Source organism: Mangifera indica, chromosome 1, assembly GCF_011075055.1.
Source record: "Mangifera indica cultivar Alphonso chromosome 1, CATAS_Mindica_2.1, whole genome shotgun sequence".
NCBI classification, from domain to species: domain Eukaryota; kingdom Viridiplantae; phylum Streptophyta; class Magnoliopsida; order Sapindales; family Anacardiaceae; genus Mangifera; species Mangifera indica.
The window spans coordinates 27218608-27427507 of NC_058137.1; the positions used below are offsets into that span (position 1 = coordinate 27218608).

General features: G+C 33.6%; 40 protein-coding genes, 2 non-coding genes and 2 pseudogenes across 53 annotated transcripts; 17 read left to right on the forward strand and 27 right to left on the reverse strand.

Moving 5' to 3' along the window:
• Positions 1–8647: 8647 nt before the first annotated feature.
• On the reverse strand, positions 8648–10721 carry LOC123193745 (cytochrome P450 71D11-like). Its single transcript, XM_044606834.1, has 2 exons — positions 9807–10721; positions 8648–9483 (listed from the first exon to the last, which is right to left on the reverse strand). The coding sequence occupies exons 1-2, from the start codon at positions 10695–10697 to the stop codon at positions 8872–8874; spliced, it is 1503 nt and encodes a 500-aa protein (XP_044462769.1). The 5' UTR covers positions 10698–10721; the 3' UTR covers positions 8648–8871.
• A 5194-nt stretch (positions 10722–15915) lies between these two features.
• Positions 15916–18309, reverse strand: LOC123193199 (cytochrome P450 71D11-like). The gene is made up of 2 exons (XM_044606019.1): positions 17401–18309; positions 15916–16979 (listed from the first exon to the last, which is right to left on the reverse strand). The coding sequence occupies exons 1-2, from the start codon at positions 18292–18294 to the stop codon at positions 16368–16370; spliced, it is 1506 nt and encodes a 501-aa protein (XP_044461954.1). The 5' UTR covers positions 18295–18309; the 3' UTR covers positions 15916–16367.
• A 1198-nt stretch (positions 18310–19507) lies between these two features.
• LOC123196012 lies at positions 19508–19609 on the forward strand. The gene has a single exon (XR_006497568.1). It is a non-coding gene; the product is annotated as a U6 spliceosomal RNA (small nuclear RNA).
• Positions 19610–23674: 4065 nt separating this feature from the next.
• LOC123193115 (disease resistance protein At4g27190-like) lies at positions 23675–24862 on the forward strand. Its single transcript, XM_044605924.1, has one exon. The coding sequence runs from the start codon at positions 23675–23677 to the stop codon at positions 24860–24862; it is 1188 nt and encodes a 395-aa protein (XP_044461859.1).
• A 1752-nt stretch (positions 24863–26614) lies between these two features.
• LOC123193184 ((E)-beta-farnesene synthase-like) lies at positions 26615–29840 on the forward strand. Its single transcript, XM_044606024.1, has 7 exons — positions 26615–26734; positions 27276–27546; positions 27630–28002; positions 28104–28325; positions 28439–28577; positions 28721–28963; positions 29544–29840. Exons 1-7 carry the CDS (start codon positions 26615–26617, stop codon positions 29838–29840), a joined length of 1665 nt encoding a protein of 554 aa, XP_044461959.1.
• Positions 29841–31008: 1168 nt separating this feature from the next.
• On the reverse strand, positions 31009–33423 carry LOC123215540 (annotated as a pseudogene).
• Positions 33424–37526: 4103 nt separating this feature from the next.
• On the reverse strand, positions 37527–39592 carry LOC123193988 (cytochrome P450 71D11-like). The gene is made up of 2 exons (XM_044607091.1): positions 38702–39592; positions 37527–38379 (listed from the first exon to the last, which is right to left on the reverse strand). The coding sequence occupies exons 1-2, from the start codon at positions 39590–39592 to the stop codon at positions 37768–37770; spliced, it is 1503 nt and encodes a 500-aa protein (XP_044463026.1). The 3' UTR covers positions 37527–37767.
• A 4414-nt stretch (positions 39593–44006) lies between these two features.
• LOC123194403 (cytochrome P450 71D11-like) lies at positions 44007–46391 on the reverse strand. Its single transcript, XM_044607597.1, has 2 exons — positions 45498–46391; positions 44007–45076 (listed from the first exon to the last, which is right to left on the reverse strand). The coding sequence occupies exons 1-2, from the start codon at positions 46389–46391 to the stop codon at positions 44465–44467; spliced, it is 1506 nt and encodes a 501-aa protein (XP_044463532.1). The 3' UTR covers positions 44007–44464.
• A 1212-nt stretch (positions 46392–47603) lies between these two features.
• LOC123196019 lies at positions 47604–47700 on the forward strand (annotated as a pseudogene).
• Positions 47701–51520: 3820 nt separating this feature from the next.
• LOC123219339 (disease resistance protein At4g27190) lies at positions 51521–55133 on the forward strand. Its single transcript, XM_044641238.1, has one exon. The coding sequence runs from the start codon at positions 51768–51770 to the stop codon at positions 54768–54770; it is 3003 nt and encodes a 1000-aa protein (XP_044497173.1). The 5' UTR covers positions 51521–51767; the 3' UTR covers positions 54771–55133.
• Positions 55134–55357: 224 nt separating this feature from the next.
• LOC123219345 (autophagy-related protein 18f-like) lies at positions 55358–61442 on the reverse strand. Of its 2 annotated transcripts, none has more exons than XM_044641259.1 (8): positions 60559–61442; positions 59128–59586; positions 58612–59043; positions 58021–58257; positions 57060–57887; positions 56793–56953; positions 56045–56410; positions 55358–55671 (listed from the first exon to the last, which is right to left on the reverse strand). In XM_044641259.1, exons 1-7 carry the CDS (start codon positions 60832–60834, stop codon positions 56047–56049), a joined length of 2757 nt encoding a protein of 918 aa, XP_044497194.1. In that variant the 5' UTR covers positions 60835–61442; the 3' UTR covers positions 55358–55671; positions 56045–56046. The 2 variants fall into 2 exon arrangements, with proteins under 2 accessions (XP_044497194.1, XP_044497186.1); XM_044641251.1 differs by having other exon boundaries at positions 55358–55699; positions 60559–61441.
• A 4413-nt stretch (positions 61443–65855) lies between these two features.
• Positions 65856–74857, forward strand: LOC123195809. Of its 2 annotated transcripts, XM_044609656.1 has the most exons (20): positions 65856–66293; positions 66374–66462; positions 67036–67145; positions 67266–67320; positions 67667–67755; positions 68077–68143; positions 68227–68286; positions 68607–68777; positions 68903–68996; positions 69088–69167; positions 69280–69355; positions 69574–69617; positions 70223–70290; positions 70461–70546; positions 70647–70804; positions 70897–72235; positions 72337–72620; positions 73368–73574; positions 73667–73823; positions 74230–74857. In XM_044609656.1, the coding sequence occupies exons 1-20, from the start codon at positions 66182–66184 to the stop codon at positions 74511–74513; spliced, it is 3630 nt and encodes a 1209-aa protein (XP_044465591.1). In that variant the 5' UTR covers positions 65856–66181; the 3' UTR covers positions 74514–74857. The 2 variants fall into 2 exon arrangements, with proteins under 2 accessions (XP_044465591.1, XP_044465599.1); XM_044609664.1 differs by lacking the exon at positions 66374–66462 and having other exon boundaries at positions 66161–66293.
• Positions 74858–75457: 600 nt separating this feature from the next.
• LOC123195842 lies at positions 75458–76318 on the forward strand. Its single transcript, XM_044609702.1, has one exon. The coding sequence runs from the start codon at positions 75556–75558 to the stop codon at positions 76222–76224; it is 669 nt and encodes a 222-aa protein (XP_044465637.1). The 5' UTR covers positions 75458–75555; the 3' UTR covers positions 76225–76318.
• An 81-nt stretch (positions 76319–76399) lies between these two features.
• LOC123195823 (pentatricopeptide repeat-containing protein At4g21880, mitochondrial) lies at positions 76400–84763 on the reverse strand. Of its 3 annotated transcripts, XM_044609691.1 has the most exons (17): positions 84350–84488; positions 83684–83731; positions 83471–83481; positions 82855–83234; positions 82532–82711; positions 81379–81443; positions 80107–80214; positions 79760–79873; positions 78873–78968; positions 78637–78735; positions 78432–78551; positions 78132–78236; positions 77572–77736; positions 77373–77500; positions 77207–77285; positions 76714–76931; positions 76400–76618 (listed from the first exon to the last, which is right to left on the reverse strand). In XM_044609691.1, the coding sequence occupies exons 2-17, from the start codon at positions 83705–83707 to the stop codon at positions 76453–76455; spliced, it is 2058 nt and encodes a 685-aa protein (XP_044465626.1). In that variant the 5' UTR covers positions 83708–83731; positions 84350–84488; the 3' UTR covers positions 76400–76452. The 3 variants fall into 3 exon arrangements, with proteins under 3 accessions (XP_044465626.1, XP_044465612.1, XP_044465617.1); XM_044609677.1 differs by having other exon boundaries at positions 82855–83481; positions 84350–84763; XM_044609682.1 differs by lacking the exon at positions 84350–84488 and adding an exon at positions 83857–83920 and having other exon boundaries at positions 82855–83481.
• Positions 84764–85654: 891 nt separating this feature from the next.
• On the reverse strand, positions 85655–86879 carry LOC123208533 (protein NDR1-like). Its single transcript, XM_044626069.1, has one exon. It carries the CDS (start codon positions 86714–86716, stop codon positions 86081–86083), a length of 636 nt encoding a protein of 211 aa, XP_044482004.1. The 5' UTR covers positions 86717–86879; the 3' UTR covers positions 85655–86080.
• A 976-nt stretch (positions 86880–87855) lies between these two features.
• LOC123193249 (protein NDR1-like) lies at positions 87856–88233 on the reverse strand. Its single transcript, XM_044606146.1, has one exon. It carries the CDS (start codon positions 88231–88233, stop codon positions 87856–87858), a length of 378 nt encoding a protein of 125 aa, XP_044462081.1.
• A 513-nt stretch (positions 88234–88746) lies between these two features.
• LOC123208526 (protein NDR1-like) lies at positions 88747–89836 on the reverse strand. Its single transcript, XM_044626060.1, has one exon. The coding sequence runs from the start codon at positions 89490–89492 to the stop codon at positions 88833–88835; it is 660 nt and encodes a 219-aa protein (XP_044481995.1). The 5' UTR covers positions 89493–89836; the 3' UTR covers positions 88747–88832.
• Positions 89837–90314: 478 nt separating this feature from the next.
• Positions 90315–91505, reverse strand: LOC123193322 (protein NDR1-like). Its single transcript, XM_044606264.1, has 2 exons — positions 90998–91505; positions 90315–90451 (listed from the first exon to the last, which is right to left on the reverse strand). The coding sequence occupies exons 1-2, from the start codon at positions 91503–91505 to the stop codon at positions 90315–90317; spliced, it is 645 nt and encodes a 214-aa protein (XP_044462199.1).
• A 1910-nt stretch (positions 91506–93415) lies between these two features.
• LOC123193387 (gibberellin 2-beta-dioxygenase 8-like) lies at positions 93416–95134 on the reverse strand. The gene is made up of 2 exons (XM_044606388.1): positions 95100–95134; positions 93416–94077 (listed from the first exon to the last, which is right to left on the reverse strand). Exons 1-2 carry the CDS (start codon positions 95132–95134, stop codon positions 93525–93527), a joined length of 588 nt encoding a protein of 195 aa, XP_044462323.1. The 3' UTR covers positions 93416–93524.
• Positions 95135–95228: 94 nt separating this feature from the next.
• LOC123228338 (protein NDR1-like) lies at positions 95229–95779 on the reverse strand (the record flags this gene model as incomplete). The annotated part of the gene is made up of 1 exon (XM_044653697.1): positions 95229–95779. A coding segment is annotated over one exon (459 nt), but the record flags the coding sequence as incomplete, so codon positions are not given.
• A 1436-nt stretch (positions 95780–97215) lies between these two features.
• LOC123228329 (protein NDR1-like) lies at positions 97216–98154 on the reverse strand. The gene has a single exon (XM_044653687.1). The coding sequence runs from the start codon at positions 97943–97945 to the stop codon at positions 97316–97318; it is 630 nt and encodes a 209-aa protein (XP_044509622.1). The 5' UTR covers positions 97946–98154; the 3' UTR covers positions 97216–97315.
• Positions 98155–99445: 1291 nt separating this feature from the next.
• On the reverse strand, positions 99446–99670 carry LOC123193463 (the record flags this gene model as incomplete). The annotated part of the gene is made up of 1 exon (XM_044606508.1): positions 99446–99670. A coding segment is annotated over one exon (225 nt), but the record flags the coding sequence as incomplete, so codon positions are not given.
• A 174-nt stretch (positions 99671–99844) lies between these two features.
• On the forward strand, positions 99845–100991 carry LOC123193547 (polyubiquitin 11). The gene is made up of 3 exons (XM_044606617.1): positions 99845–100070; positions 100123–100632; positions 100786–100991. Exons 1-3 carry the CDS (start codon positions 99845–99847, stop codon positions 100989–100991), a joined length of 942 nt encoding a protein of 313 aa, XP_044462552.1.
• Positions 100992–101569: 578 nt separating this feature from the next.
• Positions 101570–102547, reverse strand: LOC123193631 (protein NDR1-like). The gene is made up of 2 exons (XM_044606728.1): positions 101972–102547; positions 101570–101815 (listed from the first exon to the last, which is right to left on the reverse strand). Exons 1-2 carry the CDS (start codon positions 102545–102547, stop codon positions 101570–101572), a joined length of 822 nt encoding a protein of 273 aa, XP_044462663.1.
• Positions 102548–103871: 1324 nt separating this feature from the next.
• On the reverse strand, positions 103872–105693 carry LOC123228317 (gibberellin 2-beta-dioxygenase 8-like). Its single transcript, XM_044653676.1, has 2 exons — positions 105068–105693; positions 103872–104546 (listed from the first exon to the last, which is right to left on the reverse strand). The coding sequence occupies exons 1-2, from the start codon at positions 105517–105519 to the stop codon at positions 103994–103996; spliced, it is 1005 nt and encodes a 334-aa protein (XP_044509611.1). The 5' UTR covers positions 105520–105693; the 3' UTR covers positions 103872–103993.
• Positions 105694–106670: 977 nt separating this feature from the next.
• On the forward strand, positions 106671–113769 carry LOC123228297 (polyubiquitin). 3 transcript variants are annotated; one of them, XM_044653665.1, is made up of 3 exons: positions 106671–106826; positions 107448–108814; positions 111715–113769. In XM_044653665.1, exons 2-3 carry the CDS (start codon positions 107448–107450, stop codon positions 113543–113545), a joined length of 3198 nt encoding a protein of 1065 aa, XP_044509600.1. In that variant the 5' UTR covers positions 106671–106826; the 3' UTR covers positions 113546–113769. The 3 variants fall into 3 exon arrangements, with proteins under 3 accessions (XP_044509600.1, XP_044509593.1, XP_044509583.1); XM_044653658.1 differs by lacking the exons at positions 106671–106826; positions 107448–108814 and adding an exon at positions 110759–110907 and having other exon boundaries at positions 111716–112834; positions 113063–113769; XM_044653648.1 differs by lacking the exons at positions 106671–106826; positions 107448–108814 and adding an exon at positions 110759–110907 and having other exon boundaries at positions 111716–113769.
• An 845-nt stretch (positions 113770–114614) lies between these two features.
• On the reverse strand, positions 114615–114695 carry TRNAL-AAG. The gene has a single exon. It is a non-coding gene; the product is annotated as a tRNA-Leu (tRNA).
• Positions 114696–115988: 1293 nt separating this feature from the next.
• On the reverse strand, positions 115989–116611 carry LOC123195415 (2S albumin seed storage protein-like). The gene has a single exon (XM_044609098.1). It carries the CDS (start codon positions 116588–116590, stop codon positions 116183–116185), a length of 408 nt encoding a protein of 135 aa, XP_044465033.1. The 5' UTR covers positions 116591–116611; the 3' UTR covers positions 115989–116182.
• Positions 116612–117924: 1313 nt separating this feature from the next.
• Positions 117925–118580, reverse strand: LOC123194684 (2S albumin seed storage protein-like). The gene has a single exon (XM_044608032.1). It carries the CDS (start codon positions 118537–118539, stop codon positions 118123–118125), a length of 417 nt encoding a protein of 138 aa, XP_044463967.1. The 5' UTR covers positions 118540–118580; the 3' UTR covers positions 117925–118122.
• Positions 118581–120949: 2369 nt separating this feature from the next.
• Positions 120950–121610, reverse strand: LOC123195009 (2S albumin seed storage protein-like). Its single transcript, XM_044608562.1, has one exon. It carries the CDS (start codon positions 121562–121564, stop codon positions 121148–121150), a length of 417 nt encoding a protein of 138 aa, XP_044464497.1. The 5' UTR covers positions 121565–121610; the 3' UTR covers positions 120950–121147.
• Positions 121611–123736: 2126 nt separating this feature from the next.
• On the forward strand, positions 123737–125776 carry LOC123228635 (protein translation factor SUI1 homolog 2-like). The gene is made up of 5 exons (XM_044654080.1): positions 123737–123895; positions 124160–124239; positions 125081–125286; positions 125369–125422; positions 125515–125776. Exons 2-5 carry the CDS (start codon positions 124203–124205, stop codon positions 125557–125559), a joined length of 342 nt encoding a protein of 113 aa, XP_044510015.1. The 5' UTR covers positions 123737–123895; positions 124160–124202; the 3' UTR covers positions 125560–125776.
• Positions 125777–128749: 2973 nt separating this feature from the next.
• Positions 128750–130494, forward strand: LOC123225908 (thiamine thiazole synthase, chloroplastic-like). Its single transcript, XM_044650271.1, has 4 exons — positions 128750–129065; positions 129170–129350; positions 129544–130032; positions 130105–130494. Exons 1-4 carry the CDS (start codon positions 128833–128835, stop codon positions 130264–130266), a joined length of 1065 nt encoding a protein of 354 aa, XP_044506206.1. The 5' UTR covers positions 128750–128832; the 3' UTR covers positions 130267–130494.
• A 1316-nt stretch (positions 130495–131810) lies between these two features.
• LOC123193862 (DDRGK domain-containing protein 1) lies at positions 131811–135909 on the forward strand. 3 transcript variants are annotated; one of them, XM_044606936.1, is made up of 9 exons: positions 131811–131956; positions 132106–132224; positions 132753–132858; positions 133567–133673; positions 134091–134192; positions 134290–134451; positions 134711–134767; positions 135044–135080; positions 135341–135909. In XM_044606936.1, the coding sequence occupies exons 2-9, from the start codon at positions 132114–132116 to the stop codon at positions 135544–135546; spliced, it is 888 nt and encodes a 295-aa protein (XP_044462871.1). In that variant the 5' UTR covers positions 131811–131956; positions 132106–132113; the 3' UTR covers positions 135547–135909. The 3 variants fall into 3 exon arrangements, with proteins under 3 accessions (XP_044462871.1, XP_044462876.1, XP_044462881.1); XM_044606941.1 differs by having other exon boundaries at positions 131818–131956; positions 132100–132224; XM_044606946.1 differs by lacking the exon at positions 132106–132224 and having other exon boundaries at positions 131837–131956.
• Positions 135910–137364: 1455 nt separating this feature from the next.
• On the forward strand, positions 137365–140196 carry LOC123193721 (COBRA-like protein 10). The gene is made up of 2 exons (XM_044606841.1): positions 137365–137977; positions 138636–140196. The coding sequence occupies exons 1-2, from the start codon at positions 137365–137367 to the stop codon at positions 140051–140053; spliced, it is 2031 nt and encodes a 676-aa protein (XP_044462776.1). The 3' UTR covers positions 140054–140196.
• A 582-nt stretch (positions 140197–140778) lies between these two features.
• On the forward strand, positions 140779–143991 carry LOC123195397 (receptor-like protein EIX1). Its single transcript, XM_044609078.1, has one exon. The coding sequence runs from the start codon at positions 141000–141002 to the stop codon at positions 143901–143903; it is 2904 nt and encodes a 967-aa protein (XP_044465013.1). The 5' UTR covers positions 140779–140999; the 3' UTR covers positions 143904–143991.
• Positions 143992–144315: 324 nt separating this feature from the next.
• LOC123214867 (GTPase-activating protein GYP7-like) lies at positions 144316–150282 on the reverse strand. Its single transcript, XM_044634876.1, has 12 exons — positions 149845–150282; positions 149198–149293; positions 148243–148346; positions 147950–148089; positions 147764–147865; positions 147135–147257; positions 146713–146801; positions 146518–146623; positions 145900–145997; positions 144966–145226; positions 144745–144828; positions 144316–144553 (listed from the first exon to the last, which is right to left on the reverse strand). The coding sequence occupies exons 1-12, from the start codon at positions 149932–149934 to the stop codon at positions 144524–144526; spliced, it is 1323 nt and encodes a 440-aa protein (XP_044490811.1). The 5' UTR covers positions 149935–150282; the 3' UTR covers positions 144316–144523.
• A 3434-nt stretch (positions 150283–153716) lies between these two features.
• Positions 153717–154811, forward strand: LOC123226842 (early nodulin-like protein 1). The gene is made up of 2 exons (XM_044651363.1): positions 153717–154050; positions 154162–154811. Exons 1-2 carry the CDS (start codon positions 153846–153848, stop codon positions 154611–154613), a joined length of 657 nt encoding a protein of 218 aa, XP_044507298.1. The 5' UTR covers positions 153717–153845; the 3' UTR covers positions 154614–154811.
• Positions 154812–154924: 113 nt separating this feature from the next.
• LOC123226829 (protein disulfide-isomerase 5-3-like) lies at positions 154925–160354 on the reverse strand. Of its 2 annotated transcripts, none has more exons than XM_044651343.1 (15): positions 160140–160354; positions 159388–159478; positions 159065–159159; positions 158743–158800; positions 158070–158254; positions 157909–157966; positions 157505–157545; positions 157326–157400; positions 157046–157102; positions 156664–156730; positions 156431–156580; positions 156089–156310; positions 155411–155572; positions 155233–155310; positions 154925–155141 (listed from the first exon to the last, which is right to left on the reverse strand). In XM_044651343.1, exons 1-15 carry the CDS (start codon positions 160178–160180, stop codon positions 155064–155066), a joined length of 1458 nt encoding a protein of 485 aa, XP_044507278.1. In that variant the 5' UTR covers positions 160181–160354; the 3' UTR covers positions 154925–155063. The 2 variants fall into 2 exon arrangements, with proteins under 2 accessions (XP_044507278.1, XP_044507286.1); XM_044651351.1 differs by lacking the exon at positions 160140–160354 and adding an exon at positions 159564–159715.
• A 641-nt stretch (positions 160355–160995) lies between these two features.
• On the forward strand, positions 160996–163651 carry LOC123212313 (electron transfer flavoprotein subunit alpha, mitochondrial-like). The gene is made up of 8 exons (XM_044631415.1): positions 160996–161221; positions 161297–161479; positions 161771–161982; positions 162205–162359; positions 162614–162772; positions 162974–163026; positions 163234–163374; positions 163467–163651. The coding sequence occupies exons 1-8, from the start codon at positions 161147–161149 to the stop codon at positions 163542–163544; spliced, it is 1056 nt and encodes a 351-aa protein (XP_044487350.1). The 5' UTR covers positions 160996–161146; the 3' UTR covers positions 163545–163651.
• Positions 163652–164637: 986 nt separating this feature from the next.
• Positions 164638–165915, reverse strand: LOC123193293 (vascular-related unknown protein 1). 2 transcript variants are annotated; one of them, XM_044606186.1, is made up of 4 exons: positions 165843–165915; positions 165190–165622; positions 165022–165090; positions 164638–164916 (listed from the first exon to the last, which is right to left on the reverse strand). In XM_044606186.1, exons 2-4 carry the CDS (start codon positions 165541–165543, stop codon positions 164776–164778), a joined length of 564 nt encoding a protein of 187 aa, XP_044462121.1. In that variant the 5' UTR covers positions 165544–165622; positions 165843–165915; the 3' UTR covers positions 164638–164775. The 2 variants fall into 2 exon arrangements, with proteins under 2 accessions (XP_044462121.1, XP_044462111.1); XM_044606176.1 differs by lacking the exon at positions 165843–165915 and having other exon boundaries at positions 165190–165713.
• Positions 165916–179829: 13914 nt separating this feature from the next.
• LOC123229959 (protein NTM1-like 9) lies at positions 179830–181238 on the forward strand. 2 transcript variants are annotated; one of them, XM_044656028.1, is made up of 5 exons: positions 179830–180096; positions 180184–180440; positions 180515–180653; positions 180819–180887; positions 180972–181238. In XM_044656028.1, the coding sequence occupies exons 1-4, from the start codon at positions 179931–179933 to the stop codon at positions 180872–180874; spliced, it is 618 nt and encodes a 205-aa protein (XP_044511963.1). In that variant the 5' UTR covers positions 179830–179930; the 3' UTR covers positions 180875–180887; positions 180972–181238. The 2 variants fall into 2 exon arrangements, with proteins under 2 accessions (XP_044511963.1, XP_044511956.1); XM_044656021.1 differs by having other exon boundaries at positions 179831–180096; positions 180515–180604.
• Positions 181239–193272: 12034 nt separating this feature from the next.
• LOC123193829 (aspartic proteinase nepenthesin-2-like) lies at positions 193273–194610 on the reverse strand. Its single transcript, XM_044606927.1, has one exon. The coding sequence runs from the start codon at positions 194608–194610 to the stop codon at positions 193273–193275; it is 1338 nt and encodes a 445-aa protein (XP_044462862.1).
• Positions 194611–199015: 4405 nt separating this feature from the next.
• Positions 199016–199771, reverse strand: LOC123193917 (aspartic proteinase nepenthesin-2-like). Its single transcript, XM_044607029.1, has one exon. It carries the CDS (start codon positions 199769–199771, stop codon positions 199016–199018), a length of 756 nt encoding a protein of 251 aa, XP_044462964.1.
• A 2200-nt stretch (positions 199772–201971) lies between these two features.
• LOC123194000 (aspartic proteinase nepenthesin-1-like) lies at positions 201972–203351 on the reverse strand. The gene has a single exon (XM_044607139.1). The coding sequence runs from the start codon at positions 203349–203351 to the stop codon at positions 201972–201974; it is 1380 nt and encodes a 459-aa protein (XP_044463074.1).
• Between the last annotated feature and the right edge of the window lie 5549 nt (positions 203352–208900).

The window sequence follows — 208900 nt, forward strand, 5'->3', positions numbered from 1 at the left end:
TTTACAGTGGCTGAATAATTTATCTTGGTTGAAGGGATCTGAAACCATGGAACTACAATGATTGTGAGATTTATTTTTGTTCTTTAATGCATCTTTTAATTATTTGAGTATTGGTTATCTTTCTGAATTATTTTTTATGATTGTGTTGGTTGATTTCTAAGATGCGCAATTAGTTTATCAATTAATATAATTTATTGCTAGTTTAGGTGCTGAATCCGTAATTGTTCAATCCATCTAATCGAAGTGGCAACTATGTTTATCGTTTGCTGCGTCAGAAACTTTAAATCCTAGGAAAATAATCAACTAGATTAAATGCAACGTCGTACGTTTGTGTTGTCTTGCTTCGTTGGTCTTTCTAATTCGTAATGCTATTGTTTAATTAAATTCGAGATCGTATCCGAATTATTAATCAATAAGGGTTAATTGGAATACATGTTTTTGGTTAACTAATCGTAAGGAAGGACAGGTAAATTTAATACCACAACGAATATTTGAATAATTGATTTGATATTTTGTTTCGATGATCAATCGTAGTTCCAATGGTGGATGTGACCGAAGACCAAGGTTTGTTAAATTGATTTATTCCTTTTAAATTATTTTACTGAATTTTTATTTATTGTTTTTCTTTATAATTTGCATTCACTTCAAAACCCCCTTTTTAATTTATTTGTTTTGATTTATTTGTGACGACATACTAATCAAAGCTCTTCGAGGGAACGATCCCTACTTTCCTTTACTACATTTTTGTTGCAGGAATTTAGGATTTAATTTGGGTGTCAACGACAGCACGTACCATTCATCTTTTCTTAATTTCAATGATTTGAACTTGAGATTTGTCAACAATGCCCATGATAAATAATCACTTAATTTAGAAGTTTTGATAAATTACGGAAATTTATATTCAATGTTTTTTCATTATTCTTAGCTAAAATGATGGTTTGAATTGTTTATATGGCCTTATATAATGCTTTCTTGTTAAAAGATAAGGTAAGTCCTTCATTGGGACCAAGAATTAATTTCTTATAATTATTTTCCCAAAATATTCCCTTTTAATGTAATACCAAGGTTTTCAAAACCGGACCGGAATAAAAACCATTTTAAGTACCGGTTTCGGTCGGACCGGTTGAACCGTTTGAACCAGTTTTATGTAAAAACCTAAAAAAATTATGTTTAATTAGTAATTACATATGTTTTATACAGTAAATTTTATATTGTGCGTACTTTTTAATGTTCACAATTAACAAAATATATGTATTATTGAACATAAATATAATAAGTAATAACAATTAATTTTGCATCAAAACAAAACATATACATAAAACAAATCCAATTCTACAAACACATACACTATTAATTATTGAACACTAAAACAAATCAGAAATCTAATATATGCATTAAATAAAATATAAAATCAACCAATCAACATAACCATTATGAAACAAATAATATTCAATTCAACATTTAACAAAACATATCAAAAATATAATTTGTTTAATATAAAGTTTAATAAATGAATAATTACTCATTCTTCATTATCACTAATGATAAAAGATCCTGTCATCGCTTCTGTTGCACCCTCTATCAATTGTTCATCTTCTACACCATCTTCTTCAATAGTATTATCTACAAAATTTATAATTAAATATTTTATTTTCTTTCAGCCTAAAAAATCAATCATTTATATAAGTATGTAAATATTTATATAAGTACTAAAAAAATATTTTTACCTGAGAAATTATGTGACAAATCATAATTTGTTGAATCATTATTGATAGAAATAGATCCCTCTCCATAAAGCATTTGATCCAATTCATCTGCATTAAGTTTACCGAACTCCTCTTCCTCATCTACTATCCAGAAGTCTGTTTTATCGATACTTTCATAATCAATTGGATCAAAATTTGATTTCTTGTAACATAACCTAAATAGCCAAAATGATAAAAAGTAAAGATTAAAGAGCATTAAATAGGGTACATGTAAAGTTGGAAATAATCATTAAACATGATAAAATAGTGTAAATAAAAATATTTATAAATGTAATGAAACATAATTGATAATTGTGTTACCTGTTTTGCAATCGTAAGTTATAATGAATAAAAACAAGATCATTTACACATTGATGCTCCAATCTATTTCTCTTCTTAGTATTTATGTGTTCAAAAACACTCCAATTACGCTCACAGCCTGAAGATGTTGAAGTTTGACTAAGAATTTTAATTGCAAACTTCTATAAATTGGGAGTACTATACCCATATGTTCTCCACTATTCATCTAATACAAAATAATATGTAAATAATTACGTAATAGAATTTTATAAATTGAAAAAAGAATCGAAACATAAGAAACATATAAATTAAATTCATACCAGGTCGTGTGGTTTTGCATGTTTCAATAGCAAGCTGGCGTGAGAAACTCCCCTCACAATCACGAAACATTCTACTCTCTTCTACTAACTTCGTCTTACTAACATTAAACATACATGTTTTACTCTCAACAACATCCAGAAAACCCTGTAATACCTCTGGTTTTGTGCAAAAAGATTCACGATCATACTGAAATGCAGGATTCAAGTAATACGCAGCTGCATGAATACCTCGACGCAATGTCTTATCCCACCTCAACTTGATTATTTGAGTATAAGGCTTGTAGAATTTCTTTTTATTCTTAAACAACTTCTTTATCCCTAATCTAGCTCTATACATTCCATCATAGATATATCCCAATGAAGGTCTTTCATCTGAGTCTATAATACGAAGCAAACGCATCAATGGTCCCACAACTTTTACAATTATACCCATTTCATTCCAAAAATTATTATTCAGAATTATGATCACAACCTCTTTGCCTTGATTACTCTTTGCATATCTAGAATCAATAAAAAACCTGTCAGTGGCCATCGCTTGTAAGTCATGCTTATGCTAAAAAAGACTTTGCAATGCGATGAAAGTCGTAGCAAATCGGGTTGCACCAGGCCGTATAATTTCTCTCCATCCTTCTCTTTTCCTCAACCAAGCTATCAATAATGTATGATTATAAATGAACTTTGTCACAAGAGATGCACATTTGGAAATTCTAATAATGTGATCCATTTCACCAATATCTTTCAAAATCAAATTGATACAATGTGCGGCACAAGGTGACCAAGTAATATTTTTATATTTTTCAGACAATAATCCTCCAGCTGCTTTATAATTAGCTCCATTATCAGTCACAAAATGGACAATGCTTTTAGGCCCAACCCATAATACTATTTCCTCAAACAACCTAAATAATATGTCCACCCCCTTTACATCATCAGATGCATCTACTGATTTGATAAAACAAATCCCTTTTGGACAATATACTAAAAAATTTATCAACGACCTACTAGAAATATCTGTCCAACCATCAGCCATAAGTGTACAACCAACTTCTTCCCAATTTTTTCTATAACTATCAATAAGTAATTGCACTTCCTTCTTTGAATCGTTTAACAAATTCACTCGTGCTTCATGATATGTCGGCTACTTATATCCAGGCCGAATTGCAGTAATAGCATCTAACATAGGTTGAAAATAAATAGAATTTAATGCATTAAGGGGGATGCAAGCATCATATAAGAACCTCACAACAGCCATATCGACTCTCCATTTGGCTTCTTTTCCAGTCAAAACACTCTTTATTGAAGGTTGAGCCTCACTAGTAGTCCTTGGAGCAAAAAAATCTCCAACGCCAATTGGTCTTTTTCTTTTTGAATCATTTGTCAGTCTAATTTGTTTTCCAGAAGACCCAATATCAGTATTACCTTCAGTCATGTTCACAGGAGGAGACAACCCTTCAAATTCTTCAACAGCAGTATCACCTTCAAATGGAGGTATAGTAGCACCAAAATGAGTTGCATGCCTACGAAATTCTTGTCTTTCTTTATTTTTCGCTACAATCTCATCTAATGCATTAACCATTTGATATCTAACATTATGAGGAACTTTAGTGCATGGACCAACATCCCATTTTTTTCCGGCCAAATGCTGCTTCATTCTATATATCCCACCTCCTCTAGTTGTCTTACCACAGTATAAACACTTCAATATCTTCTTTCCATTCTCATCTATACTCTCAGAAACATGCGCCCAAGTAATATCACATTTCACTCGACATGGTGTTGAAGAAACTCCAGATCTAGATGAAGACATACTTCCACTTTATTTATCTGTTGCATATAAAAATAACAATAAAATCAAAATACCAATTAATATATATATATATATATATATATATATATATATATATATATATATATATATATATATATATATATATATATATATATATATATATATATATATATATATATATATATATATATATATATATATATATATATATATTCATTTAATATAAAATATATACTGAGCATTTAAAATAAAAACTTTTATAAACCCTAAACTCTAAACTCTAAACCTTAAACCTTAAACCCTAAACCCTAAAGTATAATTTTTAATTTTAAAATTTAATATCATCAATATTTGTTATGTGAAAGGCAAATACTCAAAAACTCATAATCACTTTTATTATTTAATTCAACTATAGAATTTCAACATACATAACTCCATACATTCATTCTAAATAATAATATTCGTAATTTGATCATAATACATATCTCTATACATTCGTAATAATAAATTTTCAAATTCTTAGAAACTAACCACATTACGAATGAAATACATTCAATCCAGACATTCAATACAGATGCATAATAAAATTACAAATTTATAATATAAAATTATAAATTAATAATAAATCAATTGATATTTTCTAATTAAGAATTTATATTTGTCCTAAATTGAACTATTATTTTACATAAACCAAGGATCGCTCCCTGGTTGCAATTCAATTTTTATAACTTTATATTGCTTCAGTACCCTAAACCCTAAACCCTAAAGTTTTCACAACATGCAGTATTATTTGAAACGTTCATAACATGCAGTATTTTTTATATTATATCATGAAGTTGGTTGCTTATATCATGCCATTACTGCAATATCATGTTATGAACGTAACAAATTCACAACAACAACAAACATGCAATATCACAACAACAACAAACATGCAATATCACAACAACAAGAAACATGCAATATCATGGCATGTTGTGAATTTATATTATAAAGTTTTCACAAACCTTAAGCAATTGATCCACCAAAGAGTTTACAAGGCCTTACAAAACACCAACTTCCCGTCGTTGCCTGAGAAGTCGCCGGACGCCGGTCACAACAGCAATTGAAATCGCCCTCGTCAGCCAACGTTTGAGCCTGGAAAGTCGCCGTGAAACTGCTGCCTTGTAAGCCTGCAAACTGACACCCCTCGACGGCAGAGTCGTCGTCGGCAGCGTCGTCGTCGTCATCGTCGGCAAGGAACTGCAAATTGAGGACTGCGTCGCGTGCACTGCAAGGGAATAGAAAAAGAAGAAAAACAATGTTTTATTTTGCATCTACAGCAGCCTTGAACCGGTTTCTACAGTGGACCGGGTTGGACCGCGGTTCAGGCGATAACTGGCGGTTCAACCGCGGTCCAATCCGATTTCCTTTCAAAAACGGTTTTGCATTCAACCAAACCCGGCTACAGTGCCGGTTCACGGATCAACCGGTCCGACCGGCCGGTCCGGTCCGGTTTTTAAAACCATGTGTAATACTATAATTTTAAATTATGTATAGAAAATACATCATCAATCACGTAAATAATTTTTCTTTTTTAATTGAACTCTGCTACTTCACGCCATAAACAATGTGCAAATTGGCGAGAAATTTGAGAAATTAATGAAATAAATATAGTTGATGGTCCGTAACTCCCTACTTCTTTCGTTACATCCTTTATGGTAGGATGTATGCATTGAATTTCATATATAAGTTCCTTGGTTGAATTATTCATACACATGCACCATTTCTTCTCCGAATTTGGATCATTTGGAAGCTCTTACATTCAAGAACGATTTCTATTGTGAATTCAACATTTGCAATGGTGGACGGTTAGCTTTTACATTCCGCAAATTTTTATTTTAAATTATATTGTGTGTAATTTTGTTTTTGTACATGGTTATAAAGACTTAAGCTATGTTTAATAAGAAAACATTGGGAATCTATGAATTTAGAAATAAATAGAGGCAGGGCTTTTGAATGTATATATGCTAATTGCTATTGTATTACTTGAATGTTCTTGATACAAAGATTATTATTCTATGTTTACTTATTAAAACAATATGTTTTAATCATAGCGATTTAAATTAGTTTTATTCTCAAAAATAAAAATTTTATACTAACAAAAAATAAATAAATAAAAATATGTTTAAACGAACTTGGTTGGGTTTTTGGGTCCTTAGCTATATTAAAAAAAAAAAACTCAAATTTATTTTATATAAAAGGCCCAACCCATTATATTAATGAATTAGGGTAAAATAAGGTTCAACATAATAAAACAACACATAAATAATACACAAAAATTAAAATAAAAAAGAGAGAAGAGGAGACAAAAACATTTTCTTGATTTTTTTAGTGAGCATCCGTGAAATACTTTTATTTTCTCTCAATCTCATTGTTGCATCACTTTGATTTTTTGATTTCTAGTTGAAAACTCATTGTTCTCTATTTTGAATGGTGAAGATTATATTTTGTTTCTCAAGTAATTGTTATCTATGTTAAAACGTGACCGATTATATATTATAGTTCAGTTTAAATAACTTTTAAAAAACGTCTTTTTATCTTTCATCTATTGTTGGATTGCTCTCAGATTTTGATAGTATCTTGTCACATTTGGATGGTAGAAATTTGTTTTTAATACTCGTAACGTAAGATATAGGCTTACAAGTTTGTTGTAATATTATCTAATTTTCTGCAGTTATGTTATTTCTTTATTTTGTTGCTTTGAAGGGTTGTGTACTTATTCGTAAACTGAAACATTATATTATTATTTTAGATATAGTAGATTGATTTATTTGGGTGATGTCATGTGGTTTTACTCTCCATATCAAAGAGGTTTTTACATCATATTATAGTTTTCTTTTTTGTTATATTTGTTTTTTATTGTTTAATGTAATAAAATCATATTTTGATTAATTATTTGTTGACATATAATTTAATCAAGAAAGAGAAATTTTGATTTTGGTCTTGTTAGTTTGATTGTTTTGTTCCCAACAAACACTTCGTTTAACTTCCTCTAGAGAATACTATTCTGAAAATTGAGTTGATGATGAGAGTTAGGATCACTAAACCATTACTTAAGGTGAGATATTGTATAACATAATTCAACTTGAACAATGTTTAATCTCTTTTCTCATTATTTTTCAAAACGAAAATTATTTTCTATCAATAAGTTCAATTAAAGTAAACATGTTTGAAATAACATTATGCTATTTTTGTCCTTAATTGAAATTTGGGGATTAATTTATTAGAGGATAAGCTTATTTGTGGTAATTACAAAACAATAATTTTATTATCAATATTCAACAATTACAATTCTATTAACAAAGCTCACGTTATCATATACACTTTTTTTTTCTCACTCTTGGAGATGTAGTTCTCCAATTAACACTCACCAACACTCTACAGTCACTTTCATAAGAGCGACTTTGGTCATTATTTACAGTTGCTTATATTGGTTACTTAGCCAACTTTGAATATTCTTCCAGCTTCTTGGAATGGTAATACGAGACTGGACATCTTGTAGCAGAAATTCCTGGATACATGTAGAGCAAGTAGATTCTAGAGAATGTAGTTTATTTGTACATGTTTTAAAGATCGAATTGATGATATTAGACATCTCTTCTTCTCTTAAACATCGGCATCATTGGACTCATTTTGTGCTCAAAAGCTTCAATGTACAAATTTTCCTTAGTTTCCACCAGTAATCCCCATAGGGTGAAAACTACAAAATCACTAGAGAATATATATACTTGCTCCTAAATTATAAGGCCTTGATGCAAATGTAACATCATGGATTTTCATCGCTTGTTCAGCATACTCTGGAGAAGAAACAATATTGGAATTTTCTCCAAGATGAAGGTGCATAAATGGCCCATATCTTTGCCAAGTCTCTTAGAAACCGGTTGGATTTTATTTTGATTCCAGTCCCCAATATATTTATAGAATACCGGGACTCCTTCACCGTGCATCTCTTATCTTAGCTGCTCCCATTCCTATAGGCACCGTATTGAAAATTTTACATTATGTAGTTGTTTCGTCTTTCTGTGTTTGGTTTTTACTAGGATAAATAGAAATATATATTTTATATATATACACACTTTACGAAGAGAACAATTCTGTCGGTATGGCGCAAAGATTAAAGATCTATCCACACGTGGATAACAGTAAATCTGACAATTTTTGTGACAAAGAAATATGGACCCTATATATGTATGCATCTCCAGCTTGGAGAAATTTCTACTATTCAAGATAAATGGACTTTACTTCCAGCAAATTTTATTGCTTCAAATGCTGGATCAGTGATTAACTTCATAGACACAATTTCCTCATCTACATATGGTGTCATAGTGCAGCTTCCTGAGAGAAATGAAAAGATCAAGAACGATTCAAAACGGTTATCAGAGTAATTACACCGTCGGCAGAAGGTTTTAACACAGCAATTCGAGAACAATTTAAATCGGCTGCCAAGCAGATTATGCATTTGTAAGAGATGAAACTATAATCTTTAAGATTTTAAAGACAAAGAAGTTAAGACTTACATTGCCATTGAAGAAGTACAGAAACACATACTATATAACTTTTATAGAAATCTTTCTGAGAAGCTTCTCTTTGAAGAAACTTGTCAGAACGACGAGTGACCAGCTGCAAAACTAGCAATCAAAGTGCATTTCTTATTTGCATATACTTCCATCGGAGGCTATGAATGATAAGGAATGGGAATCAAACATAAATCATCTTTTCTCTTTGTGCTGACACCAAATGACTCAGTCATGTCCAAATCTTGATTCTTCATTCCACCAGGAAGTTTCCAGTCAAAATGGTATAGCAACATTGCTAGAGGAAGCTCAACATTGGCCATGCCGAATGAAATTCCTGGGCATATCCTCCGTCCAGCGCCAAATGGGATGAATTCGAAATGAGTCCCCCTAAAGTCAATAGCACTATCAATAAACCTCTCTGGATTAAAGTTCTCAGGTTCAGACCAATATTTTGGATCCCTTCCGATGGCCCATGCATTAACAATGACTCTGGATTTGACAGGCACGTTGAATCCATTGATCTCACAGCTTTCTCCACATTCCCTTGGAATTAACAGCGGGGCGGGAGGATGTAATCTCAGAGTCTCTTTTATTACTAGCTTCAAGAATTTCATTTCACTAATGCCTGTTTCATCAACCTTCCCTTTTGTATTAAACACATCCCTCACCTCAGTTTGTGCTTTTCTCATCAGTGTTGGATTTTTTATCATCTCACAAAATGCCCAATCAATTACGGTAGCCGATGTTTCACTTCCAGCACTAAAAATATCCTGTAAAGGAAGTTTAAATCATGCTCTATACATGGAATGATAGATTACCTATAGTTTGACCTATATTTCATTTTGAAAAGTCTACCTCTATCAAGATAATTTGCAATTATAATGAATATCAAATTAGGTAACAATAGTAATGTGTTTTATCTTTAATTTAAAATTATTCAATCAGATAATGACGTATATCATTAGTATCCAATTTATACAAATTTTAAATGTTTGATAGTGTAAATGTTTCATAGAATTTGTGTTGACCAAATGATAGAGAGATTAGTTCATGCATTGAACTATGAGGATGTTATCGTATAAGAAGTACTTACCAAAATTATTGCTTTAATGTTCTTGGGAGTTAAAGAAAATTGAGGATCACTATGCTCTTGAAGCTTTAGCAGAACATCAACCAAATCTTTATCTCCTTCACTCTTGTATGGCATTTTATGTTCATTGACAATATTTTCAAGTATTCTATCAGCTTCTTGATGTATCTTCTCAAGTTTTGACTTGACTCCACTGATCGATTGGAGCAGTTTGATGGAAGGAAAGACATCGGGGATATTAAAACCTGCTAGCAATTTCGTAGACTCTTTGATAACCGCTATAAATGACCCTTTATCCTTGCAATTTTTTCCAAAGGCTGCCCTTGAAGTGACACCATATGATGATGAGAAAATTGCTTCAGTGAGGTTAATCACTGATCCTGCTTTTGAAGCAATCGAATCTACGAGATTAAACACCTCTTCTTCTCTTAAAAATCGAAAAGATTGTACTTGTTTAGGGCTCAAAAGCTCCGACGTGCAAATTTTCCTTATCTTTCTCAAGTAATCACCATATGGTGAAAAGGCTATATCAGTACATTCATAAGTCATAATACTTGCGGCTTCATTATAAGGCCTTGAAGCAAATATGGCGTCATGAGTTTTCATCACTTGTTCAGCATACTCTGGGGAAGAAACAACAATAGTAGAAAGTTCTCCCAGCTGTAGGTGCATAAAGGGTCCATATTTCTGGGCCAAATCTCTTAGTGCACGATGAGGTAGAGACCCCATAGCGAGAAGCTGGTGAAGATTTCCAATAAAAGGTAATTTCGGTGGCCCTGGAGGGAGATTGAAAGATCCGTCATTAGTTTTAAATCTTTTGCTAAGCTTCATCACCATGAAGACGAAAAGAAGAAAGCTGAGAAGGATTGACAAGGAGGGGAATATGAACTCCATATGTGAAAGATGAAAGAGAATAGTGAGTAAGGATTATACTATGTAACTATCTCTGAAATACGTAGCGCAAATATATATATATGTGTGTGTGTGTGAACTTCGTAAAAAAATTTAGAGAGGGATTTCTCAGGCTAGGTTATTACAGTCCACACACTGTAACAGGTTTCAAAACGCCAAATATAATGATAGGAATCTTGTTACATCAAGTAGAAGTACTTTGATTCAAGAGATTGCCATCTTGTGCCGGCAAATTAATAAGAACAATGACATAGCAGCGACATAACCAAACTAACAAACATTGAATCCATTTGGGACCGCTTTCATACTCAATTATTTTAAAGGCTGATTACCTTACAATAAATATTTTTTAGACTTTTTTTTTTTCAGTAAAATATGAAAGCTGAGAAGGATTGACGGGGAAGGTGACATGATCCGATTCTTTTGTCATAGATAAAATAAGAACGGTGAGGATTTACAGTCTACTATTGTAAAAGGTCTCTTCTTGTGCTGGCTGTTATCGGTGGATCCATCCTGAGAACTTAATGATCAATTGTCTTCTTGTCTCTTGAGTTATTTGTGGCCAGTGACTATATCTTAATAAAATATTGTTTTGAAGTCTTTTATATGTGTTTTATTTGTTCCATTATTTTAAACCTAGTAGTTGTTGCTTAACCCAAAAACAATGTAGAATGAACAAGAAGGTCAATTTTATCAGCTTTTATTTAAACATATTTTTCAAAATAATGAATGAGACACCTTCATACAAATAAAAACCACTATAGAACAAGATTACTTCACAAATGATTCATTATCTTCCTTGGCTAAATATTCCTTCCGATTAAATAATTCAAAAAAAAAAAAATAGTTAGATAAGATCAATAGTTAGTGTAACAAGTCTCTCATATTAAATAGGGATTTTTTTTTAATTGCAATGTAATGATAAAAACTTTTACTTTTTTATCTGTTTTAATTTGAACGATTCAAACATGAGATTGATCTCTATGCCCACAATAAATAAGAAAATATTATGCATATATATTTTAAATATACAAATGAGTACATACTTATATATGTTATTATGTGATTAAATGCTACTTAATTCTTAATTTAAAATAATTTAATATCAAATATATACTTATTTGTGTATTTAAAATAGATATATAAAGTTTTATTGAATAAATAATTACTTGATTTAGAAGTTTTAATAAGTTCTGGGAATCTATATTCATTTTTTTTTTTTACCATTATTCTTGGCTCATTTCATGTTTTAAATTGTTTATATGGATTTATATAATGCTTTCTTGTAATTATTTTCCCCAAAATATTCCTGTTCTGTGTGCATCATCAATCAGATGGATAATTTTTTTGTAACATCCCTCCCTAGAAGTACTATCCATCGAAGGAGAAATGTTACGAATTAATATTCGTAGCATCTATTTTTTTTCTTTTTTTTTTTAAATACTACACTTTGGGCCCTTACCCCCTTGCAAGATATTGTCCGCTTTGGGCAACCTTCGGCCCGCACGGCTTTAAAATGCGTCTTGTAGGGAAACGAGTGGGCCCTCACTCAACTGCCAAGATATTGTCCCCTTACGGCCCAGCCTTTTCGGGGTTTTGTTCCTTGGACTCAAAGGCCTGGTCAGGGCTTGGCCCAAGAACGCGTCTTGCCTGGTAATGGGGGCCTTACTCATATATAGCACTTCACTCGCCACAAGCTTGCCGATGTGGGATTTGCCTAGGGGTGTCACATACACCCCCCTTGTACGGGACTCAGCGTCCTCGCTGAGGTTTGCCCTACCATCCTTCAGAGGCTTGGGCTGGGCTCTGATACCAACACTTTGGGCCCTTACCCCCCTGCAAGATATTGTCCGCTTTGGGCAACCTTCGGCCCGCACGGCTTTAAAACGCGTCTTGCCTGGTAATGGGGGTCTTACTCATATATAGCACTTCACTCGCCACAAGCTTGCCGATGTGGGATTTGCCTAGGGGTGTCACATACACCCCCCCTTACAGGACTCAGCGTCCTCGCTGAGGTTTGCCCCACCATCCTTCAGAGGCTTGGGCTGGGCTCTGATACCAACACTTTGGGCCCTTACCCCCCTGCAAGATATTGTCCGCTTTGGGCAACCTTCGGCCCGCACGGCTTTAAAACGCGTCTTGTCTGGTAATGGGGGCCTTACTTATATATAGCAATTCACTCGCCACAAGCTTGCTGATGTGGGATTTGCCTAAGGGTGTCACATACACCCCCCCTTTACGGGACTCAGCGTCCTCGCTGAGGTTTGCCCCACCATCCTTCAGAGGCTTGGGCTGGGCTTTGATACCAACACTTTGGGCCCTTAACCCCCTGCAAGATATTGTCCGCTTTGGGCAACCTTCGGCCCGCACGGCTTTAAAACGCGTCTTGCCTGGTAATGAGGGTCTTACTCATATATAACACTTCACTCGCCACAAGCTTGCCGATGTGGGATTTGCCTAGGGGTGTCACATTTTTTTTCTTGAACTCTGCTACTTCACACCATAAACAATGCTCAAATGGGCAATTTATCTGAGAAAGCATTGGGAATCAATGAATTTAGAAATAAATAGAGACAAGGCTTTTGAATGTATATATGCAAATTGATATTTTATTACATGAGTGTTCTTGATACAAAGATTATTATTTTATTATTACTTATTAATACATCATGTTCTAATCAGTGCAATTTGAATTACTTTTTTTTTTCTCAAAAATAAAAAAATTTTAATAACAAAAAAAACAAAAATATCTTCAAAACAAACACTTCCTTCATTGAAAAGCAGGGTTTAATGTATTAGAGGGTGGGTTTATTCGTGGAAATTATACAACAGTAATTTTATTATCAATATTCAACTATTACAAATCGATTTTCTAAGAGCAACATTGGTCTTTATTTATATGTTGGTTACTTAGCTGACTTTGAAGGCAGTACGAGTTTGCCTACAATGCCCATAATGAATAATGACCTGATTTAGAAGTTTTGATGAATTATAGAAATATATATTCAATGTTTTTACCATTATTCTTAGCTTATTTGACGTTTTGAATTGTTTATATGGGGCCTTACATAATGCTTCTTCTTGTTAAAGATGAGGTAAGTTCTTCATGAAGACTAATTTTCCTATAATTAATTTTCCGAAATTATTCCCTTTTTATGTAATATACTATAATTTTAAATTATAACAGAAAACTACATTATCAACCACGTAAATACTTTTTTTTTTCTTGGACTATGCTACTTCACACCATAAAGAATGCTCAAATGAGAGATCCGTTTAAGAAATGTCAGTTTCTCTTTATTTCACATATACATTTTAATGAGCTGTTAAATAAAGTTAGTGGTCCGTAACTTCCCATTACATCCTTAACGCTATGACATATATATTGAATTTTTGTGAGACACTTAAACAAATCTCACATTGACAAACCATGAGAGAGATGTTGAGTTTGTTTGTATACATTTCATCTCTAAATGATGAAAAAATTTAATTGGTTAAATAGTTTCTAAGCTCTTTAAACTGTTAAAACTTTTTTTAAGTTATAAAACTCAAAAGTAAAGTCATAATAGACTGTTTATTCAAAGTGAATAATATCTTGATAGTTAGTCGAACTATTGAACCAAAAATGTTATAAATGAAGACATTAAGTCTTGTAAGGAGGGGGGTGAATGTTACAATTTCATATATAGCTTCATGGGTTGAATGGATAATTGATACACATTTGCCATTTATTTTGTGAATTTGGATCACTTGAAAGCCCTTACATTCAAGAATGATTTCTATTGCAAATTCAACATTTGCATTGCAGGGGGGTTGACTTTTACAATTTTCAAATTTTTTTTTTAAAATTTACATTATGTGCAATTTCGTTTATATAGGCTTAAAAGCTTAATTTATATATTCCAACAAGAAAACGTTGGAAATCTATGAATTTAAAAATAAATAGAACAAGAGGCTTTTTAATGTGTATATATACTAGTTGTTATATAATATGTTACATGAGTTTTATTGATACAAAGATTATTATATTATTTTTACATATTTATAAAACATATTTTAATCAGTGCAAATTAAATTAGTTTTTTTTTTCTCCAAAATAACAATTTTATAAGGACAAAAAAATAAAAATAAAACACACCCCCTTCAATTTCCTATAGAGAATGCTATCATAATTAAACATTGGCCTGATGATACGAGTCAGGACAACCAAATCATTGCTTAAAGTGAGACATTATGTACCGCAATTGAACTAAATAATGTTGAATCTGTTTTCGCATTATTCGTCAAAAAGAAAAGTATTTTTTTTTTTTTTTTATAAATAATTTCAATTAGCGTAGACATGCTTGAAATAAAGTTATGTTGTCCTTAGCTTTCATCAAAATTAAGGATTTTATTAAAGCCAAAGAACTATTATCCATCCAAGTTTTAGTCTAATTTTAAAAGTACATTCATAGTAAATAAAAAATATAAACACCTATTCATAAGATAACAATTGTTAAAATTTTTAGTTAGAGGTAAGAGTCAAATTGTTATTTTACTACTAAATCTTAAAACCTTCAAAATTAATATTATTTTTCTTCTCAGGTTTTAAAAAAATAATACTTCATTGCATTCTTAAAGTTTTAAAAGTTTAGATTTCACCCCTAAGACTTATTACCCTTCTCCAACCACCATCTCTATCTCCGACAATCGTCAAATCTACTCTAAATAATTGTCATCGAAGTCTTTTCACCTCTCTGACAACAAATTGATGAATTTTGTCTAGAAATCCAGACAATTTTTGTTTGAATGCGTTGTCGTTTAGACGAAGAGATTTAGATTCTCAACAAAGAGCAATGACGCGGCAAGGAGCACAAATCTCAGCTTCTCAACAGAGATATGGATTTGATGAAGATGAATAAGAGAGTGAAGTTAAATCATCGATTGAGTGCGACTGCTCTTCAACCAAAGAAAGAACTTCTTTGCCAAAGAAGATGGGTGGGAAGAGGAAGTTGACTGAAAAAGAAGAAAAGAAAAACCTTGTGAGAAAATACAGTTTTTCAAAGTTTAATCATATAAGAAATTGTTTGTTTTTTAAACTAAAAAAGAAAAATAACATAATTTTTTAGGATTTGAGAATAAAATAATAGTTTTATCATTATCTCTAATTAAAAATTTTAATAATAATTAATTTATTAATAGATGTTTGATTAAGCAAGTCTTAATAGGAAACAGTCCTTTTGTCTTTTATTTTTTAGATATTTGTACAATATTGACCAACTATAAATCTATCATTAAAGCTCACGTCATCATATACATTATTTTCTCACCCTCTTGCAGATATAGTTCTCCACTTCACACTCTTGGAGATATAATTCTCCACTTATACTCACCAACCAACACTCCTCTACACTCACTTTCATAAGAGCGACAATAGTATTTATTTGTGGTTGCTGACGTTGGCTACTCAGCTGACTTTGAATATTCTTCTAGATTCTCGGATGGCTGTACGAGAGTTGATATCTTGTAGCAGAAATTCCTGAATACTTGTAGAGCAAGAAGATTCTATAGGATAAGAGGTAGAGAGAGGCGGTGTTTTATTTTTAACATTTTCAAACCCCTGTTTTTATTTCAAAAACTATATATATATTTTTTTACTTTCACTATAGGTACTTATGGATGGTAAGGAATGGGAATCAAGCATAAATCATCTTTTCTTCTTACGGTCAAACCAGAGGACTCTGTCATATCCAGGTCTTGATTTTTCATTCCCTCAGGAAGTTTCCAATCAAAATGGTACAACAAATTCGCCAAATGAAACTCAACACTGGCCAGACCAAATAAAATTCCAGGGCAAATCCTCCTCCCAGCGCCAAATGGAATTAACTCAAAATTAGTCCCCTTATAGTCAATAGCACTATCAACGAACCTCTCTGGAATAAAGCTCTCAGGTTCAATCCAATAGTTTGGATCCCTTCCGATGGCCCATGCGTTAACAATGACTTTGGTTTTGGCTGGTATGTTGAATCCATTAATCTCACACTGTTCTCTACATTCTCTTGGAATCAACAAAGGAGCAGCAGAATGTAATCTCAAAGTCTCTTTTATTATTAGCTTCAAGAACTTCGTTTCACTCATGCTCGTTTCATCAACCTTCCCTTTGGTATTGAACACTTCCCTCACCTCAGCTTGTGCCTTTCTCATTAACGTTGAATTTTTTATCAGTTCACAGAATGCCCAATCTGTTACAGTAGCAGATGTCTCACTACCGGCAGTAAAAACGTCCTGGAAATTAAGGAAGTTAAAATCCACGCGTTATAAGAAGAGTCAATTCAGCTGTCTATGTGACTTCAAACATTCTCTAAATAATTTTAAAGGCTCGCAGATACCAACTAATTTTAAGAAGAATTAAAGAAAAACAAGCATGGAACAAATACAAAAAATAGAGGAAGTGCAATATTGGACCTTAAGATGCAAAATTTGACTTTTTAAGCTAAATAAGGACACAGGGACAATATGATCTCTTGTACTGATCAGTATATAACACAAATTAGTGCACGTTTATAGTTTTTGGGTGATGACATCTCAGTTTGTTGAGACTTTTTAACAGAATTTATGTTCATGAGATATTAGAGAGAGCTTAGTTTATGCGTTGATGAAATCTAAGGAGGTAGATAAACATGGTAAAAGAAGGAAAAATACTTACAAAGATGATTGCTTTGATGTTCTCAGCTGTTAAAGAAAATTGAGGATCATCACCATACTCTTGAAACTTCAGGAGAACGTCAACCAAATCTGCCTCTCTTTCACTCTTGTCAGACATCTTATGTTCATTCACAATGTTTTCAACTATTTTATCAGCTTCTTGATGCAGTTTCTCGATTTTCGACTTGATTCCAGTAATATATTGGAGCAGTTTGATGGAAGGAAACAAATCCGTTACATCAAAACCTCCTAGCAATTTTATAGCATCATTTATGACGGATTTGAATGATTCTTTATCTTTGCATTTTTTGCCAAAAGCCGCCCTTGAAGTGCCTCCATATGTGGATGAGAAAATTACCTCGGTGAGGTTGATCACTGATCCTGCTTTTGAAGCAATCGAATTTATGAGATTAGAAGCCTCTTCTTCTCTCAAAGGTCGGAAAGATTCGACTTGTATTGGGCTTAAAAGCTCCGTCTTACTGATTTTCTTTACCTTTCTCCAGTAATCGCCATATGGTGAAAAGACTATATCGCTTTGATGATAAGTCATGACACTGATTGCTTCGTTATAAGGCCTTGAAGCAAATACGACGTCATGAGTTTTCATCACTTGTTCAGCGTACTCCCGCGAAGAAACAACAATAGTAGAAAGTTCTCCCAGCTGTAGGTGCATAAAGGGTCCATATTTCTTGGCCAAATCTCTTAGTGCACGATGAGGAAGAGACCCCATAGCAACAAGCTGGTGAAGATTTCCAATAAAAGGTAATTTCAACGGCCCTGGAGGGAGATTTAAAGTTCCATCGTTGGTTTTAAATCTTTTCCCTATTTTCATCACCATGAAGACGAAAAGAAGAAAGCTGAGAAGGATTGGCAAGGAGGGGCATGCAAACTCCATATGTGAAAGATGGAAAGGAAAGAGTATGTGGATTGTAACATCGTTGGCTCTGAATGAACGAATATATGCATTTCTCATATTGGCTTCTTACCATGTACCCCCTAGAATAAGCTTTACTGTTTAATTGTTCCCTCTGGTCTAAGAAAAGAACATAAAGGTGCCCTTATGTCAGGATGACCATCAAGGGAGGATTCTTCATAATGTTTAAATACAATAAAACTATGTGTATAAATAATATATATAACTTTATATATAAATAACGACGTATCATCATGTGATTGAGTGTTATTTTATTTTTAATTTTTAATTATCTAATTATATCATAATATATCATTATATATAAATAAAAATTGAATGTATAACATTACTTGTCTAGATAATATGATAGGAGATTTGTACTTGTTTCTAGAATCTAAAGTAAAAATTAATATGTTATTCAATAAAATCATGGTGAAAATAATGATTAAATTCCTCCAAATGTTGACTAGAATTGAGTTAATAGAGTTAAATAGTATTTGACTTGAGTTTGGCTTGATAAAATAATAGGGTTGAGCTCTAGGTAGGATTTATTGGTTCAAGCTTAATTTAAAAAATTATATTTAAACTCATTAATTTTTAAATAATTATATTTAAGCTTTATAATTTATATTTATCAATTATCTTTCATATTCAAAATCAATGAATAAGTTTTAATGGTGCAAATACAAATACAAAACTTTTAATAATTTATTGATATTTCATTCGAACCAAGCCATAAGCTTGCATCTCACTAAGCCAATGAGCAAACTTGAGAACCGAAATCCAACGACTGTGAGTCAGACTATTGAACCAAAGAATGTTCAGATTGAATGCAAACTATGAAAAATGTGATTGCTGAAGAGTCTCTTCCTTCAACTTCCATCAGTGAACCGTTTGACAAAATTATGGAAGCAAGAATGCTATTCATAATTTTGTTGTGCATAGATAATCTAGATAATGTTGAATTTTTCTCAAATTATATCCATGAGTAGATTTCCATATAAGTCAACTAGCACATAAACAGATCAATCAGTGTCTTGCATTGAAAAGAAAATTTAGAATCACTTCTTTTTAGGGTGGGATTATTTGTACCAAAAAAATGCAATTTTCAAAACCAAATCCTATTTGAATATTTAGATTTTTACATATTTTTCTTATGCAAAAGAGGCCCACAGTTGAGGTTGTACTACAGAAAGTCTCTTCGGAGACATCTGATAAAATTGAAATGATACAGAGAATATTAGTATGACCCCTCACAAGGATGACACATATAAATCGAAAAACAGCCCAAATTTTTTACTTAAAAAAATTATAGCAGAAAACCAATGGAAATATAGAATTCTGAGAAGAACCTTGAAATGATCTACCTAATTCTTATGTATATTTATGATCATATTTACATGTTACTTGCAGAATCAATAAATTGTTTAGTTTATCTGAATAACTTCAAAATAAACTAGCGTGTATGCTATGCCGTTTTAACAAATTTTGAACTTTATTTAGATAGGTCATCTATTTGTTTTCATTTTTATTTTCTTATTTGCTTTTATCTATGTGTATTGTTACATATACAAACTATATATAAAAACTATCATCTGTATAAACTAAACCTTTTCTTTTGATATGTAATCTCTTTCAATTATCTAATTTATTTTTAATTTAAAATTATCTAAATATATCAGTTTGTAAAGAATAATAATAATGTTACTTAAAGTTCCAGAGCATATGTATTTTATATGGAGCATATGCTTATCTAGAATTGCTAGTATATATTAAAGGTTATGTATACGTAATTCCTTTAACTAGAATAATAATGTTTCTTGTAACTATGTAATAATAAAGATATGTTTAAACCAGAATAAATTACACATGCATAAGAAAAAGATAGGAAAAAAAAAAGTTAAATGAACGAGAGAGACATGTCTTTGTATTTTGAAATAACGTTGAAAGAGATTTGAACTAATGTCTTGTTATAAAATCTCTTTTATTGTTACTCAAACAAGTGTTTGGAGACAAGACACTATTAGTCACGCCCTTTCTTCCCTTATGATCATTTCTTGATGTCTTGTCTAGTACTGAGTGGGAATTCGTATAATCTCCAATAAAAATGCTCAGCAAATTTTCATTCTAGGAGGAATTATAATTTCCTTTCATATTATATGCTGGTGACTCCAAGGTAAGTAAGCTTTTTATGAATGTACATATACAAGTATTGTGTATAAGTAATGCTTCTAGTTGCGGATTGTGTAATTGGCTGCTTTTCCAATACTGTTCTCGTACATTTGACTAAATAGTCTAACCGCAATCACTGGTATTTAGATTTTTGAAACCCCACGGATGTGAGTTTGTCTTTGCCCTAAACCTTAGGTGGGAGTAAGTCTTTTGGCCTTTTATTTTATATAAAACAGTTAATGTCTTTTATACTAAGAAAATTTAAATAACTTGCATATATGAAGCCAGATGGTGTCATAAAAAACATGAATGAATATGCATAAATTATGGAAAATGATAAAAAGAGAATACATGTTTCTTCAGCTTTTGAATGCTACTGAGAAGAGTCAACTAAAGTGCTGCTCGAATTGGTTGCAAATTTCAGTGGAAGATATGATTATGAGTGAAGAGTTTTTCCATGAAAGGGTTGATTCTGCACAAAGTAATAGAACTAATTCTCCACCAGCATATATAGCATGTGTATGTAGCTTACTTGTTGAAGCTTTTATTAATGCCTCCTGCAGATTTTTTGGTCGATGCCAATGAAAATAATTATCATACGAGAATTCATTTGAGAAGAAATCTTGTAAGGGACTGGAATTGGGGCTTGGAAGGTGTCAAGTAGTTAGAGAAGTGCAAATGCAGTTTCTTGGCATCATCAAAGAAGCTGATATTGACATTTGTGTTGCTTTTGACAATGCTTAACTTACATAATCTCTTTCTTCGATCGGAAGACGGATGAGAGCCAGTGATTGGCTTCTCTTGTTCCAGAAAGTCTGCATTCTTATCATCAAGACTTTCTTACATGCACAAGTCAAAGTTTAAAAAAGGACTGCCACCGAAAAATTTCTCTTTTTCTTTGTTTGGTTCTGAAGGTTGTCATTCTCATTGTGGCCCTCAGAGGAAAATCATGCATAAACAACCACCTTAAGAAATTAAATATGGAGTATATCAACACCAGCACAGATTCTTATAAAGAAGGATATTCATCAGTTTGTGAGTACCAGTTTGGGAAGCCATGGTTTAACACAGAGTCATTGTATTGAAATCCAACAAGAAATGTCCTCCTTAGATCTGTTTCCTGATAGGATATTAATACTTTCATTCACTTCTTCTGTTCTTACCTTCAAAACTTAAACTACTGGTCTATTGTTCACCAAATTTCTGCCATGGAAGCAGCGGTATATCTAGCTACAGAAGTTGTATGCTACTGTTGTTGCTCCCTTTATCCTTGTTGCTCCATCTGTTCTAATATCAGAGACACATTTCGTTTCAAATCAAATCTAAAAGCTTTAGAAAAGGAGACAAAGACTCCGGTTGATCTCAAAGACAACATCAATCAACAACTTGCAGCTGCAGAGAAAGCTGGGAAGCCTCCAAAAACTCAAGTGAAAGAGTGGCTTGAAGAGGTCAAAGAATTTCTGCTTCGGCTGGAGGCATAGCAAACAAGTATGGAGACCTACAAGGAAAGCCGCAGTGGATGTTTGTTTAATTGCAGTTACCGGTGTAAATTCAGTAAGGAAGTGGCAATAATGCTTGAGGCGGTAAAGAGACTTACAGCAGCTGGAAATTTCCCCACTGGCATAGTTGATCATGTCCCAGAGCCTTCAAATTTTAATCAAGCTGCAAACTAGCAAACTTCAGGGAAACTTCAATCTTCGTCTGACTGATGTGACCTGACTAGTTTTATGCCCAGTTAGCTTCAGCTTTGCTTGCTCTAGCTTCATAGCTTGTCCCTGCAAGCTGTTGGCTAGTATCTCTTTCTTGTGGGTGATATGTAGTTTCTGCTTCTTTTTACTTTCATGAGCAAGTAAAAATGATTGTCTGAATCTCGCCGATTATTCTGCCAAAAAATAAACATGATGAGGAAATGCCAAGTTATGCACTTAGATGTAAATTAGCCTTGTGATACAAGATCAGTATTGAAGGTTAATAGGTTTGGTTTGTTTGGTTTATGTTGAGCATAGGTTGAGTTGAAATTTAATTGGTCTTCAAAAACAAAACAATACATATAATGAACGCAAATTAAAACTGTAGAAACGTAGAAGGAACATAGTAATTTTTTACGGTTTGACTATTTTCGATGTATCTTACATTCATGGGACATAGTCCAACAAAAGTATCTATTAAGAAATACTATTATTGTCAATTACAAGTTGAAATTAATCACAAACAAACGCTCCCTGTTCACTCCATACGTAGAACAATGTGTATACAAAGAACTTCATAGTTACCATCACCTGTTACTTTTCCAAACAGCAGGAGTGTATTTAACTTAATCCCTCTCAAACATCATTTTGTTTTCAGAAATCACCAAATTAGATCATTTATGTTTTCTGTTTTTTCAGCTTTGTGGATGTTAACTTGGTTGCAGTGCAAGATACAAACTCAGCAGAGAAACCGCTAGAATGCTCAAGGAGACACAGAGGCTTTTGAAGGTTAGTGGTGTGACTGCTAGAAGCCTAGAACAGAACTTGTGAATTATTTGGCAAAAGACGTTGAGTATACCCCGGACCATCAGTTGGAAAACAAACAACAACATCAATAAATTTGGCCAAAGTCATGAGTCTGTTGAATGATTATGACGTTCATAGGACTAATGTTTGGGGCATGCGAGGAGGGGCTTAGACTACCCTGGTAAAACTTGAACAAAAATCTCAAAAATACTTCGCCAACTCAACAATTTGTCATGGTAATGAGGGATACTGTGTCCGAGGATCTAGTTTTAAAAAGGGTGTTCAAGTAAAATAACAGAGATTGAATCTGAAGTGAAAATTATACAAAGTGTGAAGAGGTTGCCTGTTCAACCGTATGGTAATTTTGCCTCTTAATTTATACTTTAAGCCTGATTTCTAATTAAGTGACATCCCTGCCCCTTTTAAGCCACGAAAGTCAACTTGTGGATTTTTCATTTCCATGCTTCCTTAGTTGACCATCAAATTTTGAAGAAGAAATTTTCGAAGTCTCTGACATCTTGTTCGGTTGGTTTATTTGCACGGATAGGAGAGCCAAGAAATCTGTAAATTATTATAAAGCTTGAGAGCTGAGATCCTGGATCCAGGTTTCTTTGGCTAGTCTTGGCTCGTGGCTTCTCTACTAAGTCCTTTGAATTTTATTAAGATTTGATATCTTTGATCATCTAACTTCCTCCATGGAAGTAGCAGCTTCAATCATAAGTTCCATTCTGGTACCAGCCTGCGGCTCTCTTTGTAGCTCAACCTACCCCACCATCCGCAACACCTCAAAAATCCAATCAAATATCGATGCTTTGGAAAAGGAGAGGAAGAATCTAGTCGATCTTAGAGAAGACATCAAGGGTCAACTCGCATTAGCTGAGAAAGAAGAAAAGTTGCCAACACTTCAAGTGCAAAATTGGTTAAAAGAAGTTGAAGATTTTACACTTGAAGTGGAAATGATGAAAGAAGTTATGGAAGCCAACAAGAAGAGACTCGGTGGATGTTTGTGTAGTTGCAGTCTGCGCATTAGACTTGGTGAGGAAGTGGCAAGGTCGCTCAAGAAGGTGAAAAGGCTTATTGTCGATGGAAGTTTCCCCAATGGTCTATTGACCGACAATTATGCTGCAAAGCGTGTAGAGCCTGTCCCTGGACCTTCAATCCAAGATCAAACAACAGCATCAAAAAATTTGGCCAAACTTATGAAACTTCTGGATGATGATGGTGTCCGGAGAATTGGCATCTGGGGTATGGGTGGAGTTGGAAAGACAACTCTTGTTAAGAACCTGAATAATTGTCTCCTGAAAGATGACTCAAGGCAGCCTTCTCGCATGGTGATGTGGACTACAGTCTCCAAGGTTTTGGATCTAAAACGAGTTCAAGCGCAAATAGCTGAGAGATTGAATTTGGTGGTGAAAATGGAAGAAAGTGAGCAGCAACTAAGCATTCGTCTATATAAAAGACTTCTGAAGGAGAACAACTTTCTTCTCATCTTGGATGACGTTTGGGAGACGATTGATTTGGACTGTTTGGGTATTCCGCGGCCTGAAGAGCATGCAGGTTCAAAGATCATACTGACAACTAGAAACTTAGATGTTTGTCGGGCCATGAAGACTGATGTTGAAGTTAGAGTGGATGTTCTTGGTGATGAAGAGTCCTGGAAATTGTTTAGTCAAAATGCCGCTGAAGTAGCCAGTTCAGATTACATCAAACCATTCGCTGAGGCAATTTCTAAAGAATGTAAGGGGTTGCCTTTGGCTATCATAACCATGGGAACAGCCATGAGAGGAAAGACAATGGTCAAGCCATGGAAGCATGCTCTGAATGAGTTGCGAAGATCAGTGCCATGTATCAAAGGCTTGAAGATAACGTCTACAAGCCTGTAAAATGGAGTTATGATTCCTTGGAAGATAAGAAAATCAAATCCTGTTTCCTATACTGCTCTTTGTTTCCCGAGGATTTTTCAATTGAAGTAGACGAACTAGTGTGGTGCTGGTTGGCTGAAGGGTTACTAGAAGAGCAAGAAAATTATGAAACTCATATAATATAAAACAAATTGGTTTGTGTTAAGATTCAATTCATATACTTATATACCACTTACTTTGTTTAATTTTATTAAATGTGAGACTCAAATGTGAGACTCTCTTTCTTTTTATTTGAGTCTCTGACACCTCGACTCAAGTGCAATCACCATACACTGTTAGACTTGTCGTTTGGCTCTGCCAGTTTTGGTTGGGATAAAATTAAGTAAAATGAGTGGTATATAAAAATGTAGATTAGACCTTAACACAAACTAATTAGTTTTGTGTAATATGAATTTTGATCTTCATACTTATAGGTCCAATATATATTCCAACATAGTATCAGAGCTCGAGTCAAACAGTGGGTCTAACAGCCTAAAATGTTTCTCGATACAAGTGACAATATGTCTAATAAATTTTCGATATGGTATCTAAACATGAGTCAAACGGTCGGTCTAACAACCTAAAATATTTTTGGATACAAGTGACAACACAATCAACCAAAAATCGGCTGAATCAAACAGTAGATCTAACAACCTATGATGGTTGCACTTGAGTGGGGATGTTAGAGACTCAAATAAAAAGAAAGAGAGTCTCATATCTAATAAACACAACATAAGAGTGTGATATACACGTGTTGGAGATTAAACTTTAATACAAGCTAATTAGTTTTATGTAATATGAATTTCAATCTCTACATTTATAGGATTAATATATTTGTGATATGATATGAGTAATTTCTATAGTTGTTTGAGTGAGAGGTCTGAATTAAACCCTAGTGGAAGAAGAAGCAACCTCTATATGTTGCATGGAGCTTCATTGAATAAGTTTAGGTCTAAGATAAAGACACAGCCTGTGGTAGATCTTCTATCATGTAAGTTGGTGGCCCAATCTGCATCAACATAACAATTTAACTCTAGAACAAATCCAGCTTGAAAGAATAAGCTGGTCTATCGTTGAAGAAAAGTTGTCCAATTTATACAGTTATAGTATAGCTCAAATATTAAGGAATATAATATACAAATAAAAATAATATATTTCCTTTAATAGCAGCTACCGAAACCTGAGTAATGGCATTTTTGTTTCAACCAATCACAAACGTTTTATCTGTAAGTGTCTGCTTTTCAAAATGAAAGCATACTCTTGTATGTAGGCTAGCAGCGCCAGGCCGCACATCGGAAAACCGTTTTAAATTTATTACGTATGAAAAATACAATACAAAATTCCTTCTTCATCTCCACCAAGATAACGTTTTTATAAATAGGAAGTGCCAAGCGGCAACGGTACAGAATAATTAATTAGTTTTTGTCTCTTAAATTCTACGTTCATTGTTAAAATCAATTTATGCCTGTATTGACATCTGCTTCATTGTTTTTATCTCAGATATGTCTCAATAAAAAATTCATATTAATATTAAACATAGTAGCCCACTTTGAATTTAAGCTCTTTCTATTTAGAAAGGTGTGATTAGTTTCTAATCTGTTTTTAACACTAACTAAACTTTAAAACGTTTTTCAGGTGCGGTGCTGGACATAGGTTCTATATAAGAGTATGATCGCTTGTGGAAAAACCTACACTTACAGATAAAAGTTTAGAGTGATTAGTTGAAAGAAAAATATGTCGTCTACCCAGATTTCAGCTGCTGCAACTTCACCACCCAAACCTGTTCGTCCCACTGCTAATTTCCTTCCCACGATATGGGGGAACCAGTTCCTCAAAGATGATTCTGAATTCAAGGTAAACAAACACATCACATATTAGACATTTACAGTATTAATATAGAAAATGCTCAGTCGTGGAAAAATAATAACAAAAACTAACCACTAATGTCATCAGTTAAGATTTTATATTTTGGAAACTGGTAAGTTTCAGATACTCTTTCCTAATAATACTTAGATATGTATATAAGAACATATATATACATTCTATAGAAAGATATTTTACCTCCACATGCCTTACCAGGAGGAAAATATGATGGTTACATATTCTACATTTAAACCAGAGCATGCATGCAATTACTAAATGGATTGGAATTTTATATAATATGCATACATACATACATACATACATACATACATACATACATGCATGCATATATATGTATGTATGTATTTGAAGGAAAAATTGAAATTTATCTTATAGGCTTAAGGTGGGTGGGAACATTACTCTTAATTTTTTTTTAATGCAACTTTAATTTTGATATGAGTGTTGCACTTTTTCATGTGTAAATATGATGGTTAACTTAAATATTCATGTATATTTTTTAATTTTTCTGAAGAAAATTGATCCCAAAACTCAAGAAGAATATGAAAAATTGAAAGAAGAGGTAAGAAGGATGATAATGGATAATACAGATCATACGTCACTTCAGAAATTGAACTTGATTGATACAACACAAAAAGTATGTGTGGCTTATAACTTTGAAGAAGAGATAGAAGATGCTTTGCAAAAAATTTATAAAGATTGTGACATTGACCATTACAATGATTTGCACACTGTTTCTGTGTATTTTCGACTTCTTCGACAACAAGGAATAATGGTTTCTTGCGGTAAGTTGTTCAATCTTAACGAGAACTCATTAAACTTAAAAAAAATATAAGCATGTCTAATGAAAGGTCGTTGTTGTAAGCAGATGTGTTTAAAAAGTTTAAAGATGAAAATGGGAAATTCAAGTCATCCTTAATTAATGATGTTCAAGGAATGCTAAATTTGTATGAGGCAGCACAGTTCACCATTCCTGGCGAAGATATTCTGGATGAAGCCCTCGCTTTCACAACCACCCAACTTAAGTCATTAGCATCTTGTGTAAGCCCTGAAGCTGCAGAAGAAATAAATCATGCTTTGAAATGTCCTATTCGTAAGAGCGTACCAAAGCTTGAGGCAAGATTTTTCATGTCTATCTATCCAAGAGATGAGCCTCACAATAAAACGCTACTTAAATTTGCGAAGCTGGATTATAACTTACTGCAAGTGAGGCACCAGAAGCAACTCAATGAAATCTTACGGTAAGTTCCCTTTTTTAAAAAAAAAATAATTGAGATTTTTTTAATATAATAATCATGTTATTAAGTTTTGGTTATAATAACATGAAGATTTATTATTTCAGGTGGTGGAAAACTACAGGGTTTACTAAAGAGCTTCCTTACATTAGGGACAGAATTGTGGAGGAATACTTTTGGGTCTTGGGAATGTATAACTATGAGCCAAAATATGCATATGGGATAAGAAAATTGACTGAAGTTTTCTCTATGCAAATCCTCTTAGATGATACATTCGATTCATATGGTACACTTGAAGAACTCACACTCTTTACAGAAGCAATTAGAAGGTAAATTATATATCAATTAAGAGTTTCATTATAAATTAAGAAATTGTATATTTATAATGATTTTCATGTTCAAAATCCTGGCTTCAATTTTCATAAAATATATTTATTTTCAGATGGGACATTGACGCCATAGATACACTTCCAGACTACATGAAATTCATTTACAAGACACTCTTTGATATTTTGGGCGCAATTGAGGAAGATATGACTCGGGAAGGAAGACCATATGGCATAAGTTATACAAAAAAGTTGGTAGGTGATTTCAAGCTTTGCCCTTCAAATGGTTTTATACATGACATGAATAAAAATTCAAGAATATCAAACAAAAACAGCATTAATTGTCTTACGGTATATAAAATTTCTTTCTTGAACATTTCTTGTGTAATGTTCTCTAGGTGCAACGAGTGATAGAAGCATATTATACTGAAGCCGTATGGTTCAATAAAGGTTATGTTCCAACATTTAAGGAATATATGGATGTTGCACTGGAAACGGCTAGCTGCCGATTGATAATATCAATTCCCTTCATTGCCTTGTGTGCAACGGAAGAGGATTTTGAGTGGTTGTGCTCTGATCAAAAGATTATAACAGCAGTAGATATTATCAGCAGACTCTTGGATGACAAAGCATCACACAGGGTATGAAATTATATGTAACATTCTTGGTCTAATAATCCAATTCATTGTAAAGATATTGTTTACATTAGATACATTATCTATCATGGTTCTGTTTTTGGATTTTGCAACTCAAAATACGTTTTGTCAGCTTAAGAAACTCATAGGCTATTTAACCAGCAATATAGTATGATACACATACAAACCCGTAATCTCTCCCGTACTTTTTCAATGTGAGATTTGCTTAAGATATCACAATAAAACCTTATCATCGCTGATCTTTGCCCCACCATTGTTCAAAAGGACATAGTGAAGTGACTTTGATATCATTTGTAACATCTCTAGTCTAATAGTCTAATTATTGTTAAGATATTATCCACTTTGGGTATATAATTCATCATAATTTTGTTTTTGAGTTTTGTAATCCAAAATACACATGTTTTATTATAATATCTCTCAGTGATATCAGATGCGCATACAAACCTAACATCTCTTTTTTATTTTATCAATATGAGATTTATCTATGAGTATGATGTTATGTGAGATTTAACTTTTTACTGTTGCACCTTTTCCATGCTAATAGTATGCGTTTGTTATGAATTAGTTTGAGCAAAAGAGAGGACATGTTCCTTCGGCTGTTGAATGCTACATGAAGCAACATGGTGTTTCAGAAGACGAGGCAATTAGGGTGATTCTTGAGCAAGTTGCAGACGCTTGGAAAGATTTGAATGAGGCCATGCTTAAACCAACTCCTATATCGATGCCTCTGCTTGAACGGATTCACCACTATGTTTGTACTATGGAATTTATGTACAAGGATGATCTTGATATTGATGCCTTCAGTGACTCTTCTAAAATTAAAGACCAAGTTGCCTCAGTGCTTAGGGACCCAATAATTTGAAGACCACTTCTCTTGAGCACTTTATATATGGAATAAGTCAAGTGCATATATGTTTGTATGGCAAGATATAAGATGGCATTGAATAATGTAATATAATATGTTAGTAAACAGCTTGATTGGTGTATGTATGTATGTATTGCAGAGTGCAACATTTTGGGTTTGAGTTCTATTTTATTCTATTTACCCCAGTCAATAAAAATTATTATAATGTTAGAGTCCCGCATTTGCAAATAATGATTAGTTCCATTTAATTATTTAGTTCCTATTAATACTGAAAATGATCTTAATTTTTTCTAATTTTAATACAAAATAAATGTGAAACAATTTAGAAATAATAAATCGAACTATAAATAGGCATTAAATTTTTTTTGAAAAAAAAGAATGTTTAGTTCAGAATGCTGTTAACCAATTATATCTTGATAGGAGAGTTTAACACTAATTACATACTGAAATAAAAATTTTAAAAATAAACATTATGTGCATGCGACTCCCTTCACCTTGCTTGCACCAATAAATGCTAAAAATATGTTATTCAGGAGTATAAATTAGTGATAATCACATTTTTACTTATATTTTCTTTTAAATTATTTGATTTATCTTTAATTTAAATTCAATGAAACATTTAAGTTCGTATGTATTGAGATAAGATAAAAAATACCTCCTCGCATAGTTGATCCATGAATATTATCTCCTTGCATGGTCTTTCCTTACATATTCTCTCATTGCATGTCTCTCTGCATATAGTAGCTAATACAGTTTGTTCCTTTCTTTACAACTTTCATTAGTAAATAATAGAAAATGTTAAGTCTCTCTACTATATATATAAAGAGACTAATATTCTAATGAGTGTAGCTTTTGACATAATGAATATATTGAAGTCAAATTTTGACATAGTTTTCCTCGATCCCTTATTTAAATTTTGATCTTTCTCATAATATCTGAGTTTTGAAATAATAACGTCTAAAGCATGGTTTATAATGCTCCGCTTACTTCAAATTAATTTCATTTAGTAGTAATGACAAAAGACTCAACTAGTGAGAGTTTCCTTTTACGAAATTTGAGCTCTAATTCGAATTTAATCTTCTCCTCAAATTAATCTTCAGATTATATCTGGAAAGTTGACTTCATCAAACTATTGATTCAAATCGACTGTTAAGGAGATTAGTCATTTGTAAGAGATGAAACTATAATCTTTTAAGATTTTAAAGACAAAAAAGTTATTACGTTGGCATACAGAAACATTCATACAATATAACTTTTATACATATCTTTCCGAGAAGTGTCTCTTTGAGCCTATGGATGATAAGGAACGGGAATCAAGCAGAAATCATCTTTTCTTTTCATGCTGACACCAAATGACTCAGTCATGTCCAAATCTTTATTCTTCATTCCATCGGGAAGTTTCCAGTCAAAATGGTATAGCAACTTTGCCAGAGTAAGTTCAACGTTGGCCATGCCGAATGAAATTCCTGGGCATATCCTCCTTCCAGCGCCAAATGGGATGAATTCGAAATGAGTCCCCCTATAGTCAATAGCACTATCAATAAACCTCTCTGGTTTATAGCTTTCAGGTTCAGTCCAAAATTTTGGATCCCTTCCGATAGCCCATGCATTAACAATCACTCTGGATTTGGCAGGTATGTTGAATCCATTGATCTCACAATTTTCTCCGCATTCCCTTGGAATTAACAGAGGGACGGGAGTATGTAATCTCATAGTCTCTTTTATTAATAGCTTCAAGAACTTCATGTCACTAATGCCTGTTTCATCAACCTTCCCTTCTTGGTTTAAAACTTCCCTTACCTCAACTTGTGCCTTTCTCATCAGTTTTGGATTTTTTATCATCTCACAAAATGCCCAATCAATTACAGTAGCAGATGTTTCACTTCCAGCACCAAAAATATCCTGTAAAGGAAGTTTAAATCATGCTTGTTAATTACATGAAATGATACATAAATCTCTAGTTTAAATCATGCTTTATACAGAGAATGCTTCATTTCATCTTGAAAAGTCTATGTATGTATAGACTATAGTTCATCTTTGGAAAAATAATGGCAGAAAATCATTTGAACTCTAGAATATATTACAATATTATTATATCAATAAAATTAGATACACATAATTTTATTAAATATTTAGTAACGATGGTTTACTATTATTAAACTGACATGGATATTTTTTATATTTTAAAAAAAGATGAGAGAGCTCTCAAATAAGGTGGAGTCTTTATGTTTGTCAAGTTATATAGGTAGATAGATAGAGAGAGAGAATCAATTTGATTAGTAACGATAATATACGAATATTTAATTAAGTATTATTTTATTCATAATTCAAAATTATCTAATTATTTAGTGATATATTAATACAATCCAATTTAATACACATTTTAAGTGTATCTAATTCAATTGATTTTTCAAACGTTTTATAGAATTTATGTTTAATACACATTTTAAGTATATCTAGTTTAATTGATTTTTTAAACGTTTTATAGAATTTATGTTGACCAAATGTTAGAGAGATTAATTTATGCATTGAGCTATGAGGATGTAATCGTAGAAGAAGTACTTACAAAAATTATAGCTTTAATGTTATTGGGACTTAAAGAAAATTGAGGATCACCGTTCTCATGAAGCTTTAGGAGAGCATCAACCAGACCTTTGTCTCCTTCACTCTTGTATGACATCTTATGTTCATTCACAATGTTTTCAAGTATTCTCTCACCTTCTTGATGCAGCTTCTTAAGTTTTGACTTGATTCCACTGATAGATTGTAGCAGTTTGATGGAAGGAAACAAATCGGGGATATTAAAACCTGCTACCAGTTTTGTAGATTCTTTGACAACCGCTATGAATGATTCTTTATCTTTGCAAGTTTTTCCAAAAGCTGCCCTTGAAGTGACACCAAATGATGACGAGAAAATTGCTTCAGTGAGGTTAATTACTGTTCCTGCTTTCGAAGCAATCGAATTTACGAGATCAGAAACCTCTTCTTCTCATAAAGATCGAAAAGATTGAACTTGTTTCGGGCTTAAAAGCTCCAAAGTACAAATTTTCTTTATCTTTCTCCAGTAATCACCATATGTGAAAAGACTATACCGTTATTGTCGTAAGATATGATACTCACTGCTTCATTATAAGGCCTTGAGGCAAATATGGCGTCATGAGTTTTCATCACTTGTTCAGCGTACTCTGGCGAAGAAACAACAATAGTAGAAATTTCTCCCAGCTGTAGGTGCATAAGGGGTCCATATTTCTGTGCCAAATCTCTTAGTGCACGATGAGGCTGAGACCCCATAGCAACAAGCTGTGGAGATTTCCAATGAAAGGTAATTTCGACGGCCCAGGAGGGAAATTTCGACGCCCATCATTGATTTTATACCTTCTACAAATTTTCATCACCATGAAGACGAAGAGAAGAAAGCTGAGAGAGATTGACAAAGAGGGGAATATGAACTCCATTTGTTAAAGATGAAAGAGAATAGTGAGTACTAGGATTTTACTATGTAATTGTTTCTGAAATAACGCATATATATAATACATGCACTTTATAAATAAACTTGCAAGACGGATTTCTCAGGTTATGTTATTACAGTCCACACCCTTTGTAGGCTTCAACACGCTAAACTAATGATAGGAATCTTGTAATTACATCTGATATCCCAAAGTAGAAGTGATTTGATTCATGTGACTGCCAGCTTGTGCCAGCAAATTTATAACAATGACATGACCGGACTAACAAACGTTGACTCCATTTGGGACCTTTCATACTCAATTATTTCAAGGGTTACACTCAATTATTTGAAAGGTGTATTATCTTATAATACATATTTTCTAGACTTTTTTTTCAGTAACATATGAAAGTTGAGGATTGAGGGGGAAAGTGACATGAGCTCCTATCCTTTTGACACAGATGAAATAAGAATAGTGATAATTTACTATTATAAAAAGTGTATCGTCGGATCTAATATTTTTATAATCAGACAATAATTTGATAGAAAAGATAGTTTAGTCTAATCAATAATCAAACAGTTTGATGGTAGTCAGAATAATTAATTATTTAGAAATAATATTTAAAATAATTTTATATAATTTATCAATAAATATAAAATTTAAATTATTTTTACATAAAAATAAATTTAATTTAATGTTATAAATACTCAAAATTTATGGACGAGGTCTTTCCTTCAAGTTTTAATAATGAATTTTTTTTAAAGCCACTATATGAAAAGATCAGTACACAAATGATTTATTATACTACTTGGCTAAATACTCATTCCGATTTAATAATTCAACAAAATTATAGCTAGATAAGACTGATAATTAAGTCTAATAAGTCACTTATATTAAATATGGATTTTTTTTCCATGCAAATGATATAAACTTTTATTTTTCATCTTTTCTTAATTTCAATGATTTGAACTTGAGATTTGTCAACAATGCCCATGATAAATAATCACTTAATTTAGAAGTTTTGATAAATTATGGAAATTTATATTCAATGTTTTTTCATTATTCTTAGCTAATATGATGGTTTGAATTGTTTATATGGCCTTATATAATGCTTTCTTGTTAAAAGATAAGGTAATTCCTTCATTGGGACCAAGAATTAATTTCTTATAATTATTTTCCCAAAATATTCCGTTTTAATGTAATACTATAATTTTAAATTATGTATAGAAAATACATCATCAATCACGTAAATAATTTTTCTTTTTTAATTGAACTCTGCTACTTCACGCCATAAACAATGCTCAAATTGGCGAGAAATTTGAGAAATTAATGAAATAAATATAGTTGATGGTCCGTAACTCCCTACTTCTTTCGTTACATCCTTAATGGTAGGATGTATGCATTGAATTTCATATATAAGTTCCTTGGTTGAATTATTCATACACATACACCATTTCTTCTGCAAATTTGGATCATTTGGAAGCTCTTACATTCAAGAACGATTTCTATTGTGAATTCAACATTTGCAATGGTGGAAGGTTAACTTTTACATTCTGCAAATTTTTATTTTAAATTATATTATGTGTAATTTCGTTTTTGTACATGAGTATAAAGACTTAAGCTATGTTTGACAAGAAAACATTGGGAATCTATGAATTTAGAAATAAATAGAGACATGGCTTTTGAATGTATATATGCTAATTGCTATTGTATTACTTGAATGTTCTTGATACAAAGATTATTATTCTATGTTTACTTATTAAAACAATATGTTTTAATCATAGGGATTTAAATTAGTTTTATTCTCAAAAATAAAAATTTTATACTAACAAAAACTAAATAAATAAAAATATGTTTAAACGAACCTGATTGGGTTTTTGGGTCCGTTTCTATATAAAAAAAAAAAAAAAAACTCAAATTTATTTTATATAAAAGGCCCAACCCATTATATTTATGAATTAAGGTAAAATAAGGTTCAACATGGTAAAACAACACATAAATAATACACAAAAATTAAAATAAAAAAGAGAGAAGAGGAGACAAAAACATTTTCTTGATTTTTTTAGTGAGCATCAGTGAAATACTTTTATTTTCTCTCAATCTCATTGTTGCATCACTTTGATTTTTGGATTTCTAGTTGAAAACTCATTGTTCTCTATTCTGAATGGTGAAGATTATATTTTGTTTCTCAAGTAATTGTTATCTATGTTAAAACGTGACCGATTATATATTATAGTTCAGTTTAAATAGCTTTTGAAAACGTCTTTTTATTTTTCGTCTATTGATGGATTGCTCTTAGATTTTGACAATATCTTGTCACATTTGGATGGTAGAAATTTGTTTTTAATACTCGTAACGTGAGATATAGACTTATAAGTTTGTTATAATATTATCTAATTTTCTGCAGTTATGTTATTTTCTTATTTTGTTGCTTTGAAGGGTTGTGTACTTATTCATAGACTGAAACATTGTATTATTATTTTGGATATAGTAGATTGATTTATTTGGGTAATGTCATGTGGTTTTACTCTTTATATCGAAGAGGTTTTTACATCATATTTTAGTTTTCTTTTTTGTTATATTTGTTTTTTATTGTTTAATGTAATAAAATCATATTTTGTTAATTATTTGTTGACATATAATTTAATCAAGAAAGAGAAATTTTGATTTTGGTCTTGTTAGTTTGATTGTTTTGTTCCCAACAAACACTTCGTTTAACTTCCGCTGGAGAATACTATTATGAAAATTGAGTTGATGATGAGAGTTAGGATCACTAAACCATTACTTAAGGTGAGATATTGTATAACATAATTCAACTTGAACAATGTTTAATCTCTTTTCTCATTATTTTTCAAAACGAAAATTATTTTCTATCAATAAGTTCAATTAAAGTAAACATGTTTTAAATAACATTATGCTATTTTTGTCCTTAATTGAAATTTGGGGATTAATTTATTAGAGGATAAGCTTATTTGTGGTAATTAAAAAACAATAATTTTATTATCAATATTCAACAATTACAATTCTATTAACAAAGCTCACGTTATCATATACACTTTTTTTTTTTTCTCACTCTTGGAGATATAGTTCTCCAATTAACACTCACCAACACTCTACAGTCACTTTCATAAGAGCGACATTGGTCATTATTTACAGTTGCTTCTATTGGTTACTTAGCCAACTTTGAATATTCTTCCAGCTTCTTGGAATGGTAATACGAGACTGGACATCTTGTAGCAGAAATTCCTGGATACATGTAGAGCAAGTAGATTCTAGAGAATGTAGTTTATTTGTACATGTTTTAAAGATCGAATTGATGATATTAGACATCTCTTCTTCTCTTAAACATCGGCATCATTGGACTCGTTTTGTGCTCAAAAGCTTCAATGTACAAATTTTCCTTAGTTTCCACCAGTAATCCCCATAGGGTGAAAACTACAAAATCACTAGAGAATATATATACTTGCTCCTAAATTATAAGGCCTTGATGCAAATGTAACATCATGAATTTTCATCACTTGTTCAGCATACTCTGGAGAAGAAACAATATTGGAATTTTCTCCAAGATGAAGGTGCATAAATGGCCCATATCTCTTATCTTTGCCAAGTCTCTTAGAAACCGGTTGGTTTTTATTTTGATTCCAGTCCCCAATATATTTATAGAATACCGGGAATCCTTCACCGTGCATCTCTTATCTTAGTTTCTCTCATTCCTATAGGCACGAATTGAAAATTTTACATTATGTAGTTGTTTCGTCTTTCTGTGTTTGGTTTTTACTAGGATAAATTGAAATATATATTTTATATACAGACACACACTTTACATAGAGAACAATTCTGTCGGTATGGCGCAAAAATTAAAGATCTATCCACACGTGGATAACAGTAAATCTGACCATTTTTGTGACAATATACATGTTGGAGAAATTTCTACTGTTATTATTTCTTCGCTGGACTTCACTGCAGTCAAAGAAATATGGACCCTTTATATTTATGCATCTCCAGCTTGGAGAAATTTCTACTATACAAGATATATGGACTTAACTTCCAGCAAATTTTATTGCTTCAAATGCTGGATCAGTGATTAAATTCATAGACACAAATTTCTCATCTACATATGGTGTCATAGTGCAGCTTCCTGAAAGAAATGAAAAGATCAAGAACGATTCAAAGCGGCTATCAGAGTAATTACACCGTCTGCAGAAGGTTTTAACATAGTAATTCGAGAACAATTTAAATCGGCTGCCAAGGAGATTATGCATTTGTAAGAGATGAAAGTATAATCTTTAAGATTTTAAAGACAAAGAAGTTAAGACTCACATTGCCATTGAAGTAATACAGAAACACATACTATATAACTTTTATGAAAATTGTTCTGAGAAGCTTCTCTTTGAGGAAACTTGTCAGAACGACGAGTGACCAGTTGCAAAACTAGCAATCAAAGAGCATTTCTTATTTGCATATTCTTCCATTGGAGGCTATGAATGATAAGGAATGGGAATCAAACATAAATCATCTTTTCTCTTTGTGCTGACACCAAATGACTCAGTCATGTCCAAATCTTGATTCTTCATTCCACCAGGAAGTTTCCAGTCAAAATGGTATAGCAACATTGCTAGAGGAAGCTCAACATTGGCCATGCCGAATGAAATTCCCGGGCATATCCTCCGTCCAGCGCCAAATGGGATGAATTCGAAATGAGTCCCCCTAAAGTCAATAGCACTATCAATAAACCTCTCTGGATTAAAGTTCTCAGGTTCAGACCAATATTTTGGATCCCTTCCGATGGCCCATGCATTAACAATGACTCTGGATTTGACAGGCACGTTGAATCCATTGATCTCACAGCTTTCTCCACATTCCCTTGGAATTAACAGCGGGGCGGGAGGATGTAATCTCATAGTCTCTTTTATTACTAGCTTCAAGAATTTCATTTCACTAATGCCTGTTTCATCAACCTTCCCTTTTGTATTAAACACATCCCTCACCTCAGTTTGTACTTTTCTCATCAGTGTTGGATTTTTTATCATCTCACAAAATGCCCAATCAATTACAGTAGCCGATGTTTCACTTCCAGCACTAAAAATATCCTGTAAAGGAAGTTTAAATCATGCTCTATACATGGAATGATAGATTACCTATAGTTAACCTATATTTCATTTTGAAAAATCTACCTTTATCAAGATAATCTGCAATTACAATGAATATCAAATTAGATAACAATGATATTGTGTTTTATCTTTAATTTAAAATTATTCAATCAGATAATGACATATATCATTGACATCCAATTTATACAAATTTTAAATGTTTGATAGTGTAAATGTTTCATAGAATTTATGTTGACCAAATGATAGAGAGATTAGTTCATGCATTGAACTATGAGGATGTTATCGTATAAGAAGTACTTACCAAAATTATTGCTTTAATGTTCTTGGGAGTTAAAGAAAATTGAGGATCACTATTCTCTTGAAGCTTTAGCAGAACATCAACCAAATCTTTATCTCCTTCACTCTTGTATGGCATTTTATGTTCATTGACAATATTTTCAAGTATTCTATCAGCTTCTTGATGTATCTTCTCAAGTTTTGACTTGATTCCACTGATCGATTGGAGCAGTTTGATGGAAGGAAAGACATCGGGGATATTAAAACCTCCTAGCAATTTCGTAGACTCTTTGATAACCGCTATAAATGACTCTTTATCCTTGCAATTTTTGCCAAAGGCTGCCCTTGAAGTGACACCATATGATGATGAGAAAATTGCTTCAGTGAGGTTAATCACTGATCCTCCTTTTGAAGCAATCGAATCTACGAGATTAAACACCTCTTCTTCTCTTAAAAATCGAAAAGATTGTACTTGTTTCGGGCTTAAAAGCTCCGACGTGCAAATTTTCCTTATCTTTCTCAAGTAATCACCATATGGTGAAAAGGCTATATCAGTACATTCATAAGTCATAATACTTGCTGCTTCATTGTAAGGCCTTGAAGCAAATATAGCGTCATGAGTTTTCATCACTTGTTCAGCATACTCTGGGGAAGAAACAACAATAGTAGAAAGTTCTCCCAGCTGTAGGTGCATAAAGGGTCCATATTTCTGGGCCAAATCTCTTAGTGCACGATGAGGTAGAGACCCCATAGCGAGAAGCTGGTGAAGATTTCCAATAAAAGGTAATTTCGGTGGCCCTGGAGGGAGATTGAAAGATCCGTCATTAGTTTTAAATCTTTTGCTAAGCTTCATCACCATGAAGACGAAAAGAAGAAAGCTGAGAAGGATTGACAAGGAGGGGAATATGAACTCCATATGTGAAAGATGAAAGAGAATAGTAAGTAAGGATACTATGTAACTATCTCTGAAATACGTAGCGCAAATATATATATATATATATATATATATATATATATATATATATATATATATATATATATGTGTGTGTGTGTGTGTATGAACTTCGTAAAAAAAATTTAGAGAGGGATTTCTCAGGCTAGGTTATTACAGTCCACACACTGTAACAGGTTTCAAAACGCCAAATATAATGATAGGAATCTTGTTACATCAAGTAGAAGTACTTTGATTCAAGAGATTGCCATCTTGTGCCGGCAAATTAATAAGAACAATGACATAGCAGCGACATAACCAAACTAACAAACATTGAATCCATTTGGGGACCCCTTTCATACTCAATTATTTTAAAGGCTGATTACCTTACAATACATATTTTTTAGACTTTTTTTTTTCAATAAAATATGAAAGCTGAGTAGGATTGACGGGGAAGGTGACATGAGCTCCGATTCTTTTGTCATAGATAAAATAAGAACAGTGAGGATTTACAGTCTACTATTGTAAAAGGTCTCTTCTTGTGCTGGCTGTTATAAAATTTCAAATTTTCACTAATACAGCCGTCGGTGGATCCATCCTGAGAACTTAATGATCAATTGTCTTCTTGTCTTTTGAGTTATTTGTGGCCGGTGACTATATCTTAATAAAATATTGTTTTGAAGTCTTTATATATGTTTTATTTGTTCCATTATTTTAAACCTAGTAGTTGTTGCTTAACCCAAAAACAATGTAGAATGAACAAGAAGGTCAATTTTATCAGCTTTTATTTAAACATATTTTTCAAAATAATGAATGAGACACCTTCATACAAATAAAAACCACTATAGAACAAGATTACTTCACAAATGATTCATTATCTTCCTTGGCTAAATATTCCTTCCGATTAAATAATTCAACAAAAAAATAGTTAGATAAGATCAATAGTTAGTGTAACAAGTCTCTCATATTAAATACCGAATTTTTTTTTTCATTGCGATGTAATAATAAAAACTTTTACTTTTTTATCTGTTTTAATTTGAACGATTCAAACATGAGATTGATCTCTATGCCCATAATAAATAAAAAAATATTATACATATATATTTTAAGAGCAATGCTATGTGTACCCAATTTTGATACATAATTCATGTACATAATTATGTGTCATCATACAATTAGGTGATTTTAAAACATGTGTCACTATATGATAAAAAAATATTCAATCACATGATGACACCTCATCTGTGTACATAAATTGTGTACCAAAATTAAGTACACATTGTTTTATTGATATTTTAAATATGTAAATGAGTATACACTTATATATATTATTATGTGATTAAATGCTATTTAATTCTTAATTTAAAATAATTCAATATCGAATATATACTTATTTGTATATTCAAAATAGATATATAAAGTTTTATTGAATAAATAATTACTTGATTTAGAAGTTTTAATAAGTTCTGGGAATCTATATTCAATTTTTTTTTGCCATTATTCTTGGCTCATTTCATGTTTTAAATTGTTTATATGGACTTATATAATGCTTTCTTGTTAAAAGATGAGGTACGCCCTTCCTGAGGACCAAGAATTAAATTCTTATAATTATTTTTCCCAAAATATTCCCCTTCTGTGTACATCATCAATCAGATAGATAATTTTTTTCTCTTGAACTCTGCTACTTCACACCATAAACAATGCTCAAATGGGCGATTTATCTGAGAAAGCATTGGGAATCAATGAATTTAGAAATAAATAGAGACAAGGCTTTTGAATGTATATATGCAAATTGATATTGTATTACATGAGTGTTCTTGATACAAAGATTATTATTTTATTATTACTTATTAACACATCATGTTCTAATCAGTGCAATTTGAATTACTTTTTTTCTCAAAAATAAAAAAATTTTAATAATAAAAATATCTTCAAAACAAACACTTCCTTCATTGAAAAGCAGGGTTTAATGTATTAGAGGGTGGGTTTATTCGTGGAAATTATACAACAGTAATTTTATTATCAATATTCAACTATTACAAATCGCTTTTCTAAGAGCAACATCGGTGTTGGTTACTTAGCTGACTTTGAAGGCAGTACGAGTTTGTCTACAATGCCCATAATGAATAATGACCTGATTTAGAAGTTTTGATGAATTATAGAAATATATATTCAATGTTTTTACCATTATTCTTAGCTTATTTGACGTTTTGAATTGTTTATATGGGGCCTTACATAATGCTTCTTCTTGTTAAAGATGAGGTAAGTTCTTCATGAAGACTAATTTTCCTATAATTAATTTTCCGAAATTATTCCCTTTTTATGTAATATACTATAATTTTAAATTATAACAGAAAACTACATTATCAACCACGTAAATACTTTTTTTTTTCTTGGACTATGCTACTTCACACCATAAAGAATGCTCAAATGAGAGATCCGTTTAAGAAATGTCAGTTTCTCTTTATTTCACATATACATTTTAATGAGCTGTTAAATAAAGTTAGTGGTCCGTAACTTCCCATTACATCCTTAACGCTATGACATATATATTGAATTTTTGTGAGACACTTAAACAAATCTCACATTGACAAACCATGAGAGAGATGTTGAGTTTGTTTGTATACATTTCATCTCTAAATGATGAAAAAATTTGATTGGTTAAATAGTTTCTAAGTTCTTTAAACTGTTAAAACTTTTTTTAAGTTGTAAAACTCAAAAGTAAAGTCATAATAGACTGTTTATTCAAAGTGAATAATATCTTGATAGTTAGTCGAACTATTGAACCAAAAATGTTACAAGTGAGGACATCAAGTCTTGTAAGGAGGGGGGTGAATGTTACAATTTCATATATAGCTTCATGGGTTGAATGGATAATTGATACACATTTGCCATTTATTTTGTGAATTTGGATCACTTGAAAGCCCTTACATTCAAGAATGATTTCTATTGCAAATTCAACATTTGCATTGCAGGGGGTTGACTTTTACAATTTTCAATTTTTTTTTTTTAAATTTACATTATGTGCAATTTCGTTTATATAGGCTTAAAAGCTTAATTTATATATTCCAACAAGAAAACGTTGGAAATCTATGAATTTAAAAATAAATAGAACAAGAGGCTTTTTAATGTGTATATATACTAGTTGTTATATAATATGTTACATGAGTGTTATTGATACAAAGATTATTATATTATTTTTACATATTTATAAAACATGTTTTAATCGGTGCAAATTAAATTAGTTTTTTTTTCTCCAAAATAACAATTTTGTAAGGACAAAAAAATAAAAATAAAACACACCCCCTTCAATTTCCTCTAGAGAATGCTATCATAATTAAACATTGGCCTGATGATGATACGAGTTAGGACAACCAAATCATTACTTAAAGTGAGACATTATGTACCGCAATTGAACTAAATAATGTTGAATCTGTTTTCGCATTATTTGTCAAAAAGAAAAACATTTTTTTTTTTAATAAATAATTTCAATTAGCGTAGACATGCTTGAAATAAAGTTATGTTGTCCTTAGCTTTCATCGAAATTAAGGATTTTATTAAAGCCAAAGAACTATTACCCATCTAAGTTTTAGTTTAATTTTAAAAGTACATTCATAGTAGATAAAAACATACAAACACCTATTCATAGGATAATTACTGTTAAAATTTTCAGTTAGAGGTAATAGTCAAATTGTTATTTTATTACTAAATCTTAAAACCTTCAAAATTAATATCTTTTTTCTCCTCAGGTTTTAAAAACTAATACTTCATCACATTCTCAAAATTTTAAAAGTTTAGATTTCACCCATAAGACTTATCTCCCTTCTCCAACCACTATCTCCATCTCCGACAATCGTCAAATCTACTCTAAATCATTGCCATCGAAGTCTTTTCACCTCTCTAACAACAAATTGATGAATTTTGTCTAGAAATCCAGACAATTTTTGTTTGAACGTGTTGTCATTTAGACAAAGAGATTTAGATTCTCAACAAAGACTAAAGACACAGCAGGGAGCATGAATCTCAACTTTGCGGCGGAGATATAGATTTGATGAAGACGAACAAGAGAGTGAAGTCAAATCATTGATTGAGTGTGGCTGCTTTTCAACCAGAGAAGGAACTTTGTTGCCAAAGAAGATGGGTGGGAAGAGCAAGTCAATCAAAAAAGAAGAAAAGAGAAACCTTAGGGAAGAATGCAGTTTTTCAAAATTTAATTATACGAAAAATTGTTTGTTTTCTAAACTAAGAAAGAAAAATGACATAAATTTTTAGAGTTTTAAGATTTAAGGATAAAATAATGATTTTACCTTTACCTCTAATTAAAAATTTTAATAGTAATTAGCTTATTAATAGATATTTGAATTTTTTATCTATCATAACTATATTTTTAAGATTATGGTAAGTCTTAATAGGAAATATTCCTTTTGTCTTTTATTTTTTAGATATTTGTACAATATTCACCAACCATAAATCTATCATTAAAGCTCACGTCATCATATACATTATTTTCTCACCCTCTTGCAGATACAGTTCTCCACTTCACACTCTTGGAGATATAATTCTCCACTTATACTCACCAACCAACACTCCTCTACACTCACTTTCATAAGAGCGACAATAGTATTTATTTGTGGTTGCTGACGTTGGCTACTCAGCTGACTTTGAATATTCTTCTAGATTCTCGGATGGCTGTACGAGAGTTGATATCTTGTAGCAGAAATTCCTGAATACTTGTAGAGCAAGAAGATTCTATAGGATAAGAAGTAGAGAGAGGCGGCGTTTTATTTTTAACATTTTCAAACCCCTGTTTTTATTTCAAAAACTATATATATATATTTTTACTTTCACTATAGGTACTTATGGATGGTAAGGAATGGGAATCAAGCATAAATCATCTTTTCTTCTTACGGTCAAACCAGAGGACTCTGTCATATCCAGGTCTTGATTTGTCATTCCCTCAGGAAGTTTCCAATCAAAATGGTACAACAAATTCGCCAAATGAAACTCAACACTGGCCAGACCAAATAAAATTCCAGGGCAAATCCTCCTCCCAGCGCCAAATGGAATTAACTCAAAATTAGTCCCCTTATAGTCAATAGCACTATCAACGAACCTCTCTGGAATAAAGCTCTCAGGTTCAATCCAATAGTTTGGATCCCTTCCGATGGCCCATGCGTTAACAATGACTTTGGTTTTGGCTGGTATGTTGAATCCATTAATCTCACACTGTTCTCTACATTCTCTTGGAATCAACAAAGGAGCAGCAGAATGTAATCTCAAAGTCTCTTTTATTATTAGCTTCAAGAACTTCGTTTCACTCATGCTCGTTTCATCAACCTTCCCTTTGGTATTGAACACTTCCCTCACCTCAGCATGTGCCTTTCTCATTAACGTTGAATTTTTTATCAGTTCACAGAATGCCCAATCTGTTACAGTAGCAGATGTCTCACTACCGGCAGTAAAAACGTCCTGGAAATTAAGGAAGTTAAAATCCACGCGTTATAAGAAGAGTCAATTCAGCTGTCTATGTGACTTCAAACATTCTCTAAATAATTTTAAAGGCTCGCAGATACCAACTAATTTTAAGAAGAATTAAAGAAAAACAAGCATGGAACAAATACAAAAAATAGAGGAAGTGCAATATTGGACCTTAAGATGCAAAATTTGACTTTTTAAGCTAAATAAGGACACAGGGACAATATGATCTCTTGTACTGATCAGTATATAACACAAATTAGTGCACGTTTATAGTTTTTGGGTGATGACATCTCAGTTTGTTGAGACTTTTTAACAGAATTTATGTTCATGAGATATTAGAGAGAGCTTAGTTTATGCGTTGATGAAATCTAAGGAGGTAGATAAACATGGTAAAAGAAGGAAAAATACTTACAAAGATGATTGCTTTGATGTTCTCGGCTGTTAAAGAAAATTGAGGATCATCACCATACTCTTGAAACTTCAGGAGAACGTCAACCAAATCTGCCTCTCTTTCACTCTTGTCAGACATCTTATGTTCATTCACAATGTTTTCAACTATTTTATCAGCTTCTTGATGCAGTTTCTCGATTTTCGACTTGATTCCAGTAATATATTGGAGCAGTTTGATGGAAGGAAACAAATCCGTTACATCAAAACCTCCTAGCAATTTTATAGCATCATTTATGACGGATTTGAATGATTCTTTATCTTTGCATTTTTTGCCAAAAGCCGCCCTTGAAGTGACTCCATATGTGGATGAGAAAATTACCTCGGTGAGGTTGATCACTGATCCTGCTTTTGAAGCAATCGAATTTATGAGATTAGAAGCCTCTTCTCCTCTCAAAGGTCGGAAAGATTCGACTTGTATTGTGCTTAAAAGCTCCGTCTTACTGATTTTCTTTACCTTTCTCCAGTAATCACCATATGGTGAAAAGACTATATCGCTTTGATGATAAGTCATGACACTGATTGCTTCGTTATAAGGCCTTGAAGCAAATACGACGTCATGAGTTTTCATCACTTGTTCAGCGTACTCCCGCGAAGACACAACAATAGTAGAAAGTTCTCCCAGCTGTAGGTGCATAAAGGGTCCATATTTCTTGGCCAAATCTCTTAGTGCACGATGAGGAAGAGACCCCATAGCAACAAGCTGGTGAAGATTTCCAATAAAAGGTAATTTCAACGGCCCTGGAGGGAGATTTAAAGTTCCATCGTTGGTTTTAAATCTTTTCCCTATTTTCATCACCATGAAGACGAAAAGAAGAAAGCTGAGAAGGATTGGCAAGGAGGGGCATGCAAACTCCATATGTGAAAGAGGGAAAGGAAAGAGTATGTGGATTGTAATATCGTTGGCTCTGAATGAACGAATATATGCATTTCTCATACTGGCTTATGACCATGTACCCCTAGAAAAAGCTTTACAAGTAAATTGTTCCCTCTGGTTTAAGAAAAGATCATAAAGGTGCCCTTATGTCAGTATGACCATCAAGGGAGGATTCTTCGTAATGTTTAAATACAATAAAACTATATGTATAAATAATGTATATAACTTTATATATAAATAACGACATATCATCATATAATTAAATGTTATTTTATTTTTAATTTTTAATTATCTAATTATATCATAATATATCATTATCTATAAATAAAAATTGAATGTATAGCATTACTTGTCTAGATAATATGATAGGAGATTTGTACTTGTTTCTAGAATCTAAAGTAAAAATTAATATGTTATTCAATAAAATCATGGTGAAAATAATGATTAAATTCCTCCAAATGTTGACTAGAATTGAGTTAATAGAGTTAAATAGTATTTGACTTGAGTTTGGCTTGATAAAATAATAGGATTGAGCTCTAGGTAGGATTTATTGGTTCAAGCTTAATTTAAAAAATTATATTTAAACTCATTAAGTTTTAAATAATTATATTTAAGCTTTTTAATTTATATTTATCAATTATCTTTTATATTCAAAATCAATGAATAAGTTTTAATGGTGCAAATACAAATACAAAACTTTTAATAATTTATTGATATTTCATCCTAACCGAGCAATAAGCTTGCATCTCACTAAGCCAATGAGCAAACTTGAGAACCGAAATCCAATGACTGTGAGTCAGACTATTGAACCAAAGAATGTTCAGATTGAATGCAAACTATGTAAAATGTGATTGCTGAAGAGTCTCTTCCTTCAACTTCCATCAGTGAACGGTTTGACAAAATTATGGAAGCAAGAATGCTATTCATAATTTTGTTGTGCATAGATAATCTAGATAATGTTGAATTTTTATCAAATTATATCCATGAGTAGTTTTCGATATGAGTCAACTAGCACATAAATACATCAATCAGTGTCTTGCATTGAAATGAAAATCTAGAATCACTTCTTTTTATGGTGGGATTATTTGTACCCAAAAAATGCAATTTTCAAAACCAAATCCTATTTGAATATTTAGATTTTTACATATTTTTCTTATGTAAAAGAGGCCCACAGTTGAGGTTGTACTACAGAAAGTCTCTTCGGAGACATCCGATAAAATTGAAATGATACAGAGAATATTAGTATGACCCCTCACAAGGATGACATATCTTTTTTACTTAGAAAAATTTTAGCAGAAAACCAATGGAAATATAGAATTCTGAGAAGAACCTTGAAATGATCTACCTAATTCTTATGTATATTTATGATCATATTTATATGTTACTTGCAGAATCAATAAATTGTTTAGTTTATCTGAATAACTTCAAAATAAACTAGCGTGTATGCTATGCTGTTTTAACAATTTTTGAACTTTATTTAGGTAGGTCATCTATTTGTTTTCATTTTTATTTTCTTATTTGCTTTGATCTATGCGTATTGTTACATATACAAACTATATATAAAAACTATCATCTGTATAAACTAAACCTTTTCTTTTGATATGTAATCTCTTTCAATTATCTAATTTATTTTTAATTTAAAATCATTTAAATATATCAGTTTGTAAAGAATAATAATAATGTTACTTAAAGTTCCAGAGCATATGTATTTTATATGGAGCATATGCTTATCTAGAATTGCTTGTATATATTAAAGGTTATGTATACGTAATTCCATTAACTAGAATAATAAAGAATAATAATGTTTCTTGTAACTATGTAATAATAAAGATATGTTTAAACCAGAATAAATTACACATGCATAAGAAAAAGATAGGAAAAAAAAAAAAGTTAAATGAACGAGAGAAACATGTCTTTGTATTTTGAAATAACGTTGAAAGAGATTTGAACTCATGTCTTGTTATAAAATCTCTTTTATTGTTACTCAAACAAGTGTTTGGAGACAAGACGCTATTAGTCACGCCCTTTCTTCTCTTATGATCCTTTCTTGATGTCTTGTCTAGTACTGAGTGGGAATTCGTATAATCTCCAATAAAAATGCTCAGCAAATTTTCATTCTAGGAGGAATTATAATTTCCTTTCATATTATATGCTGGTGACTCCAAGGTAAGTAAGCTTTTTATGAATGTACATATACAAGTATTGTGTATAAGTAATGCTTCTAGTTGCGGATTGTGTAATTGGCTGCTTTTCCAATACTGTTTTCGTACATTTGACTAAATAGTCTAACCGCAATCACTGGTATTTAGATTTTTGAAACCCCACGGATGTGAGTTTGTCTTTGCCCTAAACCTTAGGTGGGAGTAAGTCTTTTGGCCTTTTATTTTATATAAAACAGTTAATGTCTTTTATACTAAGAAAATTTAAATAACTTGCATATATGAAGCCAGATGGTGTCATAAAAAACATGAATGAATATGCATAAATTATGGAAAATGATAAAAAGAGAATACATGTTTCTTCAGCTTTTGAATGCTACTGAGAAGAGTCAACTAAAGTGCTGCTCGAATTGGTTGCAAATTTCAGTGGAAGATATGATTATGAGTGAAGAGTTTTTCCATGAAAGGGTTGATTCTGCACAAAGTAATAGAACTAATTCTCCACCAGCATATATAGCATGTGTATGTAGCTTACTAGTTGAAGCTTTTATTAATGCCTCCTGCAGATTTTTTGGTCGATGCCAATGAAAATAATTATCATACGAGAATTCATTTGAGAAGAAATCTTGTAAGGGACTGGAATTGGGGCTTGGAAGGTGTCAAGTAGTTAGAGAAGTGCAAATGCAGTTTCTTGGCATCATCAAAGAAGCTGATATTGACATTTGTGTTGCTTTTGACAATGCTTAACTTACATAATCTCTTTCTTCGATCGGAAGACGGATGAGAGCCAGTGATTGGCTTCTCTTGTTCCAGAAAGTCTGCATTCTTATCATCAAGACTTTCTTACATGCACAAGTCAAAGTTTAAAAAAGGACTGCCACCGAAAAATTTCTCTTTTTCTTTGTTTGGTTCTGAAAGTTGTCATTCTCATTGTGGCCCTCAGAGGAAAATCATGCATAAACAACCACCTTAAGAAATTAAATATGGAGTATATCAACACCAGCACAGATTCTTATAAAGAAGGATATTCATCAGTTTGTGAGTACCAGTTTGGGAAGCCATGGTTTAACACAGAGTCATTGTATTGAAATCCAACAAGAAATGTCCTCCTTAGATCTGTTTCCTGATAGGATATTAATACTTTCATTCACTTCTTCTGTTCTTACCTTCAAAACTTAAACTACTGGTCTATTGTTCACCAAATTTCTGCCATGGAAGCAGCGGTATATCTAGCTACAGAAGTTGTATGCTACTGTTGTTGCTCCCTTTATCCTTGTTGCTCCATCTGTTCTAATATCAGAGACACATTTCGTTTCAAATCAAATCTAAAAGCTTTAGAAAAGGAGACAAAGACTCCGGTTGATCTCAAAGACAACATCAATCAACAACTTGCAGCTGCAGAGAAAGCTGGGAAGCCTCCAAAAACTCAAGTGAAAGAGTGGCTTGAAGAGGTCAAAGAATTTCTGCTTCGGCTGGAGGCATAGCAAACAAGTATGGAGACCTACAAGGAAAGCCGCAGTGGATGTTTGTTTAATTGCAGTTACCGGTGTAAATTCAGTAAGGAAGTGGCAATAATGCTTGAGGAGGTAAAGAGACTTACAGCAGCTGGAAATTTCCCCACTGGCATAGTTGATCATGTCCCAGAGCCTTCAAATTTTAATCAAGCTGCAAACTAGCAAACTTCAGGGAAACTTCAATCTTCGTCTGACTGATGTGACCTGACTAGTTTTATGCCCAGTTAGCTTCAGCTTTGCTTGCTCTAGCTTCATAGCTTGTCCCTGCAAGCTGTTGGCTAGTATCTCTTTCTTGTGGGTGATATGTAGTTTCTGCTTCTTTTTACTTTCATGAGCAAGTAAAAATGATTGTCTGAATCTCGCCGATTATTCTGCCAAAAAATAAACATGATGAGGAAATGCCAAGTTATGCACTTAGATGTAAATTAGCCTTGTGATACAAGATCAGTATTGAAGGTTAATAGGTTTGGTTTGTTTGGTTTATGTTGAGCATAGGTTGAGTTGAAATTTAATTGGTCTTCAAAAACAAAACAATACATATAATGAACGCAAATTAAAACTGTAGAAACGTAGAAGGAACATAGTAATTTTTTACGGTTTGACTATTTTCGATGTATCTTACATTCATGGGACATAGTCCAACAAAAGTATCTATTAAGAAATACTATTATCGTCAATTACAAGTTGAAATTAATCACAAGCAAACGCTCCCTGTTCACTCCATATGTAGAACAATGTGTATACAAAGAACTTCATAGTTACCATCACCTGTTACTTTTCCAAACAGCAGGAGTGTATTTAACTTAATCCCTCTCAAACATCATTATGTTTTCAGAAATCACCAAATTAGATCATTTATGTTTTCTGTTTTTTTAGCTTTGTGGATGTTAACTTGGTTGCAGTGCAAGATACAAACTTAGCAGAGAAACCGCTAGAATGCTCAAGGAGACACAGAGGCTTTTGAAGGTTAGTGGTGTGACTGCTAGAAGCCTAGAACAGAACTTGTGAATTATTTGGCAAAAGACGTTGAGTATACCCCGGACCATCAGTTGGAAAACAAACAACAACATCAATAAATTTGGCCAAAGTTATGAGTCTGTTGAATGATTATGACGTTCATAGGACTAATGTTTGGGGCATCCGAGGAGGGGCTTAGACTACCCTGGTAAAACTTGAACAAAAATCTCAAAAATACTTCGCCAACTCAACAATTTGTCATGGTAATGAGGGATACTGTGTCCGAGGATCTAGTTTTAAAAAGGGTGTTCAAGTAAAATAAGAGAGATTGAATCTGAAGTGAAAATTATACAAAGTGTGAAGAGGTTGCCTGTTCAACTGCATGGTAATTTTGCCTCTTAATTTATACTTTAAGCCTGATTTCTAATTAAGTGACATCCCTGCCCCTTTTAAGCCACGAAAGTCAACTTGTGGATTTTTCATTTCCAGGCTTCCTTAGTTGACCACCAAATTTTGAAGAAGAAATTTTCGAAGTCTCTGACATCTTGTTCGGTTGGTTTCTTTGCACGGATAGGATAGGAGAGCCAAGAAATCTGTAAATTATTATAAAGCTTGAGAGCTGAGATCCTGGATCCAGGTTCCTTTGGCTAGTCTTGGCTCGTGGCTTCTCTACTAAGTCCTTTGAATTTTATTAAGATTTTGATATCTTTGATCATCTAACTTCCTCCATGGAAGTAGCAGCTTCAATCATAAGTTCCATTCTGGCACCGGCCTGCGGCTCTCTTTGTAGCTCAACCTACCCCACCATCTTCAACACCGCAAAAATCCAATCAAATATCGATGCTTTAGAAAAGGAGATGAAGAATCTAGTCGATCTTAGAGAAGACATCAAGGGTCAACTTGCATTAGCTGAGAAAGAAGAAAAGTTGCTAAAACTTCAAGTGCAAAATTGGTTAAAAGAAGTTGAAGATTTTACACTTGAAGTTGAAATGATGAAAGAAGTTATGGAAGCCAACAAGAAGAGACTCGGTGGATGTTTGTGCAGTTGCAGTCTGCGCATTAGATTTGGTGAGGAAGTGGCAAGGTCGCTCAAGAAGGTGAAAAGGCTTATTGTCGATGGAAGTTTCCCCAATGGTCTATTGACCGACAATTATGCTGCAAAGCGTGTAGAGCCTGTCCCTGGACCTTCAATCCGAGATCAAACAACAGCATCAAAAAATTTGGCCAAACTTATGAAACTTCTGGATGATGATGGTGTCCGGAGAATTGGCATCTGGGGTATGGGTGGAGTTGGAAAGACAACTCTTGTTAAGAACCTGAATAATTGTCTCCTGAAAGATGACTCAAGGCAGCCTTCTCGCATGGTGATGTGGACTACAGTCTCCAAGGTTTTGGATCTAAAACGAGTTCAAGCGCAAATAGCTGAGAGATTGAATTTGGTGGTGAAAATGGAAGAAAGCGAGCAGCAACTAAGCATTCGTCTATATAAAAGACTTCTGAAGGAGAACAACTTTCTTCTCATCTTGGATGATGTTTGGGAGACGATTGATTTGGACTGTTTGGGTATTCCGCGGCCTGAAGAGCATGCAGGTTCAAAGATCATACTGACATCTAGAAACTTAGATGTTTGTCGGGCCATGAAGACTGATGTTGAAGTTAGAGTGGATGTTCTTGGTGACGAAGAGTCCTGGAAATTGTTTAGTCAAAATGCCGGTGAAGTAGCCAGTTCAGATTACATCAAACCATTCGCTGAGGCAATTTCTAAAGAATGTAAGGGGTTGCCTTTGGCTATCATAACCATGGGAACAGCCATGAGAGGAAAGACAATGGTCAAGCTGTGGAAGCATGCTCTGAATGAGTTGCGAAGATCAGTGCCATGTATCAAAGGCATTGAAGATAACGTCTACAAGCCTGTAAAATGGAGTTATGATTCCTTGGAAGATAAGAAAATCAAATCCTGTTTCCTATACTGCTCTTTGTTTCCTGAGGATTTTTCAATTGAAGTAGACGAACTAGTGTGGTGCTGGTTGGCTGAAGGGTTACTAGAAGAGCAAGAAAATTATGAGGATTCAATCAACAGGGGAATAGCTTTGATAGAAAGCCTGAAGGACAATTGCTTGTTGGAAAATGGTCACCATAAAGGCACTGTGAAAATGCATGATGTTGTTCGAGATGTTGCTATATGGATTGCATACTCATTGGAGACTACATGTAAATCCCTTGTTCGTTCAGGGGCTGGCCTGAGCGAGATTTCAGAGATCGAGTTCCTGAATTCTCTTAGAAGAGTTTCTTTCATGAATAACAAAATAACAAGGTTGCCTGACTGTGAGATTCAATGTTCAGAGACCTTAAGTTTACTACTTCAAGGAAATCTTCCCCTTGATAGAGTGCCTCAAAGATTCCTTCAAGGATTTCCATCACTCAGAGTCTTAAATTTGAGTGGAACCCGTATCCAGTCACTGCCTCTTTCCCTTCTTCAACTACATGATCTTCGTTCTCTAATTTTAAGGGGCTGCTACTATCTTGAAAACTTACCCCCACTTGGAGGCCTGAGTAAACTTCAAGTACTTGATGTATGTGCCACTAGTATCAGAGAATTGCCCAGAGGGATAGAAGAATTGAGTAACATAAGGCAGTTAAATCTCTCCCGGACTCATTATCTCAAAACAATCCAAGAAGGAATCATATCCAGCTTGACTTCTTTGGAAATTCTAGACATGACACTCAGTAATTATCATTGGGGACTGAAAGGAGAGGTAGAAGAGGGAGAAACAAGTTTTGAGGAGCTGGGATGTCTAGAACGTTTACTCATCTTATCCATTCGATTGAAAGGCCTTCCACCGCCAGGCTCTGAAGGTCTTACCTGGATAAATAGATTAAAAAGATTCCAGTTTTTTATAGGTCCAACAGCAAACTCCTTGCCAACTAAACATGACAAAAGGAGGGTGACAATCGGTAGCCTTGATCTTTCAGGCGAATGGGTTGGTTGGTTTCTGACTAATGCAAGTTCGTTTATCCTGAATCATTGTTGGGGACTAAATGAAATGCTTGAAACCTTAGTCATATACAGCGTTGATCAGTTTACCGGTTTGAAGTCTCTAACCATTGCAAGTTCCAACAGCAGCTTAAGGCCAGAAGGAGGATGTGCCGCCCATTATGATCTGCTACCAAATTTAGAAGAACTTCATCTCCATGACCTCACTTATTTGGAGAGCATTTCAGGACTAGTTGGTCATCTCGGACTCAGATTTTTAAGACTTAAATCAATGGTTGTGACACACTGTCCTCGTTTGAAATATCTTCTTGCTTGTGGTGGCTTCATTCTAGACCTTCCAAATCTTGAACTGATAAGGGTAAACTTCTGCAACAATTTGGTTGAGCTATTTCATTATTATTCAGAGCAAAGGTTCCCTCCAGAACCTGTTGTTCCAAAGCTGCAGACATTGGAACTGAAGTATCTTCCCAAGCTAAGGAATCTTTGCAGACACAACGAACCGTGGCAGAGTCTAGAGCACATTGAAGTGATCAAGTGCAATCTGCTCAGGAAGTTGCCTCTCGTTGATCAAAATGCAAATGGTATCAGAGAAATAAAAGGAGAGTTGCAGTGGTGGAGCCAATTGGATTTTGACCAGGATACCAGATCAAGTCTACAGCCCATCTTCAGACAGGCAGATATGGAGCTAAAACCAATGGAGATGCAGAAAATAGATGGAACAGTTTTGTATCATTGATTACAAACATAAAAAAGAAAAAAAAAATTCCATGTCATGTTCAGTGTTCTCACTCAAGTTTGAGCAAGTAGATTGTCGCTCCACCGTCCTACATGTCTCCTAAATTCATCCATGCATAGAAGTAGCATTTGTGAGCGTGAACACCTCATCAGCGATGAATTTTCGGATGGTTTAGGCTTCAGATTCTTGCTGCCATGCTTTCCATCTCCTCAGCTGCTTTCTTTTGCCATTTCATAGTTTGAGTTACTGTTTTTTTCATCTTATAATTTATTTTTTGCTGCTGTAATGTCTCCATAATCCTTTTACACTGTTAAATTTTTAACATTAACCGGCATTCCTGGTGCTTAGAGGTTAACTTCGGCACCATTGACTTAAATCAAGTCACAAGATTCTCTTAAATTTATCCTGGGAAAGCAAGAGGTGCAGTCAAACGTGTTTATTGGCTAAAATCAATGTTTTAATGCATAATCACCATCATTCAATTAACTTGATCCGAATCAGAAGAAAAGGAATTAGAAAGAAAAGCAACCTGCTTCAATTTATATGATAAAGGGTTTGCATGACTTTGATCCCACGAAAGACATTGCTTCATAGCAATAATGTTTGAACATTAAAATAAGAATGAACCTGTCCTTACTCAACAAAGCTTGCACAAGAATGATATCTAAATAATTATATAATAAGGCGAGCAAGAGTTACAAGGGGCTACTATTATATACATACTACAGCTGATTATTGGTAATGTATTTCTTTATTCTGTTATTTACAGTGTCAACAGAAAGATGAAGATGAGACCAAACATTGTATCCACAATTCCGGATAACTTAGTAGTCAAGCCGCCCTATGCCTCAATACTTCTCTACATTCCACCCATAATAGTAACACCAGTCAATCAGCCTTCCTGTAGAAAAAAAGAATGTACTGCACACCTGCAGCACATAGAATTTATATATAAAAAATGCAGCATCAATTCCAACCCAGAAGATTAAATAAATGACAATAGAAAGCAAATATTTGCATTAGCATCTTTCTGTGGGTGCTTGACACTGAATACAAATTCTTTTGCTGGTTATATCCTGTGTCAAAGTTTAGGCTAAACACTTCGGTGCTAAAACTTTATTTCCCTTTCAAGCACCTTATGACAGTATAAGCATACATTTGCTAAATTTCATGACAGTTCCTGCCAGCTCCCTGAGCTAGTTGATAACACAAATTAATAAACCTCAGTGTTTATATCTAACTACACATTAGACTACTGAGATAAAAGAATTTACCTCTAATCAAACTCATCACCTTCATCTTCAAAATGATTCTCCATTTTCAGGCCTTCAATGCTATTATTTACAAACTTGAGTTTAGCCTCCATTCTTAAGCTCTCACTATTATTTACAGTCCCAAGCCGCGTATTGATTTTACACATGTCACTATTATTTACATAGCCCTTGGTTTCTACTGGCATCTGAGGGCCATCGCAACCATTTTCTCCAGTATCACTGCTATGGTCAGGTACTGAAGCCACACTATCAGTTACAGATTCAAGAGAAACAGAGCTACTTATGCATGAATGCCTGCCCTTTTCAGAAAGCCCAGACCTCTGATGCACCAGCTGTCCATTGGTATTGTTATCTACACCAGGAACCCTGCATCACAAGGCAATGAAAATGAACATACATAATGGAAAACACCATGAAATTTCATAGTTGTGCAACAAAGAAAGCCATAGACTAGTAAATTAGCATGAACATCCATAACAAGCACATGACATTTTGTGAACCTACTGATAAGTTATACAGCTGTGATCAGAAAATACAAATACGTTCTTAGTAAAAAAATTTCGCATAAATAATTTCTTATATCTAATTAGCTAATCAAGTGTTATCCAATTAAAAATAATGCATCACATAAGCATATTAATATTAAGGTCAGCAAACCAAAGTAGAAAACTATTGGACAAAAAGTACTTCGAATAAAAGCAACCATGCAACCAGCAACTGGAAAGAATATGATAGAACACGGAAGCACCTTGCTGCTTGTGGTTTGGGACTCTGAAGATAGTCAGAAACTGGGATCAAGTGTTTTGACCTAGCTTCAATCACACGAGTAGATATCTTTTCAATTTCAACTTCCCCTTTCAATTCATCCTCCACTTCAATGCCCTCCATCGTCATCAACTGGAAGTATATCTGATAATCAATGGCAAAACAACAAAAGGCACATCATACATCAAGCAAAACATTTGCATTATTCCATCAATAAACACCTCCAAAACCTTGTACAAGAAGGAAATACCTCTGGTTTTGCCCAGAATGGAATTCGAGGCGGATGCATCTGCAATTCAGCTTCAGAAATATACATGTGGTGTTTATCCTCAAGATTGACCTTTTTCTCAACTGCAACCCTAGCATCAGTAATAAGACAAGTTCTCTTGTTAATTTCTTCAGGGTATATCTTATTGCTGTCTAACGCTCCATTCTCACCATATATGTCTAGATTGTCTTCTCGCTCTCTTCGAATCTGCTTCTGACATATATTCCACTTCTGGATAGCCTCAACTACTAATCCAGCATCGCTATCCGGAACTGAATCAAAAGCAGTGCCCAATCCAGACACACCTCTCATCACATCTAGACCAGCTGATACCCGCAATGCATATTGTATCATACACCCAGAGGGAGAGAAAACCAGCAGATAGTACTTCATCTTTGAATATACATCAGCATAAACTTCCCCATTTCCTTTACAGTTGTGAAAAGATGATGCGATGGCCCCAGAAAGGGGACTCATCCTTCCCGTTGCAGCTGCTGCCGCACCACTTACATGACCTCTCCAACCATTATTTCCATTTCTTAGTCTACTAACAACAGAGAGTGTAACTGGAGATCCAGATGCACAAAGACTGTGTTGATTATGCAAATGTACACCAGAATTAGGTGGCCAATGAACACCAGGCTTAGTCATGAAACCAGATCCATTATATTTTGCAGTAAAACTAGTATCAGCAGACTGAAAATAAACAGATCCCCCTAAAGGATTTATAGCAAACAAATGGCTTGTACCCCTAGAGGAACTAATCATAATCCAGTTGCTGTCATTACTGAAACTAATGTCCTGAATAACCTGAAATCAAACAAAGCAAGGGACCCAAAAAAAGACATAACCAATGATTAACATTTATCATATGTGTGTCTTCTTGTGTGTGAGAGAGAGACTGTATGGAAACAAAATGATGAAAAAATTACAGTGCCCTTACAGCATTTGTGATACCACGTTGCAGCCGGTAAAGATGTACATAAGGTTTACCAACAACACACGCAGAGGAGCTTCCTTGGAGTCCAGGCATTATTTTGAAGACATTTATGTTATGACCTTGAACAGAAGCAGTCACTAAAAGAACCCCACTAGGATCAAAGCATAATGCCGCAATAGGACTCTTGTGTGCCCTAAACTGGGCAATAACACCTTTACTGACAATGTCTCTAACAATGACCTAATTGAAAATAAATTAGGTTATGCATAATGAAATCTTATACTCAGGCCTAGATAGCCAGATGAAGAGTAAAGCAGAACAGAATAATATAAAAAATAACAATAATCTTAGTTCATGATATAGCATATTAGTAACAGAACATTCCTTCCTGCATCAGAATAAAGGATATGATTCTTATGATAAGCTAAACACAATATGTACAAAATTTTCCATCTTAAAAAACTGCACATGCAATCAGAAAAAGCAAGTATAAGAACTAACTAGATATGTGCATTACCAAAAATTGATTAAAGGAAAAAAGAAGAAAGACACAGTATACATTATAGGTGTAAACAAACTAAGGGAAACATATACCATTCCAACATTATCAGCATCTGGCAGAAGACCATTAACAGTTCCATTGCCCTTCCCACCAGGAATCGCTGATTGTAGAGAATTCTGGGAATCAGATAGAAGCTCAGAATAGTATCTTGACAGCTTCTTATATCCCATATCTCCTAGTGTCGCTATCCCAGTAGCAAGTTGCTTGCTTGATACTTTTGCATAGTGAGCAACCCGGCTTCCATTTGATGCAAGGCCAGAAAAACTCAGAGAAGGACTTAAATGTTGTGGACTGACACGCCCAGAATTGGAGACTACAACTGGACTTCCACTATAAGCCAGCCACCTGGGACCAACTGCAAGAGGTCCAATGCCTATACCTCCAGTAGTAGGATATCCAGTACCTATAGGATTTATCAGAATCGAGTATTCTCTCTCCAATGTTGCAGCATCAAAGCAGTGTATCTGCAATACATAAAAACTTGGTTCTCAAACTTTGATTGGGCAGAAAGCAAAAGTGCCTCAGAGCATAAGTTTACACAAGCATACCTGGGCTGCTTGACATATAGCAACAACTCTAGAGCTGCTCCTTACAGAATAAATGATTGATCTGAACTTTAGCACATGTACATAAGATTGGGATTTCAAAGAATAAAAATGAACAACAGAAGGCTCAAAACTTCCATTTGACGAGTCACGATAGTTTGGGACAATTCCATGAGTTGATAACCCATCCTGAATGTTAGTACCACCAGATAAGGACCCATCAGAACAAGTTACCAGAAGTGGCCGGACTTCAGCATACTTGTCTCTCGATCTTTCTGATGTTACTGGTTTTGGTAGCATTTGCAAAAACGAAACAGGACCATCATATCTGGAAACTAGGTCACACACATTATCTGCTTCTTCAACATCCCAGACCTGGAAACCAGAACGATAACCCAGAAGGAGAACTTGCCGTGTGACATCTCCCTCACCCTCTAACTTGTCAAACCCAGCCCAAAGCACCTTTTATATGATAAAAGTAGATTTTGATATGAGCCCTCTCCATTCTCAGATCTTAATTTCAAGAACTCCAAAATAACAATAACCTTTTCACAAATACTTACCATAAACAGGAATAATAAACTAAAGCATCACAAATACACACTCACACAAATTATAAAACTAATCCAAAAATACACAATAAAGCTTCAAAATAAAGTTCAGAATATAAAACCAAAAATAATAAAATGCTAAAATGTCTATGTGGCCAATCCATTCATATCGAAATTTGACTATTTGCACAACCCTAGTCCTCTAATTATCAAAAGCAAATTTGAAAATCATAAATGCACATCATCATACACACTCAGACAAGATATAGGGGAAAATCATAGGCCAAATTGCACAAAAAATCACCAGCACCAGTCACATTGTCCAATCCTTCATACTAAATCATTACAACAAAGACCAATTACTATGTATCACAGATGAACTACCCTACACACTGATGGTGAAATGAATTTGAATAAACAACAGGAAATTTAACACACTAAATCTTTCCCTCACTCTTCAATCCCAACCTGCAGTTTGCAATGCCCACTTTGCAAACCAAAAGCAAGACAGCAATTCATTCTCTGAACCAAGGTCTTCCAAGACCTCTCTCAATTTCACCCAAAAACCATTAATCTGACTGCTTGAAATCTTAAAAACTTATGCTATTACTCAAATGAACTAAATTCCACATTTAGAATCCAATAATATCCCAAACTTAACAGGAACTGTTTAATTCCTAACTTCATATAAAAAATCTAGTAATTTACCAATTCACAAACTCTCAGCCTAAAATTCATATTCAGACAAGCAGAACAAAAGACATCGCAAAACATATAATTAGTTTATGGTCTTGATTAATCACAGTTATTAACTTACGTTTAAACCCCCTAAAAATAAATGAATTAAAGCAAAGAAAAAATTTTTAAATTTAGATATTTGTACCTGATTATGGCTTGAATCATCAATTCTCTCCACAATCGACGACGCCATTGACGCTGCCGACCGCGCTACCGTGGACGCCCCAGACGAGACGATCCTCAAATAGCTTGAGATTGCACGGAACGGGCTCTTCGCTGACCGCGAAACGACACGGTTTTGTGACTTTTGCCCATCACTATTACTACTATTCCTCATCCTAAACACAAGCCCAACAATCAAATGAACAAATACCCACAACACAAAATTTATTTCCCAGTCACCAATTTGCCGTTTGAGCATAACCCCAGGCTGTTTCTTTTTTTTTTTTTTTAAGATAAAACACACTTTTTCGAGGTGTAAAAAAGCCCTAATTTGTGCAAAGAAACAGCCCTAATTTGCTATTCTTCGATAGCAAGTGAACTCATGTTGATTTCGAGAAGAACCCAGATGAAAACGAGCTTTGAATTGAAACAAAACCAGTAGAACTATAGTTCACGACGTTTCGTTTTCAGGAAACATGATAACTGCTTTGAGAAAACAAAAAACAAAAACAATTATTGGAAGTGGAAGCTTTTTTGGTTTTAATCTTCAATACCCAAGCCGAAAAAAGAAACGATATCAAAGATACAAACACTTTGTTACAATTATTTGGAGTTCGATCAGTATCGTAATTCACAATAAAAATGAAACAAATAAAAAATTTACAAAACCAAAGAATTTTTTTTTTTAGGAAATTAATTTGGTGAAAGAAAAATTAAATTTATAGTACAAATCCCATGCAAGAGATTGAAACAATAAATTTTATGGGAGAAATCAAAGAAGGTGAAGAGGAAGGAGAGACGGAAGGTGCTTCGGGGAGAGAGAAAACTTATATAGCGATGAGTCTTTTTTTTTTTTTTTGGTGCTTTTGGATTTGGAGAAATCAGAAATGCGAACAAATTCGAGTTTGGCGTTTGGATTAGAAAATTTTTTATTATTAAAATTAAAAAATTATTTAAAATTAAATTATTTAAAAATTATTAAATATAAATAATTATTATATTTGATAAAATTTAGTAAATATAAATAATTATTATATTTGATTAGAGTTAATATAATAATACTAATAAATTATTTTATTTAAATATTTTTTAATATAATTATTCTAAAATGTTTTTATATTATTTGTTATATTAATTAAAAATACGGTTATTTTTATTTAAAATATTAATAAATAAAAAATAATTATAATAAAATCAATATTATTTTAATAATCTTTTAATATTTAAGGTAAAGATGATAATCAAATTATCACTTATATTACCTATCGTATCACTATTAATAATAGAAAATTATCGTAATATTTTATTATTGATAAAATAAATAAGATAATGTAAGTAATGAAAGTTAAATTAACAAGATAATCTTTGTTACATATAAAGCAAACAGGCCTAAGTGGTTTCAAGTTAGATCTGATGTATTATATAGTTTCAAAATTTCTTTAAACTAATTTAAGGATTTTTTAGTAATCACATCATATATTCGGTACATCTTAGTTGAGATGGATTCGGAGTTTGCTCTGCGTGTTATATTTTGGGTGTTGTTGAAGGCCAAAGAGCTTATCCCCACATAAAAATTGTTATTTTTTCAAGTTTTCACTATTTAATTTTCAAAAACTTTTTTATCCACTTATAAGATGTTAAAGTTAATTAAATCTAATAATTTTTAAATTTTAATCTCTTCCCCCTCTTCCAAAACCCTAAAAACTAACAATTTTTCCTTCTCAAAAAATTTAAAAAGTTACATTTGCCCTCTATTAGAGTTTGCAGTTTCTTTTCTTCCTTTCCAACAATTAGAGCCAACAGAGACGCTCAACAACCTATCTTTTTCGCTTGTTATTGATGACCCTAACCGAAGGAAGATGAAAATGCGACGAACCAACTTTGTCTACCTTCAATTAAGGTCATCGGTGGCAGGTGAAGAGGATGGGTTATAGAAGGTCTTTATTAGGGTTGGATATGAGTCAAATCGAATTTAAATAGGGTCAAACTCATTTTCGTTTAGCCAAAGCGTAGAGTTGTTAAGCTCATTAGAACACATATTCATGTTCAACTCGCTTCGTAATTTAAGTGTTTGTAATTGACTCGCATTTAGCTTAGATTTGTACGTGTTGGCTTGGGTTCACTTGGCTCGACTTTGAACTCCAATTTCAAGCTTGACTTTGGTCTCGCATTTCAAGCTCGTGTCAAATTATGAATTATTCTTGTCCTTTTACATGGCATAACAAAAAACATTTTCTAATATTGTTACTCAAACTTTGCAAATTCATAGCAAGATTAATTGAGCCTTCTCATTTTGTTCATGCAAGAAACACAAAAAATCATTATTACTACGTGCAAACTCATCAGGAACCCAAGCGCTATTTCAATCAGAACCCAAATAGGCACAACGTGCGCCACTCAAGAAGCAAGCCAGAATAAAGTTTGTAGATGTAAGATTTTGAAATTGTAACATCCCGAAGAAATTGTCCATCTTAACAGACAACATCACGCTACAATAATGCGTTTAGAGTTCAATCTACATTCTATAGTAATATATTCGACTTACAAAAGAGTTAGTTTACTTTGTTCATGTTGCCAAGTTAGCTTGCTGAAGAACCGCTGGAGAAAGGCCAAAAGCAATTATCTTGTTCTTCTGTTTTGACACAATTTGTATTGTATGAAGTCAAAATATATATTTAAGCAATTAAATGATAATTATATCAGTATTCCATTTAATTCTAAAAACATCAAATTATTATTTTAGATATATAAATAAAAAATAGAATAATGTAGAATAATTTATAAAATCATATAAATTAGTCTATATTCAGTTGAACTGAATTTATCTATTTAGAACTATAATAAAATTATGAGTATATACTTTTTATATATAATTTAGGTATTAAAATATGTGTTATTAAATAATTAAATAATTTTTAATTAAAAATATAATAATATTTAATCATATAATAACATATTAATATATATTATATTACACATTATAGGTATATTCAACTATATAATAGTGTTACATAAAAATTGTATTATAATGTGATTGTAGCGTTTATATCATTCACCTTAAACATTATATAATTATACATGTCAACAAAGATATATATTCTATCATAATATATATTTTATTTACATTCATATTCAACCTGACACTTTTGATGTTGAAAGTAAAAACTAGTGGTCTAATTATTTAAGGCCAAAGGACTATTTCCCACCCAAGGTATGTGTATTTCCCAAGTTTCTCCCTCATTAATTTTGAAAATCTCATTTATCCATCCATACACGGTTAAAACTAACGATTTCAAGAGTAAAATCGTTATTTTATCTGTATTATAAAAAATAAACTTAAACCTGATTAAATTTTCTCTCCTAAACCCTGAAACCTAATAATTTCACCTCAATCTAAGTTTTAAAAAATAACATTTTTTTCTCTAGGGTTTCTAGTTTTCAAATTCAATTTTCTGATGTCATTTCTTTCTCTCTGACGACCTTTAAGTGACGACTCTTCTTCTCTGATATAATCTTCTTTCGATGACTCTTTTAAGAGCACTCATCAATGAAAACGAGATCTTTATCGACAATGAAGACTCTTTGTCAACGATTCAGCATAATACTATATAATTTGGGCTCCTAGTTTTATGCTGAATACGCTACATAGTCAAACGAATATTTGTGCTGTTAGCGTCCTCCTCTTGTAACAAAAGTATATAATATTAGAACGATAAGGAATAATAGAGGGGAAGATGCTCGAATGATACGAGTCGGCGCCGTTACGCCTTCACTGCCCATATTTGATTTCTGACGTATCTTTGTCCGTAAATCTGCCTCGAATACAAAAACACTTTCCGTAACGTCGTTAGACTCACTGCAATTATATTCCCCTACTTTTCCTATAAACAGAATCTTTTTGCAATCGTAACGTGGACAGGACTTAACTACAATTAGGCTTACTGCCTTGAATTTTTATTCGTGAAAAGACTTGCTTTTCTTGGCCCATGATATTATTATAAGAGTGGTATATATATAAAATTAAATATTATTTTATCTTTAATTTAAAGTCAATCAACTATATAATAATATACATAATTTTATTATTATTATAAAAAGTGACCACATACTTTATTATTTTCTCTCCAACTAACGTTAACAAACCCCAAGTCAAATAAACTTTATCATTCATATTTTCAAATAAAATAATGTATAAATAAATTCTATCAACCTATTTACATAGATTGAATGATATAATTAGTTTTTTTTATTGTATTTTAAAATGATTTAATCAAATACCATTATATCATATTATATAAATAAATTGTTTTTGTCTTTAATAAAAAAATCTAAGGTTGGGAGAGAAAAAAACTAAAAGAGAGAAACAATATGACCAAAGATAGTGACAATTGCTGAAAGTGGTAATGAAAAAAAACACTTGAAGAAAATACTCATTTTTTAAATTTTAGGTGAAATAAATTGTTAGATTTTTAAACTTAAGAAAAAAATGTAATAAATTTTTATTTTTTTAATAATTTTAGTTAAATAATATTTTTACTCTTAATCATAATAATAAATTTTTAATAAAAGATCAGTATTTAAGTTTTAAAAAATTAACATATGTGATTTCGAGATTTTAATAAACCTAAGGTAAAAATAAATCTTTTGACATTTTAATTATCCATTAATTTTTTTGGTTGTACAAATGGCTTTTTTATTTTCCGTTTATTTTTAAATATAATTTCAAAATTAGATAATTTGATATCATCTCATAAAATATTCTTTTTTTGACGTAGTTTTTCATGAGAGTAGCATTTGTTAGAGTAAAACTTATAAATGTATAATTTTGATGGAAGAGTTATTAGTTATTTGGCATGAAAATCTAAAAGAGTGTTTGTTTATCTAAATAAGATACAATTTTTTCTTAAAATTTTATGTGATGGAGCACCGTAAGATGTCGTGCGGTGAAGTGTTGTGTAGAGATTCAGCTGGAGCCACCAACTCGTCCAAAGTCCGAACCTGGCTTCACTTGAACCTTCACTATGGAAGCTGCAGCTGCAGCCAGCCCAAACTGTAGGCTTCTCTTTCTCAATTAACTAATCCAAGGCAAGCATGCTTGCCTTCCAAACTTGATAACCAAATTATTATTTTCTGAATAAATCAGAAATAATTAATTAATTAATTAATAAAAAATTCCTCTATAAAAAGTAAATAGAGGAAAATGACAAACACACCGACAAATAATCTTCTTACACATTCCTCTCTTCTAAGAGATCCAAGGTGAGTGTGTTGCCTTTCCTTTACCCATTCCCTCGCACGTGCCACCTACACTGACACTACTACACCAGAACCTCCCCACACGAGCAAGGAATGTCGCACACGTGTCTTCCCGCCCCCTTCCTTTCTCTGTTCTTAGATTCCCACCTAAACTGAAATCAACTCTTGCACAAAAAGCCTCCCCACCATCCACCACACTCCAACACACAAAGTTATAACTCAATTCATTCCTTACATTTCTGATCCTAAACCGAAATTAGGTCTGGCAAGTTTAATGTGCTCGTAGATCCGTGGCGAGTTAGGACGAGAAGGTTTGTTCGGGAGGTTTCTAGAAGGTGAGAAGCTTTGCGATGGAGTCGATACTTGCACGCGCCTTGGAGTACACGCTCAAGTACTGGCTCAAATCCTTCTCCAGGGATCAATTCAAGTTGCAAGGCCGTACTGTACAGTTATCGAATTTAGGTATGGTTTTCATTAATTAGCGTTAATTGATGGTTTCAATTGTGTTATGTGAGCTCAAATGTTTGAATTTAATTGGATAGATATCAATGGAGACGCTTTGCATGCGAGTATGGGATTGCCGCCGGCGTTGAATGTGGCCGTTGCCAAAGTTGGAAAATTACAGATAATTGTTAGTAATTCTGATTGTTTTTTTATTTCTTGGTGTTGAATTATAACTATTAGTGTTTGATTAATTTCTGAGAAAGCTAAATAAAGGAAATGGCAAGTAATTTCCTTCACAAGGAGTTTCAATTGTTGTTGTTGTTGTTTTTTTTTTTTTTTAAATTTCTTCTACAAGTCTGAAATGAATTGTGTGTGACTAAATAGAGCTAATTATATATGCTGTGTGGGAACAGAAATGATATTTTCTTGTTGTATCTCGATTCTTTTTACTGTCAGTATGGTTAGTGGTATAATCAAATAAACTTGTGATTGAAGATTGAAGTTTTTGCTTGCTTGGTGTTAAGTTCTATGCTCAAATTATGTAACTTGTAGGAGATTATGTTAGTTAGTTGGTTTGGTTTGGTAATTTTTTGAAATGATCTTGGAAACTAAAACATTAGTACTGTATGATTGTCCTTGTACTTGTATATATCTGTTTTGAAAATTTTTCTTTTCAACTATGAAACTGGTTTTACCTTGGTTTATTGCTTTTTTGTAGTGATTCATATCTAACTTACCTTATTTATTTCTGTTTATATAGCTTCCGTCTGTAAGTAATGTCCAAATAGAGCCAATTGTTGTGCAAGTTGATAAACTTGATTTGGTTTTGGAGGAGAACCCAGACGCGGATGCGGGTAAGAGTTCCAGCAGGTAATATAACTTTATATTGCTCGAGGTTATCCTTTAAATATGATATTAATTTTGCGAATGGAATATAATGGTTCTTATATAGTCACTTAAGTTACTGGTTTCTGCTTGTTACATTTGCAGTACACTGCCATCTGCTAGCTCGAGCAAGGGTAGTGGTTATGGATTTGCTGATAAGGTTAGATGCCTACTTTTGTTTATTCATAGTGCCTTATTTTAAGCTGTCATTGAGTTTCTGTTTAAAAAATGCATAGTTGAGTTGTGCCCAACACTTTTATGTCTCTCTTTTTATTGTCTGTGTTGTGCTGCATCTTACGCTTTAATTGAAACTTTCTGGTAGTACTTTTTCAAACTTCATCAGAAACATGAGACCATGATCTATATTAATAACGATTAGTTAAGATAATTATGCAAGCTAAGTGGACTGCAGTTTTACATAACTCTCCTTATGTGGCTTGTTTAATCACTTCCACATGGTTGAACACATTGAATGTAGTTACATACTGACCTGATAAAGATATCAGATTGCAGATGGAATGACTTTACTGGTTGGTACTGTCAATCTTCTGCTTGAAACTCGGGGTGGTGCTGGACGTGATGAAGGGGCAGCTTGGTAAGTTCTTTTTGAAGTATTTTGCATGATAAGTTCAATATTTTGTACAAGTTAAATAGAAGCTAATATAAACACTATTGATAGATATTCCCTGTTTCTGCAGTGATACTTCACTGTTGGTTACTGCTGCTGCTGCTATTTATATATTCTTGAAAAAATACGTGAACTTGGTTTTTCTTTTTTCTACTATCTTTAAAAAGAAAAAGTAGTAGTTGAACAGATGTTTCTTCCATTTATAGCATCATCATAACATCAAATATAATCTTATTAGGGATTAACTATGTGGACATGTAAGATGATAGTGTTTCCCTCTTTTGTAAGGGCATCTCCTATGGCATCTATCACTATGCGCAATATTGTGTTGTATACAACAAACGAAAACTGGCAGGTAATTTAGTGGATGTGATTATAATAGACAAACTGATTTCTTTCTTATATATATCTGCTAATTTGAACAACCTCCTCTTACAGGTTGTAAATCTGAAGGAGGCTCGGGATTTCTCCTCTAATAAGTTCATATATGTGTTCAAGGTAATACAAAAACACAGTGACATCGATTATGTCAATGTATGCCCGTTCAAAAGTTCTTTTTTTTTTTTTTAATTTGGTGAGTGATGGGAGGAAGAGAGGGTTTTCTGATCTCTTGGTTTGGTCTACCCTGCTGTATCCTTTTTGTAATTATTGTTATTATAATTATCAGCATAAGTGTTATCTGTGTTTTTCTGTGTTTGCTTCTCCTTTACATGCGCGTGTTTTTCCACTATTCCGAAATATCAAATATACCATGTTGAACATGTTTTACATCTTTGACTGATGATGTTGGGTATTTTTCTGGTTGGTTTGTGTGACAGAAACTCGAATGGGAATCTTTGTCTGTCGATCTTCTGCCTCATCCTGATATGTTTGTTGATGCTAACATAGCTGGCTCTCAAGGGGGAGCAAATCAGAGAGATGAAGATGGTGCTAAGCGAGCTTTCTTTGGCGGGGAGCGCTTTCTTGAAGGAATTTCTGGCCAGGCTTATGTAATGAAATCATACATTATGTTATCTCATAAGGCACTTTGTTATATTCTAAACTGATTGGTATATAGGAGCATTGTCTGGCTTGTTATAGGCTATGTGATACTAACGTTGTAATTTTGTGACAGATTACAGTGCAGAGAACAGAATTGAATAGTCCATTAGGGCTTGAGGTTCAATTACATGTAACAGAAGCTGTTTGTCCTGCATTAAGTGAACCAGGTAATGAGGTGGCTTGTTTCCATTTTTCTTCTCTTTTTTTTCACTTTTGGAGTTGTATGTGTTAAACATAGCAAATTCATTTTCTGGTCAGGATTACGTGCTCTTCTCCGCTTCTTGACAGGGTGTTATGTATGTCTAAATAGAGAAGATGTGGATCTAAAGGGTCAGCAGGTGTTAAGTTGCATTCATTGTCACTCTTTTGATAAACCAGAACAAACATGTTGTAGAAATTCTTTATAAGTTCTCTCTAACTTTTTCTATACCTCATATTGACTTCTGACAGCGATCTACTGAAGCAGCTGGACAATCTCTAGTCTCAGTTTTGGTGGACCACATATTTCTCTGCATCAAAGATGCTGGTTTGTTTTCCTTTCTCCATATTTGCATATTTTGTTGGTAAATTATTTTATCCATTACTTGTTATTAGTGCTGATGATTGACCTATAGTTTAACTGTGAAAGCTATTATTCTGTATCTGTTTATAGTGGTATATGGTTTTATTTTCCTTAGACCACATTGTTGGGATTGAAAGCACTGAATAATGATTCTGATTGTAATAGTTCTGATTTTCCTGCAGAATTCCAGCTTGAACTTCTGATGCAGTCGCTCCTCTTTTCTCGGGTATTATTCCATAACACAACTGGTCAACCTGTTGATGACAGTGTATTAGATTCCTGATCCAAATTTTTTTGCTAAGATTTTATCACATTTCAATGAATATATGTATGATCAGTGGTAATTGACATTGAGTCTGCCTTCTAATGTTTCGTGTGGTTTTGTTGGTTAATTTTTATGAATTTAACTAGTCTGCCATATGAGTTTGAGGAAGGCTTATAATATATTATGAAACTTAAGCATATGTAATGCTAACTCAGCAGTAGATCATTTTTTAAGCATTAGGATTTACCTTTCGAACAGATAGATATATCTTTTGTTTGACATGTATGAAAATTTCTTTAATATGGCTTAGTTCTTTTTAGTTAGTTTGATTCTAAATAAACAAAGTTCTGTTACATGGACAAACCTCTGGCATTGTGAAGAATAGTTTGAGAAATAAGGGCAATTTGCTGAAGTATGGATTTATTTGCCTTCTTAGGTCTCAGGTTCTCTTGAAAATCTCAAGCATATTATGCTCTCTACTTATTTGGGTTGCCAGCATTATTGGTGTAGTGCTGTGTTTTCTCTTGGCTGTCCAAAATCTTATGCTAGGATATATTTCCTTTCAGGCAAGTGTTTCTAATGGAGAAACTGCCAGTAACTTGACTAAGGTTTCAATTGGTGGATTTTTTTTAAGGTAAACTTATTGTGTCTTACTTGTCTGCAGTGGTGATTATGGATAAATTTATAGATATTTTCTTGTAGTTTGCTCTTATTCTGAATATGTTCTGCCACATTTTTCTTTTCATTTCATTATTTTGTATTTTAGAGTTTTAAGGTAAACTCATATGGATGGCTGTTATGCAGGGATACCTTTTCACGTCCTCCATGCACTTTGGTCCAACCATCTATGGAGGCTGTCACTGAAGCTTTTCTGGACATTCCTGACTTTGGTAACAATTAAAATCTTGTATATAATGGACAAAAGTTATGGATTATGCTTGCAGTATGTGTATTCTAAAATTGAATCTTTTCATTTGATTGTTTGAACAGCTAAGAATTTTTCCCCTGCAATATATCCTCTTGGTGAGCAGGAGTGGCAGTTAACTAATGGTGTTCCCTTGATTAGCCTTCATTCGCTTCAGGTCAAACCCTCCCCATTTCCACCTTGTTATGCTTCTCAGACAGTGATCAGCTGCCAGCCACTTATGGTATGCTAGAATAAATTCATTAAAAGGATTGACATCTTTCCTTTTGTAGCAACAATGTTATTTCTGACTCTTATTTTCCATTATTTGCCCAGATTCATCTTCAGGAGGAATCCTGTTTGAGGATATCTTCCTTTTTAGCTGATGGAATTGTCGTCAATCCTGGTGCTGTTTTACTGGATTCTTCAGTTAATTCCTTTCTATTCCTTCTTAAGGAATTAGATGTTACTGTTCCTTTGGACATGAATAAATTGGATAATCCTGCTAGCAAAGGAAACCTTACTGCACAGAGCTCCTTTTCTGGAGCTAGGCTTCATATTGAAAAGTTGTTCTTTTCAGAGTCACCTAAATTAAAACTCAGGCTACTGAATCTGGAGAAGGATCCTGCTTGTTTCTGTCTGTGGGAAGGTCAGCCAATTGATGCTAGCCAGAAGAAATCAACTGTTGGAGCATCAAATCTTAGTTTGTCTCTGGAAACATGTAATAACATAATTGGATCTCATTATTCTTCTGATGAGAATTCAGGGTTGTGGAAATGTGTTGAGCTGAAAGATGCTTCTATTGAGGTAGCTATGGCATCTGCTGATGGTAAGCCATTAACTATCATTCCTCCTCCAGGTGGTATTGTCAGAATAGGTGTTGCTTGTCAGCAATATTTATCAAACACGTCAGTAGAGCAGTTGTTCTTTGTCCTGGATCTCTATGCATATTTTGGTAGAGTGAGTGAAAAAATTGCCCAAGTTGGAAAAAGTAAAAGGTCAATGAGAAATGCTAATGAATCTTTGGGGGTAAAGTTGATGGAGAATGCTCCAAGTGATACTGCAGTAAGTTTAGCCATGAAAAACCTTCAACTAAGATTTCTAGAGTCTCCTTCTATGAATATGCAGGGAATGCCTTTGGTTCAGTTTATTGTGGAAGATATGTTCACCAAAGTCACTCACAGAACTTTTGGTGGTGCAATTGCTGTTTCATCTGCTTTACGTTGGGAGATTGTTGAGGTGGATTGTGTAGACACTGATGGAAAATTGGCCCATGAAAATGGTATAGTATTACCTTATTTTGATGGCAGTCCTCTGGTCAATGGAAATGGACACCCACAGCTAAGAGCTGTATTCTGGGTAGATAACAAAAGAACGCATCAATTGAATGGCAATGCGTTTGCAGTTCCTTTTCTGGATTTGAGCATGGTGCATGTCATTCCTCTTAGTGAGACGGATAGAGAATGTCATAGTTTAAGCGTATCAGCTTGTATTTCAGGTGTTCGCCTTGGCGGAGGTATGAGTTATGCTGAAGCCCTCCTCCATCGATTCGGAATACTTGGGCCTGATGGTGGTCCTGGAGGGGGGCTGTCTAAAGGATTAAAGCATTTGTCAGCTGGGCCATTGTCAAAACTTTTCAAACCATCATCTCTCACTGTGGGAAATCTAGGAGAGCGTATGAAACCAAATATTTTGATACATTTAATTTGGTTGCTGCTTATGTAAATGCTGCAATTTTTAACTGCAGCAGTCTTAAATTTTATTTCTTTTTTTCAGGTGGAAGTTCTGGAGATGGGATAGATGGTCTTCTACAATTGGGGTTGCCAGATGATGTGGATGTATCTGTGGAATTTAGAGACTGGTTATTTGCCCTTGAAGGTGCTAAGGAGATGGCTGAACATTGGTGGTTTTACAGTCAGGAAGATATGAACAGAGAAGAGAGGTGTTGGCACACAACTTTCCAGAGTTTGAGTGTGAAAGCAAAAAGTAGTCCAAAGAAAATTCTGAATGGCAAAGGAGATTCACAGATAGCCCATAAATATCCTGTGGAATTGGTTACGGTAAGAATTTTCTTTTCTTCTTTTTTGGTCCTGTAGGCTTCAGTTACAGCTTTATTTTTTGAAGGTGGTAAAAACATAATTGATAAACATATATATGTGAGAACGTTAAATTTATTTCAGGTAAAGATTAGTCTATATAATTGAAAAGCATTATTCTATCTCTGTGCATTTTGTTGACCATCTTAGAACCTAGTTGATATTGCAATTTGTGGTACATACTAGGTTGATAACCTGTTTGTGAGGTTATTGTGGGTAGTCTTTGGGACTAATGCATTGGAAAGATTTAATATTTGAGGTGCAACTTAATTTTTGAACATGAGGTGCACTGTATGTGGTTCAAAGTTCTCTCCTGTCCTTTCTTTTCTTTAGTTTTGAACATGAGGTGCACGGAATTTTTGAACATGTTCTAGTCCTAGGTTGGAAAGATGTGGTGGTTGGGGGTTGAATAAAAAGGAGCAAACTGGATAAATTTTGGATGGTGTGCTGAAATTTTTTTTAAAATTTTGTATATGAAGTGTCTGGACATGATTTTCAGTCATGTATCTGTAATCAGAAATTTTGGTCAGATTTGGGTTGGCCATGGGCTTGGCAATCTTTCTTGTTTTACGAAACTTTAGAAACTTGATTTGGTTTAGTAATGTTAGGTGCTTCCATTTCCTACTTGCTTAATTTATTTAAACTTGATATTTACCTTCATGTGTTTCTTTGTTGCTTCTAATGGATTCTTTTACATGATAATACTTGTAGGTTAGTGTGGAAGGCTTGCAGACTTTGAAGCCTCAGGTCCACAAGGGTTTACCCCAAGCTGCCTTACCTGCAAACGGGATCAAAGAAAGTGCCAAGACATTCGGAGGTATAAATGTTGAAGTCTGTTTGGTGATATCGGAGGACAATGCTGAGAATGAGATGGTCAACTGGATGGTGGAAAACTTGAAATTTTCTGTTAAGGAACCGGTACTGTACTGTGATCCAAACTTTTTCTGATATTCATCACTGCAACTATCTTAGTAGGAACATTCTGTGTGATGTTGATTTTGATGCTGTAGATTGAAGCCATTGTGACCAAGAATGAGCTTCAACACCTTGCTTTTTTGTGCAAGTCTGAAGTTGATTCAATGGGTCGGATCACTGCTGGAGTCCTGCGGCTACTCAAGCTGGAAAAGTCAATTGGCCAGGCTGCCATAAATCAACTTAGCAATCTTGGTATGTTTAATTCCAAAAGAATTTTTCATCAATTATTTGTCAACCTTCATGTTCGTAATGAAAATATATGTTTTTCTGGGTTTGAAAGTACAAGGACTCAAAAGGTTCTGCTAAAACAGAGTGAAATTTTATTTGAGGTTGTGGTTGCTTGATTAGGGGTTTTGGATCTAAATTTGTTTAGCACTTCAATTGAATTAATTGGAGCATATAAATATGTGTAGCAAGTAAGAGAACTGTGACTCGACATGAATAAAATTTGCTAGAATATATAATTTTAAACCCTGGTTGAGCTGGGGTGTTTCAAATTGAATCCATAACTATCATTTTTCAACTGCTTGGATTTTACTCTTTACTCTAGCTGTTTGCACATGTTGAGGATAGTGCATTATGGATCTATTATTTGCAGGGAGTGAGGGATTAGAAAAAATTTTCTCCCCAAAGCACAGCAGGGTTAACAGTGGTAGTACTCCGTCAGCATTTTTTATCAATGAAAGCACTGATGCAGCCCTGGAATCAACTGTGACTTCACTTGAGAAGGCAGTTTTGGATTCCCAGGTCAAGTGTGCTGCTCTACTTACGGACTTAGAGAGTTCAGAGTCGTCTGTTGATCATCTTAGCAATATTAATCAACTCAGTGAGAAACTTGAAAGTATGCAGAGTTTGTTAACACAATTGCGGACTCAGATGTGATTGCTTTTATCCTGCCAGAGAGAAGAAAAGCCTTGTTCTGCCATTTCTTGAATGAAAGTATGTGGAATTTGTTTACACGGTTGCAGACTGAGATTTGATTGATCTTGTGCTGCGAAAGAAAAGTTTTTCCGGACATTCCTTGATTTACAATATTGGGATAAAAATGATCCCAATCAATCACATAGTTTACTCTATTCTTTGCTGTAAATAGTATACACTATACAGGGAAAAGTTGCTGAAAGATGTTTATAGGTCCCAAAATTTTGTATCCTGAATATGACAATTTTTGCTTGTGTATTAAATGCTTAAATTAAATATATGCGCTTTAGTGCTTTACCGTGCAAGGATCAAGAGATGGATTCATTGATAGCCTAGTCTGGGAATGAGAGATTAATTTACTCTATTCAAATTATGAGTGACCAAAATACCCACTGTCGTCTCTAAATATTGAATCCACTGCCATTAACATTATTTATAAAATATTATAAGTATTTATTACAATAATATGTAATTATATATATTATATTATTTATGTTATAAACTAATTTATATATTAATATTATCATGTAATTAGATATTATTTATTTCTAATTTAAAAATCAAAATAATTTAATCTTATTGTTCAATATTATCATGAAGTTATAATTTAACAATAAAACTTTGTATATATATTTCTCTAGTGTATCATTTCTTTTGAATTAAAAACAAAAAAAAAAAAATTATGTGTATCTATTTTTCAATACACTTATGAAATATAATCATACAATTATACATAATGACATTTATTATTTATTTAATTGTGTATTAAAAAATACTTTTATATATATATTACATTGCTGATAAATGATTAGATTTATTGCCTTGTTTTTTTTTTTTTGGGTTAACTTCTTTTGTAAGAAATTCCTTGATATCTAATAATATATTTAATCGTAAGATATCTATCCATTATCTTGTTTCTCTTCATCTAAAATTATAATTCTACAAGCTACAAATATCTTATCTTCTTCTCTCTTCTCATTATTCTTGTAGCTTCGAAGCTGCTATGGCTTCCACCTCCACACTCAACTTCCTCTCTCAACCAAACTCTTCTCACCTCAACCATCTCATCCCATCAAAACTTGTCCTCCATAACCCATTGCCCAAAACCTACTTGTCTATCAAATGCAGCACCACTTCAAACAACTTAACCCCCACCCCAGATGATGATAAACAACCCCAAGATTTTCCTTCTCCATCTCCAAACTCAGTGGCCACCAATAGCCCTGAGTCTTTCCCCATTGAAAAGAGAAGAAAATCTGAGATACTTCGAGAGAGAAAATCAAAATCAGGTCTTGTGAAGCAAGAACCACCAAACTTCCAAGTGGGCTGGAGGAGAACCAAAGAGATCAACTTGGAGAAGCCAATAGGGTATCAGATAATGGACTTCTTAGAGAAGTTGCAGGAGTTGATGGAGAGAGATTACGGCTCCACAACGCTTTTAGCGAAAGTAGGGGAGATAGTGGCTGAGAGAGCGAGAGAAGAGGCAGAAGTGTTGAGAGATGAAGGGAAAGTTGAAGACAGAATGGTGACAGAGTTGTCCAGAGTTTTGAGGTTGATGGAGATGGACTTGGCCATGGTGAAAGCTGCTGTAAAAGAGGAGACCCTGGGTGAAAGACTTGAGCAAGCGAAGGCTCGCTGCAGACAAGCCATACTTGTTGCCAATTCTTTTTGAACATGATTCTCAAACTGTGTATCAAAATTTCAACTCAATCTCTTCCCTGCAATTTCCATGAGCTTCAATTTTAAAACAATATGAATTTGATTAATTGATCTTGTGGAGGACATACAATGAATGGTTAGAGGCTTTACAAATAGCCAAGTTTATTCATTCTTTTCATTTTTTTTTCTTTCCTATAGAATGAATGGTTAGAGGTTTTGCCAAAAACCAAGTTCATATCAATCATGATTTCTCTTTCTTTTTCTTTCCTCGTGCATTCTGCTGAGCACTGAAAGTTGATTTACATGCTTTGAAAACCATTCGAACATGGGGATCATCTTTTGGAATTTTACTAAGTATTTTCCTTGCAGATTTTCTGTCACCTGAAGCCAAAAGGGCCTGATACATCCTGCAAGCAATTGGAGAAACATATGATCAGGAGTTACAGAGGAAGATGAAAGTCATACCCATAAAAACAAGAAAACAGAAACAAGCATATCTCACCTTAACAAACTAAATACATTGTAAGGTAGACCAGCTTTCTCATATTCTTTCCAAATCAAATGAGAAGTTTGCAGATCTTTTGCACTCACACAAGCACTTAGAAGAAAATCGAGACATTTACGTGATGGAGCAATCCCAAGGTCGTTCTTGATGACCTGAAACAAGTCTAGGCCAATTTGTAAATCGACTGGCTCTGTTTCTGCTATCAAGGAGAATACCTACACGGTCATATATTCGGAAGAAGAAGATACAAGGTTCATCACGTCAGTTCATAATCATAACAATGAATACATAAAGAAAATCAGGATATTACAATATTATGTAGACACATTATATTTGCATACTTATTGATAAACATGAAAATGCATAGGTAATAAAAGTTTGCATGTACTATTACTGTAATGTCTTTTAACCAACCTCAATTCCTATTGACCAGCAATGGCTACATTCAGAGCACATAGATTATATTACAAGAAAAAAAATAGGAACAAACCTCGGCCAAAAAGAATTCCAAAGCCGATTCATCATTGTCGATTTTATCCTTGAGTTGCTTAAGCAAAGGAATCACAAAGCTAGGATGAAAAAGGAAGATCAACATACGCAAATTGGCTAGGTAAATAGATTGCACTTGAAAAAAAATGAGCTTTTTATCAATGAACCTTAAGCGCTTAAACCGAACAGAGTGCAACATTAGTCTACAGCAACCATCTATCCAATAGTCTAGATCATCCAAATCCTCCAATAGCTGAATCATTCTAATCAACTCTTCTTCAGAATGGAGGTGCTCCTGTGATAAGAAAAATATTGTCATTGCATTGACAAAATATAAAATACAAAATATCTCTATAAAAAACTTACAATTAGAGCTATTGCAGCTTTAGGCTCCAATTTCCATCTAGCTTGTTTGATTTCTTCATATATGACGAGGGCGTCAAACATGTGTCCATTAGATGCAAGAGCTGCAACAAGTGATCCTTTGATTTCGTTTAGGCTTTTAACTGGAATACCTTTGTCTAAGACCACCTAAGGGAAATAGTTACATTAGATTATCATAAATTGACAGTTCAATCCAGATATACCTTCAGAGAAGAAAAAAAATTACCAGTAGCTAAAGTACATCAAGCAATGCAGTGCATTTAAGCACAATTTAAGATGCATTTCACACTATCTGAGTCTATTGATTAATTTTATAGAGTAAAATAAATAACAAATTGTAGAAGATGATATATTTTTATCCAAAAGCAATAGCATCAAATCAGTTCAAGCAGAGAAAAATCTATCATAAGCATAGATTTTTATCCAATGAGCTGCAGCCCAAAATCAAATCATGCAAACAAGCATATTTCCAATGACTCATTGGAAACAACTTTTTCACTCAATAGATTCAAGCAGAAGCAAGTTGTGACATAAGCCAATACCTGTTTTGCCTTCTCAAACTCTCCACAAGATGCATATGCATTTATAAGTGCCATGAAGACTTGCTTTGTAACTTGAACTCCAGAGTTCATCATTCCTTCATAATACTACAAGCAAACAGACAAATCATCACATCACTTATTGTGAAATACATCTTTGGCAATAAGATGAAAAAGAAAAAGAAAAAAAAATTCCCGGGAGAACAACATAAAACTGTCTCTCAATAACAATAAAATAGTACCTATTCTTCAAAGGGAAAAGGATAAAATGAATTTTTCTTGAAAACAGGAATCTTAAATTACCTTGATAATATCTTTTTCATTGCTACAATTTTGTATCAGGTAGCTGAAAGTTTGAGAATTTGGTTTCACATCTTCCTTTTCCATATGTTTAAGCACCTTTAATGCACCATCCATGTCTTTCTACCGTGCATTTAGCAGTATGGCAAGTCAAATACCAAATGAGACAAACATCATAAACACTAGCAAAAATTTGAGAATAAGTTACCTGCCGGAAATACCCAGCCATGATAGAATTGTACATGTTTGCAGTTAGCATCAAATTCATTTTCTTTACATCATTGAGCATAGCATACGCACCATCAAACTGCATTTGAACAGTAAAATTTCAGCATAAACTGGTATAATGTTCAAGTTTTAACCATATGATACTTAAGTTTATAGCATAAGCATAACAAAATATTAAAAATCATCTATGCAAGTTGGATATGAGTAGCAACTTACATCTTTCATTTTCGTACATAAACTTATCATGCTCCTGAAGGTCTCACTATTTGGCTTCAAGTTATGGTGGCAAATCATCGAGTAGACTCGTTGTACCTTAGATAAGAATAGATAATTAAATGCAACAAAAATAGATTCAAACAACACCAAGGATTAGCCCTGCATGAATATGTATGGCATTCCTATTTTCTCTCTTTTTTTTTTCATTTTTTTACTAAAACTGTATAGTCCTTAGAAAGCATATTTTTAGAGGCAAAAGAGTATAATTTAGCTAAATCTAGCCGTAGATCATTTACTCAACTCATCTCCTCTGGTTTTATCTCCTTATACCATAGCTCAGAACAATGAGGTGCACCAATAGAGATCAGTAATATGACAATAATTAGAAAATCAAGCTAAACACCAACCGTCACGGCCATTCCAGTGAACTACAGTTTAGGATTACTTGTTTTCAAACACCATGGATTCACTTTCATTACAACTTTCTTCATTTATTTCTTTATTTACTTTTTATAGGAGGCGACATAGGAAATGGTTGTTCATATGTTAACAATGGACATTTAAAATTTCACATATCAAAGAACAAAGACACACACACACACACACACATATACAAAGAAATATCACAAAAGCAATTGTTTGGTACGTCCATTGTTGTTAGCTCACACACACAACATATGACAAAAGATATTGTTTCGCATGTCATTTGTTGTTAGTTCATCATCATTATACATGATGGCTACAAACTCTTGAAATCACTCTCAGTAATTCAACAATTAAAATCGTGTTTCTTGTTACTAGTATGTCCTAACAACTGGAAGTCTAAGTCTTTATAACAACCACCCAAAAATACACACAAGAAAATGATCAGAGTCAAACCTACATACCAAATTAAACTCATAGTTTTCCTCACAAGCAATCAAAATGGAGTTTAGTGTGTCTGTGGATGATGTCAATCCAGCTTTAGACATTTCATCAACTATATCAATAGCCACATGCACCTTTGAAATGAACCAAACATATATTAGTTTCAGTGAAATTTTCTGCCAAATAAATAACGATAAAAATTCAAAAACTGTATGGTTACACATTAGATAAAAAAAATGTTTCCCTCTCTTCAATAATTCACATGACATAATAATCCTAAAAGACTATGTTCAATTTTTTCATCTTTTTTGTCTTCTTCCCTTCAACTGGTCAGATTTCTCCTTTTACAAAGAAACTGAATTCATACCTTGTTTAAATCACAAGTATAAGCAATGAGCTTCTCATATGAGGCAAAAGAAGGTTTGATCTCCAGCTTGGCATGCAAGTCTCTAAACTTTGATATAATATCCTCAACCTTCAATTAGAAACAATATATGTAAAGAAAACAAAAATGAAAAGCACATGTAAGTTGATCACTTTATAAGGCAATGTTGTTTATGCATAAAAGCAATAAAAAGGTTGCATAACTAGAAAAGGTTAATATATCACTAAAGCCTTTAGATGCCACAAAATTCATAATTCATGCAGCATAAAATAAGATGTTGATTGCAGACAAGATGGAAGGAATATCCTACAATAAAAATTTGTCATGCAACTACTAAGAACCCAGATTGTATGTGAAAATACAATTTCCCAATTGATAACTGCCTGAGAGATGAGGGCAGGCACTGATCTACATGGATGATTGATAGACAAACCCTAAATAATTGAATAATTGAATAGATACCAAACAAGAGAAAATGAATTTAAATGATAATCTCTCGACTTCAAAAATAAAAACTCTGGCTTTCTCAAAAAAGTCCCAGGTAAAGTGACCTTTTCAAACTTAAGATAAATAAGATTGACAGCCAAACAAAAGAATAATAAAATAAAAGAGGCTTCAAACAAAAGTAGTATTGCCTGAAGATGGTGAACCAGTACAAGCTCTTTGAAGTGGAAAAAAAAAAAAATTAGAGTCTTCCATCGTTTGCTCCTTAGGAGTTGTGCAAAATGAATTGATAAGGTAAAGTCTAAAAGCATTATCTTGCTCCAAAGCATCACCTTAAAAAGCCAGGCAATATCACTAGGAAAAAAGGTCCAAATGTAGCATCTAGAAACAGTAACCTCCATCAAACTACAAGAAAGAGTGACAAAGATTTCAATGAAAAAACTCCACCTTGGCTTGTCTATCATATCGAGATATATTCCTCAGAAGAATTCATCACAATTGAAAGAAACTTGAATTTATTAACAAGATAAGATACAGAAAACAAAACTCCAACCAGTTAAGCTATAAATAAAAATGGCTATATGATTTCTTATGATAACTTAGGGTCTACTTCATTTAAAACACCAAAGGTGTTTACCTTAACATCCCTCCAGAAAACCAATGAGATCATGAGTTTCCCAAGTTTTATATGTAGTAAAAGTATGATGAAGTTTTTGAAAATGAAAAAACAAATTGCATGTGAATTTAAGGGTGTCTTATAGGATCACGTTCTCCAAGAATTACCAAGAGCATTAACGAGAAGTTCCTCACCTCTAAATTTGGAATGCCATAGGTGTAGCTAAAGATGAAATTTGAGACATTCTCTGCTCCATAATCTGCAATTTTGCCAAGCATCTATAGCTTTATTAATAACAAGCCCTAATCTTCCATCAGACCCTACACATTCTCTATTAAAGATTTCATAGACAAGGAAAGTTAAATTAATTGTTCCGGGTACAAATGAAAGATGAAACATAGGTGCATCAGCACAAATAATTTAGAATGGACCACCCAAAGTCAATCATCCAGAATATCATTAAAATTTTACATAATTGCATAAATGTTAAAAGAATACGTCCATTTGTGTTTAGAACATCATGATATTAAATTTGAATATTTTTTTGTTTAAAAAAATCAAACAAATAAACAAATACCTTCTTTGGTTAAAAGATGAAGGTAGTCACTAATATTTCCATTTGAATAGATGATGCAGAAATTAAAAGGATTCAGAGGAGGATACTTAAAAACTTTCATTAATTAAATATTGCCCTGATGCCAATGCCTACACAACTTAGAATCTAACAAGACTATATCTTATAAAAAGATAGGTCCCCTTCATTTGAGATGATGATAAATGTTTCTTGGTTTATTCTTTGTCCTACAGTTTAATTTGTGCAGACCATCCTGGCCCAATAATGCGATGGACAATAAGATATTTTGGATATTGGAAATGTATGGCTTGTTCTCTACCGATCCTACTGTAAAACTTTAGTAGATAATCTTGTATCCCTATTTTACACTCCTCAAGTCTGATTTTAGGAAGCAAAGAGTTCCTAGCAAAGTAAAGATTTTGGAATGTACGATAGCCCCACAGAAAATTAACACCAATAACTTTCCCCAAATTGAATCAATACACCAAGTGTTAAAAAAGGCCCAGGATTTAATGCCAAGATTCATAATAACATAGCCACTTATATTAAGGCTCCTCGATTCTTATTCCACTTCTATTTTGCAACTGCAATTAGTTTTTATTCCTAAAAATTTGTCATTTACAATAGCAACAAAATTGTTCCTGCACTCAGACATTAATTCCCCAAACATGTCTAGAGGTCTTTAGCCTTCAATCTGGTATAAATAAGCCATTAGTAAATGCTTAATAAGAAGTTTCCAGATCACGGAAAATGAAAAAAAATCATGTACATACCAGATATTTTTAATGCCAAAAGATACTTCTCTGCAAAGGACTCCAACACTAGCCTCCCCAAGAATTTAAAAATACTTGTAATATGGTCCACTGAGGAAATCTTTGTTATGTCCACAGTCTCCAAAAGTTGCAAAAATTCTCTACTCCGTTTGCTTTCACAAAGTGCTAACAAGTAGTTCTCTGCAATGCAAGGGTTGAATCTTATAAGACCAGTAATGCAAAGTGTGCAATTTTATTTTAAAAAAAAAACAAAATAATAATGAAATAAAAAAATCTTATTGACAAAAACAGGTATAAAGTCAAAATGACATTGAACCACATGCCTAACAAATTGAAATCTTCTCCCTCATAATCAGTTGCAGTGAGGTTACAGAGTTCCTGAATCTTCTCTTCATCTTCAACTCTGATCCACAACAACATTTCATAGTAACCTAGTCTTGGATCTGAACAAGAATTTCCACTTTCAATAGCTTCACGGAAAAAATGAAACTCTTTTATCATACCCATGTCAATTAAATACATAAGAAGTGGACCATAAGTTTCCTCTTCTAGCTGAAAACCCTGCTCCTTCATAAAATTGAAAAGTTGAAAAGCCTTGCTAATTTGTTCTAGTGCAACATCTTCATCATCACAATCCTTAGCCGCCTCAATGCAAATCCTTATTAGTGAATTGTACTCTTTCACACCAGTTTCTCGCCCCAATCTACCAAATACATCAAGAGTGGCATCAGTCCCCAGTCTATCTGCACACATTTTCACTAATTTATCAAAACGATGAGTCTGCGTATTTCTGAAAATCCATTTTTGTTTCCTCTCACGCATGACTTCTTTTCGACGTTGTGAAATGTTGCTGTTAGACAAGGTAGAAAACCATGGTATGTTTAATACACTTTCTAAGGCGTTAGCTTTATTAGTCCCTCCTGACTTCTGCGAACTAACCTTAGCATCAACTGTAAGATAAGAGAATAAATTAAACCAATCAGAACATTTAAATAACGACTAACAAGCTCCACATTCAATTAAGAAAATAGAGTTAACACAATTAGTTTGAGTTCAGTTAATTTTTGTAACAACAAATTTTTCAATAATCAAATAAATGGAAAAGGGAAATACATCAACTTATTCATTATACCATAAATTACATGAACATACCACACAATAAGGAATGTATCTCATTTGTATACAGCTTCGGTGGATCCTCTGCATTAAACATTAAAATCAAATCAGATACCATCATTGTTCAATCCAATCACTTCAAAGTACACTCCAATGGCAAGCAAAAATAGTTAAAAAATAAGTTCCTCAAACAGGGAAAAAAAAAAAACCTTAGTTGAATCCTCAACCAACCCAAAAGCAAAACAACATAACCCATTAAACCCACAATTTTATTTGCCTTCCATTTCATCTCTCAAAATTCTGAGCAACGAAAAAGAGAATCTCATAAGTAAAAGTAAGAAAGAACGGCCTCATGAAGGTACACTAAAATAACATAAACATTGCAAAAATGCCTGACAATTACTGCTTCGATGTATGGTTTACTGGAAAACTCAGAGACAAAGATCATAATAATAAGTTGCGGAAATCTTTGCTGAGTTCCCAACCACTCAGAAAGCAAAACAACAAAAACATAAAAAGTTAAAATAAGATGTCTGTCATCCCATTTCTTCAGTTGTCTCAGCAACCAAACAATTAAACTTATACCGAGAAAAAAAAAAAACCTCAAACATGCTTTAATCACCTAAAAATTACATCTTTTTAGTTTGGTTTAGCAGAAAACACTTTAAAAACTGATTAATGTAAAATAATTAAAAAAAATACCAGAATTTGAGTCCTCTTCTAATTCCCCTTTAGCGATAAAAAAGTCACCAATGGGTTCCGTAGACCTGTGTTTTGGAGAATCGTATGAGAAATTAGCTACAGAAGCGGAGGGCAATGCAGGTTTAGAGTCAAGAGATGGGACTAAATCTAAAAACACTGAGGGGGGGTCCAGGGTGGTGGTGGCGGCGGGTGTTGGAGTTAGAGAAGAGGACTTAGGTGTGGATTTGGCGGTGGATTTGAGGGCTGAACGAAAGAGCGAGCTCAAACTTGTGACTTTGGACCTTGGCATCTGATTCTGATTCAGCCGAGTGTTGTTTTCGGAAAAAGGAAAGAGGGGTTTTTGGAGGGCTTTACCTGCTGCTCCACATTTCTCCAATTATGAATTCCTATTATACTTGAAACGGTGTCGAATTTGGCAACTTAAAAATAATTTTAACATGATTTTATTAAGACAAAGAAAGCATAAAAAGGTATTCGCCTGAGCAATTTGTGTCACATAATTTCAAATAACCCTTGAAGTTTTGTATTTTAAAACAAATTAGAAAAGCTTTACGTTGTAAAATGGGTGAGTAAGGCCCAACCCAATTGAAACCATAATAAATTTATCCACCCCACCTCAAGGTTGAATAATGGAATAGACTCGATCTAAGTTAAATTTGAATAAAATTCAGTTTAAAATAAATTTGAATCCAGTATAATTAACTTTGAGATTTGGGATGATAATGAGTCAAATAGAAGATAAATATCTTAATCTTTATCCTTATCCACAGATGGAAAATTTTTCTCTGCCCTCAATACAAAGATAAACGAGAAGCCTTCATCCCCTTCTCACGGAAAAAAATATTTCCCCTTCCTATTTATATTTTTGCTATAAAAATAATGTAATATTTATTTAGGGTGAAGATATATATATATATATATATATATAAAATAATTTAAATTTTATAAAAAATAATAATTATTTAAGAATTTAAAGAATATTTAAGAGAATGACGCATTAAAGAGATGATGAGTTAAAAAATAGATTTGTTAAAAATATATTTATCTTTATCTTTAATCGTAAAGATTTTAATCATTTCTATTTTTTGTTCCTTTCAATGAATCTTCTCTTTATTCAATGAAAGATGGGCCGAAAACCTAATTTAAAGAGCCGAATTATCATTTCTAATTAAGATTGGTTCAAAATCAAGAGTTATATCTCAAAATAAGTTTGAAAATAATTTAACTTTATAATTGACCGGAATCAAATGGAATAGATTTGTTAAAATTACATCCAATGAAGCTCTTAAACACTTTCTCCGAAAATGCATAATCAATAACATATATATAAATATCAGTCATTATCAAAGACCAACTTACATTCACACTTAAACCCAAAGAAAAAGGAACATACTGTGAGACTTCAAGGATATCAGTCTTTAAGAGAAGTTGCAGGTTACTTTTCCACAAAGAGAAAAAACAGAGGGAGGGAAACTATGTGCCCATTTCCCAGAAATTGAGCTCAACTCGAGAGGCCAAGAAATAGCCAATAATTGATAACTAAACAAAGTTGTCTCCTTGACATCAGAACAGCACTGCAGAATACTTTCTCTGAAGCATCTTGATAAAACATAATTTTCTCTTTTCTATATCTCTGATAGAAAAGGAAAATTTTTTACAGCAGCGATATCAAAATAAATTAAGAAAGAAAAACACAAAAGTCCAAATGATTTGTAAAAGCATCAAGATTTACTAGAAATTAAGCAAAATAAAAACCAAAAAATTCAACAAAATTCCCACAATTCCACAAAACCTCGAGCTCACTGGAGCTTGAGATAGCTTAACGTCCTTCCTTTTCTTCTGTCCGACGGGGTCTTTTGAGCCATTATCGTTGACCACCACATCGGCCCCAACCATGATCATATACCTCTTAGTCTTCCAAAAAATGATCTTGAACCTCACCTTCGTCGCTAAATTCAACCTGAAAACCGCCGTCCTGTTGGCAAAAACCGCCTGTTCAAGCACATCCTTTTCAGCCGTAACGTTGCCGTCTTTCCTTGCTGTCTTCTTGTGCCCTTGATAGAAATTGGGAACCACGTGGCTTCCAATGTAGGAGGTGGTGGTATTCGATTTGTTATAGATAGTAACGTTAACGGGATCGTAAAAAATACCCTTGTCTTTGTTGGGGTTTTGGAGCTTTAACTTGAAGTAAAGAGTGGTATTGTTTGGAGAGTTTAAAGATTTGTTGAGAGCTGGAAGATAGAAGTCTTGTATGGAGCATTTAGGCTTCTCAGAACGAAGACTTAGCCACATGAAGAGGGCTGTGAGGCCTAAAGTAAAGATGAAACTGCAGCAACATCTGCAAAAACCTTGTGGCTCATCAGACATGGCGAAAACGAAAACAAAACCAGAAATTGAAATAGAAACAGAAAGAAAGATTGCTTATTTTCTGTTGCAAAAGTGAAGCAAGATGAAGAAGAAGAAGGGGGTGATCGAAAAATTAAAGATTTATCAGTAATTGGGATATTTTTGTGTTTCCTTTGTTATAAAGGAACTTCTGGCTTCTGCTGAGTTGGAGATGGGAGGTTGACTGTATGGTCGCCGTGTTGACTATATAGTACAATGAGATTAAAGACTGGACGTTTGCGTGGGTGACAGACAGAAATGGTCGCCTCGTGAATTTTCTGGGCCACTCAAGTCAAGGCCACGCGGCCATTCAGGTTGCTTTTCTAATAACCATGTTTTCACGTTAGTCTTTTTATTAATTTGTTAGTCAATGCTTCGGCTCACCATGGGTAAGCAGAACATTATGTGACCCATTAGAGGACTCACAAGAAGCTGATTTTCTACATTCCTTCAATGGCAGTTAGCAGCTTAGTATTGAGAATCCAGGATGCATACTTACATGCAAAAACTCAACTCTACCCACATAATCTATACTCTTTTATGAAATGAACATACCAAAACAAAAGAATATTTTAACTGAATAATGTAGCTTGTTTTTGCTCCTCTTGCATCGACAGAACTTCAGTTCAGTGGTTAAAAGTTTCGGCAGATTGGAAACAATCAGCCAAAACATGTGTATGAATGCATGGGGCATAAGTTGGCTTGAAAAAATCTCTTGGCTTCGGATAATGCACAGACTGAATCAGGTCTCAGAAAGTGCAAAAAGTTTCTGAAGTTCTGCTAGCAAAGCCAATTCCATCTTATTGGCTCCTGAAACATGTAGTTTGGATTCTTCTCAACGATTTTCTGGGTTTCTTTCCAAATTCAGAAACCTGGAAAATGAGACTCATCATGATATGGATAGAGATTGAAGTTACCTCAATCGATTCTTGTCAGATGGCGTAGAAAAAGCTCAAACCCATTACAAAACAATATCAATCTGTTCTCCAATTAACAACAATAATCACAATTCTCACACAAAAATTTAAAAAAAGAAAAATACTGCTATAATTTCAGAAAATTTCAAGAGAAAAATAACTCAAAATTTCGCTAGAAATGAAGCAAAATAAAAGCCAAAAAATTCAACAGAACTCCCACCGCACCACAAGACCGCAAACTCGAGTTGCTTGAGAAAGCTTAACGTTCTTCTGGTCGACCCTTGTACCTCGATCGTTGACCTCCACATCGGCCCCAGCCATGATCCGATGCCTCTTTGTCGTCCCAAAAATACCCCTGAATCTCACGGCTGTCGCCAAATCCACCCTGAAAAGTGCCGTCCCGTTGTCCAAAACGGCGCGTTTAGCCACTTCCTTATCAACGTCAACACTGTCATCTTTCTTAGCTGTCTTCCTGAACCCCTGATAAAAATTGGGAATGACATAGTTTCCAATGTAGGTAGTGGTATTTGATTTGTTGACGAGGGTGACGTTTACAGGATCGTAGTAAATACCTTTGAGCATGTTAGAGTTTTTGAGTTTTAACTGGGAGTAAAGAGTGGAGTTGTCTGTGGAGTACAAAGAGTTGTTGAGAGCTGGAAGATAGAAGTCTTGTATGGAGCACTTCGGGTTTGGAATATGAAGATTTGTCCAAAGGAAAAAAGTGCTTAGACCTAAAGAGATTAGGGAACCGTAGCTCCGGCCTTCACAGCAGGTGTCAGGCTGACGTCTATTTTCTGACTTGGTGAAAACAGAAAAACAGAAACAATGTTATTTTCTTTGTTGCAGAAGAACAAAGAATAAATGACTGCGAAAGAGATGAAGAAGATGAAGGTGGCGGATTGAAAACCGAAGATAAATGAATGTTGTTTAGCAGATGAGATAAAGAGAGATCAATTATTGCACTTGAACTTATTTTCTGACCAATCGAACAAAGTCGTCACTTTGACATCAGAACAGCACCTGAGTACTTTCTCTGTAGCATCTCCATAAAACATAATTTTCTATTTTCTGTATTTCTGATAGAAAAGAAAATTTTTTTACAGCAGCAATGTCAAAATAAATTAAGAAAGAAAAACACAAAAATCCAAATGCTTTGTAAAGGCATTAAGATTTATTAGAAATTAGGCAAATAAAAACAAAAAATTCAACAAAATTCCCACAATTCCACAAAGCCTCAAGCTCATTGGAGCTTGAGATAGCTTAACGTCCTTCTTTTTCTTCCTTCCGACAGGGTCTTTTGAGCCATTATCGTTGACCAACACATCGGCCGCAACCATGATCCTATACCTCTTAGTCTTCCACAATATGATCTTGAACCGCACCGCCGTCGCCAAATTCACTCTGAAAACCGCCGTCCCGTTGACAAAAGCCGCCCGTTCAGGCACCTCCTTGTCAGCCTTAACGCTGCCGTCTTTCCTAGCTGTCTTCTTGTGCCCTTGATAGAATTGGGGAACCAAGTAGCTTCCAATGCAGGAGGTGGTGGTATTCGATTTGTTGGATATTGCAACTTTCACGGGATCGTAAAAATTACCATTGTCTTTGTTGGGGTTTTGGAGCTTTAACTTGAAGTAAAGAGTGGTATTGTCTGGAGTGTTTAAAAATTTGTTGAGAGCTGGAAGATAGAAGTCTTGTATGGAGCATTTAGGTTTGTCAGAGCGAAGACTTTGCCAGATGACGAAGGCGGTGAGAACTAAAGTAAAGACGAAACTGCAGCAACATCTGCAAAAACCTTGTGGCTCATCAAGCATGGAAAAAGCGAAAACAAAACCGGAAATAGACATAGAAACAGAAAGAAAGACTGCTTATTCTCTGTTGCAGAAGTGAAACAAGATGAAGAAGAAGAAGGGGGTGATTCAAAAATTAAATATTTATCAGTAATTGGGATATCTTTGTATTTCCTATTTATAATGGAACTTGTGGATTCTGCTGAAGCTATATGAGTCGGAAATGGGAGGTTGACCTTGTGGTCGCCGTATTGACTATATAATTCAATGAGATTAAAGATCGGACGTTTGTGCGGGTGACAGAAATGGTGGCCTTGTAAATTTTGTCAGTCAGTCAAGTAGGCCGCACGGCCGTTCAGGTTGCTTTCCTAATAAGCATGATTTTCCTGTTACTCTTTTTATTAATGTGTTATTCAATGCATTGGAATTAATTTGAGAATTAATTATGTCGTGGATAAATTCGGTGAGAACTTTGGAAGTTAAATTCGAATGAAGACTTTAGCTTGGCTTGCCAAGTTTGGTTCAGGATCAACATTTTACAAGTATCACTGTATCAAACATTGTCTTACCAAAGGTTTTGTTCATCTTTGATAATTCTTATTCTTGTTCGGTGTCACTAAATGACTAGTCAAATAAATCAAATTTGAACGTGCACTAATTATTTTATATTCGAGTTATTTAAATCTAAGCCCACGTTAGACACATCACCACAAGCAAAAGAATTGGAACCAATTGTTGGCCCAATCAGTGGCATAAATTAGCTGAGTTAGCTACCCACATAGACTTGAATGAGTAACCCAGACTGGGTACGCAGGGAGATTCATGATGAAACCCAGAACCCAGAAATTTACTGAGAATGAGAAGAATCACTACTTTGTTTCAAAAAGAACTTGAGGCAGATAATCCCAAAACAGAATAATTTCCTAAGTGATCGCATTCATATCCTCTAATTTGCTGTTGCTTCAGCTCACCATGGGTAAGCAGAACATAATGTGATCCGTTAGAGGACTCATAAGCTGAACATACAAAAACAAAAGAATATTTTATTTGAATAACGTAGCTTGTTTTAGCACCTCTTGCATCCACAGAACTTCTGATAATGCACAGACTGAATCAGGTCTTAGAAAGTGCAAAAAGTTTCTGAAGTTCTGCTAGCAAAGCCAACTCCATCTTATTGGCTCCTGAAACATGTAGTTTGAAATTAAATATTTGGATCCTTCTCAACGATTTTCTGGGTTTCTTCCCAAAGTCAGAAACGTGGAAAATAAGGCTCATCATGATATGTGTAAAGATTAAAGCTAGCTCAACCGATTCTTGTGAAATGGCGTAGAAAAACCTCAAACCCATGACAAAACAATATCGATCTGTTCTCCAATTAACAACAATAATCACAATGCAGCAACAATTTCAGAAAATTTTAAGAGAAAGAAAAAACCCAAAATTTCACTAGAAATGAAGCCAAATAAAAACCAAAAAATTGAACAAAACTCCCACCGCCCCACAAATCCTCAAACTCAAAGGTGCTTGAGAAAGCTTAATGTTCTTCCGGTTGACTTTTGTACCTTGATCGTTGACCTCCACATCGGCCCCAACCCTGATCCGATGCCTCTTAGTCGTCCAGAAAAAGCCCTTGAATCTCACGGCTGTCGCCAAATCAACCCCGAAAATCGCCGTCCCGTTGTCAAAAACGGCGCTTTTAACCACTTCCTTATCAACGTCAACACTGCCATCCTTCTCAGCTGTCTTCCTGAAGCCCTGATAAAATTTGGGAACAACATAGTTTCCAATGTAGGTAGTGGTATTTGATTTGTTGACTAGGGTGACGTTTACAGGATCGTAGTAAATACCTTTGAGTTTGTTGGAGTTTTTAAGCTTTAACTGGAAGTAAAGAATGGAGTTGTCTGCGGAGTTTAAAGAGTTGTTGAGAGCTGGAAGATAGAAGTCTTGTATGGAGCACTTTGGGTTTGAAAGATGAAAATTTGCCCAAAGGTAAAAAATGGCTAGACCAAAAGAGATTAGGGAACAGCAGCTGCAGCTTGCGCCGCTGGAGTCAGCTCTATTTGTTCGCATGGTGAAAACAGAAAAACAGAAACAATGTTATTTTCTTTGTTGCAGAAGACTGAATAGCCAATGACTGTAAGGGAGCAGAAGAAGATGAAGGTGGGAAATTGAAAACTTAAGATAGATGAATGTTTTTTAGCGGATGGAGATAAAGAGAGATCAATTATTGAGGGTTGCGTTTCTGTAATTTATTAAAAAGGTCGAATTTTGTCAGACTTGGTGAGAGAGATCAAGTATTGTACGTACAGGCCAAAGTAATTATTCTCACTCAAACTTTATTACATCCTACCTTCTAATTATTAAATGTTTGAATACACACTCATAAATATTTAAATTTAATTAAATAAATTAATATTATTTATTTTTTAAAATTTTAAAAATTAATAATTTAAATTTTAAAAAATTAATAATTTTTTTAAAATTAAAATTTAAAATATTATATTTTATCCTATAATAATATTGGCTACTGATCGATTTGACTTGTGAATCAGATCGAAACTAACCTATTTAAAATCAGAATCAGAATTATCAAAATTGAAATCGATATGAATCAAAATCAAAACTACGTTTTGATAATTTAGTTTTAATTTTAATATTTTTGAATTATAAAACTATCAATTCATAGCCGATTCATGAATTACCAGTTTAAAAATTTATAAACCAGTATTTTTTGACATGAATAGGCAAATGCAAATTTTTTAAAACATTTGCAGGGACCGCCATGTTTTAAACATTTACAGGGACTGGGTCCCCTGAAAAATTCTAAAATATGGCTGCTTTTAAAACATTTGCAGGCAGGGGCTGTTTGGCTTTTATTTTATAAATTTTTTAATATAAAATTTTATTTATAAATATTATTCAAATTTTCAAATCTCTCATTCCTTATTTTGTATTCTCTCAATTCTTAATAATACTCTTTCAATCTTTTAATTAAATTATCTCAAATTTAATTAAATTCTCCTTTATTTTTATCAATTCTAATTTTTGTTTCTATAATTTAATTATTATTATTTTTTATTATACAATTTTATAATTAATTATAAAATGTATCTTTATAATTAATTTTATTTATTATCTATTATTATTATTTTTTTCATTATCTTTCATAATTAATTATATAATTTAATTTATTCATTATCAAAAAATAGTAAATAGAACTATGTAGATTTTAATTCTTCTAAATCTCAAAAGAATGCGTAAAAAGTTTAATTGAAAAATTAAATCTAAGCTTTTTTTAAATTTTTTTATTCTTAATTATTATAATTATTAATTAAAAAAATAAATCAAGGTCATGAATCAAAATCGACAATTTAATGTTAGTTTTGAACTGGGGCCATGAATCGGAATTGTCGGCTCCAAACTGATTACAAACTATCCTGTAATGGTTTCGATTCAGGGTTTTTATTTTTTTGAACCATGAACTGACGGTTCTAAACCGAAACCGTCAGTTCATGAACCATGGCCAGGTTTACCCTATAGAATTTTTTTTCTTTTTCTTTCTCTCTTTTTCGACACCATTTGTCTCTCTTCCCTTCTTTTTAAATTTCCAACACCTTCTCCCCATCTTCATAATCAGACGAAGATAAGGAGAAAGTGCTAGAAATAGGGACAAAAAGGGAGAGAGAGACACACACAGAGGCTAGTGATGACCTCGAAAAAGAGAGAGAAAAAGAAAAAAACCCTAAGGAGATAATATAATATTTCAAAATTTAATCTTAAAAAAAATATTAGTTTTTTTAAATATTCGGGGGAAATAGTTAGTGTTTTATTATTTTTTATATATTACTATTTAAATTTACAATTTTACCTTTGAAACTTAATAGATATAGTTAATTTTAATTATTTACAAATGAAAGTTTAAATTTTTAATAGTTAAAGGATACTAATTTGAAAATACAATGAAATTTTGGGTGGGAATAAGTCCTTTGGCCTATACATATGCACACACTGATAGACAATTAAGCATATATAATACACTTGCTTAAGAATATTAAGTTGTGATAAGTAGGAAGAAAACTTCCTTTCTTCTTATAAGACGAATCTCGAGAGCCCTACTTTGTCGCCTGTAGCTCCTACATCCTTTTGAACTTGCTGTCTATACTCATTGAAACTAAACTTTCTATACACTGCTGGCTTGCTCAGGCTCTCTATCACTGCTTCATCAGATGGACAATAAAAATACCCCGCAGAATATCTCTCAACTTCTGATTGACCAACCACTCGGTGTTCAATGCTCTTGTACACTCCATTGCTCAATGCCTGAAATAAGTCGCCTATGTTGATAATTAGAACTTGAGGATTTGGTCTAACACTAAGCCATCTTCCATCTTTCCTCAGCTGCAACCCACCAACCTGGTCTTGATATAATACAGTGAGAAAATCACTATCAGTGCGGGGGATGAGGCCATAAACCTCAAAAGATAAAGGACACGGTGGGTATCTGTTCATGCGAAGATAACTGGAGCTTGGCAGGCAATTTTCTCTAAAATATGAGGATTTGACCCCCATATTATGCGCTAAATACTCGGCCAACCTTTCAGCCAAACTCCCAGCTTTTATTGCAAACAACCCAATATTTGATCTGAATTAGAGAAGTAAAATAAGAAACAAGCAATTAATATCAACAACATTTGATTATCTTACACACAAGCCTTTTGCACGTGAGCTTATTTTCTGACCAAGTTACATTCACACTTAAACCCAGAAAATAGAAGAGCATATTGTAGAACTTCCAGGATATCAGTCTTTAAGAGAAGTTACAGGTTACTTTTCCACTAAGAGAAAAAACAAAGGAAGGAAAAATATGCGCCCATTTTCCGGAATTTAAGCTCAAGATTACAATAAATAGTCTATCATAGGTGTCAAAGGCGTGGCTCAGGCAAGTTTAAGCAACGCTTTACTCAAGGCGATAATAACATTGCCTAAAGTATGGTTAAGATGACCAGTGGTTTTTCAACGCCTTGACAGAAATTTTAAGCAATAAAAAAAAACACTCATTTTATTATCACCAAGGGTTATTTACATCTAGAGTATAGAGTTATCAACAAATTGTAAACAGTTTTTGGCATAATCTTTGGCTTTTAGACATGTTTTGAGTAATTTTAGATTTAACATGAGAGTTATTAACAATTTCTAAGGTCTTTGTTGAGGTTCAAAATTGTTAAAAAGATCTTTAATAAGTTTTAAGATAGTCAACAGATCAATGATAAATTTTAAGGTCATAAAGAGATTGTCAACAAGTTTTATGACTATCAAAAAGGTTATTGAAGATATTTGAAGCCATTGAATAAATTCATTTATCTCTTACAGATGATTATCAAAAAAAAAATTGGATATAATAATTAATTATTATTAAAGCTAAAACTGTTGATTCTGTATGAATAATTTTTTTATTGTCGATATAACAACAAATAGTTTTAAATTTAATAAAAATAAAAAAGAATTAATGAAATTATTTTTGACCATCTTTGGTAAAAAGTTGACATCGTTTACATCTTCGCTTCGCCTTGTTCGCCAAAGCATTGGACCCGCTGCCTTTTGGACAGCTATGTAGCCTATAATTGGCAACTAAACAAAGTCGTCACTTTGACATCAGAACAGCACCTGAGTACTTTCTCTGAAGCATCTCCATAAGACATAATTTTCTCCTTTCTATATTTCTGTTAGAAAAGAAAATTTTTTTACAGCAGCAATGTCAAAATAAATTAAGAAAGAAAAACACAAAAGTCCAAATGATTTGTAAAGGCATTAAGATTTATTAGAAATTAAGCAAAATAAAAACAAAAAATTCAACAAAATTCCCACAATTCCACAAAGCCTCAAGCTCATTGGAGCTTGAGATATAGCTTAACGTCCTTCTTTTTCTTCTTTCCAACAGGGTCTTTTGAGCCATTATCGTTGACCAACACATCGGCCGCAACCATGATCCTATACCTCTTAGCCTTCCACAATATGATCTTGAACCTCACCGCCGTCGCCAAATTCACTCTGAAAACCGCCGTCCCGTTGACAAAAGCCGCCCGTTCAGGCACCTCCTTGTCAGCCTTAACGCTGCCGTCTTTCCTAGCTGTCTTCTTGTGCCCTTGATAGAATTGGGGAACCAAGTAGCTTCCAATGTAGGAGGTGGTGGTATTCGATTTGTTGGATATTGTAACGTTCACGGGATCGTAAAAAATACCCTTGTCTTTTTTGGGGTTTTGGAGCTTTAACTTGAAGTAAAGAGTGGTATTGTCTGGAGTGTTTAAAAATTTGTTGAGAGCTGGAAGATAGAAGTCTTGTATGGATCATTTAGGTTTGTCAGAGCGAAGACTTTGCCAGATGACGAAGGCGGTGAGAACTAAAGTAAAGACGAAACTGCAGCAACATCTGCAAAAACCTTGTGGCTCATCAAGCATGGAAAAAAGGAAAACAAAACCGGAAATAGAAATAGAAATAGAAACAGAAAGAAAGACTGCTTATTCTCTGTTGCAGAAGTGAAACAAGATGAAGAAGAAGAAGGGGGTGATTCAAAAATTAAATATTTATCAGTAATTGGGACATCTTTGTAGTTCCTTTTTATAATGGAACTTGTGGATTCTGCTGAAGCTATATGAGTCGGAAATGGGAGGTTGACCTCGTGGTCGCCGTATTGACTATATAATTCAATGAGCTTAAAGATCGGACGTTTGTGTGGGTGACAGAAATGGTGGCCTTGTAAATTTTGTCGGTCAGTCAAGTAGGCCGCACGGCCGTTCAGGTTGCTTTCCTAATAAGCATGATTTTCATGTTACTCTTTTTATTAATATGTTATTCAATGCATTAGAATTAATTTGAAAATTAATTATGTCGTGGATAAATTCAGTGAGAACTTTTGAAGTTAAATTCGAATTAAGACTTTAGCTTGGCTTGTCAAGTTTGGTTCAGGATCAACATTTTACTAGTATCACTGTATCAAACATTGTCTTACCAAAGGTTTTTTTCATCTTTGATAATTCTTATTCTGGATCGGTGTCACTAAATGACTAGTCAAATAAATCAAATTTGAACTAGCACTAATTATTTTATATTCGAGTTATTTAAATCTAAGGCCACGTTAGACACTTCACCACAAGCAAAAGAATTGGAACCAATTGTTGGGCCTATCAGTCGCATAAATTAGCAGTTAGCTACTCACATGGACTTGAATGAGTAACCCAGACTGGGTACGCAGGGGATTCATGATGAAACCCAGAACCCAGAAATTTACTGAGAATGAGAAGAATCACTACTCTGTTTCAAAAAGAACTTGAAGCAGATAATCCCAAAACAGAATAATTTCCTAAGTGATCGCATTCATATCCTCTAATTTGCTGTTGCTTCAGCTCACCATGGGTAAGCAGAACATAATGTGATCCATTAGAGGACTCATAAGCCGAACATACAAAAACAAAAGAATATTTTACCTGAATAACGTAGCTTGTTTTAGCACCTCTTGCATCCACAGAACTTCTGATAATGCACAGACTGAATCAGGTCTCAGAAAGTGCAAAAAGTTTCTGAAGTTCTGCTAGCAAAGCCAACTCCATCTTATTGGCTCCTGAAACATGTAGTTTGAAATTAAATATTTGGATCCTTCTCAACGATTTTCTGGGTTTCTTCCCAAATTCAGAAACCTGGAAAATAAGGCTCATCATGATATGTATAGAGATTAAAGCTAGCTCAATCGATTCTGGTGAAATGGCGTAGAAAAACCTCAAACCCATGACAAAACAATATCGATCTGTTCTCCAATTAACAACAACAATCACAATGCAGCAACAATTTCAGAAAATTTTAAGAGAAAGAAAAAACCCGAAATTTCACTAGAAATGAAGCAAAATAAAAACCAAAAAATTCAACAAAACTCCCACCGCCCCACAAATCCTCAAACTCAAAGGTGCTTGAGAAAGCTTAATGTTCTTCCGGTTGACTTTTGTACCTTGATCGTTGACCTCCACATCGGCCCCAACCCTGATCCGATGCCTCTTAGTCGTCCAGAAAAAGCCCTTGAATCTCACGGCTGTCGCCAAATCCACCCCGAAAATCGCCGTCCCGTTGTCAAAAAAGGCGCTTTTAATCACTTCCTTATCAACGTCAACACTGCCATCCTTCTCAGCTGTCTTCCTGAACCCCTGATAAAATTTGGGAACAACATAGTTTCCAATGTAGGTAGTGATATTTGATTTGTTGACTAGGGTGACGTTTACAGGATCGTAGTAAATACCTTTGAGTATGTTGGAGTTTTTAAGCTTTAATTGGAAGTAAAGAGTGGAGTTGTCTGCGGAGTTTAAAGAGTTGTTGAGAGCTGGAAGATAGAAGTCTTGTATGGAGCACTTTGGGTTTGAAAGATGAAAATTTGCCCAAAGGTAAAAAATGGCTAGACCAAAAGAGATTAGGGAACAGCAGCTGCAGCCTCCGCAGCAGGAGTCGGGCTGACGACTATTTGTTGACATGGTGAAAACAGAAAACCAGAAACAATGTTATTTTCTTTGTTGCAGAAGACTAAATAGCCAATGACTGTGAGGGAGAAGAAGAAGATGAAGGTGGGAAATTGAACACTGAAGATAGATGAATGTTGTCTAGGTCTAGCAGATGGAGATGAAGAGAGATCAATTATTGAGGGTTGCGTTTCTGTAATTTATTAAAAAGGTGGAATATTGTCAGACTTGGCGAGCGAGAGTTGGTTGTTTTTCAATGTTTTGAGATTCGGACCGAGTGGACGGGTCTTTAACCCGGTCAAAGGATAGCTTGAGATCTTTACCGTTCATGGCCAATGCAATAAAAACTTTAAATATGACAAATAACTATTTTTTATTATAAATATAATAAAATAAATAATAAAGTGATTAAATTGTAAAATGAGAATTATGATTTTATTAAACCAAAACTACGATAAAAGAAATAAAAAAGTAAGAGTGAAGAGACAAGAAACAAAATTCAAGAATTTTTGGATGAAAAAGTGTGCATTATACAAAGAGATGAGGGGGAGGGTATTTATAAGAAATTTTATAGCTCCTCTAATCAATAAAAAAGGCTTTCACACTCTTTTGGCCAAAATTTCTTCTCACATATAACATTTTTCATATTTTTAACTAATTCAGACATAAATAATTAATTTCTGAATTGAATTGAACTCATTGAACACAAAGGCAATTGCACGTGTACATACATACCAAAGTAATTATTCTCACTTAAAGTTTATTATATCCTTAAATTGCAATCTTTTAATTATTAAAAGTTTAAATCACACTCATAAATAATTAAATTTAATTAAATAAGTTAATATTAACTATTTTTTTAAGTTTAAAAAACTAATAATTTCTTTTAAGATTAAATTTTAAAATATTATATTTTACTTTATATGATTTCTTTCTTTTTTGACACTACTTATCTCTCTTCCTTTCTTTTTACATTTCTAACACCTTCTCCCCATCTTCATAACCAGATGGAGACAAAGAGAAAGCGTTGGAAATAGAAACAAAAAGGGAGAGAGATACACACAAAGGCTGGTGATAGCCTCGAAATAAGGTGAAAGAAAAAGAAAAAGACCTGAGAAGATAATATAATATTTCAAAATTTAATCTTAGAAAAACTTATTAGCTTTTTTAAACATTTGGGGGAAATAGTTAGTGTTTTATTATTTTTAATATATTGTTATTTAAATTTTCAATTTTACTTTTGAAACTTAATAGATTCAGTTAATTTTCATTATTCACGAATGAAAGTTTGAATTTTTAATGATTAAAGGATACCAATTTGAAAATAAAATGAAATTTTGGGTGGGAATAGGTCTTTTGGCCTATATATATGCACAGCTCGAGGATGGTCGCACCCTTGCAGACTACAACATCCAGAAAGAGTCCACTCTTCACTTGGTTCTGCGTCTCAGGGGTGGCATGCAGATCTTCGTGAAAACTCTCACTGGCAAAACAATCACCTTGGAAGTCGAGAGTTCAGGTACAATTGACAATGTTAAGGCAAAAATCCAGGATAAGGAAGGTATTCCACCTGAGCAGCAAAGGCTTATCTTTGCTGGTAAACAGCTTGAGAATGGTCGCACCCTTGCAGACTACAACATCCAGAAAGAGTCCACTCTTCACTTGGTTCTGCGTCTTAGGGGTGGCATGCAGATCTTCGTGAAAACTCTCACTGGCAAAACAATCACCTTGGAAGTCGAGAGTTCAGACACTATTGACAATGTTAAGGCAAAAATTCAGGATAAGGAAGGTATTCCTCCAGACCAACAGAGACTTATCTTTGCTGGTAAGCAACTTGAGGATGGCCACACCCTAGCGGACTATAACATCCTGAAAGAATCAACCCTCCATTCGGTGCTCCGTCTTAGGGGTGGCATGCAAATCTTTGTGAAGACCTTTACTGGAAAAACTATCACCTTGGAAGTTGAGAGTTCTGACACTATTGATAATGTGAAGGCAAAAATTCAGGATAAAGAAGGCATCCCAGGTGATCAACAGAGACTGATTTTTGCCGGGAAGCAGCTTGAAGATGGTCGTACCCTTGCGGAGTATAATATCCAAAAGGAATCAACGCTTCACTTGGTGCTTCGCCTTCGTGGTGGTATGCAAATCTTCGTGAAGACTTTTAACTGGAAAAACCATTACATTGGAAGTTGAGAGTTCAGAAACTATTGATAATGTTAAAGCAAAGATCCAAGACAAAGAAGGCATTCCACCAGATCAGCAGAGGCTTATATTTGCTGGCAAACAGCTTGAAGATGGGAGGACCCTTGCTGACTACAATATTCAGAAAGAGTCCACCCTTCACTTGGTGCTTCGTTTGAGGGGAGGGATGCAGATCTTTGTGAAGACCTTGACTGGAAAAACAATCACTTTGGAAGTTGAGAATTCAGACACCATAGAAAATGTGAAGGCCAAAATTCAAGATAAGGAAGGCATCCCACCAGATCAGCAGAGGCTTATATTTGCTGGTAAGCAGCTTGAAGATGGCAGGACCCTTGCTGACTACAATATCCAGAAGGAGTCAACTCTTCACCTGGTTTTGCGTCTTCGAGGTGGCATGCAAATATTTGTTAAAACTCTAACTGGAAAGACAATCACTCTGGAGGTTGAAAGTTCAGACACGATTGACAATGTGAAGGCAAAAATTCAAGACAAGGAAGGTATCCCACCGGACCAGCAGAGGTTGATCTTCGCCGGCAAGCAGCTTGAAGATGGAAGGACCCTTGCAGATTAAAATATTCAGAAGGAATCCACCCTGCACTTGGTGTTGAGGCTGCGTGGAGGAACGCAGATATTTGTGAAGACCCTGACAGGAAAAACCATCACCTTGGAGGTTGAGAGCTTAGACACCATTGATAATGTAAAAGCTAAAATTCAGGATAAGGAGGGTATTCCTCCTGATCAGCAGAGGTTGATCTTTGCCGGGAAGCAACTGGAGGATGGGCGCACCTTGGCTGATTACAATATCCAGAAAGAATCTACCCTGCATCTTGTCCTTCGCCTCCGAGGTGGTTTCTGAGTGTCATTTGGTCATGCAAGGGTCTCTTGATCTGGTAGGCTTGTGTGTGTGGAACTTAATGACCAGTTTTGCAGGTCGATTTTAAAGTAAGTGACAAAGCTATGTTATGTTTAAATGTTTTGTGTTTTTTCTTATTTTGCTACGTTTTCTTTGTGAAAATGGACTTGGAAGATGTGAAGCTCGTTTGCAGTTGGTTTAATAAGTATGTTATCTTCATGTGTGCAAGTTATAAGTTGGTTGGGTTACTAATCGAGCCAGGGACCATATTACTAATCTCTATTTTCTAGTTGTGGCATAGGAATTTGTTGAGAACAACATGAATTGGATGGATCTTGGGATTTTCAATCCGAAAATTTTATTTTATATCTTATAACAAAATTATTTAAAGGATGAAAAGTTTTCAATCTAAATAATGTATTTTTTATTAAGTATATTTTTAAATATAATTTATATAATTTTAATTAAAAACTATTTTAAAAATTAAATTGGATTGGATCAAAGTTAATTGTTTGATTGAACTGTTTCAGTCCGTGATTTGACTATGCATCCACAGAACTTCTGATAATGCACAGACTGAATCAGGTCTCAGAAAGTGCAAAAAGTTTCTGAAGTTCTGCTAGCAAAGCCAACTCCATCTTATTGGCTCCTGAAACATGTAGTTTGAAATTAAATATTTGGATCCTTCTCAACGATTTTCTGGGTTTCTTCCCAAATTCAGAAACCTGGAAAATAAGACTCATCATGACATGGATAGAGATTAAAGCTAGCTCAATCGATTCTTGTGAAATGGCGTAGAAAAACCTCAAACCCAAAACAATATCGATCTGTTCTCCAATTAACAACAATAATCATAATTCTCACTCAAAAATTAAATAAACAATACAGCAACAATTTCAGAAAATTTTAAGAGAAAGAAAAAACCCAAAATTTCACTAGAAATGAAGCAAAATAAAAACCAAAAAATTCAACAAAACTCCCACCGCCCCACAAATCCTCAAACTCAAAGGTGCTTGAGAAAGCTTAATGTTCTTCTGGTTGACTTTTGTACCTTCATCGTTGACCTCCACATCGGCCCCAACCCTGATCCGATGCCTTTTAGTCGTCCAGAAAAATCCCTTGAATCTCACGGCTGTCGCCAAATCAACCCCGAAAATCGCCGTCCCGTTGTCAAAAACGGCGCTTTTAACCACTTCCTTATCAACGTCAACACTGCCATCCTTCACAGCTGTCTTCCTGAACCCCTGATAAAATTTGGGAACAACATAGTTTCCAATGTAGGTAGTGGTATTTGATTTGTTGACTAGGGTGACGTTTACAGGATCGTAGTAAATACCTTTGAGTATGTTGGAGTTTTTAAGCTTTAACTGGAAGTAAAGAGTGGAGTTGTCTGCGGAGTTTAAAGAGTTGTTGAGAGCTGGAAGATAGAAGTCTTGTATGGAGCACTTTGGGTTTGAAAGATGAAAATTTGCCCAAAGGTAAAAAATGGCTAGACCAAAAGAGATTAGGGAACAGCAGCTGCAGCCCTGGCAGCAGGAGTCAGTTCTCTTTGTTGGCATGGTGAAAACAGAAAAACAGAAACAATGTTATTTTCTTTGTTGCAGAAGACTAAATAGCCAATGACTGTGAGGGAGAAGAAGAAGATGAAGGTGGGAAATTGAAAACTGAAGATAGATGAATGTTGTCTAGGCCTAGCAGATGGAGATAAAGAGAGATCAATTATTGAGGGCTGCGTTTATGTAATTTATCAAAAAGGTGGAATATTGTCAGACTTGGCGGGCGAGAGTTGGTTGTTCTGCAATGTTTTGAGATTCGGACCGGGTGGACGGGTCTTTGACCCGGTCAAAGGATAGATCAGATCTTTACCGTTCATGGCCAATGTAATTAAAATTTTAAATATGACAAATAACTATTTTTTGTTATAAATATAATAAAATAAATGGTAAAATGATTGAATTGTAAAATAAAAATTATGATTTTATTAAACCAAAGCTATGACAAAAAGAAGAAAGAGGCAAGAGTGAAGAGATAAGAAGTAAAACTTAAGAATTTTTGGATGAAAAAATGTGTATTACACGAAGAGATGAGGGTGTAGGTGTGTATTTATAAGAAATTTTGTCGTCCCTCCAGTCAATAAAAATGGTTTTCACACTTTTTTGGCCAAAATTTCTTCTCACATGTAACATTTTTCATATTTTAAACTAATTCAGACTTAAATAATTAATTTCTGGGTTGAATTGAACTCATTGAATGCGAAGGCAATTGTACATGTACATACAAGCCAAAGTAATTATTCTCACTCAAAGTTTATTATATCCTTAAATTGCTATCTTTTAATTATTAGAAGTTTAAATACACACTCATAAATAATTAAATTTAATTAAATAAGTTAACATTAAGTATTTTTTTAAGTTTAAAAAACTAATAATTTTTTTTGAGATTAAATTTTAAAATATTATATTTTACTTTATATGATTTCTTTCTTTTTCGACATCATTTGTCTCTCTTCCCTTCTTTTTATATTTCCGATGCCTTTTTCCCATCTTTATAACCAGACGGAGACAAAGAGAAAGCATTGGAAATTGGAACAAAAAGGGAGAGAGAGAAGGACACACATAAGCTGGTGCTGGCCTGAGAGAGAAAGAAAAAGGAAAAAACCCTAAGGAGATAATATAATATTTCAAAATTTAATCTAAAAAAAAATTATTAGTTTTTTTAAATATTCGGGGGAAATAGTTAGTGTTTTATTATTTTTCATATATTACTATTTAAATTTACAATTTTACCTTTGAAACCCAATAGATCTAGTTAATTTTAATTATTCATGAATAAAAGTTTGAATTTTTAATAGTTAAAGAATACAAATTTGAAAATACAATGAAATTTTGGGTGGGAATAAGTCCTTGGCCTATATATGTGCACACATTGATAGACAATAAGCATATATAATACACTTGCTTAAGAATATTAAGTTGTGATAAATAGGAAGAAAACTTCCTTTCTTCTTATAAGAGGAATCTTGAGAGCCCTACTTTGTCGCCTGTAGCTCTTACATCCTTTTGGACTTGCTGTCTATACTCATCGAAACTAAACTTTCTATACACTGCTGGCTTGCTCAGGCTCTCTATCACTGCTTCATCAGATGGACAATAAAAATACCCCGCGGAATATCTCTCAACTTCTGATTGAGCAACCACTCGGTGTTCAATGCTCTTGTACACTCCATTGCTCAATGCCTGAAATAAGTCGCCTATGTTGATAATTAGAACTTGAGGATTTGGTCTAACACTAAGCCATCTTCCATCTTTCCTCAGCTGCAACCCACCAACCTGGTCTTGATATAATACAGTGAGAAAATCACTATCAGTGTGGGGGATGAGGCCGTAAACCTCAAAAGATAAAGGACACGGTGGGTATCTGTTCATGCGAAGATAACTGGAGCTTGGCAGGCAATTTTCTCGAAAATATGAGGATTTGACCCCCAGATTATGCGCTAAATACTCGGCCAACCTTTCAGCCAAACTCCCAGCTTTTGTTGCAGACAACCCAACACTTGATCTGAATTAGAGAAGTAAAATAAGAAACAAGCAATTAATATGGACAACATTTGATTATCTTACACACAAGCCTTTTGCACGCGAGCTTATTTTCTGACCAATCGATTGATATAAATCTAAATAAATAAGTAAATGAATATGACATCTTATTCATATTGACCAATGAAATCGTGAATTTCTTTTAGGAGTCAAGATCACCACAAGAATCTCTCATCCAATAGACTGAGTAGGGACTGCAATTTTTTGCATGGGCATTTTACACGATATGAGTAGGATAAGGTTTGGAAATTATAAGCATATATAGATGACATTTAAAGCTTTGAAAATCAAATTAATTTCCTACTTTGTACATGTGTCCCTCTCTGCATTTAAGTTTGACGTGCCCTTTGGAATGTCGACATCTATGTGTGTGGCTTTTGGCCATTTGGTAAGTGGACTTCTGTGAAGAAGAATGGTTGCTTGCATTGCAAGAGGTTCAAGTTTAAAGAATCTCTACAGATAATGTTAAATGTAATCAAGTACCTGGTCCTGCTGCATTCATCCAACCTTGAAATATCTGTAAGAGGGATGTGAAAGGCTTCTGACCATGAAAATTGCCTCAAAGAAGTAGCGGAAGGGTTCCCCCAACGGTAGCTATTAGCTGAAAAATTCATGAAGCTTTCTTCAGCCTTCTTGCTAAAGGGTTGATGAAACAGCTTATTTTGCTCATATCGCATGTTCTTTAGAACTTTCTGAGGAATCCCATGATTTACAACTTGAAAGAAACCCCATTCACTGGCAGCTTCAGCCATCTCTTTTATGCACTTGTCTAAGTGCTCAGAATTCGAACTCAAAAGAGAAAGATCAACCAGTGGCAGTTCACAGTATTCTACATCATCCATTCTTAGCCAGCTCTCATCTCCTTCTTTTTCAGAGATGTTGTCGAAGAGGGTAGGGTAGGTTTCTTGAAATGGAGGTTCAATAGTATCATCCATGGTGTCAAAGAGGGAGAGAAATGGCTCGGACTATCTTCTCATCCCTCAAATGGTAGAACAAGAGCCACAATATATTCACCTAGGCAAAGTGGAAAATCATTTTCTTGATTCTCATATTTGTCATCTTCACAATGGTCACACAGTTGCTGGCAGTTGAAGTACTCATCCAATAATCTTTCAAGCTCTTCAATTTTGTACACACATCTTGTCGGTCAGTCACAATTATTCCAAAAAATCTTTTATTTGAAAGAGAAATTATATGGAAAAATCTTTTAGAATAACTTTTCTATAAATCATATATAAGACTCCTTTTGTATATTAAAAAATACTTATGAAGGTGATACCCTTTTATTAGTTTTATAAAAAAAATAATTTTTTCTTTTTATTAATTTTATAAAAAGAATTAATAAATTTTATAAATGAATTTTTCAACTTCAAAGTGGAAAATATCCTTTTATAAAATGAAATGATTTCACCTAAAAACAAACAATGGCATAAATAAAATAATGAGAAAATAAAATGAAATTTCTAAGTAAAGGGTTGACTCGTAGCTAACTCCGTTTGGCAAAAACCAGCGGCACACGTAACGGACACCAACCCATCCACTCCATTCTCCAATCACACCCACACGCTTTTCCTATGCGTCAGCCACATCACTTTAGATGATAGAATTATTTATAAATTCTTTTGTTATAATATTTTGTTTATTTAATTTTTAAAAAAATTAAAAATACAAAGCATAAATTTTTTAATAATAATTTTCAGAAAAAATAAAGACTTTAAGTGGGCTATATTAATTTATAAAAATATAAATAATATATTTTTGATGATAAATCTTATTTAAATTGAATTATCTTTGATAAATTATTAGAAAGATTTAAATCTAAATTTTTTATTTAAAATTACATATTTTTACACCCAAACCATACCCCAGAGTGGGAGGAAAATATATATTTATATCCACACAAAAGGGGGGATAAATAAATCATGATACATAATTGCGCGTGGTTGTACTCGTGCTAAACGAGCGTGACAATATCGCCGTTAAGAGTTCCTAACAATGTAAATCCGCCACCCGCTTTCAGCCAACAGGTTAGAGAAGCTAATCTTGGCGTGCGTGCTGACTACAGAAGGACAGAAAAATATATACGTGGCAGTAATTTGTTGGATGTGCAATTGGGTAGTTTTGTCATTTTGACCATCAATCATTACTATAAAAGAAGCAACCCGGAACTTCCTTTCTTCGCCAATTATCAGATAATCTTCCCAATTTGTTAGATCGAAGCCTTCTTCAAATTTCTGTGAAGGTAGTTTTCTCTCTGGCGTTCTTTTTTATGTTTCTTTATTGATCATAATAGGGATATTTGGCTTGTTATTGGTGAATGGATTATAGATTTCTTTTAATTCTATAATTAGGGTTCGGTTTTATCTATGATAATCTTGTTGCGGCAATTTGTGAACTATTTGCATTTAATCTTTACAAGTCTTTATATAAGCCTGTTAATTTTTTCGAATTTGTTATTAATCAATCGTTGATTTGTTGAAGTTATTGGTGATACCGTATTTGTGTGTCAGATTTTTGTAATTACGATTTAGGGTTTGGCTTTTGCGTCTTAATATCTCTGCTAGGATATAGTACCTTGTTGGCGTTTTAAAGGTTTTTATCTATTAACTCTGTAAGATTTGTATAATTGAGTATTTATCTATCGGGAATTTTATTTTCTTTTTCTGTGTACCCTAAAAATTTATTTTCTTTTTTTATTTTCATGTCACGGTCTATAAGCTTAACCCTGTATGGCCAATCTGTTTGAGATTATCCATATGCTGATGATGAGCTACATGTTTTTGAACATGTACCTGATTTATTGTTTTTGCTTCTGTTGTCTTGTGTTATTGTATTCTGATTAGGTGATTTTTAATTTCTGTAGATGCAAATCTTTGTTAAAACTCTCACCGGAAAGACAATCACCCTTGAGGTGGAAAGCTCTGACACCATTGACAATGTTAAGGCAAAAATTCAGGACAAGGAAGGGATCCCTCCAGATCAGCAAAGGCTGATCTTTGCTGGGAAACAACTCGAGGATGGGCGTACACTTGCAGATTATAACATCCAGAAAGAGTCTACCCTTCACTTGGTCCTCCGTCTAAGGGGTGGTATGCAAATCTTTGTGAAAACCCTCACTGGCAAGACAATCACCCTGGAGGTGGAAAGCTCTGACACCATTGACAATGTCAAAGCCAAAATTCAGGACAAGGAAGGGATACCCCCGGACCAGCAGAGGCTTATCTTTGCTGGAAAACAGCTTGAGGATGGACGCACACTTGCTGACTACAACATTCAGAAGGAGTCCACCCTTCACTTGGTCCTCCGACTCAGGGGTGGTATGCAGATCTTTGTAAAAACCCTCACTGGAAAGACAATCACCCTTGAAGTTGAAAGTTCTGACACCATTGACAATGTCAAAGCCAAAATTCAGGATAAGGAAGGAATCCCACCAGACCAGCAGAGGCTTATCTTTGCCGGTAAACAACTTGAGGACGGACGCACGCTTGCTGATTATAACATTCAGAAGGAGTCCACCCTTCACTTGGTCCTCCGTCTCAGGGGTGGTATGCAGATCTTTGTAAAAACCCTCACTGGAAAAACAATCACCCTCGAAGTGGAAAGCTCTGACACCATTGATAATGTCAAAGCCAAAATTCAGGATAAGGAAGGAATCCCACCAGACCAGCAAAGGCTTATATTTGCTGGTAAACAACTTGAGGATGGCCGTACTCTTGCTGACTACAACATTCAAAAGGAGTCAACCCTCCACTTGGTTCTTCGCCTCCGAGGTGGTATGCAGATTTTTGTGAAGACTCTCACTGGGAAAACCATTACCTTGGAGGTTGAGAGTTCTGACACAATTGACAATGTGAAAGCGAAAATCCAGGACAAGGAGGGTATCCCACCAGATCAGCAGAGGCTCATTTTTGCTGGTAAGCAGCTTGAAGATGGGAGGACACTTGCAGATTATAATATCCAGAAGGAATCCACACTCCACTTGGTACTGCGTCTACGGGGTGGTATGCAGATTTTTGTGAAGACCCTCACAGGAAAGACCATCACCTTAGAAGTTGAGAGTTCAGATACAATTGACAATGTTAAGGCTAAGATCCAGGATAAGGAGGGGATCCCACCAGACCAGCAGAGGTTGATTTTTGCTGGGAAGCAGCTGGAGGATGGAAGGACCCTTGCTGATTACAACATTCAGAAGGAGTCCACCCTACATCTTGTGCTCCGACTTCGTGGGGGTTTCTGAATTGGTCATGCGCTTGCATAGATCTGGTTTGTTTATGTTATGTTAGATCTGTGGTTTGTGTGGTGTGTTCTAGGCTGCTGCCAATGTTTAATGTCTTGAATAAGTTGTAAAAACAGTCTTTTACTTTTTAGTTTTATCCTTGTTTGTTGCAGTGTGTTTCTTAGATGCTGATACTGGCCTTCTTTTAGATCATGTAATCAGTTCTAAAACTTATATTAAATAAATACCTATTCAAGTGCTTAGTATATGTATCCCTCGTGTATGTTCTTGCCTGAGTTAATACTAGCAGCTATTTTTGTTCGTTAAATCACCGACTACTAGTTAGACCCCTTACAAATTGCTCTTCTGGGGATTTAAAAATTTTATGGAATTCCAAGGATCAGCATTCCCTAGTATGTACATCACTACTGAATATGAGAACAATACAAACTACTGTGAGCAGAAATTATCTGTAAGGGAGTTAAAGGGTTATTAAAATGGGTGGAGTATTAAAGTTTATGATGTGAAGGTTTGGTTCTAATCTTTGATATGTTTGTGAAATCTTGATTTATCTGGTATAGTGATTATAAATGTGAAATCTTGATTTTCTTGATATAAGGGGCATGAATTCAGTCACTGCATTTTGTATTTATTCATCCAACACATATCGGCATGTTTCTGGTTTGAAAAAAAAAAAAAAAAAAAAGAAACAAAGAAATTATCTGTGGTGATACCCATATGCACAAGTCTTACCATGGGTGAAAAATACAAGAGGAAGAGGCAAAGTCATGTCACATGGATTGCATCAAAGTTGAGCCGTTCATTAACTCTAGGGCTGGATTCGAGCCGAGCTGAGCTCGGCTCACAGCCAGTTCGGGCTCGGCTCGGTCTATTTATGACCGGTTCGAGTTCGGCTTGGTTCGTGTTCGACTCGTTTTTGGCTCGGCTCGTTTACAGTTCGGTTTGATTCTTTTTTCATATCAAAACGACATCGTTTTGTGTATATATATGAATCAAAACGATGTCATTTTGTATAAAAAATTAAAAAAAAAAATTTATCGAGCCAACCCGAGCCAGCTCGAGCTCGATCAAGTCGAGTAGAGCTCGGCTCATTTCGGGTTCGAACTGAGCCGAGCCGAGCCGAGCTCGAGCTCGAGCTGGCTCGGCTCGAATCCAGCCCTAATTAACTCACAATTAAGGTTAGACAACCAATACAAGCAAGCCATGTTCAAGATTATAGTAATGGCTTTTTCATTTCAAAATTGCCCAGATATGAACGTTGATCCTGGACAAAGAATCTGTTCTTATCTGCACAAGCACCCAGAACAACTCATTGCTTAAGGTAGAAGCTTAAACATTGAATTGGTCAATTATCACTTCAAATGAACAATATATATATATATATAAAGAAGATTTTCAAAGACATTTTAAAGGGCTTTTAAAAATTATGAAATATGGTTTAGAACAAGCTTCAAGTTAAATGATAATTGCATACACATTTAGCAATGTTGTACAATTTCAATAATCCCACTTCAAATAAACCTGCTGTTTCGAAGAATGATTTGATTAACATTTTCCCACCAAGGTTTGAGCCTAAAACCTTGGCGAAAAATGTCTTAAAGCGTAGGCCGTAAAGAAGAAGAGATGGAACAGGAAAAGAATATAGTAATTTTATAACAAGTGAAAATTAAAGATAATATATAATCATTTTCAATTTTTAATATTTTATAATATAATTTTTTATTAATTAAAATATATTTAAAATGAAAAGTGTGATTTATTATTTATTATTTTTATCGGAAACTTTTAATGACTCAATTCACAAAGTATGGTGTAATTTTCCGCGTGTCCAACTCGCTTTGAAATGGACTCTCTAGTAAGACCCGTCGTTCACGATAAGAATCTAGACTAATCTTGGCGTGCTGGCCAAATTAACACGTGCCACAATCTCATTGGTTTTGTTTTCTTTTGCTTTTCTTCGTTAGGTCGGCAATCTCCACCATAAATATGGGAGCCATGACTCTTCCAAAAAGACATCGAAATTCTTCAATTCTAGTTCTCTTCCTGTAATTTTCTCGCATTCAAGGGTCTAATCAAACTTTTCAAGGTAATTTTCTTTCATATGAGATTTTATTATTTCAATCGATTTTTTTGAATCATAATTCTTGATCTGGTGATTATCAAATTTCCTTATTGATTAATTTGTGTTTGATCTAGAGATTGGGAAGGATTTGTTGCTTGATTGAGTTTACATGTGTTTGTTTATTTTCTTGAACGATAGGACATACTAATTGTCTGCCTATCATGCATGAATTCTGATTGTTTTTGTGTTATGTCATGATCGTTAAAAATTTCCTTTTTTAATTTTGATTTGTGATTTATGAATGAAATTTAATTCGTTTGGATTATCGGCTGGATATAGGGTTTCCATCGCTTTAATTCATTGTGAATTATGTGGGATTAAACTCACCTTTTATATTAGTTAGTTTTATGTTCTTTTATGGAATCTCAGATTTTTTGTTTCATATGCCTTTATTTTTAGTTTTGTAATTTCCTTTCCTCTTTCTTTGTCTGTGTGGTCTATGTCGTATGATTAGTTCGTTTCTTGGCCTTGTTTTAATTGGAGATATGGTTGAATTTCTTGGATGGCGTGAAAATATTCGGGGAGGGTTTCTAAAAAAACTGAATTGTTTTGTTTGTTCTGTTTCGAGTTGGTGATTATTTTTTTAATTTTATATTGTTGATTATTTATTTGTAATGACTGTGAAAATTGGGCTTGAAGAAATCCTTATTGATGTTGAATTGTTTTGGATAATGGTCTGTATGTGGGTGTGATAATTGATTGGTGTTCCGGTGCTAGTTCAGAACTTTATGTGCCTGCAATTTCTCAAATGTTGTGTTCTCTTGATCCACAGATGCAAATCTTTGTGAAAACTCTTACTGGAAAGACCATTACACTTGAGGTTGAAAGCTCAGATACTATTGATAACGTGAAGGCAAAAATCCAAGATAAAGAAGGGATCCCACCTGACCAGCAAAGGCTTATCTTTGCTGGTAAACAGCTTGAGGATGGTCGCACCCTTGCAGACTACAACATCCAGAAAGAGTCCACTCTTCACTTGGTTCTGCGTCTCAGGGGTGGCATGCAGATCTTCGTGAAAACTCTCACTGGCAAAACAATCACCTTGGAAGTCGAGAGTTCGGATACAATTGACAATGTTAAGGCAAAAATTCAGGATAAGGAAGGTATTCCTCCAGACCAACAAAGACTTATCTTTGCTGGTAAGCAACTTGAGGATGGTCGCACCCTTGCAGACTACAACATCCAGAAAGAGTCAACTCTTCACTTGGTTCTGCGTCTGAGGGGTGGCATGCAAATCTTTGTGAAAACTCTCACCGGAAAAACTATTACCTTGGAAGTCGAGAGTTCAGACACTATTGACAATGTTAAGGCCAAAATTCAGGATAAGGAAGGTATTCCTCCAGACCAACAGAGACTTATCTTTGCTGGTAAGCAACTCGAGGATGGCCACACCCTAGCGGACTATAACATCCAGAAAGAATCAACCCTCCATTTGGTGCTCCGTCTTAGGGGTGGCATGCAAATCTTTGTGAAGACCCTTACTGGAAAAACTATCACCTTGGAAGTTGAGAGTTCTGACACTATTGATAATGTGAAGGCAAAAATTCAGGATAAAGAAGGCATCCCAGGTGATCAACAGAGACTGATTTTTGCCGGGAAGCAGCTTGAAGATGGTCGTACCCTTGCGGACTATAATATCCAAAAGGAATCAACTCTTCACTTGGTGCTTCGCCTTCGTGGTGGTATGCAAATCTTTGTGAAGACTTTAACTGGAAAAACCATTACATTGGAAGTTGAGAGTTCAGATACTATTGATAATGTTAAAGCAAAGATCCAAGACAAAGAAGGCATTCCACCAGATCAGCAGAGGCTTATATTTGCTGGCAAACAGCTTGAAGATGGGAGGACCCTTGCTGACTACAATATTCAGAAAGAGTCCACCCTTCACTTGGTGCTTCGTTTGAGGGGAGGGATGCAGATCTTTGTGAAGACCTTGACTGGAAAAACAATCACTTTGGAAGTTGAGAGTTCAGACACCATAGAAAATGTGAAGGCCAAAATTCAAGATAAGGAAGGCATCCCACCAGATCAGCAGAGGCTTATATTTGCTGGTAAGCAGCTTGAAGATGGCAGGACCCTTGCTGACTACAATATCCAGAAGGAGTCAACTCTTCACCTGGTTTTGCGTCTTCGAGGTGGCATGCAAATATTTGTTAAGACTCTAACTGGAAAGACAATCACTCTGGAGGTTGAAAGTTCAGACACAATTGACAATGTGAAGGCAAAACTTCAAGACAAGGAAGGTATCCCACCGGACCAGCAGAGGTTGATCTTTGCTGGCAAGCAGCTTGAAGATGGAAGGACCCTTGCAGATTACAATATTCAGAAGGAATCCACCCTGCACTTGGTGTTGAGGCTGCGTGGAGGAATGCAGATCTTTGTGAAGACCCTGACAGGAAAAACCATCACCTTGGAGGTTGAGAGCTCAGACACCATTGATAATGTAAAAGCTAAAATTCAGGATAAGGAGGGTATTCCTCCTGATCAGCAGAGGCTGATCTTTGCCGGGAAGCAACTGGAGGATGGGCGCACCTTGGCTGATTACAATATCCAGAAGGAATCTACCCTGCATCTTGTCCTTCGCCTCCGAGGTGGTTCCTGAGCATCATTTGGTCATGCAAGTGTCTCTTGATCCGGTAGGCTTGTGTGTGTGGAACTTTATGACCAGTTTTATTGCTCGATTTTAAAATAAGTAACAAAGCTATGTTCTATCCAAATGTTTGTGTTTTTCCTTTTTTTGTTACGTTTTCTTTGTGATAATGGACTTGGATGATGTGAAGCTCGTTTGCAGTTGGTTTAATAAGTATGTTATCTTCATGTGTGCAAGTTATAAGTTGGTTGGGTTACTAATCGAGCCATGGACCATATTACTAATTTCTAGTTGTGGCATTGGAATTTGTTGAACAACATGAATTGGATGGATCTTGGGATTTTCAATCTCAAAATTTTATTTTATATTTTATAATAAAATTATTTAAAGGATGAAAAGTTTTCAATCTAAATAATGTATTTTTTATTTAGTATATATTTAAATCTAATTTATATAATTTTAATTAAAAACTATTTTAAAAGTTGAATTGGATTGCATGGAAGTTAATTGTTTGAACTGTTTCAGTCCATGATTTGACTATGCAAAAACATGGGTTAAACATAGAAAAATATAAATAAATTTTAAATTTATTGTTTGGACTCAAACCTAAGAGCTCATCCATCAATCTAAAACATACATGTCATCAAATTAAAGCTATTTGTATGTAAAAACAATTCAAATGATTTATCTATTAATTATAATAAAATCTTTTGAATATTATTTGAGCAAATGATCTAATTATTGCCTAAATCAAATCACTTTCATCACGCGATTAATATTTGATTTAATTTTAAAAACGTTGGTTATGGCTTTAGTTAGATTGAGTTAAACTTTTTCGAATTTGACTCAAATATAATCAAAATGAACTCTATCAACTCAAGTAAACTCAAATTCAAGTATAGAATATCTCAATAAAAAGATTTTTTAATATTTTAAATAAAAATAATTAATAGAATAGAAAATACAGTGAAAAAAGTGAAGTGAAAAGGAATATTTTATAAAAAATAATGAAAAGAATAGGATAAAAAGTGTAGAGAAAAAAAATATTATATTAAAACAAATTTTTTGGAAAATAGTGCAATGTTGAGAGTGGGATTTGAACCCACGCCCTTTCGGACCAGAACCTTAATCTGGCGCCTTAGACCAACTCGGCCATCTCAACATGGCGAGGGTAATTGAAACACTATATTTTTATTTTATTAAGAGGAGAAGGGGAGCTATTTTGTCTTGATATTGTAAAGATGAACTACGACTCCCATCAAGCAAACTCCATTACAGTGCCTCAACTTCTTTATTCCCTTCTCCAACCCCCCTCTCCCTCCCCCACCCACTTAAATGCAAAGCCATAAGTAACACTCAAATTTATTTCTTCTAATACCACATTTCATGCACTTATTCATCTTCCACTCATCGCCCTGCATCTAAAACGACTCGTATAGTGAACGGAACTCACAGCCCTGCATAGGTTGACTGTTGATGTTCTTCTCTAGTCCGTGCCACAGGCGTCTTCTGTGTACTTACTGCAACTCCTGGCGGCATTTTTGTCTCTGGTTAACGTCAGAGCTGAGCCAGCCTCCTCCTTGACTCCCCTTGATCTCCTTCTGAGCGTACATTGACACTGCCTGAATCGTTGCTGCTGCTCAAACTGCTGTTGGCAATTCTTGCCACGGATCCAGTTTTCTTCTTCAACGTTCACAGTGGTACGGTAGATGGAGGCTGTGGTCGCCAGGTAGTGTTCTTGACATTTGTTGATTATATTAATATTTGTTATATGCATAATGCATAAAACTTAAATGTCTCTTTTCGATCGGTCACGTGAGATATTCCTTTGTAAGTAATTCCAAATTGATGAATGAGAAAGCAAACAAAATAGAGCTCTTGATATGAAAGAGGAGAATTCAATGAATGTGCAGCATAGACAGAAATAAAAGGCTGTTGAGTCTTGTCGGAAATATTGGGTTTATAAATGTAAAGATTAAAACTCATATTATATAAAACTAATTCGCTTATATTAAAGTCTAATCCATACACCAAACACCAAATGCAACCACCTAGGTTTAGACTGTTAGACCTGTCATTTGGTTATGTCGATTTTTAGTTGAGTGTATTGTTACTTTTATTCAAAAATAGTTTAGGCTGTTAAACTTGTCATTTGACTCAGTTGATTTTTGTTTGGGTGCGCTATCGCTTACATTTAAAAATACCTTAAGCTGTTAGACCTATCATTTGACACAGTCAATTTTTGACTAGGTGCGTTAATATTTGTTTTCAAGAATACTTTACGCTGTTAAACCTGTCATTTGACTTGTGCTTTGATATCATATCGAAAATATATATTTAGTTTGTAAATATAAAAATTGAAATTAATGTTACACAAAATCAATTGACTTGTGTTAAAGTCTAATCCATACATTTGTATACCACTCAGTTATATTGAATTTATTAGATATGAAACTTTAAGTCTCCAACAAGTATTAATATGATTTTAGATAAATCAACACTGTTATTAATGATTCAAACTCGATTACATTGCTTCAACTCATTAACACACACGATAATGTGCTGACTAGCTGCTCCAGTTTAAACGCCGGAGTAGTTTAACTTTATTTATTCTACTTCATCTGCCAGTAACACTCATCTCTAATAAGGTCAACGGAACTGACAGCCCTGGCTGGGCGAAATGTTGCACATGCAAGGCAATTCACTGGCTGTTTCATACAGCTCCTCAACCTCCTCACCTCTGAGTTGTTCTTGTTGCTGCTGGTGCCCCACCATCTGCTCTAATCCCTGACAACGGCACCTTCTGTCTACTTCCCGCAACTCCTGGCAGCATTGCCTCAAGCTTTGCCGTCTCTGGTTCCCGCGTCCACCTCCCAGGACCTCCTGTAGCACGTACCTTTGACAGTTCCTGAACCGGTCCTGCTCTTCGATCTGCCGTTGGCAACTCTGCTCACGGCTCGAGGATCCATCAACCTGCACTGTGGGGCGGTAAATGGAGGCGTTGGCCACCAGGAGGAGGACGGCGAAGGCAGATAGAAGGAGAACGAGCTTTGCCATTGCCGTTTATTATATTTGCATTTGAATGATGAGAGCCGGAGGGGGAAGATGAAGCATTTATAAGGGAATTTGGGGTCTGCATGGCTTATACGTGTTTAGTGCAAGTATTTGGTGGTTATGAATGAAGGTCACACGTTGAATTTACATGCAATCTGTTGGCACAAAGCCTTTTGTTCTTTTTATGAAGAAGCTTTATGCCTTTGGGATTTTTGCTATGGAAATTAACTGATTCTTTTCGCAAAGTGAAAATACAGTTAAATATATCTTATCATAAAATTTCAAATTTTCTGTTTCAGATTTGCATCTTAGAATAATATATGATTATGTGATTGAGTATAATTTTATATTTACACAGTTTTGAGTATAAATTAGATGTACAATTTATGTATGATAATGTGATTGAATATCAATTTATCTTTAATTCAAAATCATTTAATCACATAATGACATATCATCTGTATATCCATCGATAAATCAAAATATTTAAACATTTACATTATTAAAATATTTTATATAATATATGTTATAACACCTATCAAAACAAGACTCTTTATCTTTTAATAAAACAACAATAAAATTATATGTACTCACTTTAAGTATACAAATGTGTATACTCTTACATATATCATTACATGATTGTATGATTTTGAATTAAGAATAAAGTAACACCTAATTATGTGACAACACATATAAATATATATATATAATTGTATACTCAAAGAAGGTATATATATTATTACTTATTAAACAAATATTTCTTTTCATATCTGTATATATGAAACTGTTTATTAGATATATATAAACTTTTCAATTTTTTTGGAGATTAAAATTGTTTCTTAATAAGATTTTCTACTTTATGTGCACAAATAATCTACAAAACTTTGTACATAAATAATAACATATTCTTATCTAATTAAAAATAAAATAATAATTAATTGCACAATAACATGTCATGGTTAATATGATTTTAATATTAAATGAATAAAATTAAAAATAAACACATAGTTTAGATGTAATACTGATTACAAAGACCCTGTAATTCATATGACATGTCAAGTTATTTTTCCACTCTTCCACTAGAGTGTTTCAACCTTTGATCGTGGTCACAAATTCATCTTCTGATTGAAGTATGGAATATATAAAATTTGGAATAAGTGACTACTGCTTTTATCTTTAGCATGCGATAAGATTCTATCATATATAGGAACAAAAGGACTTGACATGAAGAGGGAATCGAATTCGGTGAAAGTGCAATGAGTTATTGTTTTAAATCAACGTTGATTGGCAACAGAAGATGATGCATTTGAAGTTCAAAATGTTGGGGAAAGAAACAATTAAAAATAAACTAAATCAGCACTTTTATTGAACAAACTCGATCGATTACATTGTCTCGACTCATCCAGACACACGATAATGTGCTGATTCTACTACTGTTTATTCACCCTTTAATCTCCAGCTAAAATGCCTGAGTTGTGAACTTTATTCTTCTACTACTACTACTTCACTTCATGAACATGTTCATGGAAGTGAATCTAGTAGGATGAGTGGAATTGGCAGCCCTGGCTGGGTGAAATGTTGCACAAGCGAGGCAATTCACTGGCCGTCTCATATAGTTCCTCAACTTCCTCACCTCTGAGTTGTTCTTGTTGCAGCTGCTGCCTCACCATTTGCTCTAGTCCCTGACACCGACACCTTCTGTCTACTTCCTGCAACTCCTTGCAGCATTGCTTGAAGTTTTCTTGTCTCTGGTTCCTGCGTCCATTCCCCAGGATCTCCTGTTGCACGAACCTTTGACAGTGCCTGAATCGGTCCTGCTCTTCGAACTGCCGTTGGCAACTCTGCCCACGGCTTGAGGATTCTTCAACCTCCACAGTGGCGCGGTAAATGGAGGCGTTGGCCACCAGGAAAAGGACTGCGAAGGCAGATAGGGTAAGTAAAAGCTTCGCCATTGCTACTACTCGGGGATTATTTTTATACTTGTATTTGAATGGTGAGAGTTAAGTGGGAAGATGAAGTATTTATAGGAGATTTTGGGATTTGCATGTCTGATACGTGTAAGATCAAGTGTTCAGTGCAAGCATTTGGTGGTTGAGAATGAAGGTCACACGTACAATTGGCCATGCAATTTGTTCTATTAATCACGAGAGTTTATCTACAAATAAATAATTCCAAACCATGCCTAACACTCGGTGGTGTGCATGCAGATGCAGCAATTCAACAACGCAACAAAGATGAACAAAAAGCGATTTCATAGCCAAACAAACACCTAGTTTTTGTTTGTAGCAGCCTTTGCACGACAGTGTTCTACCTGTAAGTACAAACTGGACCACCGAACCATGCAGATGCAGAACCACCTCATCGAATAATAATAACCTCGTCTTCTAGTTAATTACTCAGCGTATGTCAAAAAGTATAAAACCTGAACCAAACAGTGCGTTTAATTTTTGATATGTGTGAAGAAAAACGGTGTCGCCGTTTAAATAGTTATTGAATTTTTCATAACAAAAGTCGAACCTTGACTCCTTTCAGATGTAATTTTTTTTTCTCTCAAAGCCATTTTCCATAGTATCAAAGCCATCTTTTGGCTAACGTCACAAATATACAAGATTCCTCCAGGACTTTTAATACTGGTCCTGATGGGGCTTTGTTCACTCATTTTTCTACATATCGCGGAACGTTTCCTTTCTCAATTCTACAGGCAATAAACCCCAAACTGTGATAAGGAAACTCTAGATACTATTGTGCACAGGCAGTTGGTGCTCATGAATTGGAGAAGCATTCATGGTCATCGCCTTTCTTGACAGTACAAAATGAGAATATGACCAGAACTATTAAGAAAACTAATCCTCAATTTGCTGTGTGGAAGAAATATGATAGACTATTGATGAGCTGGTTACTGTCGTCTATAAATGAGCCCATGTTTAGTCACATATTTAAATGTAAATCATCTTTTGAAATTTGAAGGACTATTTGGTAGCAAAATGAAAAGTTATGGTTATGAACTTGAAAATGATGCTACGAACTATGAAAAAGGGGAACCTAATTATTCATAGAGTACATAAATAGAATGAAAGAAATATATGATGCCTTGTTAAATAGTGATCACTCTGATATTGAAAAAGAATTGATCAATTTTGTTATTGATGGATTAGGACCAGAGTTTAATCCTATGGTAGTTCATATATTGTCGAAACTGGATTTTGTTGGTGTGTCGGTTACCTTGGTAGACACTAAATTCCTACTATATTAATGTGACATAGTTGAAGGGATTACCGAATGTTGGAAATAGGAATGGGAACATGATGTCCTACTTTGCTCATGTTGATAGCAATGTTCCAGTAAATACTAATTTCAGTCAACAACTTCAAAGGTTCATAGGTTACAGTGGTAACAATTTTGGACAAGGTAGGAGTAGAGGAAAGAATTTAACTAAGCCCAAGGTGGTGTGTCAGCTGTGTGGGAAGAATAGACACAGTGCTTTACACTCCTATAATAGGTTTGACATCACCTTTAGGGAATATATGCCTCCTTAATTTTTAGAGTCTCATAACCAAGATGAGCAATCTTAAGATTTAGGGTTAGGGTTTAATCATGTAATCACAATCATCTAGGGCTTTTTACACTACAACATGTATTACTTTTTCTCAAAACCCACAAAATTCTCAGTACACTCCTCGTGCACCCTTATAACACCCATGTTTAACAAAACACTCATAAACTTATCAAAATTTAAGATTTAACAAAACACCCATAAACTCGTCAAAATTCCTATTATAGTTTTCTTGCACCTTCACAATATCCTTTACAACATCACACTTCGCCCCTATCTAAACTAACAACGAACAACATTGTTTTAATCAGACTTATTCATAATAATCATGTCAAACAGACCCAATTAATTCACCTTAGTCTAATTTACCCTTGTCAGTGGCCCTAGCTAGTACATGTACTATGAGGCCATCAATCATGTAAAGTTAAATCAAACATTACTTGATGCAAGTCAGAATATGTAAGAAAACAGCGGCTCTACGTTGGCAGTGGAGAATGTCTTGCTATTGTTCAAAATATGTAGAAGATTTGCATTAATATAATAACTCACCTATTATTAAGAATGGGATTAGATATCTCAAAGGCAATTGTTAAAGTATTATCTCAATTTTATTTTTAACGAATTTAAAATGATTTGAGTAAAGAGATCCCATTAAATATAGGAACAAAAGGTCTTGACACATGAAGAGGGGATCGAATTCGGTAAATGTGCAATTTGAGTTATTGTTTTAAATGTTGATTGGCAATAGAAGATGATGCCTTTGAAGTTCAACAAGTTTGAGAAACTGGGGTATAATCGACAAGAATCAATTTAAGATAAACTAAATCAGCACTTTTATTAAACAAATTCGATTGATTACATTGTCTCGACTCATCCATACACACGATAATGTGCTGATTCTACTACTGTTTATTCACCCTTTAATCTCCAGCTAAAATGCCTGAGTTGTGAACTTTATTCTTCTACAAGTATTTCTTCACTTCATGAACATGTTCATGGAAGTGAATCTAATAGGATGAGTGGAACTGGCAGCCCTGGCTGGGTGAAATGTTGCACATGCGAGGCAATTCACTGGCCGTCTCATATAGTTCCTTAACTTCCTCTTCTCTGAGTTGTTCTTGTTGCAGCTGCTGCCTCACCATTTGCTCTAGTCCCTGACACCGACACCTTCTGTCTACTTCCTGCAACTCCTTGCAGCATTGCTTGAAATTTTCTTGTTTCTGGTTCCTGCGTCCATTCCCCAGGATCTCCTGTTGCACGAACCTTTGACAGTACCTGAATCGGTCCTGCTCTTCGAACTGCCGTTGGCAACTCTGCCCACGGCTTGAGGATTCTTCAACCTCCACAGTGGTGCGGTAAATGGAAGCGTTGGCCAGCAGGAGGAGGACGGCGAAGGCAGATAGGAGGAGAGGGAGCTTTGTCATTGCTGCTAGTCGGGGATTATTGTTATATTTGTATTTGAATGGTGAGAGTTGGAGTAGGATGATGAAGTATTTATAGGAGATTTTGGGTTTTGCATGGTTGATACGTGTAAGATCAAGTGTTCATTGCAAGCATTTGGTGGTTGTGAATGAAGGTCACACGTAGAATTTTCCCATGCAATTTGTTCTATTATTCATAAGAGTTTATCTACAAATAATTCCAAAAGGATTCATGAAAGAGCAAACGGAATAGTTTATGGCGATATGTGCATGCAGATTTGTTTGGGACCAATCTTAAGAGGCCATGTTCTTCCTCGTCATCAACTTCAGTCAATTCATGTAAATGACCCATGTCTTGCTGCATAACACGTACAGTAATTTAAGTTCGGGGATTATTTGGTTTGCACAGAGTGATTAAGTTACTACAATCATCTAATCAGTTAAATTACAATGAATTCCCAATGCATATTGTAGTTAATTTGGCAACATCTATTATAATCCCTATCTGATAATCTCCTGATATCATTGGTACTGTGATAAAGGGAGAAGCCATTGTGTTACTGAGAAGAAGTTCTGTTAAAATTAACTGCTCAAGGTACAAGTCAGAAAAGTTTTGTAAATTGATGGTGTTATGTCTTTGTTAGAACTCATCCTATTGCTATAACAAAAGAGAGTCTCCACTTTTCTTCTCTTCTCCAATTCGTTTTTTCTCAGGGTTTGAAGGAAATCAACTCCCAATGCTCTTGATAATCTCATCCAACGGTCTTTGTAAAGTGAGTTTGTGTTTCATGTAATTATTTTTGAAGGTCTGGATGGTTTTTCACCTGGATTTTGGTGAGGTATTTTGTAAAAATTCTGGTTTTTTTTTTTCCTTGTAGGTATTTTGTAGAAATTCTGGTATTTTGTAATGTTACTCGAGTAATATTATGCGTACATATTTTTAATATACAGATAATGTATTATTACGTGATTAAGTGTTAAGACAAAAATATTTTTATTTTCAATTAAAATAAAGAGCCACGTAACCTTCATGTATTTAATTTGTGATTGTAAGTCATTGCCTGTTTTTTGTAAGTGTTTAGTTTTTTTGTCATGCAAGATCAAGATGAGAAGAATTATAGTAACATCATTATCCATTACATTGAAAAGACCACATTTGGGTTCGATCTTCTTTATTTTATCCTCTCCAACTGTCCAGTCTCACTATCATATGAGATCGATATGAAAAAATGGTTATAAAAAGTTTTATTTGTCAATTTTACCTGCAATTACTACCTCTATAATCATACTCATACCTCATCACCACTTGCGTGAGAGCTCAAGAGTAAAGTTGTTGTCTTGCCTAACTACATGCACCCACAATTTGCACACTTTGAATTTGCAAACAGTTGCCTCTAAATCGGATAACCCTCTACAGTGTTGCTTCCAAAACATCGATCAAGAGTAGGGGAGCAAGCCTTAGCCACCATCACACATGTGGTGATTGTCTGAGGCACAAACAATAGTTATTGCAAATTTTCCACACAACTAGTTGCGATTGAAGAGTATTTCAATAAAATAATATTTCAATATTCTTATTATTTTTATAAAACAAAATATATTAATTATTTATATATCAATTTAATCAAACATATATATAATTTATTATTGGTAATGTTTGAGATAACATATGTTACTTGTAATAATTTATTCTTATAAATTGAACATCTTAATTATTTACACAAACCTTTAACCAAATACATTAATAATTTATAGAAATAATAAAACATCTTTTTTACAATAAAAATCTTTATTTATGTATTATTTTATACCCAATCAAAAATTACATATTTATCATAATTAAAATGATTTTAAATTTAAAATAATAAATAAATAATTATATTATTTAACCACAAACACCACCCTTAATCTCTTTTTAAGTTAACTATGTGGCTTTTTCTTTGTTGCTATAATTCTACTCCAATACAAAGATTCGTCCTGATACGTACCGAATAACTTGAGCTGACAATTCTAGCCTTCAATCAATTACCTAAACACAAGCTCTCCCATGTCGGCAGACGCTACACTCGCTGCTATAAGCCGCCACCTGTCTTTTTCCTAGTTACCTTACTGTAGCGCAGGGTCGTAGACAGTTAAAGTTGGTACTCTCGCGAGTATTGATAAGTATCAGCTTACCTAACCCTGGAAAATTTTCTTCAATATAATTCCAATTCCAGATCTTTCGTTCATTTTTTCTGTGTCACCAAACATCGGCTTAGGCTTATCCGGTTTAGGGTTTCTTTTGATCTAATCGATCAGACTCGCACGAACCTCAAACCCTAATATTCGGATCAGGTAATCAACAAATCTAATAGTTTCTGATGCGAAGATCTCTTTTTCTTTCTTAAATTTTCTTTTGGTGTGAAAATTTGAGGGTTTCTTGTTTCGTGATTTTTTAATCTTTATGTTAAAAATTCTCAATCTTTATGGTTTTAATTGTTGTTTTCTCTGGTTTGGATTACTTCAATTCTTTAATTATGATATTAATTGAGACTATAATTTTGTATGTATTAGCCTGATTATTTAAGAAGGTTCTGATGTGTTGTCTTTGTTATGTAGGTTTGAGTTCTGGTTGTTAGCCCCGTTTCATCAGCCAAGTTTCATGTCTGATCCCGATATTCAGATTCCTACTACCTTTGGTAAGCTTCTTTATAGATTATATTACAACTGATTTAACTTTCAAGTTGTTCGAATATCTTCATATTTAAAACTCTTGAAGTTATTGATTTCTAGCATGAAAAGCAAGCTTCTGTGTAGTTGGGTCGTGATCATGATGGATTTTATGAACTGCCCTTGTGTAGATTTCGAATAGGATTAAAGTAGAGGACTGCATAGTAGGTTTTGGATTGCAGTGTTATCTTACACTAGGATATTAGCATATTAAAGTATCATAATTCGTAAGAGTTTTGTACGATTTCATATGTTACTAAATAATTTTAAAATTTCTGATGCGATGATTTTACTCTTGGGTTAGAATTCCAAGTTTGTATTGGAAAGATTAAGTGCTAAAATCGTTATCATTGAATATTGATCTTTTTTAATCATTTATATGTTGTGAGCATTCTATACTTAATTTTCAGTTAGCTCTTAAACTCTAATACAATATCTGTGATACAGCAAATTTGTAGTTTTTTATTTTTTAATTCAATACCAAGTAGAAACTTAATTTAAAAGCCTTGCCTGCTTGTCAGGAAGAGAAACTTTGTTTAGGTGTGTCAATGTAAATCTTTAACTGGCATTTTATTTGGAATTTATAGTTGATAGTTTTCAGATGTCAAGACATCTTTATTTTTGTGAATAATTTTTATTATTACTTGCACAATATTTGGGAGTAATGATTGATCTGGTTACAAAAACATTTGTTCTATCCTCATCATACTGTTCTTGTCCTGTTGCTTTCTTCTTTCAATTATTTTTCACTCTCTGAGCTTTTGAGCTCTGGTTGGAAAGGCTAACTACTCTGTTTTGTCTGGGTGGTAGATCCGTTTGCTGATGCAAATGCTGAGGACTCTGGTGCTGGGACAAAGGAGTATGTGCATATTCGTATTCAGCAGAGGAATGGTAGGAAAAGCTTGACAACTGTCCAGGGGTTGAAGAAAGACTTCAGCTATAACAAGATTCTCAAGGACCTCAAGAAAGAGTTCTGCTGCAATGGTACAGTTGTCCAGGACCCTGAATTAGGACAGGTACGTTTCTTTGATATTCCTAGCTTAATCAACTATTTTTTTCCATTGTTAACTTTGATGACATAAATCTGTTGATATATAGGTTATTCAACTCCAAGGTGACCAGCGTAAGAATGTGTCAACCTTCCTTGTCCAGGTACATTTGATTTCTCCACCTCATGATTCTTTCACACTGCTTTTGCCTTAATCTAATTTTGATCGCTATTGTTCCTTCTTCCTGAGTTGCAGGCTGGCATTGTGAAGAAGGAGCACATTAAAATCCACGGTTTCTAAGCCCCAGAAACTTGACTGTCTGCACACTGCATGCCCCTAATGTCAGTGCAGAAATGCTATCAAAAACTACTTATATGTTGGTGCAATTATATCATGGTCATTTCCCAGTTCGTTTGATATGATGTATGCATTTTGTGGTACTGGTGTTCTCTAGTTCTTTGGATTCTGTAATGTGGAATGATAATGGAATGTTATGCAGTTTGCTTTCCCCCGCCAACTAGTTGTCGATATCCATATTGTACAACCTCTCTATATGTGCTTTTCTGGGAAGTATTTGAAAACTAGATCAGCCCCTAATGTTCTACATGTTCAGAAGATAACCTAAGTCAAGTTTTGCTGTTCCTTTGTTTTGCTTTATCTATCCAAAAGGATCAGGCGGTTGGTGTAAGCTTTTATCTTCTCTATTTGTTCTTTTGTTACTGGCTGGATTGCACATCAGTGAGTTTTGTCACATGCTTTAACTAAAGGCAAAAGAATACTTGTCCGCTTCGCCTACCATAATTACAATCAGCTATAGTTGGCCCAACTTCTGTAGGTTTTGTCGATTGCTCATTGATAATGGGATATTTATAATTGAGCAAAACGTGTATAATCTAAGCAACATCTTGATGGGCCCATGTTATATAGTTTAGCAGTTGTTTCACTGTCTGCTTTGTGAGCATGTTCAACAAGCGGGTCCTCAAATTTGAGAAACAAGAGAGTTCTAACACAAAATTAGTTTGTACTGTATAATCTGGGGACTACTGGAACTTGGTAAGATCTCTCTTAAACAAGGATTAACTCGAGATTAACTCGAGATTGATTCAAATTTGAAAAAGTTAGTTTGAGATAGAAAAGTTGAGATTTGTATTTGGCTTAAAGATGGTTTAACGGTGTATTTACTTGAGTCAATTTAAAGTTGAATATTTGGATTGGTTTGTATTTAATTCATTTTATGAAAACTAACCCGATTATTGACTTGACTCAGCTGTTTCTAAATCAAATTCTTGTTCAAACAGCTCTTATTGGATTAGTTTTTCTTCGGCAATCTAGCTGGAAGAATCTTGAGAAGGCCCCAGTTGTTACTTCAGCTCCACATTTTTTACCCTTCTTCTTGCAGTCTTTTAGTTGCTAGGTGTGGAGACGATATGGTAGATGAAGAATCAAGCTTTTCCGTTTGTCTGAAGTAGCGCATATCTGTGGGAGAGTATAATTCCATGGAAAAGATACAGGTGCTTTCACCTTAAATTAAAAGAAGTAACAATAATTATAGCCCTTTGGGAAAGCCAGAGAGACTTAACAAGAACAAGAGTTATCCTTTGAAGATCTCTTTCCTTGTTCAGAAAATTAGTGACTTGGAACACTCTTCTTCTTCTGATGATGCTTTTGTGGACTCTGCTAGTATGCTTCTCTCTTTTGTCTTGTTTTCCTAATATCAATATTGCTTCTCTGTTTGGTCTTTAATATAGTCAGCAGAATGTTACAAATTTCAGCTTTCCCTAGACTAAATATATCCGATAACTTACAATCATTAACAAGCCTACCCCATTTGAATTTATGCCTATTAAAGTTTAGTGTACTTTTATATATATATAAAATTAAAAAAATTATAATGGGCTCAAAGGCCCATAAGGATCTTGGGTCACACCTGGCCCATTTATTCTACTAACAAAGATTAATAGCTTCTTTTTTTTTTCATAATTAAAATAGCAAAAAAACACAGGGTTTACTATAAAAAAACAAAAATGCATTTCTTTACTCAAAGTAATTGCCTTTGTAATTTCAATTAAACATTATAAAATAATTTTTTTTTTTTAAATTGTATTTGATTCCTTTAAATACAATTTTAGAGGTGCGTGAATAAATAATATTAGGCTTTATTTGGTAGTGAAAAGCATTACCTAATAAATTTGCAGTTGAATGTAACGTATAAATAATCCTGTTTTCCCCTTCAATGCTTTATAAATTTGTTTTCATCCGAGGGACCTACCTTTTAAATAAAGAAAAAGGTTTTTCTAGATATTTTATATTGTGATTTTTTTATTTCTTATTTTATTTTTGCAAATTGTAACATCATAAGTCCATTTTATGATACGAGGACGGCCACTCAAAATGTCTACGTTCCAAAGTTTCACGTTCATTTTATGGAATAGATTTATCTTTGATCCGTTTCCTTTTTAGCTTATCCATCTCCTTACCTATTTTCTAAATTCTTAAATATTAAAATGCCCTTAAAAGTTTTGATTACAATTTTATAAATACTTTATAATATATAATAAATATTTCATTGTTTTTCTAACAAAGATAGAAAAAGTAAAAGAATGATAATTTTTTCTACTGAAATAGAGAGAAAAAGATGAAATACATTTTTCTCATAAAAAGAAAATAAAAATTCTCTATTATCTTTGTATCGAGATGGGATAGAGACAAAAAAAGATGTTCTTTCAATGAGGATGGGGACGGGAATAAGAGTTAGGGTATTTAGTCTCCTTCTGCTCCCTTGCCTACCATTGAGTTAGAAATAACTAAATTTGGTGGTGTTCTTTACTATTTTGAAAAGATCTGCCTACAAAAAATCTAGGAATACTACGGGGACTAAAATGAATTAAACCGCAAGATATTATGTCAACACTTTTGAGTCCTTGTCATTGGTTAGACATAACAAAAGAAGCACTTCAGCCCCCTTCATGACAAAAGCTGAGTCAGACACTGACCCAACCCAAGCCCAAACCCAGACCCAGACCCATCCTAACCATGAGGTCACAAATCCACAACTCACAACTCGCTCTGCATGACTGACCACTCAGTGAGGGCAACTCACTTCCCTCTCCTTCATGAATGCCACTTGCACCGTTTACAGATAGGATTGGGAATAAGCTCGTGACACGTGCCATCGTCAAAATAAAATAAGTCCAGATTCTCCTTTAAATTTGTAGAATGAAATTTTTAGTAAAAATTTTCTCGAAAAGGCAATGTAATAAATTTGACACTTGGCAGTTCAAAATTCAGAACTCCACCTCCTGTAATTGCTATATTCGCTGGAAATTATTAATTGGATTAATAAATAAAAAATAAATAAAATATATTTCATTTTATAACTTTTCAGGAATTCAACTGAATCTAAGCCTTTCATTTTCCATTCTATTGCCACGTGTCGTCAGATTTTTTCTTTCACCACCTTCGTCTCCCCTATAAACCCTCTTCACCTTCACCACTCTGAGCATAAAAAACGCCAACGCTCTTCTCTGTTCTCAAAACGCCGCGTCGTTTCGTTTCAGATTGATCGGCAAAATCATGGCAGCCATGGCGTCAACCGCCTTCACTTTACCTCTCGCATCAACAAAGCTCTTTAATTCCTCCTTTCACGGCACTGCCGTCTCACCACCGCCATCTTTTCTTCCTCAACCCACCAAAGGTTCCACCAGAAACTTCTCAGTTTCTGCCTCTTCTAATCCTCCCTATGATTTGAACGCTTTCAAGTTCGACCCCATCAAGGAGTCTATTGTATCCCGTGAAATGACACGCAGGTAGTCATAGCACACTCCCCAAGTTATACGATTAATACAAATCGAAACCTGAGTTTTGATGTGGGCTAAAGATTCCTTTTTTTTTTTTTTTGTATGTTTTGCAGGTATATGATGGACATGATCACACATGCTGACACTGATGTGGTGGTGGTCGGTGCTGGCTCTGCTGGGCTCACCTGTGCATATGAGCTTAGCAAGAATCCTAACATCCAGGTTGCTATTATTGAGCAATCTGTTAGCCCTGGTGGTGGCGCGTGGCTCGGTGGACAGCTCTTCTCCGCCATGGTAAATAATATTTGCTCCAGTTCTAAGACGGGTTAATAATCCATTTCTGTTTGATAGTGGTCAAAAGAAGATTTCGGATTTTATTTAATATTTTTAATTTCTTTTGCAAAATCAGAAATGAAATCCGTTCATTTGCATAGTATTTATGTCTATCTAACCAAAACTTTGAATAAATTGCTTGTATTTTTTACAGGTCGTGCGCAAACCAGCTCACCTTTTCCTTGATGAGTTGGGCATTGACTACGATGAGCAAGACAACTATGTTGTGATCAAGCATGCTGCTCTTTTCACCTCTACCATCATGAGCAAGCTCTTGGCTCGCCCGAATGTGAAGCTCTTCAATGCGGTGGCGGCCGAGGACTTGATAGTGAAAGGAAACAGAGTGGGTGGTGTGGTGACCAACTGGGCACTTGTGTCCATGAACCATGACACACAATCTTGCATGGACCCCAATGTGATGGAGGCCAAGGTTGTGGTGAGCTCATGTGGCCACGACGGACCTTTTGGTGCCACCGGTGTGAAGAGGTTGAAGAGCATTGGAATGATCAAGAACGTGCCTGGCATGAAGGCCCTTGACATGAACACCGCTGAGGATGCTATTGTGAGATTGACCAGGGAGATTGTGCCTGGAATGATTGTCACTGGCATGGAAGTTGCTGAGATTGATGGAGCTCCCAGAATGGTATAATCAGTTAATAACTTGTATCTTTGAATCGAGAATGTTGAAGCATTGACTGTTGTCTTCTTGATACAGGGGCCGACATTTGGGGCGATGATGATATCAGGGCAGAAGGCGGCTCACTTGGCATTGAAGGCGTTGGGACAGCCCAATGCATTGGATGGAACATATGTGCGAAGCATTCAACCAGAGATGATCTTAGCCGCGGCCGAATCTACTGACATTGCCGATGCTTAATCTGGTTGTAGCAAACATTTTGCAAACAAACCAGTAAACAGTTACAATTTCTCGGTTAGAATGGCGAGCTCTGGAGATTATGATTATCATGTAGTCACATCATTCAGTAGTTTTTGCTAATAATGGGAAGGGTATCTGTTTATCCCTCCTCCTGTTTTTCTCTGTAAGAACTGTTGGATTTATGGTGGTAAAGACTTCGTTATCTTTACCATTTTCCTGGCTTTACAACCTTTTATCTTCTTTACTTTTGGGATGAATTTCGGATTTCATTTCTGGGGCAATGAATTTTTTGGCTATTTAATTGGAAAAATCACTTTAAAAGACCAAAAAAAAAAAAAAAACCTAACCATATGAACTTATGAATTGCAAAACCAATGATATTAACTTGAGTTCGATTTGAATAATACAGATTCGAAAGGGTTTAATGTGACAATTGTTCGAATTTCATACGGTTTTATAAAAGTACTTAATAATTATAAATAAATGTGAAAAATTACTAAAAATACTTGTAAAACAATAATAAATTATAATATTTCACATAGAAACTCTTAATAATTACCTAAAACACTTTTTTTACTTATAAATAATTATCAATAAATTACTAAAAATACTTATAAACACAACCATAAACTATATTATCTTCCATAGAAAATCTTAGTACATAAAAATTACCCCAAAAAAGAATTTTTTTTCCTAATAATGATGCCTAATATTATATATACTAATAAATAAAAATGGTATTAACACATATCAATGATGTCAATTAAATTATATATATTAAATTTTGAGTATTTAATTAGCGATTAAATGATATGTTATTATTTAATTTAGTAATTTTAATTTAAAAATAAAATAATATTTATTTACGTGATAACATATTGTTTATATATTTAATTAAGTATTCAAGATTTAGTGTACATAATATTATTATAATATTAATATATTATCATATGATTAGATAATTTAATATTTATTTTATTTTTAATTTAAAATTATTATAATATTATTAACTGATTATCATACTAATAACTATTTTATTAATATATAAAATATTATTAATAAATTTATTATAGATAGTTTGGTTAATCTTGTTATTTATGTTAAGGCCAAATAACTATTTCCTACTCATAGTTAGATGAAATAACAATTTTTCATCTTTTAAATTTCAAAAAATTAAAATTCTAACTATTATCTATTTTTATTGATGAATTTATTAATTTTTCCTTTAAATGTGTTTTATTATTATATTAAAATTGTAAAACTACCATTAATATTTTATATAAATATTAAATTACAAATAAATTTAAATTTTTGTTAAAATTTCAAAATTTTAATTATTTTTAAAACGTTCTTAAGATATAATTATTATTTTTAAAACTATAAAAAAGTTTCTTTAAAATTTTAAAAATATCTTAAAATTTATTTTGAATTTTTAAAAAAGTTTAAATAATTTTATTAATATCTCATATATTTTAAAATTATAATATGCTTTGTGAAAATTTGAATAGAAAAAATTAAAAAAAAAGGGGGAAGAATAAAAAAAATGATAATTGTTTTCCCTTAATTAAAGTTTGACCTTCTTTAACTAAAAAATGTTTCAGCTGAGCTCGGTTCGAAGATAATCTTTCGGACTTGAGGGAAAAACTCCTGGTCTTCAAGAGATCACTAGCACGTCGCCGTTTAACTCAAGGTATTTTCCTGATTTTTCGTACACTCTGACCCTAATTTCTCTGTTTGTTTCCCGTGAAAAATTAACATCTTAATCAACTTGTTCTTTAACAATAATAATAAATTGTGTGATTTGATTTTGTATATTTGCGGTATTGTGATAAGTGGCAGAGTGAAAGATGGACGAATTGTTAGTTGCGATTGTGTCTATGCTGCTTGTTCTTGCTTTAATTCCTTTGTATTTGTGGAAACGCCGCTCAATTTCTGGAGAAGAGCGACAACAAGAGGAGGTCTGTAGAATCATCTACTTGTGTTACTTTAAAAGCCAATTGGAATTTGGGGATTTATTTTTTTCATTCTACTGCCAATTTTATATGTTGATTAATGCTATATTCAGTTTAGTTCAGCCATGTGGATTCTTGGCACAAGGTTTGATTTCGAAATTTTGGGAAACCCTTGTTTGCCAATTAGATTCCTTCTTCCCAAATTGAACTTGAGTTAAAAAGAAAGGAAATGATAATGATTAAGCCTTTTTAAGATTTAATCTGTTTCCTAAGCACGAAGAGCAGGATTGGTCTTTGATGTGAATCTTGTTTGGCAGTGTGTTTCACAGACAGTTCTTGGAAGGCAAGGTTGGGGATGTGGTAAAATTATCTGAGTTACCAAGTCTGTGTTCTGATGTACTTTTCACTAGAAACTACAAGCCTGTACTTGTTTTCATTATCATAGAATGCTGTGAGCCTGTTTTTTTTTTCATTTTGTAGAACGTTGTTGAATGGGGATGGACTAGGTTTCTAAATGTGTGGAATGGGTTACAGGTTCCCCAGAGGGAAACTGTGGTACGTGCAACTGGTGCTCGTCGAATGCGTAGAAGACCTGCTGCTGGTGCTAGCACATCATCAGCTAGAGCTGCAGCTGTAGAAGGTCCTTGGCTTTCTGTTTTGTATAAGTTGTTTTTTGTTTCCTCTCTTCATTATGATTATTGTGGTTTCTGCATGCACCTGAGGGTGAAATTTCCTAAATTTAGATTGGACTCATTTAGAGTAGAGTGTTGTGTTTCTGGATAGTGTAATTATGAAGTATGAAATTAAGACATGCAGTTAGAGTTTGTCAGAGATTGCTGTATAATTGAAAGGTTTTTAGATACTTAGTCCAGGGTAAATTTGATTCTTTAGTTTACTCATCTAGGAATTGGCAAAAGGGATTTTGATTAGCAGAGATTGGATGATACATTGCCAATAATATGAGTGTGATGGGTGGGGCTAGAGGTGATTGGTTCTTGAAGGAGCCTTGGGATAGTTTAGCATTGTCATCAATAGCTTGAGTTAGTTCTGGACATGTAATCTTTGATTTTGAGATGAATAAATCCATTTTCTTTCACTATAAGAAAAATTGATGTAAATTTCAACATAACAGAAATTTTGATGTCATAGCATTATTTCATTATTTCTGCTCTACACAAATTAGACGCTGCTACATCTTATATGTGTTTTTGATTCGTAATTTAATGGTGTCCTTGCTGTACTCCATTTTTTTTCCTTGTCTTTTGTACTCTTCACTTGAGTACCATATGTAATATAGGAAACTGGTGGTTTACTGAGCATTGTAATTTTATTATACATGTGACCACAGAAACTGTTCAGGGAAGTGATGATGAAGCTGTAGAGGATGAAAATTATGAGGCCAAAGCATCAACAAAGAAGGAGAGGAAACGGCAAGAGCGAGAAGCACAAAGACAGGTGCAATATATATGTGTAATTATATTTTCATGGTATCGTGTCTTAAATTACTTGTTATATTCTTACTGGAGAGAAAAAAGAACTTTACTTTGGATAATAGGAAGGCTGTCTTGCCACAAACCTATATTGAACCTAAAATATTTGATGAAATTCTGATATAAACATTTAGTTTTCTTAAAGAAAATCTTTCCTCTTTGCAATAGTGAAGTTCTCATTAAAACAAGAATATTTTGAGTAACAATCTCATTCTCAAGTCAGATTTCAATAAAGAAATAAACAATTGAGTACTTTTGGAAATAGAGATTCCTTTGGCCTATTTATCTGGTCTTTGTGTTCATCTACTCTTTTTTTGGTTACTTCTTTGCCATTTTTGTTTTTGTATTTGTGGTTTACTGTGCATATATGATCATTGCAAAGGCTGAAGAAGCTGCACGCGAGTCAAGGAAGTTAAAGCAAGACCGCTATGCAGAAATGCGAAGGAGGAAGGATGAGGAGCATGAAGCACAGGAGCATGCATTGGTGGGTAGATCACTTTAATTTTTTCTTGGTAGTTTAGATTTATCTATGGTTAGATGGTTGCCCTTCTGGATAAACAATTAGGCTGTTGGTTATACAGGAAGAAGAAGCCAAGGCTCAGAAAGCCAGGGAGGAGGAAGCAGCTACATTAGAGTTTGAGAAATGGAAAGGAGAATTTTCAGTTGATGCTGAAGGAACTACAGAAAACGAATTGCAAGATGGCAAACAGGACTTGCTTTCTGACTTTGTTGAGTACATAAAGGTAATGCTTAGTTCTGCTCTTATTTTCAGGGAGTTCATTCTTTGAAATATGTTTGAAGTTTACCTGTTGGTAATTCTCAGAGCCTACAATTGCAATTAACATCATTGCCAATTTTTCCGCCTTTTTATCATATGAACCTTTGAAGATGAAAGTATTTTAGAATGTATGGAATACATATATGCTAATGGTTGTAGTGAGGTTTAAACCTATGTGATTGTTTTGGTGCTAATTCATTTTCCTTCCTAATGGGATCTTTCAGAAACACAAATGTGTTCCTTTAGAAGATCTTGCTGCTGAATTTAAGTTACGAACCCAGGTAAATGCTTAACCATTTTATTTATTTTCATATTTATAACCCTGTGGTTGCAGTAATTGATTACGTTCTCAAGTTGTGAATAGCAGTGCATGTATTTAATTTAATTTGTTATCTGATCAATGAGTTTATGATCCTGCTATTTTTTGTATTTTTTGCTGTATGAATGCATCTGTCTGTCAAAAAAATGTAATAGTTTATGCCATAAGGATTTGTAATTACTACGTTTCATGATATTTCATGACCCTAATATCACAATATGAATATTGGTTGATGCAGGAATGTATCAATAGGATTACTTCACTGGAAAGCGAGGGTATGTAATCTTCCATATCCTTTTTTTGTATTGAATATATAGCTTTTACTAATTGATGACACTTTGTTGCAGTGTTCACAGTTATAGACCACTTTTTTCTCCTATATGTTTCAAAGCTCTTTGGTGCTGAAATATTATATCGCACAATTTAATAATGCATTTACCTTTTCATTGCCGATGTAGAGCAATTCTATCATTCAGTTTAAAGTTTGCTGTGGGGCTTGCCAAGTAACTTAATGTTGGATTTTTTGATTGATTAGGGCGGCTTTCTGGTGTGATGGATGATAGAGGTAAATACATATACATCTCACTGGAAGAGATGAAAGCTGTTGCAGATTACATCAAGCGTCAGGGAAGGGTTAGCATCTCTCACCTAGCTAGTAAGTCCAACCAATTCATTGATTTGGAGTCAAAAGCAGAGTTTGTTGAGGACCTGAGCAGTGTGGAGGAGATTACTGTTGCTTGACTTGATGTACTCTCTTACTTCTGTCGAAAAACAAAGAGGCAGTGAAGATATGGCAGGATAAGATTTTGGCCTGAGTCTGATGATGCACTACAAAAATTAGGATCATTGGGGCAAAAACTATTTTTGAAGATTTACAATAGTGTTGTTTGAGCATTGTATAATGCATGTGATTAACAAGAAATTAGATCCAGGAGCAGAGCTTGATTAGTATGTATGCTGAATGTAACGTGAATACTTGTGAGGGTATATAATTTCTTCTTCCTTCAAATGTATTAGAATATGATCTGGAGGTAACTTTTGGGAACATGTAACATGGAAACATTAGTGGTTTATTTCGCAATATAGATGTTTGATTCAAAAACACTTTTTAGCCTTTTATGGTATAAACTATAAATTTTCATTCAAAATTAAATTAAATTATATTTAAGAACTAATGTTTTAAGGGTAAAATAGTAATTTTATTAATAAAAGTAAAAAATAAAAAACTAACAAATTTACATATTTCACTTTAATGTTTTAAACATGATTGTTTAATTTTTTTTTTAATTTTCAAATAGATTTGAACATTCATAATTTAGTTCTTGAAACCCTAGTTATCATTTTAATTGAAATATTACCATCACCTTTTTAACCATGACTTACAAGATGTTGAGAATGACAGGTCGTGTGATGGAGAGGTTTAACAAAAAATTGAGAGAGATTGAGTCATGTTGTTAAGGGAGAGTAGATAATGTGATAGCTGCATTGTCATGTTTGGAGTGTAGATGATAAGAGAGTAACTAATGATAAAGTTAATGATGGATAGAGCGTGAAAGGGTGAGATTGGTAAGATGACTTGTCGAAAATTGTAATCAACGTTAGATGAAATTAGAAAAGGAAAGACTAACACATAAAATAAGTCATTAAAACTTTCATGAGAGGAGAATGAGTTATAAAAATAGGATCGACATTGGAAAGAATCAAATGTGACAAAATTGGTGTTAAGAGCGGGTGTGAAAGTTAAACCAATGTCTGAGATTGCTAAAAAAGAAAGTGAAAGTTAAGAGAAAAAAGAAAATGTGTTAACGTAAATAATATATATACTAATTTTTGTTACAATGGAATAATAAAATCATTTTATAAAATTAAATAGATAAAAATAATAAAATAATTTAGCTTTTGGATATTATATTAGAATTTTTTTGGTTAACGAAATTTTATTTTCAATATGAAAATATTATTTACGTCATCATCACTTGAAAAAAGTTTTTTCGGACTAAAGCTTATGTTGGGAAAATATACAATAAAATGTACTCCATAATGGCAAAAGCATTTTATAATATTTAAGCTTGTGACCGATTGCAATGGCCATCAGTGATTTAATAGAAATGAAGGATAATTTGTAGGAAAGTTGAGGCATCTGGGCATGACAATTTGTCAACCACAAAATAAGTTAAAAACTATAATACATTTGTCGCATAATTTTTACACTCAACTCAACAATTAGAGGTAGAAATTGGGCGTCAATATTTACGTGGAAATCCAAAAATAGCATGCATGCAGCGCCATAGAATCAAACTGCGTACGATCTTGTTCATTTTCTGAACAAAAATCCGAAGAAGCAGCACAAATTAGAGGAATAGAATTCAGCTTGACTTTTCTCTTACTATGTCTTTCCTTTTCTAACTTTCATGCGTTTCCCTCCCATTCCCCTTCTCTCCCTTGCCGCCAGAAAATTCTCTTGCGGCGCCTGCATTGCAATTATCCATTGAACTTCCAGTTATTCTCTTTACAATCACCTGCATCTTCTGTTTCTGTCGAGCTTTGGTTTTTAATACAATGAGAACAGTTCGGATGATAAGCTTGAAACGAATACTGTCACCACCGCCATTGCTTCGTTGTGTTTTATTTCTTGTTTGTATTGCGCTTTTGTTGGATGTAAATAATGGCCAGGATGGTGGAGATGATTACAATGATGGCGGCGAGGATGCTGCCCCGGCTCCACCACCAGGTCAAGACGAATGTAATGGGATCTTCTTGACGTACAGTTTGACTGGACGAGAAAAGGAATTACCTTTCCTCAAGGATGCAGCCAAACAAGCTTGGGCGTTTAAGGCCATTGCGAGTATTGTGAATGCTGGCACTGAGGAGCTTAAAGCGTGGAAAATGTTTGTGGGGTTTCAGCACAAAGAGATTTTGGTGTCGGCTACCGGAGCCACCATTATCGACGGTTCTGATTTTCCTACGCCGGTTGGGAATGGAACCACCTTTGTGGGCAACCCAATGGCGGATTTGAAAACCTCCATCGATACCGCCGGTGATTATTCTCAGATTTCCGCTAAGATTGAAATCAAAGGCACCCAATTCGGAGTTAGGCCACCGGGTGTCCCAATGCCAAAGAGCCTTAAGCTCATGAACGATGGATTTGCTTGTCCTGGCGCAACCAGAAAAGGTAATCATAATTAACAGCTTGGATTGGATCCGAACCAGGTTGGGTCGGACTCGAAAGTTGACTTGATTTGGTTCAGTTCGGTTCTAGTTTTTTAGATCGAATTTGAATTGAGTTCGAATTGGGAGGTTCTGACTCATTTTAAAACTAAGTCATACTCGACCTAGAAAGAGTTTTGTTTATTTTAACTTACGCGTTGGGTAAATGACTTAATTCTATTAGAGTTTGACTTGTGACTTGATTGAAATAATGTTAAGTAATTGTTAAACGATGTATTTTTATTAATGAGTCACGAATTTGAATTATGAATATAATCCATACATATGAGCCATGAATTTAAATTATAAATTCGAGTAAAACTCGAACTAAATCATTTTATTTAAACAAAACCCAAACTTTTTTTAATTTTGACTCAATGAACTTAAACTGAACTATTTTTTATTCGAGTCAAGCTCAAACCAAAGGGTATTCGGGCTCATCTTGGTTTGTATTTACCCCTACTTATAATCTTAGCTCAATAAATTTAAATCACACTATTTTTATTTGAATCAAACTTTTATTAATAGAGATTTGGGCTTGACTCTGTTATAATGCTATCGTATTGAGGGCATATAATGTTGAATTATTTTTAAGCAATACTGAAATTTGATTGATTGTACAGGGAGCTATATGCATGTCTGCTGTAAAAGGAATCCAAAATACAAAGCGCCACCAGCCAAAACCACCAAATATGCACGACGGCAGAAGGGAGATCTCTCTATAATGTTTGATGTAATTCAAGCCTCTGCCAACAATTATCTTGCTGAAGTTACCATTGACAACCTCCACCCTTTAGGCCGGCTTAACCATTGGAACTTGACGTGGGAATGGCAACATGGTGAGTTCATTTCAACCATGAGGGGAGCTTTCACTCGCAAAAAGGGCGCTGCTGATTGCATTTATGGCCCTGCTGGGAAATATTACAAGGAATTTGATTTCTCAACTGTCATGAATTGTCAGAAGAAGCCTATCATTTCTGATTTGCCTGCTGATAGAAAAGATGATGAGAAAATTGGGAAGTTACCATTTTGTTGTAGGAATGGTAGTGTTTTGCCAAAAACGATGAATGCGAGTGAGTCAAAATCGGTTTTTCAGATGCAGGTTTTTAAGTTGCCTCCTTATGACAACAGAACTGCTCTTCTTCCCCCACTGAAATGGGCAATCACTGGTATTGTAAATCCCACGTACAAGTGTGGTGCTCCGCTAAGAGTTGAAGCATCTGAATATCCTGACCCCACGGGACTTCAAGCTATTACTACTGCAATGGCAAGTTATCAAATCATTTGCAACATTACAAAGCCTGAGAAACATAAAGCTCGGTGCTGTGTTTCATTCTCTGCCTATTATAATGACTCTATCATTCCTTGCCAAACTTGTGCTTGTGGTTGTCCAAATACTGAAAGATGCAACCCCAAGGCTAAAGCTTTGCTCCTTCCTGCAGAGGCTCAACTTGTGCCTTTCGAAAATAGGACTCTCCAAGCTAAAGCTTGGGCTAGTATCAATCATAAGCGTGTTCCTAGGCCAATGCCATGTCCTGACAACTGTGGAGTGAGTGTTCATTGGCACGTCAATAGTGATTATAAAGAAGGATGGTCAGCCAGAGTTACCATCTTCAATTGGGGTGCTGACACATTTGAGGATTGGTTTGCAGCAGTGAAAATGGACAAGGCTTATGCAGGTTTTGAAAAAGTGTATTCATTCAATGGGACAAAGTTGCCTCAAGTAAATAAAACCATTTTCTTCCAAGGGTTAAAAGGTCTAAATTACTTGGTGGCAGAGACAAACGGTTCTAAAAGAGGTGAACCAAGAGTGCCAGGAAAACAGCAATCTGTGATTTCATTCACCAAGAAACAAACACCAAAAATAAAAATTCCGAGGGGTGATGGGTTTCCTGCTAAGGTGTTCTTCAATGGAGAAGAATGTGCTCTTCCAGCAGAATTTCCTAAGAAAGATTCCGGGCATAAATCTCCTGTGAATTTCTTGCTTGTTATGCTCATCGGAGTCCTGACTTTCGTGTTGATGCAGGATCAATTCCATTAAAACTGGCACCCATTTGGGTTATTTTGTCTTCTTGTAAGTCTGTTCTGTAGGAAGTTGGTAAGATTTCAATTACTTGTATTTAAATTATTTAAGCAATTAGAGCACTCTATCATGGAAAAATTTTAACTAAGCACTGCTTTAATTCCCACGTACAAGGTGTTGATCTTGTTAGTTAAATTTCAAAGGCAGTGCAAGGATTGTAAAGGCTGAAGCAGACATTTTTTTTTTTTTCTATGTATTTTGATGCATTTTGAATACTTAGTGATGTTTTGTTTATTCATTCCATTCCCATCTCCATCATTATCCTCCTTGGAACCTTTATTCCACACAATATAAACTTTCATATTTCATGAAGGTTCCAAATATTACAATACCATTCAAAATATAGTCTCACTGTCTACAGATATTAATTAATTTTATTTTGTGTTAATTTAGAACCTGGACCTCTTGAACGAGTCAAAGACTTGCAAGGTTCAAAGCAACCGATTAATTTATTACAGCAAAACTTGAAGCTGAAAGACCGCCATGTGAGTTTTAGTCTTCCCTGATTTCGACTCGTCACCTACGCGGAGAAAAAACTTGTTATAAATGGTGGATTTTCCACCACGTGAAAGACATTGTGGCCAAAAGATAATGTGAAGGCATTAAATGCCTTGGAAACTCGGCTTTGAAGTTAGCCTCTTTTATTGACTTAAAGGGCGGCAATATATAAAATCTCTTCCTCTCCTCTCAATTTGCTTTTCTCTTCCATTTCAAATCTATCTCTCGAATCTTCCTCCTCGTATATTTATTTTCATTATATTTATAACAGTTTTGCATATTTATGACCATAAGAAGTCAAAATTTATCAACAATCAACAAACCATAGACTCTGAAGTAAAAATGGAGCAGTAATGGAGTTGCACTATATTTCCTTCTGTATAATTTCTATTTAGTAAGTGCATGTATGGTAGTTGATTCAACCATGAGAACAACTTTGATTGCCATTTTGCTTTTGTTACTTGCCATAGCAGCCGCTGAAGTTAGCTTCTGCCATGGAAGCTCTGATGTGGGTTGCATTGAAACTGAGAAACAGGCTCTTTTAAGGTTCAAACAAGGTCTCGAAGATGGTTCGAACAGGCTTGCCTCTTGGAATCGAAGTAATGGAGATTGTTGTCAATGGGCTGGTGTTGTTTGCGACAACTTTACAGGCCATATCCTGGAACTTCACCTCAGGAATCCTTTCAATGTAATTTTACCCGATTTTGGGAATTTAGCTGATCCTGACGCTTATTGGAACTCCAGGTTGGTTGGTAAGATAAGCCCTTCTTTGCTTGATTTGAAGCATTTGATTTACTTGGACTTAAGTGGCAATGACTTTCATCAAGAAATTCAGGTTCCTGGATTTCTTGGTTCTTTGAGTAACTTGAGATATCTGAACCTCTCTCAAACCGGATTTCGAGAAACGGTTCCTCACGAACTTGGAAATCTCTCCAATTTGCAGTACCTTGACCTCAGCTATAATCTTCTTCAAGGTCCACTCCTTGAAGGATTTCAAAATTTGACTTCTCTTAAACATCTAGACTTGTCTCACAACGATTTCAATTCTTCAATACCCGATTGGTTGTATAAATTCAGCAGTCTTGAGTACCTTTCTCTTGGCTTCAATATCTTGCAAGGTAGGCTTTCAAGATCATTTGGAGGACTCTGCAATTTGAAGTTCATTTATCTGTCACAAGTCAATTTGACTCAAGATATATCTGAAATCCTAGATGTTTTTTCAGAATGTATTTCAGATAAGCTCGAGTCACTGGATTTAAGGGAAAATAAACTTTTTAGCCATCTGAATAATCAGTTCCAGCAATATAAAAATTTGGGTTCTCTTTATCTAAGCCAGAACTCCATCTCCGGCTATATTCCTTCATCTTTAGGAGAAGTTTCATCTCTCAGATATCTGGATCTTTCCAACAATGAATTAAACGGTACTATTCCATCTTCTTTAGGAGAATTGTCATCCTTGAAAGTGCTTCATCTTTCATATAACAGACTGAATGGTCTCATTCCATCATATTTCGGAAAATTGTCTTCTATTGTAAATTTGGACCTTTCAAATAATGAATTGAATGGTTCTATTCCATCCTCTTTAGGGTCACTTCAATTCTTGAAAGATTTATATCTTTCTAAAAACAAACTGAATGGTCCAGTTCCATCCTCTTTAGGGCAGCTCTCATCGTTGGAAGTTTTAGATCTTTCTAGGAACAATTTGAATGGCACTCTTTATCCAAGTCATTTTGCCAATCTTATCAGACTTAGCAGTTTTGATTTATCTCATAACTCAGTTGAGTTGAACCTGAATTCTGATTGGGTTCCTCCTTTACAGCTTGAAATATTGAGTTTGGCATCTTGTCATTTAGGGCCTCAGTTTCCATTTTGGCTTCATTCACTCAGGAATTTATTTGATCTAAATTTATCTTACACTGGAATTGTAGACACTGTTCCCAGTTGGTTTTGGAAATCTGCTTCCCAACTGACTTTCTTAGATCTTTCTCACAACCAACTACATGGGGAGATTCCAAATTTAGTTGAGGCTACATTTCGATCATCGATCGACTTGAGTTCGAATAATTTTTCGGGTTCTTTGCCTCGGATGTCTTCCAATATAACTAGACTGGATCTTTCTAGTAATGTCTTGTCTGGATCAATTTTTCAGTTCTTGTGTTATGGTAATGAGTCTAGAGAAATGAAGATTCTGTTTCTCAGAGATAACCTTTTGTCTGGAGAATTGCCTGATTGTTGGACGAATTGGCCAGATTTGCTAATCCTGAATTTTGAGAATAATAAATTCACTGGCAGCCTCCCTAACTCAATGGGAACTTTAACTTCCATTGAGTCATTGCATCTTCGCAAAAACAGCCTCTCTGGAACAATTCCAGAGTCAATCTTAAATTGTACAGAGCTGGTAGCTTTTGATGTTGCTGAAAATGAACTCACTGGAAATGTTCCACTGTGGTTGGGTGAAAGATTTTCAGATATGGTAATCCTCAACCTTCGTTCAAACAAATTTCATGGCCCTTTACCATCACAACTTTGTCACATGACTTCCTTGCAAATTCTGGATATTGCTCATAACAGTCTCTCTGGAACTATACCGAAATGTATCAGTAACTTCAGTGCTATGGTGAAAGTGGACTACTCTGCAGACAACCGTATATTCCATTTTGTTGATTTTGTAGGAGGGATTTCTGAGGATGAGCTTCTTATTTTGAAAGGGAGAGGGACTGAATATGATAGCACCCTTAATTTGTTAAGGATTATAGATCTCTCTAGCAATAATTTTTCTGGAGAGATTCCAGCAGAAGTGACAAAACTGGAAGCATTGCAGTCTTTGAATCTGTCGCACAACTTTTTTGTTGGAAGAATTCCGGAGAAGATTGGTGCCATGAGATCATTAGAATCAATCGATTTTTCTACAAATCAGCTGTCTGGTGAAATCCCACAAAGCATTTCAGAATTGACTTTCTTGAGTCATTTGAACTTGTCCAACAACAATTTGATGGGGAAAATCCCTCTAAGCACTCAAATTCAAGGCTTTGATGCATCCTGTTTTGCTGGTAATGAACTTTGTGGATCCCCACTTCCTAAGAATTGTACTGACATTGACTCAACATCTGTTATTGAAAACCAAGGAGAAGAAGATGAAAACAGAAATGAAGTGAATTGGCTGTACGTGAGCTTGACCCTTGGATTTATAGTGGGCTTCTGGAGTTTCATTGGTCCTCTAATTGTCAGCAGAAGATGGAGGTGTATGTATTGTAGTTTCCTGGATTACCTTGGGAATAAGCTTTGTAGTGTTGCAAAAAAATGTTGCTAGATATTACTAATGTTTGGAGCTTGTACAATTTTATGCACTTCTAAGAATTATAATAAGAAACAACAGTATTCTTTCTTTGAGCTTGAAACAGGGCCCGAAGTAAAAACTACTGATAACAGAAGAAAATAATATTAGGATGATTCTGCTACCAGTATTGTTCACTTGAGGTTGATGAGCATTCAAGAACATGAAAGCATACTTGCTGTCTCTTAATAACAAAAATCTTCTTGGCTAATGCATTCTGATGCCTTGCTATTAAACCACATCAATTTTCCTAATAAACATACAGATTTCAGTATATGAATGGACTTTTGATATGGAAAGAAGCAACCATTTGAGAAGCAGAAATGGTCAATATGAGCAAGTCATATAGTACAATTCAACTCAATAGCTTTTTTTGGATTCAAAGATATAATTACAGACCAGAACAGATGGTACAAAATATGAATTCGTATTGATGCTTTAAAAATTTGATTTACATATACAATTAGTAATTACAGATACAACTACTGTTTGTTCCAAGTTCATTTTACTTGGAAAATCATTCAAATCCACCATCTCTGGGTGAATTTTATATTATTTTCTTGTGCCAAATCAAGTCACAGCGATGAAATTGCCCATCATTTTCTTCGTTGGGCTGTCTGCTTGGCCTGCATTAACATTATGAACTATAAGCATATAGGAAAACTGAACGATTTTTTATAATCGAGATAAAGAGAATGGACAGAAATAACAATTGAACATTTCCTTTCGTGCAGAAACTTGATCATGCTCTTTTGCATTTATGTTAAGATTTTGAATGCAGCAGCAAGATTTACAACTATTCAAGTAAAGAAAATACCTTCTTTAAGTATTTTTTGTGAAGTTTCATAGCTCCACTACAAGCCTTTTTGGCGTCTAAATTCCCAGTCTGGTCATTCAATATCTGGAAAGGTAGAGAAAAATTAAATTTAAAAGACAAAATGGAAAAATGAAAAAGTAGCGACCAAGAAAGAAAACCAGGAGAAAGGCTCGAAGGAAAATGAAATGACATTAAATAGAGATCTAACTCATCAAGCTGACCTTAACAACATCATCCAGGCCGCGAGCTTCTGTCAGTAGCTTTGAGCTCTTATCTTTCAAGACACTGGCAACAAGGAAAACAGAAATGGGGAGCGGGGCATCTTGATTCTTTCCTCTATTTTTCAAATTTTCTCTCTCATATTTCCCATAATGACGAGCCGATTTTGCTCTTGCTTTAGAGATGTCAGCTTTATCTCCAGCTAATTCAGCTTCTTCATATAAGAAAAATAAGTCGGGATCGTATTCCAGGGCCCACATCATCTGTAAATAAAAGTTAGAACCACCACAAAAACATAATCATGATATACACATATTTCATCTCCAGAATGAAGGGAAAGAAAGTATATATTTAATTTAATATTGCAGAGCAAACATGCATACACAAGATGGCAGAGAATTCACAGATGAAAAAGGAATGGGATTATAAGGACATAAAACCATCCATTTACCTAGGACATGGAATAAAATCTCAGCAATGAAGTATCCTTTCCTGGATAAGCTGGTATTCTTTTTTATGGAATTGCTTCCTTAAACTATTTTATTAACGCATGAGAAGCGGGGCCACATACTGCCACGAGAGCAGATTGATGCTCTTAAATGATCATCAAAGGGCACAAAACACTCTTATCTCAAAAACCAAGTTTTCAGTCGGGCAAATGGTAAACAAGCATTATATGGACCATATAACATAAACTAATAATCTTTGCTAGAATGTGCCTGCAAACTCTGGTAAAATAACTCATTAGAAAACTTCTTGTAAAGTTGGCGACTGGATTCTAGACTCAATATTTCACAATGACACCGACTAGCTTAAAGTTCTGCAAAATGCTGGCATGATATAAACAAAAAGGAAATCCAGAGAGAACCTGAAAATAGTTCCTCTAATCTCCAAAGTGAAAGAATAAAAAATAATATCAGAGAAGTTAGTTCATACCTCCCAGAGATATAGTGAATCACAAAAGGAGAATTCTCGACGGAATAACACCATAAGCATTCTGAAAGCAAATAAATAGTCACCTACGCCTAGGGTCTCTGTGGTCCAGAATCACAAAACATATTTTCTTGTTAATTTTTATCTGAATTGTTTGAGAAATGCAGAAAAAAAGTGTGAAGGCAATACAAATCAGAATTAACTAAAACAGTTACATTATTCCATAAATTGATCATTTATGATCAATAGAATTCAGGCATTCAGTGTTCCCAAAAGGTGAAAACTGAATTTAAATCAGTTCAACAAGAATATGAAAAAAAGGGGTTGGTTTGTCATAAAAAGGTGCTGAGTATTTGACAGTATTTCTTCCACTCTTGTTCCCAGCTCACTGATTCAGAAATGTATACAGGATATACTTTTAATTAATCTGCATAATGGGAAGTAAATTCCCTTTCCTTTCTGTTCAATGAAATCATTTTCAGCGTGGCATTTTGTTAAAAAAGCAGAGTTTTGTGAACTAAAGACTGGCTAACACTGAAAGACATATAGGTTTCATCAGACCAATGTTTAAGATACATAATTACCTAAATTTACGTGCAAACACATATATTTTGGCAATACCTAAGTGCTGATGAAGTTTTGGATCGATAACTTGAGTAATAGATGCCAAATTACTAAGTTGTGTCTCCACCCCAATTGATCTCTCAGTACATCTGAAGTTTCCTCGCTTCAAAGTTTCAAATGAGATGTAGTGTTAGACATTATTTTCAAAAAAGGGTACTAATATTAATTGTAAACAGAGAAATGATTATTTACCAATCTGCGCATCAAACGCTCAAAGCACCAAAATGCATCAGCTTCATAATCGAGAAGAATTATCATGGGGGAACAAAGATCACTCATTCCTGCATATTATTGTCACAAAATTCAACTGAGAGTTGGCACTTCATTGCAAATGCCAGAGAGAATATTATTGTTATATTATGCTCCTTGGCAGTGCATCAACAGAATCTGGTGTGTACAAAATGGTACAGCAATTATTATGGCATAATCTTTCCATTCTACTCAACAAATGCAAGACAATTAGAATAGGTTCTCTCACCTTATATCTAGTCTCCTATATTGCTAGTAAAGTCCAACTCAAAATTTTAAAAGTAGGATAATTAAAAATTGTTGAAGATTTTATACTTCTCATTTAGTGAGACAAGGAAAACAAGAAAGTTCATTTAGTTATCCACCTTGACAATAACCAACATCTCTGTCTATCCAGGCATATACAGCCAGAATATCCCAAAGCTTTGACAAGTTTTGTTGCTTCTCGTAAAACACCAATGTCCTGTCAGTGCGAACCACATCAAGGCCTAGCATAGAAGTATCCAATGGAATGGGTTACAAATCAAACTACTGAAAATAATAATAATAATAATAATAATAATAAACCAGTTAGGCAGTTTAGCTAGTTACGTTTGAAGTTGACATTAAGAACTTAATCTCCTAACATGGAAAAGAGAATAATAAGCCATAGCATTTCAGAAAAGAAAGTTTTACATCTTTATCCATTTTATGTGTACAAAGTCATATAAAAGAGAAGGATCTATACAGCCCACCAAATAATAAGCTGGAAAACATTATGGAGAAGACATTTAAATATAACAAAGCCATTAAGACCAAAATGATATGAGAATTCTGCATGTATATTTTCATTAGTCAATGCCAATAGTTGGAGGGTACAATAAGGTATTTCTCATCCTTTACAAGCTTCTTCGTCAAATCTGCAGAAGGGGGAACAAAGCACAGACAGAAGGAAGATAGAAAATTTGAAAAAAAAAATGTGAGTTTGCACAAGAAATTGATATGCACCACCAACCTATTTGATTTAGTGTTAGCAACCATTGGATAACTTTCTTTTCCAAAGTACCATGGCTAGTAAGATTCTGTATAATTTCTGACGTGTTGGAAGCATTCAGACCTGAAGAATCCATACCATTAGCATCAAGCATATAACCAGTTTCATTATAGCCACTATCTTATAAACATAAGGTCAATAACTTGCCTGAATTTGTTTCTTGAAGCACCAAAGGGTCTTGAATGGGCTGACCATCTTCAGTAATTACAGGCGCTGTGATCAATTTGCCACTGCCGACAACTGGAAACATTTCGTGACACTCATTTTTCCAATGATAATATCGCTTTCTAAAGAAATGGACAAACAAACAACATTTCAAATGAGTCAAAGTATGACAAGAAATTAACTTTTTTGTCAGTTGCTACAATCTCACAGTTAAACTAAATGTACTAACTTTTTATATCATTATCACTCAATTAAAGCAACAAAAAATGGATTACCTCCGTTGTTGCCGTAACTCCTCTCTTTCATCAAATGTACTCTTAGGACTATAACAACCAAGAAGAAATTCCCAAACTTCCCCTCTTATTGATGGATGGATTCCCTAAAGAGATAAGAATACACATAAACACATATCAATACTCACAAAATGATCACTCTCCTTTTAAATAGAGAAGGTAGTGCACCATAACAAGGAAAGATAATGAAAATGAAGGAGGAACATAGCAAATTCTGCTGTTCTTTAGCACATGTCCATAATCTTGCTCAAAGGAAAAAAAAAATGTATAATATAATATTGTAGCCTATGAAACCTTAAAATTGATTGCAGTGATAATGCTACATGAAATAGCTTCTTTTATAAGATGTGAAAGTTGCTGCCTAAAGAAAGAATATAAATTCATTCACAAAGAAATAACAAGCTTGGTGATAATTTGACTTCCATCAGAAATTGTAAGTGCTCATAAAAACTAAATATATGTAGAAATACAAATAGGGTTAGAGCATTCTGAACAAAAATTTGATCATTAATTTGAAAGTAAAATGATAACCACTTAATGTTTTATTTAGTTAAGACTTCAAGGAAACAACTATACCAGCTTGGCAAGAAGGTGTAGACATAGAACAACTATGAAAATAATATCAATACTCCAGGTAATATACTATATGACTTTCCATTATAGAGGCAGCAGTAAAAAAAACATAAAGTTACTGAGAAGTCATATTTTGCTTTAGAGGAGAGCAGAAGAACAAGGGAGTAAAATTCTTCACACTACTTCCAAATTTCATATAAGATAGCAGACACATAATCCAGGTGTCACACAGGGCCACACATATTGAATTTTTTTCCGGAGGGTATAATAGTGCACAATAAACCTAACTAACTTTAAAATACAACCATGAAGAATATATATAAACATAGTCTGCTGTTGCTTTTAAACATGAAGATGCACTTACCCCTCGCTGGATTCGATTTAGAGTCTTGCCTATATCTAATTGTCCTTCTGGATTAAACGCAGCCTTCCATTTCCTTACACTTAGAGTTTTACCAGGCTGTATTAACAGATAAAAACAAAAGCTTTAGTAATTGCATCGCAAAACCACATATTTTAAGGAATACGAATTTAAATCCAAATCAATGCACGCAACCACAAGCAAGCGCATAAAGTCCTTATGCCTAACGATGCACTGCAGTCACCAACAAAACTCCTTTTTCTGACTTTTAAGCTTAATAATTGTGCGACATGATCAGAATTGCACAAGATTTAAAATTTTCAAACATTCACCATGTGATCAGGCTAAGTTTATCATCTCACAGCCTTAAATGCATTATGTTAGATGCTTACAAATTCATGCGTTTGCTCATCTTCAACGTCATAAATTTACAACGAAATTATACTCAATTCTGCTGCATTTGCTTATCTTCCAAAGTACAAATGCCATCCAAATAAACATCAACACACATTCTCAATCAAAATCCAACATCCCAGTGACACATTACATCCTAGAATGAATAAATCAATCTAAAAAACATAAATCAAACACCTTACACAACATCCCATCATTTACAATACCAAAACAACGGCCATCCAGAATGCACGAACCTTGATTTTGAATCTAGTTTTGGGCACATCAGTGCACTCAGGACGAACCTCGTAGTAAGAATCAGCAGGCTCAGCAGGTGTCCCCCACATTTTCACAAATAAAAAAAATATTTTCAGAAATGAAAACCAGAACCTTTGAACCAAACACCTCAGCAAAAGATTAATCAAATGATGCTCTTAGATACCCTTCTGATAGTAAAATTCAAAAGATGCTAAAAACTGGCGGGGCCGGATGTGGTACTGGCAGGAAAAAAAATTAAGAACCGTCCAAAGCTAAAAAGAAGACAAAGAAAACATTTTTCTTAAAGTTTTCTACTTGTTTTGTTAATAATTAGCTGTGGTTGCTGTTATAGGTGAAGGGGAAGGCGTTCGTAAATGTCAAACCAGTGAGATGGGAGCCATCTCACGACACACAGACTCGACGCTGTCTCTGTTTCCAAATCTGGTATTTTGTCTTTCTTTGTTTTTTCTATTTTATTTATATATAATTATCATTATTTTGTATCTATTTACTGTTTCAATTTCCATAAATAGATATGTGGATAAGATAAATAAATATATAGATATCCAATAATCTAAATATACATAGTATTTTATTTTGCTTTTTGCAGATAAGGACTCGATGGGGCTTGAAATTTATTTGTGTTTTATGAAGGGTCAAAGGGTAAATAAATTTATTGCCTTTTTTTAGGATTTTATTTTTTAAATTATTGCTATAATTACTATGATTAGTGGATAATTATAATACAAGAAAGAGGGGAGAGAGAGTGCGAGAAGTGCGCGTGATCTTGGACTTGGTCCTTGGGATTTTACGAGAGTTTTTGTATATTTGGAAATGTAATTAGAAACCAATTAAAACATTTTGTACTATTTTACCATAATTTAATGAGATATTAAATATTTTAACCCTTTTTTTAACCTAACATGCATATATATCATACATTTTATTAGATTAACAAAAATACCATAATAATAATATTTTTTTCTCAAAATATCTTTATTGACTTGATTTATGCAGAAAAATTCTTTTTTCTACATCAGCCTTTCAACAAAGAAAAAAGTCTTTACAACATGAAAAAATTTTGAAGTAAAATGATTCTTCAACTCTGAAAAATAATTAAAGTAAATATTTATGATTGAACAATAAAATCTATGAGAAAAATTCAAAGAAAGAAATTGCTAATTATTATAAAGTATTTCATATTGTTTATATTGTTTAATGTTGTGATTTTATATTGTTGTATTGTTTAATATTGTTATAATGTAATTGAAGTAAAACTGGAGATGAGTTGATAAAGATTTAAGTCTGGATAAAAAACAGAGGAAAAATGGGTTGACGTCGATGTCAATCCCTTTGGTCCCACATAAAAGTTGCATCTTGATCTTAACATTCAGAGTATTATATTTCAGCATAGGTGTTTTTATATTTTAGGTTTATTTTAAGCCAACACTTCATGTCAAGACCTTTAAGCTACATGCTCTTTATGGGTGGCAAAGGGTTTAATTATTTGATTATTTTTTTCATGTGTTGCTTCAATATTAAATTAATACTAACCAGAATTTATGGAGATATGATAAAGTGAGTTCAAAAAAATCTTTAGATTTGAATTTAAACTTTGAAAGTTTTAATTCAAATGTAATTTAATCTAAAAAATTTAAACTGAAAAATATTTAAATTTACTTAATTTTATCTAACACATATATAAACTCTATTTCAAATATCGATACTATATATCTGCATATGTTCTCTCTCTACAATGTATAAAAAGAATAATATTGTCTTGTTTAGTTTTTTAAGATTGAAAATAATGATAGTTTAGGTATTTTAACATATAAAATGGTAAAAATATTTAAAGTGTGAAAAGTGTGGTATACATGTATAAGTGAACCCAAATTAAGGCAAAAAATTCAATATCCCAAATTTAGATTCCATTTTATTACAAAATTTATAAAAATTAACGTCATTGATAATGTCTTTGAAACCCTATTATGGTTTAAATCCTTGTTAGAAAGTACAGGAGTGAAAATAAAACGATACAAAAATTATATTTATATAATATAATAAATGGTAAAAAATATATTTATAAAAAAATACTCATAAAATTCAGATACAAAAAATATATGGAACGTATATATATGAGTTTAATATGGTGCATCACCAATAATATGTTTATAAAAATACGACAATATCAATAATAATTTTAACATTTTTCTGTGTGTCACACAAACTTCGATCGGCCTTCGATTTACTGATGATTCATTTTCTTTTAGTAATGGAGGGCGCGCCGATATAAGAGGTTGGTCAAAGAATTGTCACCGAAGGAGGAAAGGAAAAAAATGAAATCCTAAAAGGGAAATTGTCACTTTTCAAAATTTTCAAATTTTAGGTGATAAAAAATTGTTATTTTTTAAACCTAAAGAAAAAAATGTAATAAAATTTTATTTTTTTAATAATTTTTAATAAATAACATTTTTATCTTTAATCTTAATAATAATTGTTAGTAAAAAAATAAATATTTAGATTTTTAAAAGTTAGTTTGGGTTTGCACAAAATCTGAGGTGGAAATAAGCCTTTTGGCTGTAGAAAATTTTATTACTTAATACTATACATAAACTTAGATCTTACAATTTAAATTTGGCAAAATCATTTCTTGGGTCATGTGTGGCTCCTAGGGCTGGATTCGAGCCAAGCCGAGCTTGAGCTCGAGCTCGACTCGATTTAATATAGTTGGCTTGAGTTCGAGCTCGAGCTCAATCAAGCTTGGCTAAGGTCAACTCGAATTAGACTCGATTCGTTTTTTGTTATCAAAGCGACGTCATTTTAATACATATTAATCAAAACGACGTCGTTTTGTATTAAAAATTCTAATTGAAAAATTTAATGAGTAGCTCGAGCTCGAACTGACTTAGTTCGAATCTAGCCCTAGTGGCTCCATATTACACAGGGCAACTACTTTTTCCTATTATTAGATAGGATAAAATTGATGTGAATGTGATGACTTCATAAGGTTTGGTAAGTAATATTATTTATTTAATTAGTGTTTTGGATGTTTTTTATTTGACGATTAAAAAAATCGAAGTCTTTTGGGTAGTTGGTATAACTATAATTCATGACTTGATAAAATTATAAGAATTCAAATACAAATAATTTTTGATTTCATGTATTTTATATAAATAGTGTTATGTATATAAACAATGACATATTATTAGATAATTAGGTAGTTTGAAATTAGAAATAAAGTAACACCCAATCACATTTTGATATGTCACTGTTTGTGAATAAAATTGTATATATTATTTATAAATGTGGTTTTATTGATTTTACATGTGGTGAAACATGTTTTGTACCATAAAATGTTAAGTAGGAATTAAAAGATGTTTGCAAATTTTGTGAAGTTGGAACACACGCATTTTACATTCTACTTGGGACATAAACCATGTTGCAAACTAGATTTCAAAGAAAAGTCTTGTCTTTGTAATACTTTCTTTGTGTTTTTTGAAGTCTCTCTTGAGCTTCAGGAGATCCTCAAACAAGATTTTAGGAAAGTCTTAGCTCTCTCTTGATGCTTTTTCCAAATAGAGATTAATTGGAAATTTACAGTGCCTTCCCTGTGAACAAGAGCTACTAGCTAGTGGCAAATGTTGATGTTGATCAAATGCCATGCATGCATATCATTTAAACCCATTTGACAAGATATGCGTATTCTCTATTGTTATGAAGCAAAGTATAAATAATAAATCCACACCTCAAGAAACATGAAAAAAGATTCAAAGAGACCAAGAAAAAGCTACACTTGTAAATGCACATATGCTTTGCACTTCATGCAAGTCAAGAAAATAAGCCCAAAAACACAGAATAATCTAAAGTAGAAAAAAGCTTCTCTGCTACATCTTCCCTCTCTTTCCCTACAAATACCCTCCCCATCTTCCCACTTTTGTACCAAGTTTTACATTTTTCTAGGTTTCAGCTGCTGGTTCTATTTGTCAACATTTTTTGGGCAATGGCTAGCAGCAGCATTTTGAGATTAGATGACAAGAGAAGCAAGGCTTTCCATGCATTGGGACTCCTCAGTCTCATGCTCCTAATGCAAAACTGTGCCGCAAGAGAGTTCCAAGTTGACTGGAGTGTTCCCCCTAATAACTCTCAGACTCTCCCCTATAATCAGTGGGCTGAAAAAAACCGATTTCAAATTGGCGACAACCTTAGTATGTTCTACTTTGATGCAAAGATCTGTATTTTGTATAGAAAATCATCAAAATGTGTAAGTTTTTGTGTGTATATATATTTTTTGTACTAAAATGTATGGTTTTGTGCAGTGTTCAAATATGCAGCTGGGCAAGATTCAGTGCTTGAAGTGACAAAAGATGCCTATGACAACTGCAGCACCGAGGTTCCCTTAGCAAACTTCACAGATGGCCACTCTGTCTACACTTTCAATCGCTCTGGGCCTTTCTACTTCATCAGTGGCATCAAAGACAACTGTGTCAAGTTAGAGAAATTAATTGTGGTAGTCTTGGCTGATAGAAGCAACCACACTTCTAACACAACTCAAACAACCCCACCAAGCCCACCACCCTCAGGCTCAACCTACATGATCACGCCGGCTCCGGCCCCTGCTAGCGAGAATTATCCTCCAGCAGGGCCTGAGGAGAACAACCCAACTCCAGCTCCTGTATCTCCACCAAGTGCAGCTCCTTCAACCTTGATTACTGTTACAAACTCTATTGGAGCATTTGCCGCTGCTTCATCTCTTCTTCTGGCATTCTAAGTTAAACACATCACAGATTGCATAAATGCATACTTTGTTTGCAGTTTCTTATTAATTGTTTTAAATTTTTTGGCCTCTTGATTTCTTTGTGATTTTTCGGAATAAGTGGAAAGTTTGTATACTCTTTGGTGTGCTTATTAGTTACTTTGACAAGTAACAAAATAAATGGATTCTATACTATGTAAATATTTATTGAAAGACTCCTGAGTATTTTTTTGTTTATTTTTTTTCATACCAAAGTCATCCACGGAAAATAATTGCAAACAATGAAGGGATTGAACTTCTAAAAGCAATCACCAACTCAAGCAAAATAAGTAAAAAATTTTCTCCTGCTTCATTTTATATCCAATATGGGTACATTTTAAATGTTTCAACAAGATAATCCTCACTAGTATTGGCGTCTATGGGAAAATTAGTGTTCTCTACAAAGTAAAACATTTCTCTTTTCGACTAAAAATTCTTACCTAGTTCGACTTTTTTCATCATTCTCATTGTATTGTGAAAAACTGAATCCAAAATCCCAGCAACCTGATATAATCGGTGAGGATCATATACTCAGCAATGACTCTATGAATTTTTTTGGATAAAATAGGGAAAAATTGAAAATAAAAATACCAACCGTGAATACACCGCCAATTATAGCACAGACATTGGTGATGAAGTGTGAAAAGGACTTTCGATTTTCTGTTATTAAAACCTGTTAAGATAAGGAAGACAATTAGAATAAGACTGAAAGCAATTTACCTTCAGATTACATAAAGCATAAAAAGATATTATTCAATGATCTATTACTTAACCTGCATGGGTGAGGGCTCAAAATGGAACTTTGCAACCGGCATATATACAGTCTGGGTTAAACTACTGTGGGCTGTGTACTCATACTCCTCAACTAATTTATGTTCACTGGAAAACCTTGTGGTTATCACCTCAGTTTTAACTACTTGAAGATAATGCTCTATCTGCAAATGCAACAGTTGGAAATCAGAATCAACTTGGCACTAGTAAGACTCAGGTTTAAGGAGTTCTGCTGTGTATGTTCAAAACAAGAGTAAATATCTTCTGAGCTTCAAGAGTCACGCAAACAAAAGGTGTTTAAAAAAGTCCAACAAAGTTTAGCATCATTAATGCCACTGATCAAGTAAAAGGACATCACAACATTTGGGCATCACAGTCCTCTTACTTCACTGTTTCTGGCAGACTGCAATCATGACCGATATTTTCTATTTAATAAATATTTTGATAGAAGATGGACAAAATGAAGCACACATATGCATCAATAGAGAGTTCAAGATACCCTATATTGTGGATCCACTCCATCTCCATGCACAAATAATCACACAGGTTTAGATAAGATATTATGAAGAGAAAACCGCAACCTACTCTAGGCTATGCATATGCTAGAAGTCTATATTATAGATGTATTAGCATTCAAGAAAATAAGTATAAAGAAGGACCATATGAAGTCATGGACTTACAGTAACATTTGCACCAAAATCATGAGTATTTATGAAGGACCGACCATTCAGCCTGTCGTGGCTTATACCAAGATATGGTATCAATCGCTGAACATCACTCATCACCTTAGGAGTAAGTATCCGACCAAATGAAAAATGGGTAATGACATGCGACATGTTCATTTGAGAAGTATCAAATGAATGGGCTCCTGAGTGAGCTGAGATGATAAGGTTACCAGGAACCTGCACAGTAGAAAGAAGATAGCATAAGTTAAGAACTTAATAGATGCCACCATAATGTAAGTGCACAAACTATTTCCTTGAAAGTATGGTTGTAACAGTACAAATTTGTATTAATGTTACCTTCTTTACACGCACATATCCTTCAATCCTGCATCCTCCTGCTTTTGGTGCTGGTCTTTTAATGTTCTCTGCAGGATTTTTGCTTTTATCCTCCAAAGCTAGCTTCTGAGATCCCTCCCTCGGTATATGTGCAACTAACCCTTCCATTGCCTGCAAGCGGCAAAATCAACATATAGACAGGTAGAAGTTTACATGTGTGTGTGTGAAAGATTTCCAATTTAAGCATGCTTCACCTTGACCAGGCTATCTGTGTCTCTATCTCCATAATACAAGTCATGCTGATGGTGTCCATGCTCATCCCTGTAATAGTTGAAAGTTACAGCCAATTTTCAAATAATATACATAATAACAGCAACCTGAGAACAAATCTGTATAGAAATATAACATGCAGAGAAGTTGAGAACAAATTAGTATCATAAGTTTTGATATCATATAGCACAATACAGTCAAAACATATTTTCAAGAGACAAATCTAGTGCTTGACAAATATCGTCTTCAATATAAACAGTGAAAAGCTACTATACACAATTTATTTGAAGAAAAAAAAAGAATAAAAGAAGAGAAAAGAGGAATGCATTGGCCAAAAGTAATAGCAAACATGAATGTGTTTTTTACCTAACATCAGTTCCTTTATGGAATATGCGAATCGATGGATAAGCTTGTACATGATGCCTGAACATACATGGTGGAAAATAAGTCAATATAAGCGATCATGAAAATATTTCAAAAGTTATCAGGGAAAGACGGTGAAAGAGAGAAAAGTATATAAATTTCAACCAACACAAAAACTATGAAAAACATGGATTGATGATGAATCTGACAATTCAGAAAACACTGTCCTTCCATACCAAAAGAAAATCAGCAGAAAAGTTAAAAACGTTGAAAAAGGAAATACCTTCTACACAAATCAACCTCCTCTGTGCAATCAACCTTTACCAAAAGAATTCGCCCATCCATCTCAGGATCATATCTATAAAAGGAAAAAATATATAAGACAACCTGTTAAGGCTGGCTGACATGAAGACTACTATTTACAAATCTTATTCAAGGAGAAATGTCAACAGAAGTCAAAACCTGTCTCTTATTATTTGGGCTGTTTTCTCCCATGAAGGTTTCTGAAAGAAGGTAAAAAGAAGTGGTAAGGCAAAAATCAATGGAAAAAACAACATACTGCATAAGATTGCAACGATTTATTGAAAAGAAATAGCTTTTGATAACAAGTTTAACCAAGCATGTGTTGAACAAAAAATATCCATGCATGTTTTTCAACATAGAGAGTTCTTACATACCCAGAGTTAGATTAAACAATGAATTCTCATACATGCACACATGAGCAGACATACATATAAAGGCCAGTGTGAATTATTTTAAAATATCAGATTCAGCAGCTATATTAAACTAAACATAACAAAGGACCTAATCATAATTTGATAAGAGGCTTGAAGATAGATTTGACAGATAAGTAATTCTAGAAATACCAGGCGATTACTCCAGTAGCACCAAGGAGCAAAAAAATTGACAACTAAAACAGGATACCTGGACAAAATGTACAAGACAAATTAAACATCAATACCAAAAAAAAAAAATCTTCTGATCGGAACCCAAAAAAAAAAGGGAAAATCAAAACTGGCTCACTTACTGATGTGAGAAATCATCAAAATTGCTAGCAGTTAGTGTCGCAGAACCTTCAGCAGATTCTTCATCACCTACCTCTCCATGCTTAATGAAATGTGAAACTGGTACTGAGTGAAATTCGGTACCAGTGGGTTTTAAATCAGGACCTATTGGAAACTTGCGGATTGTTTTTGTTATATTCAACCTGTTCTGAAAACAGACGGACACAATGTCAGCCAGTTCATACAACATCAAATATTAAAGTCTAATGAAGGACTGTAGCAATAAGGTAGAACAAGTGCATAACATGCTGGCTAAGCTCCTACAAGAATGACAATGCAAAACAGAAAAAATATTACTACTATGATACACATGCCATTTTCTCCAATTTTTCCAACTTGAAAAAAGAAAAAAAATACATAAAAGAAAAGAACCCCACCAAAATTTCCTAAAAAATCAATTTCCTTTGACACAGTTCAACTGCAAAGATATTTAAGTAATCAAATGTATAGTGGAGATTTCCATTGACAAGCAAACTAAACAACTCCCTTTGGAAAAAAAAAATCGATGTATCTGATCTATACCCATGAAACAAACAAATCACTTAGTTTGTTGGATATGTAAAACAAAGCACAATTGTCCTTCTGCTAGCATATATATAGATGAAAGGGAGAGCAGATAAGAACATGAAAACTTACAGTTCCCAACACGTCACCCACGTCAACTGATGCGAATTCACATGAGAGTGAAGGAAAACTACATGACAAGTTGAACATCATCAGCCAACCAAATTCACAAGCAAACAAAAAAATATTGTTTGGGAGACAGTATGCTCATAAACATTGCAGACTGTGCGAAAAGTATTCACTGAAAAGTTATTATCATCAATATCAACGTTGCCAAAAGAGGTCCGCCAAGAACTTAGAAAAGTTCAAACAAGACAGAGAATGCACAACCTAAGAGACATTCCAAATCCACTTTGTATTAAGTTACAGTTTCAACAACAGACAGCCACGTTACCTCATATTAAAATCAATTCGTAAGAAGTCCCCATCAGTACTCCTGTCAACAATAACAGCTGTAGATGTGGTGATTGTTAAATAATTATTCAGTTCCTGCAAAATGAACCCATTAATGAGATTAAAAAACACCAACAAAGCAGCGTGATCATAGAAAAAGAGGAATATAACACACCAGCAGAAGAGTCAAAATGAACTGAAAGAGTAGAGAAAGCTAGAAATTGGATATATAATAAAATCAACGGATGACTAATTATGACAGTATAAAACCAATCAACCTCCAGTCTAGATAATAATAAACTCAATGCTACACAAACTGCGTACCATTCCAAATAAAAAAACCATAGCAAGGGCTGCTATTATGGATAATCCTGCACCAGACAGTGACGCCTCTGTCAAATCTCTAGGAATTTTCCTGTAAACAGAAAAGAAACAAGTTATTTTATAAACGTCAAAATACTTTAAATGAATCAATAGAATTTTATTTTGCCTCAGCTTACCAAATTAAATGGAGAAAGAAAATTCAAACAGACCCATGTTTGGGTTCGTCATATTTTCACAACCAGATTTCTCCTTTTAGCCACAAGAATTTAAAAAGAGCATCAAGAAACTACATTGAAACCAGACTGTAAATATTCCCGGTCCAATGTCCATAGCATTCAAACGTCCAGTCAAGTCTTATTAGCCCTGAATTCAAATATTTCTTTTAACTTTACTTCACATATCACTTGTACCATTACTTGCCTTTCTTTGAGGAAATCATCACAACTTAAAAAATTACTAACATAAAATTCATTAACTCATACACACACACACACACACAAATATCCATGGCAGAACAACACTACAACTTCGCTGGAAACTAAAACAGACAGTTTTATATCGCTCCTCCAAATAATACAACCAACCATGCCAAACCACATGCACAAATCCAGCAAAATTTCCGCGCCGAATTATACACTCTCCAAACAAGAAAAACAGAAACAAAATAAACAAATTCAATATACTGAAATACAACAAAAATCATAAATATGATGAAACGGAAGCATGCACTAATCATGAAATGCAGATCTGACCTATAGAAATCGACGGATTTGAGCTTAGCGGAGGAAATCATAATTGATATTTACTTGCAGAATCAGATTTTCAAACAGACAGCGACGAAATGAGAGAGCACAACAGATCTGGTGATTACTGCGCAGATACAAGACAAACGAAATCGACTGTCTCGCTAATTTCCTCTCTCTATATGGACTTCGCATTTGTCATGTGCAGTTTTATATGGCAACAAGTGAACAACCTTTTCTCACCAGTAAATTAAATAACAAAACAAAAGTATTTAAAAATAAAATTATTATTTTATCAAAATTATTTTATTTTTTTCCTATAGAAAACCTTTTTTTTATTTTTAAAATTAATAAATAATAAAATTATTATTTTATTAATATATTATCAATTTTTTAATAAAATTTGATAAACAAAATTATTTAAGTAAAGACAATGGTTATTTGTAGGGAGTAAACGTTTGTTTTATATTTATAAGTTATTTAGAATGAATGAATGGTTGTTTAAGGATAGAAAAGTAATTTTAATGTTTTGAATAAAGACATTTGTTCATATATGAAATCTTGAAGACGTAAAATATAATGTTAAACAATTGTCACTTAAAATTTAAAAATCAGCAACAAACTCTTGTGAAACCATACAAGAAGTTTTTTTAATATATGGTTGTACAGAGCTTTTGTGTCACGTGGGTCATGCCAAACCTTTTTCCCTTTTTTTGGTTGCCGGTAACCAGTAACCATACCAGCAAGTATGAGAGTCGGGCGAGTGTACATGCCCTTCATTTATTTTATTTATATTTGCAGTAAGGGTATAAAAACGACACCGTTATCAAATCTTTAGAATTCCGCTCCCTAATGTATCTTGTATTTTTAAACCAAATCAACTGCCAACTTTGTCTGCCTTGACGACGTCGTATATAGGCTTTTCCTGATAATATCAAATTCTACTTCATCGTCGTCTTTTTCTTCATCATCATCATCATCTCCAAATCCAGACGGCCATTCAATCGAACTTCGAAATGGGCTTTAGAGCGATTCTTAAACCTCTGTCGAAACGATATCTACCTCTGTATTCTACACACGTTTCTCGATCAGTAAGCTCCGAAACGCGGTCTATTCATGTTTTTTTTTTTTTTTACTATTTTGTAATTTCTTTTCTTTTTAAATAGGCGAGCACATTGGTTTTGGGGGAGCACGAGAATGGTTTAATCAAGGGTCAATCACTGAGTGCTGTGGAGGCTGCTAAGTTTTTGACTGAAGACAACCCGGTTTCAGTGTTATTAGCCGGGTCGGGTCCTTCTCTTACGGAAGCAGCTAAACATGCTGCTGCTTGTCACCCTTCCATTTCTCGGGTATCTGAAAGTTTAATCGTTATTTCTAATTATTCTTATTATTTTAATTTTTATGTATCATTTAGGATCTTTGAAGTTATGGTCATACTACTTAAATGCTAGATGTAGTACTTAAGTTTTACATGGCCTAAAACTTATAATTTCAGTTATGAAAGTGGTATAGAGTGGGTTTAGCTATATATTATTATTGAACTTCTTGCTGATAATATGCAAAAAAAAAAAAAAAAAAAAAAAAGAGGCAGTTTTGAGATTTTAAGTTGTGTTGTGAATTTGTTTGTGTTTGATGTGTAGGTCCTTGTAGCTGATTCGGATAAATTTTCTTATCCCATTGCTGAACCTTGGGCTAAACTAGTCCATATGATTCAGCAAAGAAATGGATACTCGCACATAATTTCTGCTTCGAGTTCATTTGGGAAAAACATTCTTCCTCGTGCAGCTGCCCTTTTGGATGTTTCTCCCGTTACTGATGTTATTGGAATTTCTGGTTCTAATCAGTTTATTAGGTGTGTTTTATTGTTCCTTGGTTTGGTTTGTCTGTAATTCAAGTTGAAGCTTTCTCTAATTAAATGGAGTGTTTATATAAAATGAGAATCATCAGGTTTTTCAAGTTATCATAGATCAGTTGTTTCATTTCCCCTGTTATCAAGTTTTTCTTTCAACATGCTATGATAGGAGCTTTAGTTTTCAGTTCAACAGTTATCTGATTTTGAAGGAAGCTGTTGCAGGCCAATTTATGCTGGGAATGCACTTTGTACAGTTCGATATACAGGTGCCAACCCTTGTATGTTGACAATTAGATCCACATCTTTTCCAGTGCCCCCTGCATCAGAATCCAATGAGGCTCCTATTACCCAGGTTGATCTCTCAACCTTAAATGAAGGTCTGTTTACCTTTTTGTTATTAGTTTAAGAAGTACTATTACATAGATATTGTGTGGTATTCACTGCTTTTCTATACCTGCTAATAAAAGATTTCCATGGCGGGTGCTGTTCTTATTAGAGTTCTATTAGGAGATTTTTGGTTTTGTTTTTTGGATAATTTGATTGAATACTTTTTGTTGTCAAAAAATCCATTGAAACGGGTTACTTTAAATGCTTTAAGTGCTAACACAAATTTAAAGTATTTTGATTTCAGATTCTATAGGTAAATCTAGATATGTAAAGCATACATCTCAGGATGCAGAGCGCCCTGACCTTGGAAGTGCACGCATTGTAGTAACTGGGGGTCGTGGGTTGAAAAGTGCTGAAAACTTTAAGATGATTGAGAAGCTTGCAGAGAAACTTGGTGCAGCAGGTATCCTCTCTGTAATACCAAAATTGTACTGACTTCTACAGGACGTACAAAATTTATGGTTGTTGTCGCTGTTCAAAAATAAAATTGTTAACGGTAGCTGCCAGTTCATAGCTTCCTTCATGAACACAAGGAATGTCATAGTTGTCTAGATGCCCATCTTTTTATTCTCCAGACTGCTGAATTTTACTTCTTTTTGTATAGTTGGAGCTACCCGTGCTGCTGTTGATGCTGGATTTGTTCCTAATGATCTCCAGGTAACAAAGTAACAAGAGTAAAAATATAGTCATCTAGGCATGTTATCTGCTTATACTAGTGTGATAACCAATTCAGATGTCTCTGAAGGCCATCATATTAATATTCATAGAATAGCACATTTTATATGTAATGAACATATTTTGCTGCTCAACAGCTGTGTGTTTATTATATTGCTGGTCTCTAATTATGAATGCTTTGATTGTCAGGTTGGCCAAACTGGAAAAATTGTTGCTCCAGAATTGTACATAGCTTTTGGTGTTTCAGGAGCCATTCAACATTTAGCCGGCATGAGAGATTCCAAGGTGATAGTTGCTGTAAATAAAGATGCAGACGCACCAATCTTCCAGGTGACCATCGAAACCTTTATTTCTTTCTCCACATCACCAACACTACTTTCATTTTGGAATGTTAGTTCTGACTATGGACTCTTGAAATATAGGTGGCTGATTATGGTCTTGTGGGTGATCTTTTTGAAGTGATACCAGAATTGCTGGAGAAGATCCCTGAAAAAAAATAAATCATTGTACTTGACTTCCAAGTGAAAAAACATTGTCAAATAATAAAGGGTTGAAATTACTGTGACAAAATTCAAGTTTGAATAAAGTAGCTTTTGTCTTGAGTTTATGTGGGCTGGTGATTTCATTTCCTTCTGCAACCCAGAAAATGGCCTCTAGCCATTCACTTTTCTTTGTAATCAGATTACATATTGCTCTCACCCAACCCCCCAAATGCCTGTATTGGCTCATGTCAAATATAAAAATAATGGAAATGAAATTGAGAGAGAGAGAGAAAAGAAAAGAAAAGGGATTTGGTCGGCTAAAGTGGGGGTTGTTAGGGAATGGTTAACAGGTTAATATCAGTAGTTATCAGTAAAACAAAACATCTTAATTGCAGTAAGACTGAAAGGAACCGAAAGAAAATTTTAAATGAAATTTGTTTGACCATAAAAGTTTAAAGGATGAGAGATTTTGAAATTAATCACCCCATTAGTCAATGATCAATCACTTAATTTCCTTCCTCGAAGTTGCATCAAGCCACATTTTGACTAATCTTTTCTTGTTTGATTTGGGCACTTTAGCATACAATTCAGTCACAATGTTACATCCTAGAAAAGCCAGTCATTTGAAGAATATTATGGCTTGCAGTAACTTTTTATGGATGCCAAAGCTCGATAAAATATCTGAAAGAATAATACTTTAAATACTAATAACGAATGTGAATACGATGTTTATATGTTATCATTTAATTATATGATATTTTCCCTTTGAATATTCGAAATTATTAATTTTGTTGAATTTCAAATCCATTTATGCAATGTAGATCTAGAACTCGCCCAAATATGGTTTGGAATTTATTGGGCTTGAAAATAAATGAAATTTTTTCTTGGGATTGAAGGCATATATGAATTCTTCTATAGCATAATAATATTATATGAAAGATTTATCATATATAAATGAAGAAAAATATAATTTTTAATGAACCATTTACATTTACATTGTATTCACAATAGAATTCAGATTTGTTTGTAAATCTTCTACTGATGAAATGGGCTGCTTATTAGGTGTCAGAACTTTTTCATTTTTGCTTCATGGAGATGGAAAAGGAAAATATGACAGAATAATATACATCACTTTATATACAAGAACATATTTTAGTTCATGCAATATATATATATAGAGTTACAATTAATAATTCTTAATGATTTCATGGATTGATATTCATAAAATCATAGATTGAAAATCAAGTCATCAGCCTATGTATTTCACTAACATTGATAAAGGAACTAAGCAAAGACCCCTCTTCTTCAGTTCCGATTCCTCTTCTACTTTATTATTGTTGTTATTATTATCTGCTTTCCCATCTCGCTGAGCAGAAGTGCTTCCTTTCTCCTGCATGCAAATAGATCCAAATGCACTTTTTCCATTAATGAAAATTGCTAAAAAACAAGCTGCATGACAATATCACAAACACCCCAACCATGAAAATAATGGCACCTGAGAAATGTCCACGGCATCTTTTGTTTCTGCAGGCTGTCTCTCCAGCTGGTTCATCAGACTGTAAATCTATCAAACCATGAAAAAACAGAAGAAAGAAATAAAAATATAAAAAAAGCATATATATAATAAAACAGATTAATGAATTATATTAATTATTTTTCTGACCTCGGGGCTGTTAACGGGAGAACTAGCAGTATCCTCCAAATCATTATCAGCGACTTTGGTTTTTCTTTTCTTGGAGCTCATGATTGATATTTTTTTATTACGATTATGAGCATCGTGTTGTTGATGATGAAGGGCAGCAGCTTTCTTCACAAGTACTGAAGATGAAGCAGCATCAGATATCAAAGAGCTTTCAACACTCAGAGAAAAACAGCTGTTGATCTCTTCATTGTATCTTCCATCATCATCACCATCAAACAGCTCATCAAAATACACAGTCCACCCACTCTCCTCCTCCTCCTCCTTCCCATAGCTGATAACTCCGCCAATAGAATTCCCCCCGGAGTTATTATCCATCTCAAAAACCTAAAATACTCAAACTTAAGCTGGTGATGAGACGAGAAAAAAGCTGCAGCTACAACAAAAGCTAGGCGTCCTGAAGAGAGATACAAATAATAATATACATAGAATAAGAACGATGCATTTAATATATATAATGGTATAAGCAAGAGAGAAGTTTGAGAATATTGGGAAGTAGTGGGCCAAAGTAAAGGAGATGGAGGAAGTTAAATTGATTAGGGCATAAAAATACATACAGGGATATGACCTTTTTGGTTTCTACAGATCAAATTAGATTAGATTTAGATCAGACTAACCAACAGAGACTCTTCATTTGCCAAATTCTTGAGAGTGGACTTGTTTTCTCCACTGATGAGTGCGTTGAATCCGTCATCAGTTCAATTCAAATCATCAGACCCATGTAAAAATATTTATTATAATTTTGCATGGACTATTTCTTTGTTTTTTTTTTTTCTCATTATATTTTTATGATTTTCTTGCATATTATTAGTTATTAATACCATTTAGGCCAACCCAGTCAAGCTTCTCTCTTGTATTTGAAGCTTTTGGGGGAGAAAATTAATGGTTTTAATCACTATTAAATCGAGTTTAATTAGCAAAAAATGTCATGAGAGAGAGAGAGTTCATTGAATAATAATTCTCTTTGTATAGTCAGCTGTTGAAAAATAATTAATGAAGGCCTGACCGCCATCATTTGGATGGAATAATGATGATTAAGACTTTGACTTAAGTGAGAAAAAAACTTAAAATACAAAGGTGAAATTAATTAATTATTAAAATATAGCTCATGGGTTATGACGTCTCTCCCTTTATTATTAAGTCACCCTATAAAAAATAAATATATATAAATATAAATTTTGAAGAAGTATTGAATATTTATTTATTATTCATTTGTTTGGTAGGGCTGAAAATATAGTTGATTTTAATTTTATAATAAGAAGTAATCGTTTGATATTGTAACTAACTTCACACCTAATTTGGATAGTGAATACCAAATTATGCCCACTTGGAAAATATTAAACAATTTTATTTTGAGAGAGTTTGCATTTATACTCAAATCAAATCATTTCATTTTTTTCAATTGTTTTGTAGGGAACAGAAGATAATTTAGAAAGTATATAACCATGATTAGTGGCAAAGAGGCCCCAAATCAAAGCCTTTTACTAAAAAAAAGGAAAAATTCTTTTAAATGAGCCAAGCATGAATTATTGTCTTGATTATAGGTCATGTTAATTCATTGTCATTTACTTTATATTCTTGGCTTGTTGCATAGAAACATCATAACTGTCAAATTTGTAATCTTCTAAATTGGCTTTCCATGTCCTTTAGCCCTTTTTATCCATGAATGAACTCCTATCACTTCATGGCCAATATTTTATTTTATTTTTACAACCCAATTAAAACTAGAATTAATCATCGTAATCATCATCTCTTTTGATTTATTTACTAATTACTCTATCATTATTGAGTCTATTTGACTTTCCTGTATCAACATTCTTAAAAATATAAGATTTTGTGAAGATCTCATTCCATTTTCTTATTTGTCAAATAATTGAAGCCTTAAACCTACTCCTCCCATTCTTAATTATATCAAACTATCTACATTTGGATCATGATATTTGTGACACCCACTTTGAGTTTTATTTATTTTTTACATGCTAAACTCCTTACTTACTTATGTTTCTATATATATTCTTGATACCCAACTTTAATTATCGTATCATAGATAAGATTAGATTCGATTTGAATTACTTAAACTCAAATTCAAGTTTAGATTTAATCTAAAATAAAATTACTTTCATATTGAGTTTAATATAAATTTATCAATCTCAAGTGAGTTTTATTTAAATTCGACTTAAATCAAATCTAACTCTAGTTATAGAATTTAACCTTATGTTCAAATCCTTTTGACATTACTTATATTTCTCAAATAATCAATCTCAACTACTAATAATTTTTAGATAAAAAACATAAGAGATTTGCATCACACATGACATTAGGGGGCTTGACCAAATGCTTTATCCATAATATTATTAAGTAGTCTTAATTAGGGTTTGATATTGAATGAGACATGGAGAAGTGAACAGTAGTAATTGAATGCACAAACACTTCATGGGGCCCAATGTAACAGGATTCCTAAGAAAAAATGTTGGAATATTTAGGTCAAAATACTACGTATTTTCATTTTCAAAGATGTAATCTGGTCATTGAGTTAGAGGAATGGCTCTTTCAATCTTCAATTATTCATATCTCTTCACTAACCTCCTCCTCCATCTTCTTCTTCCTGCACATGGACTTCTGACCCCCACGAGTGTCCTAGGCATTTCCTTTTCACATGCCCACCCACGTGTGAAGTTCAACACTAACAACAAATTTTGAAATTTCTCACCAAATCATACGTATGTCCTATGTTCTTTCCCAGACTTTCCCAGACTATTAATTATATCCATCTCGAAACAAAGTGAGAGATAATGAAATTTACATAATTTAGTAGTGAAATTAAGTCAGAAGTTCCCATTTAGAGGCTCATAATTATGATTTGTTTTGAATAGCAACAATTAATTGTCCCATCACATCATCACTGCTGATCTATGTATGTTCTTTCAGGCCAAAGTTTCGGCTTGGTGGATACATTTTCATTTTCTGTTTCTTTCTTCTGTACAATATTTCTTTACTCCATCCCTAAAACTCTTCAACCATGTATATTACCATCATATTTTCTCATTTCACATAGCCAATAACCGAAAATTTACAGAGTTATCAAAAAAGAGAAAGCAATAACAGTCTATTATAACCATGTTTCTACAGCTGCTGCCCTGGTAAAAATAATTTTAACATAAACTTTGGATCTCTCTCTCTCTCTCTATATATATTGTATATTTGAAACATTGAAAAAGACTTAACACTAACAATAATAAATAAAACGGCCCCAACAATCTACAAGATGAAGTGATTTCGGAACAAAAGAACATGGATCCATCACTTTTGTTTTGACACATGGTTCAGAAGCTTACCATTCTATAATGGTGAATCATCTTTTTGATTTTGGTCCCCAATTGCTCAGAATACAACCATTTGAGTTTAAGTTTTTTCCTGAAAGATATATGCAAAAATACATGTACTGAATCTACACATGTGATCTTTGTTTCATTCTAGCTGGGAAAATTTTAAAACCCTGGTGGTCCTATGCAACTAAATTTGCCATCACTGCTTCGATTTCAAATTGCATTTTGTGTTCTTTCAAATTGAAGAAATTAAGCACATGAAATTGCATAGTTCTTTGAGAACATATGAATTCATAGGGTATAATATCGATGAGCACAGTGGTTTCGATCTGGGATCCAGTTGTTTCCCTGAAGAACGTTGATTTTGTTGAAGAGAATAATGTAATGTTGTTAGAGTACTTTATGAATGGAGGCATTTTTGTTGACTTGTTTCAAAAATAATTGAATTTATAGCCGATGGAAATCGGTGTTCAGAAACAAATTTTCTTGTAGAACAAACACTGTTCATCACTGTCAGAATGTCCTTAACATTGTCAATCATAGTAAGACTCTTAGACATTGAGTGTGTGATATATTCCCATGATATTATGTTGTGACAGATAGACTTCATCGAGAAACACTCAAATTTCTTGTGGTGTTCCACCGTAGAATGAGATTGAACGTTGATAGGTCCTTAGGAACACATGAGGTATTAAAGAATTCCTGTGTCTATTTGCTTAACTTTTTCGTATTTTGTACATTTATGATGTCAGAACCACTAGGGTTCAAGTCTTGTTGAGGGTGGGAGAGGTGGCAAGTGAAGTACGTTCCACATATGACCCCCACTTGAGACATCAACACAAGAGACATTATTTGACTAGCCGGTCCCTAACTATTTGACTCGGTCCTAAATTTAAATGGAGCTAGTTATAGCCTAGGTATTATGAACCAAAATAAAATCTAATTAGTTACATCAACCATTCAATTTTATCCCCACATAAATAGCTTCAAAGTGTGATAATAAGGATAAGTTTGTAAGCATGAATGGATAATTTTGCACTTATAATAAGTATCAATGATGATATGTTACTATTTAATTAAATGATTTTGAATTAGAGGTAAATTAATAATAAATCATATGTTAATTTATATTTTGGTCTTATATGTGCTTGTTTAGTTATTAATTTTTATTAAAGAAGAAAAATGAGTCAAGCTATGTATATTTGCTTTTTTTTTTTTTTTTCTATATTATAGAGAATTATTCATTCCTCAATTTCTTTTTCTTCATTTCCTGTTGAAAAAAAATTGTCAATACCAATCATGAACACTTACCAAATGAATTGGATCTAAAGAGGCTCTGCTTTTCACTTGTTATCCTTCACCTGAAGAAGCTTCTTGTAAATTATTGGGCACCAAAGAAGTCTTAATCAAGTCAACAGTCTCTGTGATGACTTTGTAAATTGCATTAACAGATTCAGGAGGGATATATTTCTGGGTTGATTCTCTATCAATGATGTGAAAATCAATGGTGAGAAGGCTTCCACAGTTCAATTCTTCAGCAATGTGCAATGTTGGTGGCCTGTCTGGTAAAATAGCAAAGCCACAGGGTAATATATTTACACAATCTGGGTTGCCTCCTTTCAGAAGTCTGGACATTGTGACCATATCAACTGGTGCATATATCACATAAAATCCTGTATAATCATTATAACTTTCTTGCAAGTATAACATTTCAATCTCCTCCGGTGTCGCCTAAATTTGAGAAGCTTTGACTCATTAGTGCGATGTTTGGACTGTTGACAGTCTGAATTTAAGCATAAATGGATGGAGGTAAAAGGATATGGAAATTTGCTTACATTCACTTGCAGGATAGATATACAGTTCTCTGGATTGCCACCATGAATAATGTATGCAAGTTCTCGGATTAAACGTCCGCGTAAACGAATATCCCACTGCATCAAATGCCGGACAGCATAAGTTGAATACCCTGATATGAGAATTTCCAATGCAAATTCACTAATTTTTGATGGAATATACCTTGGTTCGGGAATTCTCTTTGCGAAGGAAATCGAATACTCTCTGCGGAGGCACTGGGAGCCAGAGGGAAGTTGTGAAAGTTATCTTGGTACTAGGAGACTCTCCAGGAACTTGTATAACACCCTTAGTCATTACTCTAATGTCTTCAGCTCCATTTACAGGCAATGCCATCCAAATACCTTCATTGGAAGCACTTTTATCGCCCCAAAAGCTTCTTCTCATTCTCTCCCCCAATTTCAACAGACTAATTCTACCAGCCTGAGGTATCAATACTATGCAGAAAATATAGCAAATAGTAACTCAAACATTCATAAACAAATCAATCAGTAAAGATTAGTATATTTGCTTACCTCCATCATGAGTAGGAGTTGTTTTAGCACTTAGAGTCTGAAGCCATTCACAGTGCCTAATCAAAGCAGCGACCCAACGCCTTGCACTATAAGCATAACCAGAAGTAACAGGAGGCTGATAAATATTGGGAATCAATCTGTTGTCAACTGCTACATGCTCAACCCATATAACCTATGAAGAAAAAAGATTAACGTTATTGATGTAAATTCAGAATGTTGTTCAAGTTAGTAATGTAACTTTGGTGACCTTAGAGCACCCATTGGGGATTTCCTGGATTAAGCAGCCTGATGGTCGTCTTTGAAACTTGAATGTCAAATAAGGGAATAGATTCTCCAAAGATACATCAACAACTCCCCATGTTCCAGAGGCTAGCTGTTTACAGTATCTTACAAAATAAGTTTCTCTAGTGGGGACTAGTGCTGAAGGAAGATGAAGTTCCACATTCATCTGAGAAATATTATGACTTCAAATTCAATGGACAAAATGCTCATAAAAGCTTGGAAATTATTAAAATTGGATGAAGTTTAATTTTGTTGTTTTTTGTTAAGCAAAGTTCACTCAAGCTTACTTCACGAAACAGAGGCAGAAAATACAGAGAAAACAGAAGCTACTGGAAGTATATTTTTTTCAGAGAGAAAGCTTAATTGTATTGATAAACTAAAGATTACATATACAAGCATTAGAGTAATTCTTTTATATTGTGATAAGTACATTGAGACCATACTTTGCTGCAAAAAGAATGCTTAATTTATGGATCACCATACATGTCATCACCAACTATACCTAATCTAGTTGGACTTTAGTTTAAACCAAAAAATAGCTTAGTTCAAAAACAAACTCAACTAACTAACACTCCTCCTTTGAGATTGTTTTTAAGACACCAAGCTTCAGCCTCAAATTTTCAAATTGAGGTTTAGGAAGAGCCTTGGTCATAATGTCAGCTAGCTGATTTGATGAGTTGCAATGTTCCAAAACAATTTCTCCCATTTTGGCAGCTTCTCTTATGGCATGATATTTGACATTAATATGCTTAGTTCTACCATGCTGAATTGGATTTCTGGAGATGGCTATGGCAGCTTTGTTATCAACATAAATTGTTACTCCTTTGTCCATGGACTGATCTAGATCAGTTAATAGTTTTTTCAGCCATATAGCCTGATTGCTTGCTGCTGCTAGTGCCACATATTCTGCTTCAGCAGTTGACTGTGCCACAATATCTTGTTTCTTTGAATTCCAACAGAAAATGGTTTCACCAAATGAAAAACAGAAACCTGAGGTGCTTTTGTAGTCATCATTACTGCCAGCCCAGTCACTGTCTGAATATCCAATTAGATTTCTGCTTTGATGGTTTGAAAACCATAGGCCATAGTTGATTGTACCTTTGACATATCTTAGTATTCTTTTTGCTGCACTCCAGTGAAGATTGCTTGGTTCTTGCATAAATCTGGATAGCAATGAAGTAGCAAACATGATGTCTGGTCTACTTGTACAAAGGTATAACAAGCAGCCTATAAGTCTTCTGAATTTAGTTGCATCAGTCTTTTCTGCTCCATCATTCTTCATTAATTTTTCATTCATTGCCAAGGGAGTAGCAACTTCCTTACATTCATTCATATGAAACTTCCATATTAGATCTCTAGAATATTTGCTTTGTGACACAAAAATCCCATTAGATTTTTGAAGAATTTCTAAGCCTAAGAAATACTTCATCTCACCCAAGTCAGACATATCAAACTCTTGCTGCATTTCTTGCTTGAATTTTTGAATTGAAAGCAAATCTCCTCCTGTCACTAGGAGATCATCAACATACAAGGACACAATTATTTTCACTTCACCATTGATCCTTTTAACATACAAGGTGACTTCATTTTGGCTGCAAGAAAAACCTTGATGCAGTAGGTAAGCATGAATTCTGATATACCAAGCTTTGGGGGCTTGTTTGAGTCCATATAAAGCTTTATGTAGCTTATATACATGATCCTCTTTGCCTTGAACTTTAAAGCCTTCAGGTTGATCTATGTATATTTCTTCTTCCAGCAGGCCATTTAAGAATGCTGACTTTATATCTAAATGATACAGCTTCCATCCATGTTTGGCAGACAAGGCAATCAAAAGTCTTATGGTATCATATCTTGCAACAGGAGAAAAAGTGTCAGAAAAATCTGTTCCAGCTTGCTGTTGATATCCTTTAACCACAAGTCTTGCTTTAAGCTTGTTGACTGTACCATTAGGATTCAGCTTGGTTCTAAAAACCCATTTAACACCAATAACTTTATGGTTTGCTGGTTTGTGAACTAAACTCCAAGTGCAGTTTTTAGTTATCATATTAAGTTCTTCCTTCATGGCTTCTGTCCAGGCCTGATTGCTGGAAGCTTCTTCATAGGTTTCTGGCTCAGTTAACCCCAGGTTGCATCTTTCATATATATCATCAAGTGATCTTATTCTGGACTCTGGAATTTCCTCCTCATCATCACTTATGTCAAAAGAATTTGATGGTTCCATGATCAGTTTTGGCTTGACACTTATATCAGAAGGATTTTCAGACTTTTCTTCCCAATTTAGAACTCCATATTCATCAAACTTTACATCCCTACTAACCAAGATAGTTTTGGTTTGAGGATTGTAAACTCTATAGCCTTTGGTAACATGGCTATAGCCAATGAATATTCCCATTTCAGCTTTGGTGTCAAGTTTGTTCCTTTTTTCTTTTGGAATAGAGACATAACAAGGGCTTCCAAATACTTTCAGATGATCCACTGAAGGTATCCTCTCATGCCAAGCTTGATAAGGTGTTGAATGTTTTAAGGTTCTTGTTGGAAGCAAGTTTAACAAATAAATGGCAGTGTTAGCAGCTTCTGCCCAAAACACCTTAGGTAATTTCTTCTCAAATAGCAGACATCTAGTCATGTCCAAGACTGATCTATTCTTTCTTTCACTCACTCCATTTTGCTGAGGAGTGTAAGGAGTTGTTAATTGATGGATGATTCCTTCAGAGTTACAAAAATCAGTAAACAACTTGGAGGAATATTCAGAACCATTATCTGTTCTGAGCACTTTTAATTTGCAGCCTGATTGAGTTTCAACTTCAGTCTTGAACCTTTTAAAGGTTTCAAAAACTTCTGCCTTTTGTTTCAAAAAATAACCCCAGCAGAACCTAGTCATATCATCAATGAACAAAAGCATATATTTACTACCATTCAATGAAGGTATGCTGAAAGGACCACAAAGGTCAGAGTGAATGAGTTCCAGCTTCTGTTTTGATCTCCATTTGCTGTTTGAGAAAGGGAGTCTGGTTTGTTTACCTAATTGACATACCTCACAAATGTCATTTTCTGATTTTATGTCAGGTAAGTCAGTTACCAGCTCTTCATCATGCATTGATTTTAAGGTTGAGTAGCTAAAGTGTCCTAGTCTTTTATGCCATAAGCTAGAACTATCATTGCCACATCTAGCTACATTTGCATGTGAATTTTCGAAATTGATAGCAAAACTCTTATCTTTCATCTTAACTGTCATGAGTTCACTGCCTTTAGAATCAGAAATAATGCAACAGTCTTTTTTGAATTGCAAAGTGTAGCCTCTTTTCATCATTTGACCAACACTAAGCAAATTAAAATTTATTTTAGGCACATAAAGTACATCATGGATAACTTTTGTACCTGAGCTTGTGCTTATTGAGGCAGAACCTTTACCTTTCACATCAAGAAGGTCCCCATTTCCAATTCTAACCTTGGAGATGAAGCTTTCATCCAAATCAACAAGGAGTGTAGAATCATAAGTCATATGACTTGAGCATCCACTGTCAAGCAGCCATGAAGTTTGAGTATTTTGAGTTGCACAGCAGGTGGCCACAAATAAACTTTCACTTGATATTTCTTGTTTCTCCACAACTTGAGCTTGTTGAGGAGTTTGATTTTGGCTTCCCTGTTTGCTTTTGCATACTTTATCAACATGACCATATTGATAGCAAATTCTACATTTAACATTAGGTCTGAACCAGCAATAATTTGGTGAATGGCCCTTCTTCTTGCAGTGAGGGCAAGGTTTATACTTTCCCTTTTTTTCACCTTGGAATTTTCCTTTCTCCTTTTTATCCTCCTTCTTGTCACTGCTCTGCCTTTTGCTTGAATTTGTGCTTATATTCTGCTCTTGCATCTTTACTGCTAAAGCACTTTCAGTTTGCTCCTCCAGCCTTAATGCTCTCCTCTGGTCCTGAGCCTTAAGAGCATTAATCACTTCTGAAACAGTTAATTCAGTGAAGCTTTTTGAATCTTCCAAAGAGGAGATTTTTGCTTCATATCTTTCAGGTACACTTACTAAGAGTTTTTCAACTATTCTCTTGTCTTCAAGTGTTTCTCCCAAGAGCCTTATTTGATTTACTACATTCTGAATTCGATCAGAATATTCTTTTATGGTTTCTGACTCCTTCATCTTCAGCATTTCAAACTCTTTTCTCAAATTCAAGACATTCATCAATCTTGATCTCTCACTGCCTAATGAATCCTCCTTTAACTTATCCCAAGCCTCTTTTGCTGTCTCACATGCCATAATCTTAGTGAAGACAGCATCAGTTACACTTTGGTGAATGGTTGACAATGCTCTTGGAGCCTTGGTTAATTCCTCCTCATGCATCCTTATTTGATTCAAGGTTGGATTTGGCCCCAAAGTTGGAGGTTCCTTTTCTTCCTCTACAAACTGCCATAGTCCCAATCCTCTCAAAAAAGCCTTCATTTTTACAGCCCAGATTTGGTAATTTTCACCATTATATAATGGAGGTGAAAGAGAGGAATGAGTTGATGAGGAAGCCATTGCAGGGAGGATAGTTAAGTAGCTGATTATAAAAGAAACAGAGGCAAGAAAAGATTTGAAGCAGCAGGATTCAGGAGACACACCCCTTAAGACCTCAGCAGCTCTGATACCATGTTGTTTTTTTGTTAAGCAAAGTTCACTCAAGCTTACTTCACGAAACAAAGGCAGAAAATACAGAGAAAACAGAAGCTACTGGAAGTATATTTTTTTCAGAGAGAAAGCTTAATTGTATTGATAAACTAAAGATTACATATACAAGCATTAGAGTAATTCTTTTATATTGTGATAAGTACATTGAGACCATACTTTGCTGCAAAAAGAATGCTTAATTTATGGATCACCATACATGTCATCACCAACTATACCTAATCTAGTTGGACTTTAGTTTAAACCAAAAAATAGCTTAGTTCAAAAACAAACTCAACTAACTAACAAATTTATTACCACTTGCATTTTCCCATTATAGCTCCCTCCTTGTCCTTCGGATATAATTCCCAGCAATGCTGCTCTTGAGATTATGCTAGAAAATGTTGTCAACCATTGGTTCTGTTTATGGCAAATGGCTCCTCAAAATTCATTCAATAAGATTATTAACAGAACAAGAAAAATAAATGGAAATTAAGCATACCACGTTCATTAGAAATTCAACAATGCTGATAGGATTCATACAAACTAGACCGATTTGACGTGAAGCTTCGCAATGAAGATGTTCTTCACTAAATTTCTCACCTAAAATTGGCCTAATATGACTTTCATCTCCAAAAGGAAATTGTTCAGCATTTGGGTCTCCAACCTGAACCATTCTCATAATCTCCTTCAATGTTGCATCAACACTGGCAAATTCTTTCATATATTCAAGCCCATTTAGAGTCTCAGTTTCACTGCTGCCTTTTCGCTGCCACAGAGGCTCCCCTTCTAGAGCCATTTTGGTTAGTTCCTCCATTGCAGAAAAGGCCATGTCACTGATTTTGGCCTTGTTTGTATCAGCTGAAACAGAAAGCGCCATTAGAAGGTCACTTGCTCTGTTTATATCAGCTGAGATATCTTTTGATGACATCCAACCAACTGAATCTTTAAGAGACTCAAGATCAGCAAGGGGTGAGGAGCCCATAATAGTTTCATCATACTGTCAAGCAAACATCTCAATTAATTATTTTTTGTATCAGAATTTGAAGAGAAATTGATTTAATTACCTGAAAATTTACATCATGTAATCCTTCTGATCCCAACTCCATTGCATTCTCAGCATCAGAGTCAAGTAACCCCTGATCACCACAGCTGATTAATTTCCAAATGAAATTCACCCATAACCATTAATTTGTAACATTGTCTATCTTTTTGATTTGTTTGATTATGGTGATCATTGCCATCAATTATTGGTCCTAGAAATCAAATGAAACAAAATGATAATATAGCTGGCTACATGGATGGCCAAAAATCCATGTAAACATACAGAGACTTAATGATCAGAAGAACTACAACAGAAAAGATCAGCCTTGCTGATTAAATGGGTAGTTATGATGTGCAGTTCGATTTCTTGTGTGCAACTGCCACATGGCAATTTCTTTCACTTTGATTAGTGGGACAAACTGACTAGAAAGACACAAAGATAAGTAATCTGATGAATTATTTTATTTTCATTTAGAGGTAATCTAAATCACCTAGTCTAATTGTATTTGTCAGTATCCACTGAGTGCGAGTTCAACTAGCTCAGCTCAGTTTGAAGAGAGTTAAGTTCAAATTTGGATTGAGTATTTTAAAAAAACCCAAAGGCCAAAAATTTGTAGGTTACTGGAGGTATTCAGAAAGGAAAGCTTTTTGTTTCAGTTGAGCATCACTATGCTTTTGATTTTATCTAATCACACAACATACTACATACCTACACAACACATGTATACTTACTTATCAATAAGTATCATACGATACAAGACATATAAAAAACGATACATATCACGAGGTGTATCGTAATTAATAAGATATAGTGAATATATCGTGCGATACGATATGCATTACTAATATGAATTAATATACTTTTTAAAGAAAATAATAATATAATCAAAGAGTATATGAAAAATTTTAAATTTTCATAAGTGTTCATAATATTTTCTAAAATGATAAAGTATTTATTATATTTTTTATTATTTTATTTTTTAAAATCTGTATCATATGATATAATATAATACAATACTTGATATACGATACATAAAATTGAATTTTCGATATATGATATGATATGTAATTCGACTGCCATGCATGTATAGAGAAGAGAGAGATTATGCATAACAACTAAGAACTTACTTTTCTGCATTACATTCTATTAGCTTTAAAAGCAGTGGAAAAAACTGCAAAAATAACATCAATGTTAGACAGAGATGCATGAAGTACTCAGTGTATCCCAAAACATAAAAAGATAGTATTCAAGGGCTCATCGTCCCCTATAAGGCATTTAAGCTGATTGACTAAAACAACATTCAGGCTCCTTTTAGCATGGTATAAGAAATCAGATGTAACTATTACATTTGAAAATGGAGCACTGACAGACAAGGACCAAATCAAAGCAAAAAACCTCGGAAATTTGTAATGAAATCAAACAAACTACAAATGAAGCAAGGGAAAACAAAAAAAAAAAAGAAAAAATTCACATGAAAATGTAATTCGGGAAAGGCCACAAGTGGGGAATGTATAAATTCACTATAATAAAGTTTAATTACAAGGAGAATACAAGAGATTGATAATTATCTACTCACTTTAAGTGTCTCTCTATTTGATGAAATTTATAAACGGTACAAACTTATTCCCATGAAGGGATAATTGTTCTATTATGTAAAAGGCGAAGGCCCAAAGAGTTATTCTCACCGAATGTTTAATATATTTCCAAATTTTTATTTACAAAGTTTTAAAAACTTAAGTATCCATCTATTTATTAAATTTTACAATTAGCGTCAGGATTAAAATCATTATTTATGAATTTTCATTTAAAGAAAAAAAATTATTCTCTTTAACTATATTAATTTTGAAAATTAACAATTTCTTCTATAGCTAAATTTTAAAAAGTTATTTTTTTACCTCTATCATTTAAGGTTTCCATATTTTAAAGTTAATAGTTGTCTCTTTAAAGTTAAAAATATTATACTTACACCCCTAAAAAATACATTATCTTTTTTTGGTTATCGTTCTTTTCGATAATTCATTTTAGCACGTCCATTGACACCCTTTCTAGTGGTTTCCTGGTGTAGAAACCACCCATCATCTGACTGAAATAGCCAAACAACGTTGCATAAATCAATTGGACGACATCATACAAATCGGCCAAACGATGATGAAAAGTTGGTATGGGTGACAATTACTTGATAAATAAGGTATATGCAAGTTTTAAGATAAGTTAAAAACAACTTTATATAAAGGTAATGTTGTCTAACCCTAATATATTAGCATGACTATTTTAATTAATTACCCTTAACTATAAGGGCGTGTTTAGTTTAAATAATTTTTATTATTAAAAATGAAATATTACCACAAAGATATAATATTTAGAAGATTATTAAATATAAATTATTATTATATGAGACAAAATTGGTATAAAATTTTGTTACCAAAAATAAAAAAATTACCATAAAAATATATTAATTAGAACATTACTAAATATAAATTATTACTATATTTAAAAAATTTCTTTAAAAATTACTATATTATATATTTGCTTTCATATATTTTCTAAAATATTTTTCATCTTATTAATATATTATATCTTTTGTATTGGATTAAAAAATTACTTAATTAAATATTTTTTCAGTAGTTGTATTATTGGCATGTATATATTTTTAATTATTTTTATATTATTTCTTAATTTAATTAAAAATAAAAGTATTTTTATTTAATAATAATTAAATAATAATAATAATAACAAAATTAAGATAATTTTTATAATTATTTAATATTTAAGATGAAAATAATAATTGGATTCCTTCTTGTATAATTTATTAAAAAATTATTTAAATATTTTATTAATTTATAAATTAAACATTTTATTATTATAATAAAAAAAAGGTAATCACTTCAAAACAAAATGCCTTATAGGCTATTTCTTCTTCCTTAAGAAACCCGATTGATAATTCTTGTATAAATTTCCCCATTTCAGACCTGGTTAAACGTACTTTTGATTTGGGGTTTTAGAAAGAAGGAAAAAAAAGGGAAAAAAAAAAAATGAGAGAAATATCACTTCATTCACTTCCATTAGGCCTCAGATTCAGACCCACTGATGAAGAAGTTTTCAATTATTACCTTATGCATAAGATCAGTGGCCATCACGAACAAGTTGAATTCATTAGGGAGATTGATATTTGTAAATATGAGCCGTGGGATTTGCCTGGTATTCTGATTATTAAAAATTGTTTCAAACTGATTAAATTATTGCGATTTTCTTGATTTAATTGGTGGGTTTTGGTTGGATTTGCAGCTTTATCAACGATTAAGACGATTGATCTACAGTGGTTCTTCTTTTGCCCGCAAGGATGGAACAGAGCAACGAATACTGGGTATTGGAGCGAAACTGGGGGAGATCAGAAAATTGAGTCTGGAAATAAGTTAATTGGGATGAAGAAAACTCTTGTGTATCATTTTGGGCGAGCACCACAGGGTAGGAGGAGTAGCCGTTGGTGGATGTACGAGTATCGCGCAACTTCGAAACATCTTGATGGCACTTTACCAGGACAGGTTTGGTTAAATTTTTTTTTTTTTTTGAATTTGTGTTATTTATGTTTATGTTTTGTTTTTGGGTTTATTTGCAGAGTCCTTTTGTGCTTTGTCGTCTGTTTAGAAAAGAAGATGAGATTTATTATTTGATGCCTAAAGATCTGAAAATGCAGACTCTTGTTGAGGTATCAACATTCAACTCATTTCAATTTCAAATTTATTCAAGCAGGAAAGATTTGTTTCCCTGAGAACTTGGGTTATATCTTAATATCTTCTGGCATTTCATATAATTTATGTCATTGGCCAATTCATTTGCATCAGGAATGTAGATGAAACTTGAAACTATTCTATTCAATTCATTTGCAGACTAAAGTAATGTATCTGTATACTTTTTTCTAGCTGGGCGATTTGCTCCAAATTTCACACCCGGTAAGGTGGGAGTGCCCAGCCATTGATGGACATGGAGAGGTTAGAAGTTTTTTAAATGAAAAGTTGTTATTGTATCTATATTATATTAATATTAGATTCTAAAATTATATTTAAAATGTGCAGGGAGTAAAAGCTTCTCGAGGCCATCGGTCACTTGCAGTTTTGCTTAGGGTAGCTGCTGTTATAGTTGTGTTCTCACTCTTGGGATATCTTAGTCTTAAATTAAATTATATTTCTGCTTATTGATTGATATCTTATCCCTGTGTATGGCCTGCTATATCTTTCTGGGATTCATTTTGAGATATTATATTTGGAACTCTTTTTAAGTCTAAATCTATGATTTATGAATCTAAATATTCGTCTTCTGTTGAATTGATTATAGATTATTGAGATGTGTGAACCACCCAAATGCTTGTTCATTCTGTGAGAAAATTAGAATTTGGGCAATTCATAATAAATTGAATCCAAATGGGAAAACATGAATAAGACTAATTAATTATTTTCTAATGGTAACTTTGTAAATGAGGATTCTTGGGCTTAAAAATTTAAAGATAGACAGAAATAATGGCCATTTATTTATGTTTATTATACTGGTTACTTTTAAAGTTAGATTTCCATACTAATATATATTTTTATTGCTAAAATAAATAGGAGCAACCAGATTTAGCTACCTTAAGTTGAATTTGATTAAAATTTTTATAAAAAATTATTGAAAAGACAAAAAAAAAAAAAATTCCTAAACTAAATAATACTTTGTCTATAAAATTTTATTAAATAATATTGTACATAGTTTATATTCATTTTAATTTAAAAAATAAAACTATTTTACTAATATAAGTATAAATAAGGTGTCAATAATATATTTGAGGTTCAATGCAAATCTTGAAAATATAGTGTGTGCTAATGAAAATTTTAATCTTTTTTAAATTTAAAAAATTGAGGGTTTTTTTTGAATTTGAAAATTTTGGTCTACTCTTGGTAGTTTGAAAAAATGACAGTGATACTTCAAAGATCTAAACAAAAAGTAACAAATTAACTATATAAATATTATAAACTATTACGGTTATAATATTTTCTTAAAATATATTACGTGAATATTATAATTTCTAAAACAAGAGAGATAAAAATATCCACTTGCCTCTAGTAACTTTTAGAAAATGACATGTACACCCCTATATAGGTGAATATGAAGCAAACCGAATTTGAACAACTTCCATCTCAAGTTCAATTCAAATGAAAAATGGTTTATCTTGAGTTTGACAAACCAAAATTTAAAATAATTTGAACTCGATTTGAAAAAAAATAATAATCTCAATGGTTTGACTTGAATTTGTTTTGAGTTTATAGTTTGAATTTATGATTCGGGTTTATGATTTATTGTTTAAAAAACATCGTTTTATTTAATAATTAACAAAGCAAAATTGTTTTGATAATTGTTTAATATACCTAAATCAAGCTATATATTAAATTTGAATCAAATTGAATAATTTCTTAAAGTTTAATTAAGTTAAACATTATCTAATTTAAATTTGACCGATTTAAGGGAAATTATATTAAATGGTCGAAATTAAAGGGTGTTAAGCGAAATTGCCCAAAATTCTAAGGTTTAAGCAAAATTGCCTTCAATTTGGGAAATGATCAAACTGTCCTTATATATAAACCCTATATTTCCCACAGTTTTACTATTTTAAATCAAAGAAAATTTTGAATCTTCCACCGGTCAACAAGTTTTCGCCTTTTTTGTCAACTTTTTGTGTTTTCCGACAACCGAAAATGACAAATAAGGGTAGTACATCATCTCATTTCTTGTTTGAATCAATTTATTGTTAAGATTATTGAGATTTGAGGGAGATTTTAAGGTTTGAATGTTTAGGGTTTCGATTTTGAACAATGCATAAAATGTTTTGATTCTTGATTGTTTTGCTTGAATTTCTTGAGGGGTTTTGTGTTATTGGATGTGTAGATTTGATTTGTATTGAAATTAGAGACTTAAATGATATTTTTGGCCGGAAAATTGGCTAGATCTGCCAGTGTTGCGTAATCTCCCACGAGCACCCGTGGGATTGGAGGGAAAATTTAACGTTTTCAAAATTTTAGGGGGAGGGGGAACAATGGGAGATTCGTGGGGGTCCGTGGGAAATTTTACATTGAATCGTGGGGCAGCCTGTGAAAACCGTGGGTTGGGTGGAAATTAACTTTTTAAAAATTATAGGATATGAGACAGACTTTGAGCGATCATAACTTTTGATCTGGGAGGAGTTACGGGGCCTGTAATATATCAATACGAAGCTTGTTTCGAGCTCTATAATGACAACTAGTTAGTCAGTTATACCAAATTTGGAGGCCAAAATAAAACTATTTTAATATGTATTAAATAGTTTTTTTGTTTTATCAAATTTAAGATTTTCGGTTTTTATGATTTTGAATTTTTTTGTGACCGGGCTAGACTTTTTTGATATGCAATTTTCAAATTTGATATTTGTAATTACAATGTGCTTTTTTAGACATGTTTTACGATATAATTACTGAATTTTTGATCGATTTTTCAGTTTTCTCGTTTATAAGCTATTTAAACGTGTAGTTTTCGAAATTCAGATAAGTTTTTTTAGATTTTCATGTAAATTTTTTATTATTAGCATTCTAGGATATTTCAATATATCTATTTATTCATAACATGTTATTTTCAATATAGTTTTCACGAATTGATTTTTTTCGATTCGAATTTAGAAATACGAATTTTTTCTTTTTGAATGAACTCATAGTTGATATTAAGTAAAAATGAGAGTAAAAGTAAGTATTTAAGTGATATAACAAATGTATGTAATGAGAGTGAGAGTGGGAGAGTTTATATAAATGTGATGAAAGGGTAATATTGGTATTTTAAAAACAATTAGGGCTTTTTTATTTAGTAATAGGGAATTTGAGTATTTTTTGTTTAGAAATAGTAAAATTGAACATTTTTACTTAATGAAAAGGTAATTTGGGCATTTATTATAATTTCCCCCGATTTAAAAAAATGAACTGCACCTTTATGCTCGAATTACACAAGCAAAGGAAAAACACAACTAAAATTATAAGTACTATAAAAGTGGGTTAGCTGTCCAAGAAGTATAACATCTTAAGATTTCAATTTGATAAAGGAAGAATAAAATGGAGGCCATGGCATCATTACAAACATAGAAATATGTGCCTATGAAGTCTTTAGCATGGTATTTAAGAAAGAAATCCAATGTGACACGGGAAACGAATTCTCCTAGTCAATTTTCTTAACGCACTCCCTCGTTTTTCAAAGGCAACAAGTAAATCTCACATCGATGAAATAAAAGAAATTATCACATTGATGAAATAGAGGCAACACTAGGAATGTCGAATAAGGGAATAGATTCTCCAAAGATACATCAACAACTCCCCATGTTCCAGAGGCTGGCTGTTTACAGTATCTTACAAAATAAGTTTCTCTAGCGGGGACTAGTGCTGAAGGAATATGAAGTTCCATATTCATCTGAGAAATATTATGACTTCAAATTCAATGAACAAAATGCTTATAAAAGCTTAGAAATTATTAAAATGAGATGAAGTTTTAATTTCTTACCACTTGCATTGTCCCATTATAGCTCCCTTCTTGTCCTTCTAATATAATTCCCAGCAATGCTGCTCTTGAGATTATATTAGAAAATGTTGTCAACCATTGGTTCTGTTTATGGCAAATGGCTCCTCAAAATTCATCCAGTATGATTATTAACAGAACAAGAAAAATAAATGGGGATTAAGCATACCACATTCATCAGAAATTCAACAATGCTGATAGGATTCATACAAACTAAACCGATTTGATGCAAAGCTTTGCAATGAAGATGTTCTGCGCTAAATTTCTCACCTAAAATTGGCCTAATATGACTTTCATCTCCAAAAGGAAATTGTTCAGCATTTGGGTCTCCAACCTGAACCATTCTCATATTCTCCTTCGATGTTGCATCAACACTAGCAGATTCTTTCATATATTCAAGTCCATTTAGAGTCTCGGTTTCGCTGCCGCCTTTTCACTGCCACAGAGGCTCCCCTTCTAGAGCCATTTTGGTTAGTTCCTCCATTGCAGAAAAGGCCATGTCACTGATTTTGGCCTTGTTTGTATCAGCTGAAACAGAAAGCGCCATTAGAAGGTCACTTGATCTGTTTAAATCAGCTGAGACATCTGTTGATGACATCCAACCAACTGAATCTTTAAGAGACTCAAGATTTTTCATCATACTGTCAAGCAAACATTTCAATTAAATATTTTTTGCATGAGAATTTGGAGAGAAATTGATTTAATTACCTGCAAATTTACATCATGCAATCCTTCTGATCCCAACTCCATTGCATTCTCAGCATCAGAGTCAAGTAACCCTTGATCACCACAGACATAATTATTAGTATTCTATTATATGAGACATATAAAAAATTATACCTATCATGAGGTGTATCGTAATTAATAAGATATAGTGGACGTATCGTGCGATAAGATATGTGTTACTGATATGAATCGATATACTTTTTAAAGAAAATAATAATATAATCAGGGTGTATATGAAAAATTTTTAATTTTTATAAATGTTCATAATGTTACTAAAATGATAAAGTATCTATTATATTTTTTATTATTTTATTTCTTAAAATCTGTTTCATGCGATATAATACAATACAATATTTGATACACGATATATAAAATTGAATTTTCGATATATAATATGATACATGATTCGACTATCATACATGTACAAAGTAGAGAGAGATTATGCATAAGAACTAAGAACTTACTTTTCTCTACTACATTCTATTAGCTTTGAAAGCAGTGGAAAAAACTGCAAAAATAATACTAATGTTAGACAGAGATGCATGAGTGCAAGAGTGCTCAGTGTATCCCAAAACATACAAAGATAGTATTCAAGGGCTCATAGTCCCCTATAAGGCATTTCAGCTGATTGACTAAAATAACATTCAGGCTCCTTTTAGCATATGGTATGAAAAATCAGATGTAACTATTACATTTGAAAATGGAGCACTGACAAGGACCAAATCGAAGTAAAGTGGGAGATTAAACAACAAGGCAAAATTAACATCCAAAAAATAGAAAACTTCCTTTGTCAAACTTGCCCTCATTCTAACATGTCGAATTACAAAACCAGTTGTACAGTTAAACTTCTTATTTTTGCCTTAATTGACAATGTTGAAGTTGATGCCATTATAATATAATGCTTTGATACTATTTGTTATGTAAAAAACCTTGGAAATTTGTAATGAAATCAAATAAATTACTGAGAAAGCAAGAGGAAACAAAAAACAGAAAAAAATTCACATGGAAAATCTAATTTGGGAAAGACCACAAGTGGAGAATGTATAAATTCACTTTATTAAATACCGAATTTTTTATAACAAAAATAGATAAACTTGTATAGTATAAAAATAAATAATAAAAAAAGAATGAAGAGAAAGAATATTATAAAATGAAATCATAGAAACTATTATAAATTGCTAATTATAGAACCTATTGTAAATTGTTCTTGAGTCAATACATGTAGATATTTAAAAAAAAAATAACTATACACACAAATTATTTAGTATGTCAGGGAGGAGATGAGTAACATACTGAAGAGTGGAGATGAGATAAATTCAATATGAGATTTAAAGACATCTAACTATTTTTGGAAAATATAGTTTGGTTACCCTTTTATTTTTTTGAAAATAGCCTAAAATTAACTATTAAGGTGATAAATTTTCATTCAAGATGTATTAAGATGTTACGGATGAATGATTAGTCAAACTAATCTTAGGTGTTTTTCAAGTAAATTAAATTTTATACGCAAATGAAAATTGGTGTGGTGCTATATTAGAGATGCCATAATAAATTGAATCCCAATGGAAAAGCATGAATAAGACGAATTATTTTCTATCTTAACTTTGTAAATGAATATTTTTGTTCTTAAATATTTAAAGATAGAAAGAAATATTGTGCATTTATTCATGTTAATTTTTTTAGTGTGTTTATTATAATGGTTACTTTTGAAGTTTATATAATTTGATTGCTAAAATAAATAAGCGCAACCAGATTTAGCTACATTAAGTTGGAATATTTTCATGGCGATCATCTTGAAGGTAATACTTTATTAACCCTGTCTTATAGCTTTTTTTTTTTTTTGTTTTTGGTTAAATTGCAATTTCTCATTCAGGGTTTACTATGTTGCCTTTTAAATTTGTGATTTTTTTCACCCACGAGTTTAATTTGATTAAAAATTTTATTAAATTTTTTAAAAATTATTGAAAATACAAAAAAAAAAAATCCTAAACTTAATAATACTTTGCCCATAAAATATGTTATGTGAAAGTTATAATTTCTGAAACAAAATAGAGTAAAATATCCACTTGCCCATAGTAACTTTAAAAAAAAAGATATTTACAACCCCACAGGGGTGAGTATGAACCAAATCGAGCTCGAACACTCTTTTGCTCGAGTTCCATTCAAATGAAAAATGGTTTGTCCCAAGTTTGACAAGCCAAAATTAATGGTAGCTTGAACTCGGTTAGAATAAAAAATGGTTTGTGTGGTTCGACTTGAATTTGTCTCAAGTTCATAACTTAAATCCATGACTCAAATTAATAGTTTATTAACAAAATTAAGGGTTTAGTTTTTGTTTCTGGTTTACTCTTCATTTGATTATCTTACCCTCAATTCATTGTTAGTAAGTAGGACAGTAGAAGTATCCGGGAGGAAGTCTTCGAAAATTAGTGGCTTAAATATTTTCGGAAGGTTTTGGAATCTTGTCTCCGAATTTTACAAATCTGGAAAAAGGCACGTCCTTAAAGAAAGGGGGAAAGCAATATGAGAATCGTCCCTGATTAGATCCATTAGTTGTGAAGGTAGTGAATCCGGAGACAAGCTGAATCCCATGATTCTTGAAAGCTCACCCGTTCGTTCTAATTGAGGATTGTGAGTTGTTAAATCAAGGAGTTATTATGCTCTTATTTTGATGATAACAAACTAATATGTCCCTTAGCATATTAACTAATAATTTTACTTGGGTATGAGTTTACATTGTAAGAATTTATCTAATGCACTTGAAGGAGTTTCAAGATGAAAATGAAGATAAGACTCAAGTGAAGAATTCTTGAAGATTTGAAGTAAAACTCAAGTCTAGGTAGATATATTTGTAATTTGGAGCATTCATTTTATTTAAAATATTTATTTGCATGAGATAGCTCACTTGAAAACTCATTTTCATATCTTTCATATTTTGGGTTAAAATATCAATTTTCAAACTTATTGGGTTAAGCCAATTTTTTCACTAAAGTTTATTAATTCATTTAAAATGATGAAGTTTTGTGAACTACATTTTCATATATTAAAGCTGGTTTTGAAAGAATTTTCAAAAATGGGTTAAATTGTCACTTTTCAAAGTTTTTGGGGTCAAATTGTACTTTTTGAAAATTCAGGGCATAAAATGAAATAAAATTCAGTCGACCGAATTTGACTGACCGTATTCTTCAATGGCAGCTTTCGAATTGTCTAGAAGTCATGTATTTTGGCTTTTAGAAATTCGGTTGACCGAATTAAATTCGGTCAACCGAATTTTGGTTTGAATTTTCTAACGGTTAGTGCCACGTAGGCACCATAGGAGTGCCACATCACATCCGATTGATCGAATTACATTCGATTGACTGAATTGTGCGTTTTCTAGAAAACTAAAATGGCTAGTGTTTCGACACAACGGTAACTTTCCTTATTTTCCCCTATATAAACCCAATCAAATTCGTTCAAAAAGAACTTTTGCCACCAAAACCTTTCACATATTTGAGAGCGAATTAGTTTTGAGCTATTCACTTGCAGATTCTTTTCTCTAATCAAAACCCTTGCTCATATACTTTGTAATTTCATTTGTATTGGGTTATACTAAATTAAATCTTTCATATACACTTTTTGAGAGAGATCATACTTCGAATTCATACTAAAATTCATACTATAAAAAAGTGAGGTTCACTCTTGGAGAGATTAGAAAATTTCTAGTGAGAGAAATTAAACTTTAACACTTGTAAAGGTTAATAGTACCTTGGAAGCTATTTTGTTGCGAAGAAAAGCTTGGTTGAGTTTTTGGTCAACCAAAGATTAGTGGAATACTCCAAAGGAGAAAGCTTGGAGGAGTGGACATAGGCCAGGTTGAGCCGAACCATTATATATCGCGTGTTTGATTTTTTCTACCCTTAAACTCATACTTTATGTTATGTTATTTTGATTGTATTAATTATTTGAAATATTTTTATTATTATCATAAATTGGATTAAAAATAGGCAATATTCATTGATTTGAATAAATTGTTTTAATTCTCTAATTTGGTAAAGATTGTTTTTAAATTACCTAATTCACCCTCTCCACCCCCCCCCCCCCCCCCCCCCCTCTTAGGCCATTCGATCCTTCATGAGTATCATCAAAGCATTCGAAAAGCATATTTTGAACAAGATAAGCTCTATTTCCAACTCCAATTGTGAATGATTCTAGGGACGCAATACCTTTTCTTCTAGCTCTACTATTATAGCTAACATCATATACACTCTGCTGATTGACATATTTGAAGAGATTATTGTCACTTACATAAAGAGGATGATCGCAAGAAAGACTGTGGTAAGTTATGGACTCTTCTGAATTGTACATAGGACTAGCCAAGTAGAAACAATTTATGTAGGGTTTACATCGTGTCCAAATTAGGGAACTACTAGTGTCCACCGCTACATAAACATATTGAGGATTGGGTTTCTGATGCTCGACATCATCATATAGTAGTAATCTTGATGGTCTATAATAGTTAAATACTTGTTCTCATCGAATTTTGCATTTTGAGAAAATCGCAATTTCGATTATTCAATTTTGGCTGGGGTGATATTCACCAAACTTGCAGTTCTTTTACAGTGAGTGAGGTTAGGTTGATATAAAGGGGACCAAAGGACTCTTTCCAACCCAAGTTTTGATGTGTTCCCTTAGTTATACCTATGGGGTTTGAAAAACCTAAAGTCCAACCCATGGTAAGTCCTTTGGGTTTTGAAGTTGCAAAACTTTGTCTAGAATATGTAACTGGACTAAGAAATACAACACCTATTCTCCAGGATTGAGTTGCCTCCATTTTGGAAATCTGATGAACGTATTGAGTTGTCTATGAAGTATTATCAATAGTTGTTTTAATTTATATGTTGCTTTATATTTTTTTAGCCTATACTACATTATGATCATTGAATAACTATTAATTAATATATATTTTAAATTAGTTTAAAAATATCAAAGTTTCTACTGTCTAATCCTCTAACACGTTTCACTTGAAAGTTTAAGCAATATTAAACAAATTATGAGAAATAATCAATGATCCCAATGTTTTGTGTGCGTTTCTAATAAACATTATTTGTTTTTGAAATGCTTGTTCATTCTGTGAGAAAATTATAATTTGAGCAACTCATAATAAAGTAAAAAATTATTGAAAAGACCAAAAAAAGAAAATCCTAAACTAAATAATACTTTGCCAATAAAATTTTATTAAATAATTTTTGTACATAATTTATGTTCATTTTAATTTTAAAAAATTATTTTACTAATACAAGTATAGATAAGGTGTCAATAATATATAATTGTATATTTGAGGTTAAATGTAATGTTTGAAAATATTGTGCTTGCTAATAAAAATTCTAATTTTTTTTAAATTTAAAAAGTTGATGGTCTTTTTTTTTTTTTTTTTTAATTTGAAAATTTTGATCTGCCCATCGGTAGTTTGAAAAAACGAAAGTGATACCTCAAAGATCTAAGCAAAAAGTAACAAATTAGCCATATAAAGATTACAAACTATTTAAGTCGTCATATGACTTATTCTCAGGTGATTCTTTTCCAGTTTATAGCCTCTATTAAAACAACTTCTTTGCAGCCTTGAGTTTTTTAACTAGGTGTGTAGGTCCTCTTTGACTTGTCATCCTGATCATAACCAAACCACCATGACTGTAATATCATCAAGCTGCAAACTTGATTCCTTCATCTCATCAACCCCTCTCAACGACTTTCTCCCACAATCATGCTCCAGAAAGCCATTAATTAATGTTGCCTCCATCACCGCAATTTTCTTAGGCATTTCACCAACCTCGTCAAGAGCCTAAAGCCTTGATGTAAAAAAATGAGTATTTTCCAAGTCCATGTGATCCTTGACTTTAGCTTCATCTTCTAGTTTGAATTTGAAAGTTACTAATGACGCTAGTAGTTGCTTGTCTGAAGGAAGTTTGTCACAATTTGTTGCAAGAACCTAATTTTGCTTTCAACAAGTTCATGTAGAACTCCTATCTAATTAAAACCTTGAGTACATACACGTCTTTCATATGCTAAAAGAGCTTCGGTATCAATTCTAATTGGTGCTTCAATTCAATGGCTTCCATGCCAATCCCATAAAAGTCAATCTCGAAGCCTACAATAGCAGTTTTGGGATTTCCCATTCCACCAAACCAAAGCTGAGTTATTGCTAATTCCATTTTCTAACAACCCACAACAAGAAAAGCAAATTGTTTTGGCAAATACACGACACAGAAAAAGGCTCTCCATTTAATAACCCCCTAAATCGTCCTTTGCAATATACAAGTTTGAAGGGTGTCAAAGAAAAAACCTCTAATTGTGTTAAACCCCAATATTTGCATGGTTGTCTCATCTTCCTCTTCTTTTGTTCCAACTAATAAGACATGTAGCGGTTGAATTCTACATCTATGGCTGAGCCAAAACCTTTCATTACCTCTTAAACATAAGCCTTTGGTGATTTTGGCTAAGAGTGCCTCACCGGGGATTCGTTGGGAAGAAGGTCGTCGTACTGTCATGTCAATATCAATTAGTCTCTACATTCTCTGCTTGGGGTTGTCATATCAGATGAACGAACCATGGCTGTGGAAACGAATAGGATTTGAGTTGGGTAAAAGAGAGTTCGGGGTGGTTTGGGTGGGTAAATAAAATGGGTTTGGATGTTGAAGTTGGGTTGGGCTTGCTTTATGGGCTCAAATGTTAGGTTGTTTAAGTTAGCAAGGCGAGAGTGATAAGTTGGTGTGCTTGGGAAGGTTATATGTGAATTGGCTTGAGTTGGGCTTGAATGTGATTTTTGACTTGGGTTAGTGTGATAAATAATTAGGGTGAAGGTCTGGTCTAGTTTCTGGGCTGACTGGGTTGTTGTGATTTAGGGTGTTAGAATGGTAATTTGGTGTTTGGGTCAGGCTAGGTTGAGGTTCATTTAAGCGAAGTATGTTGGATGAGAGAATTTGGGTTGGAATGTAATTTTCGGATGATTTGAGAGTTGAGTATGGGTCATATAACATGGTCGAGCTAGTGGGGTGGTTAGTAGAAAAAGAGGATTGGGGTAGATTTGGGGTAAGTCTTGGGTTCATGCAGAATGGGTTTGTCTTTTGGAAATTGAGGTTGGGAGATATGGTTTTTGAGCTGGGTTGGGTGGAATTCGGGGTAAGGTTACTGAAACTGACTTTTTATTCTTTCTTTTCCATCTGTCGCTCTTTTTCTTCTATCAGCTGCTCATCTTCTTCCGTTAAGATTATATGGTAATTTTAAAAAATTTAATTGTAAAAATAATAATTTATTTTTTTTAATATTATTATGTTATTAAAAAAGAGTTTCTTAAATTAATTAGAGATATAAAAAGTTTTAAAACCAAACTTTGGGTGGGTAAATATAGTACACTCTACTTTAAATTACGCCAAAACAGAAACATGCAGTATTTCTAAATATAACCCCCACAACAAATCCAACGTCTCAGACAAAGAGAATTTCAGTGATGAATACCTATGATTATCTCCAGGGCGATTGGCGCACACTCAGTAAACAGCTTTGAAGAGCACGCCACCACAGAATCTCTGCCTACTCCCGGTAACTTTATAGGCCAAGTGCTCGAACAATTACTTAAAAATGGACCTAATCTTGGAACTACCTTCCCCTTTGTCGGCCCCTATCCTTCCCTCTCAATACATAAATTTTTTCCAAATTCCAGTATATTTACATTAATTAAGGAGTGTCAAAATTATTGGTCATTCAAGTTTAACAAAAATTACAGCCTGGTTTCACTTTTATTTTTTGGAAAATAGTCTACAATCAGTTACTAAGATGATAAATCTTCATTCAAAATGCTAAATTACAGATGTTATAGATGAATGTTTAGTCAAACTAATCTTAGGTGTTTTTCAAGTAAATTAAATTTTATATGCAAATGAAAATTGGTGTGGTGATATATTAGAGATGCCATAATAAATTGAATCCCAATGGACAAACATGAATAAGACTGATTATTTTCTATCGTAGCTTTGTAAAGTTCTAATAAGATAAAGATAAAGATGAATTTATTGAGCATGAAGCATTTTTAAACAAGAAAGAACAAACTGAATTTTACAGTCTGTCGTTAGCACAATTTTCAGGAGCAAATTTGAGACTATTGGTGTCAAGCTCATAGAGAAACCGCGTATTTTGTTGCTGTAGTGCTCCTATAACAGTTACACCTTCGGACGGTAGCAGACTTACGCAGAAATAACTTGTGCCGTCAGAGATAAGCACATTTTTAGGTTTTACCTCTAAATCAGCCCCTTGGAAATGGAATGTCATCGATGGATATGCTACAAAATTTGGGACGTATTGATAACAATATTCCAGCACGGGTATATTCTCAACTCTGTGGAGGCCGTGTCCTGTGAAATATTCATCAAAATATTGCGTAACAGTGTTGTAAGGCTCTCTCGCCAAATGAGTGGTTGCACTCCCTGTATCAATGATGCAACCCCCGCTTCCATCTCTGCGGAGGCTGAATGTTTCCTCAGTAAAGCCCATGCGACGACCCCCAACGCTTATGTCTTCCAAATTCAGATAGAAATGGGTTGAGATTTTTTGACGAACGAACGGGGTAGTTTTGAAGTTTGTGCCTTGCATCCTAGCATCCTCGCCAAACCTCAGGATACTTGTAGCTTCCATGGAGGGATTACTAGGGACAAAACAATATGTGAAGCGGCGTCGATCAGCTTCTCCCAATTGGCCTAATAATGAAAGCTTGCCTGTATCTAGTCCCAGGACGCCAGAAACCTTGCTTATGGAGGAGAAATGGGCACCTCTATTGTCATTTGCACAGCCGAAGACCCTTATTGGTAATTCAGTGAAGCTGCTTTTGTCTGGAAATGTGAAGGTCTCGCTGGAGAGAACACCAGATGAAGTTGTTCCGTCTGCGTAGGTAGATTCATAGACACATTGTCCATTTACGCATCGGAAAGGCTGAGTACAAAGAGGATGGTAACAGGGGATCTTTTGATAAGTAGAGGAAGACTTGGGATCAAATATAGGAGTTGATTGTTTGAAGCAATTTATGCAGGGTAGGCACTGTGTCCAAATGAGGTGACTACCTGTATCCATTATTAGGAACTGTGACTTCTTGGGGGTTCCGAGGAATATTTCCACACAGTACAAGGAGCGGCTTAAGTAAACATCGAGATGAATCTTTTCAGGCCCGACTGAAGCATTGGAAACGGACATGGACGCTAAATGCTTTGCTCTCAATTTAGACATTTCAACCAATTTGTCAATTCTTTCTAATTGGCTAAGGTTTCCAGGATACATGGGAGATTCGGGAGAGAACAAAGGCAAAAGCCTTAGACTAAATCCTTTCGAGGATGCCGAATCGGATTTGCCTGCTACATTGAGCAAGATGAAAAGGATGAAGTAAATTGGGATCGGAAGGGACATTTTTCTGAACAAAAGCAGAGCTACGTGAGAGAATTTTTTTCTCTGGATGAACTAACGCGCGTTGGAAAATAAAGGAGAATTTCAATTTATAGATTCCAAAAGTTGGGAGTGCCCAGCCATTGATGGACATGGAGAGGTTAGAAGTTTTTAAATGAAAAGTTGTTATTGTTTCTATATTGTATTAATATTAGATTCTAAAATTATATTTAAAATGTGCAGGGAGTAAAAGCTTCTCGAGGCCATCGGTCACTTGCAGTTTTGCTTAGGGTAGCTGCTGTTATAGTTGTGTTCTCACTCTTGGGATATCTTAGTCTTAAATTAAATTATATTTCTGCTTATTGATTGATATCTTATCCCTGTGTATGGCCTGCTATATCTTTCTGGGATTCATTTTGAGATATCATATTTGGAACTCTTTTTAAGTCTAAATCTATGATTTATGAATCTAAATATTCGTCTTCTGTTGAATTGATTATAGATTATTGAGATGTGTGAACCACCCAAATGCTTGTTCATTCTGTGAGAAAATTAGAATTTGGGCAATTCATAATAAATTGAATCCAAATGGGAAAACATGAATAAGACTAATTAATTATTTTCTAATGGTAACTTTGTAAATGAGGATTCTTGGGCTTAAAAATTTAAAGATAGATAGAAATAATGGCCATTTATTTATGTTTATTATACTGGTTACTTTTAAAGTTAGATTTCCATACTAATATATATTTTTATTGCTAAAATAAATAGGAGCAACCAGATTTAGCTACCTTAAGTTGAATTTGATTAAAATTTTTATAAAAAATTATTGAAAAGACAAAAAAAAAAATTCCTAAACTAAATAATACTTTGTCTATAAAATTTTATTAAATAATTTTGTACATAGTTTATATTCATTTTAATTTAAAAAATAAAAATATTTTACTAATATAAGTATAAATAAGATGTCAACAATATATTTGAGGTTAAATGAAATCTTGAAAATATAGTGTGTGTAAATGAAAATTTTAATCTTTTTTTAAATTTAAAAAAATTGAGGGTTTTTTTAAATTTGAAAATTTCGGTCTACTCTTGTTAGTTTGAAAAAATGACAGTGATAGTTCAAATACCTAAACAAAAAGTAACAAATTAACTATATAAATATTATAAACTATTGCGGTTATAATATTTTCTTAAAATATATTATGTGAATACTATAATTTCTAAAACAAGAGAGATAAAAATATCCACTTGCCTCTAGTAACTTTTAGAAAATGATATGTATACCCCCATATAGGTGAATATGAACCAAACCGAATTTGAACAACTTTCGTCTCAAGTTCAATTCAAATGAAAAATAGTTTATCTTGAGTTTGATAAACCAAAATTAAAAGTAATTTGAATTCGATTTGAAAAAAAATAATTTCAATAGTTTGACTTGAATTTGTTTCGAATTTATAGTTTGAATCTATGATTCAAGTTTATAATTTATTGTTAAAATAATATCATTTTATTTAATAATTAATAAAATAAAATTATTTTAATAATTATTTAATATATCTAAATCGAGATATATATTAAATTTGAATCAAATTAAATAATTTCTTAACTTGTGAGTTTAATTAAGTTAAACATTATCTAACTTAAATTTGACCTGATTTAAAAAAATGAGCTGCACCTTTATGCTCGAATTACACAAGCAAAGGAAAAGCACAACTAAAATTATAAGTACTATAAAAGTGGGTTAGCTGTCCAAGAAGTATAACATCTCAAGATTTCAATTTGATAGAGAAAGAACAAAATGGAGGCCATGGCATCATTACTAACATAGAAATATGTGCCGATGAAGTCTTTAACATGGTATTTAAGAAAGAAATCCAATGTGACACGGGAAACAAATTCTCCTAGTCAATTTTCTTAATGCACTCCTTCGTTTCCAGAGGCAACAAGTAAATCTTGGATTGATAAAATAAGAGTAAGAGATATTAATTAAAATTGATAAAAATTTTTTCGTATAAATCTTTTTAGATAAATATACAACAGTTTTATTTTTATAAACAAATTTATTTTTAATTTAAAAAATATTCTCTCCTAGCTTATTACGTTATTCTCAGTGATTTACATCACATTCGATCGCCTAAAATTTTCTTAATAGATTTGATAATTTTTTATTCAAACTATCACTAATTCATGTTTGAAGGATTAAAAACATACTTAAATTTTGATAAATATTTGTTTAGATTTCAAATACAGATAATAACAAAAAAATAACATAGATGAGAAAAATGATAAGTGCGAACCGATACTATATCACGGTGCATATTGGGTGTATAGGGTGTGTGTAGGGTGCGTGTAGGGTGCGTAAAGAGTGCATATAAGGTGTGTATAAGGTGCATACAAGGTGCGTAGGGTGCGTGCAGAGTGCGTGCAAGGTACGTGCAGGTGCGTGAAGAATACGTTAGGGTGTACAATTGGACAGCTGATGCGTGGGGTGCACAACTTTGGGAAAATGCTGAGCTACTGACTAAAAAAAAAAATATATATAAAATATTATAATATTTAAATATTATTTTATATTATTATATATAAATATATATATAAAACAGATGTGAGATGAGGGTGCGTCCCGTGTGTGTATATATATGTTAAATATTTTTTAGTTATTAGCTCACTATTTTCCCAGAGTTGTGCACCCCACGCATCAGTTATCCACTTGCGCACCCTAACGCATCCTTCACGCACCTGCACGTACCCTGCACATACCTTACACACCCATGTATCCTGTATGTATCCACGCATCATGTACATACTCTGCACGCACCTTATACGCACCTATGCACCCTATACGACCTTTGATGCCCCGCACATATAAGTTGTTGAAAGTAATATAATAAATCGAGAAGGTATTTTTAAAACTAAAAGTAAATTTGTTTATAAAGATAAAATCATTGTACGTTTGTCTAAAAAAGTTTAAACGAAAATAATTTTATCAATTGTAATTAATATCCCCATAAGTAATTATCACATTGATGAAATACTGGCAACACTAGGAATGTATAAATTCACTATATTAAAGTTTCATTACAAGGGATTGATAATTATCTTGAATATCAACGACTGAAACTATAAAACCATTGCCACTCACTTAAGTCGATGAAATTTATGAACAGTACAAACTTATACCCATGAAGGAATAACTGTTCTATCTATTATGTAAATTATTGGTCATTCAAGTTTAACGAAAATTACAGCCTGGTGGAAAATAGTCTAAAATTAACTATTAAGATAATAAATCTTCATTCAAGAAGCTAAATTACAGATGTTATGGATGAAGGTTTAGTCAAATTAATCTTAGGTGTTCTACTAGTAAATTAAATTTTATATGCAAATGAAAATTGGTGTGGTGATATATTAGAGATGCCATAATAAATTCAATCCCAACCAACAATGGAAAAACATGAATAAGACTAATTATTTTTTATGGTAACTTTGTAAATAAATATTCTTGGGCTTATAAATTTGAAGATAGATAGAAATAATGGCTATTTATTTATGTTAATTTTTTTAATGTGTTTATTATATTGGTTACTTTTAAAGTTAGATTTCCATAATAATATATATTTTTATGACTAAAATAAAGCAACCAGATTTAGCTGCCTTAAGTTGGAATATTTCCATCTTGAATACGCAATGCCCCAACTAATAATATATTTATATATTATTTGTTTAAAGTTCAACAGAATTACTTTATTAACCCTGTCTTATTGTTTTTTTTTTAAGTTAAATCGCGAGTTCTCATTCAAGGTTTGATTAAATAACATATTCTTACCCTTTAAATTTGTTGTATATTTATAAATTTGTTATTTTTTCACCCATGAGTTAAATTTGATTTAAAAAAAAATTATATTCATTGTATATTTGAGATTAAATGCAATGAATATAATACTTTGCCTATAAAATTTTATTAAATAATTTTGGTGCATAATTTATATTCATTTTAATTTTAAAAAATAAAAGTATTTTACTAATACAAGTATATATAAATTATCAATAATATATAATTGAGGTTAAATGCAATTTTTGACTTGATTCTAAAAAAGGAATTGATCCATTGTGCTCAAATTACACAAGCAAAGTAAAAGCACAACTAAAATTGCCAGTGCTATTAAAATGGGTTAGCTGTCCAATAAGAGATTTTGGAAGGAATCTACAAATTGAACTCTTCATTCATTTTTCAATGCACATAAGTTCATACAGAAAAATGTTCTCTCACATTGCTCCGCTCCTGTTCTAGTTTCCAGTTTCCTTGTTCATCACAGTTTACACCATCAAAAAGAAAATGTGCCTTTCAATCCCAGTTTACTTTATACTTTTCATCGTGCTCAATGTAGCAGCCCAATGCAATTTGGCATCCTCCACAGGATTTAGTTTAAGGCTTTTTGCCTTTGTTTTCTCCCGGATCTCCTATGTTTTTGCCGGAAACCTCACCCATTTTGAAAGAAGTGAGATATTGGTTGAAGTTTCTAAAGCAAGAGCTTATGGAGGAGAAATGGGGACCTCTATTGTCATTTGCGGAGCCGAAGACCCAAATTGGTAATTCAGTGAAACTCTTTTTGTCTGGAAATATGAAGGTCGCGCTGGAGAGAACACCAGATGAAGTTGATCCGTCTGCGTAGGTAACTTGATCGACATATTGTCCGTTTACGCATCGAAAAGGCTGAATACAAAGAGGATGGTAACTGGGGATCTTTTGAAAAGTAGAGGAAGACTTTGGATCAAATATAGGATTTGATTGCTGGAAGCAATTTATGCAGGGTAGGCACTGTGTCCAAATGAGGTCACTACCTGTATCCAAGATTAGGAACTGTGACTTCTTTGGGGTTCCGAGAAATACTTCCACGCAGAACAAGGACTGACTATTGTAAACATTAAGATGAATACTTTCAGGCTGGATTAAAGCATTGGAAACGGACATGGACGCTAACTGCTTTGCTCTTGCTTTAGACGTTTCAACCAATATCTCAGTTCTTTCAAATTGGCTGAGGTTTCCAGGATACATAGGAGATTCGGGAGAGATCAAAGGCAAAAGCCTTAAACTAAATCCTGTGGAGGATGCCGAATTGCATTGGGCTGCTACATTGAGCAAGATGAAAAGTACAAAGTAAATTGGGATTGGAGGGCACATTTTTCTGAACAAAAGCAGAGCTATGTGAGAGAGAATTTTTTTCTCTGGATGACTTTGCGTGCATTGGAAAATGAACGAGAACTTCAATTTATAGCGTCCAAAAGGCCGAAGAACCTTTTTCCCACCCAAGGTTTAGCCCACTCCCAATATACACCTGCAGGGTTTCAAAAACTCAAACACCCACCCATCCCTAAACTTCCATTAAATATAAGGTTAAAACTATCATTTTAATAATAATATTAAAAAACTAATAATTTTATCCTATTTTTTTTTAAGTTTTAAAAATTGATATTTTATCTCAAACTTTAACTTTGAAAAGTAATTTTTTTTCCTTTGATAAAATGGGAGAAAGGCAAGCCATACAAACATATATATTTTTTTGATAAATCTAAAAAAGAGAATCAAACTCACTGAGAAAGGCAAGCTATACATATTAGTCGCTTCCTTGCTTGAACAAGCAACTGCAATTAATTTCAAGATCCTTTCTGTCAAATGTATTGAGATAGCGTCCATACTAGTCTGATTAGAGAAAAAAAAATATACAGAGACTTTTGTGAAAGGTTGCAGGCGCGCTCATTGGGGGAATTAAGTGGGATTTGTTAGGGTTAGGATCAAACAAGTAGATCGAATATTAGACTTTGAAATAATCAAATCTCAAATAGGTATCTCTTTTGATGAAAGATAAGGTAAAGATAAGGTTAGACCTAACTTGTAGAAAATATATGAATTTTCTAAAAATGCATCAGCTCCTTTACGTGTAGAGGATTCATAATAATACATTTAACTTACTTAATCCAGATTCAACACCCCTGGTTTGAAATTTGCATTAAAGAATGAACAAAAATGTGTAAATGAAGATTTTTGGGCTTAAAAGTTTAAAGATAGATAGAAATATTGTCTATTTATTTATGTTAATTTTTTTAAATGTGTTTATTATAATGGTTACTTTTAAAGTCTAAGTATTTTTATTGATAAAATAAACCAGATTTAGCCACATTAAGTTGGAATATTTCCATATGGATCATCCTGAGTGCGCAATGCCTCAACTGATAATATATAAATTATTTGTTTAAAGTTCAACAGAATTACTTTATTAACCCTGTCTTATAGTTTTTTTTCTTTCTTTTAAGTTAATTAACAAATACTTTTTATTAAATACTCTTTTTTTGTACATAATTTATATTAATTTTAATTTAAAAAATAAAAATATTTTACAAATACAAGTATAAATAAAATGTCAATAATATATAATTGTATATTTGAGTTTAAACACAACTTTTTAAAATATTATGCATGTTAATAGAAATTTTAAATGTTTTTTAAACAAAAAAATTGAGGGTCTTTTGAAATTTGAAAATTTTGATCTGCTCCTTGATTGTTTAAAAAAATGACAGTGATACACCAAAGATCTAAACAGAAAGTAACAAGTTAACTATACAAACATTACAAAATATTACTGCTATAATATTTTTTCAAAATGTATTATATGAATATTATAATTTTTGCAATAAAATAAAGGAAAGTATCCAATTGCCCCTAGTAACTTTTGAAAAATGACATTTACACCCCCACAAGGGTGAATATGAATTAAACTGAGCTCGAATACCTTTTGACTCTAGTTTAGTTCAAATGAAAAATAATTTATCTTGAGTTTGATAAGCCAAAATTAAGGATAACTTGAGTTCAACTCGAATAAAAAATAATTTGAGCTGTTCGATTTGAATTTGTCTTGAATTCATAGTTTGAATCTATAAATCGAATTTATGGTTTATTGACAAAATAACATATTTTACTTAATAATGGACAAAACAAAGTTGTTTTGACATATTTTTACCCAATAACATATTTTTAAATAAGGTTCGGTTCAATCTAAAAATCGGTTAAACCGCAATTTAAACTGAAAATAATTTTTTAAAAATTTATCAATCCAAACTAAATCATTTTACAAATCAAACTAAACTATACTGTAATTTTTGAGTGATTCAGTTAGGTTTTATAATTTGAATCAAGTTATGTACACAGCTACATAATTCAATTATTAATTACTAAAAGTTTGTAAAATAACGACGCTGTGAATGTAAAAACTTTCTTCCAATATTTTCTACCCAAGAGTCAATTGAGAATTGATTGTTGATAATTGTTTCTAAAAAGTTATTTTTTATTGCCACTCTGGATACAGAATACAAAATAAAGAAGGAAATCATGGAGCAGGATCATCTTTACAATTTTCATCATAAAATTGAAGGGAAAAATGGTTGAGATCATAAATGATTCGCTTGTTTTGCTGAAACCAGGATCCCAAAATACTGAACCCATTTGCAGGCTTCAAGAAAACACAGAAGTATCCCTGCTTAATATTAAAAAAATGCAGATATTTCCATTCCACAAAGTACGAAGCTCCTTCGAAATGATAGGTTAATGTAGTGAAACCGGGAAAATCCAATGGTGGGTTCTTGTAACAAAGATCAAATCCTTCACCAACTTGGCCCATCCTCTGAAGGCGGAGGCCATCATAATAATTCTGAAATGCTCCCATCACGTCAGCATACGCATTGCGGCCAATAGTAAACTGATCAATTGATGACATCAATGTCCCAGAGTCTATGAAGATCCCGCCGCTGCCATCTGGCCTAATGTCAAAGAGACCAGGCTCAAAGTCTAACCGGAGTGAGCCAACACTTATGTCTATCAGCTTCAAGTAATAGTAGAAGTATCCGGGAGGAGGTCTTTGAAAGTTAGTGCTTTGAATATTTCCGGGAAGTTGAGGAATCTCATCTCCGAATTTTACATATCTGGGAAAATTCCCGTCCTCAAGGAAAGGGGGAAAGCAATATGAGAATCGTCCTCCGATTTGATCCATTAATTGTGAAGGTAGTGAATCTGGAGACAAGCTGAATCCCATGATTCCTGAAAGCTGAGTTCTTTCGAAATTAGGATTGTGAGTATCATCAGAGCACCCGAAGAGCATATTCTGAACAAGATAAACTCTATTTCCAGCTCCAATTGTGAATGATTCCCAGGACGCAACACCTTTTGTTCTAGCTCCACCACCATAGCTAACGTCATATACACACTTCTGATCGACACATTTGAAGAAATTATTATCACCTACACAAAGAGGATGATCGCAAGAAAGTTTTCGATAAGACGATGATCCCAAGGGGTCGTATATGGGCATGCTTTGTCTGTAGCAATTCTTGCAAGGTTGGCACTGTGACCAAATCAGGCCACCACCTGTGTCCAGTAGCAAAAACATATATTCAGGTGCGGTTCCGATCCCGAGGTACACGATGTAATAGAAATCATCACGATACTCAGAAATAATAATCGACTCATCAGGGGCAAACTTTGCATTTCGAGCAAAAATCGCTTCCAAATAGGCAACCCTGGCATCGGAGAATCTGATCAATCTTTGGAGTCTTTCATGTTGAGTAAGGTTTCCAGGGTACAGTGGGGACTCCGGAGAGTCCCTGGGGATGAGCTGGAGAGTCAGTCCGGAAAGCTTTGAAGTAGTGAAATGGAGTTGGGAAAATGTTGAAATGAAGAGAAGGAATAGAGTGGCTGCCGGAAATGTTGCCATTCTGACCACTTGTGAGAGGAAGAATGAGTCTTGCTGGGACTCCATAACAGGCACATTTAAAAGTTTCATCTAATTACTATAATTAAATATTTTCCATTAATTTTGTGATACAAAAGAAGCTAATGCTAAATAAATGTTAACAAATGGTGTCTATAAATGTTAAATGTTATCATATGAGGTAATGGTGACAATTTTTACACAACTCATTATCCTGATATGATGCGGTATGAAAAAAATCAGATTAAAGTTTAGTCTTTTTACACGAAATTTATTATAGGTCAATCTGATACGACTCAAAATTAAATAAAATAACGTTAGGGTTGACATGAAACTAATTTGATATGATCTGAATTGACCAATATCAAATGTTACTTTAATTGAAATTTTTAAAAAATAAATTATACAAATGTTGAAGACCAATGTCAACATAAATTGAAATTCTTATTAGTTGCATATAGTTATATATTTACATAGTTGTAATTACTTATATTATTATTCATTTTTATTTAAATTTCATTTTATTTTTCAACAATGAAAATTTGATTTAGTTAGTAAAATTATTGACGTGTTTTAAAGATCATTTGTAAACAAGATAAACTATTATATCATGAATTTTATTAATAATAGATTGAAATAATTTAATAAATAAATTAAAATACTAAAAACACTTAGGAGAGTGAAAATGATAGATAATTTTAGGTTTATTTGAGTTATGTTGGGTCAACTTAAAAATTACAATGTTAGATTAGGGTTGAAAAATTTTCACATGATTCTAATTTAAGTTAGGTCAAAGTAGAAGATTTTTTATCCGAAATTCGAATTAATACAATAAAAATACAATCCAATGACATGAATTATTGGATGTTACCAGGCTCTCCAGGCCTGTTCTAACCCATACAAGACTGGGAATAACTAACACACATAGCTGGGATTTTCCAGACACTTAAATCCTCTAAGTTGTGTCATTAGTCTTAATTAAAGAAGTGGGAAGCCTTTAATGATGTGTACTTGCATTGCATTTGCAGTAACAGTTACGTCTTGGTTTTTGAAAGAGATGTAGTTTTAAGCTTTTGATTCATGTTATGCTATCTACCCAGGGTCTTTTGCTTATAAATCTAAGGCTCGTCTATAAAATAATTTATCATTTGATTGAGTAATTACGTAGAAACCAGAATAATGACTAGAGTGAAAAGGAGGTACCTTGATGATTTCATAAAATGATTTGAATCAACTATTAATGTAAGCATACGTGTCTTCACTGTTGTTGTTTTTCCCCCATTCCAAATTAATTCAAAACTGAGACCTTACCTTTGAGTGCTCATCTTTTTCATAGACCAATATGGGGGTTTCTTGCTTTTGCTGAAATACTAACAATAAAAAAAAATTGCAGGAATTGCTAATGCAGTTGTAATGCTATGAAGTGGAATTGCTGTGAGGGCATTAATTTAATAATGGGAAGCTTTGAAAAGTTAAATATGCGAGAAAAGGGAAGTCTTTCTTGCCACACTTTCTATTATTTCAAAATTATATTGCTTTTAGCATGATTGATGATTTAATTACATCTTAAAAGTTGTCAAAAATGTATTGTAATATTCACCAAACTTCATTCCTCTTCACCTCTTCCACCAAACACACAGATTGTAGAGAATATGACTAGGCGAAACAATAAAACAGCTACTCTGATGTACTGGACTTCTTCATATTTGGAAGTGGATGGAATGGAATTGAGTGGCAGTGCACACGATTTCTTATATTAATGGTCTTAACAGCCTTATCTCTAATTTAATTATCGAAGAAAAAGATCAAACTGGCTAGTACAAAATACTAATAGTGACTGATATTGATTTGTAACCATTATCTATTAATTGATGATAGATGATTTCTAAATAAAATTATGGGTTATATGACAAGCCAAAGTAACAAATGAAGCCTAAAAAGATTGTAATTAGGATGTTTGACAAATTTTACTTTTTCAACAAGGGCATATAGGCTTGCTGAAAAATAGAAAAAAAAAGGGATTTGAAAATAGTTAGTTAAGATTAATAATATATAATATGTTACATAATATTCAAGAGTGTTAATTATTCCTTGACTACAATGTGAAACATTGCATTACATTACAAATACATATATAGTTACAGTGACCATCTTCGACATTCTAGAAACTATCATTACCACAATCTTCTGGGTAAAACTGAAGTGCATTGATATAGCCATTATGAATGATATAAGACCCTAGAATAGAAAGTTGGCTACTAGAGCTTAAGGCTACGCAGAATATTGGATCCTTATCAATATGCATAAACCTGCTGTGTATATATTACATAGTTGACTCCTTTGAAATGGAAGGTCAATGATAGATAATCATTAAAATGTGGGTTCATATGATAACAAAGATCGAATGTTTTACGAGATACTCTCATAAAACCATAAGAATCATGGTGTAATCTAAATTTTGTCATCACTTGTTGATAAACATTTTCCCCATTAAGTTTAAAAATAAACGATTTCTCCTCACTCAAAGTTTGAAAAATGATTAATTCATTCCTAGGGTTTGCATTTTCTTCCTTGCCGCTTCTCTGATTATCGGAGGTGGCCAACATCCTCCCTCCCATCTTCTGGACGACGATGAATTGTCAATTAGGGTATGTGCAATGCATAGATTCGTTTGATGCAACGAAAAATCGTAGACTTACCTCCAATTAGTTGATGATTTATCATTGTTCGGGAGAGCAAAGAGTGGCAGAGGTTGGCTGACTCCAGTCGTTGGAGGAGCGACAATGGAGAAATGCAAACCCTAAGGGAAAATAATTTTTTTTCAAACTTTAGGTGGGAGAAATTGTTATTTTTAAATCTAAGGAGAGAAATGTGATGAATTTATAATTTTTTAAATATTTTTATTAACTGATAATTTTATCTTTAATAGTAATAACAAAATTTAACAAATAGATGGATGTTTAGATTTTTAAAAGTTAACAGATATAAATTTAAGTTTAGACCTAATCTTGTGTGAGAATAAGTTCTTTTGGCCTTAACAAAATTATAAAAGCATAATTTTTATTTTATGCTTTTATAATAAACATGATTTATTTTGTGCTTTGTATAAATTTTAAAAAAGGCTTAAAATTTAGTGTACAATTTTATAAATATACTTGTGAGATACGTTACCAAATTTGAATATATAAATAGATATATTTGATTAATATAATTATGTAAAATTTAAAAATTTGAAAATATTAAATATATATTTTTGAAAATTCTGTAAAGTCAAGGAGGGTCAAGTGACCCCCCTCGACCCGTCCCTCCATCCATGCATTTAAGCAATTAAATCAATACAATGACACTTGAAAACAAATAAAGGAAAGGAACAACACCAATAATATTTTAGTCTTCCGTTGATTCCAACTGTGTTACTCTCTCTTGGAAAATTCCACAATCCTACCTATCTTCATAGTTCAAAGTGTGGTGGAGGTTTTTGCATATATTATCTTCCCTTGATCTGCTAATAATATTATCTCGGATAGAAGAGCTATTCAAAGCATACTTTCAGAAGATTATTCACCACTTATCCATAATGGTTCTTTCCTTCTCAGTGTCCCAGATAAATCACGCTCTCTTCCATTCACACTGTTCATTCAGGCAAACCAGGCAATGAGACTGGGGCTGGATTTGAATTTGATCCGAACTACTTAAACTTGAATTGCAACTCAGATTGAATAAGTGAAGTTCGAACTAAGGATTAGACTCATTTGATAACAACAACATTACTGACAGGTTCAAAATAATCAAAGATAAAGTAATTAACAATAAGAAATTGAAAACCAAAGACACAGGAAAGGAAGATTGAAAGAACCACCAAACCAATGAGGGTTTTAGTCTTCCCTTGACTAATACCGTGTTGATTAATCTGGCAAAAACATGTTACTGACCATACAAAAGTCAGTGGAGGACAGATATTTTACCTGTATTATTCCAGAAAAGATGTAGACATTACTAGGCTTTTTTATCAGTCCAGCTTACATTATTAATTCACACCAACATGCAGGCACTACTTAACTGAATGTTCTTATTGGAGTATAAAGAAGTGATTAAAGAATGAAAATAATAAGCAACTTTTCTGAATTGGAGTCTGACAGACAGGCTATTATTGATCTCTTGCTACTGATAATATTCTCATTTGCATTTTCTATAGCAGGGTTGGTTCACCAGATTATAATTTTATTCCTTAGTTCTGTATGTAACAAAGTAGATTTTTATGATTTAGCCCACTATTACCTTAGACTTGACATAAAAATTAATTATCCAAAGTCTACATTATTAACATATTAATGGACAATCTTGATTATTTTCCACAAATACGAGAAGCGACTCTCAACTACCAAGAGTAGTTAATAATGGTAATAACTATCGACTACGAGTAGTGACTAGATGCTAACCGTAAGCAACTATTGATAATAAGTAACAATTAGCAAGTAGCGAGTATACTATCAACCATGACAAGATATAGCAAATCTAACTTAATTTTCCAAACTATTTCAAGTAGTTGTAATTAAATTAGAATATTTATCTCAACTCATATTATCTAGGATAACTTTTATCAGCTATCTAGGGATCCTTTGTACTGCCCACAAGCATGTTAAATTGAGTTCATTTTGCTGTTTGGATAGGTTAAAAATGGTTAATATTTAAGTTTGAGAAAATAAGATGTTCAATGGTCGTACATGAATGACACACGTTTGTTCATGTTATGCTAGCTAGATTGACAAATTGGATATTATGATATATCAAATAATTTTAAATGATAAAAGCCGGTTCACTATGAGTGAACGATCTTGCTAACAGTTATTTGATTCTGAAATCTATTTAAATGGGCAATGTTATGCATGATATAAATTCAGTTTACACAAGACTTGTTCCTCCGAAACTGAAATTTACATCAGATTCATCAGCAGAATCCAAATAAGTAGGAGATTTTTCCTTTTTCATTGGAATTTAATTTTCCTGTTCCAGGGAATTATCACTTCATACATTGTTTAGCCACAGGTTATTAGACCACTGCTAACTTTGTCTCCAAAGCAATCCAAGAAATGACAATACCCATACCAACATCTTCTGTTGACAAGCAAAGGACCTACCACTAATCCAACTTCAATGCTTACATAGAACTAGTCCACCTCATGTTCATCAGTGTTACAATTTTCATTATGAAGTATTGGCGGATATGCTGTAAAATTACCAGAGTGGAGGTTCACAAAGCTCGTTAACCATAAAACAACATGCATCAAAGCTTTGTAGTTATGTGCTTGAAGGAATTCTCTAAGTTAACTTCTTGTGGGATAAGTTCAAGTGATTCAAGAACCTCATGGTTGCCATTGTCCCTGGGATTTTGCCAGAAATAAGCTCAGAACAACAAACTGTAAGAAAAATTCAATGATCCCAAAGTTTTACATCATTATAAAAGCATAAATTTTATTTTGTACTTTGTATAATTAAATAAAAGATAAAATTTAATGTAAAATTTTATAAATATACTTGTGAAGTATTTTACA

What these genes read in the sequence shown, in the direction of transcription:
- LOC123193745 (XM_044606834.1), bottom strand. Translation starts at nt 10,697, where the DNA reads ATGGAGTTCATATTCCCCTCCTTGTCAATCCTTCTCAGCTTTCTTCTT. An exon ending in ACATTAAAGCAATAATTTTG is followed by an intron (nt 9,484 to 9,806) that starts GTAAGTACTTCT and finishes CTTCCTTTACAG; the next exon opens with GATATTTTTAGTGCTGGAAG.
- LOC123193199 (XM_044606019.1), bottom strand. Translation starts at nt 18,294, where the DNA reads ATGGAGTTTGCATGCCCCTCCTTGCCAATCCTTCTCAGCTTTCTTCTT. An exon ending in ACATCAAAGCAATCATCTTT is followed by an intron (nt 16,980 to 17,400) that starts GTAAGTATTTTT and finishes CTTAATTTCCAG; the next exon opens with GACGTTTTTACTGCCGGTAG.
- LOC123193115 (XM_044605924.1), top strand. Translation starts at nt 23,675, where the DNA reads ATGGAAGTAGCAGCTTCAATCATAAGTTCCATTCTGGTACCAGCCTGC.
- LOC123193184 (XM_044606024.1), top strand. Translation starts at nt 26,615, where the DNA reads ATGTCGTCTACCCAGATTTCAGCTGCTGCAACTTCACCACCCAAACCT. An exon ending in AGGAATAATGGTTTCTTGCG is followed by an intron (nt 27,547 to 27,629) that starts GTAAGTTGTTCA and finishes TGTTGTAAGCAG; the next exon opens with ATGTGTTTAAAAAGTTTAAA. An exon ending in CAACTCAATGAAATCTTACG is followed by an intron (nt 28,003 to 28,103) that starts GTAAGTTCCCTT and finishes TTATTATTTCAG; the next exon opens with GTGGTGGAAAACTACAGGGT.
- LOC123193988 (XM_044607091.1), bottom strand. Translation starts at nt 39,592, where the DNA reads ATGGAGTTCATATTCCCCTCCTTGTCAATCCTTCTCAGCTTTCTTCTT. An exon ending in ACATTAAAGCAATAATTTTG is followed by an intron (nt 38,380 to 38,701) that starts GTAAGTACTTCT and finishes CTTCCTTTACAG; the next exon opens with GATATTTTTAGTGCTGGAAG.
- LOC123194403 (XM_044607597.1), bottom strand. Translation starts at nt 46,391, where the DNA reads ATGGAGTTTGCATGCCCCTCCTTGCCAATCCTTCTCAGCTTTCTTCTT. An exon ending in ACATCAAAGCAATCATCTTT is followed by an intron (nt 45,077 to 45,497) that starts GTAAGTATTTTT and finishes CTTAATTTCCAG; the next exon opens with GACGTTTTTACTGCCGGTAG.
- LOC123219339 (XM_044641238.1), top strand. Translation starts at nt 51,768, where the DNA reads ATGGAAGTAGCAGCTTCAATCATAAGTTCCATTCTGGCACCGGCCTGC.
- LOC123219345 (XM_044641259.1), bottom strand. Translation starts at nt 60,834, where the DNA reads ATGCTCAAACGGCAAATTGGTGACTGGGAAATAAATTTTGTGTTGTGG. An exon ending in ATGATTCAAGCCATAATCAG is followed by an intron (nt 59,587 to 60,558) that starts GTACAAATATCT and finishes ATCATATAAAAG; the next exon opens with GTGCTTTGGGCTGGGTTTGA. An exon ending in AACGTGGTATCACAAATGCT is followed by an intron (nt 57,888 to 58,020) that starts GTAAGGGCACTG and finishes GTTTGATTTCAG; the next exon opens with GTTATTCAGGACATTAGTTT.
- LOC123195809 (XM_044609656.1), top strand. Translation starts at nt 66,182, where the DNA reads ATGGAGTCGATACTTGCACGCGCCTTGGAGTACACGCTCAAGTACTGG. An exon ending in TTGGAAAATTACAGATAATT is followed by an intron (nt 66,463 to 67,035) that starts GTTAGTAATTCT and finishes CTGTTTATATAG; the next exon opens with CTTCCGTCTGTAAGTAATGT. An exon ending in GAATTTCTGGCCAGGCTTAT is followed by an intron (nt 68,778 to 68,902) that starts GTAATGAAATCA and finishes ATTTTGTGACAG; the next exon opens with ATTACAGTGCAGAGAACAGA.
- LOC123195842 (XM_044609702.1), top strand. Translation starts at nt 75,556, where the DNA reads ATGGCTTCCACCTCCACACTCAACTTCCTCTCTCAACCAAACTCTTCT.
- LOC123195823 (XM_044609677.1), bottom strand. Translation starts at nt 84,638, where the DNA reads ATGCCAAGGTCCAAAGTCACAAGTTTGAGCTCGCTCTTTCGTTCAGCC. An exon ending in TGGCTGGGTATTTCCGGCAG is followed by an intron (nt 78,552 to 78,636) that starts GTAACTTATTCT and finishes AATGCACGGTAG; the next exon opens with AAAGACATGGATGGTGCATT. An exon ending in GTTCGGTTTAAGCGCTTAAG is followed by an intron (nt 77,286 to 77,372) that starts GTTCATTGATAA and finishes TTTTCATCCTAG; the next exon opens with CTTTGTGATTCCTTTGCTTA.
- LOC123208533 (XM_044626069.1), bottom strand. Translation starts at nt 86,716, where the DNA reads ATGTCTGATGAGCCACAAGGTTTTTGCAGATGTTGCTGCAGTTTCATC.
- LOC123193249 (XM_044606146.1), bottom strand. Translation starts at nt 88,233, where the DNA reads ATGCTCAAAGGTATTTACTACGATCCTGTAAACGTCACCCTCGTCAAC.
- LOC123208526 (XM_044626060.1), bottom strand. Translation starts at nt 89,492, where the DNA reads ATGTCTATTTCCGGTTTTGTTTTCGCTTTTTCCATGCTTGATGAGCCA.
- LOC123193322 (XM_044606264.1), bottom strand. Translation starts at nt 91,505, where the DNA reads ATGCGAACAAATAGAGCTGACTCCAGCGGCGCAAGCTGCAGCTGCTGT. An exon ending in TGTGGAGGTCAACGATCAAG is followed by an intron (nt 90,452 to 90,997) that starts GTACAAAAGTCA and finishes TTGTATGTTCAG; the next exon opens with CTTATGAGTCCTCTAACGGA.
- LOC123193387 (XM_044606388.1), bottom strand. Translation starts at nt 95,134, where the DNA reads ATGTCTTATGGAGATGCTTCAGAGAAAGTACTCAG. An exon ending in GCTTCAGAGAAAGTACTCAG is followed by an intron (nt 94,078 to 95,099) that starts GTGCTGTTCTGA and finishes TCTCTAATTCAG; the next exon opens with ATCAAATATTGGGTTGTTTG.
- LOC123228329 (XM_044653687.1), bottom strand. Translation starts at nt 97,945, where the DNA reads ATGTCAACAAATAGTCGTCAGCCCGACTCCTGCTGCGGAGGCTGCAGC.
- LOC123193547 (XM_044606617.1), top strand. Translation starts at nt 99,845, where the DNA reads ATGCAAATCTTTGTGAAGACCTTTACTGGAAAAACTATCACCTTGGAA. An exon ending in GGTGCTTCGCCTTCGTGGTG is followed by an intron (nt 100,071 to 100,122) that starts GTATGCAAATCT and finishes TTACATTGGAAG; the next exon opens with TTGAGAGTTCAGAAACTATT. An exon ending in AAAAATTCAAGACAAGGAAG is followed by an intron (nt 100,633 to 100,785) that starts GTATCCCACCGG and finishes AGACCCTGACAG; the next exon opens with GAAAAACCATCACCTTGGAG.
- LOC123193631 (XM_044606728.1), bottom strand. Translation starts at nt 102,547, where the DNA reads ATGCCAACAAAGAGAACTGACTCCTGCTGCCAGGGCTGCAGCTGCTGT. An exon ending in GTTTGAGGATTTGTGGGGCG is followed by an intron (nt 101,816 to 101,971) that starts GTGGGAGTTTTG and finishes ATTGGAGAACAG; the next exon opens with ATCGATATTGTTTTGGGTTT.
- LOC123228317 (XM_044653676.1), bottom strand. Translation starts at nt 105,519, where the DNA reads ATGGATGATACTATTGAACCTCCATTTCAAGAAACCTACCCTACCCTC. An exon ending in GATGAATGCAGCAGGACCAG is followed by an intron (nt 104,547 to 105,067) that starts GTACTTGATTAC and finishes TCTCTAATTCAG; the next exon opens with ATCAAGTGTTGGGTTGTCTG.
- LOC123228297 (XM_044653665.1), top strand. Translation starts at nt 107,448, where the DNA reads ATGCAAATCTTTGTTAAAACTCTCACCGGAAAGACAATCACCCTTGAG. An exon ending in GTGCTCCGACTTCGTGGGGG is followed by an intron (nt 108,815 to 111,714) that starts TTTCTGAATTGG and finishes TCTTGATCCACA; the next exon opens with GATGCAAATCTTTGTGAAAA.
- LOC123195415 (XM_044609098.1), bottom strand. Translation starts at nt 116,590, where the DNA reads ATGGCAAAGCTCGTTCTCCTTCTATCTGCCTTCGCCGTCCTCCTCCTG.
- LOC123194684 (XM_044608032.1), bottom strand. Translation starts at nt 118,539, where the DNA reads ATGGCGAAGCTTTTACTTACCCTATCTGCCTTCGCAGTCCTTTTCCTG.
- LOC123195009 (XM_044608562.1), bottom strand. Translation starts at nt 121,564, where the DNA reads ATGACAAAGCTCCCTCTCCTCCTATCTGCCTTCGCCGTCCTCCTCCTG.
- LOC123228635 (XM_044654080.1), top strand. Translation starts at nt 124,203, where the DNA reads ATGTCTGATCCCGATATTCAGATTCCTACTACCTTTG. An exon ending in TCAGATTCCTACTACCTTTG is followed by an intron (nt 124,240 to 125,080) that starts GTAAGCTTCTTT and finishes TCTGGGTGGTAG; the next exon opens with ATCCGTTTGCTGATGCAAAT. An exon ending in TGTCAACCTTCCTTGTCCAG is followed by an intron (nt 125,423 to 125,514) that starts GTACATTTGATT and finishes CCTGAGTTGCAG; the next exon opens with GCTGGCATTGTGAAGAAGGA.
- LOC123225908 (XM_044650271.1), top strand. Translation starts at nt 128,833, where the DNA reads ATGGCAGCCATGGCGTCAACCGCCTTCACTTTACCTCTCGCATCAACA. An exon ending in TCCCGTGAAATGACACGCAG is followed by an intron (nt 129,066 to 129,169) that starts GTAGTCATAGCA and finishes TATGTTTTGCAG; the next exon opens with GTATATGATGGACATGATCA. An exon ending in TTGATGGAGCTCCCAGAATG is followed by an intron (nt 130,033 to 130,104) that starts GTATAATCAGTT and finishes TTCTTGATACAG; the next exon opens with GGGCCGACATTTGGGGCGAT.
- LOC123193862 (XM_044606936.1), top strand. Translation starts at nt 132,114, where the DNA reads ATGGACGAATTGTTAGTTGCGATTGTGTCTATGCTGCTTGTTCTTGCT. An exon ending in TAGAGCTGCAGCTGTAGAAG is followed by an intron (nt 132,859 to 133,566) that starts GTCCTTGGCTTT and finishes ATGTGACCACAG; the next exon opens with AAACTGTTCAGGGAAGTGAT. An exon ending in AATTTAAGTTACGAACCCAG is followed by an intron (nt 134,768 to 135,043) that starts GTAAATGCTTAA and finishes TGGTTGATGCAG; the next exon opens with GAATGTATCAATAGGATTAC.
- LOC123193721 (XM_044606841.1), top strand. Translation starts at nt 137,365, where the DNA reads ATGAGAACAGTTCGGATGATAAGCTTGAAACGAATACTGTCACCACCG. An exon ending in TCCTGGCGCAACCAGAAAAG is followed by an intron (nt 137,978 to 138,635) that starts GTAATCATAATT and finishes TTGATTGTACAG; the next exon opens with GGAGCTATATGCATGTCTGC.
- LOC123195397 (XM_044609078.1), top strand. Translation starts at nt 141,000, where the DNA reads ATGGTAGTTGATTCAACCATGAGAACAACTTTGATTGCCATTTTGCTT.
- LOC123214867 (XM_044634876.1), bottom strand. Translation starts at nt 149,934, where the DNA reads ATGTGGGGGACACCTGCTGAGCCTGCTGATTCTTACTACGAGGTTCGT. An exon ending in GAGTTACGGCAACAACGGAG is followed by an intron (nt 148,090 to 148,242) that starts GTAATCCATTTT and finishes CCATTTCTTTAG; the next exon opens with AAAGCGATATTATCATTGGA. An exon ending in GCCTGGATGATGTTGTTAAG is followed by an intron (nt 144,829 to 144,965) that starts GTCAGCTTGATG and finishes CTACCTTTCCAG; the next exon opens with ATATTGAATGACCAGACTGG.
- LOC123226842 (XM_044651363.1), top strand. Translation starts at nt 153,846, where the DNA reads ATGGCTAGCAGCAGCATTTTGAGATTAGATGACAAGAGAAGCAAGGCT. An exon ending in TCAAATTGGCGACAACCTTA is followed by an intron (nt 154,051 to 154,161) that starts GTATGTTCTACT and finishes GGTTTTGTGCAG; the next exon opens with TGTTCAAATATGCAGCTGGG.
- LOC123226829 (XM_044651343.1), bottom strand. Translation starts at nt 160,180, where the DNA reads ATGATTTCCTCCGCTAAGCTCAAATCCGTCGATTTCTATAG. An exon ending in CGAATTGATTTTAATATGAG is followed by an intron (nt 158,801 to 159,064) that starts GTAACGTGGCTG and finishes CTTGTCATGTAG; the next exon opens with TTTTCCTTCACTCTCATGTG. An exon ending in TTTGATGATTTCTCACATCA is followed by an intron (nt 157,967 to 158,069) that starts GTAAGTGAGCCA and finishes CATTTTGTCCAG; the next exon opens with GTATCCTGTTTTAGTTGTCA.
- LOC123212313 (XM_044631415.1), top strand. Translation starts at nt 161,147, where the DNA reads ATGGGCTTTAGAGCGATTCTTAAACCTCTGTCGAAACGATATCTACCT. An exon ending in TCTCTCAACCTTAAATGAAG is followed by an intron (nt 162,360 to 162,613) that starts GTCTGTTTACCT and finishes TTTTGATTTCAG; the next exon opens with ATTCTATAGGTAAATCTAGA. An exon ending in TTGTTCCTAATGATCTCCAG is followed by an intron (nt 163,027 to 163,233) that starts GTAACAAAGTAA and finishes TTTGATTGTCAG; the next exon opens with GTTGGCCAAACTGGAAAAAT.
- LOC123193293 (XM_044606186.1), bottom strand. Translation starts at nt 165,543, where the DNA reads ATGGATAATAACTCCGGGGGGAATTCTATTGGCGGAGTTATCAGCTAT. An exon ending in CTCCCGTTAACAGCCCCGAG is followed by an intron (nt 165,091 to 165,189) that starts GTCAGAAAAATA and finishes ATGGTTTGATAG; the next exon opens with ATTTACAGTCTGATGAACCA. An exon ending in ATGCCGTGGACATTTCTCAG is followed by an intron (nt 164,917 to 165,021) that starts GTGCCATTATTT and finishes ATTTGCATGCAG; the next exon opens with GAGAAAGGAAGCACTTCTGC.
- LOC123229959 (XM_044656021.1), top strand. Translation starts at nt 179,931, where the DNA reads ATGAGAGAAATATCACTTCATTCACTTCCATTAGGCCTCAGATTCAGA. An exon ending in ATGGCACTTTACCAGGACAG is followed by an intron (nt 180,441 to 180,514) that starts GTTTGGTTAAAT and finishes GTTTATTTGCAG; the next exon opens with AGTCCTTTTGTGCTTTGTCG. An exon ending in AAATGCAGACTCTTGTTGAG is followed by an intron (nt 180,605 to 180,818) that starts GTATCAACATTC and finishes ACTTTTTTCTAG; the next exon opens with CTGGGCGATTTGCTCCAAAT.
- LOC123193829 (XM_044606927.1), bottom strand. Translation starts at nt 194,610, where the DNA reads ATGTCCCTTCCGATCCCAATTTACTTCATCCTTTTCATCTTGCTCAAT.
- LOC123193917 (XM_044607029.1), bottom strand. Translation starts at nt 199,771, where the DNA reads ATGTGCCCTCCAATCCCAATTTACTTTGTACTTTTCATCTTGCTCAAT.
- LOC123194000 (XM_044607139.1), bottom strand. Translation starts at nt 203,351, where the DNA reads ATGGCAACATTTCCGGCAGCCACTCTATTCCTTCTCTTCATTTCAACA.